At 43.8% G+C, this 202,648-nt stretch overlaps 3 protein-coding genes and 2 long non-coding RNA genes across 13 annotated transcripts; 3 read left to right on the top strand and 2 right to left on the bottom strand.

Annotated features, from left to right (window-relative positions):
* The first annotated feature begins 34,617 nt into the window (after positions 1-34,617).
* LOC137224353 (uncharacterized) lies at positions 34,618-50,341 on the top strand. Its single transcript, XR_010943312.1, has 4 exons — positions 34,618-34,763; positions 42,148-42,205; positions 44,537-44,768; positions 49,757-50,341. It is a non-coding gene; the product is annotated as an uncharacterized lncRNA (long non-coding RNA).
* Positions 50,342-70,680: 20,339 nt separating this feature from the next.
* LOC137224625 (ubiquitin-conjugating enzyme E2 E1) lies at positions 70,681-145,585 on the top strand. Of its 3 annotated transcripts, XM_067737357.1 has the most exons (6): positions 70,683-70,832; positions 71,858-72,042; positions 75,978-76,028; positions 141,756-141,888; positions 143,618-143,765; positions 144,801-145,585. In XM_067737357.1, exons 2-6 carry the CDS (start codon positions 71,891-71,893, stop codon positions 144,896-144,898), a joined length of 582 nt encoding a protein of 193 aa, XP_067593458.1. In that variant the 5' UTR covers positions 70,683-70,832; positions 71,858-71,890; the 3' UTR covers positions 144,899-145,585. The 3 variants fall into 3 exon arrangements, with proteins under 3 accessions (XP_067593460.1, XP_067593458.1, XP_067593459.1); XM_067737359.1 differs by lacking the exon at positions 75,978-76,028 and having other exon boundaries at positions 70,681-70,832; XM_067737358.1 differs by lacking the exon at positions 70,683-70,832.
* Positions 145,586-147,393: 1,808 nt separating this feature from the next.
* On the bottom strand, positions 147,394-169,927 carry NKIRAS1 (NFKB inhibitor interacting Ras like 1). Of its 4 annotated transcripts, none has more exons than XM_067737360.1 (4): positions 169,781-169,927; positions 161,917-162,027; positions 154,357-154,598; positions 147,394-147,910 (listed from the first exon to the last, which is right to left on the bottom strand). In XM_067737360.1, the coding sequence occupies exons 2-4, from the start codon at positions 162,008-162,010 to the stop codon at positions 147,668-147,670; spliced, it is 579 nt and encodes a 192-aa protein (XP_067593461.1). In that variant the 5' UTR covers positions 162,011-162,027; positions 169,781-169,927; the 3' UTR covers positions 147,394-147,667. The 4 variants fall into 4 exon arrangements, with proteins under 4 accessions (XP_067593461.1, XP_067593462.1, XP_067593464.1 ...); XM_067737361.1 differs by lacking the exon at positions 169,781-169,927 and adding an exon at positions 169,550-169,705; XM_067737363.1 differs by lacking the exon at positions 169,781-169,927 and adding an exon at positions 162,140-162,283.
* Positions 169,928-169,946: 19 nt separating this feature from the next.
* Positions 169,947-173,517, top strand: RPL15 (ribosomal protein L15). 2 transcript variants are annotated; one of them, XM_067737355.1, is made up of 4 exons: positions 169,947-170,076; positions 170,705-170,886; positions 171,086-171,222; positions 172,077-173,517. In XM_067737355.1, the coding sequence occupies exons 2-4, from the start codon at positions 170,715-170,717 to the stop codon at positions 172,380-172,382; spliced, it is 615 nt and encodes a 204-aa protein (XP_067593456.1). In that variant the 5' UTR covers positions 169,947-170,076; positions 170,705-170,714; the 3' UTR covers positions 172,383-173,517. The 2 variants fall into 2 exon arrangements, with proteins under 2 accessions (XP_067593456.1, XP_067593457.1); XM_067737356.1 differs by having other exon boundaries at positions 170,048-170,181.
* Positions 173,518-178,306: 4,789 nt separating this feature from the next.
* Positions 178,307-201,787, bottom strand: LOC137224628 (uncharacterized). 3 transcript variants are annotated; one of them, XR_010943412.1, is made up of 6 exons: positions 201,474-201,787; positions 200,713-201,009; positions 195,594-195,633; positions 194,283-194,513; positions 193,987-194,085; positions 178,307-182,986 (listed from the first exon to the last, which is right to left on the bottom strand). It is a non-coding gene; the product is annotated as an uncharacterized lncRNA (long non-coding RNA). The 3 variants fall into 3 exon arrangements; XR_010943413.1 differs by lacking the exon at positions 194,283-194,513; XR_010943411.1 differs by lacking the exons at positions 178,307-182,986; positions 194,283-194,513 and having other exon boundaries at positions 191,817-194,085.
* Between the last annotated feature and the right edge of the window lie 861 nt (positions 201,788-202,648).

Raw genomic sequence — 202,648 nt, 5'->3', positions numbered from 1 at the left:
CATATACTTTTTTTTTCAGATTCTTTTTCCTTATAGTTTATTACAGAATATTGAGTAGACTTCCTTGTGCTATACAGTAGGTCCTTGTTGTTTATCTATTTTGTATATAGTAGTGTGTATCTGTTAATCCCGAACTCCTAATTTATCCCTTCCCCCATCCCCCCTCTGCTGGTTTCTTTTTTTTTTAATTGAAGTATAGTTGATTTACGATGTTGTGTTAATTTCTTCTGTACAGCAAAGTGACTCAGTTATACATACATATATATATATATATATATATATATATTCTTTTCCATTATGGCTTGTCACAGGATATTGAATACAGTTCCCTGTGCTATACAGTAGGACCTTGTTGTGTATCCATCCTATATGTAATAGTTTGCATCTGCTAATCCCAAACTCCCATTCCTTCCCTCCTCTACCCCCTTCCCCCTTGGCAACCACAAGTTTGTTCTCTACATCTGTGAGTCTGTTTCTGTTTCATAGATAAGTTCACTTGTGTCATATTTTAGCTTCCACATATAAGTGATATCACACAGTGTTTGTCCTTCTCCTTCTGACTTACTTCACTTACTATGATCATCTCTAGGTCTCTCCATGTTGCTGTAAATGGCATTATTTCCCTCTGCTGGATTCTTATAAACAGCCTCTGAGATGAAGACTTATGGGGAAACTGATGTATTAGGACATTCTCCCAGGAAGAATGGATAGGAGAGTGGGGATGTGGGACCAGGAAGGGAGTGGCCGCTCACTCCCTGAAAGCAAACAGAGGCCCTCAGAAGATAACTCTGGCTTCAAGTGGGGAGCTCTGGCGACAGTACAGGTCACACCTCAAAGGTGTCCCCATTGAGGGGTGAAGACCTGGAGGATTTATATCCTCTGTTGGCATTAGCACATCCCCAGGAACATTAACTCCCAGGCACCGCTGGCTCTCAGGAGGGGCGGGGGGGTGCCCTGGCAGAGTGTGGTCCAGCAGAGACACAGACGCACGGGAGCCTGTTGATGAAGATGGTCAAGGGATTTGCAGGCAGGTGGGTGGAGGCCTACCAGCTCCTGCTTCAAGCTCACAACAGTAAGCACACGAAAACCACCCCATAGAAGGAGACAGAAAATTTAACAAATGGAAGGACGAACGTCTGAGAAAGTAAAGTTAATTGAAAAAGACAGGTGACTCAAGAATACGTTTGATCAGTATCTGCACAGACATGGAAGCAGATATTACATTAAGTGAGTCAAATGGAGGTCTTGAAGCTTTTGATCACTGGCATTTCAAAAAAAAAAAAATGTAGTTGGATAAAATATCAGAATGGGAACAGCTGAAGAACTAATTAGAGAGCTGGAAGATTGAACTAAGGAATTCCCTGACAAGAGATGAAAAGAATGAAAGAAAAGTTAGGAACACGGAAAATACTTTCATACGTTCCCACATCCAACAGAACGAGAGGATAAAGTGGATAAGTGGAATAAAATACTTCAAAAGATAATAGCAGAAAATTTTCCAAATTTAATGAAATATATGAGTCCTCTGACCAAAAGTAACCAGAAGACCAAAGCAGGAAAAATGAAAGATGCCATATGGATAACGGTGACATTGTGGTGAGATTTCAGAATACCAGGGACAAAGCGATAGTCCTGGATCTTCCTAAGGAAAAAGCAGATTGCAGAATAAAATTTAAAAAGCAGATTGTACACAGGGGAAAAAAAAAAAAGAGTATCACACTGACCTCATACTTCTCATCAAAAACAGTTGATGAGAGAAGACAGTTAAGCTGCATCTTTAAAATTCTGATGGAAAAAGCTTGTGAATATAGACTTTGAGTGAAAATATCATTCCCATGGGGAACAAATAGAGACATTTCAGACAAGCGAGAGCTCTGAAAATGTACCATTCACAAACCCCGTGTGAAAGGATTGCTAGAGAACGTACTCTACAAAACAACAAAAGTTAATTTAAGAACAAGAGCATAGAAAAACAATCAGAAACTAAAGAGAAAATAACCTGGTAAAATGCAATGTGAAGGGCTTCCCTGGTAGCGCAGTGGTTGAGAGTCCGCCTGCCGATGCAGGGGACACGGGTTCGTGCCCCGGTCCGGGAAGATCCCACATGCTGTGGAGCGGCTGGGCCCGTGAGCCATGGCCGCTGAGCCTGCACGTCCGGAGCCTGTGCTCCGCAACGGGAGAGGCCACAACACTGAGAGGCCCGCGTACCGCAAAAAAAAAAAAAAAAAAGTAATGTTAAGAAAAACAAGTATTCATCAGGAGTCCCATTTATTGAACCCCTAAAGCATGTGCCACAACTAGTAACCTACGATCATCTTCAAAGAAAGTGTCAAGCCAGTGAACGTTTCCAAACGGGTAGCCTCTGTAACAGCTTAAGGAAGTTCACTGAAAATTGGTAAGTGCACAGAGACAGGTCCACCACAGTCAAGAGGATGACTCGGTTGATAGAGGTGTGAAATCAGGGTCTGGCCAGAGCCACAGACCCCGACGTTTGTCAACTGGACCAACAGTCTGTCCATTGGAAGGGCATCCTGCATAGCCTAGTCCCACTGGCCTGAATTCTCTCTTCTCAAATCACAGATTCTCTTCTTTTGTAAAATAAGAGAGTTTGACTTAGAATGAATTTGTAAAATTTGCCCTTCTGCTCTTTCTATTAGAGCGCTTAAATGATTCCACGGAAACCTGCCAAGAGCTTTCAAACCTTTAGCAGGACTGGGAAGTGAAATTGAATAACAAATGAGCTCGAGTCAGGGGGAAGCTCTTGTCTGAAAAGAGAGGATGCAGCTGCTTTTGAACGTTTTGCTTCAGATCCCCCTTATTTATAACACCTCTTAGAAGTTTAAAACTATTTGCTTTTCTCCGATGGATCTGATCCTTTTGGAGCGAGCTGCCTGTCCCAGGGTGCGCAAGGGCAGGAGGGTGGCCGGCTTTGTCTCAAGAGTCGTGTCCACCTGTAAAGACAGCCTATTTTTTGTTTCCACATCGGGAACTTCAGTATCTCCCTCACCTGAGGGATTAGAGATTGTTAATTACTTTCTGTGAAAGAGGCAGCCGGCAGCCCTGCGGCCTGGCAGGTTTGCTAAAAATAGTGGCTATAGGTTATTTTTAAAAACCGTCTTGGAGGAATCATGACCCTGAGTCACATTTCTCCCCGGAGTTTGCCTGCTGAGGGAAAACCACACGGCCACGTCTGCAGAACAGTCACCCCAGCCCACCTAGGAGGAAATGGAGAAGAAATTGTACACGTGGAATTTTAAGACCCACTTTAGTTTAGAATAGATATTCAGTATCCAAAGGATGTGTGCTATTTTCTCAGCACTGGCTCTTAACTAGTGTTTGTCATGCCCCTGTACAGCTTTCTACTGATTGTTTGCTGGTTTTTTTTTTTCCTTTCCGAGGGCTATTCATAATCTAACGAAGAGATATTCTCGGAGGAGGAATTCCATGGTATGAGAGGTATCTGTCTTCTTGGAGACATCAATTTCACTTGCTTACAGAACATTAAAAAGAAATTTTAAGTGATAAATGCATTAATCTACAGCTACTTATGATTAGGCTGCTCTGGCTAAAATGGAACACATCTGTAAGACATCTTTCACACTCCCAAGGCACTTTAAAATAATGAAAACATATAAAATAATATCTCAGTAATTAAAGTAATGGCAAATAAAAACATAGCATTATATGGTACTGCCCTATTGGAGTCATCCATCTCTTTTTATAAGCCCTTTGTGACATTGCTATTAATTTTTAAGTAACAAAATATTGCTCTTGAACCTAAAATGGGATATTAACTAACACAGGCACTATTAATTGCTTTGCGAATGCAAAGTGCTGAATTCCAGTTTATAAAACTAAGCCTTGGAGGTTATCTAATAAAATCTATACACAGTGCCCACTTCTGAATCATCTAAGCATTGGAGGAGACTCCCCACGGTAAAGCCATAAAAATAATTTCATTAGACCCTGTGTCTCTTCCAGGAGCTGATTTGTGTGCCTTGGGAAACACGATGACTCAGGTACTAATTCTCCCATCCCCTTTCAGCTAATGAGTTTTCTGAGCTAAGAGGAGGACGCTTCTTAAAACGATGTCACCTTCTTCTTCTGTCCCCAGACCAGCCTGTTCTCTTGGGGACCTCCAACCATCATGATCACTTTAGGTCCCTGTGTCCCAGGGAATTGGGCCGATGGCCTGATTTTTCTTTGTTCACCGGAGTCTGTTTGATTGCCCAGTCCCTGGGGACTCAGTTCTAGCGGACACAACTCCCATCGTTGGAGGAGGGTGAGGGGCTGAGGGGGCAGGACTCCGGGAGGGACTCCCTCTTGGTTTTGGATAATTGCAGGCTCAGCCTCTGACGGCTCCCAGAGTGAGTGCTTCCTTCAACCTCCTGCCCTGACTTATTCACAGGCCAGCTCTCCAGCCCCCACGTTACAAGTAGGATTCACTGGAAATAGCAGGCGACAGGCAGAGAGGGGGGTCAAGACGACGATCACTTAAAAGTGGGCAGTAGGAAAAAGAACAACAATGTGACACCAGAAAAAATAAAATAAAATGAATATTAATGTGTATCTCATAGGTTAAAATATGTTTTTAATTATATAATAATGTTTATTGTAAATAAATTAATGTTTATTGTAAAAAATTAAAACAAGAGCTATTTTTTAAAAGTGGGTACCAGGTCCCTCCCCTTTTCTTGCTTCTCATACCACCGGCTGTCTGCAAGGAACTCAAGAATTTCATGAAAACTGGAGCCCATAGAATGGGCTCCTCAACCTGTGAAACAAATCGGGTGTCACGTCATGAACCACTTCTTACCAGCACAGCTATAGATTCTTTCCAGGGAAGACACGTGCTACGTGTGCACAAAATCATGGAATTTTCTAACATTTTAAAGGTTACCTCTTTTCCTCTTAGAGATTCTCAATGTAAATTAATATATTAAAGGTTCTGAGAATTCTTGCAGGAGAAAAAAGCAGTTGTTTCAACTGGTGTCAGGCACCCTTCAATCACAGAACCCCTTTTGGGGGGCGGGGAGCGGCATGTGTCAACATCTTACAGGACCGGTGTTCTGAGGAAGCTTCGCTGGAGGGAGATGGGGATGGAAGGCTCAGGAGCAAGGGGACCCTGTCCCCAGTTCTGTACTGTGAGCGCAGGAACAGCAGCAGATGCAAAGGCCCTGTGGCTCATCCCTCCCCTCTTTCACGGGCAGCCACCCTCCTTGGCGGGTCACAGGGAAAAGGGATCTTGATATAAAAGTGTGCCAGCCCCCAATAGGTACTCTCTATTCTGCTCCCAGAGAATAAACTTTGAAGGGGTATCTCAGGAGAACTCAGGGAAGCAGCCTGAGCCCGGAAGTTTGCTCTCCTTAAATATGTCTGAAACACCAAAGGCAAAAACCAAACAGTGGGGTCACTGAGCAGTGCTACCCGCTCAGCAAGTTCAGAGCCTGAGAACAAACACAAGACCAGAAAGCCCTACCAATCCTGCAAACCCTAAACCTTTCAATAATTTTGACAAGGCTCAGGCTTCTGATTGTGTCAGAGTTTAGTGACTTCAGTTAATTTCAGCTTCGAGTAAGCCTTGGATGTTAATACTGATTAATGGTCAGCCCAATCGTTATTCAAATATATCAATACATTTAAGACCAACATAAAAAGGCAAATATTTGCCCTTGTGCTAATGTAAACGACTGTTAAATAATAAATAGACTTTGCTTGAATCCTTTTTCTCCCACGTTTTGAGAGCTCTTGCCTAGCAAACTATATTTACTACATAATTAATCTGTTTTCCCTGTAAAAAAATTAACCCAAACACATATCACTTTGGCTGTCTTCCCAGCCAAAAGCAAAGATACTTGCTATCTGGGTTCTATTTAGTCGTTCACTTTTAATTTGGGGTTGATTTTGTCTCAGTGTGGTTTATATTTAAGTAGACGTACAGAACTTCTGGGATTCTGCCGACCAAGCTACCTAATGAATACGAATGAACGCTGGCGCAGCTGACAGGTCTTTAAAGACTGGAATTCGAGCACATTTTCATTCATTCACTCGCTTGGTTTTCAGTGGACGACTCCGGGACCTCTCCTCGGGAGAGCTCGTGTCCCACTGAAATTTCCTATCCTCGGTATAATAAACCTGTCACCAAGCTCATAAAAAATTGGTAGGGAGCGCTTATTAGATGCAGATCTGGGATGCTCCCGAAGCCTCCTCCCTACCTGTGGCGGGCGCCCGGCCCTCTGCTCCCTCCCTCCACCCTAGACCTCCCAGAGCTGTCAGACCTCCCCTCCTGTCCCCTCAGGCATCGGGGTACAGTAGGGACCTCTCTGGGATTCAGGATTTCCCATATAAGGTACCAGACCCTAGTGGGTCTGGTTTACTTTGTCCTGAAATTCACCAAAGATAGATGCAAAGGTAAAGATGCCTTCCCAGCTTCCTGGGTGCCCAGCCCTTGCAGCAGAGAGGAATCAGACGAGTGATATTCAACACTGTGGGAGTAGATTAACCTTTCTGAGATGGTCATCTTTACCCATTCCTTTGTCCTAGCTTTCCCCCACCTATCCCACAGCTGGGAGCTCCTTGCCCCAGGGGAGGGCTGTGTCTGGAGAGTGGAAGCAAAGGTCTGTTCCCCCGCTTATACTCCATCAGCCAACCACACGCTTGCACTTTGCAGGAGCAAAATGTTAGAACTGATACTTGAGGGAAGGGGATTCCTGGAGCTGGAAAGAGGAGAGACCTGGGTGAGGCTGGACTGAGAAGCCACATGCCCTGCTTCCCAGCGGGACCCTAGATGGGCAGCAAAACCCAAAAGAGGTTTGTGGAACCCAAGAGCGGGGACACCTGCTTCCCCTGGAGCCCACAAAGGCGGTGAGACTCTCAGAGGTGGCTGCCCTAGCCTGTCTCTGAGATTTCTGTCCCCTGAGAAGGCACAGACACAGCGGGTCCAGGCCCCGCCCAGCACAGGACCCAGGCCAGCGGGGTACAGTTACGTGCTCTTGGGGTGACCTGAGTGAGTGATGACCGAGGCCCCCGAGAGCCGCCCTCCCCCGCCACCAACGCCTGGCACTGCAGGCTGCCTATGGCCCCCAGGAAAGGCAAAAACTGATTGAGGTTCTGCTTCCACCACTCTAGGGAGAATGGGAACTTACATCAGAAATCAGTGAGTGTTTTACAAATTAAGTTGTGTTTATTTTCTACCAGAGTTATGGGCTGAGATTCTATCCACAACCGGAGCTGGAGATGAGGGGAAAAGGGCCTTGCCCGCCCTCCCCCCAACCCCTCGCCCTTCCTTTCGAGCACGGTCGAGTCTCATCAGGCCCCAGGTCCAGAGCTCCCTCTCTACTTCTCACCCATCACTCCAAACTGGGGAAGCCCTAGCCCTCTGAGCAGCCAAGTGCGTCCTTCCCCAGAAGCCAGAAGCCTCCCTCTCAAGTGGTCAGCATGGGGCTTCATTGCAAAGATCCTGGGGAGGACCACCTCTCTGAGCCTGGGCCCAGCAGCCTGGATGTGAGCGTCCACGGTGATAACTGCAGGGGAAGAAAGCCAGATGGGAGAATCGTGTTGCTTTTCCATTCACCCAAATTCCTAGTCTTTGGGGTTTTTTCCTTCAAGTTTCCAGGAGCAGCAAATTGAGGGTGGTGTGGACAAAAGATGTTACAGCCATCAGGCCAGCAGCCCCTGCAGCGGCCAACAGCAGTGCACCCTGAGGGGATTCAGGATGGAGAGAAACAGGACGCTGGCCCTAGATAGTTAGGGTGCATATCAGAGGAATGATTTCAGTGAGCCCAGACTCTTGCATCTTCCCATACATAGAAAAGCGCTAACTTCCCTAACTTGAGATGTCTGGTTTTCTTTGATTAACAGCAATCTTTTGATGTTCCCACTACCTGGTTTTTTGTGGCAAAAACTCCTCTCTATCCTGGCTCCCCGCCTCACCTCTATGGAGCAGAGCCTCAGAGCGATCTGAGGGGCTGTCTCCTGGGCGCCAGCCCTCAGAAAGTCCACCAAATAAAATATAATTCTCAGCTTGTAAGTTGTGCATTTTTTTCAGTTGACAGTGAGAAGAGAAGAAAGGTTTAATTTGTCCCACCTTTGAACACATTACCCGCCCTTACCTACAATACTGATAAGAATTAAGTGCACACACCCATACCCTGACGAAACAGCGGTGTTCAAGAGGCGAAGGAAGCGTGTCTTTTTACAAAAATGAGAAACTGAATCCCCCGTTAATACTATAGTTTCACTAAAATCCAGTACTCAACAGATAGATTTTGGTAGACTGCTTTTCTTTGGAGAGAAAAGAATGCTATAAAACCCAAAAGTCTTAAATTTAAGCGTTTGCCTGGCTCATAGGCCCTCACCGCCCACTTCTGTCTGATACCCACCAATAGTGAAAAGACCAGAGCCAAGACATGAAGACAGAGGAGGTAAACATTGCAAGATCTGGTGCAACTCCGCCCTGAATTGTTGTCCAATTACCCATCTCCTTGCCGTGGAAGTTGCCTGGGAGGTCCCGGCATCGATTCCTGATTCCTGTCCTATCATTTCCATTCTTACATCAGATTTCTCTTATTTGGACCCCATCCCACTTCCCTCAAGTCATTTAAAATGGGGAAATTTTCGGGCTTCCCTGGTGCCGCAGTGGTTGAGGGTCCGCCTGCCGATGCAGGGGACACGGGTTCGTGCCCCGGTCCGGGAGGATCCCACATGCCACAGAGCGGCTGGGCCCGTGAGGCACGGCCGCTGAGCCTGCACGTCCGGAGCCTGTGCTCCGCAACGGGAGAGGCCACAACAGTGAGAGGCCCGCGTACCGCAAAAAAATAATAAATAAATAAATAAAATAAAATGGGGAAACTTTCTTAAGATCCAACTCTCAGTAGCCCACCCAGCTAATAAACAACTCTGTCCGTGGAAACCCAAGATAATCCAAATAACTAATTCTGGTCATTAATTTTAGCCTCTCCTACACAGGGAGATTCAAGAGCTGCTGAAACACCAAGAAATAAATGATTGAATTGAGTTTCACTCCCCACAGCCTACAGTCTGGTGACGGCGCTTAAGAGCAGTGATGTGCCCCAAGGGAAGCAGGAAACTAGGGGAGGGGAGTGGACACAGGTGGTCCAAGGGCTGGTGGCCAAGCACTAGGTGACTCAGAGTGGCCTGGACTTTCAGCCAAATCTGGTGTGGGTTTTACTTCTCCAGGTTTCATTAGTCATTAGAAATGACAATGAGTTAGACTCTTCCAGAAAATATTTCCCTGCTTTCCTCCCTCCTCCCCTCCTCTTTTCCTTCCTTCTTTCCTTCCCTCCCTCCTTCCTTTCTTTCCTCCCTCCGTCCCTCCCTCCCCAGCAGCAGGGTTGAGCTTTGCTAGAACACCTGTCACCCCTGGATTTTACACGGGAATGCCAGGGGCCTGAAAGTGGATGCGGAATGGCCAGTGTTTCCGCCAAGCTGCTATCAAGCAATAGAACTCTGGGCTCTAAATTCCAGGAGGAAAAGACAACTCAAAGGGGTCATTATAGGGGGAACTGTTATTAATAAACCTTTTTTTTTTTTTAACACCTAGAATGTTTGCATTGTCTCCATTTAAAAACTTGACCTTGTCTCTTTCAATATGGTCCCTGAAGAATGAACAAAGTGAAACTGCTTTTTTAATACGTATTTTCTTCAAACGAAGCTCAGGACACGTGAGCTAGAACTTTAAATGTAGATTTCTTCACGGGACATAAGGTGAAGGGTCTTAAACCTAAGTGAGTTAGAAAGTGTGGAACTAATAATGTACATAAGAAGCATTTGGAGATTCTGTTCCAGATATAGCAAGTGGGATAATAAGAGATTTGCCTTGCTATTGAAAAGTAGAAAAATCTGTGTTTTGCTCCAGAACACCCTTATTCTGGATTTCCAGATATCGATTTTGATTTCCACCCTAGCATTTTATTATCAGCATCTGTAATTTTGAAAATGTGTTAAAGTGATTTTTTGCTTAAATCAAATAAAAACATTACTTCACCAGACCGTTGATAGAAGAAAAAAATAAGCAATCCTGTCCAGTTTTACAAGCTGAAGCTATGTTAAAGTGACTGATTCATCCTCTGCAGGCCCTTTTCCTGGCCTCTGGTAACCTGAATAACATTTAAACCATTAGCTATAAAATACTTGCCTTCTGAAAACAAAAGGAAATGTGGGTGGTATTTGCCTGTCTTTTTCAAGTCAATACCAAATAATAGAATTGTATCAAGTTTCCAGGAAACACAGCACTGGAAACACAGCATCTGGCAAAACCAGGAATCAGGTCCCCTCATCTCCCATATCCAGCCCATTTCATTTGGTTCTCTGCTTCTCCTCCCAGCCCTTATTTGTTATGAAATGCTAAATCTGATAAACACAAAAAATATTGCAAGCTGGGTAAGCGTATAAAACTTAGTTAAGGAAGAGAGGAAAGAAAATACTGTCATTTGCAGCAACATGGATGGACCTAGAGATTATCATACTAAGTGAAGTAAGTCAGATGGAGAAAGACAAATATCATATGATATCACTTATATGTGAAACCTAAAGAATGATACATATGTACTTATTTACAAAACAGAAACAGACTCACAAACATAGAAGACAAATTTACGGTTACCGAAGGAGAAGGGGTAGGGGAGGGATAAATTAGGAGTTTGGGATTAACATACACACACTACTATATGTAAAATAGATAAACAACAGGACCTACTGTATAGCCCAGGGAACTATACTCAATATTTTGTAATAACCTATATGGGAAATGAATCTGAAAAAGAATATATATATATATAATTATTTATATATATATATATATTCAGTTATACGTATACACACACACGTATATAACTTAATTGCTTTGCTGTATACCTGAAACTAACACAGCATTGTAAATCAACTCTGCTTCAGTAAAAAAATAATTAAATTTTTAAAAAGGAAGAAGAGAAGAAAAAGAAAGGAAGAAAGAACCTAGACAACAGAACAGAAAAGACTCAGCATCAGAGTCAAGGAACCTGCTTGAGAATCCTAGCTCCACCTTTCAGTTTTGTGGCCTTGGACAGGCCCTTAACCTCTCTGAGCTCTAGTTTCGTCATGTGGAAAATGGAGTAGTATTATTTACCCTACTGGGTTCATTGTGAGAATTAAAAGAGACAACATATATAGAACAGATGATTAGCGCTCAGTCAGTGGTTTTCCCTGATCAGCCCATAGAAGTCATGGTTTAATAGCTGAATATGTTGTCACTTTGCATGGGTAATTTTTGCTTTCATGTTTTTATAAGACTCTCTGATGCATTAACTCAAAAGAGGAAGCCCTGTGGGAATTTCCCAAGTTGTAGCAGATCAGTTGGGAAAGACCTGCCTGAGACATTGGGACTTCAGAGAGTTTATCCAATTATGCCACCAAGATTTTTTTTCTGGCCTTTTAAAGAAGACCCACCCTGAATCCAGGGTTATCTGTGTCACTGAAAAACTCCTGGCTTCTCGGTTTCTGTGGGTGATATCATTTGTGCTGTCATTTGGACAGGTGGTGGCCTGGGGCGTGGCATTTAGGCAGGAGATACATGTGGGGTAAAAGCCACGCTTTTCTCCTAAGATCCTCCAGGGTGTCAGAGTTAGGGTGACTAAGTGTCCAACTTGTCAGGGACCATGCCAGGTTACCCCTGTTGTCCACAAGACTTTTTTTTTTTTTTGGCAGCGCTGCACGGCATGTGGGATCTTAGTTCCCCAACCAGCGATTGAACCCGTGTCCCCTGCAGCGGAAGCCCAGAGTTTTAACCGCTGGACCGCCAGGGAAGTCCCCGGAGTCATTATTAATAGAAGCTCCCTCTTCACTTTTAAAATTATCCCAGTTTGGATGATAAATTGTGTAGTGACCTTAATCAGAGTTCTGCTTATATGAATAAGGACAATAAGTAAGAAAAGGGAAAATGATGAAGTGCACTAATTCATAGACTCAAAGATGCTTAGCTCGCATCCACTTTAAGATACACCATTATGTCATGTACCATTAGTAAAGAAAAAACCCACTGCATTCGTCTGCGGGGGCTGCCATAACTAAGAACTACAGGCCGGGTGGTTTACACAACAGAGATTTTACTGTGTCACAGTCTTGAGGCTGGAAGCTCAAGATCAAGGTGTCAGTTGGGTTGGTTACTTCTGGAGCCCTCTCTCCTTGGTTGTAGACGGCTGTCTTCTCCCTGCGTCTTCACAAGCTCTGGCCTTCCTGTGTGACCATGTCCTAACCTCCTCTTGTTTTAAGGGCACCAATCATATTGGAGTAGGACCCACCCACCCTGAAGGCTTTATTTTAACTTTGTTACTTCTTTAAAGACCCTATCTACAAATCCAGACACGTTTTTTTTTAATTGAAGTGTAGTTGATTTACCATGTTGTGTTAACTCCTACTATACGGCAAAGTGATTCAGTTATACACATATATATATATATTCTTTTTCATATTCTTTTCCATTATGGTTTATCCCAGGATACGGAATATAGCTCCCTGTGCTCTACAGTAGGACCTTGTTGTTTATCCATTCTATATATAATTGTTTGCATCTGCTCATCCCAAATTCCCAGTCCATCCCTCCCCCAACCCCCTCCCCCGGCAATACAAATACAGGCACATTCTGAGGTGCTGGGGGCTAGGGCTTCAACATAATAATCGCGTGGGACATAATTTAGCCCATGATATGCATCAATTAAACTCTGGCATGCCACGGGTTATTCGATGTATCCTGACGTCTGAGATGTCAACATGTAAGCAGCAGTGCACGTCAGAACTGCACGGTTTGCGACGGAGAGACAAGCTTCAGTCTATCTGCTTTGGTGATGATGAGCACGGACGTGTACAAACCTCTTCCTTTGAAACTGTCACTTTCCACCCTTCACGGTCCTGAGGGACCTAGGAGAGGAAGGGAGAACGAAGCCGCCTGATTGTGATCTTGATTGCTTCCCCTCCCTGGTGCCTCACTTCCTGCCAATTCCTCTTGTGTAACAGCGCCCATGATGGCCCCTTCCTTTCTCCCTACCCACACCCGCATCAGCCCTTCTCTTGTACCTGGCCCGTTTCCACAGCTTGTGAACCGGTCTTCCCACTCCCATCCCCTTCCTGCCTCCTAATCCGCCCTGACACAGGCACTGATCTGCAGAACGGCTCTCAAAACTGCAGCCCTAGATAACTAACAAGGACCTGCTGTAGAGCACAGGGAACTCTGCTCAATATCCTGTAATGACCTGTGTGGGAAAAGAATCTAAAAAACAGTGGGTACATGTATGTGTATAACTGATTCACTTTGCTGTACACCTGAAACTAACACAACATTGTGAATCAACTACACCCCAATATAAAAATTTTTTTAAATTTTTTAATGAAATAAATAAATAAAAATATATTCTGGATATCAAAAACAAAATAAAACAACAACAACAAAACACAAACGTGTCTTAGCCTAACACTTAGGTCAACCTGACTGTACCAGCTCCTGCCCCGTCCAGCTGCATGGGATACCCTCCACCAGCAGCCCCACCTTGGGGCATTTGCATGCTCACGCCCTGGCCTGGAGGGCTCCTGCTCTGGGTCTGTCTGAATAGACTAAGTAATTATTATACATAGTTATTTATGTCTGACTCTCCAACTAATAGCCAACCAAACTCTCAAACCTGGAACGTGCTCCATTAACCATGCTGGCTGAGAAAGGATTCGTTTCTCCTCGTCTCCTGCAAAAAGAACGACAAGCATTTCCCCACCTCTTTCTGTCTCCCTCTCCCGAGAGAAGGTAACAGGGCTTTGTGCCTGGAAGTCTGACTTCCCTGGGCCCTGGGGAGACTTAACAGCCTTTTTGTGTGTTTTCTGTGGGAAAAGGGAAGCTGCCTGGTGAGGTGGCCTCCCCCTTTGTTTTCTGAGGTGTAGGCCACAAGTTAAAACTGGAGGCCCGGGACATCCTTTATTTGGCCTCGAAGCATTTGATATGAATTTTAAATATTCATTGCAACGTTCAAAAAGTGGGAGATTTCCTATGAAAATCTAAATTTCTTGGCTCTCTTGGAAAACTCAAAGACGGAGCATCTCTGGGCCCCTACATTCACGTGGCAAAAACTGGCAAGATCACGCTGATCCCCTTTAGACAGGTCATGTACTTTCCACTTTACCACAATCGCCACCACTCCCTAAGGTCTTATTCTGTAAGAAGATAGGTTAGGGGGTCCCCAGAGAAAGAGAACCAGGCACCGGCTTCCTTGACATAAAAGAAGCCATTTCAGTCTAAGCCACTTTGTGATCTAATCCTGGCCATGCTGCTTGCCCTTGAGCAGGTCTCAGTAATTAATGATCTTAAGGGAACAAAGGAATGCAGAAAAGGCAGTCAGACAATAGTGCATAAAAACAGACTCTTAGTTCCTCTTCAAGGGATATACATAATAATATATCTTTGAGTCCTGCAGGAACTAAGGCCCCCACAAGGGTGGAGGATGGAGTGATAATGTTGACCCTCTTGACTTCAATCAACGAAAGCTTGGACTCTGTTGAACAATTCTATGCTGAATTCTCCTCTGCTCCAGGCCCTTCATGAATAGGCATGTACCCTGAGCTGAAAACTCCCCCAATTTTGTTGTTCCTTGAGACACTGCTTTGGGAAAGATCCCCAGTGTCCTCCTTACTTGCTGCAAGTAATAATAACTCCTTCCTTCTCCCAATCCTCGGCTTGGTTGTATCTTTCGGCTCAACACCCACCAAGAGACAAATCCAGTTTGGGAGGAACAATACCACCTGCATCTTTCATTCAGGTACCTGCCAGCTCTTGTGAGAGTCTGAGTTTTCAACCCCGGCTTAGGCCCACCAAGGGGATTAATCGGAAGTATGTCAGGGAAAGGAGATGGTGGCTGTGAGCTTCAAGAGCGGAAGAGAGTATGGCGGCTTTATAGGCCTTAGAACCTGGGTCTATTCTAACATTCCTTCCTGAGGGGGCAGGACCAGGGACACAGATGGCCAGGTGGGTGCCTGTGAGGACTGGGCTGTAAATGATTTCACCTTGAGAGTGTCAGCAAAAATCCCCACAGCTGAGCTGGGGCTGGAGCGCCTGGAGAGATCTGCCTCAAGAGATACCCACCTTCAAATGAACATGGGCAAGCAAACGCATCAGGAATCACATCAACCGAAGCCGGCATACTTCCGTTGCAGAAATAAATGGGGTGAGAGGATGGTCACATCCCTGATCTCAGGTGAGTCCCTGGGATGGCCATCAGGTGAGGGTCCTTGGCCTCTCCCAGGAAGGCACTCAAGAGTGAGCCAAAGTAGAGTGAAAGCAGATTTATTCAGGGAGAGACATACTCCTCAGACAAAGTGTGGGCCATCACAGAAGGGGAGAGACCCCAGGGTACAGGGTGGTTAGTTTTTATGGACTGGTTAATTTCATAGGCTAAGGAGAGGGAGGATTATTCCAACTATTTGGGGGAAGCGATGGGGATTTCCAGGAATTGGGTTATTGCCCACTTTTTGTCCTTTCATGGTTGGTCTTGGAACTGTTATGGCACCTGTGAGTGTGTCATTCAGATGCTAATGTATTACAGTGAGCACGTACTGAGGCTCAACATCCACTGGAAGTTGAATCTTCCACCACCTTGAGCCGAGTTGGTTCTAACCAGTTTACGTCATTTCCTCAAAGGCTATGTCATTCTTTTAAAGGTTGTGTCCTGCCCCCTTCCCTTCTCTCTCACCTCCACTTTCCTGCCTAGCGTAAGGCCCACAGTTCTTTTATAACTAAGTGGGAGTAGAGGCTGTCACCCTGCATTACAACTCCAGTCATAGTCTATAGAATACCTCCCCCTGTGGCTCTTCTGAGACAGGAGGCTGTTCTGGAAATGCAGAGGACTAGGTACCAGATGAAGGAACAAGATAAAACCCCAGAAAAACAACTAACTGGAGTGGAGATAGGCAACCTTCCAGAAAAAGAATTCAGAAGAATGATAGTGAAGATGATCCAGGACCTTGGAAAAAGAATGGAGGCAAAGATCGAGAAGATGCAAGAAATGTTTAACAAAGACCTAGAAGAATTAAAGATCAAACACCTAGAAGAATTAAAGAACAGACAAACAGAGATGAACAATACAATAACTGAAATGAAAAATACACTAGAAGGAATCAATAGCAGAATAACTGAGGCAGAAGAACGGATAAGTGACCTGGAAGACAGAATGGTGGAATTCACTGCTGTGGTACAGAATAAAGAAAAAAAAAAAGAAAGGAAGACAGACTAAGAGACCTCTGAGACAATATTAAATGCACCAACATTCGCAATATAGGGGTCCCAGAAGGAGAAGAGAGAGAGAAAGGACCTGAGAAAATATTTGAAGAGATTATAGTCAAAAACTTCCCTAACATGAGGACTTCCCTGAAGGCGCAGTGGTTGAGAGTCCGCCTGCTGATGCAGGGGACATGGGTTCGTGCCCCGGTCCGGGAAGATCCCACATGCCTGGAGTGGCTGGGCCCGTGAGCCATGGCCGCTGAGCCTGCGCGTCCGGAGCCTGTGCTCCACAACGGGAGAGGCCACAACAGTGAGAGGCCCGTGTACTGCAAAAAAAAAAAACAACTTCCCTAACATGGGAAAGGAAATAGCCACCCAAGTCCCGGAGGCACAGAGAGTCCCAGGCAGCATAAACCCAAGGAGAAACATGCCAAGACATGTAGTAATCAAACTGAAAAAAATCAAAGACAAAGAAAAATTATTAAAAGCAACAAGGGAAAAATGACAAATAACATACACGGAACTCCCATAAGGTTAACAGCTGATTTCTCAGTAGAAACTCTACAAGTCAGAAGGGAGTGGCATGATATATTTAAAGTGATGAAAGGGAAGAAACTACAAACAAGATTACTCTACCTGACAAGGATCTCATTCAGATTCAACAGACAAATCAAAAGCTTTACAGACAAGCAAAAGCTAACAGTATTCAGCACCACCAAACCAGCTCTACAACAAATGCTAAAGGAACTTCTCTAAGTGGGAAATAAAAGAGAAGAAAAGGACCTACCAAAACAAACCCAAATTAATTAATAAAATGGTAATAGGAACATACATATCGATAATTACCTTAAATGTGAATGGATTAAATGCTCCAACCAAAAGACACAGGCTCGTTGAATGGACACAAAACAACACCCATCTATATGCTGTCTACAAGGGACCCACTTCAGACCTAGGGACACACACAGACTGAAAGTGAGGGGATGGAAAAATTCATTCCATGCAAATGGAAATCTAAAGAAAGCTGGAGTAGCAATACTCATATCAGATAAAATAGACTTTAAAATAAAGAATGTTACAAGAGACAAGGAAAGACACTACATAATGATCAAGGGATCAATCCAAGAAGAAGATGTAACAATTATAAATATATATGCACCCAACATAGGAGCACCTCAATACATAAGGCAAATGCTAACAGCTATAAAAGAGAAAATCAACAGTAACACAATAATAGTGGGGGACTTTAACACCTCACTTACACCAATGGACAGATCATCAAAACAGAAAATTAATAAGGAAATAAAAGCTTTAAATGACACAATAGACCAGACAGATTTAATTGATATTTATAGGACATTCCATCCAAAACAGCAGATTACACTCTCTTCTCAAGTGCACATGGAACATTCTCCAGGATGGATCACATCTTGGGTCACAAATCAAGCCTCGGTAAATTTAAGAAAACTGAAATCATATCGAATGTCTTTTCCGAACACAATGCTATGAGATTAGAAAACAATTACAAGTAAAAAAACGTAAAAAACACAAACATATGGAGGGTAAACGGTACATTACTAAATAACCAAGAGATCACTGAAGAAATCAAAGAGGAAATCAAAAAAAACCTAGAGACAAGTGACAATGAAAACACGACAACCCAAAACCTATGGGATGCAGCAAAAGCAGTTCTAAGAGGGAAGTTTATAGCAATACAAGCCTACCTCAAGAAACAAGAAATATCTCAAATAAATAATCTAACCTTACACCCAAAGGAACTAGAGAAAGAAGAACAAACAAAACCCGAAGTTAGTAGAAGGAAAGAAATCATAAAGATCAGAGCAGAAATAAATGATATAGAAACAAAGAAAACAAGAGCAAAGATCAATAAAACTAAAAGCTGGGCCTTTGAGAAGTTAAACAAGATTGATAAACCTTTAGCCAGACTCATCAAGAAAAAGAGAGAGAGGACTCAAATCAATAAAATTAGAAATGAAAAAGGAGAGACTTCCGGGAAGATGGCGGAAGAGTAAGACGCGGAGATCACCTTCCTCCCCACAGATACACCAGAAATACATCTACACGTGGAACAACTCCTACAGAACACCTACTGAACACTGGCAGAAGACCTCAGACCTCCCAAAAGGCAAGAAACCCCCCACGTACCTGGTTAGGGCAAAAGAAAAAAATAAACAGAGACAAAAGGATAAGGACGGGTCCTGCACCAGCGGGAGGGAGCTGTGAAGGAGGAAAAGTGTCCACACACTAGGAAGCCCCTTCGCGGGCGGAGACTACGGGTGGCGGAGTGGGGGAGCTTCGGGGCCACGGAGGAGAGCACAGCAACAGGGGTGCGGAGGGCAAAGCGGAGAGATCAGGGCCGACCGGCACTCACCAGCCGAGAAGCTTCTCTGCTCACCTGCCGGGGCGGGCGAGGCTGGGAGCTGAGGTTCCGGCTTCTGTCGGAGCGCAGGGAGAGGACTGGGGTTGGCGGCGTGAACACAGCCTGCAGGGGGATAGTGCGCCACGGCTAGCCGGGAGGGAGTCTGGGGAAAAGTCTGGACCTGCCGAAGAGGCAAGAGACTTTTTCTTCCCTCTTTATTTCCTGGTGCGCAAGGAGAGGGGATTAAGAACGTTGCTTAAAGGAGCTGCAGAGACGGGCGCGAGCTGCGGCTAAAAGTGCGGACCCCAGAGACAGACATGAGACGCTAAGGCCGCTGCTGCCGCCACCAAGTGCCTGTATGGGAACACAGGTCACTATACACACCCCTCTTCCGGGGAGCCTGTGCAGCCCGCCACTGCCAGGGTGCCGGGATCCAGGGACAACTCCCCCGGGAGAACGCACGGCGCGCCTCAGGCTGGCAACGTCACGGCGGCCTCTGCCGCCGCAGGCCCACCTCGCACTCCGTGACCCTCCCTACCCCCGGCCTGAGTGAGCCAGAGCCTCCGAATCAGCAGCTCGTTTAACCCCGTCCTGTCTGAGCAAAGAACAGACGCCCTCCGGCGACCTACACGCACAGGCGGGGCCAAATCCAAAGCTGAGCCCCTGGAGCTGTGAGAACAAAGAAGAGAAACGGAAATCTCTCCCAGCAGCCTCAGAAGCAGCGGATTAAAGCTCCACAATCAACTTGATGTACCCTGCATCTGTGGAATACATGAATAGACACCGAATCATCCCAAATTAAGGAGCTGTGTGGATGAAAGGCTCTTGGTGCTGCAGCCAGGAGTTAGTGCTGTGCCTCTGAGGTGGGAGAGCCAACTTCAGGACACTGGTCCACAAGAGGCCTCCCAGCTGCACATAATATCAAACGGCGAAAATCTCCCAGAGACCTCCATCTCAACGCCAGCACCCAGCTTCACTCAACGACCAGCAAGCTACAGTGCTGGACATCCTATGCCAAACAACTAGCAAAACAGGAACACAACCCCACCCATTAGCAGAGAGGCTGCCTAAAATCATAATAAGTGTACAGACACCCCAAAACACACCACCAGACGTGGACCTGCCCACCAGAAAGACAAGATCCAGCCTCATCCACCAGAACACAGGCACTAGTACCCTCCACCAGGAAGCCTACACAACCCACTGAACCAACCTTAGCCACTGGGGACAGACACAAAAAACAACAGGAACTACGAACCTTCAGCCTGCAAAAAAGGAGACCCCAAACACAGTAAGATAAGCAAAATGAAAAGACAGAAAAACACACAGCAGATGAAGGAGCAAGATAAAAACCCACCAGACCTAACAAATGAAGAGGAAATAGGCAGTCTACCTGAAAAAGAATTCAGAGTAATGATAGTAAAGATGATCCAAAATCTTGGAAATAGAATAGACAAAATGCAAGAAACAGTTAACAAGGACCTAGAAGAACTAAAGATGAAACAAACAATGATGAACAACACAATAAATGAAATGAAAAATACTTTCAATATTTCAATAATATTGAAAAAATATTCAAAAATATTTCAATATTATTCAATAGATCAATAGCAGAATAACTGAGGCAGAAGAACGGAAAAGTGACCTGGAAGATAAAATAGTGGAAATAACTAATGCAGAGCAGAATAAAGAAAAAAGAATGAAAAGAACTGAGGACAATCTCAGAGACCTCTGGGACAACATTAAACGCACCAACATTCGAATTATAGGGGTTCCAGAAGAAGAAGAGAAAAAGAAAGGGACTGAGAAAATATTGAAGAGATTATAGTTGAAAACTTCCCTAATATGGGAAAGGAAATAGTTAATCAAGTCCAGGAAGCACAGAGAGTCCCATACAGGATAAATCCAAGGAGAAATACGCCAAGACACATATTAATCAAACTGTCAAAAATTAAATACAAAGAAAGCATATTAAAAGCAGCAAGGAAAAACAACAAATAACACACAAGGGAATCCCCATAAGGTTAACAGCTGATCTTTCAGCAGAAACTCTGCAAGCCAGAAGGGAGTGGCAGGACATATTGAAAGTGTTGAAGGAGAAAAACCTGCAACGAAGATTACTCTACCCAGCAAGGATCTCATTCAGATTTGATGGAGAAATTAAAACCTTTACAGACAAGCAAAAGCTGAGAGAGTTCAGCACCACCAAACCAGCTCTACAACAACTGCTAAAGGAACTTCTCTAGGCAAGAAACAAAAAAGAAGGAAAAGACCTACAATAACGATCCCAAAACAATTAAGAAAATGGGAATGGGAACATACATATCGATAATTACCTTAAATGTAAATGGACTAAATGCTCCCACCAAAAGACACAGATTGGCTGAATGGATACAAAAACAAGACGCATATATTTGCTGTCTACAAGAGACCCACTTCAGACCTAGAGACACATACAGACTGAAAGTAAGGGAATGGAAAAAGGTATTTCATGCAAATGGAAACCAAAAGAAAGCTGGAGTAGCAATTCTCATATCAGAAAAAATAGACTTTAAAATAAAGACTATTAGAAGAGACAAAGAAGGACACTACATAATGATCAAGGAATCGATCCAAGAAGAAGATATAACAATTGTAAATATTTATGCACCCAACATAAGAGCACCTCAATACATAAGGCAAATACTAACAGCCATAAAAGGGGAAATTGACAGTAACACATTCATAGTAGGGGACTTTAACACTCCACTTTCACCAATGGACAGATCATCCAAAATGAAAATCAATAAGGAAACACAAGCTTTAAATGATACATTAAACAAGATGGACTTAATTGATATTTATAGGACATTCCATCCAAAAACAACAGAATACACATTTTTCTCAAGTGCTCATGGAACATTCTCCAGGATAGATCATATCTTGGGTCACAAATCAAGCCTTGGTAAATTTAAGAAAACTGAAATTGTATCAAGTATCTTTTCCGACCACAACGCTATGAGACTAGATATCAATTACAGGAAAAGATCTGTAAAAAATACAAACACATGGAGGCTAAACAATACACTACTTAATAACGAAGTGATCACTGAAGAAATCAAAGAGGAAATCAAAAAATACCTAGAAACAAATGACAATGGAGACACGACGACTCAAAATCTATGGGATGCAGCAAAAGCAGTTCTAAGAGGGAAGTTTATAGCAATACAATCCTACCTTAAGAAACAGGAAACATCTCGAATAAACAACCTAACCTTGCACCTAAAGCAATTAGAGAAAGAAGAACAAAAAAACCCCAAAGTTAGCAGAAGGAAAGAAATCATAAAAATCAGATCAGAAATAAATGAAAAAGAAATGAAGGAAATGATAGCAAAGATCAATAAAACTAAAAGCTGGTTCTTTGAAAGGATAAACAAAATTGATAAACCATTAGCCAGACTCATCAAGAAAAAAAGGGAGAAGACTGAAATCAATAGAATTAGAAAGGAAACAGGAGAAGTAACAACTGACACTGCAGAAAGACAAAAGATCATGAGAGATTACTACAAGCAACTCTATGCCAATAAAATGGACAACCTGGAAGAAATGGACAAATTCTTAGAAAGGCACAACCTGCCAAGACTGAATCAGGAAGAAATAGAAAATATGAATAGACCAATCACAAGCACTGAAATTGAAACTGTGATTAAAAATCTTCCAACACGCAAAAGCCCAGGACCAGACGGCTTCACAGGTGAATTCTATCAAACATTTAGAGAAGAGCTATCACCTATCCTTCTCAAACTCTTCCAAAATATAGCAGAGGGCGGAACACTCCCCAGCTCATTCTACGAGGCCACCATCACCCTGATACCAAAACCAGACAAGGATGTCACAAAGAAAGAAAACTACAGGCCAATATCACTGATGAACGTAGATGCAAAAATGCTCAACAAAATACTAACAAACAGAATCCAACAGCACATTAAACGGGTCATACACCATGATCAAGTGGGGTTTATTCCAGGAATGCAAGGATTCTTCAATATACGCAAATCAATCAACATGATACACCATATTAACAAATTGAAGGGGAAAAACCATATGATCATCTCAATAGATGCAGAGAAAGCTTTTGACAAAATTCAACACCCATTTATGATAAAAACCCTGCAGAAAGTAGGCAGAGAGGGAAATTTCCTCAATAATAAAGGCCATATATGACAAACCCACAGCCACCATCATCCTCAATGGTGAAAAACTGAAAGTGTTTCCACTAAGATCAGGAACAAGACAAGGTTGCCCACTCTCACCACTCTTATTCAACATAGTTTTGGAAGTTTTAGCCACAGCAATCAGAGAAGAAAAGGAAATAAAAGGAATCCAAATTGGAAAAGAAGAAGTAAAGCTGTCACTCTTTGCATATGACATGATACTATACATAGAGAATCCTAAAGATGCTACCAGAAAACTACTAGAGCTAATCAATGAATTTGATAAAGTAGCAGGATACAAAATTAATGCACAGAAATCTCTGGCATTCCTATACACTAATGATGAAAAATCTGAACGTGAAATCAAGAAAACACTTCCATTTACCACTGCAACAAAAAGAATAAAATATGTAGGAATAAACCTACCTAAGGAGACAAAAGACCTGTATGCAGAAAACTATAAGACACTGATGAAAGAAATCAAAGATGACACAAACAGATGGAGAGATATACCGCATTCTTGGATTGGAAGAATCAATATTGTGAAAATGACTATACCATCCAAAGCAATCTACAGATTCAATGCAATCCCTATCAAATTACCAATGGCATTTTTTACAGACTAGAACAAAAAGTGTTAAAATTTGTATGGAGACACAAAAGACTCCGAATAGCCAAAGCAGTCTTGAGGGAGAAAATGGGGGTAGAGGAATCATACTCCCTGACTTCAAACTATACTACAAAGCTACAGACATCAGGACAATATGGTACTGACACAAAAACAGAAATATAGATCAATGGAACAGGATAGAAAGCCCAGAGATAAACCCATGCACCTATGGTCAACTAATCTATGACAAAGGAGGCAAGAATATACAATGGAGAAAAGACAATCTCTTCAATAAGTGGCGCTGGGAAAACTGGACAGCTACATGTAAAAGAATGAAATTAGAACACTCCCTAACACCATACACAAAAATAAACTCAAAATGGATTAAAGATCTAAATGTAAGACTGGACACTATAGGAAAACATAGGAAGAACAGTCTTTGACTTAAATCACAACAAGATCTTTTTTGACCCACCTCCTAGAGTAATGGAAATAAAAACAAAGATAAACAAATGGGACCTAATGAAACTTTAAAGCTTTTGCACAACAAAGGAAACTATAAACAAGACAAAAAGACAACCCTCAGAATGGGAGAAAATATTTGCAAATGAGTCAACGGAAAAAGGATTAATCTCCAAAATATATAAACAGCTCATGAAGCTCAATATTAAAAAACCAAACAACCCAATCAAAAAATGGGCAGAAGACCTAAATAGACATTTATCCAAAGAAGACATGCAAATGGCCAAGAGGCACATGAAAAGCTGCTCAACTAATTATTAGAGAAATGTAAATCAAACCTACAATAAGGTATCACCTAACACTGGTTAGAATGGGCTTCATCAGAAAATCTGCAAACAACGAATGCTGGAGAAAGCATGGAGAAAAGGGAACCCTCTTGCACTGTTGGTGGGAATGTGAATTGATACAGCCACTGTTTAAAACAGTATGGAGGTTCCTTAAAACACTAAATATAGAATTACCATATGACCCAGCAATCCCACTCTTGGGCATATACCCTAAGAAAAACATAATTCAAAAAGACACATGCGCCCCAATGTTCATTGCAGCACTATTTATAACAGCCAGGTCATGGAAGCAACCTAAATGCCTATCAACAGATGAATGGACAAAGAAGAAGTGGTACATATATACAATGGAATATTATTCAGCCTTAAAAAGGAATGAAATTGCGTCATTTATAGAGACGTGGATGGATCTAGAGACTGTCATACAGAGTGAAGTAAGTCAGAAAGAGAAAGACAAATATCGTATATTAACGCATATATGTGGAACCTAGAAAAATGGTACAGATGAACCGGTTTGCAGGGCAGAAATAGAGACACAGGTGTAGAGAACAAACGTATGGACACCAAGGGGGGAAAGTTGGGGTGGGATGGTGGGATGAATTGGGAGATTGGGATTGACATATATACACTAATATGTATATAATAGAGAACTAATAAGAACCTGCTATGTAAATAAATGAATAATAAATAAATAAATAAATAAAATTTAGGACGTAAAAAAATAAAAAGAAAGAAGGAAATTACCCAGCCCATGAAAAGTAACCACCCTGTACCCTGGGGCCTCTTGACTTCTGAGATGGCCCACACTCTGTCTATGGAGTGTGTTTCTCTCTAAATAAATCTACTTCTTACCTATCACTTTGTCTCTCACTTTTCTGCAATGAGACATCAAGAACCTGAGCTTCATTAGGTCCTGTGATGAGGTGTGTGATCTCAGTTGAAAGACCGTGGGTTTAAGTCCCAATCTGGGTGGCAAGGTTTCAGTTCTGTGCGCAACCTGAGTGCTATATACATGGTAGCCCTGGCTGGAGACTGTGTGTGTGTGTGTGTGTGTGTGTGTCCTATCAAAATGACTGGTTTGGACTTCTCACCAACCTTAAGAGTGGGGGCCGAGAGCTTTAATTCAATTTAAAAAAATGTAATACGTCTTGGTCACCAAGCGTGGTTTAGCAACTGAATGCTATAACAAAGAAGAAATGCTTCTCACAGAAAGCATGTTTTTGTTCTTCTGTACTCCTCCAATGGTGTTTTGCAAAATAAATATGTGTCCATTCTGACTATGGACCTCAGCATAAGATTTCTCTCCCCAGTAAAACTTAAATTTCCCATTTTCCTGGGTGACCAGTCTTAGGCAAAATTGGCTCATGCCACCCAAACTCACTTGAGGCTCCCATGTTTTACAACAAAGAATTTAATTTGTAAGTGAGCTTCCACTTACAGAGACCAGTCTGTGTGTAATCTTTCCAGGAGGGAGTTTGAACAAAGCTCTCTGCCATTAAGGTTCTGTCCACAGACTTAAAATTGAGTGCCTTTGATCAGAAATTCCACTTCAAGAACTTTATCCTGAGAAAATTATCCAGAAATGTGAACCAAGATTCATGGGCATGGATGTTGTCATATATTAATTACAGCAGCAATAAAAGGAAACAATCTAAATAGTCAACCACTGGGGAGCAATGAAATACATTGGGATGCATTTATAGGACGGGGTACCAGGAAGCCTCTGAAAATAATGTGTTCAGGGTATTGAATGGAATGAGGACATGGCCACAACATATTTGTAAGACCTCTAAACACGTCTAAATATGTTGCTAACATTGGAAAAGTTGTGGCTATTGTTAAAAATATTCACTCTCCTCCCCTCCCTTGACTGTGGCTTCAGCTGTGAGGTCTATTTTGGCCACTGGGATACAAGCAAGTGAGATGCTGGGGAGGTTTGGAAAGCATTGGTGGGTTTGGCAGGCTCTCTTGAGCCTTTGCCATTGCCTGAGAACAGACCTAGGTGAGCCCGTTGGTTCTAGAAAAGGATGGCAGACATGTGCGGCCAAACCAGACCACCTCCCACCCACCCACCAGCTGAGTACAACCTGGTCCAACCCCCACCCCCCCAGCAAACCACAGATCCCTGAGAGTAAAGTATTGCAAGCCTACTGATGGTTTATTATCCAGCCCTTTTGTGGCAATCGTTGGCTAACACAGGAAGAAGGTCCGCTCCAATTCTAGAAAGATCTTTTCTCCAAAGATACAGCATTCGAGGGAATACCCTGGCGGTCCTGTGGTTGGGACTCGGCACTTTCACTCACCGGGCCCGGGTTTGATCCCTGGTAGGGGAACTGAGAGCCTACAAGCCACCCAGCATGGCCAAGAAAATAATAAAAATAAAAAATTAAATTCAAAGATACAGCATTGGAAAACTTATGCAAACAGTTCTTGACTTATGCCTTCAAATGTCCATTTGATCCATACTGAGTCCACCCAGGTTCCAGGAGAGGGGACATAAACCCCACTCCTCCATGGGAAGAACATCCAGGTCAATTATAAGAAGTATATGTAAGGACTTCCCTGGTGGTCCAGTGGTTAAGAATCCGCCTTCCAGTGCAGGGGACATGGGTTCGACTCCTGGTCCAGGAACTAAGATCCCACGTGCTGCGGGGCAACTAAGCCCACGTGCTCTAGAGCCCGCGTGCCACAACTACAGAGAGAAGCCCACACGCCGCAACAAAAGTTCCCGTGTGCCGCAACTAAGATCCAACACAGCCAAATAAATAAATGAATATCCAAAAAAAGAAGAAGAAGAAGAACATGTAGGATGGGAGACGTTTTATGGCCTTCTTTGGAAAATACCATCTACCGTATAAAATTCTCAGAACACTGCTTTATAAGCACGATCTGTGTGTTAGCTATTTTCATTCAACACGTGTTTATTGAACATCTGTTATGCACTAGTTACTGTGCTAGGGAGATAAGCAGTGAACATCACAGGGGTGGTCCCTGTGTTGGTGGGCTAGCCGGAGGAAAGTTGCAGGCTCAGACCCGCTAGAAGAACCCCCTAGTAAAGGACCAGATGAGCTCGCAGGCTGAAGTTAATTTCCTAGTGAGTCGGCCAGCCCTAGAGGAACAGATAATAATTCTGGCTCTAGAAGTATTTTGCTGGGATTGTGTCTGTTGCGATGGAAGCTTTCTTGGCCGCTTCTCTGAGTGTCGAATGAGGAGGCCAGAGCTCTCAAAGGGCTTAGAGTCCAATTCCATTTCACTCAAGCCGTTCCTATAGCTTTAATGCAAAGCAGGTGCTGGGACTGTTAAAAAGGACCTCAAGGCACCTGGCTCAGCTGTGCAGCAGCTTTTTGCTCTAAGTGAGGTCCCATGGCACTGGCCTCCCCTAGGAGTTGTATAGAAATGCAGAGTCTCAGGCCCCACTCCTGAAAGGCTGAATCAGAATCTGCATTTTTTTTTAAAGAATTTTTCATTGTGGTAAGAATGCACATCTAAAATTTACCTTCTGGGGACTTCCCTGGTGGTCCAGTAGTTAGGACTCGGGGCTTCCACTGCAAGGGGACGTGGGTTCAGTCCCTGGTCAGGGAACTAAGGTCCCTCAAGCCGCACCGCGTGGCCTAAAAAAAAATTAATTAAATTAAATTTACCCTCTTAGCCATTTTTAAGAGTACAGTTCAGTGACATTAAGCACTTTCACACTGCTGTGTAACCGTCACCACCATCCTCTCCAGAACCCGTTTTATCTTGCAAAACTGACTCTGGCCCCATTAAACAATGACTACCCATCTCCACCTCCCCAGTTCCTGGCAAATGCCGTCACCTTCTGTCTTGATGAATTTGACCACTCAGGGACCCCAGAGAGAGGAATCATACAGTGTCTGTCCTTTGGTGACACCCAGCATCACCTCTTCAAGGCTCATCCATGTTGTAGCAGAATCTGCATTTAACAAGGTCCTGTGTCTGCAGGTTGAAGGCGGAGGCGGCTCTACTATGCCTGGGCTGAGACTGGGCTGAGACGGGGGAGGAGAGCGCATTCCGGACAGTCCTGCGGGGATTCAGGCTTTCCCTCCTCCCCCCGCAGTCCCCCCTCCCCCGCTGTCACCTCTATGGTCACGTGTGTGTGACAGCCAGCTTGGATTCCTGAGATCAACCACGGGGGCTCTGATCTGGCAACAAATGGATGGCTAGAACGGCCTCTGGACATCAGAAGTTCCCTGCCCACGGGCCATCTGCTTGTGCTGTACCAGTACAAGGGTAACCTGTACTTCACTCCTGCAGCAGGGGTGGCCGGTAGGCGTCTGTGGCTGGACGGCAGTTAGGGTTCACACTTGTTGAGTAACACACAGTCACACATAGTGCTGGCCGCGATTCCAGGAAGTTCTCGAGCGTTAACACCTTTAACTCTCATAATAATCCTAGGAGTAGGAACTAGTATGACCTGCATTTAACAGATGAGGAAACTGAGGCACAGACAGATGAAGTAACTGTCCCAAGGTCCTAAGGCTGGTACATGGTGGAGCTGGGACCCTGAGGACCACACCCTGTGCATCCTCTCTGCTAACTGCTGGACCAAGTCTTCTGTCCAAACTGAGCGAGAGGGACTCATACAGATTCGGGGTGTGCTGTGTGGAGGGCTCTACTTTTAACCATAGAGGTTAGTTTATATTTAAAAAAAAAAAAACAAAAAGCAAAGCTAGAAGGTCAGAAAGTAAGTAGGAAACCCTTGTGATCTGGTGGATATTTTCTCACTGGGGCATTTAGATTAATCACACGATTAAATAATCAGATAGACAGGTTTCCCTCCTGCTTCCCCAGCCCCACTTACTGTCCCCTTCCCAGGCCCCTTCCCCTCAACCTCCTAGAAACCTCCCCCTCCCCCTGCCCTCTCTCTCCCCTCCTCCGTGTTCTCCCTGCCTCCCCTCTCCCCTCCCCACACTCTGTCCCCCATTTTCTCCCTCCCTCCCCCATACTCCCTCTCCCCTCCCCCATGCTCTCCCTCCCTCCCCTTCCCCTCCTCTCCTTCCCTCTCCCTCCCCTCCCCCATACTCCCTCTCCCCTCCCCCATATTCTCCCCTCCCCTCCCCCATGCCTGCCCTCCCTCCCCCCTTCCCCCCTGCTCTCCCTCGCTAACCTCAGCTGTTCTCTTGGCTTCCCAGCAGATAACCCCCAATTCATATTGCTCATCTGTGATCTCTCTTCCTGGTTCCAGACCATATTTCATTGCTTCCTGGTGTCTGTCACTCCAAGATTTCAAAATCCCCTTCTGGGAAGATGAGCCACACTGGCTTCTACCTTGGACCTTGGAGGTTGGTGGGGAGCCCATGCCACAGCCTGCCTGCTCTGGTCCTCAGCATGCCCATCACCCGCCTGCCCAAGCCCACTGCCCCCAGGCCCCAACTCACCACTGACCCACGTCACCCTCCCCTCCCCGTGAGGCCTAAAACCTCCCTCACCTTCTCCCCCTCCTCTTTTTTTGCATCCCCCTCCTCTGGAGGTCTCGAATCTGTTTTCTACTTGTCTATTGTCCCTGGCGGAGCTCCAGCCCTGTCATCTACAGCATGTCCCGAGCCCCTCCCCCACCTTCTTTCCCGAGGCCCACCCTCCACGCGCCTGGCAGGTGTCTTCCCTGAACGAACACACAGCCGCCGGTGCCACTCCTTAGCACTGCCCTTTAACTCCACCCTGCATCCTGCATGACTTTACCAACTGCTCAGTGAGAAGGACCGCCTTCCTTGCTCTTTTTTTTAAAAAGCAATCTCAAACTTACAGAAACGTTGCAAGTATACGTACAAACAGCCCTTTCCTCCCTGAACCATTTGAAAGCCTCTTGCAGACCTGATGCCCTGCAATTTCAGCAGAGTCCAACCCTTTGAAAAGTTAGGAAACTAACATTGAGACATCGCTGCCATTTAACCCTCAAGCTCCATTCAAGTCTTGACAAGTAGCCTGAAAACAGCATTTTCTCAACAGAGGGATCCAGTTCAGAATCACCTGTGCGTCCGTCGCCCTGTCTCTTCGGGCTCCTTCAGTTTGGAGCAGCTCCTCCTTTCTTCCTTGATTTTTATGTCCTTGACACTTTTGAAGCCGACAGGCCAGACTTGTGTAGAATGTCCCTCAGTTTGGGTTTGACTTGATGTTTCCCCTGGGTTAGAGTCAGGCGGGAATAGGGCCTCTTTGGCGGGAATATTGCAGAAGCAATGCTGGGTTCTTTGCATCCTACCGTGTGGGGCGCGACCTCAGTTTGCCCCATGCTGGTGACGTTGGTCAGAATGGTGTCCTCAACAGTGATTCTCTCCTCTTTCATGAGTATTTTGTGGAGACCCTTGAAACCACATAAATATTTCATTGCTCATCAGACTTTCAATTGAGTCATTTGTTTATATCAGAATGGACTAGTGGCTTCCTATTTTATTCAGTGTGTTATATATAACCTGTTACTATCATTACTTTCCTGCCCTCTCTCATCCCACTGTAATTGCCTATAGAAAGAAAATGTTAGCCACATTTTTGGCCATGAAGCCCTGTGTTTATCAAAACCATGTGCTTCGTTCCTATACGGCGTATGGTTGTTATCTGAGAATTTGTTACCCAAGTGCCTACAGTTATGACTCGCTCACGAAGCAAAAGTTGTCATAGCATGAAACTCTCTCTAATGGACCATAACACAGTCTCTCCCTGTTTCACACCAGAAACCATCCCGCCCGCACCCCCACCCCCACCCCGGGCAAATCAACACTTGTGTGGTTTGTAGCAACATCCAAAATTACAATTCAAATCGAATGCAAATCAGTTCATAAGGTGAAATTGCAAATCTTGCAGAGTCGCGGGGTTTCCTGAAGTGGGTGAAAGTCACTTAGCAGGACTGATCTCAGCCACCTTGACCAAGGGCAGTTGGCAACCACCAAAGAGAAAACAGAGAAGTAAAACGAGACAACAGGTGTGACAAGGATTCAGAAAAGGCCCTCAAAATTGACGAGGCCATCAAATATTTTTGTGGGAAAAAAGTGCCCTTTTTTTAATAAATGTGATGTGAAAGTCAAAATTGAAGTAAAGAAGACCATACAATTTTATCAAAAAAAAAGGTTCAGATGTCTTTATTGGTCTCAGAATGAGCACGTGGCTGGAAATATAATCTCCATAAAGTTATTTTCATAATTTTGGTGTCTTTTTTTTTTTGGCCACACCACACGGCTCATGGGATCTTAGTTCCCTGACCAGGGCTCAAACCCATGTCCTGTGCAGTGGGAGTGCTGAGACCTAACCACCGGATCGTCAGGGAAGCCCCCCCCTTTTTTTTTTTTTCAGGATAAAATGCCAATCTAATCTTTTCCCCTCTTTACTGTAAAGTTTCAGTCCCTTCCGTAACTGGGTCCCCTTTCAATGTCTTTGTCTCGTCTCTGTTATCTGTGGGTCACGACCCCTCCTGCGCACGCCGCAGGGAACGCAGAGCCACTTGGAGCGTAAGCCTCTGTCCCCTTCATGCCCCTTGCCTGTGGCACCCGGCCTCCCACTCCCTAGTCTCCTCTTTCTCTCCCCCTTCTTTCCCCCAGGCTTGTTTTTTTTACTTTCTGATCTCACTTTCCTCATTGATCCAAGGAAGAAAATATCTTCAAAAGAAGAAAATGACTTCAAATGTGTTGTTATAGTCAAATGAGTTCATGGATGTTGACAGCAGTCGCCAACTTGTATTGAACCTTTATTCCATGCCTGACCGTGTGCTAAGAGCTTCACTTGGATTGTTGCACTGAACTCTCCCCGAACGTGTGAGGTTAGAGGTCGTTATGTTACAGATAAGCAAACTGAGGGCCCAGGAGGTTAAGTAATTTATTGAAGTTTTCTTAGTCATTGGAGGAGTGAAGATTTGAGTCCAGTAGTTCAAGTTCTGAACTGCTAGGTTTTACCCTGTATATAAAAGGGTTCTAGACTTGTGGTTGCCAGAGGGGAGGGGGGCAGGAGAGGGAAAGACTGGGAGTTTGGGATTAGCAGATGCAAAGTATTATATAGAGAATGGATAAACAACAAGGTCCTACTGTATAGCATAGGGAACTGTATTCGGTCTCCTAGGATAAACCATAATGGAAAAGAATATGAAAAACAATGTATATACGTGCACTACCAAATGTAAAATAGGTAGCTAGTGGGAAGCAGCCGCATAGCACAGGGAGGTCAGCTCGGTGCTTTGTGACCACCTAGAGGGGTGGGATAGGGAAGGTGGGAGGGAGACGCAAGAGGGAGGGGATGTGGTGATATGTGTATACGTATAGCTGATTCACTTTGTTATACAGCAGCAACTAACACACCATTGCAAAGCAATTATACTCCAATAAAGATGTTAAGGAAAAAAAAAGAATGTATGTACGTGTATAACTGTCACTTTGCTGTACAGCAGAAATTAACACAGCATTGTAAATCAACTATACTTCAATAAAATAAATTATTTTTTAAAATTTGTTAATTCCCTGGTGGTCCAGTGGTTAGGACTCTGCGCTCTCGCTGCCGAGGGCCTGGGTTTGATCCCTGGTCCCTGGTAGGGGAGCTAGGATCCCGCAAGCTGAAAAAAACGGCGGGGCGGGGCAGCGGGGGTGGGGTGGGGAGTCTCTGAGGACTGAATGATGCTCTCTGAATATGGGCATCACTGTTATTATGCTTCCCCACGTATAATCTGATCCCTGGAAGACACCGGATGATAGAGGAGACATCACTAAAAGACATTGTGTGTGGACTGGTCGTTTAGACCCCAAAATACTCCACTACCGGCACGCAGTGGCACCCATAGGCATTGCTTAACCCCACTCAGACCAATGAGTCTAATGGATTGGCCTTGGAAGATCCATTTGGCTGTGAGTCGTAAAATACAAGCAGACCAGCTCACCCCAAAGGACGTGTCACACAGTCCTCACCCCCTCCCCCAGCAGCTCGGGCAGGTGCTAAACTTGTTCCCTCCGCCCCGGCTTTCCCAGGTCTAGGGGGGTGGGACCAGGCAGAAGGACCTGAAAGGAAGTTTGGTTGCTGTCAGATGACAGAGTCTTCAAGACGTTTGTGGGGTTCACCGCTGGCACTAGAATCGGCTATCGGCAAAGGCGAATAGGCATGTTAAATGCTCCCCTGTAAGATGAGTACAAATCCCTGTGCTCCGCCCCCTGCCCCCAGGGGCTACCAGGGCAAAAGCAGGACAGGTAGGGGTATCGGCGCAGTGTCCCAGCCTTCCCTAGGGACACCCTTGTCTCACGGTCCTCCCTTGGCCAAGGCTATGAGCGCCCGACCCCATTGGACAGAAGTCCCACTGCTATGTTTTGCATTTTCACTCTTTCAGACACACTGAGTTTGTCCCCAGCCAGGTTCAGCAGGGGCCCCAGTTGGGGAGTGGGTGGGTGCTCATTTGCCTAACAGGCAGAAAGGGGGGTTGTGAGTCACCAGTGCCTAGGGGAGGGAAATGACAACCTGAGGACGCCCTGGAGGTGTTGGATCTGACTAAGGCAGTAAAACCACCAGTTTCACACATCTGAAGAGACCAGGCTGGGGGAAGGGGGCCAGCAGGTGGAAGGAAGAATTGTTTTTGTTGACACAAGCAGTGGAAGGCTGGGAGGAAAGCAAAGACCACCAAACCACCAGACTCCTTCCCAATCGGGACTTTCTGTGGGAGGGGAGAGTACTTGCAAGGGTCCTCTTGCCTCACACAGGAAGTTGAGACCCACAGAGCCATCAGGACGGAAGCAGGTATGTCCCGGTGGTTAAGGACAGAACCAGCAAGCAAACCAGGTCTGGTCTCCTCCTCTAGCACGTCCCCCATGAGTTAACCTCACATACCCAAGGCTGAACCAACATGAAGCCGTGAAACGGCTCACGCGTATGGCCTGCGCAGAAGCCACAGCTTAAGCCTATCGGGCCAGAACCCTCGGGGCGAGGGATCTCTTCTAAGATGGTCTGGGTGGTTGTCAGGACATCTGCCCACCCAGCAGGGCCGCCGATCACAGTTGTTCAGGTTTCACACTGTACAAGAGAGGAGACTGGGCTAATATCCCGCTTTATCTCTGCTCACTCAACCTTGTGTCCTGGGTCTGGGGCTGCTTTCTGCCCAGAGGAAGGTAGGTGCCATCTGCCCCCCAAATGGGGGGTGCACAAGGCTGCATTAGCCTGGAGGGGGTGCCTAGCTACAATTCAGAAGGGCTCCCACCTGGGCTAGCTATGGCATCCTCCAGCCATTCCCCCTTCTTCTGCAGCTGAAATGCCTTTTTCTTAGGGGGAACCAACCCCAACCCAATCTCAGTCCTCTGGTTTCGTGGAGTGGACCCCATTCCCATCTCCAGGAATGGACCAGCAACCCAAAGCTGTAAGCAATTTAAGGATGGGCACCTCACTCAGTGAGAATTCATTCCAGAATCATTACAGGAAGTATTGGTAATGAGGCAACCCTTTCCTTGGAGTGGCTTATCTTGGGAGAGTCAGGGGAAGAGAAAAAGATGACGGCATTGTTTGAAGCCTCGGAATCAGTTGTGTCTGACCAGATTCACCCTCTTAAATTTCCCAGGTATATGAACCAATTCTCTTTTTTTGCTTAGGCTGGCTTGTACTGAGTTCTGTCTCTTGCAGTGTCCTGATCACTAGAGCAATAGTCGAAGTTTCACCTTATATGAAAACGCCTGTAGCCACCTCCACCAGATTGGTCAAAGCTTGACAAACAGGACTGTCAAGTAAAGACCCGCATTTTAAATTGCATTTAAGCTCTTTCTGCAGAGCTGGGGTAACCAAATGAGACAGCCATGGAAAATGTATGACTTTCATTATTATGACATGGAAAGCAGAGCTGTCTAATTGCTTTTGTCCACTGGTGTATAAAGATTAAGACCAGATGTATTTTAAAAAGAAGGTGGGGGGGGGGAGAAAGAAAGAAAGAAAGAAAGAAAAGTCTGTGTTGGCCGTTGCTTTGAACAAAGCAGCCTGATTTCCTCTTTCTCTCTCTCTGTCTCTGTCTCTCTCTGTCTCTCTCTTTCTCCTTCTCTCTCTAAGGGGAGGACCACACAAAAGTCTTTTAACTTCTTTTAAGTTTTCAGAGCCTCATTGATTTTGCTTTTCACAGAAGATAATATTGTGACATTGGCCTCGAAAACTTTATTTTCGCTTTCCTCGATTCGAAGGAATGGCTGTGGAACGAAAGGGCTGAGCTGGGGTCTGTCGCGTGCCCTTCTCTGGGGACAGCAGCTGCCCTGAAGAGCGCCTGGGAGGGGTGGGTCCCAGCGCAGATCAGACCCTCCTCCCCTGCCCTGGCTCTGCTCCAGGAATAAAGCCTTCACGTGTGGATCCACGGGCATGGATGAGATGATGATTATCTTTAAATAGAACCACCCAGAGCCCAGCTTCTGTGTTTCATTTTCCAGAAGAGCCCTTAAATCTGCTTCCACTTTTTTTTTTTTTTTTTTTTAACCTCTCCAGTTATTTTTAGCACACCCAGCCACAGAGCCCAGCAGGCCCGCAGAGGCCCTAATGACGTCCCGAGCCGGACGGGTGGAGTTCACAGCTCCTTCACCAAAGATGAAATTGAAGCATTAAAAAAAAAAAAAAGGAGCAGATTCCAGAGGGGGTGATGTAGATGCCGGGTTGCATGGCCCTGATGCTTCTGTGTCCGACGAGGGCGGCCCGCTAGAAATACAGTTCGTTTAATGATTACCTCGTTCTTTTCAAAATTAATTATTTTCCTGAAAATTAAGTGGGTGTGGGAGGTATTGGGAAAAGAGAAGTCTTCCTGAGCGTCCTCTCCTGAGGGTTCCCAGTCACCGTGAAGCACGCCTGGTAGACGGGAAGGAAGAGAAGGCAGATTCCAACATAAAACCTCAAAGCGGGGACTTCCCTGGTGGTCCGGTGGTTAGGACTCTGCGCTTCCACTGCAGGGGGCACAGGTTCGATTCCTGGTTGGGGAAATAAGATCCTGCATGCGGGGGTGGGGAGAGACCCGAGGGGGTACCCCGAGGAACCCTGAACGGAAACCCGAACCGGAACCCAAACCCCCTCAAAGGGTCCCCTCCAGCCCCTTCCGTGGTGTCCAGGCTGTCGCTTTGTCACAAGATCTCCTTACCATTTCTGGGTCTGGCGCTGTCATTTCATCTCCGAATATGTACAGGGATCTCTCAGCTTCATAGGGGTCCCTTCTATGCTCTGCTAGAGCCCTCCCTGCCCCACAGTTAATCCCTGATTGGGGGAAGATAAATAATTTTAATTAATTCCCCTCACATATTTTATAAGCATCAGGTCCTCAGTGATAATACCAGAAGAGAAAAAAAAAAAAAAAAAAAAGATGGTGGGTAAGAACCCGAGATTCTCAGTGCTTATGCTGCAGTGGGCAACACTCCCCAGGGCCGGCTTCCACACGTGAATCCCTGCAACCTCACGTGCATGATGGTGCCAAATCAGAGCGCCACAAAATCCAGGCCACTTTTCTAATGCAGAGCCCTTGGCATTAAATTAATTCCAACCTGATTTCCAAAGGGAGTGACTAATGTAAGGCGTTAATGAAAACAGCCACGGGACTTCCCCGGTGGTCCAGGGGTTAGGACTCTGCACTTTCACTGTGGTTGGCCTGGGGTCAATCCCTGGTTGGGGAACTAAGATCCCACAAGCCAAGTGGCGTGGCCAAAAAAATGAAAAGAAAGTGGCCATTACAGAGAAGTTGCCGTGAAGAAGGCGACGGGCTCATTCTGGGCCAGTTCTTGGCAGTCAGGTGAACTTGAACAAGTAATTTAGCTGTGATGAGCCTTGATGTCCTTGATGGCCCCGTGGGGTGGTGGCAGAGCTAGGGACTCCTTTGCTGCATTGTTACGACACTTAAGTGAGAAATGAAAGTGGTGATGGATCAGTGGGACCGTCATTCTGATTACATCATGACCAGAGCCTCCCTGGTAACGTGACCCCAGGATTCATGCTTACGTCTCTCCAAAAGCGTGACTTCTTTGTAAAAAGGAGTTTGGCACGTCAGGAGATGGAGCTCAGTCCCAGGGACACTGTGGAGCCCAAGATTCCACCACATTCTCCTTCAAGGGCCCGTGCAAGGGTTGTCTACCCAAATATCCCCCTTCTGAGGAGGTTCTCCGCAGCCCCACCAGGGAGGCCTGAAGGAGCGGGCCTGGAGGCCATGTGCTGAGTCACGTGGCTCTGCTGTCCCAGCCCCCTCAGGACCCCAAGTGACTGGACCAGGGAAAGACATGTGATCTAAGGTCAGCCTGTCTTGGGCTGGCCAGCACTTTTAACACTTGGGAACTTGAGCTGGGAAACCTGGAAGGCCCTAGGCTGCAGCTCTGGGACCCAAATCTGACGGTCATAAAGCTGGGAGACGGGGGTACACAGTGGGAATCAGAGCACCCAGAGGAAGAAAACAGAGCAGACCTGTCCTCCAATTCCCTTTCCTGCCCACTGGTCCCTGACCACAAAACGCCTTTCTTCTGGGGCCGAGGAAACGAGGGACACGCCACGTCTGGTGTAGCGGGCTGACCTTGGCTCCAGGAATGACATGTCCACATCTTAATGCCTGGAAACTGTGAATGAGACCTTATTTGGGAAAAGGGTCTTTGCAGATGTAATTAAGGATCTTGCAATGACATCATTTTGGATTGGTTGGACCCTAAATCCAGTGACAAATGTCCTTCCAGGAGACAGAAAAGGAGAAGACACAGAGAGAGACGGGGAGGAAGGCATGTGAGGACAGAGGCGGGGCCTGGAATTATGGCACCAGAAGTGGGGGGCGCCTGGAACCCCCCGAAACTGGGAGAGGCAGGGCAGGATTCTCCTCCAGAGCCTCTGGAGGAGGTACAGGGCTGCCCACACTTCTATTACCTACTTCTGGCCTCTAGAACTGAGAGAACATATTTCTGTTTTTTGTTTATTTGTTTGTTTGTTTTTATCATTGAGTTTTATTTTTTTAATTTAATTTTCGTTTTATATTGGAGTATAGTTGATTTACAATGGTGTGTTAGTTTCAGGTGTATAGCTAAGTGATTCACTTATACATACATATATATTTATTCTTTTTCAGATTCTTTTCCCATATAGGTTATTACAGAATGTTGAGTAGAGTTCCACGTGCTATACAGTAGGCCCTTGTTGATTATTTATTTTATATACAGTAGTGTGTATCTACTATATATAGTAGTGGTTAATCCCAAGCTCCTAATTTATCCCTCCATGTTTCCCTGTTGGTCACAAATTTCTGTTGTTTCAAGCCACCAAGTTTGTGGCAATTTGTACCAGAAGCCACGGGAAACTAATACATCTTGTGAACCGAAACGCCTGACTACAACAGATGTGTAAAAATTCAGGGAAAGTTTCTCTTTGAGGATTTATGACTACCCTAACCACCTCCTCAGTTTTCATCCCTAAATTTTGTTTACTGCTGCAGCTACAAGAAAATTATAATAGAAATGGCTACCGTTAATTGAGCACATACTATGTACCAGGAAATTTAATGTGTTTTATACTTAATCCTCACAGAAAATCTTTTTTCTTTAACCCTGACCTAATATCATTCCCATTTTATAGTTAAGGACATGGAGGTTTACAGAAGTGAGGTACCCAGGGCTAGAAGCCAGAGGAAGCCCTCCAGCCCAGAAGGGTGGGCATGTTCTCTGCTTCCACATCCCCAGGGGCAGAGGCAGAAGGGAAGGAAGGTAGAAGGAAGCCAGGTGGGAGAGGTCTCGGCAGGCTCACGGTGACACGTTAGATCAGGTACATGTGTCGGGTCCAGGTTACTTGGTTGGCATCGTGGCAGGTGGAAAGAAGTTGGTCTGAATCCCGGTCCCGACGCTGCTTCCTGGCTGAGGGACCTTGGGCCACTACTTACGCTCTCTGAGCCTTGTTTCCTCTCCTGGGCAAAAGAGATTAGAATACTCCTTGTCTAGCGTTAGGATAAAAACAGAACATTGTGCTCAGTAGGGCTCAGAAGTTCAGCAAAGCTTGTCTGAGCAGGGAGAAAGCATCAGATCCCAGGCTGGTCAGACAGGTGTTTACAGTCTCTCTCCAGAAAGCCGATTTCCCCCTTTTGTCTTTAAAACTACGTATTTTGGGACTTCCCTGGTGATCCAGTGGTTAGGAATCCTCCTTCCAGTGCAGGGGACACAGGGATCGATCCCTGGTCGGGGAACTAAGATCCCACATGCCAGGGACAACTAAACCCGCACGCTGGGTGCTGCGTGCCGCGGAGCGGCTGGGCCCGTGAGCCATGGCCGCTGAGCCTGCGCGTCTGGAGCCTGTGCTGTGCAACGGGAGAGGCCACAACAGTGAGAGGCCCGCGTACAGAAAAAAAAAAAAAAAATCCCTTTCCAGGGCATCAGCCTGGGTGCATTGAATGAATCTCTACTATGGGGAAGCCTGGGAATCTGAATTCTTTCATAAGCAGTCCCAGATGTTTGTTCAAATCAGAAAAGTTTAGGAATGTCTACACTAAAGCAGCACTTTTATTTTTTTAATTTAATTTTTTATTTTGTATTGGAGTATAGTTGATTCACAATTTTGTGTTAGTTTCAGGCGTACAGCAAAGTGATTCAGTTATACATATACACGTATCCATTCTTTTCAGATTCTTTTGCTATACAGATTATTACAGAGTACTGAGCAGAGTTCCCTGTAGGTCGTTGTCGGTTATCTATTTTACATATAGTCGTGTGCAAAAGCAGTGCTTCTTAAACTTCAGTGGGCATGCCAAATACCAGGGGATATTGCTGAAATGCAGGTTCTGGTTCCGCCAGCTGCGTGGGCCTGGGAGTCTGCATTTCTCACAAGCTCCCAGGGGATCCCCGTGTGGCTAGTTGGGGAACCACACGCTGAGCTGCAGAAGTAACGAACTAGCAGGATGTGAATGGAATTTACAAGCTTTAGTTACAATCCTCAAGGTCTATCAGTGCTTTAGTCTTCGCAGGACCCACACTGGTCTCCTTCAACCATCAGAACAATCGTAGGGGTGACCAGTATCCCCTTTCTACATATGAGGGTCCCAGCAGCAGGGCAGTCAGGCAGCTTTCCGTAGGGAAAATCGTAGTTTTCCACGGATGTGCATTTATCAAAGCCCGAGTTCCCGGCACACGCTCCCTCATGCCTGTGTGCACCCCCAGGGCAGAAACGTCGCCCCCCGAGGAGAGTGGGGCTCTCCGTGCTCTCTCCGCCTGTCGGGCTGACTTTCTGGTCCTGGAAGTGCTTTGGTAGCACTTTCAAGCTGTGTCATCCCTTACAGAAGTTTCCACTCTGGAATCTCCCCTTGAGCCACCCCGCCTGTCACTCTAACTGTCCCAGTTCCCACGCCTGTCTGCTCAGCGGGGTGAAGCTCTCGTCACTTCCCCACTTTCCTGAATTTAGACTTCCTTTCCCTTCGGCCTGGGTGCACACACTCATTCTTTTTCCCTAACTTTTTACATTAAAATAATTTCAAACTTTGAGACGAGTTGTAAGAACAGTACGCATAGCAAAGTGATGCAGCCACTTTGAAAACACAGTTTGGCAGCTCCTTTGACAAGTTAAGCATCCATTTACCATATGATCTAGCAATTTCACTCCTAGGTATATCCCCAAAAGAAGTGACAAAAGGGACTGGAACAGGTAGCAGCATTATTCACAGTAGACAAAAGGGGGGAAACAACCCAATCATCCATCAGTGGATAAATGAATAAACAATATGTGGCCTCGACATAGAGTGGAATATTAGTCAGCCATAAAAAGGAATGAAGTCCTGATATATGCTACAACGGGGATGAACCTCAAAAACACTACGGTAAGTAAGAGAAACCAGATGTATAAGAGCACATAGTGTATGATTCCTTTTATATGAAATAGCCAGAATAGGTAAACCCATAGATACAGAAAGTATATATTCCAGGGACTCGGAGAGGCTGGAAATGGACATTGAGTGCTTCATGGGTATGAGGTTTTCTTCTGAGATGATGAAAACGATTTGCAACTAGATAGAGATGGTGGTGGCACAGCACTGTGACTACATTAAATGTCATTGAAGTGTACACTTTTACATGGGTAATTTTATGTTATGTGAATTTCACCTCCATTTTTTTAAACTGTGCTAAGATTTATGGGACTCTAATTTTTTTCTCTCTCTGAACCGTTTATGCCAACCAAATAGTTCAGCATGAACAAAGACTGCTTACATAACTCCAGGAAAATTATCAAATTCAGGAAATTTAACATAATGCAATACTATTACCTAAGCTACAGTCCATGATCAAATTTTGCCAATTTCCCAACGATGTCATTTATGGCAATTTTCCTCCCAACGCAGGATCCAGGATTATATAACGCATGAGTTGTCAAGTCGCTTCACTCTCCTTTAATCTGGAACAGTCTCTCAGCCTTTAAAATTGTTCTTTTTAAAAAATTTTATTTATTATTTGTTTATTTTTTTAAAGTATGCATTTACTTTTTATTGAAGTACAGATTTACAATTTTGTGTTAGCTTTAGGTGTACAGCAAAGTGATTCAGTTATAACATATATATTATTTTTCAGATTCTTTTCCATTATAGGTTATTGCAGGATATTGAATCTAGTTCCCTATACTATGCAGTAGGACCTTGTTGTTTATCTTTTTTATATATAGTGTGTATATGTTAATCCCAAACTCCTAATTTATCCCTCCCCCCACTTCCCTCTTTGGTAACCATAAATTTGTTTTCTATGTCTGTGGGTCTGTTTCTATTTTGTAAATAAGTTCACTTGTATCATTATTTTAGATTCCACATATAAGTGATATCATATGATATTTGTCTTACTCTGTCTGCTTTACTTCACTTAGTGTGATATTCTCTAGGTCTTTTTTATGGGGGGTGGCGTCTTTCCTGACATTGCCATTTCTGAAGAGTCTAGGCCTGCTGTTTTGTAGGCTGTCTCTTGACATGCGTCTGTCTCATATTTCCTCGTGATTTGATTCAGGTTGTACACCTTTGGCAGGAATACCCCAGAAGTGATGCTGTCCTTCTCAATGCATCAGGTCAGTTTGTCCTCTTACTGACGACATCCACTTTAATCACTTGGTTCAGGCGGTGTCTGCTGGCTCTCTCCACTGTAAAGCTGCCCTTTGTCTCTTTGTATTTAATAATAGTGTGTGGAGAATATAAAGCTATATATATATATATATATATATATATATATATTTATTTATATTTATATATAATTTAAGATAGCCCCTGCCTTCAAAGAGCTCATTGCTTTGTTGGGGTGATAGGTTCCAAAGTCCCCAAATTCTGGAGTACTGATTCTGCCCATTATATTAGCTACTTCCTTTTTTTTTTTTTTTTGCGGTACACGGGCCTCTCACCGCTGTGGCCTCTCCCGTTGCGGAGCACAGGCTCCGGACGCGCAGGCTCAGCAGCCGTGGCTCACGGGCCCAGCCGCTCCGCGGCATGTGGAATCTTCCTGGACCGGGGCACGAACCCGTGTCCCCTTTATCGGCAGGCGGACTCTCAACCACTGCGCCACCAGGGAAGCCCTTAGCTACTTCTTTTCTCAATTTTGTTAAGCTGATGGCAAGAGAGACCTGTATGAAAATCAAAGACAGATATAGTCACGCTGGCCACGAAAACCGAGCACTTGTTAAGCCTTTTGCCCACAGTAGGACTAATGAGTCTAGAATATTCCCCTGGATTGAGCAAAGAACTGAAATCATAGTACACAGGCTAATGCCCAGAGTTTTGTTGTAAAACCTGTTTCAATATTGTGTGCTTTTAAAATGATCATTGCTTTTCCTTTCAGCTTAATAGTTTTAGTGGGCTGATTCTTTGAATTGTTGGGATAAAACCTGAATTAAAAGGAACTGAGAGCGTAGTAAGAAGTAAGTCCCACCTGGGGGTGTGGTTAAAGGGCTGCCGCGTGTCTGCAAATGGGTGTGTTTTCACCTATTCACTTTCCCTTATGTGATTAATCTTTACTGTCTCCACCGTGAATCGTCAAAAGGAGGGGAAAAAAGCATACTGACAAAAATATATTTTTTTGTGCAACTTCCAAGTATTTATGAAACTGTGTCACTTTATTCATTCTGAGTGCTAGAAAAGTGATAAAAATACTATGTGGAATTAAAAAAACATTTTACATATGGCTCAGATATTTTAAAAGATAGTCCCCACTCTATTATTTGCTTGATTTGCATAATTTCAGATTGATTTGACTATTAAAATTACCTATTTTACTGCAAATATATATATATATTTATTTATTTATTTTAAATCACCTAACAGAATATAGGCTCAGTTTCTAACAATTTCACAGCAGCTTGGAATAAATGTACTGATCCAGTCACATTTTCCGTGACTTTTTCTAGAAAAGACAGGCACTATGGCCACAGTGTACCTGACAAAACACACAAGTAAGCAGCCCAAGGAGGGGGTCAATGGGCATCTTTAAGTCACTGCCTTCCAAATGTACAAAAAGCTTATTTGCTCTCAACTTGCCTTCTTGTAGGTCTGCTTACATTTCTAAATCTGTCAGCTGTGATATAGTTTTAAAAGCAGCTCTTACTTTGTACTGTTTAAGTCCTTTATACTCACCACAGAAAAGGTAGAATACAGCACAGGAAAAGAAAAAAATCACTCATAATTCCTATCCAGAAATAATCACATAGGAACTTCACTGGCGGTCCAGTGGTTAGGACTCTGCCCTTCCACTGCAGCGGGCATGGGTTCAATCCCTGGTCAGGGAACTAAGATCCCACAAGCCACGCCATACAGCCAAAAAACCACACAAACAGAAATAATCATGTAGAAATGATTGGATATATGAAACTTTTAAGGCATGCTGCGTTCCCTTTCATTGGTGAAATACATGTGTGTGTGCAATACCCAGGAAAAATGAAAACCCACCATCTCTCCCCCCGCCAAACCCCCGCCAAACCTTGCGCAGGTCCTCTGAGGCCCAACCAGAGAGCAAAGACAGCTTTTCCTACTCTTTGATTGCTAGTATATACATAGGGGCTGTGCCTGCTGACCTCCCCAACTCCACCACTGGGCAGGCAGCAGGGGCGCCAGGCAGAAGCCACCCTGGCTGGTCACTTCCTGCATCTCAGCTCAACAAGGTAATAGTGATGTCTTCAAAATTGGGGGCGAACAAAAGCAAGGCCTGGGTCCCTCTCTTTAGACCCGCGTGTTTTGGTGCTGAGGCACAAAGGCTCAGGGATCTCAAGGAAATAAAAGAAATGATGGAACGGCAAACAAAATTCTAGGGCAAAAGCTGGATGGTCCCAGTAAAAATGGCCAACATTTAACAAGCACTGCTGTAGGCCACTCGTTGTGCTAAGGACCTAACTTTTTTTTTTTTTTTTTTTTTGCAGTTCGCGGGCCTCTCACTGCTGTGGCCTCTCCCATTGTGGAGCACAGGCTCCGGAGGCTCAGGCTCAGCGGCCATGGCTCACGGGCCCAGCCGCTCCGCGGCATGTGGAATCTTCCCGGACCGGGGCACAAACCCGTGTCCCCTGCATCGGCAGGCGGACTCTCAACCACTGCACCACCAGGGAAGCCCCAGGACCTAACTTTTTATTCCATCCTTCCTACAAGATAAAAGCTGTGAGTACTCTCAGTTTTCCATAGAACCGGAGGCTTAGAGGGTATAGCAGACACTCCAGTCACTCCACCCATATCTCCTTACCATTTGGGAGCAACTGAGTCTGGCTCCCAGTGGCCTGCCCCTGTATCTTTGTGAGAACCGCCTTTAGGCTGCAAAAATCCACTTTGCCCATGAACATGACAGGCCAGAACTGCCTGGGAGTTGACTACCCCCTTGGGAGGCCCTTAACGGGTATCCAACATGTAAGGGGTATACGTACCCCAGCCCCTTCACCCCTTGGCTGGGATGATTGTGAGTTTTGTGTTCCATACTGCTTCCTGGCGTTTCCCTGCCGGTTGAAGCTTCCGTTGCCCACTGCGGTAGCTGGCTTAATAATGCACCCTGTTGGCTGCTTCCATAGACTGAATGTTTGTGTCCTCCCCAAAATGTATATGTTGAAACCTAACCCCCAATGGGATGATATTTGGAGGTGGGGTCTTGAGGAGGTGATTAGGTCATGAGGGTGGAGCCTTCATGAGTGGGATTAATGCCCTTATAAAAGAGACCCTTGGGAGTTCCCTGGTGGCCTAATGGTTAGGATTCCAGGCTTTCACTGTCATGGCCTAGGTTCAGTCCCTGGTCAGGGAACGGAGATCCCGCAAGCCGCGTGGCATGGCCAAAAAAAAAAAGAGAGAGACATTAGTTGCAAACTTCTAGTTATGAGATAGATAAGTCATGGGAACATCATGTACAGCATGGTGACTATAGTTAATAATACTGTATTGTATATTTGAGAACTGCTAAGAGATTGGATCTTAAAAGTTCTCATCAGAAGAAAAAGAAATTGTCACTATGTGTGGTGATGGCTGTTAACTGAACTTACTGTGGAAATCATTTCACAATGCATACATATATCAAATCATTATGTTGTATACCCCCAATACAATGTTATATGTCAATCATATCTCAAAAATTTTTTAAAAGGCCCTAGAGAGGGGTTTCCCTGGTGGCGCAGTGGTTGAGAGTCCGCCTGCCGATGCAGGGGACACGGGTTCGTGACCCGGTCCGGGAGGGTCCCACATGCCGCGGAGCGGCTGGGCCCGTGAGCCATGGCCGCTGAGCCTGCGCGTCCGGAGCCTGTGCTCTGCAATGGGAGAGGCCACAACAGTGAGAGGCCCGCGTACCGCAAAAAAATAAAAATAAAAAAAGACCCTAGAGAGCTCCATTCCTCCTTCTGCCACGTGAGGACACAGTCTGTGACACAGGAGCAGGCTCTCACCAGACACTGAAGCTGCAGGCGCCTTGATCTTGGACTTCCAGCTTCCAGAGCTGTGAGAAACAAGATTCTGTTGTTTATAGGTCACCCGGGAAATGGTACCCATTAGGGCAGCCCAAATGCACTAGGACAGCTGCATTTCCCCCTTTCCCTGGGCTGCTCCTGCCCCGACCACTCATCTGAGGTTGGCCTCTGCAGGGACTCGGCTACAGAAAAGGGGGGACGGCCTGCCAAAGGCACCGGTGGTAACAGCGCCAAGGTTGCAGTTGTGAGGTCTCTCCAGAGCCAGCTCCCATAACTTCAAAGATGAGCTGCTTCCCCAACTTGGGGAACCCCACGGGGCTGGCAGGGATCAAAGAGCTAGGGGGGAGGAAGTGGCTTTCTCAGGCTCTGTTCAGAGGCCCTGCTGCTCAGCCCGCAGACACCACTACTTCAAGGCTCCCCCAGAGAAGGAGACATCCCTGGGCGGTCCTTGCGACACACCTGGCAGGCCACGCATGGTCCTCTGGTCTGTCAAACGAAGCTGCCTGTCCCGGCCTTTCTAACCTCACTCTGCGGTCCACGCCTATGTCTGGAGTCAAGCAGCCAGAGGGCGTGCGGGGACCCGAGGCTCACACCTGGGCCCTGGGCCCACTGCTGGGGCAGGAGCAGGGCTGTCTTTGTCCCCGAACAGCGTCCCCGTGGCCTGGGGCTGGCAGGATCCAGGGCTTTGCCCTCCGTCTGGCAGATGGGCAGAAAGTCTGGGCAGTCTGCGTGCCTGGCCCACAGCCTAAAAGGACACACAAATGTCTTTGTGGTGGATGCCAGGGCTGAGCCGTGCCACGGAGAGCCGTGCAATGCCTTTAGAAAAAAATGAGGCATCTTTCCTTTCAAAAGAAAGCCCGTGTTTCAGAACCTCTAGGGAGTACGCAGCCGACAACATGAAATCATTACCCTCTGTCCCTCTGGGACAGGGAGTGAGGTTGCAAGTTTCCCAAGGAAAGCATGTGATTCCTTTCTTGAAGGCATGATTCATTCCAGAAAAGTCCACTTTGTTCTCCGAGTGATGGGGAATTAGAATCAGTATCTTGAACGTAGAAACCGGAGCAATGTCCCCTGTTGTCACATAACAGAAAGCATCCGATTCGGTAGGACTCTTGGAGGGAGGAGGGATAATGGGGTTCAGGGTTTTCTGAACACTGTTACTATCTCAGATTGTGGGAAGAACCATTTTAGGCAAAAGTCTCTACCGTACATTAAAATCTGCTTTAGCACGGGTTATTACCTGAAATCTATCGTGGCAGCCCTGACGGGAGCACCCAGTGGCGCATCTGAATTTGCAGGAAGGACCCAGGTCTGCGTGGAGCAGTAGGTGGCCCTCCACCCAGAGGCCAGCCTGCCACCCGCCGCCTGGGCACCACCCCACTTCAGGATAAGCTTCAGCTGCAGGCAGCCAGGCCTTGCTCCTGGGAGAGACCACCTCCCCGGGCAGGTCCCAGCAGTCAGATCCTTTGCTCTCTCCCACAACCCCCCAGCACCGTCCTCTCTGGCTCGTAGCAGCATCCCTGCCTCTCAAGCCTAGCACTGTCCTCCCAGCTTCCCTTTGCTTCTTGCCCTTTGGAAAAGCCCACGGGCCCTTTTCACAGGATGCTCTCATCACGAATTGCAGGGAGATGCACTAGGAGAAAGAAGATCAACAACCACGGGAAAGATATATATTTTTTAAACCATCATCGAATTACAGAATGGCTCTTGTGAGGATTAAGCGAGGTTATAGAGAAAGACTATTCAATGCAAGTTAAGTAAAAGAAATGGTAGAATTGCAAGGTTCTGATATGGGCCATGCCAAGCTGAGCTGTCTCAGTACTAACGGCCACCTCTTTTTTTTTTTTTTGCGGTACGCGGGCCTCTCACAGCTGTGGCCTCTCCCATTGCGGAGCACAGGCTCCGGACGCGCAGGCTCAGCGGCCATGGCTCACGGGCCCAGCCGCTCCTGCGGCATGTGGGATCCTCCCAGACTGGGGCACGAACCCGTGTCCCCTGAATCGGCAGGCGGACTCTCAACCACTGCGCCACCAGGGAAGCCCTCTTTTTTTTTTTTTTTTTTTAAGGCCGCACCGTACGGCATGAGGGATCTTAGTTCCCCAACCAGGGATCGAACCTGTGCCCCCGGCAGTGGAAGTGCGGAGTCTTAACCGCTGGACCGCCAGGGAAGTCCCACTAATGGCCACCTCTTAATGTTCCCAGTCTAGAGGGCCAAATCAGAGCCATCCACAAGAAATATAATGCAAACCACATATATAATAAAATGTCTAGCAACCACATTTCCAAAAGTAAAAAGGAACAGGTAAAATCCATCTTAATAGCATATTTTTTAACCCAGTATTATCATCTCAACATGTAATCAATATAAAAAATTCTTGAGATTGTTTACCATCTTTTTTGCATACGAAGCCTCTGAAACCTGGTATGTATGTTACACTGAGAGCATGTCCCAGTTCAGACCAACCACACGTGGATAGTGGCTGTCATACCGGACAGCTTTGGTCTAACGTGTTATTTTATTTCTCCTCTCTTCGAGTTGAGAACAATTACCACTCCCGTTTTACAAACGAGGAAACTGAGGCTAAGGGCTGTTTAGTAACCTGTCAAAGTGATCAGCAATGAACAGTGGTTTGATCATTAAACAGGGTCCCGTATGAATCGTGGTTTTGCCACTTCTGATTTCCGTGACCTCTAGCAGGCTGTTGCAAGTCTCCCAGCCTCAATTTCCCCATAACTGAAGTAAAAGAGAAGAAATAACACTGACTCTTAGTTTGCAGGGATTAGAGGTCATGTATGTGGCTGGCACATTTTTAAAAAGTTGAAGGAATGTTGTCTATTCTGGTAGTAAGGACCGAGCAGAATATCTCCTCTCGGGGTAAGTGACTGACTGCTTCCCTAGGTCTGTGAGCCTAAATGGGCACCTCCCCCTTTGTCGATCTGTCCTCTGCGGCCTCGGGACCCTTGTGCAGACCCAGGCTGCCCCACCCACCGGTACCTGTCCCCCTGGCAGCTCCCATGCCTCCCCTGGGACGCAGGAATCCCCCCCCATCCCTGTCTTTTTCCCTGTGAGACTCGCTTTCCACTGGGTGACCATTCAGCCCAGGAACCTCAGTATGTCTGGTCTAGTTGTGTATGACTGCATAAAAATGACCATAAAACTTAGTGGCTTAAAATGACATTTATTTCGCTCACAAATCTGCAACTTGAGCATAAACTCAGCTACAAAATTTGAGAGGAGTTTTGTGTGCCTATTCAGTGCCAGGCACCCTGAAGTTGTGGACATGGAAACGAGTCCTCCCCCAGGGGTGCCTGCCCACTCCCCCTCTGGCAGGTGTTCTACTCCTCAGCGAGGACACACCTCAGAAATTCCGGGTCCCTTTGTGGGGTGGGGTTTTAATCCAGGTAGCAGCTGTGTCTGCACTTCTAGGGACCTGCAAGCCCATGGCAAGGCAGGAAGCACTGAAGTGTGGAGAGGGTTTGGGTGGGACCTCCGTTTCAGAAATGTACCAACAGCAAGTCCCACTAAGTAATTTCATTTGAATCCTGAAGCTGGAATTTCTTTTTCTCAGTGTTTTTTTTTTTTTTAATTTTTGTTGAAATATAGTTGATTTACAATGCTGTGTTAGTTTCAGATGTACAGCAAAGTGATTCATTTATACATGTATATTAAATATATATATTCTTTTTATAAATTCTCTTCCATTATAGGTTATTATAAGATATTGAGTAGAGGGCTTCCCTGGTGGCGCAGTGGTTAAGACTCCGCCTGCCAATACAGGGAACACGGGTTCGAGCCCACGTCCGGGAAGGTCCCACATGCCATGGAGCAACTAAGCCTGTGCACCACAACTACTGAGCCTGCTCTCTAGAACCCGCGAGCCACAACTACTGAGCCCATGTGCCACAACTACTGAGCCCATGCACCACAACTACTGAAACCCACACGCTCTAGACCCTATGCTCCGCAACAAGAGAAGCCACCGCCATGAGAAGCCTGCGCACTCCAACGGACAGTAGACCCCGCTTGCCGCAACTAGAGAAAGCCCGTGTGCAGAAACAAAGACCCAACACAGCCAAAAGTAAATAAATAAATAAATTTATTAAAAAAAAAAAAGATTTTAAGCAGGACTTAAGGTTTAAAAAAAAAAAATCGAGTAGTGTTCCCTGTGCTGCACAGTGGGTCCTTGTCGTTTATCTATTTTATATACAGCAGTGTGCATATGTTAATCTCAAATTCCTAATTTTTCCTTCCCCGCCCCCCTTCCCCTTTGGTAAACCTAAGTTTGTTTTCTATGTCTGTGAGTCTATTTCTGTTTTGTAAATAAGTTCATTTGTATTGCTGGATTTTTTTTTTAACTTAAGAAAACTTCGCTGTGCTGCTGAGAGAGGAAGCCCTAGGAGTTCTCATCCCACGTGAAGTCATACATAACAGGACAACTAGAGATCGTGATGAGTTCTGTGAAGGAATAAAGCGGGTGTTGAAAGAGAGTGACTGGGAAAGGGAAGGCTTCCCGGGGGAGGTGACATTTTTAAGAGACACTGAACCAGAGAAGAATCCAGCAAAGCGGGGAGCTGTAAGACTCCCTCTTGGGTTGACAGAAAGTAAGCGCAAACTCCTGGAAGAGGAAAGGGCGCTTAGTTTGTCCAAGCAAGAGAAAGAAGCAGCAGAGTGAAAGGCAGCTGGAGCAGGTGGGAGGTGTTGGTCTGAGAGCAGTGTTTGAAGTTGACCTTTGGTACCATGACTGGTGTTGCCAAGTCAAAGCTGCGACGGGGGATGGATGCTGGGGAGGGGGAACAAATTACTGACAGTCGGGGGTACTGAAAGACCCTGATGTGGGTGTCGAAATGACCAAGAATGGGGACAGGAGTCAAATGGAGAGGAAGACAGTACGCTGAGAAAGTAAACCTTCAGTGAATAAAGTGCGGCAGGAAGGCAGCTGGTTGATGGCTGCATGGGGCATGCCAGGAACAGAGGGAAACTGACAAGACCTTCCTAATTCATTTAGGTCTTTGAGAGACAAAGGAGGTGGGATGGTTCGGCCATAGCTCTGGGGAGCGAAATGGACATCTCTTCCCCTCCCTGGCCTAATGGACATTTTTTTAACACCTCGAAAATGGTCTGGAATGACACGCATCCACCTAGAAGGGAGGGGCTCTCTGTGTGGCCCTAGACCAGGGAAGGGGGTGTGGGGATTGTCTCTTTTGACTCACATAGTTGTGTTTTGTTTGTTTGAACAAGGAATGTCTATGCACCACGTGTGCATTTTTAAAACAATGAAAACAAAAGATAGGATTCATGGGGGGAAAAGCCAACATAAACACTACACCACCCCCATCACAACAATTAACAGCAGAATATTCACAGGCAATCAATGGGTCTCAGGGTAGACGGTAAGCAGGACAGGTTCCCCAGACCCTGGAAAATCAGCCACTAGACTTCTCTGTCGGAGGAGCTGGGCTCGTCTCCAGGTCACTGTTTTCGTACCAGAAATGAGCAGTAAGGAACCAGAATGGGTCCAGAGGGGCCACTATAATCGACTGGGTAGTTCATGATAGTCTCAAATTTTAAAAGGAGGTGTCCTTATCAATCTATCATCTTAAAGCTTATCTTGACAAGATTAACAAGCATTATCTTTCCATCATCTCCAAAGAGAGTCTGCAAAATGTTGGATGCTTCCGAGAGGGTCTATTGAAGTGCAGTATTTGGGGGTGTTTGCTTCTCTACAGTTCCCTATCTGCCCTCCTTTCTGGGGAGATTCCTTTGTTGGTTCCCAGGAGAACATTCCAGAAGAACTGTCTCAGCGCCGGAATCTCTAAGAAGCCTCTGGGTGGAGTTTGTGGTTTCGGGCCGCTTGGGAGGAGCTTGCATCTCACACTCCCAGGGCGCTGGCTTTGCAAGGCCACTCTGACCCCCAACCTGCTCCCAAATGTAAGGGATCCAGATCTTGGGGGGTGGGACCCAGGAATCTACACACTTTTAACAAGATTCCCTCGGTGGTTTCTTCTGCACCATAAAGTTTGAGAAATATTGATGTAGGGGCTTGACTAAAGTTTGGAAGGGTAATTTCAGAGGCATGACATCAGTTCATGAAATAAATACCCTGCCTCCTTCTTGGGCTTGTAGCTTGACAGGTGCCATTCCTGAAATTCAACGATACACTTAATAAATATAAAGACGGAAAGGAAACTGTTAGGCTGGTGCATCATTGATGAACTTAGACAATTTTTGGTAAGTAAGCGAAACTGAAACGCAGCCTATCTGTCACGTTGAGTTTTGCATGAAGCTATGGATTTTCAAAAAAAAATGTTTTAATCAAGTTAAGAAAAGTCATCTCCCAAACTCCTGAGTGTTTTGAACCCTGGCATTTAAACTTTAGCCCTGTCTGAGTCTGGATTTTCCTTTGAAATAAAAAGCACTGTAATAAAGAATAATAGAGAGGAACACTGAACTGGAAGAATGGTGATGGAACTATAAAAAAGTAAAATCATACCGTTGTTCTTTAAGAGTTATTCAATATTCATGAAAAAACAAACAAACAAACAATTAAGTTCCAGGCAAGGTTCTAGGCACTGGACCACAGCAGTAGAGGAAACTAAACAAGCATCCTTGTTCTAATGGAACTTCTATTCTAGTTGAGAAGGAGATACATAAACAAATACATGAAATGTCATGTGATGAGAGATGCTATGAAGAAAAATAAAGCAGGGTTGGGGGTAGAGAGTGGGGCAGGGGATTTTTTGGCAGGGAGAGGGAGGGAGATTGTTATTATTTTTAGGCGGGCCAGGCAGGGCATTTGAGCAGAGCCCTGAGGGAAGCGAGGGAGTGAGGCAGGGTGGAACCTGGGGTGGGAACAGGGCAGATCTGTTCAGGCAGCTCAAGTACAGTGATCAAGGGGGAAAGAAACAGGAGATGGAATCAGAAAGGAGTCTGGGAAGGCCAGATCACACAGGACCATGTCGATTTAGATTCAGATTTTGCTCAGAGCTGGACAGCCACTGGAGGGTTTTGGACAGAGCAGCGACCTGATCTGACTTGGGATTTGCAGATGCAGATGCAGAATGTTTGGGGGCTACAGTGGTGGCAGGAAGGCTAATGAAGGGGCCACTGCAGGAATCGGGGCGCACGGTGATGACGGCTGTAGTGGGGTGGCGTGAAGGCAGTGCGTGTTGCACTCCTCACTTGCTTGCTGTTGGCTGTCAGCTAAAGAGCTGACTCAGAGCATTTAGATTCCCTATAAAGGGGACTTCCCTGGCGGTCCAGTGGTTAAGACTCCGAGCTTCCCATGCAGGGGGCCCGGGTTTGATCCCTGGTTGGGGAACTAAGATCCCACACGCCATGCGCACAGCCAAAAAAATTTAAAAAAATAAACCAAACCAAAGATTTCCCTATAAAGACACGGCACAGAGCAAGTCCAAGTTCACCGAACCCCTTCTCTATTCAGGTGTGCTGTCTACCCAGTTCTGCTTTTGCCACCAGGTTGTATGGGTCACACTGCCCCATCCAGATTATTCCAGCCTTGCCAGGTGTAACAGTGTCACCCCCAAAGACCATTCACTGAGAAGATGCTACAGATCTCTCTGCTCCCGCCATTCCTGGAGCTTTTTAAGGTAAAGTCTCCTTGCTCCTGGGGACAACACCCTTAATGGGCAGATAATTTATGAATATTCAAATGGACAGAAAACTTAGTTTAGGAAGCTGGCTTACCTAGAATATTATTGACCATGGTAAACCATAGGAAAACGCTTTCTTAAAATCCCAACATCAACATATTTGCAAAAGGCTAATAAATGACACAGGTAGCCCTCCCAGGGACGCTCGTTTGTGAGAACAGGCCTTCAAAGACTGCTGCAAGGAAGTAATCGCATGGTGGAACTTGAGGTGTAGGTGAGACCAAGGGAGAGTGGCAGGAGATGCCTCAGTTGTAGCCTTAGGCGGCTGCCCACCTTCTCCGCTTCCTTCCTTCTTTCATTCACCAACTCATTTACTGACCCATTCATTCATCGATCAAATTTACTGCATCCCTACTCTGTGCCAGCACAGTGCTGAGCGCTGGGGCACAGAGACTTGAAAACAAAAACGAAAAGCAGACAACTCCTACTTGGAAGGAATGTGCACAGCTGGAAGCCCAGCTTTCATTCCTCGTCCCACAGGCGGAGTCCCTGAGATGCCCAGAACAAACGTGGGTCCCCTGCAGGTCTCTGCAGTCTCCTGGGCCTGCCTGCAGAAGAGCTCACCACCTCCCGTGAGCTACTCGCTTGAAACACATGGGTTTATCTCTGAAACCCTCAAGCGCAGGGCAGTCCCGATCTTAATTCTTAAATCGAAGTAGAAGGAAATAAAACTAGATGGAAAGATATGATACAGCAATCCCACTCTGGGGCATATAGCCAGACAAAACTCTAATTTGAAGAGATACAGGCACCCCAATGTTCACAGCAGCACTATTTACAATAGCCAGGACATGGAAGCAACCTAAATGTCCATCGACAGAGGAATGGATAAAGATGTGGTACCTATATACAATGGAATATTACTCAGCCATAAAAAAGAATGAAATGATGCCATTTGCAGCAACATGGATGGACCTAGAGATTATCATACTAAGTGTATGTGGAATCTAAAATGTGATACAAATCAACATATCTAGGAAACAAACAGACTCACAGACGTAGAGAACAGACTCGTAGTTGAGGGCTGGGGGGAGGTAGGGGAGGGCTGGAGTGGGAGTTTGGGATTAGCAGATGTAAACTATTTTATACAGAATGGATAAACAACAAGGTCCTACTGTATAGCACAGGGAACTATATTCAATATCCTGTGACAAACTATAATGGAAAAGAATATGAAAAAGAATATATATATATGTATAACTGAGTCACTTTGTTATACAGAAGAAATTAACACAACATTGTAAATCAACTATACTTCAATAAAATTTACAAAAAAAAAAAGCAAAAAACAAAAATAACTAGATGGAAAGAACTTTCTGACTCAGAGTCTGAGCCCAGGAAGGCAGCTTGAGTATTCACGAGCTTAAAGAATTTTTTCAATGAGAAGAGAAAAAAATTCAGGGTGCAAATGTATACATACAGAATGATCCCTATTTGTAGAAATAATATATTTAATCGCAAACACATATACAGAGAGAAAATACTGGGGGGAAAAATGCAACTAAATGTTTCCACAGTTATCTCAGGATAGTGGCTTTATGGGAGAATTCTATGTTTTCTGTATCTTTTCTTTATTTTCCAAATCTCCTATACTGAGTGTGTATTACTTCTATTATCATTCCAAAGTAACTTTTTGAAAGTCAGGTTTTAACTTTTTGAAAGTCAGGTTTTAATTATGCCATTTACGTAGCGCCGTTTACAGAAACTTCAAAAAAGCTCCACAGAGACCTTTAGAAAGCGGCTGCTAAGTGCCACTGAATTCTCCAATCTTGTGACCATCTTCATTGTAGAAATGAGCAACTGAGCCTCCGAAAGGTAAAAAGCAGGGCCCGTGAGGGTCAGAATAAGACCGTGGACCCAGGACGGCAGGGGAAGGTGTAGGCAGATCGCCCAGGGGGAGAGGGTGGGTGAAAATGCAGATTGCAAACGCTGCAGGTCCAGGACCCCACAGGAGAAGCAGGGCCTGGGGTCAGAGGCCTGTGTTAGGACCCCGGCTCTAAGACTGATTAGTGGGAGACTCAGTCTAGATCCCTTGCTTCTCTGGGTCTCGGTTTCCTCATCTGTAGATCAGGAAGATTCATTTCTACCTCGTGGGGTGGTTATGAATATAAAACAGGAAGATGGTGTCCGCAGGGCGTTTCACACAGTGCACGGTCCCCAGGTTACACCATACTCACTCCTCAATACCTGCCAGCCTTACTGGAATCTATCAATGCCTCTCTTATTCCAAGTGCCCCAAGCACAGTCTCAACTCACCCACATGTAGATGTAAATATTGTCTAAGGGGCCTCTGTTTGCAAGAAGACCTGGGAAAATACTAGGTCTTTCTTTGCTGGAGAAACTTATTTTGCACTTTTTTAAAAAGGTAAGGGATCTTTGGTTGAAATGTTTGCTTCGGGGCTGAGAATTAAAATGTATGTTCCTGAACCCACCAAAATCATTTGCTGAGAAAATTCCAGTTTTAAAAATGAGTGCCAAGAACCTTGGAGGAAGAAAAGAAGACAGCGTTGTGGTTTGTTGGTTTGTTGGTTTGTTTCACAGATGCTTCAAGGGGTTTCCTCTTACACAGATGGAAGCAGGGGGTGGTGACAAACAGAAGAGGGCTACAGAAGACCCAAGGGAGAAGCATGGTTTATTCACAAGCTCCCCAGCTCACCGTGCTGTCCTTTCTCTAAGGTCTGCCTGTCGGCACAACGGGGCCTCCTGAGCAAAGGCTAATGGTCACGCGTGCTCAGGTAAATCCCAGCAAGGAGGAAAACAAGTTAGGATGGGCCGAGGACAAGTCACCTGAGTTTTGTTTTCCCTCGTTTTGCCCTATAAGGGTGGATGAGGAGGGGAAGGTGGGGCGCTGCCTCTCTTGGTTCCTGGACCAGCCACCTGGGCAGGTGCTGTGCTCAAGCCCAGCATTTCTCTTAGCGATTGCTGTCTCCAGGGTGATTGCATGGCTTGATTACACAATCAGGTTGTTGGCCATCCGTCTAGACAACCACGGTAGTGACGGCTGAAATGGAGACCAGGAAGAGCAAGGGGACTCCTAAGGTTTCTGGGGCAAAGAGCAGGGGTCAGTAAATGCAAGATGATGACAGCATCAGAGCACTGCCCCACGTGACCTTAGGACAACCTGGGAAGGATAACTCTTTTCTATCATAAATGGTTTATTTGCTTTTTTATATTATTATGGAAGTGTTGGAGACATAAAAAATAAATAAATCATTGTTAGTCAAAAGCAATAGCTGTCATTATTTTGGTATTTATGATTCCAGATTTTTTTTTTTTTTTGGCCACTTGGCTTGCGGGAGCTTAGTTCCCCGACCAGGGATCAAACCAGGGCCCTTGGCAGTGAAAGTGCCAAGTCCCAACCACTGGACTTCCAGGGAATTCCCAGTTCCAGATATTTTTAACGTTATAATGTAGGTTGGTTTTTTTTTTTTGCGGGGAGGGCGGTGTTTGCGGGAGGGAAGGATAACTTAATAGCATCGTCTTATAACAGAGAGCAAGGATGAGATGTTGTGTCTGGACCCAATCACACAGAAAGTAAAGTGTGGAATAATATTGAGGCCTCCAAGTATGAAATGTGAATAAATCATATGATATCTAATACAGAAAAAAAAAAAAAAACATTCCCCAATTTCATATGAAGTTTGGTGAAATTTATACTCTGGTCAGGCTGAGGCTGTTTTAGGCCGACAGCTTACTATTTATGGACCTCTGTGTACTTTTCCATTTGTGGCTGGTTTGATAGTTGTTTGTCCATTCACTCATTCATTCATTCGTTTATTCATTGAACAAATAGTTACTGATTGGCTGCTGGGTGAAACGCGAGAGGATGGGAAAGGAAGACGTGCTGCCTGCCAGAGCTTGGAGCGGGGGAGAGGAAAAGGGAGGGATGCCCAGCAGCTGCGGACACCCGGGTAGTGCTGAGTCCTCAGGGAGGATGCCCACAGGGGCTCCGGAGGGCGGGGCGCAGGGGGCCCCTCGGCAGTGCTGAGAATCCTCTTCACAGGAAATGTGAATCTAAGTCCAGCTTCTAGAAGCTCCGTTTTGCAACTCAATTCCTTGCGTGGAGTTGTTCTAGGTTCAGCACGAGGCACTCTGCTGCGTTAGGACTTTGCATGTTCCTAGGGGTTAAAATTCGGTTGATGGAAGTGGTAGTCACTATTCTCATCCATGGGCGGCCAGGGAAGTTGGGCCCTGGAGTCAGCCCTGAGTTTGAATTCCGACTCTGCCTCCCAACAGCTGGGTGACTCTGTTTGAGTTACTTAATCTCCCTAAGCCTCAGTGGTCTCATCTGTAAACTGGGGGTAATAAATGCATCTGCCTTAAAGGGCTGTTGTAAAGGCTAAGTGAAATAATGTAGACGAAGTGCTTAGGACATAGTAAACAATCATACATCCCAGCTGGTATTTATAACACTGTACAGCCCCCCAAAAGATCATTTTTAGTAGCTTTAGAGTGGAAATAAGCTATGTGAAATTTTCAAGAAACCATGTGTTTCTTTTTATAACCATCCGGGCATGATAAATGATAGTTTTTCAACTTTGTGATGCAGTTACCCTACCACAGCTTGCTGAGATCTTCACTGGTGATCTTCGTGTCTCTCTCCCATATTAGACTGACGTATATATATTTTAAATCTATTTCAAAGATCTTATTGGCTTTTATATGTTATTGTAAATATTTCCAGGGTTGGGATTATTACACTTACCAAATTAAACATATTGTAATTCTGATATTTGAAGTAGAATGAAAAGGCTGGGGGGGGGAACCTCCTAGTGACTTCAGTGGCAAAAATCGTTTGAAGAATGCACAGAGTTTTCACAGCTATCTTTACTGTGTGTGGACATAAAACGTGATGGCTCTGGCTGAGGGTTCTGGGGGTTTAGTTGCCACTTGCCAAGTATGATTTCACACCTTGGAGAGGACAGATGGTCATCTGAGAGGTTGAACCCAGAGGACCCACTGATGGCCATGCCTTTTTTAGATTGCCTTACGCACAGCCTTTAAAAAAGAAATCACGTGGTCATCATGTTTGGGTATGATTGACCAACTAATTCTCTTGATTCAAACATCCTGGGGAAAAAAAAAACCCCAAAACATCTTTTACAGAAACAGCAGAACAGATCCTTCCAGAAACCACAGGGTCTGTTAATATTGTTTTAGGACCAAGTGAAGCCATTTGGAAATCGATATTTAAACATTTTTATGAAGTGAGCCGTATGTCAAATGAAACAGGACAAAAGGAGCAGAGCCACGAAGAAGCAAATACAGAGTATCTGTATATGGCATCACTTAATATGTCTTTTCCTCTAGGCAAAGTTTTTACTATTGTTGATGTGATACCTTTTATTCTGTTGTCAGAACCACCAGCGAGCGCAGGTAAGTAATAACTGATTCTGATTGTTATTTTATATCCATACTGTATGTCTTCCTCTGTAAATACCTGTTCATGTTGTGGCTATTCAAGTAATAGGATAACATCAGTGAGAGTCTGAAAGAAAACAGAAGAACATCCTCTCCATTCGCTAATGCAACACCTGGTATTACTGTGACAATACTTCGCTTTTTATACGGTACTTACGTGATTTCCCATTTCCCACGTGGGCTCTGCGGTCAGGCTGGTTGCGTTTGCATCTCACCTCCTCTTCTCACCAGCTCTTTGACCTCAGACAAATTGCTTCAACGTGTTGTGCCTCAGTTTCTCACCTGTGCAATGGAGATGATAGGAATAGTACCTCCCAGGTTTCGAATCCAGGGATCCAACCAATCGCAGAACAGAAATATTTGGGGGAAAAAATTCCAGAAAATTCCAAAAAGCAAAACTTGAATTTGCTGCATCCTGGCAATTATCTACATAGCATTTACATTGCATTTACAACTATTTCCATAGTAATTTACATGGTATTAGGCATTATAAGTAACCTAGAGATGATTTCAAGTATACGGGAGGATGAGTAGGTTGTATGCTTATGCTACACCATTTTACATAAAGGAGTTGAGCATCCTTGATTTTGGTATCTGTAGGGATCCTGGAACCAATTCCTACCGACTGTATGGGTTTTGTCTCTAGCAAGAAATTTGAAGCGCAGTGAGGCTAAATGACCTTCACAGGTTCTGAATTCAGGGCCAGTGGTATTTTTTAAGACACATGAGAGGACTTCCCTGGTGGCGCAGTGGTTAAGAATCTGCCTGCCAGTGCACGGGACACGGGTTCGAGCCCTGGTCCGGGAAGATCCCACATGCCGCGGAGCAACTAAGCGCGTGCACCACAACTACTGAGCCTGCGTTTCTAGAGCCTGCGAGCCACGACTAGTGAAGCCCATGCGCCTAGAGCTGAGCCCATGCTCCGCAACAAGAGAAGCCACCGCAATGAGAAGCCCGCGCGCTGCAACGGAGAGTAGGGCCCACTCACCGCAACTAGAGAAAAGCCCACGCACAGCAACAAAGACCCAACGCAGCCAAAAATAAAATAAATAAAATTATTTAAAAAAAGACACATGAGAAATGGTACATGTTTCTGCTGCTCAAGAGATGCCTTTTAAGGGAGAAGTCATTGCCTCTTGATGTGATGCAACGGGAAGTATGCAGGGTCACCTATGACTGGACTGTCTTGCCCCAAATGTTTAACTGGAATGAATCACACCTTTCTACGAAACCTCGGATTTACAGGATACAAAAGGGATCAAGGGGTCACGTAAACGGTACCACAAGAAAAAACAAGCAAATCCTGGACGTGGGAACATTCTGCAATACAAACTCGTTGTGTCTTTTCAACAAGCCAATGCTTCAATTAAAGAAAGGCAGGAGAGGTGGAACAGCTGAGGATGTTTCTGGGTTAAAAGAGACAAAACAAACCCAATGTGCATGGTGTTGGATAGGATTCTGATTCGAACCTAAAGGGAAATCAGGGACTTGCATGTGTACAGAATATTTAGACAATACTACAGAGCTATTGCTAGTTTTGTCAGGTGTGATAATGGTTATGTGGTTATTTTTTGAAGAAGCAGGTTGAAGAATTTAGGGGTAAATTGTCCTGATATCAGTTTACTTTAAAATGTTTTAGTAAATAAAAATACATAACAGGGGAATTCCCTGGAGGTCCAGTGGTTAGGACTCCACTCTTTCACTGCCAAGAGCCTGGGTTCAATCCCTGGCCGGGGAACTAAGATCCCACAAGCAGTGCAGCACAGCCAAACAAACAAACAAAACACAGATATGAAAAATATGATCAATTCTTGAATGTAGGTAGTGAGGTGAGTGTACGGGGATACTTGTACTATTCTTTCTACTTTTATGAATGTTTGAAATATTCATAATAAAAAGGAAACAAACAAAATAGACAAAAGTGGAGCTTTTTAGAAAGCAGAAGCTGTGTGTTAAAAGTTGTTGCAGAGGTGGCCTAGCACAGCACACGTCCAGATGTCCACGCAGTGATGGTGACACACAGGACAGCTCTGCCTGCCACATCTTACACATCATGTATATTTCATAAGGCAAGGACACGAAAGTCCCATTTAAAAAACAGAACTAAACTAAAACACCCTATACTCCTAAGGAAAGCCTCTCTAGCCATTCCTATAAAGGGCCAAACCTAAACTGTCTGTGTAGTATTTAGATGTGCAATAAATAAACAGTGGGATGGTATCAATAATAATACGTGTGTTTTATGTAAACGTATTGGAGCACCAAGCAATTTTTTTTTTTTTAATTAAGAGGGTGGTTGATGATTTTGGTAAAGATGGATCCATAAGTGGGGACAGAACTAAGAAAAATCTATAGAATTTGAACTCCCGATTCTGGGCTCTGCTCTAAGCCACTCATTTACAAGTGAGAAAGTTTGAGCAAAGTAAATGTATTCACCTCCAGGTGCATAAAATCTTGATTTTACTCTCAAGCCAAGTTCAAGGAAAATCACAAGTTTTCATTTCATTCTCTAGCAGTTTCCAAAAATAACATCTTAGATACATACCTCTTAGACCAACCCACCATCCCAAGGATTTATTTTAAGCGAAGGCAAAACCGGAACTAAATAAATTCTAATTATCGGAGCGTAAATCTCAGTCTTCGAAAGGATCCTTCTAATTTTTCCGCCTCTATCACTCAAGGACACAGCAGTGCCAAGGAGTGACCCAGAGTTGTGAGTAACTAGCTTTTCCACTGTTGGAGGGTTTCTGAATATAAATCTCTACTTTATGTAATTATATGAAAAAAATCTGTTTTCAAAGAAAAGGTATAGCTTTCAACCCCTGAATATAGTAAAAATTTAGAACTCTAAGAAGAGGACAAATATTACCCCAATTACCGAGTTCTAAATCTCTCTCCTAGGTTGGACAGAACCTGAATAGCTCATAGATGTTGCAAAAAAAAATGACCTTTTCAAACCAAAACTGCCGATTATGATGGTGTTATTACTTCTGGGAATCCAATGTGTGACTCTTACAGGAGGGAAGAAACACGTAAGGAGACTAAACATTTGCACCAACATTGTCCATACTTGTCCATACTGTGATTGACAAGCTTCCTAGAGAAGTTCCTTGCGCTTTAAACTTCTTTGAAAATCCCAGCTTGCACACCATCGGTTTCCTTTCAGGACTCTTGATTTAACACTTTGAAGAGGCCGGACTAACCTGCCATCTAAAGAGAAAGAGAATGAATTCCGTGTAACAGACACAAATCCTCTGGAATGATCCTTCACCTGACAGTTCTCCAAACAATTTAAGTGGGAGCATCAGGTACGTGGGCCATTCTGACTCACTCATGGAAAGAAGAACGTTTCTGGTCAAACCCAGATGTTTTCTGACTTACCTGTTTGTTCGGGCTTTTAGAGGCTTGTGCCACCCTGACCACCAATCAGCAGGTGGCCACACAGCTCCCAGGGCGTGGCCTTGGGCTGGAGCTGGAATAGGGCAGGGGTCCCCCCCTTGCAATTTCCCAAGCGACAGGAAACAACCCAAAATAGTATACAGGTTGGCTGCGTGTACTTCCAATTTATTAACTCTGGAACAGCCAAAGAAAGTCTGAGCTCGCTGGATTAAGTCCTGAAAAATACTGATTAGACCAGGACAACGTGTTAGATTCGACCGATGATAGCTTAGGCCATGCCAGGCCCTGGACTAAGCAGTTTACAGACATTTCTCATTTAACCTTCTGAAAAATCTTTTTTTTTTTTTTCTTTTGGCCATGCCACGCAGCATGTGGGATCTTAGTTCCCCAGCCGGGGATCTAACCCGTGCCCCCTGCATTGGAAGGGCAGACTCTTAACCACTGGACCGTCAGGGAAGTTCCCCGAAAAATCTTATGTGGATAAACAACAAGGTCCTACTGTATAGCACAGAGAACTATATTCAATAGCCTATGATAAGCCATAATGGAAAAGAATATGAAAAAAGAGAACGTATATATGTGTATAACTGAGTCACTTTGCTGTATAGCAGAAATTAACACAACACTGTAAATCAAATATACTTCAATTTAAAAAATGAAAAAAAGAATCTTATGAAATGGGTTTTATTATCCCAGTTTGTTCGGCAGGTTGGAGAACTTTCCAGAGTTCACTGCTAGTCAGAGGGAGTGTGGATCTGGAAGGAGGTCTGCTCCTTCCCTAACTGCCCAGCCCTGCGCTCCTCCCTGAGGTGGTGGAGTGGGGAAGGGTGAGGCAGGGGAGGAAACTGAGCGAAGCTGAGTTACAGTGCTGTGTTCATCTCTGCTGTACAGCAAAGTGACTCAGTTATTCATATACATGCATTCTTTTCCATGATGGTTTATCAGAGGATATTGACTATAGTTCCCCGTGCTATACAGTAGGACCCTGTTGTTTATCCATCCTATATATACATCTGCTAATCCCAACCTCCCACTCCATCCCTCCCCCAACGCCCTCCCCCTTGACTACCACCAGTTTGTTCGTAAAGAGACTTCTTAAAGTCAGAAATGAGGAAGGGCATGTAGGAATCTTTGCTTCCAGCCTCACAGTCATGTGGGGCAAATGTCTGTCCCCACTTCACTGTAAGATTAAGGATGGCCTTCAGTTCAGTGAGTGTAATTCAGGAAGCAAGGTGTGTGTATGTGTGTGTGTGTGTGTGTGTGTGTGTGTGTGTGTGTCCGCACACATGTGCTGGATTAATGATTCTGTGCCCGGCCTGATGTCCACGGCTGAGGGGATGTGGCAGACAATGACGCAGACCAGGTCCAATGAGAGCAGTGCCAGGTGGACAGAACGAGAGCACGCTCGCCTCCTTGGAGTTTACCTCTGGTTGCTGGGGTCCCCGCGGGCGCCCCATGTTTGAGATGTGGATTTGTCTTCTACAAGACCCCAAAGTCCACTTGCATTCCTCCAAGGGAGAGGTCTTGGTTCTGCTGCTAACTAGTTGCCTGACCTTAGGAAGCTCACCTAGCATTTCTGGACCTCAGCTTCCTCCCCTGTTAATACAACAGGGCACACTGGGTGTTGCTCTCCAGAGCTCTTCCAGGTTGGCATTCTGTAACCCTGATGTCAAGGCTGGGATTCCTTTCCATGCTGGGGGGCTAGGAGTCGCTTCAGGCCTCATCTTGGGGCCACTCGTGCTTCCCCGGCATCAGCAACACAGACCCCACACGTCCCTTATCAAGGGCTTGATGGTGTAATCACACACCTGTGAATGATGGAACATTGGAGAAGGTGGGATAGGGGAGAACAACACTATTAAAACCATGGATGGTGGTCATTTCCTGCGTTCTTTTTTTTTTTTTTTTTTTTGCGGTACGCGGGCCTCTCACTGTTGTGGCCTCTCCCGTTGCACAGCACAGGCTCCGGTCGCGCAGGCTCAGCGGCCATGGCTCACGGGCCCAGCCGCTCCGCGGCATGTGGGATCTTCCCGGACCGGGGCACGAACCCGTGTCCCCTGCATCGGCAGGCGGACTCTCAAGCACTGCGCCACCAGGGAAGCCCATTTCCTGCCTTCTTTGGTTGTGTATTGCATGCCTACCAAGTGCCAGGCACTGTTCTAGAATAGTTCTAAGCAGACATGTTCTCCGCTATCACGGGATTTAAACTCCCCGAGCTTCAGCATTAAACAGTGATTAATGAGCACAGAGAATTAGGAATTAGGAGCTGCTTCCCTGAGCCCAGACTCCTCTGAGGGCTTCTTCCTGGTTTCCTGACTTCTTCCCCTCCTTCCCGGCTTTTCTATCGAACTAATCTTCTTAAAGCAGCCCTTAGGCTAAAATACCTCTAATGTCTTTTTCTTGTACTTTTATCCTGTAATGAAATCCAGGCTTCTCAGCTCACCTTGGAGCCCTCTGCAAATTCGAGGTGACTACGTTTCACCCTTCCAGCCACCGCTCACTTTTCTAAGTCCTTCAAACAAATTTGTCTACTCACGGCCTCCCCAATCACTTCCTGAGTTTTTCTGCTTCCATATATTTTTCTTCTTTAAAGATTTATGTTTTTGCTTTTTTTTTTGATGTGGACCATTTTTAAAGTCTTTATTGAATTTGTTACAATGCTGCTTCTGTTTTATGTTTCAGTTTTTTGGCCTCCAGCCATGTGGGATCTCAACTCCCTGACCAGGGATCGAACCTGCACCCCCTGCACTGGAAGGCGAAGTCTTAACCACTAGACCACCAGGGAAGTCCCTAGTTGTTCGATTTTTAAAACGTACTAAAAGAAGGCACACTTCTGTTAAGAAGTGAAACAGTACAGGGATATGTAATGAGTTGGCAGTCTCACCTCCATTTTCCCCCATTTCATCCCTCTGAGGTAACCACAGTTTTTCCCTCCAAATTTACAGGAAAGTCACAAGAATAATTGATACAGAGAACATTCTTCCAAATATCCTTTACCCAGATTCACCGATTTGTAACATTTTGGCACATTTGTTTTCTTCCTCTCTCTCTCTTTCTAACACACATATTGTCATCTGTTTTTCTGAGCTATTACAATAGTTTTCAGACATCCTGCCTCTTTACCCCTTGATGTTTCACTGGGTATCTCCTAAAAACAAGAATATCCTCAGTATAGTTGTCAACCTCAGGAAATTTCACATTGATACAATACCTTTATCAAATCTAACTTCCATACTCCAATTTTTTCAGTGGACCCAATTATGTCCTTTATAATTGTCTTTTCCATTTTCCATCCAGTACAGGATCTGTTCCAGGATCATATATTACATTTAGTTCTCATGTTTCTTTAGTCTCCTTTCATCTGGAACCTCAACTTGTGTTTGTCTTTCATGCCAGCGACACTTTTGAAGAATAAGGGCCAATTTCTCTCTTTTAATTTCTGATAATAAAATATTTTGTATTTGATCATTTGTGTATATTTATATTTTAAAAGTAAAATGTTTTGACTCTTCCTGATGTTTTCCATATCTTTTTAAATGTCATTTCAGTCCCTGGTGATACCTCTCCATCTTTTCAAATCCTACTTGTTCTAGGTTCAGTTATAATCCCTTCTTCCCTGGCCTTTGCTGGAGGCCAGAGGATACCCCATAGACTTTACGTCTGCCACGCACCGGCACTGTGCTTAGCATACACAGGGCCGTTAATACATATTTGTTGATTAATTGATTTGGGGCTGAGACATGGGTACCGTCTGCTGCAAAGACAGAACGCATCAAGCAGGCTTAGCAAGTCAAGATGGGTATCTTTGCTGCCAATTGCTTCTGGGCCTTGTAATTATTGAGGTAACTTTTGGATTCAAAACTGGATCCTTGATTGTAGATTTGCCACACCATGGAACTGTGGGGAAGTTGATCCTTTTTTAGAAAGTTTCACAATAGACATTTAAGAGCGTGAAATAAAAGTAACTTTCCATACTATTTTATTCCTCCAAATTTCAGGAAACTGAAATAGTGTTCAGTTCAAGAAAAGGTTTCGGAGACTAATGAACCAAACAGTATATTCGAATACAGTCTGTCCTTACGTTATCAAAAACGTATAGGAGGTTGAAGGCTAGTGTGTTCAGAGGATAGGCCCCTCAGAGGAGATGCTAAATTATAAACTGAGAAGAAGGCTTTCATACTAAGCACTATCGGTTTGTCGACATCAAACCAACATTTTTGCCCTTGCCCAAGAAAGCTTTAGACTTATCAAGTCTTGGTAAACTGTGAAAATCACATGGCTGTTCAATGCCTCCATGTGGTAGAAAAAATAATTTAGCTCTGTCCTAGCTTCCTGTGATAGCAAGGTTCAGGACCAATACAGTCGCACAATGCTTAGGGTCCTTCAAAGGGATCAGTGCTTTTTGATAAAAAGGCCTGTGGAAGAACGACCCGAATTGAAAATAAAAGCCCCAGATCTCATTAGGCTTCATGAATTGACCCTTCTTTGCAAACCTTCCTTATCCTTCTGTATAAGGAATGGTTTTTTCAGCAAAGGGGCGTCATAAAATAAAACAAGTGGACTGAAATCCACAGTGAACCCACCTTTTCAGAAAAGCTTTACAGAAATTCTTTTTACATGCCAAACATAAGGTTTTTTTCTTTTGACAAAAAACAAACAAAAAAGGAAATCCTTTCTATCCAGCCATAGGGTAACTTAAAAATACATATATGTATATTAACAAATGTTAATATATTATTAACAAATTTGCTTGGCAATTCTTTGGATGTGCAACTGGCCAAAGAGCACGGTCACCCTTATGAAATATTTGAAGTTCCGTGTAAGCAACAAGCCAGAAATAGGTGTGCTAGAAAGTCAGACGGGGTCTCTTTCTTTTGAATCAACCGTGTCATTTCACCTCCTAGGGATCAGTCAATACCTTCATCTTCAAGGGCTTCTACTTAAACGTACTTGATACTCTAAAGATGGCTTGAAGAAGAGGATTGGATCATTCTGAGAATCCGGAATAGGCAGTAATAAAAACTGGAGCCCACTTTTTCAAAGCCCAGGGACGTCACAGTGTTGCACCACATGGCCTCTGTGGCTGAATGCGTCTTTTAAATGTAGATTGAGCCTTCCTATCAAAGCAGCCACTGTATATGGGCACATTAGCCCGCACTTGACTTCCCCAGCGTTGGGGGCAGGGGCCGAGGGATATTGTCGTGGTATACCCTTTGGTTTCTTTAGGATAATATAGCATGAGAATGTATTACCTACTTAAAATATACCCGTCAATATGAAATAAAGAAATAATAAGGATTATTCTCAGAATGGGGAGTAGGGAACTTCAATAGGGGTCATTAATTGATTCAAGTCAATGTTATAAATTCAGTGATTCCCTTCACTCGCTTCCATTTTTTTCCACTTTCCCACCTGTCTTGATTGTTAATATGTTCTTTAAAATATTATCAGAATTCTTTTATATTTAATATATTGTTCTTCAGTGTAATTGAGACTCTTTCCATCACCACCCCCGTCCCCCAGCATTGCCAGGACTGGCAAAGTCATCATGGGCCACAGTCACAATTCCGCCACTGACTTACTGCTTGACCTTGGACAAGACACGGTGGCTTCCTTTGCCTTAATTTCTTCATCTGCAACATCAGGAGTCTGAACTCAAAGCTATCTTAGGCCCCTTCTTGGAAATAAAATCCTGTGATTCCTCAACCCGATCTTTCTCTTAGAAGGTTTCCTATATTGTCATCAATTCTAAGTCATAAAGACCCCGTGTCCTAACAAAATTCCTGAGAAGTAAAATAAGGGTGGGATTATTAATACTCTGAGTAACAGTTAATAAACCACTTTTTACTATACACATTTGATCCTTCTTACAACCGACCAGCGAGTACAGCGCAGGTATTGCCCTTCTTAGCTGAGGAAAGGGAGGCTTACAGAGGTCAATTTATCTCCTTAGGCCTTGCAGCTAATAAGTAGAGAGCTAGAAGATTACAAATGAATTATTATTTTTTTATGACGGAGACAACTGTACATGTAAAATAATCTGAATATAAAAGAATAGTCTTTCGAGAGCAGCGGATTCTTTTCTAAACATTTTGAGGTTATCATTCCCCCTCGGCAGGTCATTCCCGAACCATAAAGCACTAACCAGGGTTAGAGATAAGAAAGACTAGTACACAAAAGAGAGCTAGTGTCCCTCCAGACTAGCTTGGGAAAGCGCTTCCCTATAGAGGAGGGGCCCTCCCATTACATGATTTATTTCCCCAGGGACCAGTCTCATCCAAGCATCAACAATGCAACACAAAATACTACGTTCAGTTTTTTTAAAAGTATTATTATAGTTAGTATCCAAATATATGATTTATGCCAACCAAAGTTAAAGAAAAAATTCATCCACCGTCCCAGTCACATCAGCAAATCAAACCTCTTCTTCTCCTGTATTCTCTGCCAGCTCTCGTCTTGATACATATATGAGTTTTTACTGGTTGTACTCACAGTGTGGACATGTATTTTAAAGTATCAGGAACCCAAAATTTTCGTAAGAGGAAGTCTCAATTTTAATAACTGTCTTCAGATTATTTTTTTCATGTTTGCTCATTGTTTTATCTCGAACTTATGTTTTTTTTTATCAGAAGTACAAAAAGTATACAACCTGGTTTTAAGGAGATTTGGGGGCGTTGTTTTCAAATAACATACAACAGGAAATGTTATTATTTTTATATCCTCTACCAAGACTCCTGAAAGCAAACACACGCCTGGCATCTTTTCAAAATTTCTAGGCATTTGAGTGACTGAGGGACTGCTCCGAGGTAGGAGGCTGAAACGATGACGGGTTTTTCTCAGCTTTTGGACCCCTTGATTCTATGACAGTTCTTGGTAGATACAGCTTTCCTGGTAAGGATTGAACAAGAAGTCTGCACAATTACTTTGAGTCTTAATAAAGTTGGAGTTTCCTGTTGAGTGCTAGAAGGGGTTGAGGTGGGTGGTAGTAAGAAGTGGATATGCCACCGGCTTTATAGCTTGTGTTGTCCTGTGGTAACTGAAGCCACACTGTTGCCATGGAAAAGGATGGTAATTTGAATGAGACAATTTAGGGTGGCCCATGGAAATCTGACTGGACAGCTGCTGAAAGCACCAGACCTAGTATGTGTGACACCGCACCTATCTCTTCAATTCCCTTCAACTGAAATGACCAATAAGTGAGAAACTAAATTGTAATTTGATGGCTTAATCTTAAAAAAATCAATCTTCGTAAAAATACTAAATAAGGAACAATTCAGAAGAATTAGGACTATTATAGAAATATTATGATTACTTGAATAGCATTTATATCGCCGCTGCAGAAGGTACAGCAGGCCCCCAAACTTTAATCCAATTTCCGACACCAAAAATTCTAAATCCAGTCTCCTTCAGTAGTAGAGGGTTAATTCCCATTGATTTCTCGCATTTGTGAGGCTGTCACAGTCGGTTGGTTTTACCTGTCACGAAATCCTTTGTATCCCTTTTATAAAACACCACCTCTTTCTATAAAAAGTGACTGGAAGAATCCACAATCGTAAAATTGCACGTGCCTGAGCAGAAAACTCCTATCTTGGGATTTTCTCACAGGCGTGCCTAAACCGACCTCTGCTCCTGGAAGGTAAGTTGCCAGAGGGAGAAGCCAGGGTCAGCCCACAGGAAACCCTGTTGCAGGATTTCTAATTTCCCCCTTAAGCTGATCACTTTTTTAGGAGTTCCCGGGCATTCTGTAGTCCAAAGTCCTGGCCACCAGGTTACCATCATTTTTTTTTTTTTTTTTTTTTTTACCAATTTGCCATCCCCGCCCCTTCCAGAAGCCCTTTTGGGAAGAACTGACTCTCGTGACTGCCCTATTCCATACAGTTCCCGGCGCCCCCCCGCCCCCCCGTCTCGAAACGGCTTCCCCGCTCCAGCCCAGGAGCCGGGGGTCCCCAGACCACTTGAGAGGAAATTCACAGCCCTCGCCCGCTGGCTCGGCGTCCCGGGTGGTGAGGGCGCTGGGCTTCCCGGGGTCCCCCGAGCGCTGCTCGCGACCCGCGGGAGGTGTCCAGGGGGCGGGGAGCGCGGGTGGGTGGGACCGGGCCGGTGGGGGAGGGGCGGGGAGGAGGAGGAGTGTGTGCGAGCGTGTGTGGCTGGGGGAAGCCATTGCCTGTTTAATAGTTGCTGTTGCTGCACTTCCGCTTCTCTCCCAGCGAGAGAGAGACACGAGTGGCCAGGCCCAGCCGCAGCCGCAGCAGCAGCCGCCGCGGCGGCACGGAGCAGCCAGACACAAAGAGAGGTACGGGGATCCCCCCCGCCGCCAGCCGCCCCCCGGCCGCGCCGCCGGGCCTTGGGGACACTCCTCGCCGCCGGGTACGGGGCCGGAGGGTCGGAGAGGGGCCGGGCCCGCCCGCGGGGGATGGGCAGGGAACCCCGGGCCGCATGGGGTGCGGGGGCAGCCCGCGTCGGGGGCGGGGGGGCGCCGAGGCTCGAACTGTCAGCGCTGCCCCGGGAGCCCCCCGCTGGCCGCCGAGGGGGCCGGGAGCGGGGGAGGGGAGGCAGGGGAGCCCCGTTTTCCCCCGGGGCGGGGGCCCGCGGGGATTAACCCCTCCGGGGCTGACGGGCTCATTGTTATTCCTCCGCCGAGGAGGCCGAGTCCCCCCCCCACCGGGGGTGCCGATCGGGCGTGTGCTCGGGACCCCCGCCCCGGCCGCGCAGCCCCGAGCCGGACGGCCGAGGGGCGGGCGGCGCGGAGGGGCGTCGGGGCGCGGCGGGGGCTTCGGGCCTCGCCGCCTCGGCCCCCCCGCTGGCCTCTCCCTTCCCCCACCCGGGCACCCGCTCCCCGTCTCCGTCCCCCCACCCCCTTTCGGCTTCCTCTCGGCCCTCCTCTCTTCCCGACCTCGCCAAACTCCGCTCCCGGCCCCCCGGTCCCCCGCGACCCCCGGAAAGCCGCCGAAAAAACAGCCCGAGGCCGGTCGGCCGGTCGCCGGGACCTTCCCTGCCCGCTCCGGCCGGGCGCCCCGCGCCCCCGCCCGGCCGGCTGCTCCCCTCCCTGCCCCGAGGGGAGCCCCGGAGGGCGAGGGAGGGGCTGCTCGCTACGCCCCCGACCGTTTTCCCACCGCGTCCCCCAGTTGGGGCCAGAGATAAACAAGCAACGTCCGATTTGCAAAAGCCGTGATGGGCCTGAAGACTTTGGAAAGCGAGTGGAGGGCGGTGGGCGGCCGGGTGCACCCCGGGCCAAAGCCCTTCTGACAGCGCCCGAGTTCCTTCTGTACACTGGCTGCATGGTTTTTGTGTTTCTGTTTTGTTTCCCTCCCCCTGCAGGGGCTGTTTGCGGGGTGGGGTGGGGGGTTCGCTATGTCGGATGACGATTCGAGGGCCAGCACCAGCTCCTCCTCATCATCGTCCTCCAACCAGCAAACCGAGAAAGAAACAAACACCCCCAAGAAGAAGGAGAGTAAAGTCAGCATGAGCAAAAACTCCAAACTCCTCTCCACCAGCGCCAAGAGGTACCGTACCCCACCCCCCAACGCCAGCAGGCTTCCTATTTCCCGAATGGACTGCCTCTTGCTGCATTTGGTCTGCCTCCAAGGAGGGTAGCTTAAACGCTCCCCACGGGTTATGTGTTTTTGAAAAGGAAAAAGAGGGCCTTGGAAGCCCTAATGGTTTTTCTCTGTTGCTTCTTCTGTTTTCTCTTTTAATCATGGTCCACATGCAGCTGTTGTGGCTTGCCTTTCCCATATCTTGCTGCAGTTTGTAAGAATCCTTGTTAGTATTATTAGCGACCCCCAAGTCTGATTTCAGATGACTTGTCCTATTATAATCACTAATCTGTGACCCTCCGCAAGGCTGGCATCCCACTTTATTACTAATACCTGCCCGGACAGCTCTAGCACAGCGAATTCTATTACCATTTTACTTCCTTCTCACCTGTTGCACATATGATCTGTTTCACAAATTGCATGAGGAATAACTAACTCACATTAGCAGAGTAAAACATGTAATAGGTGGAGATAGATGTTTTCGGATGGAATTTAAAGAGATGTTTCTGCTTTAGAGAGTTGAGGCAAGTGGATGAATCAATAAACGATGTAAAATGGTTATTTAGGCTATTTGGGGGATTCTTTGTTGTTCTCTTTCAGAACTTCAGTTTGCCAAATTTCAGGGGAACTCTACATTTTTTTCATGCTATTTTCTCTTAGGCTGTACAGTTGTTTTTTGGTTTTTGTTTTCAAGCTGAAGTCAAGCAGTGGCTCTTTTTCTTTCCTCTCTTCCTCTTACGTCTCTGGAAGAAGCTACCTTTTACCTTAATCTTTTTTCAGTAGCAGTATCCTCTGATCCCATGACCCTTAAAGTAATCTCTAGCAGATTCCTGGGAACCCTCATACCTTTTCATAAATCCTTCTGCTGTCAGGTGTACAGTCATTAAACTTTAAAGTGGCAAACCAGAAAGATAGTAAGGAATCCAAATGGTAGGTTAGAGAGAGATATCTGTCTTAAAGAATGTAAAATAAAATGGAACATGAGGCTTTAGATCTCTCCACTGAGTAGTGAGCCAAAACTCTCAGAGTTTGAAAGTTTGTCCTGTCGTTCTCCCTGACTTGAAATTTGGAAAGTTGGTAAAGTGCTTTGGTGACCTGACCATAGGAGGTTGAAGGAATGACTTCAGCTTATTGCAAACAGCGTAGAGGTGTAGAGTTAAGTGGCAAGATGTCTTGGCAAGATTGTTCTCATTTTCAGAGGGTTAGTTTGATTGCGTCTCAGCTTCCCAGGAGTCCTGACTGGCTCTCCTTGATTAGCCCTGTGCTGGTTCTCCCCCAGAATTTTGGTTTCTACCCTGCCCACTTTGGATGGGGCTTTCCTTAGTCACCGCCCCCCCCATCCCAGCTTCTGGGCTCCCCGTCCAAGCTGGGGCAGCTTTTGGCCTGACCTAAAGGTAGAATATGTGCTTTAGGTCATTAGTATTTTCATATTTTGCTGCATATCCCTGGTGTACATGAATATATTTGGGGATTAAAGGCACAGGCATCAAATATAAAATAGTCTACTTTGTGTCAGCAAATTACAGAGGGGATTTTTTTCATTAGACACAATTTGTCCATATATGCTAAGGAGGTTAAAAACTCATTTGGAAATGCTTGAGAAAGAGATGGTAGGTGTAAAACAAATGAAAGGTGGGAAGCTACCAACGGTACTTTTATGTATAAAGTTAACATCAGCTTTAGCTCCCTGGGAATCTTGCTGAGAGAGTGGCTGTTAGTGCAAAGCAGAGCTATGGTTAATGGTAAAGGTAAAGAAGTGGAGAGGGACAGTGTATCCAGGAAAGAATAAGGGGAAAAGTCATGGTAGTGGGACCCTATAGATGCTGCTCTGGGAAATGGGTTGATTTGGAAGGTGGGTGTTGCCCATAGAATTGCAAAAGGCACATACACCAGGAGATAGAATGAAAGAGAAACCTGAATTAGCAGACGGAAGGTTACTTAACTGCATGTTGGAAACGGCATGTTGGTTTTGAGTCCACGCGTAAAGGAAAAGCCCCCATCAAGGGTGGTGTGGACAAGAATGACTCTGGAATGTATGTGTGGGTTACTCTTACGAATCTTTTACCAGTACTCTAGAAACGGTGCGGGTGTTGGTTGTAGAGATGAAGTGGACAAAGCTGTCTGGCATTATACTTTTTAGGTATTAAAGAAGCAGCTACCTTTTCAGTGAATGTTTTATAGGGAGAGGTTGGGTTGACAAGGAGAAGTGAAGTCAATGTGTGTTTTTATAAAAGTTGTGCTCAGGGGTAGGTTATTTTGGCCCGTGTACATAGGTCTTAACATATACAGTTATTCTAGTAGATCAGGAAGCCAGGGTTCCAAACTTTTAGTCTGACATGCAATAATGAGTGAAACAGCAGGGATGCCAAGGTCTCCGAACTGAAATGATAATTGATAGCAATAGAATTGAGCAGGACACAGCTAAGTAGGTATCAGAGATAGTAGTGAGCAAAGCCCTTTCTAAAGTTCACCAGAATTTGTAGGGGACAGGAAATGTCCTTCAATAGGAAAGTTGAAAGAACTTCCCTAATCAGCACCCCAATCAGAATTAAATTTCTCTTTACTTATAAATGGAAAGAACAGTGTCTTCTGAAACCTATATTCCTCATTGCATCTAGCCAGCCTGTCTTTCTACCTTCAGAAAACCTCTGGGAAGAGAAAAGCATCCATTGCGATTTTATGTATGTATGTGTGTGTGTGTGTGAGTTTTTTACTACTGTGCTGCCTCGGTGAGATTTTTAAGTTGTAACGTAGCCCTTTAGGGCTTTATATGATAGGAGCAGGAAAGGTTATAAAAATAGAAGGCTCCATTTAGAAGGTGGAGGAGGCTTAAAGTCCTCAAACTTTGTCGTAGGAATTGATGCTCGAAGCGCCTAGGTAAGCTGAAGACAAAGGCCATGGCTCGGTGTGAACTGCCGGGTGGCGTCGGCCTAGGGGTGGGGGATGGGCTCTTTGTAGCGTCGCGGGCCGTTGCGGAGTTGGGAAACTGGGTGGGGGTCCCGGGTTCTGAGCCGGTGTGGGGTGCAGGCCCAAGAGAAGTGAGAGGGTGTCCGGGCTAGAGCAGGGCCGGGCAGGTGAGCCGAGAGGGCGGCCGGTGCGTGCGGCCGGTGCACCTGTGCGGGCCGCGGGCCGGGGTGTCCGGGAGGTAGGCGGCGGGCGAGCTGTGGGGTCCCCAACCTGGCCCGAGGCTTCGTCCGCGGCCGGCGTGCGCGCGGGCAGGGGGGCGGGGTCGCCGGCGGGGGCGGGGCGGCCCACCGGGGTCCGCCGTGCGGCTCGCGCCGCCCCCAGCCCGACGGCGGCGGCTGGTCAGCCAGCGCCCGCGGGCCTCGCCGGGAGCGGCCATGTTGGCTTCGTCCCCGGGGACGCGGGCGGCCTGGGGGGGCGCTCTGGGGGGGAAGGGGGAAGCACCCGAGGTGCCGGACGGCCTGGGGGGGGCGCTCTGCGGTGGGGGAGCACCCGAGGTGCCCGTGCCCGGTTGCCGGGGGGGGGCGCTCTGTGGGGTGGGAGCACCCGAGGTGCCCGGCGGCCCGGGATGGAGGGCGCTCTGTGGGGGGGAGGGAACCTGAGGTGCTGGGTGGGGGGGCGACCGCGGGCTCCGGGGTGGTGGTGGGGACGTGCTCTCTCGCCCCCCCCCCACATTGTGATACAATTCCGGAAACTAGCTGCGAGTGAGGAGCTTCAAAACGATTTCCTAAGTGGAAATTGGTGAGAAATAGCCCTGCCGTAGTGCGTGAGGCGGGATTCGAACCCAGGGCGGTGGAGGGCCGGTTCTTTCCTCGCGGGGTGCAGGTCCTGTTCCCCGGCAGCTCGGTCCGCGGCGGCGGGGTGGGGGGGGGTTGTCTGCCCTGCGGGGCGGCCGCCCACCCCTGATTCTCTCTCCCCCCTTCGCTTCCTGTCTCCAGGATTCAGAAGGAGCTGGCGGACATCACTTTAGACCCTCCACCCAACTGCAGGTGAGCTCCTTTTACATTTTTTTCCTTTTTTTCTGTTTAAACTTTTAGGTTTTTTTTCTCGTCATTATAAACTTTTGCTTCTGTTCTTTGGTTAATGCTTGTTTGGGTGCTGACATAAAGTTAACAGCTGAAATTGAATAACCTGAATATAACGTTTTGATGAGCGTCTGACCATGCAGTCTCATGTCGAAGAGAAGTGGTGGATTTATTTGGAGTGGACCCTTGTACGTATGTGTAAAGTGAATTCAAAGATGTATGATCGCCTGGTCAGGGATCTTTGATAGGTCATTAAGGATGATGTAAAACCTTTTAGATGCTTAGGTACATTTTAGTTTAGAAAATTGCTTTGCTGTCTTAATCTGTTATTCATGCTCTCTACTAAGCTGATAGAGCATAGAGTTAAATCAAGCACTGGATCCTCAAACTTCTATAAATTTTGTTGGACTTTGGGCAGACCTATTCAGGACATAATTTGTGGCTTTGATAAAAAGGTTTTGCCTTAAATTATTGTATAGATTTAAACTCTTCCATGGGGATATTTTTCCTAGAAATTGCTTTATTTAGACTGTATACATAATGTGTGTTTCAGTTTCAAAACAATTTGATACCAGCTTTTGAAGGATTTGGTGATGATTTTATTTAGAATAGCCATTTGGTCACTGTTGAGTCAAGGTGGAAGACTTGATGATTTTACTAAATCAGCAGTGAAGTGAGGAGGGACTTAAATTACAACAGAGCCATTTGAGAGAGATTAATTGTTCCATTCTATTACTCCCATAGTTTAAAAATTAAGTATAACAGTTAATCTCATTCTCAGTTCTCAGGATTGTTATTGGAATGGGATGTGAGGTTTCAGAAGTGTCCTAAACTTGTAGAGGTAGAGGAAGAATTTGTTACCCACAAGAAAATATTCAGTGGCTTTACACAGAATTTAAAGGGAGCCTGTGGAAATATTCAGGAATATTGAAAAGCGAAATGAAATATTTTGCTTATGAACACTGAACTTTCTAAACTATGGTTAATGGAGTAAATGGAAGCTTTAATACTGCCATTTTGGTAACATGTTCTTAATGTTGGTCAGATGTGGGATGTTCTTTAGTAAAATTTTGTCCCTGTTTTGTAAGGAAAGTAAGTCATTTTCAGTTTGAAATGCTCTTAAACTATAGTTTGTAACCAGTTAATCGTTCTGGAGGATTTCTCTTATGGCTGTTAAGAATCTTTTCAGACTGTTGTCCTGAACAGTGGAGAAATGGGTCAGGCTTAGGGCTGGGGTGGTTTCGTTTTTCATTTTAGTGGCATCGTTGTTCTGATGGAGGCCTGGAGCTTCCCTTGGTTGGTTGTGTTGAATCCATGGGCTTTCCCCGTGGTAGATCTGTGCTGTGTACTTATTGCCCCTGTCTGGTATGACGTCTCTTCCATGTGTCTCTTGTGAGTTCAGACAGCTTTAGCTGGTCAAGTTATGAAGTTTTTAAAGCATGGTTTCAAAACTTATAACATGTATCAAGGCATAAATGGCTTTCTTATAAGTGCAATGAAATTTAAAATTGTGAGCAATTTGAAGGTTTTCATGGAATTAATCACTTTAAAAAAATCAGATAAGTATACTTTTATTTCATACCATTTTAGCTGAGTTCCCATGTGAGAGATATGTGCTGCTGAACATGTAGAACTTCTTATCCTTGGAAAACCCTCCTAATTACCCCTTCAAGGTGAAACCTCTGACCATCACCTGTGGGTCAGGCGAAGCACCAAACTGGATGGATATTGGGTGGGGGGGGGAGGAGACAAACTTCGACATACTTAAAACATTTTGAAAAAATATCTCTGATTTCAGGGAGAACACCAGGCATTTTTATTTTGCGAGAGAAGCGTGTGTTATGTAGACTTTTAAAAGTAAAAACTGCTTTATTTTCTGAAGACGTTCTTCAGTAGGGCTGTTTAAGTAATATGAACTGCAGTTTCTACTTTTGGTTGGCTTACTAGCGTTACTGACAGAATGTTATGTAGTAACCCCGATATTCAGCTAACTTAGGTGAGTTTGGTTTTATGTTTTGTATTGGTACCTTATAGGATGGAGTTATTTACTGTTTTAATGTACATTGTTTCAGATGGAAATGGATAATTTGCAGATACTTTTTGAAATTAGCTTCCAATTAAAATGTGAATTAAGTGATCTGTTGAATGTGTGCATTTTTTTGTACTTAATGTTATTCTACATGAAAGCTTGGTTCTTATGAAGTTGTAATTTCACCAATTGTAAATTATATTTTGAATGAGTTAAATAATTAGCTTTCAATTAACGTGTTTTATACCCTGAGCTTTTGTAGAACTGCCTTTCTTCAGTCAGTATTCAGTGTGTGGTTTTAAATTTAAACACATTACTTTATTAAAATACAGCAGTGGACATATAGGAACCTCTCAGTAAACCATTGGTTGTTGCAAATCAATGGGAGAGTGCCTTCTCCTGAAGGTGTACTGGATGTGTTCAGTAATTTTAGCACTTGGCAAAAATATTTGAATTCGAAGTTATTGAACTTCAAAACTTGTGTGAAATGCAATTTCTAAAAAAGTTATAATGTGTGAGCACATCAAGTTAAATCCTCAGTGTTTTATATTATGTCGAGTAGATTTTTTTAGAACAAAATGTGGAATATATTCAATGACGAGGTCAGAAGTATTTTAAGTGAATTTTAAAAGTTGCTGTATATTGCCATTTAAGTCACATTCCTTGGTATCTCTGGACTGTTTGGTTATATTTATATGTACAGATGTAATAGTCTCTCAACTCATGTACCATGCTTTTGGTTGTTAGGCTTTTTTCCCTGCATTTTGACTCTTAATCATTTAGGGAAAAAATGCTGTCTTAATTACTGTAACGATTTCCTACAGCATTGGATTGTAAAATTATGCCTTTTAGATAGCTGGTGAACTCTGGGCTACTACAGTCGGTTTTGTAGCTATTATTTATAGCCTGGGGCTCACGCTTTGCTTAATTGACTAGTTATAGCTATGTAACTAACCTGTAGCCATAAATGTCTGTAGGCAGTATGTCTGCACATAATAAATGACACATTTTGCCCAAGTCCTTTAAACTTCAGATTTCACTTAATAGATATATTGGAATTATGAGTAAATGCTCACTTAGTGCCTCGAAACCTAAAAATTAAGATTGGGAGGGGGTTCTGTTTAGGACAAAGTGTCTTCAAGAAGTCATTAAACATTTCAAGCATGGTGGAGGATAATAAAAGTAAGATTTCCTTTTATATTACTTTATTACATTTTGACCATTATTTTTCTGTTTCCTAAATATATAAACCTAACTAAGTCAATGCTTTTTATTTTGGGGGGAGAACTAGAATGTAATCAGATATAGTTGGTTTTAAAGTTTTACAGCTAAATCGCCCATTTTTAAAGATGATGTAAAGGCTCACATGAAGAGCATTAAAAAAAAATGTCAAGTAGTTGTCTAAGAAGCTTTTTCTCAACCATCTTTTCCTCATTTATTAAAAGGGCTGAATACCTGGCTGGCCTACCTCATAGCATTGTAAAGTTCAAATGAGATTAGAGTTTTCTGACTGTGTTAGATGGTGACATTGTTGGAACTGCCCATTTAGCTCTTTTTAATAGCTCATCTTTTTTCCTAACATTGCCTTTTATTGCTTGTATTTTAAATACAATTTTAGGCCATTACACAATTATGATATAAGAATGTGTGTTTTTGAAATGCAGAAGTTGTGGAGTAAAAAGTGGAAGGATCCCCCTCATGACCTCTTCTGATCCTGCCCCTTGCACAGAGATGCTCCAAGTTAGCACAGATCGTTTCTGTGAATTTACATTGTCGTATTTTGTGGTTTTATAAAATCTCCTGGCATTGTTGGTAATAATCATGAGATGTCAGTTTAGAAATCCCAGGCTGCTAACCTTGGAGTGAAAAGAGATGATCCTTTTCTCACAACAGTAAAGGCTTATACATCTCGTCCAAGTTTAGCATGTTTTGTATACTTGTTTGGGTTTAAGAATTGGGTTCAGCAGAAGTCATCCTGTACAAAACCCTGTATCATCTTACCTGCTAAAAAATGTCCTTCCTTTTATGTATCTTTCATTCATCTGCTAATGCCTTAAGGATATCAGTGTGACTTCCAGCATCTGAATGATATTCAGTATCATCATAATTGTCATTTGGAGAGTTACTACTACAGTGTGCTTCCCTGTGTGTGCAAAAGGTAGTGTGGAAAAATAGTGAGAACTGGGAGACTGGCGTGGCAACAGATCAAAGTGGCACCCAGAGCAGGGTCAGGTTCCTGAAATTAGATCATCACCTGGGGCCCGAGTGGGTAGGGAGGAAGGAAATCTGTCTAAAACTGAATTGTTTCCTAAGTGAGTAGGAAATCTTGTGGCTGTTGTGCTTTACCGAATGACCACGTGTGTGGATTGTAAAACTGTACTGCTGCTGTTTCTCATAAAGTGAAAAAGAATTACCGTAGGGGGACTTCCTTGGCGGTCCAGTGGTTCGGACTCCGTGCTTCCACTGCAGGGGACTGGGTTCCATCCCTGGTCGGGGAACTAAGGTCCCGCGTGCCGAGAGGCGCGGCCAAAAAAAAAAAAATTACTGTATGACCCGGCATTCTACTCCTAGGTGTAGTCCCAAAAGGATTGAAAACAGGGACTCAAACAAATACTGAGTCAGTGTTCCTAGCTTCTCATAGTAGCCAAAAAGTGGAAACAACCAAGTGTCCGTCGACAGATGAGTGGATAAACAAAATGTGGTCTGTACACATGATGCAACATTATTCAGCCATTAAAAAGAATGATTTTTTTTTTTTTTTTTTTGGCCGCACAGCATGGCAGGCAGGATCTTGGTTCCCTGACCAGGTATTGGACCCACACCTCCTGCAGTGGAAGCGCGGAGTCTTAACCACGGGACCACCAGGGGAAGTCCCACGGAATGAAGTTCTGATACATGCTATACCGTGAATGAACTTGAAAATACTACACTGGGGAAAATAAGCTAGACAAAAGGACAAATATTGTATGACTCCACTTACATGAAATACCTAGAATAGGCAAATTCATAGTGACAGAAAGATGAGAGGTTTCCGGGGGAGGGGGAGGGGAGAATGGGTAGTTATTTCTTAATGGGGACAGGGTTTCTGTTTGGGGTGATGAAAATTTTGCAAACAGATAGTGGTGATCGTTGCACAACGTTGTCAGTGTGATTAATGGCACTGAATTGTACACTCTCCAATGGTTAAAAATGGCAAATGTTATATACTTTACCACTCCAAAAAAGTAAAAAAAAAAAAAGACTATACTGCTGTTAAAATGTTATCGGTATTTTGAGGGAAAATTGCTTATAGTTTAGGAGGCAACACTTCAGTTTTTTGGGATTCATGTACAGGATGCTAACGTTAGGTTCCTGTCACAGACCATGAGTGCCTGTCACGTGTGAAAAGTCACTGCCTTCAAGGAGTTCATTGTCTAGTAGGCATGGTGAGAAATGCCCGTACAGATTTGGGATCGTGCTTGGAAACGCGAAAGTTACTTGGAAAGTATTAGTAAATGCAGATAACATATTTTAAAGGTTCAGAGGAGTGACATATTACTCTGACCCGGGTGCGGGGGGGTGTGTCTGGAGCAGGGGAGGAGATGAGAAGTGGGTGGGAAGAGTGAGGGACACCTGTGGGGGGAGTCCAGCGCAAGCAAAGGCATCGCAGAGGAAAGGCACGAGGGTGCTGCTGGGCGGCAGGGAATCAACCTGCAGCCAAGGACGGGAAAGAGCGGGGGAACCAACGGATAAAACGTGCGTCCTCAGTGTCACGGGGGGCCTTCAACGTGTTTTACTGATACCGGAGAACAGCTGACACCCTTTTGAGCTGGAAGTGTAACCCAGTTAGAGCTGAGCATCTGGACAGAGACAGAGCAAGGGCTGCGTGGAGCTGCTGCTGCAGTAGTCCAGGTGGGAGGCCAGGTGGGCCTGGGTTGGGGACTGGTGGTGGCCAGCAAAGTGGAGAGGGGAGAGAGATGGACAGCAGTAGAATCAGAGAACTTGGCCGCTGATTTACATGTGGAGGACTTGAAAGGAGTCAGGGGTCTTTGGGTGTCGGGGAAGGTGGTGGCGCCAGTAGCAGCCGTAGACAAGGTGTAATAATGTGCTTTGTTGGCCACGCACAATGCTTAGCATGTTGCTGCTGCGCAGTAGGCGCTCGGAAAATACTTGCGTTTCGATTATACGTTTGAGCTTATTACGAATCCGTCATTGAACTCGCAGATCTACCTAGCCTACTTTTAGACTAGACAAATTAAATAGATTATAAACTCCCTAAAAGGCATGAGCCATGATTTCTGTCTTTGATTCTGATCCTACCTGTTTTTTCCCCCAACTTTTTAAATTTGAAAAATTCCAAACCACAGAAGAGTTGAAAGAATACTGCAGGGAACAGCAGCCTTCACCCTGATACGTCAGCCGTGCACGTTTCACCTTATTTGCTTTGCCTCGGTCCCATCTCCATATATTTACTTTTGCGGAACCATTTGAAAGTGAGGCACAGGCATCGTGACACTCGTGTGTTTAGGTTTCCATGCGTTGAATCTGAGGTGGGCTGGCTGGGGGCTGAGGCTGGAACCGGCCTTGAGGGTCTACATTAGATTTGAAAGTGGGTGATAAAGTACATACACCCTGTCACCCAGGGAAGAGGAGAATTGAGACTTGTGCTCTGAAGGATGCCGCAGACGAGGGATGGGAAAGCAGAGAGGACCTGGAGAAAAAAGACGCAAGGTAGGAGGAGAGCTGCGAGCCCTAGGGGAGGTTAAGGTTAAAGTTATGCTTTGCAGAGTGAGAGGAAAAAAGTGAAAAGGCGAGAGAGGGAGATGCAGTGTTTTTTGAACACGATTGTAGAGAAGGTAGTAGAATATAGAATTGAGGCTGTAAGTGGAGAGCGTGTATTTTGGAAGGCCGGTGGCCTGAACTTGATGATGGAGGGACGGTTTCTAGAGGACTGGAAGCCTTCGTGGTCCTTGACTAACAGTCCAGCCACTTGAAAACCAACATCTGTCCCCAGTGTTCTTTGGTTTGTTCTTTCCCGGGAGACTTCAAGTTCCTTGAGAGCAGGGGTTATGTCTTTGCATCCCGACATTGTCTGAGAGAGTGGATAAACAATAATACATATTTGTTAAATTAAAATACAAACACAAAAACCTAATTTGGGTCTGATGATTTAATGGAACGTCCTCATTACCCTCTTCAGAAAATAATGGCAAGAGCTGGGGAAATTGCTGTTGCATTTTACTGCTGTCCGTCGCTGGCAGTCTTTCCAAGTTGGCACCCAAGCGCTTTTGGCAATTTTCACCTTCCCGGAATCACAGAGGAGCTCTGGACTGCAGTGTGATACAAAAGATGGTGCTGTGGGCTAGATTGGGAAGATGTATACAGAAAATGCCAGTACCTCTGATTTGCATGCTTTGACTTCTTAGGATTATTGTTTGCCAACAAATGAGTATGGGTTTAGGAGTGCTAAGTAAATTGGGCTTTCCGGAGACGTTCCTCACATCCCAGGGCTGTTCCAGAGTGGGTTATGTCGGAGATGCTGGCATCGCCTGAGACATCTGACACATTCCCCATCATCAGTGGAGTGAGACAGGGCTTCATAATGGGCCCATTCTTATCCAGCCTCTTTTTTTTTTTTTTTTAATCCAGCCTCTCTTATGCAGTCATGCTCTAACGTGAAACAAAGGGCCTAGTAACTGGTGTCAGAATACGCTTCTAATCCTCTGGGAAACTTCCTACTCTAAAGGCTAAGAGGCTCATCAGAGCTCCTTGCTGGAGAACTGTAATCCAGGAACTGCTGTGTGCTAATGGTTCCTTTCTTGAAACATACATGCGAGTGACAGTGAATTGCTTGTAGAGTCCATGCCACACTGCATAGATGACAGACTTGTAGGCCAGAGTGATGTCTCACCCAGTCAGGAAAGTCCTACAGAGCCAGCAGTTTTCATATGTCAGACATAACTGAAAGCTATCACCGGGTTTTGCTACTTGAAGCAGCATACTGTTCCCTAATACTTGAATTAACAAAGTAGTCAAAAACTGACCTCTGTCTGCTTTCTGAAGAACCTGAACATGAGAAAGTGAACCAGAACGTGACCAGGCCAGAATAGAGAGACTGTGTTATCCAGCTCTTACATAGCATCAGCATTGCATTTGTTGCAGGTGTCACCTCTCATTGTCTATAGTGACCTGTGTCAGTACTAAGTTTTAAATAGTAATAGTCAATGAGAGGTCCCAGTAGGGTCGACCACCGTTGAAATGATGACCGTTATGTGTAAGACCAGGAAATTGTGTGTTTGTATCTATTTAACTTGATAGATGGAAAATTGATGTGGGATGGACCCAAAATAAGTTCTATAGAAGAAGACATTGAAACACATTTTCAAATAGCAATAGATGGAGCAGCTTGGAATGACTCAAAGAAAAATTTTAGAGAGGGTACAGCTCAAGCAGTCAGAATTGTAGTCAGGAAGCAGTGCTGTGGAAGAGTGACAGCAGTGTGAGTGAATGAGATCGGATTCATTTCCAACGCAGGCAGACCTTTCATTGCGCTTCACGGATACCACGGCTTTTACAGATTGAAGATTGTGACAACCTCGCGTTGTCAAGTGATGATCAGCATTTTTTAGCAATTAAGTATTGTTTAGGGTGTTTACGTGGCTTTTTTAGACACGATGCTGTTACACACTTAGACTACATTGTAGTGTAAACGTAACTTATGTATGCTCTGGGAAGCCAGACAGTGTGTGTGACTCTCTGTGTTGCGATAATTGCTTTATGGCAGTGGTCTGGATCTGAACCCGCAGTATCTCCAAGGCGTGTCTTCTGTGTGCTAGGCTCTGTGGGTGACTCCACAGACCTGGCCTCTGGCTTGTGCAGCTTGAGTTTTAGTAGGCAGTACAGACATTAACCAAGTTAGAGGATTAGTAAGTACAGGTTGTATTGACTCGTAGGAGAGAAATTAACAGTGCGGTGGTAGAGAAAAATCGCGGAGGGGGTTACTTAGAGAAGGCTTAGAAAGACATTTAGGCAAAGACCTGAAAAATGAGAAGAAAGGAGATGTCCTTGTGAAAATCAGAACACATCCTTGGGAAGAGCAGCCCAGAGGGAAGCACACACACAGGCTGTGGGCTGCGGGAATCACATGATGCGGGAACAGTGGGAAGCCATTCAAGGTTTGGAAGCAGGGAAGTGACATTATTTAAGTAACGATTTAAAAGTCTTTCCCCACCCTCCTTGCTATGTGGGAAATAGCTGGGAGGAAGGCACGAGTTGGATAAAAGGTGACCAGGAAGGAAGGTGTGGCTTTATTCCAGGCAGCTGGTAGTTGGGACTTGGGTAGTGGCAGTGGAGGTGGGCTTAGAACCCCTGGACCTGTTGATGGGTTGCATTTGGCAGGTGAGAGAGGACTGAGAATGGCTCCAGGTTTCTGTGGTTTTAGAAACTAGGTAGATGATGGTGATGTTTTACTGGAATAAAGCGTGTGTGTGTGTGTGTGTGTGTGTGTTGGGATGAAGCAGGAAAGGAAAATGAGGTTTTTATGGATGTGTTAGGTTTGAGATAGATGCCAGTGACACATCCAAATGAAGGTGTCAAGTAGATGTTAGCTGTAAGTAATTGGAGTTCAGAGGAATATCGTGAACTCTAGACACATTAGAACTTGAGATGGGTATACACTTGGGGGACGTCAGTATATAGAGGCTCTTGAATGTTTGGGGAACACCTCTAGCTCACCTGGAGAGGAAAGGTATAGTGAGAAGAGGGCTCAGGATAAAGACTTGGACATCTTTAGTTAGAGGTTGTAGAATCTGAAGGAGAAGCCAGCAAAGAAGGCTGAGAGAAAGGAGGAAAATCAGGAGAACATGGGGTCAGAAAGCAGCGAGTGGACAGGGTTTTGCGGTAGAGTGACGATCAGCTCTGAAGTAATCCTGCTTGAGGTGGAAGAGCATGAAGACCAGCAAGTACCCATTGGATTTTATGACTTCACATTGGTTGGTGACCTTCACAAGACAGATCCAACAGAGGGGCTGATTTTTGAGAAGGAAAAGATGTTTGTGTTACTGTTCCCAACTAGAAGATTTCGTTGTGTTTATCAGGGAAGTGATTCAGTATTACCAGATTTTTTACACTAGTGTAGAATTTCTTAACGTATATTATTTCTCTTGGAGGCGGGGGTCTGTCATTTTCAGTGAATTCTCAAAGGATTGGAGGGGGTTCCTTTTCTCTCCCCCCACCAGAAAAAGTTCTGCTTTACTGGATTCAAGGCTTTTGTGATCTTTACTGATAACATTGTGGTATGGATACCATATGTAAATAGTGCAGGATTCATATATTATATCTTGATGAATCCCTTTTGCTGGACCTAATTTGAAAATACTAGGCAGTGGATAAATTGGAAAATCAGTGCATTGCTGCTGCCATCCTTAAGCGTTTTTACATGCTTTGATTTGCATCAATATTTTGTGCTCTTCACACTTGCGAATGCACTAGAATGAGGGGGTTATACGTGTTTACTTTTTAAAAAAATTAATTATGTATTTATTTTTGGCTGCATTGGGTCTTTGTTGCTGTGCGTGGACTTTCTTTAGCTGCGGCGAGCGGGGGCTACTCTTCCTTGTGGTGCGTGGGCTTCTCATTCCGGTGGCTTCTCTTGCTGTGGAGCTGGGCTCTAGGCGCATGGGCTTCAGTAATTGTGGCACATGGGCTCAGCAGTTGTGGCTCACGGGCTCTAGAGCACAGGCTCAGTAGTTGTGGCACAGGGGCTTAGTTGCTCCGCGGCCTGTGGGATCTTCCCAGACCAGGGTTCGAACCTGTGTCCCCTGCATTGGCACGCGGATTCTTAACCACTGTGCCACCAGGGAAGCCCTACGTATTTACTTTTAACACTGCATAAGTTATTTATCATAGTATTTTTTCATCCTTTTCAGATTGACTGTTATGTTAATGTTTTGGTACATTAGCTAAAATTGGATAATTCCAGGTACATTGAATGTACCTAGAACTCTTAAAGCCTTATGTAAGCATCATCTTTCCAGTCATCTACCCGTCACGTTTTATTAATTTGTTTCAGATTATCCCAGGCACTCTGGGTCCTGTGTAACTTGATAATTGACATCCCCTTTTCAGAGATTGGTTCTCAAGGCACGTAATTGTAAATTACACACAGTCAGTCAGGGGACGTCAAGACACCTAGAGTGATTGCTGAATGTGGTTAATAGTTTCATATGAGAGAATGTCCCACAGTGCAAATGTTTATCTTAGTTCTTCCCATCAGCGCAGTGCGGTTAAATAGCAGCTGTGTAGAGCAGTCCCGACGCCAGATTCCCGTTCAGGTTTGGGGGTGAGGTTGGGGGAAGCGCTGCACAAGCACCCTGAGTGACCTGCTTGCTGTCTTTGTCGTCACATCACAGAAGTTGTCAGTCGAAGCACTACATTTTAGCGTCACAAATACGTTACACTTCATTGACATTAGCTTTGTTCAAAGGTGGGTCCTTTGGGTTATGAATGATACCTTTCACATCTTAAGACAATTAGAGGTTATTTTCTCGTATGCCCTTATAGCAGATAAGTATTTGGAGGAGAAGTTTTTCATGATCTCTCCTATTCAAATAACTTTGACAAATTTATGAGTTAAAATCGACGACGCAGAGGAACCCGTTTTTATTTGTATGACGTGAAGCTGTTGCTGGGTCCACCTGGTGAGATGCGGGTAGCCAGGAAATGGTGTCCTTTGGGTGAGTCGGTGACTCAGGCTGTCTGGAGAAGTGGGAGCAGAGGTCTGGGAGTGTTGACCGTAGAATTTAGAAATTTTCAGGATTGGGAGACATTCTGCTAGTTCAGAGTGTTCGTTGGAATCACAAAAGCATTAGGTACTGCCAGAGAAAAGCAAATGGTACCTTGTGGAGCTGCAAGTGTTTTGGCTACATGGCGCTTTGCTCCCCAAATAACTTAAATTTCTCCTACCACCACTCATAACCTTCCTCCTTTATGGGAATACATCTCAGTTTTTTAAGGAAATTTATTGGAATTGGCTTTGTAAAATTTTATTTCTTAGCAGACTTTGCTAGAACACATTTATCCTAAAGAAAAGGAGATCGTTGAAATTGGTGTACATCAAAGACTCTGAAAGAAAACATTTGTTTTACAACAAGCACCCAGGAGGATTTTTTATATAAACATGAAAGATAACTTTTCTCTAACCTCAGTAAATAGTTCAGTAAATGTGTGTTAAGTATTTATAGTAATGTGTGAGCAGAGACTGGGAGTAAAGATAGCAATGCCTTCTGTTACTTAATAGTATATGATACTGCTTTGGCCTTGGTCCTTTTTCTGAATCACTTTAGGAAAGTCCTCAATGCATAGCTTTATTCTTCAGATTGGCAGCCCCCCCAGAAAGTGCTGCTTCTTTGTAGCTCAGAATACGGAGATGTTTCCACATCCAAAATGTATTTATTACATAGTAGACACTGCCGAGTGATATGGACCAGTCCTAAAATAAACCACATGTTAAGGACGCAATTCTTGTTAGAACCAAAAACTGAAATTGGTTTTCACTCTGTCCGGCCACACTGCTGGATTCCATGTAGATGTAAGGATTTCTTCTACTGTATTTTACTGTAACTATTTGCATTTAGGTATATTGGGAGGAAATTCTGTACCTGTAGTACCTGCAAGTTAAAACACATGACTATGAAAAAAACCCTAAAAAGCTATTAAGGTCTTGGAGCCCAAATTAATTGTTATGATGGAAATTTTGTAGCTTGGAGGATTGGATGCTCCCTCTCTCTGTTTCTGTGTCCTGTTTACTCTGAGATGAGTGAATTTTCATCCACAGATGACTGGTGGTGTGTTTGTCTTTTTCCAGGGCCATTCTTGAAACCTTTCTACATTTAGAGGTTTGTTACAGTCCAACTCTCATTGCTTTCCAAAGGTTTATTAAACTTCCCAGCCTGGTAGTGAGGCCCTCCAGTTCTGAAGCTTCTCTGAGATCCCACAAGCCCCTAGAGAAGTGTAAGGTTTGCTGATGGTAACATTTACTCCTTGTCATTTGACCTGGAAGTGCAGGAGAAGAAATGCTGTCTTGTTGTTGAAAGGGCTAACTCAAGTCTCCGATACTAATGACATTGCCGCAGGCTTAATTTGCGATTCCCTTTCTGGTTGCAGTCTTTGTCGGTTCACTCTGGCATCTCTGGCCCCTCATAGCCCGCTGTGCTGCCTCCTCTCCCGGTCCCTTCAGAACAAAACAGTTAGCCAGTTGGGTGAAGTTTTCTCGGTCTATTCTGAACATACTCACTCGAGCCAGAAAACAGATAGTTTGTGACACTTGACTTTTTGAGGAAGAGATACGATTGTGTGTATCCAGACTATATATGTGAATTGCTGTTGGCCTAAACTTTGAAAGTATGATTCATTCCCCAACAGGTATTTACCAGGCCCAGTAGATTAGTAATTGTGTTTCTTGAATGAGTTTTTAAAATAATGTAACATACTGAAAGCACATGATTTGCATCATGAGAATTGTCTGTAATAATAACAGATTTTTGTTTGTTCCAGTTCAGTCTTATTACTAGTTTTGCAAGTACATGAGGCCTGGCTTGGTTATCAGTGACTCAGCTTGGGTGGGCAAGGCGTCTCCTGCCTGCCCCACCTGTGTTCCCCGCCTGCCTGTCTCCCTGTGACCCAGGCTGAGCAATACAGCTCATTGACAACACTGCCGGCGCCTTGGTCTGTGTCTGCCCTGGCGTGTTCCATGCATGGCCCTCTGACTTAAGACACAGCTGTGATCAGCTGCTCCTCAACCATATTCAGTCGCTCATCCTAACACATAGTGGGCATTTCCTGTCGTGCCAGGTACACAAGACAGAGCAGTGGAAGAGCTCTCGTGGAGGTTACATTCGTATGGAGGGAGGGACAGTTTTAAAAATGTACAGAACAGTTCTCATCACAAGAAAAAAACTTTTTTCTGTTTCCTTGATTTTATGTCTGTATGAGATGGTGGATGTTCACTCAACTTGTGTGATAGTATTTCATGATGTGTGTAAGTCAGATCATTATACTGTACACCTTAAACTTATACAGTGCTGTATGCCAATTATATATCAAAGAAACTGGAAGGAAAAATGTACCAAAAAGTAATTTCAGGTAACAATACTAAGAAATTAAAACAGAGAAATGGCATTAGTGAATGACAGGACAGGTGGGAGCCTTGGTGATGCCACTTGGGGGAGATGGCCCTGAGTGATGACAAGGACCCAGCCATGAGAATGGCATTTTTAGGCCCAAAGACAACAAATAGAAGACTGGACGTTATGAGTGAGGGTGAAGAGTAGTAGAAGATGAGGTAGGCAGGGGTCCGATCTTACTGATTCTGGTAGAAGGCCATTGAAAGTTTTAAGTAGAGGAGTGATCTACCACCGTGCTTGGCCTGTATTCAGACAAAATTTCCAACTCATAAAAAGAGAGCTTACGGAGATACTCTTTGTAAATATCCTTGGTTTTTGTTTTGTCTGTTTGTTTGGGTTTTTTCGGCCTTATGAACAGATTCACTGACATTTCTTTATATAGCAGTTCTGTTTTATCTGGATGTAATATATCTATCATACCTATTACGTCTTGATGAAATACATAGAATATGTAATACATAGAATATTCTATGCTGTGCAGACTTCAAAAATAGAATAAAACTTAAATAGCGATTATAGCAGCTAACACTTATGTCATTATTATTGTTACTCCCCTTTTACGGATGAGGAAGGAGAGGCTTAAAGTGGTTACCCAGCTTGCCCAAGGTCACTTAACTGGGGGAGCTGTGTTTAGGCCCCAGCCTTTCAAAGCCTGCATGCCTAACCGTCCTGCTCATACAGTAGCCCTGAATTGAACCTTACGTCATGATATCGCCTGTTCAGTTTTTACTCCACAGAACTGTGTTTAGATTAAAACACAGCTTATTTCACAACTTAGCCACTGACATTGTTGCATCAGGCTGGCCACTTACCCCTCTGTATGTTCTCCAATGTAGGTTTCATCATCATGGCATTCCTCTTTTAAAAATCGAAGGACTCCAACTGCCCTTAGAGTTAAGTACCCCAGTTCTTTATGTGATGTAGAAATCCTTTACAGCCTGATTCCAGTCCACTTGATCCTCATCTTGTTACTTCTGCACCCTCACCCCGCCCGTAACTTAACTACATTCAGCCTACTCCCTGGAGCGTTCTCTCTCCCAATTTCTATCCTTATTATTTTTCAAAGCACAGACGAAGGGGCTTCACCCCACACAGCTCTCTCATCTGTCCCCCATTGGCACTTTATACTTACCTCTTTACAGCATTTATCACACTCACTTACCATTATTTGTGTTTTCTTTAAAATGCAACTGTTTTATTTCTTGAGCCTAACACCAGGAGATGCCTAAAAAGTTTGAATGATTACTGAAACAAATTATTTGACTAGCAGTAGTTGTATAAATGTTTCTTCAGATGTTAACATCAGTCACTAAGAAATTATAGTCAAGTTGAAGTGATGAAACCAGTCAGTTTTAATCTTTCATTGGTAGAAACAAAACAAAGTTATTTCTGCTACTTCGTGTAAATGTAATGTTTGTCCTTAAGATTTTAAATATAGGTGTAATTTTTAAGAAAATTAAAGAAAATACGCACTATACCTAGTGATTTAAAATTTAGATCAAAATGAGAAGATGGGATCATGCTTTGGATATTTACCAGTGTTAGGTGACGCACCTGCTGGTAAAGGCATTGAAGTTGCTGCATTACAGATAGATGTAAAGTTACTTTTGCAGTAAAATATTAGAGTAACGGTCACCATCAGAAAAAAAGATTTGAAAAGTTTTTTTAAAGATGTTGGGGGTAGGAGTTTATTAATTTATTTATTTTTGCTGTGTTGGGTCTTCATTTCTGTGCGAGGGCTTTCTCTAGTTGTGGCAAGCGGGGGGCCACTCTTCATCGCGGTGCGTGGGCCTCTGAAAAGTTTTATTTGACTAAAATGATAAGCTGAGCATTTATTTATGTGTCTCTCTCTGTGTGTATAGCACTGAATTAGATTGTGTGCCGATAGATGCTCTCAACATAAAACGACATGAAACAGGTAGTGAACAAGACAGTGTATATATTAAGGTTCGTTAGTGACCTAAGATATAACTGTTTGATTTTTTTCTAACCATAGTTCCCTTTCATCTAAACCTTCTGTCCGGTGATCCGCAGTGATTGCCAGTTGAGTCCCTGTTGCAGCACACCTGCGGGGGAGGGACTAGCCTGCCTATACCGGCCTTGCTTTCAGTACTGAGTGGAGGGGAAGGGAGAGGAGCAGTTAGCTGGGGGCTGGGAGGTAAAAGCCCTGCAGCGGTTCTGAGGGGCCTTGGAGAGGGAGGGGGGTGGCCTGAGAGGCAGCTGCTCCCTCTTCTCTTCTCCTCTCAGGGTGAACCAGGGGAAGGCAGTATGAACTGGAGGGTTTACAGACCGAGGGAGTCGAAGGGAAAGGTGGTCCTTGGGAGGCTCTGAACCGAGAAGGGAAAGGGGTCTAAAGAGAGGTGACCTATTTCTCTCGAGGTCAGAAATGGGGTCTCGCTTGTTTTTCCCCACAGGCTACATTTACATCCCCACATTTGCTATTTTGTACAAATAAGATACATCTGAAAGAGAAGCAGAAAAAAGCAAAGGAGAAACCGTGGATTGATTGGCCCTGCTGGACCTGGGTTCCTGGGAAGAGGAGCCCCAGAGTTTGCCATTATTTCAGAATTCCTAGAGAAGCCCCAGCGCTGTAAGATTGTGGACATGCTACACGCTTCCCGTCTCCCCTCTCCTTTTTACTACCTCGATGGCTGCACACCTGGAATTTTGGCTCTAGAATAATTTAAAAAACATTTTTGCCAAGAAAATATCTTTGGAAAAAATCATGTATGTATGATTTTTTTTTTTAAACTACTTCCTGGCCCTTCAGAACTCTTTGTTTTTTCCCCTTTGCCTTTCTTCCTCCCTCCCTCCCTCCCTCCCTCCCTCCTTCATTCCTTCCTTCCTTTCTTTCTCTCTCTCCTCCCCCTCCCGTATGTCTTTCTGAGGTATAACTGACATACAACATTATATTAGTTTCATGGAACTTCCCTGGTGATCCAGTGGTTAGGACTCCAAGCTCCCAATGCAGGGGGCACAGGTTCGATCCCTGGTCGGGGAACTAAGATCCTGCATGCCACACGGCCAAAAAAACCCACAAAAAACAAAACGTTATATTAGCTTCAGGCATACAGTGTGATGATTGGATATTTGTATATGTTTTGAAATGATCACCACAATAAGCCCAGTTAACATTTGTCACTGTACATACTTACGGGATTTTTTTTCTTGTAATGAGAACTTTTGAGATATACTCTATTAGCAGCTTGCAGCATGCAGTAGTGTTAACTGTAGTCGCCATGCTGTGTATTGCATCCCTGTGACTTATTTATTATTGAAAGTTTGTGCTTTCTGACCACCTTCACCCATCTCCCCCTATCCCCCAATCACCGATCTGTTCTTTGCAGCTATGAGCTTGGTTTTGGGGTTTTTGATTCCACATAAAAGTGAAATCATATGGTATTTGTCTTTCTCTGTCTGACTTATTTCACTCAGCATACTGCCCTCAGGGTCCATTCCCATGATTGCAAATGGAAGATTTCATTCTTTCTTATGGCAGAGTAATATTCCACTATTTGTGTGTGTGTGTGTGTGTGTGTGTGTACACACACACATCCCACATCTTTATTAATTCATCTGTCAGTGGGCACTTGGGTTGTCTCTGTATCTTGGCTGTTGTGAATAATGCTGCAGTGGATGTGGAGGTGTAGATATCTTTTCAAATTAGTGTTTTCATTTTCTTTGGATAATACCCAGAAGTGGAATTCCCAGATCATATGATAGTCCTGTTTTTAGTTTTTGGAGGAACCACCATCCTCACCAAATGTTTTCATTGCCACCAACAGTGCACAAGGTGGAACCCTTGATTTCTTTCTTTTTTAAAAAATTGAAGTATAGGGCTTCCCTGGTGGCGCAGTGGTTGAGAGTTCGCCTGCCGGTGCAGGGGACATGGGTTCGTACCCCGGTCCGGGAAGATCCCACATGCCACGGAGCGGCTGGGCCCGTGAGCCGTGGCAGCTGAGCCTGTGCGTCCAGAGCCTGTGCTCCGCAGAGGGAGAGGCCACAACAGTGAGAGGCCCGCATACTGCAAAAAAAAAAAAAATTGAAGTATAGTTGATTCACGATATTGTATTAGTTTCAGGTATACAACATAATAATTCAATATTTTTATAAATTATACTTCATTTAAAGTTATTACAAAATAATGCTATGTTCCCTGTGCTGTCCAATATATCCTGTTGCTTATCTGTTTTATACATAGTAGTTTGTATCTCTTAACCCCACACCCTAACTTGCTCTCCCCCATCCCCCCTCCCCTCTGGTAACCACTAGTTTGTTCTCTGTGTCTGTGAGTCTGTTCCTGTTTTGTTAATTAGTTTGTTGTATTTTTTAGATTCCACATATAAGTGGTAACGTAGAATATTTGTCTTTCCCTGTCTGACTTACTTCATTTAGCGTAATACCCTCTGGTCCATCCACGTTGTTGCAAATGGCAGAATTTCATTCTTTTTTATGGCTGAGTCATATTCCATGTGTGTGTGTATATATATGTGTGTGTATATATATATATATATATACCATATCTTCTTTATTTTTTCATCTGTTGATGGACACTTCGGTTGCTTCCGCATCTTGGCTATTGTAAATACTGCTGTAGTGAACACTGGGGTGCATGTATATTTTTGAATTGGTGTTTTTGTTTTCTTTGGATGAATACCCAGGAGTGGAAATGCTGGATCACAGGGTAGTTCTATTTTTAGTTTTTTAAGGAACCTCCAGACTGTTCTCCATAGTGGCTGCACCCATTTACATTCTCACCAACAGTGCAGGAGGGTTCCCTTTCCTCCACACCCTCTCCAGCATTTGTTATTTGTGGACTTTCTGGTGATGGCCATTCTGACAGGTGTGAGGTGATATCTCATTGTGGTTTTGATTTGCATTTCTCGGATGATTAGTGATGTTGAACATCTTTTCATGTACCTGTTGGCCATAAGTTTGTCTTTGGAAAGATATCTGTTTGGGTCTTCTGCCCGTTTTTTTGTTTTGTTTGTTTTTTGCAGTACGCAGGCCTCTCACTGCTGTGGCCTCTCCCGTTGCAGAGCACAGGCTCCAGACGCGCAGGCCCAGCCGCTCCGCGGCATGTGGGATCTTCCCGGACCGGGGCACGAACCCGTGTCCCCTGCATCGGCAGGCGGACTCTCAACCACTGCGCCACCAGGGAAGCCCAGAACCCTCTATTTCTTAAAGGCAGGTGCTTGATCTCTGGGCTGCGCTTGGGCCATGCTTAGTCCTAGTTCAGTGAGCCCTTCGGGATGGTGTTCAAATTTATTCCAAACTCTTTACATCGAGTCTTCTAATATCCCCTTGACAGGACCATGGATGGGTTTAGTATCTCAGTTGTTACCTATTATAAATAGATTTAAGTTTCACAGATGTTGGTAGCCTGATTGCCCGATCCCTATTACATGCGAAAGTAAAAATCACAAATAATGAAGAATCGTAAAGTTTATACCGGTCAGGGTGATTGTTTTGGCAAGCTGAAATCATCTGCTGAATCTGAAAGCATGCAGAAGCCTTTAGGTTTAGAAGATGAGCGGAACAGAAGGGAGGGCCGTGGTGGGGTCTGGCTGGGTGGTGCCTGGGGCTGTGGGTCACCCAGTACTGCTTTTCTGTCTCCTGTACTGCTCTTCCCCACTCAGCAGTCGCGGAACCTGCCCCAGCCCCTGCGTGAGGGTGGCCCTGCCACCCCCCTGGCCCATGCTGTAGGGAACGTGTGGAGCCAGGTGAGGGGTCTCAGATGGAGCATTAGCTCCTCTGTGGAGTTGTGCTAATGGAACAACAAAAGCAGTAACTCCTGTCAGCAGTTACTATGGCGCAAGCTTTGTTTGCTTTGAGTGTGGAAACTCATTTAAAAAATTTAAACCATTCCTAGTAGTGGGTACTGTTGGGCCCATTTTACAGATGTTGAAGTCAGGGCCCAGGCTCTGTGTAGCTAGTGTGTGGAGGGGCCAGGAGAAGGGTGCCCAGGCAGTCTGGCTCAGGGGCCGTGTTCTCAGCCCCTCTACTCTGGGGGGGGGGGGAGTCAGGGAGTCCCGTCTGATTCCACTTTTGTTATTGGTTAAGACTCTTTATGTTGCAGGTAACAAAGTCCAGTTTCAACTGGTTTAAGTAAAAAGAGGAGATTATTGTAAGGACATGCAAGTGTGTGACTCTATCAGATAACTCAAGGCCTGAGCTGTTCTGGGTCACAAACAGCAGAAGCAGGGATTCTTTCGGCTTCTCACCTCTGCTGCTCTCTGCACGTGCGCCTTGTTCTTTGTCACCTGCCTGGAGGAACAGGACCACAGGCACTCAGAGAAGCTGACTTTTTTTTTTTGGCCAATTCTGAAACTTCTGGATGGGGGGCCGGTTAGTGCAGTTTGATTGACTTCTGGGCCAAGCAGCTAGTTTGGTGACTGGTGCAGAGGACACCAGTGCTGATGGTTAATTTAACAAGATGGAAGAACCCTGTTCTCTTGGCTCTTCATAACTGGCCGTGGAGGTTCCTCAGTACTGAATGCTCCGTGCCAGCCCCCTAGCCACAGAGCGCTTGGGAAATGGTAGCTGCCCAAGTGTTTACTGAATGAAGGAAGGAAGAAGTGAATGGTTGTCCTGAAAAAGGAACACTTCTAAAGACAGCATTTGGCTTTCTGGTGGTTGCCCACGGCGTGGCATAGATGGAGATAGTCTGTTTGGAAGACTTTCCAAACGGGGGAAGGGGCTGTTTTTCCCGGCTGTGAAGTGTTAAGGTGTCTTTTTTTTTTTTTTTTTTTTTTTACGTCTTTATTGGAGTATAATTGCTTTACAATGGTGTGTTAGTTTCTGCTTTATAACAAAGTGACTCAGTTATACATATACATATGTTCCCACATCTCTTCCCTCTTGCGTCTCCCTCCCTCCCACCCTCCCTATCCCACCCCTCCAGGCGGTCACAAAGCACCGAGCTGATCTCCCTGTGCTATGCGGCTGCTTCCCACTAGCTATTTTACGTTTGGTAGTGTATATATGTCCATGCCTCTCTCTCGCTGTGTCACAGCTCACCCTTCCCCCTCCCCATATCATCAAGTCCGTTCTCTAGTAGCTCTGTGTCTTTATTCCTGTCTTACACCTAGGTTCTTCATGACATTTTTTTTCTTAAATTCCATATATATGTGTTAGCATACGGTATTTGTCTTTCTCTTTCTGACTTACTTCACTTATATGACAGACTCTAGGTCCATCCACCTCACTACAAATAACTCAGTTTCGTTTCTTTTTATGGCTGAGTAATATTCCATTGTATATATGTGCCACATCTTCTTTATCCATTCATCTGTCGATGGACACTTAGGTTGCTTCCATGTCCTGGCTATTGTAAATAGAGCTGCAGTGAACATTGTGGTACATGACTCTTTGAATTATGGTTTTCTCAGGGTATATGCCCAGTCTTTTAACTCCGTAGCACCACAGCTCCCGTTTCTTTCCTCTTCCTCTGCTTTTTGCTCAGTCTCCGCATGTTCACCTCTCAGCACTGCCTTAGTAAACAGTGGAGATATTTGGTTTTCATTTTGTATTTCTTAAATAGAAGTTTTGTGCTGCCTGTTTCTAACCTAAAAAAAGAGTAGTGGGTGTGCCTCCCTTGAAAATGAACCATTTGATAGTCAGATACTAAAAAGTAAGAATGTAATAGACTATCCCAGCAAGGAGGATTTGTTTCCTAGACACCTTTGGAAGCAGCTACATTAGTTAATTAATTTACATGTAATACGTAAATTAATTTAATTTATGATGGTTTATTCTTTTTGACAATCATTTCTTTTCCCTATTTTGAGATTATTGGTAGTGATTCAGAAAAGTGCATGCCATGTGGTCTGAAAGCCGTCCTGGAGCTGTTGTTAAAGTATTAAAAGTCATGGGGTAGAAAAGGATGCTGGAAAGCAGTGGCAGTGTTAGCAAAACTGGAGGGAGGGTGAGCTTCTGCAGTTAACAGCAAATTTTGTTGCCGATGTAAAGAAAATTACAGGCATGACTGTGAAGAAAGAGGCTGATTCAAGATATCAAAAGTTTTATATCAGGAAATGTCAACTTTTGGTATTTATGACTTAACAGCTTGACTCCTGGTCTGTGTGCGGACGTTTTTTGAAAGATCTTTGCGCAAGGCCCACACTGCTTCATTGTTACAGAGCTGTGCAGAGTTACCTTTGCTGTAATAAGAGCTTGGTTTTGAGTCTCACAGAATGTTCATTCAGGTCTTAACTCTGCTTCTTGGTAGCACTGTAACCTGGGGCAGATCACTTAACCCCTCACAACTTTATTTTCTCATGCATAAATTGGAGATAATAACCCCTATCAAATTCTCCTTCAGAGGGCAAATCTTTGTCACCATTTAGGGTGGTTTTTCTAAAACCTGTCAAGTTGTTTTACTTTCGCACTTAAGGTCCTTCCTCTCCCCTTCAGGAACCTGGAGCAGTTCTCCACCCCGCAGCTCTTCTGAGGTCACTGCTGACGTCCCTTCCTCTAGTCTTCTGTTCCCTTTGAGATGAGGAATTGGATAATTTTTTTTTCTTACACTTTTATGTTTTACATATTTTAACTTAAACTGTTTTTATGATGGGAGAGTGCCCTTCGGGGACAGTTCTTCAAGTAGGACACTCTCTGGGTGCTGACTGCATGCAACGCTCACAGCTTTTCGGTTGAGTCACTGTGCCTTTACCTAATACGTAAGCAGAAAGACAGGCCAGGGCTCGAACCTCTTGCTTTTCTGACTTTGTAATGGACGAGGAGGACATGTTTCAGAAACTCAGTTTTAGTGGGTATTCCCTTTCTCTTCTTTTAAATTAAGGAATTTCTTTTTAAAATTAAATTTGTACTGAATTTTGTTTTAAGGCTTGTGGTATTCCCTGGAATGCATACAAATCAGTGTGAGGAGTCACTACTCCAGTTGATAGTACTTAAGTTTAGAAAAAGACACTGAGTTAATTACTTGCCGGAAGTAATTGCTTAAAGCAGTCTAGCATTAAGTGTTGTAGTTTAGTGCAGTGGTTCTCAACTTCGTTGCTGTCTCAGTTACATGTAGCATTTTAAAAAACATTCAGAGGCCAGAGCCCACCCCAGTGAAGCATCATCCATCTCCAGGGGGAGGCCCAGACGTCTGCATTAAGACAGAATGCACAAGCCAGGGTAAGAAGGCATGTAGTATGTATTTTGCATAGAGTATACTTCTGGCCCTAATTTCTGTTTTTCTAATGTAATCATAAGTTATTAAAACAAAGTAAAAAGGTAGTCATTCAATTTTAGAAACTTATTTCATTTTTCAGGCTTTTACAAGGAAAACCTCAGGGCGTAAAGATGTATAGCTTTATCAATTCATAAATAATTGTTTCAAGAACCCTGGTTAATTGAGACTGCGTTAAATTTGAGTGTGTGGTTCTGTGCATAATCTACGGAAATAAACCTCAAAGTAAATGGTTTATTTCAACATTGTAATAGCTTTATACTTAAAGGCATTAGGAAAAAGGTTGGCGGGCTGGGGGCCGGGTTCAGTACCTGTTCCTCTGAGTTTTAAGCTGTGTCTGATGACTTTTCAGGTGCTGCTTTTATGATCTAGTTGTAGCATAGACAAGGTATATGTATTTCAGAAAAAAGTTTTGAGTGTTTACTGTTGATGTTATGATGACTTTTTATGCTCCATGGGTCTTCTGGAACAAAAGCTGCTTAGATGTAGGTGAAAAATATTGAAACAGCAAGAACTAAAGCATTTTTAAGTCTTGTGAACGAGTCTTTAAAGCACAGTTTTTGTAACTAAAGTAAATAGATATATCTAAAATGAACATCCAGCTAATAAAATTAGCCATCCATTCATAGGATTTAGGAAACAGCTGATTTAGAGTGCTACATAAAAATATTTCCTCGTTTCACTTACTGCTCACAAGTTTTCACCTGCAGTGCATTCACTCATTAAACATCAGATATCTTCCACAAGTCAGGTACATGGTTGGGGGAGCAATGTAAACAAGACAGGCTAGGCCCAGGCCCAGTAGGAGCTCTTATTCTGGGGGAGCACGGGATTTTAAACAAGAAATAAAAGGGCTCTAAATGCTGCTCTGAAAACTACAAGGTGCTTCGATTCTCCTGGTCAGAGGCAACTCTTTAGTTCTTTTTTCTGAAGAGCGATATTGGCTTTTAGAGCTGAAAGGAAACTTAGACCTAGTGCAGTTCTTCATTTTACAGATGGGAACACTCAGGTCTAGGGAGGCGATGTGACCTTCCTACAGCAGAAGAGCTGAGGACTGGTGTGGTTGGGAGAGAGCACCAGCCTTCTGATTCCTGCCGGAGCACAAGTAAGCGATGTGTGAAGCAGGACCACGCACACCCGGAGTGCATCCAGCACCTTCCGTGGACCTGCTTTATACTCTCTTTGTGCTGGCTGCTGGGATTACTCACAATGAAGGGGACAGAGCTCTTGTCGCTAAATAGTTCACAGTCTAGAGTGAAAGACAGGCAGCTTTGAAAAAACGTTTATAAAGGAGTTACTCGTTTAGCATATGGATTAAGATGACAGGTTCTGAAATTAGACTGAGTTAAAATCGTAGCTCCCCCCTTATTAGATATGTAAATTTGGGAGAAACATATATCTCTGCACCTCAGTTTCCTTATCTGTAAATTGGAGATAAAAATGCTTATTACTGGGGGCTTCCCTGGTGGTGCAGTGGTTGAGAGTCCGCCTGCCGATGCAGGGGACACAGGTTCGTGCCCCGGTGCGGGAAGATCCCACATGCCGCGGAGCGGCTGGGCCCGTGAGCCATGGCCGCTAAGCCTGCGCATCCGGAGCCTGTGCTCCGCAGAGGGAGTGGCCACAATAGTGAGAGGCCCGAGTACCGCCAAAAAAAAAAAAAAAAGCTTATTACTGGGTTCACCAAAAGGTTCGTTCAGTTTTTTCCAGAATAGTAGCACTTAGTTGTCTTTAACTTTATTCGAAATAGTTTTGTTAGATTGCACGTGACAGCTGTCATATCAGCGTGCATTTAAAAAAAGACCACAATTGGTGAATTTTTGTGTAGTCATTTTAATATAGAAGATGGAAGAAAAGCAACATTTTCGGCATATTATGCTTTATTATTTCAAGAAAGGTAAAAATGCAACTGAAACACAAAAAAAGATTTGTGCAGTATATAGAGAAGGTGCTGTGACTGATCAAACGTGTCAAAAGTGGTTTGCGAAGTTTCTTGCTGGAGATTTCTTGCTGGACGATGCTCCATGGTCAGGTAGACCAGTTGAAGTTTCTAGCGATCAAATCGAGACATTAATTGAGAAGAATCAATGTCATACCACGCGGGAGAGAGCCGACATACTCAAAATATCCAAGTCAAGCACTGAAAATCATTTGCACCAGCTTGGTTATGCTGAATCGCCTTGATGTTTGGGTTCCACGTAAGTTAAGGGAAAAAAACCTTCTTGACTGTATTTTTGCATGCGATTCTCTACTTAAACGTAATGAAAATGTTCCGTTTTTAGAGCAAATTGTGACGGGCGATGGATACTGTACAATAATGTGGAATGGAAGGGATTGTGGGGCAAGCGAAATGAACCACCACCAACTACACCAAAGGCTGGTCTTCATCCAAAGAAGGTGATGTTGAGTATATGGTGGGATTGGAAGAGAGTCCTCTATTATGAGCTCCTTGCAGAAAACCAAACGATTAATTCCAACAAGTACTGCTCCCAGTTAGACCAACTGAAAGCAGCACTCAACGAAAAGCATCCAGAATTAGTCAACAGAAAACGCATTATCTTCCATCAGGATAATGCAAGACCGCATGTTTCTTTGATGACCAGGCAAAAACTGTTACAGCTTGGCTGGGAAGTTCTGATTCATCCGCCGTATTCACCAGATATGGCACCTTCGGATTTCCCTTTATTTCGGTCTTTAGAAAATTCTCTTAATGGAAAAAATTTCAGTTCCCTGGAAGACTATAAAAGGCACCTGGAACAGTTCTTTGCTCGAAAAGATAAAATGTTTTGGGAAGATGGAATTATGAAGTTGCCTGAAAAATGGCAGAAGGTAGTGGAACAGAAGGGTGAATACACTGTTCAATGAAGTTCTTGGTGAAAATGAAAAATGTGTCTTTTATTTTTTCCTTAAAAACTGAAGGCACTTTTTGGCCAACCCAATACGTCATAGGTTTTTAGTATTTAAATACATAATTGTATGCAAAACACTTGGAACAGTGCTGTGCTCATGGTGAGCACTCAATATGCAATAGCTATTATCTGTTTTTTTAAAATTTTTATTGGAGTATAGTTGATTTATAATGTTGCATTAGTTTCAGGTGTACAGCAAAGTGAATCAGTTATACATATACATCTGTCCACTCTTTTTTAGATTCTTTCCCCATATAGGTCATTACAGAGTATTGAGTAGAATTCCCTGTGCTATACAGTAGGTCCTTAAATAGATAACTAATAAAAGCATTCTCTTTAAAAAGTTACACTCTTCCGGTTGTCCTCCGTTTTACAGAAGAGGAGGTTGAAAGCATAAAGTTAGGTAACTTGCCCGTGATCACACGGCTATAAATTTTGGGAGCCAGGATTTAAAAACAGGAGGTCTAACCACGTGCTCTGGGTAGATTTAGGGGGCTGAGCCAGAGTGTGTTCTAAACTTACTACCGATACTAGATAAGCTCTCAAAATTCTAAGCATCCAGGATATTGGTGTCACAAAAAGATAGTAATGTGTTAACTGTGAAGTGTTTAGTGATACATTTGCTTTCTTCTGAAGAGAGGAGGGACTATATTTGGGGAATATTGCCTGCTTCACCCAAGTCCAACTTGCCATGTATTTTATTTTTGCTGTTGGTTTATCCCAACTTGAAATTCAGAGGATTTCTAGTGTGTTAAAAATCGTGTCTTGTTGGATTTTCTAAAGCATTGGACATAGTACTTGGTTGGTTGGTTTTGGTTTTGGCTTTTGTTTTGTTTTTTAATAGTAGTGGCCTACATCTGATTTGAGTGAGAATGGTTTAAAATAGCTTTTTTTTTTTTGGAGGAACTTTTGACATAAAGAGGATTAGATAGTATGTAGTAGTATGTACTTTCAGTAGAAGACAGACTCTGGTAATATGGAGAATTGAATATTATAAATCTTTATCATTCTCTTATAAATTTCCCTTTCTTTCCACCCGCCCATTAATCTGTGTTGCTTTATACTACACGTTGATACTTTTAAGTCCCTGCAGGAGAAGTTTTTCATATTGATTAGTACGTGTCTTATAAGTGATAGCTGGTACATGAGTTTTTAATATTTAAATATTTCTTTTAAGCAGCATGTAGGGACTTCTTTTCCAATTTGACACTCTTTGTATTTAAATCGGAATGTTCAGACCATTTACACTTAATGTTATTGTTGATGTGATTGGGTTGAAATCTACTGTCTTACTATTGGTTTTCAGTTTATCCCATCTGTTCTTTATTCCCTGTTTGTTTTCTTCATGCTTTCTTTTGGGTTGAGTTTATCTTTTAATGATCACATATGCTTTATTGGGTTACTGGCTGTAACTCTTTTTTTTTTTTAGTGGTTGCTTTAGAGTTTATAAAATATGTCTTGAGCATACTATAGTCTGCCTTCAAGTGATGTTACGCCCCTTCCTTATAGTACAGGATCCTTCATCATTTATTCCTCCTAGCAGATGTGCTGTTGGTATCATAAATTTTATTTCTACAGATTATAAACCCCATAATACTTTGTTACTATTTTTGCTTTAAATACTTAATTATCTTTTAAAGCGATTTAAGAAATAAAAATTTATATTTTCCAAATATGTTACTATTCCTGGTGTTCTTTATTCCCTTGTGTAATGCCAGATACACACCTATTATCATTTCCTTCCACCTGAGAGATTGCTGATGAATCTTTCAGTTTTTGAATATCTGGAAAAGAAAATATTTTGCCTTTGTTTTTGAAACATTTTTGCTGAGTGTAGAATTCTGTGGTAACAGTTTTTTTCTTCACGTATTAAGGATCTTGCTCATCTGTCTTCTGGCTTGCGTTGTTTCCTACGAGAAGTCTTATAGGAAAGACTTATCCTTGTTCTTCCATGTATTGTCTTTTCCCCCCCCATGTGTTGTCTTTTTTCCCTGTGACTGCTTTTAGGATTTACTCTTTATTACTGGTTTTATGCAGTTTAATTACGATCTGCCTTGTGTAGTTGTCTTCATGTTTCTTGTGCTTATGGGTTGTTGAGCTTTTTGTATCTATGTGTTCATAGTTTTCATCAGATTTGGAAATTTTTTTAGCCCTTAATTTCTTTCAAATATTTTTTCTGCCCTTTTCCCCTTTGTATATTAGGCTATTTGAAGTTGTTCTGCAGCTCACTGATGCTCTCTTCAAAGTCTTTAATTTTTTTATTTTTGTCTGTTTCATTTTGAATAATTTCTATTGATGTGTTTTCAAGTGTATTCATCTTTTCTTTTGCAGTGTTTAACATGCTGTTAATCCCATCCAGTGTAATTTTTGTCTCAGATACTGTATTTTTATGTCTAGAAGTTTGACTTGGGTCTTTTTATAATTTCCTAAATTATAATTATATATTTATAATATGTATATTTATAATAATATTATAATTTATAATTATATATTACCTAACAGTTATTTGTCAGTCATTTAGAACTTAGAGAATAGTCATAACAATGTATATTGTCTTTGTCAATTAATTTTATTATCTACGTCATTTCTGGGTTTGTTTCTGTTGATTAGTTTTTCTCCTCGCATTTTCAAACTTTTCCATATCTGGTAATTTTTTATTGAATACCAGACGTTGTGAATTTTACCTTTTTGGGTGCTGGGTATTTTTGTGTTCTTAAATAATATATTCTTGAGCTTCATGATTGAGATGCTAAGTTACTTGGAATTAGTCTGATCCTTTTGAGACTTGCTTTTTAAGTTTTGTTTAGAGTGATCAGAACAGCTGTGAAGCTTACTTTTCCCCTTTGCTGAGGCAGTACCATTCTGAGTATTTTACCCAGTGCCCCGTCTTCTCTAGCAAGTGGGAATGCAGACTATTAACCCTGAGGGAGCCCCGGGGCTGTCCCCTCTTTCCCTTGTGGGTGTTCTTTCCCTGCAATTGCGTGTGCCGATAAGTACTCATTCGGACCTCTGGAGCTCTCTTCCTGGACACCTCTTCTTTTCCAGCAGTTGTGTGCTCTGGCCACCTGGGTTCTGTCTCTGTATCACAGGGACAACTGTAGCTCTCCGTGTGTGTGTGTGTGTGTGTGTGTGTGTGTGTGTGTGTTTGTGTGTGTGTTTCTTTCTCAGGAATCAGCTGCCCTGAGATGCCTGACATCCAGTGTTTAGAAACTATTGTTGTTTCATGTATTGTTTTTTTTTTTTTTTCTCTTTCCGAGTTGTTTAAAGCGGTAGGGTAAATTTGGTCCCTTGTTACCCATCTTGGCCAGAAGCTGAAGTGACTTAACAAGGCCAGGACATTTTTTTGTAAATAAAAGTTAGTCATTAGAAAGCAGTACATTTATGTTATTCCAGTTTTTATACATTTATTATAGTAATACTTTTAGAAATGTGGGTGAACTGTTTGAAGATTGGAAAGATATAAAGTTACTGGATTCTTGTCATAATGATTGGGGGAGGTGGAAATTAAGTTCATCTTAAATGGCTTGTGTTTCAAGGTTTATCTGCTATAAATGAATAAGAGATTTTATTTAAAATTTGTCTTGACATTTGGAGACTGGTACTATTTCTAGCCATATCAACTGCACTTTGCAATTAGAGTTTTTAGTTGTTTCAGACTGTTGGTTTATTTATACTCCTCTACTCTTATTGATTGAGGGTTAAGTGTGCTTTGAGTACATACTAATTCTAACATGATTATAGGTCAGGCCACATCAGAAAAATATTATGTGTTGATTATAATAGGACTTAAATGGCTACATTGTTACAGATTACACGTCTGTTTTCCACAAATTCCTGCTGGATTTGCAGATGGAATATTCTGAATCTGGTAGGGAGAAAATGTGAAGGCCATGTGTTCATCTCTCGCACTTCTTTCATGTTTAAACACTGCCTTTTCTAACCAGTGCCGCTCAGGGGTGGGATTGTGGAGCTGCGTTTGTAGTCACAGTGCCGTACCGTACTGTTCTGACACAGATTTGGAATCCTGTTGGTTGGTGAGCGAAAGAGCCACATGCAGCTTAGAGTCCCAGTTTTATATCTTTGTCCTAGATCTTCTTGTTTTGTGGAAGTGTGTTTGGGTGGTGGTGGTGGTTTGCGGTTCCGGTGGGAGAGGGCTGAGGGCGTTCTGGGGGAACTGCTGTTGGGGGGCAAAGAAGACTTGAGGCACACGGTTTAGTACTGTGATTATTCTAGCAACTGTTACACTGGACCAGACAGTTAATTTACCCTAGAACGTTTATTGTAACCAGATAAAAGTAAATATGGTTATATAACTTTTAGTTTGACTGTAATGGGTGGTAAATCTCAGATTTAATAGGCTTTATGTTGGGATCAGGCAAGAAGGTAGATTTGAACTATTTCGTAGCTCATTGGGGATTTTTTTGATTTTGGGTGAATAGCAGTTTTTATGGCATGATGTCGCAAAAGTTTAAGTATATTTTTAGATTATTAAAATTTGATTGTTAAAGGCATACATAAGATTTTATACTTTTTGAGGAAGGGAAAATTCCTTATTGCAGAGGACTAAATGGAATAGATGCTTACAACTTAGACTTTCCTGGAATAGCTGCTCAAAAGCTTTATTTTTCTTTACTTGATTTACGACCTCTGAGGAAAGCAGTGGCTTATTTTACTTACGTAAAGAACCTTATACTATAGTTATGGTAAAACTACCATAAAGTATACCGTGCTGTTATAACATAGTATATATTCTATATATATAAATATGTGTAAATATATAAATATAATACTATACACTATCGTATACAATACTATTATTGTAATACACCATAGTATATATATTATATGTAAATATATATTTAAAAGTATGTATTATAGCAATATAAAGTATGGTATAAAGCTGTTTTTCTGGCAAGAGCACAGTTTGAGGACAGCTTCCTTCAGATTTCTAAGATTACAATTGACTTTCTGTCTCCCCAGAGTAGGTTTCGTTGGGGGTGGATAGAGGGGCAGAGGGGTGTCCATAACACCTTGACTTAGTCTGTATAATTGTGAGGTTCATGCCAGTCTTGTTAACCACAGGCTGTGCAATGCCTAACATATTGTCTAGCACATAGTAGATGTTAAATATTTATTGACTGACATTCTGAACTGTGCACAGTATTTGCTGTCAATAAGAGTGAGTCAGGGCCACTGCATCGCACAACTCTGGAGCACCATTCACATAGTAACACTCTAGATTTTCTCAGTTCTTCGTTTGCTTGCAGAAATCTGTCTTAAATCTTTGGCGCCTACTGCTGTTAAAGTAGAATATAATGGCATGTGAACACAGAGTTATGTATTTAGTCTTTATTACACATGGTCAACTTTGAGTAAATGAGAGCTGCAATAATTTACTCCCTGCCTTCACTCTCACGTTCCACAGTCATTTCCTGCTCTGCCTCCTAGTGGTTTGTTTTGTTTGAAAACCTCCCCGAGCATCCGTATCATTAGCATCCTGTACGTCTTCCACACCACTGTCATCTTTAATAACTCTCTGGCAGGTAGAACAACGGGCAATCCGGATGACTCTCAAATGCATGTCCAGCCATCCTTGACTGTCCTCTGGGGTCGGTGCTTTCAAGCAAACATTGGAACTTAAAAGCAAAACATGTCTAAAATTATCTAATTCTTCTTTCACCCAAATACCATTCTGTTGTTCCTTTATCTCTTAACCGGTATCATATTGTTTACCCATGTTAACAGATATTGCCGTCTTTATCCTGCATTCTGGTTATACCAGTACCAGTTCAAGACGTCTTTTTGATATTTCTTCTTACCATTTATAATTTCTTACACTTAGGGCTCCTTTAATAAAGGTCTGTTAGACGTGAAACTGGAGTAGGTAGAAATACCCAGCGGTAGAGCTGTGGTGTGTGCCTGCGGTGCTGTGGTTGGGTGGCATCTGCAAGGTGCAGGCTACAGCAGCTAGCTTGGTGGGTGTTAGCGCTCTCCCACCCCAGAGTCGAGGGTTCGTATAAGCTAGGTTCCTTTTTCTCCTCGTCTCTTCTTGCTTGTTTTATTCCATTTTATCCTCATTTTCCACCCGTGTTAACCCCCAGAGCACCCATTCTGATGTGTTTCAATATATCATGGGTAAGTGCTCTTGCCAGTGTATTCAGTGAGTTTGTGTTTTTAACTTACGTAAATGACGATGTCATTTATGTAAGGACAATGCTTTAGGCTCTCTCGCTGTTGCTGTGCACAGGTCTGAGTCATTGCTTTGGTCCGCTGCGTGGCACTCTGTAGGGTGTATCCATTCTGTCCCCACAAGCCCAGCTTGCCTGGGCAGCTCCGTCCCCACCGGCAGGGCCACAGCAAGCTTTCAGTATGCATCTTTTCATGGGCCTCCGTAAGAGTTCAGCCAGGCTGCAGGGGATCATAGGGTTGGCTTAAATTTAATTTAAGTTGTGCCAGGTAGCTCTGCAGAATGGCTGTCCCCATCTCCATGCCCAGCAGTAGCAGGGCATGGCAGTTCTTGCAGCCCCGTATCTCCTTGGAGGGCTCTGATTTTCTAATTTTTGCCAGTCTGCAAGTGTAAGGTGGTATCTTGTAGTTGGATATGTATTTCTTGGATTATGCCACCTGTTAGCCTCTTGTCCGATACTCGTCACGTTCTTAGGTATCCTAGTCTGTATATTGCCTAGTCACCATTTGTCCACTTTTCTATTGAAGTGCTGTCTGATGCCTCAGATATTAAAGCTTTGTTCCACATTTTGTAAATGTCTTCTCTCTGACCACTGTTAACTTTATAATATAGAGATGTTATTTCTCCCCCTTATAAATTTAATTCAATCCCAATTTAAATTCCAGTTGGAATTTTTTTTTTTTTTTTTGAGGCAACTCTATAAACTTACTCTAAACTTATATATGGAGAACATATCCAGACAACTAGGTCAATCTTAGGAAAAAAAAAAAGCAGCAGTTGGGTGGAGGGCAGGAATTGTTGCTTTACCAGATGTGAAGACATGCCCCAGTACTACACTGTTTCAGCCCTGGCCTTGTGGTTAGGTAGAGCACTGTGGTAGGTTTAGAGTGCTTAGAGATAGACACATGTACATGTAGGATTTTCATATGTGATTACAGTGACACTCGAAAACCAGTGGGGGAAAGGATGGATTGCTTAATAGATGGTGCAGGGGAAACTAACTCACCCTATGGAGGCAAATAAAACTGGATTCCTACCTAATACCATATATGGGGAGAGAGCAAGATGGATTAGATGGATTAAATGCCTACCTTGGAGATGTAAACTATAAAGTTAAAGAAGAAAATGGGACCCACGGGCTAGGAAGGACCTTTTAAGCACAGACCTTAAGGTGAAATGAAATTAATTTATCACATGAAATTAAAACGTCCCGCTTAGTGGACTTCTCTCTCCCTCAGACCCTATAAGTGCCTGGCACGTGCATGGCGTGTTCTTTTGGGGAGGGGCCGGGTTGGCTGTGCGTGTATGTACTGTTGGCAAGGGGCAGGAAGCCTCTGCACTAAGCTCTCCCGTCTTGCTCAACTATGAAATTAGAAGTCTCCACGTGACACGTCCCCCTTCACCTGGGCATCTGTAGAGGAATAGTGTGCAGAGCAGTGTTTTCTGAATAATACAAGGTCTACAACAGAATTACCCACGGTGGCTGTTTAAGATGAAAAGGCCTCTTTTCTCCATCTCTCCCTCCCCTGTTGTTTCAGTAAGTGGAGTGGAGAGGATCTGCCTTTTCCTGAAAGCCTCTAGAGCAGGGGATGGCAAACTTGCACAGTAAAGGTCCAAATGGTAAATATTTTAGACTTTGCAGGCCGTGTGGTCTCTATTAAAACTATTCAACTCTAACCATAGTATAAAAGCAGCCATAGAAAATAATACATAAATGAAAGATCATGGTGGTGTTCCAATAAAAATTTATTTATAGACACTGATAAAATATTAGTGTCACAAAATGTTCTTTAAAAAATTTTTTCAATTATTTAAAAATTGTAAAATTCTCCATTCTTAGCTTGCAGATGGAACAAAAACAGGCAGTAGGCCCGATTTGCCCCGAGTGTGTGTGTGTGTGTGTGTGTGTCATAGTTTGTCAACCCTGCTCCACAGTGGTCCATAGGCAACTGAAGTTTGAAAACTGGTGCTGTAAATTACCTGATATAATTGTTATTGTTGGGGGAAATGTCTTATTTCATTATAACAAGAACTTCCAGGACCTCTGAGGGGGAAGTATTATATTTTGTTTTTGTTTTGAGTATAATTGCTTTACGATGCTGTTAGTTTCTGCCGCACAGTGAAGTGAATCAGCCATACGCATACACACACACCCTCCCTCTTGGACCTCCCTCCCCGCGCATCCCACCCAACTAGGCCATCGCAGAGCACCGAGCTGAGCTCCCTGTGCTATACAGCAGGTTCCCACGAGCTATCTGTTTTCCACATGGTAGTGTATTTATGTCGATCCTAACCTCCCAGTTCATCCCACCATCCCCTTACCCCACTGTGTCCACACCTCTGTTCTCTACGTCTGCCTTTCTCTTCCTGCCCTGCAGATAGGTTCATCTGTACCAGTTTTCTAGATTTCACATATATGCGTTAATATACGATATTTGTTTTTCTCTTTCTGACTTACTTCACTCTGTATGACAGACTCCAGGTCCATCCACCTCACTACAAATAACTCAACTTTGTTTCTTTTTATGGCGAGTAATATTCCATTGTATATATGTGCCACATCTTCTTTATCCATTCATCTGTCGATGGACACGTAGGTTGCTTCCATGTCTTGGCTATTGTAAATAGTGCTGCAATGAACATTGGGGTACATGTGTCCATTTGAATTATGGTTTTCTCAGGGTATATGCCCAGTAGTGAGATTTCTGGGTCATATGTAGTTCTATTTTTAGTTTTTTTGAGGAACCTCCATACTGTTCTCCACAGTGGCTGTATCAATATACATTCCCACTAACAGTGCAAGAGGTTCCCTTTTCTCTGCACCCTCTCCAGCATTTATTGTTTCTAGATTTTTTGATGGTGACCATTCTGACTGTTGTGAGGTGATACCTCATTGTAGTTTTTTTTTTTTTACATCTTTATTGGAGTATAATTGCTTTACAATGGTGTCTTAGTTTCTGCTTTATAACAAAGTGAATCAGTTATACATATACATATGTTCCCATATCTCTTCCCTCTTGCGTCTCCCTCCCTCCCAACCTCCCTATCCCACCCCTCCAGGCGGTCACAAAGCACCAAGCAGATCTCCCTGTGCTATGCGGCTGCTTCCCACTAGCTATCGGTTTTACATTTGGTAGTGTATATATGTCCATGCCACTCTCTCACTTCGTCCCAGCTTACCCTTCCACGTCCCCATGTCCTCAGGTCCATTCTCTAGTTGGTCTGTGTCTTTATTCCTGTCTTACCCCCCTAGGTTCTTCATGACATTTTTTTTTTATTTGCATTTCTCTGATGATTGGTGATGTTGAGCATCTTTTCATGTGCCTCTTAGCCATCTATATGTCTTCTTTGCTGAAATGTCTGTTTAGGTCTTCCACCCATTTTTTGATTGTGTTTGTTTTTTTTGATATTGAGCTGCGTGAGCTGCTTGTATATTTTGGCGATTAATCCTTTGTCAGTTGCTTCGTTTGCAGATATTTTCTCCCATTCTGTGGGTTGTCTTTTCGTATTGGTTATGGTTTCCTCTGCTGTGCAAAAGCTTTTAAGTTTAATTAGGTTCATTTGCTTACTTTTATTTTTATTTTCATTACTCTGGGTTATGGGTCATAAAAGATCTTGGCTGTGATTTTTGTCAAAAAATGTTTTTCCTATGTTTTCCTTTAAGAGTTCTATAGTGTGTGGTCTTAACATTTAGGTCTTTAATCCATTTTGAGTTTATTTTTCTCTATGGTGTTAGGGAGTGTTCTAATTTTATTCTTTTACATGTAGGTGTCCAGTTTTCCCAGCACCATTTATTGAAGAGGCTATATTGTCTCCATTGTATGTTCTTGCTTTGTTTGTCATAGATTAGTTGACCATAGGTGTGTGGGTTTATCTCTGGGCTTTCTGTCCTGTACCACTGATCTAAATTTCTGTTTTTGTGCCAGTACCATACTATCTTAATTACTGTAGCTTTGTAGTATAGTCAGAAGTCAGGGAGCCTGATTCCTCCAGCTCCATTTTTCTTTCAGGGTTGCTTTGTCTATTCGAGGTCTTTTGTGTTTCTATACAAATTGTGTAATTTTTTGTTCTAATTCTGTCAAAAATGCCACTGGTAATTTGATAGGGATTGCATTAAACCTGTAGATTGCTTTGGGTAGTATAGTCATTTTCACACTGTTAATTCTTGGGAGTGTTCCTCCCTCTGCAGTTTTTTGGAATAGTTTGAGAAGGATAGGTGTCAACTCTTCTCTAAATGTTTAATAGAATTCGCCTGTGAAGCCATCTGGTCCTGGACTTTTGTTTGTTTGAAGATTTTAAATTACAGTTTCAATTTCATTACCTGTGATTGGTCTGTTTTTATATTTTCCAATTCTTCCTGGTTCAGTCTTGGAAAGATTTATCTTTCCAAGAATTTGTGCATTTCTTCCAAGTTGTCCATTTTACTGGCATATAGTTGTTTGTAGTGGTCTCTTATGATCCTTTGTGTTTCTGCGATGTCAGTTATAATCTCTCCTTTTTCATTTCTAATTTTATTGATTTGAGTCCTCTCCCTTTTTTTTTCTTGATGAGTCTGGCTAAAGGTTTATCAATTTTGTTTATCTTCTCAAAGAACCAGCTTTTAGTTTTATTGATCTTTGCTATTGTTTTCTTCGTTTGTGTTTCATTTATTTCTGCTCTGATCTTTATGATTTCTTTCCTCTACTAGCTTTGGGTTTTCTTTGTTCTTCTTTTTCTAGTTGCTTTAGTGTAAGGTTAGACTTTTTATTTGAGATTTTTCTTGTTTCTTGAGGTGAGCTTGAATTGCTATAAACTTCCCTCTTAGAATGGCTTTTGCTGCGTCCCATAGGTTTTGGATCATCGTGTTTTCATTGTCTTTTTTGTTTCTAGGTATTTTTAAAATTTCTTCTTTGATTTCTTCAGTGATCTCTTGGTTATTTAGCAGTGCACTGTTTAGCCTCAGTGTGTTTGTGTTTTCTACAGTTTTCTTCCTGTAATTGATTTCTGATCTCATAGTGTTGTGGTCAGAAAAGATGCTTGATATGATTTCAGTTTTCTTAAATTTTCCAAGGCTTGATTTGTGACCCAAGATGTGATCTATCCTGGAGAATGTTCTGTATGCACTTGAGAAGAAAATGTATTCTTTTGCTTTTGGATGGAATGTCCTAAAAATAGTAATTAAGTCTCCCTGGTCTATTGTGTCACTTAAAGCTTGTGTTTCCTTATTTATTTTCTGTCTGGGTGACCTATTGGTGTAAATGGGGTGTTAAAGTCCCTCACTGTTACTGTGTTACTGTCCATTTCCCCTTTTATGGCTGTTAGCATTTGTCTTATATATTGAGGTGCTCCTATGTTGGGTGCATAAATGTTCATAATTGTTATGTTTTCTTCTTCGGTTGATCCCTTGATCATTACGTAGTGTCCTTTCTTATCTCTTGTAACAGTCTTTATTTTAAAGTCTATTTTATCTGATACGAGTATTTGCTACTCCAGCTTTCTTGTGATTTCCGTTTGCATGGAATATCTTTTTCCATCCTCTCATTTTTAGTCTCATTTTAGTATGTGTCCCTAGGTCTGAAGTGGGCTTCTTGCAGACAGCATACATAAAGGTCTTGTTTTCGTATCCATTCAGCCAGTCTGTGTCTTTTGTTTGGAGCATTTAACCATTTATATTCAAGGTGATTATCACTATGTATATTCCTATTACCTCCTATTACCATTTGCTTAATTGATTTGGGTTTGTTTTTGTGGGTCTTCTTTTTTTATATAAATTTATTTATTTATGGCTGGGTTGGGTCTTCTTTTTTATATATAAATTTATTAATGGCTGCGTTGAGTCTTCTTTGCTGTGCACGGGCTTTCTCTAGTTGCGGCAAGCAGGGGCTTCTCATTGCGGTGGCTTCTCTTGTTGCATAGCACGGGCTCTAGGCACATGAGCACAGTAGTTGTGGCTCGTGGGCTCTAGAGCACAGGCTTAGTAGTTGTGGTGCGTGGGCTTAGTTGCTCCATGGCATGTGGGATCTTCCCAGACCAGGGCTTGAACCCATGTCCCCTGCATTGGCAGGTGGATTCTTAACCACTGTGCTACCAAGGAAGTCCTGTGGGTCTTTTTCTTCTCTTATGTTTCCCGCTTAGACAAGTTCCTTTAACGTTTGTTGTAAAGCTGGTTTGGTGGTGCTGAATTCTTGTAGCTTTTGCTTGTCTGTAAATTTTCTAGTTGCTTTAGTGTAAGGTTAGACTTTTTATTTGAGATTTTTCTTGTTTCTTGATTTCTCCGTCGAATCTGAATGAGATCCTTGTTGGGTAGAGTAATCTTGGTTGTAGGCTTTTCCCTTTCATCACTTTGAATATATCCTGCCACTCCCTTCTGGCCTGTAGAGTTTCTGCTGAGAAGTCAGCTGATAACCTTATGGGGATTCCCTTGTATGTTATTTTTGCTTTTCCTTTTGCTGCTTTTAATATTTTTTCCTTGAATTTAATTTTTGTTAGTTTGATTAATAGGTGTCTTGATGTATTTCTCCTTGGATTTATCCTGTATGGGACTCTCTGTGCTTCCTGGACTTGATTGACTACTTCCTTTCCCATGTTAGGGAAGTTTTCAACTATAATCTCTTTAGATATTTACTCATACCATTTCTCTTTCTCGTCGTCTTCTGGGACCCCTGTAATTAAAATGTTGGTGTGTTTAATGTTGTCCCAGAGGTCTCTGAAATTGTCTTGAATTCTTCTTTCTTTATTCTGCTCTGCTGCAGTTATTTCCATCATTTTATCTTCCAGGTCACTTATCCATTCTTCTGCCTCAGTTATTCTGTTGATTCCTTGTAGAGAATTTTTCATTTCATTTATTGTGGTGTTCATCATTGTTTGTTTGCTCTTTAGTTCTTCTAGGTCCTTGGTAAACATTTCTCATGTTTTCTTCATTCTGTTTCCAAGATTTTGCGTCATCCTTGTTATCATTACTCTGAATTCTTTTTCAGGTAGTTTGCCAATTTCATCTTCATTTATTTGGTCTTGTAGGTTTTTACCTTGATCCTTCGTCTGTAACCTTTTTTTGTCGTTTCTTTTTTTTTTTTTTTTTTTTTTTGATGGGTGGGGCTGTATTCTTGTCTTACTGGTTGTTTGGCGTGAGGCGTCCCACACTGGAGTTGGCAGGCAGTTGGGTAGAGCTGGGTCTTGGTGCTGAGATGAGGACCTCCAGTAGGCCTCACTCTGATAATTATTCCCTGGAGTCTGAGGTTCTCATTCCAGTGGTTTGGACTCAGCGCTCCCACCACCGGAGCTCAGGCGTGACTCCTGGCCTGGGAACCAAGATCCCACAAGCCGCATGACGTGGCAGAAGAAAAAGAAAAAAAGGAGCAGTACAATAACAAAGAATAAAAAATAAAATAAAATTAGAAAGGTAAGAAATATATTAGGAAAAATAAAAAATAATTGAAACATCTGCAACAAGATAAAACAAAACCACAACAGAAAAAGGAAAGGAAAGAAAAAAAGGAAACAAGCGAAAAGGAGCAGAACAATAGCAAAGTATAAAGAATAAAATTAGAAAAGTAAAAGATTTATTAGAAAAAATAAAAATATAAATGAATCAACAACAAGGTAAAACATAACTACAGCCTAGAAGAGGAAAAAAAATAGAAAAATAAAATAAGGAAAAGGCTTTGGCTGTGGGGGGCAGAGCTTAGGCAGGGGGTGGATCTTAGGCAGAGGTGGGGTTTAGGGTGGGGTGGGGCCTAGGTGGGGCGATGTTCAAGCGTGGGGCGGGGCCTAGGCTTAGGACCTGCGAGGCAGGGGAGAGGCAGCATGTCCAGAGGGGTCCTGAGTGTGGAGTTCCGGACTTTGGAGGTAAGGCCTGGGTGAGGGTGTGTGTGTGTGGGCTTAGGCCCAGCGCAGTTGGAGGGAGGGGGTCTCCGAGTGCAGAGGTGGGGCCCGGGGGGTGGTGTAGGGGCAGGGCTTGGGCTCTGCATGGCGGGAGAGAGGCTCCAAGGGCAGAGGATTAGGCCTGGGAGCCTGACATGCTCCCTGGTGCCCAGATGGGCAGGGAAAGCGCTGGCCACCCTCCCCTCCTTTCCTCCACTCTCCCGAGGGTTTCTCCCGTTGCCGCTGGACCCCTAACCCTGGGTGGGTCCCGCTGGGTGTAGGAACTCCTCCCCTCCCCCAGCCGCCCCTCAGCGGTGCAGGTCCCGGAGGTCCTGCCTTTACTTTTGCTCCCCCTTCCCTCCCTCCTGCTCCCTCAGGACCCGCGCGGCTGGAGGGGGCCTCGTTGGGCAGAGGATCAGGCCTGGGATCTCAGCAGGTTCCCAGGGGCCCAAGCAGGCAGGGGAAATCTGGGTGCGCTCCCTTTTGATCCTCTGCCCTCCCAACGGTCCCCCGTTGGGGATCCTTTCCCCTCCCCCAGCCTCCCCTCGGGCGCTGGTTCCGTCCCACCTCCATTCCTCCTCCCCATTTACTGCCCCCATGCCCCACGTCCTACCCAGTCGCTGGGGGTTCCTCCCGTCCCCTTAGGTGTCAGCGGCCCCCCACCGGTGCCTGGTAGGTGCCCTGGTTGTGCGGAGACACGAATTCTGCATCATCCTAGTCTGCCATCTTGACTCCGCCGCCTTTAATATTAAATATTAAGCAGGTATTTAGTGAATGTTAGGTCCCATCATGTTCCTTTGCCCAAGTATGTCCTTATACTTGAGGAGCTGGGAGGAAGATAAATCACAGTATAACTTGATGAAAAACAATAAGACTACTAGTTAAATGCCCAAATATGTGATATAATCAGACACTGGCCTGGCAGATCAGACATGGGAGACAGCAGAGTATAGTCAGGGAAAATCTTTAGATGAAAGTAGTGAGATGGGGGAAGGATTTACACAGAAGGCCAAAGCGGAGGACACATAAGAAAGGAAGAGAGAGTAGCGTTAGCAAGAAGGCCCTAACGGGAGCCAGAGTGGGAGGTGCTGGTAAGCAGTGGGGTGCCTTCAATGCCGTGTGGTCACTTGTGACTGGCCCTTCCCTTAGCACAAGGCTGTCAGAGTTCACCAATGTTTTAGCAGGTAGCAGTTCTTTATTCCTTTTTATGGGTGAATACTCTTCCCCCTGTAGGTTATATCACATTTTATCCATTCGTCATTTCATGGGTGTTTAGGTTATTTCTACCCGTGGTTATTATGAATAATGTTACTGTGAACATTCATGTGCAAGTTTTTGTGTGTTCATGCTTGATTTCTCTTGGGTATATATCTAGGAGTGGAGTTGGTGGGTCAAATGGTAACTCTGCTTAACATTTTGAGGAATTGCAAAATTATTTTCCAAAGTGGCTGCACTATTTGACATTCTCATCTAGGCAATACTTGTTATCTGTGTTTCATTATAGCCAACCTAGTGGGTGTGAAGTGGTATACATTCAGTGTGGCTTTGATTTGAGTTTTTTTAATTGAAGTATAGCTGATTTACAATATTAAAATGAGGTGTACAGCATAGTGATTCAGTAATTCTACAGATAATTGATCTGCATTTTCCTAATAGCTAATGATGTTGAGCATCTTCCCGTGTGCTTTTTGGCCATTTGTATGTCTTTGGAGAAATGTCGATTTAGGTCTTTTGCCCATTTTTTGATTGGGTTGTTTGAGTTTTTGATATTGAACTCTATGAGCTGTTTGTATATTTTAGAAATTAACCCCTTGGCGGTTGCATCATTTGCAAATGTTTTCTCTTATTCCCTAGGTTGCCTTTTCATTTTGTTTATGGTCTTCGTTGCTGTGCAAAAGCTTTTAACTAGGTCCCATGTGTTTATTTTTGCTTTTATTTCCATTATTCTAGGAGATGGATCCAAAAAAATATTGCATAATGTTCTGCCTATGTCTTCCTCTAGGAGTTTCATAGTATCCGGTCTTACGTTTAGATCTTTAGTCCATTTTGAGTTTATTTTTGTATATAGTGTTAGAGAATGTTCTGATTTCATTCTTTTACATATAGCTGTCTATTTTTCCGAGCACCACTTATTGAAGAGACTTTTTCTCCATTGTATATTCGTGCCTCCTTTGTTAAAGATTAATTGACCATAGGTATTTGGGGTTATTTTTGGGCTCTCTATTCTGTTCCATTGATCCATATGTCTGTTTTTGTGCTAATACCATGCTGTTTTGATTACTTTGGCTTTGTAGTATTGTCTGAAGTCTGGGAGGGTTATGCCTCCAGCTTTGTTCTTTTTCCTCAGGACTGCTTTGGTAATTTGGGATCTTTGATGGTTACATATAAATTTTAGGATTATTTGTTCTAGTTCTGTGAAAAGTGTCATGGGTAATTTGATAGGGATCACATTAATAATATCTGGCCATTTAAACTATATTAATTCTTCCAATCCAGGAGCATGGGGTGTCTTTCCATTTCTTGGAATCATCTTCAGTTTCCTTTACGAGTGTTTTATAGTTCTTCACGTATAAGTCAATAGTGTCTTTTTAAGAGCCAAATTTTAAAATTTTGATGAAGTCCAGTTTGTTAGTTTTTTCTTATGCGGCTCATGTTTTTTGTATTCTAGGAATTCTTTACCTACCCCAGGATTATAAAGATTCCTCATATGCTTTCCTCTAGAAGTTTTGTAGTTGTAACTCTTAAATTTTGGTCTTTTCATTTCTGTTCATGAATCAGTCTTTAAGATAAAATGCATATAGGAGAGTTGGCAGGGGAAGGGAAGTACCCGTCACTGATGACTTGTTTTTTTAGTAATGAGTAAATTGGTGAGGACAGCTAACTACATGTAAACCTGTAGGCCTGCTTGGTATAATTTTTGCATTTGATAGTCTGCCAGTGCGCCTCAAAAAACCCTGGTGGTGTTCGTTGAGGAATACTATCCATGACTGTCTCTGATGGCCGTATGTCATTTGTACACCTAACATCCCCTTGGGGTACCAGTACCTCTCATTTTATAACAACCTTTCCTGTTCCGTCAAGAGTCTACCCTTCCCCTAGTAGTGGTTGGTGTGTGACTCAAGCCCAGCCCTCCAGAGCTGCAGTGATGGCCTCAGAGCGGGGTGTTGGACCCAGTCTGAACTGGTTGGAGCTGTGGCAGAAGTACTGGGGAGGGCTGTTTTCAAAGGTCGTCCCTTTTCCTGAGGTCGCTGTCAGTTGGATGTGAATCTTAAGCTTCTGTTATCTGTCTGTTCCAAGGCATCATGTGTGGAGAGCCTGTCTCAAAAGGAAGTCACCCAGAGTCACGGTGAGACGCTCCTAATGACCCTGGTGGTCCACGTGGGTCCGCCCTTGCCTGACCTTTTCAATTATGGGGGCCAACGCATTCTTCTTTCGGCTCAGGCTCATTGAAGTCAGGTACCTGCACTTGTAACTGAAAAAGTCCTGATAAATCTTCTCAAATAAGTGTCTCATGTGTAGGGATTTCAAGTAAGTGAGGATTCATTTTATTGATAGAGAGATAGTAGAGGAACAGTAACTTCTCTGTGTGTGCTGTGGGCCGAAGCAGCGCCTGGTGGTTTTTACAAAAGCTAGGAGAGCCTGTTAAATACCTAGGATCGTGATACTGCTTTTGCAGAAGACTGAATTTAAGTCCTAAGGTTAAATGAGAATTAACTGAGAAGTACATCTTTAAGTTTCTGCTTTTAATGAGTATATGGATTAATTATTCATTTGACCAACTTCTTGATGGTATTTTATGGGAGAACTGGATGCATAATAGAGGCTTGGCATTTATGAAGGCAGATTCTTCCCTGAACAGGTTAGGACTTTTGAGTGTAATTTTTATTACTTTAGAGTAATTATTTTGTGAGACTATAGCTTGAAATTACAATGAGGTCTATTTTTCAACTTACAGAATCACAGAGCAGTTATTTTGGGATATGTAGCTAATGTAAGAATAGAGAGTTCACTGTGTGGTGGTGAAATCAAAGCATGCTTAGAGCAGTCTTCGGGCTTAGAAAGGTATATGTCTAAAACATCGCCTTTCCCGTATTTGGGCAACTAAGGGGTGTGAATATGCAGCCTTCTATAGCAGTCACTTCCACATTCTTACTAGTTTATGTTTTTTATTTAAAATTTTATTGAATTAGTACATATCTTAATAATCCATGTAATATAAGTTAATTTTTGTATTATTTGATTTCAGTATAATGACTTCATTAATTACGTGGAATTTTACTATAATTTTGAAATTTGAAGTGAGAAGATTAACTTGATTATTGGAAAGCCAAATGTAGCTTTAGATTTTTGTGACAGCTGTTACTGATACTCAAGTAAGCAGTCACTATTTCTATGAAAATTTTATCACTTACTGTTTTTAAAATAATCGTGTGCGTTTAATAGTGCTTTAGGGCTCAGAGCCCCTTTATGTAGTCCTTCCTTTACTTCTCAGGGTCCAGCAGTGCCGTGGCGTGTACGCTCCCATGAGCCACACTCTCCAGATGAGGCTTGAACTGGGATTTGCACACGATTCTGATTTTCACGTTTCCTGTGTGTTTAGTTATATCATGCTATTAAGTGTATTTTTCAAGCTTTTTGAAAGCAGCGTAACCCTTCCTTAAAACAGATTCAGGGAAGTGAAGCATTTAAAACATAAAGCCTTCTCTCCATTTGGAGTACAGTTTTTGAACATCGTTGCTTTTTAGTAGGTATTTCTAGTGTGTTACCAAGGCCCACGAACTTGCTAATAAGACAGCACGCTAAGATTTCTCACTAAATTTGTATCAGGTTCTGACTTGCCTTCTCCCTTTCTCCTTCCATTGATGCCCATTAAAGCCGCTCTAGACCCTGTGTTTTCTTTTTGCATTGGAAAGTTTGAACTTTTTGTAACCAGGTGTTAGATTCATTGATATAGTATGAAGGAGAAATTTGATAGACCACACATTTGTCTGTGAAAGAAGCACACACTCTGAAATGAAAGGGGAAAAGAAGAAAGAGGAGTGAAGATAGAAATTCTCACGTTCGAGGACTTCCCCGGCGGTCCAGTGGTTAGAACTCCACGCTCTCACTGCCCAGGGCCTGGGTTCAATCCCTGGTCAGGGAACTAAAATCCCACAAGCCATGGGGTGCGGCCAAAAAAAGAAAAGAAATTTTCACGTGGAAGAATTGAAGTCTGAGGGAGCAAGAGACACCAAGATAAGTGAGAAGTCCTTATAAGTAACGCATTCAACACTGTAAGATGTTTTTCCCCGGGCTTCCCTGGTGGCGCAGTGGTTGAGAGTCCGCCTGCCGATGCAGGGGACACGGGTTCGTGCCCAGGTCCGGGAAGATCCCACGTGCTGCGGAGCGGCTGGGCCCGTGAGCCATGGCCGCTGAGCCTGCGCGTCCGGAGCCTGTGCTCCGCAACGGGAGAGGCCACAGCGGTGAGAGGCCTGCGTACCGCAAAAAAAAAAAAAATATGTTTTTCCCCAAACCCATACCTTTTGGTTGCCCATCAAACTGGAGATGTACACCAGCCAAGACCAAGTTACTCTGTTTAGGACGGAGTCTGGCCACAGAGGCTTCGCCTCCCTGTCAGCTGGCTGGTGGTTTGGAAGCCCCTCGTGCACGGAACCTGCTTCTGGTGTGGGTCCCTTTGAGGACCAGGTCTGGGTGATGGAGGTGCCAGTGACCGTGCGGGGAGACAGGCCTTGCCTGGGTCTCAAGTGAGAGGCGCTGGCCAGTGGAGCCGCAGGCCTGGGGCCAGGCCTCTCCTCCGCAGAAACTGCTGCAGGAGCTGTCACTGCAGTAGTGAACTTGGAGCTTCAGCACACAGAGGGCTGATGCAGGGCTGCGGATTTTAGCTCGCCTTGCAAGGACGTTGAACACAAAGTCACAAAAGAGGGAGAACTTGACATCAGAACGAAGGACAGCCCTTTTAGTGAATAAATTAAAATTTATGAAAAACATGGTACTTGATCCCTTTCCCTCTCTTCGTTACCCTTTGGCGAAAACTTAGTCTGGGACTTGCGTGTAAGGAGCCCTGACCTGTATCAGGGAGGCTGCTCATTTTGGGAAACTTGTTCTCAGGACTTGTCCCCTTTCTCCACTCTGCACATCGCGAGTCTGGCGTGTGTGCGTGGGGAGGGGGAGGGACGGTCGCCGCGTGAACTGTGTGCGGGGCCCACTTTGCTTTCGCCCATCTCCTCTGACGGCTCACCTGGCACTGTAACTTCCACGGGAGTAGGCACCAGCTCTCACACTCTCGTGACTCTTGTAAGGATTTGTATCCCGTGTAATATTGAACAGCTGTTCGTGTCTAAACAGGTGTTTAAACGGGCTGTACGTAAGATGGTTGGGATTGTTTACGTTCTGCCCTCACCGCCCCACGCCCGGAGGCCCTGACTGCCAGAGCCGCTGAAATCTTCCTCCGCTTCCTGCTGAGGAGCCGCCTCTCCCCCAGAGCCGCGTCCTCTGTGTCACATCTGTGTGCTCAGAGCACACGTGCCCGGGTCTCCTGAAGAGGAGGGTGGCTCCGGCAGCTGTCCCCGCGGCTCCCGGGTGCCGTCACCCTGCCTGAGTGCACGCACGTTCCTCCCCCAGGTCGGGTTTCCGGGGCGTCGGGACTGCGCCCCGGGGCCGGTGACCAGCCGACGGCCCTGGTCTTGTTTCGTCTTTGCAGCCGTGCCTGTGCGGGTACACTGTCCCCTCAGCGCCCACTGACAAAGCTGGCTAAACGTCCCGAGTTGATGTGGGTGTTCTTTTATCTCATGCTGATGCCGTGTGGACCGTGCCTGTTTGTGAGTCTTTAAACTTGTGAGCCCTGGTTCTTAATCGGAGCACAACCCTATCGAGCTGTCAGATAAACTGATTAAAAGTATTCATTTTGCTTAAATGTGTTTCCTTCCAGTATCTGCTTTATTTGCTGTAAGGCACAAACCCATTTAAATAAAACCACAAACGCATTTAAATAGTGTTTTTAAAGGAATGCTAAACCTGATATTTTTTAACTTCTTGAAATAAACATAGACAGTGCCCAAAGTAGCATGTTCACTATATTTTTTAACTATTGCAAACAAATCAAACAAGCATATAGCTAATAATTTTCGGAGCTAAAATCAGGGTGTGTAGTTTTCTGAAATGTTAAGGTATTAAATGTACAAAATTATATACATAAACTCAACATTTTGTTTTTTAGCAAATAAAATGACTTAACCAAGTGGTAGTTACTACCTAACTACCAGCACTACCATGTAGTTAGTTAACTAAGTACATGGTAGTGCTGGGAAAGGTACTTGGGATTTGTAGTCAACAATACTGCGGAGAAAGAGGCTGGGAATGCTGGGGAGAGACAGTTTGGATTCTGTATTTGTGTGTGTGTGTGTGTGCACGCGCGTGTTGATCAGAGGATCTGTGCTTTATTGATAACCCTTCAGGATTGTTACCGTGAAGTACTTCCGATTTCCCCAGAGACAATTCTGTTCTCACTGTCGCTGCTCTAATCCAGGTTCTTAGGTTCCCATAGCCTCTTAGTTAGGCGCTCTGCTTTGTTCATTGAAGGTTGAATGTGTAGCTTCCGATTTCTGAATAGGTTGATGTTTTCAGTGTTTGGGGTTTTCTACTTCTTAAAACAGTGACTTTTTTCACTACACTCCTGTAGGCAATGCAAAGCTATTAAAATCTAAATTGCTGGGGCTTCCCTGGTGGCGCAGTGGTTGAGAGTCCGCCTGCCGATGCAGGGGACATGGGTTCGTGCCCCGGTCCGGGAAGATCCCACATGCCACGGAGTGGCTGGGCCTGTGAGCCATGGCCGCTGGGCCTGCGCGTCCGGAGCCTGTGTTGTGCAACAGGAGAGGCCACAACAGTGAGAGGCCTGTGTACTGCAAAAAAGAAAAATCTAAATTGCTTGGTAGGTATTTAAGGTCCTCTGTGACTGGTTCTTCTCATGTAGTCTCTCCAGCTCCATTTTCAACTGCATTCCTGCAGGAGACGCACATCACACACACGTCTGTACCCAAAGTTCTCCATTTCGGTTACCCCTCCCCTGGAAAAAAAGCCTAATTGGGCTCTCTAAGCGTAACTTAGATACCACTACACTATGGGACCTTCCCAGGTCTCCCTAGAAGGAACTTATCTCTGTTCCTGTTTCATATTTTTGTTACCATTTTAGTTTGCGTTTTACTCTATGTGGTACAGGGTGCGTTAAACTGTATGTAGTGAATCCGTGATGTTAAGCCAGTATTTTATGCTTAATTTCTTGTAGTTAAGTGGATGATCCTTTGGCGAAATAGCTCACACACACACTGTTGTACTTGGAGGGCCTTGAATCGGTAAAAAGGAGCTGTGCCACATGGTTTTAAAGTTTTTGGTTTTCCTTTCCATCTTTTCTTGGTTTTTAACAACATAGTTTAATATTTCTTTAAGGTATGTTTCAAAGGAATGACTGTTCCCAGCAGCTTTCCCCATGTTTGGCTTTCCAGAGGCAACCACTTGCGCCTCTTCGAGCTGGTTATTTTGCTGTTCACCTCCCCATTTTTAGGTAGTATGTCCAAGTTGACTCGCTGTTTCAATTTTTGGCAGTTACTCATTCACAACAATGAATGGTGATGATTTAGTTATTTCCTCCCCAGCTACCCCCCATACTCTTTCTGTTTATATCTTTTGTTTATATTTTGATATACGCTGTATATCAAAATATCCCTGTGTATATTACGTGAACATTATTCACAGCTGTACGTGGTACTATGGACCACGGTAGCAAACTGCGATTACTTTTTTCACCTGCATAACCTTTTCCCTCCTCTGGAGTTAGTTTTTCTCTCTCTTGTCTTCTCTTTCCCTCTCCACCCCAGAGCTTTCCATACTTACCACTTCACATGCTTTCATGATCTTCTACATCTCCTGAAAAGACAGGCAGATGCATTGGGTAGTTTATGAATTTCATAATTTTGGAAGAAGTCTCTCCTGGAGCCTCCTGACCTGCTCCAGTCTAGACAGACGCCACTAAGTCTACGCACAGCTGTCGCGCCGGGCTCTTCACATGGTCTTTTGGGGGATTCTCTCTACTCTCTACTCTCCATTGAATCTTGTTTCCTTTCTCTTTCTTCTTCACTCACTCCCAGTGTTGCTGTTGAAATCCAAAGTCAAGCGGATTGATTCATTGTACCTTATCTTTTTTCCTCGCTGAGTACTTGATGTGTCTGTTTTCCCCCAGTGTACTGTGCCCTTTCAATCTGAAAACTTATGTCCTGGGAAGTTTTCTGAAATTACCTTTCATGCTCCTCTCTGTTTACTCCTTTTGGATCACTGTTAAATCTATTCAAATCTTGGACCCTCTTATGATCCTTTAATTTTTATATGTTTTCTCTCCTAATTTTTACCTGTCTTTTTTCTACTTTCTTGAAAGATTTCAACTTTACCCTTCATTACAGTTTTGAAATCTTTTGTTTGCTTATTTTTAATTTCCAAAAGCTCCTTTTCTTCTCCCCCCGCCCTGTTTTATTGAGCTATAATTGACATAAAACACTGTTAGTTTAAGGTGTACAGCGTGATGATGTGATATGTGTGTATATTGCATAATGTTTACTACGAAGAGTTCAGTTAACATCCATCACCACACACAGTGACAGACTTTTTCTTGTGACGAGAACTTTTAGGATCTGCTTTCTTAGCAGCTCTCGAACGTACAGCATTGTTGACTGTGGTCCTCGTGACTTATTTATTCTGTTATTGGAAGTTTGTGCTGTTTGACCACCTCACTCATTAATCCCACCCCTTTGTCTTTTCCGAACGTTGTTTCATTTTAGCCATGTTCTTCTTTCATTGATGCAGTATCTTCTGTCTCTCTGGATATGAACGATAAGTTTATTTTGAAATTTCTTTTGTCATTTCTCTCGTCTCTGACTGGCCACCTTGCAGTCTGTCTTGATCTTTGTTTGCCATGTGAGAGGAGCCGCGCCCCTCGGTTCTGTTCCTGTCCGAGGTCCTCCCTGCTGCCCTGGCGCCCAGGAGGAGGGCTGGGGTCCCACTGTCTGGCCCGCGGCGGGTGCGGAAGCTCCCTTCAGCTCAGCATCTCCCTCTGCCCTCGGCCAGGGTAGGTACCCTGCTTCAGAGACCCTCAGTTTTGGCCTCTCCAGAAAGTAAACTGCAGGCCGGCGGGATTTGTCTCTGTGTAGCAATGACTGCGACTTGAGCAGCTCAGAACAGCGCACACATTCAGTACTGTGGTGAGTGTGGGTGTGGAGTTGGGGCACCGCGCTCCTGGGTTCAGGGTCTCTAGAGGCCGCGGTCGAGGGTGCCCGGGGTCCTCTTCCAGCTCACGTGGCCGGGAGAGAGGTCAGCTCCTGCCGCTGTGGCACCAAAGCCACCGCTCCTTCCAGGCCAGCGGGGGAGCCTCAGTCTTAGGGGAGCCGGATGGAGACACGGCCTGACCCGGGCGGTGGTGCCCACCAGCGTGGCCTTACTCTGCGGGGAGGGACGGTGCTGCCCGGCTCGGGAGTGGCCTCACAGCCGGTCTGGGGACGCAGCTGCTGCTTGTGTGCACTTTTACCCGTCCTCACTGTACAGCCTGTCCCTGCCCCGCCCTGCACTTGCACAGGCGCCACAGCGCCTAGTCTTCTGGGGACTTTACGTGGGACAGTGGGCTTGGCTTGATCTTAGCCTCCCGACAGCCGCTGTAGGATTCAGTCTTGGATGCCAAATCTTTGACCACTTGTCTGTTTATTTGCCTTCTTGCTTCCAGACTTCTGTTGGCCCCATCCTTGTAGGTTTTTGCCTTTTTAGGAAACCCCTTTCCGGTTCTGTGGGTGGTGCTTGAAGAAGGAGTAAGTGTTGGTACATGTGTGCAGTCTGCCATCTTGATGCACATGTTCTGAGACAGCCTTTTCCCTCCTCTGGTCCGGCACTTCAATTAGGTTCGGGTTGTTTTTTTTTTCTCTCTTCCATAAAAGAAGGGGAAAATGAGAAATTAAAAGTTTCCCACTTCAGGGGCTTCCCTGGTGGCACAGTAGTTGAGAGTCCGCCTGCCGATGCAGGGGACATGGGTTCGTGCCCTGGTCCGGGAAGATCCCACGTGCCGCGGAGCGGCTAGGCCCGTGAGCCATGGCCGCTGAGCCTGCGCGTCCGGAGCCTGTGCTCCACAACGGGAGAGGCCACAGCAGTGAGAGGCCCGCGTACAGAAAAAACAAAAAAACAAAAAAAATTCCCCACTTCACATTTCATATTTGTTTATTCTTTAATCTTATTTTCCAGTCATGTATGTGGGCTCTTAGCACGCGTTATGTGCCCCTGAGCGAAACTCCTCACCTTGGGCTTGGAGCAATTGCCGCCTCTTCTCTTAATCAGAATTTGTCTTGCCTTTTGGCCTTTTCTGTAAAACTTATCCTGAATAGATAGGCATATCCTTCAGCAATTAGTTCTCTGAGAGTATATCTCATATAAAATTGGAAATCACTAGCTGACATTTTTGGTAGGACCCTTTTCTGTTTGGGGAGAATGCCCTTTGGTATTAAATGATTAGAATCATTTTAGGAGGCAACTGATCCTAACATGAGGAAGCGCATATGTGCGCTACGTGTGTTCATTTACGGGCCAGAGTGTTGACTGGCCAGTGGCCCCTGGTGGAAGTCCTGTGCATCTGCTTACCAGTCCCAGTACTGGATGTGTGAGACTTGGGCAGCCGTGAAATGTCACATGTGAACGCTACACCTGGGCATCTTTAGCAGCTGCTGCAGTACCTGACTCGATGAAAGCTTTTATCTCTACTGCTCAACCAGAAGGTGTGCGTAGCTAGCAGCACAGAGATTTGGCTGTGACATTTCGCAGCGGGAAAGAAACCACACCCTCCCCTCCAAGTCCAGCCTTGTATTTTTGAGATACAGGGCATAGCCTCGCTCATTCAGTCTCTCAGCCCTTTGCAAATATAAACAGCCTTCTTCCCCTTCTGTTCTGGCCAGCTGGGGCCGAGCAAGAAGCCAGTGACTCTCCAAATGCAGTACATAGCTGTGCTCACATCCTGACCCTGTGATTTCCTGGTGGTTCTGAGTTGCAATGGAGACGGAGGGAACAAGGAGGCTGCAGGGGCCCCGGCTTCACAGAGCACTGAGCAGGGGTGGTGGGTGGTGGTGTATCCTCAGGCGGGGGTTGACCTGCCTCTCAGTGCAAGTCAGTTCGGTGATGGCCGGCCCTCCTGGTGCTGTGTGAGCTGGAGTGGAGTGGATCGGAGCTCCGGCGCTGTGTCTGGGACCAAACGAACTTCTCAGCTGCGGAAGTAGGTGTCATGTTCTATACCTGCTTTTTAGCTTTTGTCTTCGCCTGAAGAATTGCATTTATTTCTTTTTGCTCTTTGCAATTTAGGAGCATAACCTTTGGACTGTTATTCAATTGAACTGTTTCTTGTTTCCCAAAACCATCTTTGGTTTTCATTAAGCGGGGGATTCTCATCATTTTTGGAGTTGTCACGTCATCAGCAAAATCCCCTCTCTCCACACTAAGTAGGTACTGTGTGGTGTGTATGTATTTCCAGTTAATTCATTTCTACAAATGAAGTGAATCAATTTTTGCTTTAAGAAATTTTAATAACACCTCTTAGCAGATCACAGGATTTTCTTGTTCCTGTTTAATTCCAGCCTCCATCCAAATGAGAAAGAGAAATAAAATAATAAGGTAGGAGAGGCAGACTAGTAAATGTGATTAAATGAAATTGGTGGTGAGTCTGAAGACAGATAATTTTATCAGAAGCTCCATGGGTGTAGTGGAAAGAATATCAATGTAGGAAAGCCTGGATTGCATTGGCCAGAACTGTGACTTTCTAGCTTTAGGACTTTGTACAGGCACATACATCGCTTAACCTCCTGCATCTGTTTCCCCATCTTTAAAATGGGGATAATGCTACCTTTCCTGATGCAGAAGGTTTGGGTAAAGATTGAAAACGTCAAAGTTTATGAAAGAATTGTGGAAATGATAATGTTTCTCTGCAAATGTTGGGTGTTTTTCTGCTTTTGATTTATGTTGGTTCTTGGAGTGGAATTTTAAATGTGCATATATTAGGTTAGAACAAACCGATACCTAATAAATTCTGGAGAATTGAATTCAAACATTATTTTGCTTATTATACTTGGATAAATTTCTGTCTACTTTATTGAGGAGTACTTTGCATACAGTTAAATCCACCCACTTCAGAGTCTTTCATGTTTTGACTCTTCAGGTAAACTGAGTACTTAGATAGATACTTAGGTAAATTGAACAGATCATCTTAGCTAACAGTTGGTATGTGGTAATGTGTATGCCGAGTGGTCTATCAGATCCCCCTGCCTTGATCTGAAAAGTGTTTGCTTCCTGCTGTTGGTGTGTATGTGAGCTGCTTTGGTTTACACTGCTGGGGGGTTTGTAATCTCTCGCTGAACTAGTCTCTCAGCTCCTGGTTGGGGGCGCGGTGCAGAGGAGAGGCTAGGAGGGAGCCCCTGAGTTGAAGGGAGGAGGGAGGAGGACAGGCTGGCGGCGCCCGTCGGTCTCCAAGCTAAAGGTCAGGGGAAGCCTCTGTCATAGGGCTGTAAGTTGGAGGCAGGAGCGCTCACAGTCATTTCCTGTGAAAGGCTATTTTACATATTCACCCGAAGGTGCAGTAAGTCAGTGGGTCCCTGTGGAAAATGTCCTTGGGCTCTGAAGAGCAGGAGTGAATTCGTCTGAAGTCTCCTCTCCACGACTCTGTTCTAAACCACAGACTTTGAAAACTGGGCCTCAGTAGCCCAGATGGAGGACCCCCATCCCCTAAACCCTTAAAGGTCTCGCTTTCTCCTCAGAAGCCCTGTTTACCCCAGGGTAACCACAGTTAACTTGCCTTCTCTGTTACTAGGTGGGTTAGATTCCATTTCTTCTTCTACCCTTTGTAGAACAGTAACACTGTAATCATGAAAGTTAAAGATGATCGTTTTTAAAAATCCCAGTAATTTAGATCTGTTTAAAGGAGAAAATAAACCCCCCGTCTCTCATCCTGCAGGTGGAATCACTGTTAACAGTTTGGTTGTGTGGTATGTCTTATAAAAAATGAGATTGCTTTACATACTGTTATGGAACCTGCTTTTTCAGTTATGTACATTATGGATTTCTTTAAACCCTGTTCAGGATGCATACTTCATCTCATTTAAGAGCTGTAGAGTGTACCATTATATGCTTTACCACGATTTATTTAACCTATCTTCTAGTGATAATTCAGCTTGTTCCAAATTTTTTTTTATCATACATAAGGTTCTTATGAATATCCTAATACTATAGCCATGTGCACGTGTCCAGTTATTTCCTTAGGTTAAGTTCTGAGAAGCAGAATCTCTGTGTCAAAGGGTGTACTGGATTTATATTTGAATATCTTATACCTAATCACAGTCTAAAAGAGCTGCTAATTTACTGTCCCACAAACAGTGGAAGTGAGCGCCTGTTTCCTCATACAGTTAACACAGAAGGTTTTCAGTGTTTTAAATTTTTGCCAGTCCTTAAAGGTAAAATGTGTCTCATGTTTAATTTGCATTTCTTTGAGCCTAAGCAAGATTGACAGTTTGTTTATTGGCCATATGGGTTTCTTTTGAGAAATGCCTGTGTACTTTCATCCATTGCTGTTAGTATGTTCAACGTTTTCCCAAAGTCAGGATATTAACCCTCGATCACGTACCCCAGCCTTTGATAAACTGTTGATGACATCTTTCTCTTAAGGGTCTTCGGTTTTTGTGTAGTCACATATGTTCATCTTTCCCTGTGTGTGTGTGTAACTTCTTTGGTGTCTCAGCTTTGGTTCCCGCCGAAGGAGACTCTTGAGATGAGAATTCGAGCACAAGTCGTTTTTGTAGTGTAAGGAACAAAGGTAGAGGTGGGGAGTGAGACGGAAGGACGAACGCCTACTTGCCAGCACTCCGCCGATGGCTGAGGCTGCTCTTGAGAAGTGTTCAGTAGTTTATTCCTGCCTTACGAGAACATCGCAAACTAAACCCTGTGAAACAGCTACCAGCATGTGTAGCTGCAGCTCGCAGGCGTCTGCAGGCTTCCTGACGGCTGTCGGCCGGGCTGCGGAGGCTCGGGCCTGAGGGCTGGGACGCCGAGCCTGCCCAGGCCTCCCGCGCTTGCTGCGCTTTGTCCACAGCGTCCCCAGTGTTCAGGTGCCCGGTAGTTCAGGTTTTCCTAGGTGCACAGAGAGAGTGCCAGACAGCTGCGGCGGAGGGGGGTCTCACCACCGAAAGAAAGGACCCAGCCTGGGGAGTCTCGCTGTGCCACTTAGCTGTCACTCTGACCGGCCCTATTCAGAGGGAGGGGAATTGGACTCCGCCGCTGGGAGCGGTGTCAGAGGATGGGGGGATTGTGTTGTACAAGTGCCACAGGTTGTTACTTAGCTGCACTTCCTGCCTGCTGGCCCCGACCGAGCAGCTTTTAGGCACCAAGTCGCAGACGGGCAGCTGGGAGTGGACCGGAGCCGGAACGGCGAGGCAGGAGGCTGTGCGTGAGATGCTGGCGGCCTCTGTGCAGGGCGGCAGGTTGAGAGGTCCCCAGCCCCAATAGCAGACTCCTCGCTCACATTGCTTTCTAGTTCCTGTTGAAAGCTCTTCGGGTGTTTTCTGTTTTGTTTTGTTTTTTAAATATCTGATGGGAGTAAGAGTCAAACACTTATTTTAGTGGTTAGCCAATTGTGCTAATATTATTTTAAAATAATCTACCCAACAGTTCTCAAACTTTTTAAAAAGTTTCAGGACCCCGTTACGTTCTTAAAAAATTATTACGAACAGCAACAAAGCTCTTGTTTATGTGGTTAATAATTATGGATTTTTACTGCATTCAAAATTATAGCTGAAACATTAAAAATATTAATAGTTCATTTAAAAATCATAAAAGACAGGTTCACATATAACTCTATTTTCCAAATCTAAAAAAACCTAGAAGAGTGACAGTGTTTTATATATTTGCAAATTGCTTTAATGTCTGACTTGAGAAAACAGCTGGATTACCCTATCTGCTTCTGCATTCAGACTGTCCCCATATCACCCCTCGTGTAGTCTCAGGAAAACTTCACGGTGCAAATGGGAGAGATAGAGAGGGAAAAAAGGCCAATCGTGTTAGAATTAGGAAAGTAGTCGTGCCCTGTGGGCCTGTTGAAGGGGTCTTGGGGAAACTGCCGATCTAGTCATTTTGCCTGATGATGTCAACGCCAGCTTGAGCTGAAGGCGTTTTACCCTCCAAACCCACCTGGGTTCTGTGCTGAGGGAAGAGGTAGGGCCTGGACCTAGGATGGGGAACACCTGCTTGGGGTGTTGTACTCAAAGTCCCGGAAAAAGGGTGCAGGTTGAGGATGGAGACCCAGCGGCCAGATTGCTAGAAGTAGGAGACCGCGGGGGAGTCTGCTCCAAGCTGATGGGCCAGTGCAGGAATGTGGTCTGAGATCCCCTCATACGTTGATTAACCATGTCACCTCCAAAGTGGAACACTTTAAAGGACAGTAAAAATTTAAAATTATTATTAAATAAAAGCTGTATCAGACAATAAAATAATTACATAATTCACACCACGTAATAAGCGACCCCCCAAAATCCCCTGCAGCAGGGTAGTTCAGGCAGGTCTGTCTCTGGCGGATGGTGAGCCTCGTTGCGTGAGCACTTCCACTTAATGCCACTGCCCACGTTTCCCACTGTGAGGCCGTCCCCTGCTTGCCCACCTGCAGTCGGAGGTGGCCAGCAGCTGCAGAGTGGAGCCTGCACAGAAGGTGATGAGTGTGAGTGGATAGGAAACCTTTATGAGAGAGCTCTGTAGCCAAAGATGTGTTCCAGAATCTTTTCTTGGAATTGAGTGGAACCTGGTAAGTTCTTTGTTGAGAATTTTGGTGTCCTTTAAATAGCTCTTCCTTGTGGCACTATTGCTTTTGAGCATCAGGGCTAAGGTGTGGAGGGTACAGGTGTTAACAAGTGTGCCTTATCCCCCCAGAAGTCTAAATGAGAGGCTCTCTTTCCCCCCAACTGCCTCTCATTTACCCACAATACAGTCACCATCCCGACAGGTGAGCTGGTTGTGCTTAGTAGACCCTGTGGACTGATGAGTGTAAGAGCCAGACTAATAACTGATTTCTGTTTACAGTTGCCCCTTGAACAACGCAGTGGTTGGGGGGTCCCAAGTATAACGTTCGACTCCCCCCAGAACTCAACTACTAATAGCCTGCTGGTGACTGGGAAGCCTTACCAATAACATCGACGTCGATCAACACATATTTTGTATGTTGTATGTGTATATACATTTATTTTATGCCTTCGTGACATACCTAATTTGTCCTTAATTTTTTCGATATTTCTAGGCTATGCAGTTCGGCTGCGAGTTTTTTCAAATTGTCGCAAATCCCCCCAGATTTTTTAATATATTGATTGAAAAAAATACACACATAAGTGGACCCTCACAGTTAAAGCTCGTGTTGTTCAGGGGTGAGCAGTACTCAGCAGTTTTACATCAGTATATGCTGATGTAAGCACTGCACCTGAAAACTCAGGACTCAGCCACGTGACTCTAAGGCTTCTTTTAGTGGCGATAGAGGAGTAAGAGCCTTAGAACTTGACCTGCTCTGACCATTTCTCTTACCTCTCTGGGGAAAAACACCAAATTAGAATTGTTCTAAGTCAGGCTTGTGTGGCTCCTGCAGAAAAGAGCTCTAGGCTGGTGCACTTGAATCCTGAATAGCACCTGTTTAACGTGGTAGAGGAACATGGCTTGTGAGGCACGGGGCGTGCTGATCTTTCAATTCTCTGCACTCTTTCCTGTGTCGTTCTCCCCGCCTCCCCAGTCTGATGTTCTAGTCCCTTGACTTGGGACTAGTTTATCATTTCACTTGCTCGCTACCTACCCCGCACTCTATACCCAATAGTTCAGAAGTTAAAGCACGATTCTTGGCTCAGTTAACTAAAAACTCTCATTACTCAGCCGTCCCTCGTTGGGAGTAAGGAACCCCTGAGGGCCATGGTTTTTTAGGTCTGCAATTCTTTCACTATCCCTAAGGGGGTGTCTTTCAAATATCTTGAAACTAGTTTTAACTAATTTTCTTTTAAAAATTGTGTCTTTATGTGCATCTGATTTTTTTTCAATATTGGAATGTGAATTTACAGAAGGCCCTGTGGCTTTTTTCTAAAGCAGTTGTGTAAGTTAAAACTATAATTGAACGGCTAGCTGGGCAGGATTGAGCTTTCGTGGTGTTTTGATATTTCACCTAATTTGGAAACGTTGTCATATAACCCTAGACAGTGGTACGTATTTTGACCAGCTAATTAAACACTGTTAATCACTATCAGGCCTACAGACCTGTAGTCTGTGTGGGAAATGACTAATCTCTAGAGACTTACCATCTGACATAAGAGAGGTCGTGCACCCACATAGCTGTGGCGGTCTGTAAATCACCCACAGACAAATCTGTTCTCGTGAGAACAGGACTTCGGGGGGCCTTGTGGGAAGGCTTCCTGGGGGACGTGGATCGTGTTGTTTTCGATCCTGAGCTTGAGTTCGTTTCCCTCCCATACGTAGGAAAATGTACCCCCTATTTGGACCCACTCTCTTCCAGAGTAACTGCCTAGACACACAGGATACCACTGATGTGAGTTCTTACCACGTGGGCACCAGCTTTTCTGGGGAGTACTTTAGGTTGGCCCTTGGCCTAGAAGTTCTTTATGAGGGACAGTAGCCAGAACGGTGTGTGCGACGCAGCCCTGCCTTGTGCTCGTGTGAGGAGGCCTCTCAGAGCTACCAGGAAGGATGCACAGGGGAGTGCCCCAGTTCTTCACAGCGCTGCCCAGGCCGCGTCACTAGCCTGCTGATCGCTTGAGTGAGATCTGCTGATCTTTCACGTTCCTTCTGCCACTCGCTTCTAGGTTACGTGGTTACTGTTTTACGAAGATATGCCCAGGACAACACAGTTTTTGGTTTTGTTTTTATAAAATTCCTCTGGGTGTGTTAAGCAGATCTCACGGAGAAGGCGGCTTTCATTCCCTAGAGCATCTGTCTGTTGAGAGGTGGTTGTGGGAGATGAGGATTCCCTCTGGTAAACTGATAAAATAGATTCATGCTATTTTATCGTATTCTTCTTGAATTTCTCAGGAAAAGGAGAGTAAATTAAGAATGGATTTTGAGTAGTATGCTTTGTGGTAGGGAGCGTAGATGTGATTGTGGATCTCTTCCTATAAGCATTTTCTGAGTTCTGTGTGTACGGTATTGATTTTACAGTCTTAACAGAGCAAGGCATCACCAGGGTTAATACTTGTTTCTTACTGCAGAGAATTACAGACAGACAAGGAGAGAGCTAGATAATACAGATAAATGGTCATCTGAGTCTAGAAGATTGGAAAGGAGAGCTGCTGTCCATTGCCACTTAGTTTCTCCATAGCTGGCTTCTCAAGCTTTAATGCGGTTAGGCATCATTTGGAGTCTTTGTTAAAATGCAAATTCTGATGCCTTAGGTCTGGGGTGGAGTCTGCATTTCTAACAAACACCCAGGGGATGCTGGTGTTGCTTTATTCAGGGACCACATTTTGAGTAGCAAGGGTCTGTAGAACACTAGAACACGTGCAAATCTAACGTTTTTGGTTTTGTTTTGTTTTGGCCGAGCTGCGCCTGCCTTTGCCTTTGGGGATCTCAGTTCCCCCGACCAGGGATGGAACCTGGGCCACGGCAATGAAAGCGCCGAATCCTAACCACCAGGGAAGTCCCGCAAACCTAACTTATAATAATGACAGCCGTATATGTTGAATGTTTTTTCTGTACCGGGCACTGAGCAGTGGGACAGAGACCAGAGGGTGGGCGCTGGAGTCTGGCAGTAGGGGTTCGAGCTGAAGCTCTTCTCTTTCCTGTCTGATTTTGGGCACATTTTCTCTAAGGCAGGACTCTCAGCCTTGGCGCTGTTGACCTTTTGGCCAAGAGAATTCTCTATTGCGGCGGCTCTCCAGGGCATCGTAGTATGTTGAGCAGCACCTAGCATGTACCCACAAGGTGCCAGTAGCGCCCCCCGCGCCCCGTCCTGTTGGGACATCCAAAACTGCCTCGGAGGCAGCATCACCCCCCCGCCGTGGGGAACCACTGCTCTAAGGCTGCTGTTGAAATGGGGCAATTGGGGGATTTTGTGACGTGCGTGATGCACTTTACATAAGCAACTAGTTTTGCTTTATCATGTCGCTCCTACAGAGAAGAGGAGGAAAGACACATGGACTAGCCAGTCCACAGTCTCTGCCGCATCCCGTTTCCTGGGGACTATCGTTGGGTACTCCAAGTGCCAGTTCTTTATTTTCATGAAACGTTACTCATTGTACTGCGGGACAATAGCAGGGATTCCTTGGGATGTTTAGGTGGGAAGAACCGAGCTGCTAACCAGCTGGTCCTGAGCCCCTCCCCTTTCTCGGGGCGCGCCGGCACACGCTCCCGGCCTGCTGCTGCAGTCCACACGCTCGCGTGCGGCGTGTTTCTTATCTTTCTGTCTCCGGACCTCTCATCCCTCACTTTTTTCTGGGGTGTGAGACTAGATAACTAAGTCGTCTTTCAGGATTATGCCTAAAAGAACATCTGAGTTAGGGTTTTCTATGTTTGTAAGCAAGGGTCATCTCTCCCAATAACAATTAAAAAATTGATCAGGTAGAAATACCATTTCTTAAAATCGATTATAATTTTTGCCTTGCTTTCAGGATATTCTTTATAAGAAATCGGTGATACCTTTTGAAAACTGAAGTGCAACTTTGGTTTCTAACGGTTGAAATGGAAGCTAAGTCTTTAATAAACTAATACTGAGGATGGGAATGGGGGAGGATGGAGAAAAGCATGATTTTAAGACAAAACACAACGAAGCTTAAACGTTGGCTTGTGCAGTTTTCTTGGAGAAGTCGGTCCAGAGGGCACATTTAGATGCCAGTAGTTAGACTGCTCTAATGACAGTTTTTAAGAGTTGGTTTTATTAATTTCTTTGGATGATACCTTAAATGACTTGTTAATTACTTTTTATACTGTTCAGATTCTATTTAGGACCATATGTGCTAAGCGTTAGTTACACCCGTCAGCAGCTCTGTGCTTCCTGTAGCTCCCCAGAGAGTATCTGGGAGACAGGAGAGCTGCAGCGTTTAGCGGCCCTTCCCAGCGCTCACTGCCGGGAGGCCCTCGAAGGTGGGAGGCCTGGACCCACGGTGAGTGCCTGCCAGCCGGCGGGCTTCATACGACTCCCGCTCCCACTGTTGATGGGTCCGTAGGGCATCAGAAACCACTACAGAAATAAGAAAATACTGTGTCAAAAGTAGAAGTTACTATCATTTTTCTTAAAATGTTTACTGCGGCTGTATTTATTTTGACCAGAAGGGAAAAAACAGAATTAAGGGCACAGTTCTTTCTTTTTGCCTTGTATAAGAGTTCTGTGTGTTACACTTTTTTTTTTCCCCTTGGCTGTTCCGCGACCAAGGATTGAACCCCGACCCTCGGCAGTGAAAGCGCGGAGTCCTAACCTCTGGACCGCCAGGGAATTCTTTTGAAAAATGTTTGTGTTGCAGATAAACGTTATGTCCCTGTTTAACAGAATCTGGAAGGCAAAGGCATGGGCTCGTTTTCCCTTCTCAGTCTCAGCTGCCTGCAGAGATTCCAGTCACAGTTGGGTTTCACTGTCTCCAAACAGGGATGTGTATTTTTTGTTGTTGTTCCCATCTTTCCCTTAATGCCTTAAATTCAGTCCCCACATCTCCCAATTCAGAAGTTTCCATCCCTTCTAATCACTTAGACTGATTAGAATACTTCAACTGGTATTTAAAATTGGAGTTACGTTTCTCGTTGTGAAACCAGAAGTATCTTCTGTTACAGGGAGGGGGTTGGAAGGCAGGGGGAGGCATGTGCTGACCTGAGGGGTCCAGCCGGTCACTTTATGGAGGAAGGGGTGGGGTGCTTGGACACACTCCCCCCGGAACAGCCTCATGTAGCTTCTCCCTGACAGTGGCCTTCTGAGAGCCAGGGACTTGTGCCCTCGCCCCCTCCCGTGCCCCCCGCCCCCTGCCATGGGTCTGTCTACTCACCTTCTGGACAAGTAGAGCCCAACTTTTCCAGTGAGAATTGGAAGGAAGAAAAAAAAAGCAAAAGTTTTGCAGGCCCCATATCATAATTTTTGTTTTATTCTGTGATTAAGAAAATGCATAAGACAAAAAGCTACGTGGATTCATCCAATAACAGCCTCTGAATAGCTGAAGCTTTTATTCAGGCAGCGTTGCTTGGTCTTTTCAGTGGGTTCTCAGACCCCTCACGGTAACTTCCAAGCCTCCTGGTTGAGGACCCACAGGTTAGGGATCTGTGCTGTGGAATCTCTTGCAGAGCTTTAGCATTTCAACTACATTGGGTATTACTTCACTCATGACTTTTCTTACTATAACCCACCTTCATTCTCCACTTTTTTGAAGCTTATGTTGTGTACTTGATTCTTGAACTCTTTCTCCATACTTTTTTCTGAACTTTCCGGAAGGTTCACAGCCGAACTGAAAGCTGATTACAGACAAGTAGCGATCCTGATTTGGATTTCTAGCTGTATCACAGGTGACAAGCGTGAAATGTTAAAGCTCGCGTTCTCAGCCTGTCGTCCTACTCCCAGTAACCTGTACAAGGGGGTCCCAAAAGCAGACCACCTGCTCAGAGGTCCCCAGAGGAGCTTTTTAAACATGTAGATTCTCGGGTTTAAGCTCAGGAGGCCTGGGCTTAAAGGTCAGGAATCTGTAATTTTTAAAGTTCCATAGATTATTTTGATGATGAAATTTCTGTACAGTCATAAAATCTGCTTGTAGTGGCATGTTGTTAGACCTTTGTTCTTCTTTTATCGTTTTTTCTGTACTAAGGGGCCGGCGGAATTGGGCCTCTGCGAACATGTCCCCGCCAGGGTTGGACTGACTTTACTGTTACTTTTTTCTGGGTCTCTCAGCGTCACCAGGCTGACGGGGAAAACAGCATGGCTGCTGATGCGCTAGTGTTCTGGGTGGCCTAGCTTCTGCTCTTGGCCTTGGTTCCTGTCTGTAAGAAGAGGGGTACACAGTAAACGATAGCCTCTTGCCTTTAAGTCTTAGATGCCGTGAGTTCTTATCTAGTTGGATAAGAGAGAATAGTTTGTCTTTTTATCCGCAGCCTCTGTGTCAGTGTCATCTTCATCTGCTCAGTCCACTTTTCAGTTAACTCCAGTCTGGTAATCAGGTATCATAGCTGCATCAGCCATGGCTTGTGGACTTTCTGTTCAAGTACATATGCTGGATGCAGACATATAAGCAGGTCAGCAAACTTCAGATGGCCAAGGACCAGTTCTCATCTCAGGCTGTGAAGCAGCAGCAATCAGAGTTGCATCCTTTCACTTGGAGGGGTTACTGCATGTTTTTAGAGGGAGAGGGTGGGTTAAGAGCGCTCCCTACCTTGCACCTTCTGAGAACTGTGGTCAGATGTCATGCAGAATCGGAAGTCGGGGAGTCGTCTTTTTTTTTTAAACTCGAAGATTGGTGTCTGCATATACGTGTGACTTAATATTAGAGACAGTGTTAATTAAACGAGCTCTCTTCCCATATCTGTCCAGTGTAAAACAGGTTTTTAATAGTTGTTGGGAATACCCATCAATCACAAGGATATATTCAGGGACCATAGTATTTGAGCCAGTGGGAATAATCAGATAACTGGAAACGGAGGTGACAGCTGCCATTTAATGGGAGATTACTGTGGGCCTGTTGTTCTGCAGAGATAGTCATGCCCCCCCCCCCCATATTATCAGTATTTTAGTTCTCAGAACATTCCTGTGAGGTGGGTGCTCTAAGCTGAGTAACTTGCTCGGGGTCACACAGCCAGCAAGTGCTCAGTGAGTGTCTGAACGATTTCTACCTCTTGACCAGTTTGGGCCCTAACCCTCCCCATTGGCCCCTATCCTTTGTCTGTATCTTCTCCCTCCTTTTTTGCCACAGCATGTTTTCCCCCCGAACCTGTTTTCTTCGGGTTCTCTTTTACAAGCTCATTCCCCTAACCTATGTTGCTGTTGTTTCTCCCACTCCAAATTTCAGGTTGAAAGAAAAAAATCTCTGGTGGGTTTGAGGAAAGTATAGGGCCACAGGTAGGTTTTCTCTTTATCTTTTTTTTTGCCCCTCTCCCTTCCTGTTCATCTCCTCTTTCTCTTAGAAGGACTTGAACCCCATCTCTAACCAGTTAGCAGCGGGCATGTTGAAGGCAAGCAGTTCTTGTCTTGTGCGTTAGGGAACCTTAGCATCTAGCATCTCTGTCGGGCATGGGCCGTCCGTGAGTGTGTGGGGAGTGGATCCAGTTCACACCATACGTTAGTTGAAAAGAGCCTTGCTTGCTCTGTAGAAATTATGCTGTGTATCCACTGGGATCTACAAGCCTCTCCAAGCGAAGACCTTTTGTTGTTTGGCCAAAACACACTGCTGTCCTCGAAGCGGCTGTTAATAGTTAGGCTTGAGCGTCTCAAGTGAAGCCGTGTCAGCGAAGCCATCCACGCAGTTACCCGTTACCCTGCGCTGTGGGCAGGTCTGTCTGCATCGGCACCGAGACCCTCGCCCAGACTTGCGTCTTCTCTCTCGGTAGCGGAGCTTTACGCTTACTTGTGTGGACAGATGTGTTAGCTAGCCCTCGGAGGTCTTGCTTGTATTTTTGTTTATTACTATGCTTGACTACAGAGCACTCTGTGAGCCGACACAGTGCTGTGGCTACGCGTGAAAAGCGCTGATCTCACGGGTGAGGGTAGCTTAACGTGTAGAGAGAGAACCTGATTGTGGAATCTAATGTGTGCAGAAGTGAAAACTGAATGACTGGTAACTGGATCCTTTGTCCCCCTCCTGCCCCACCCAGCATGGTTTCTGCTGTAAAGAGAACTGCAATCTATTGGACTCCTTTTAGGGTAAGATTATGGAGAAACAAGGACAAGGAGGAAGAGCCCCAGGCAGAGGGTCAGAAAGGAAGCTTTGGTGCTTAAAATGGTCCTCAAAGATGATGTAGCCGTGAGCAAAACTTTGTCACTAATTTAATGAGTTCTGGTGTGCTGAGAGGCGTTTCTCTTTTTGTAAAGTATCGTTTACGTTTACATTTTCTTATGATGTATCAAGGAGAGGATTTGAGAAGTGAGGGGTTTATTGCTGCTTCACAGTTAAGCGGGCATAGACTGGTTTCAGCGTCCTTTTTTACCATATACTTGACCTAGGGCTTGTTGGAGGCCTGCATCAGAGGCCTGTCTGAAAAATACCTGTGTTTTGTGGAGAGAATCCACACACCAAACAAAAAGGAAGGAGAGGCGACCTTTCCCCCTTTGGGGACACACTGTAAACGTGGGGATGCCCCGCCATCTACTCACCTTCTGGTGTATTATTTCACAGCGCTGGTCCCAAAGGCGATAACATCTATGAATGGAGATCAACCATCCTAGGGCCTCCAGGGTCCGTGTATGAGGGTGGTGTATTCTTCCTTGATATCACTTTCACACCAGAATATCCCTTCAAGCCTCCAAAGGTAAGAAACTCCCCCTGATTTATGCTAAAATTTACATACTCCCATGAAAGGTTATTCAGGCTTTTAAAACTGAGTTGTTAATCGCAAAGAAATAGATTTCTGTTATATCTTGACAAATCTCTAAGTACACTTGAACATACACAAAACACTTCTTTGGGTTGACTTTGCCTCTTTTGGCAAAGACCATTTCTAAGAGTACGTGCTTTGTTTTGATGGGGCTTAAAATCCTGCTAATATTTATAGTAACACAGTCAGCAGCCTATAAATAATCCTCTATTTCCCACTCAACAGAAAAAGTTTCTGAACAGATAAAAGTGGTGTCAGAATATCCACGCACTAAAGCAGTTAGAGAATCTCCTACCAGACAAGCCTTGGATTCCGCTCCTTGTCATCTTCTGGTCTTGTTCAGATCCTGCCCCAAGCTTGCGCTTTCTCGTCTAGGATGGGCAGGGGTAGCTCAGTCACTGTCTCCTGTAACACTCAACACTGTGATTCTCATTCGCCCAGTCGGAAGGAAAACCTCTTCTCGGGGATGGGGTGGACTGCTAGGGAAAGAGGTACAATTGCAGCCCAAGAGGTGACCGCAAGTCTGTCACTTTAAAAAAAAAAAAAAAAAGTGGTAAAGTGATAGGGTTTTTTCACTTTTGAATGAGTCAGTGTATTTCACAAATAAAAAGTAGGAGACCAGACAAAGTAACCCAGGTTCGTGGGGCTGTTGATTCGTCTGCTGCTGTGGTCCTTACCCACTTGTAGCTCCTTACCTGTGGAGATTCTGTTTAAGTGAATTCTCTGATTTAGGTAGGCACGATGATCTTGCAAGATCTGATATATAAAGGTCAGAAAAAGCAGAAACAAACCTCATCTTCCAACATATTTTTCAGCCTTTTAGGTGTGTGATCATTGTTTGCTAAGCACTTTGTCTTTATGTACCCACTGTGTTTGTTTGAATTAGATTCTAAAGCTTGCTTTGAGGCCATGTAGTACTACCAGCTAACACAAGAGGTCAGCAAACAATTAGCTGTTCAAACTTGGAAACGTTTGGAAAATACTTAATACATTAAAACTGCTAAAGATGAATTCAAGAACTATACAGGGAACTATATCCGATCTCCTGGGATAAACCATAATGGAAAAGACTATTAAAAAAAGAACGTGGGGCTTCCCTGGTGGCGCCAGTGGTTGAGAGTCCGCCCGCCGATGCAGAGGGCACAGGTTCATGCCCCGGTCCGGGAAGATCCCACATGCCGCGGAGCAGCTGGGCCCATGAGCCACGGCCGCTGAGCCTGCGTGTCCGGAGCCTGTGCTCCGCAACCGGAGAGGCCACAACAGTGAGAGGCCCGCGTACCGCAAAAAAAAAACAACATGTATAACTGAGTCACTTTGCTGTGCAGAGATTAGCACAGCATTGTAAATCAAGTATACTTCAATTTAAAAAAAAATACTGAGGTTACCTTGCTTTTTGTTGATGGATATTACTTTTTAAATGAAATTGAAAATCCCTGAGATTGTATCAGTGAACACTTTCTAATCTCAATTTCATGAAATAGTCTCTTACCCTATCTCTTATCAGCAGCCTTAGTTAAACTGTTTTAAAAACAGTTCACTTTTTAAAAAGACCAAATGTCTCTTTCTTTAAAAGTTTTTAATTAGGACCATTTAATTGAAGAGGCAATTTAGTAAAAAGTTTGTTTGCTGTTCAGATTTCATTTAACACTGTCTTGTTTTTTAGGTTACATTTCGGACAAGAATCTATCACTGTAATATTAACAGTCAAGGAGTTATTTGCTTGGACATATTGAAAGATAACTGGAGTCCAGCACTAACCATTTCTAAAGTCCTTCTTTCTATCTGCTCACTTCTTACAGACTGTAATCCTGGTAAGGTTAATAATTCTTTACCTTGTTTTATTCCTCCTCACCTGGAAAATGGTTATTTTCCACGTAAACTAAGATTTTCTAAAGATAAAGTTCAGATTTTATTTTTGAATGGGCTTTCAAGGGACAAAAACTCATTGCTTTTCAAAGCAAGTTCTTATCAAGAGTTCAATCTACTAGGTGAAAAATGCAGCGGACTTCACCATTACTTGACGTGTTCTAGCAACAAGGTGTTATAAATTGAAGACTTACAAAGATTGCCTTAGGTTTTTGCATCTTCATTCTCTGCCCTTTACCTTTTTTCCCTTTTTGCGTGTTTCCCATGCAGAAACGGCACGCACACTTGGGAATGTTGTCACCCACCCTCTGCCTGCGGGTCTGCTCAGCACCTGCCCACAACTGCTTACTGACGTGGCGTTGTTTCTCTGCTGCACACTTAGTGATTACCAGACTGTGGTTTCGTCTGGGCCTTAATTTCCTCTTATTAAAGACTTTTTTTCTAGATAAAGAAATATAAATTTAATTACTAAAGATTTTATTTAGGTTTCAGAGGAACACTGTACTTAATCGGAAGTACAGGTTCTGACCTGGCAGCTTTGGGTCTTTGCGGGTCAACAGAGTAGAGAGGTAAATAGCGTTCGCCTGCAGTAGCCCTGAGGCCTTCACAGCGCTCAGTGTCACAGGTGGTGCCATCGAGCAGGTGGTCCTGTGGGCACAGCTGGGTGTTGTTCACTGCAGCCTAGGGCCTTGCGCGTCCCGTGCCCCGACGCGCAGGAGCAACACCCTTCCCGTGGGGGTGGTGGTCGGGGGAGAGACGGAATGAACTAAGGAGGCGGGGCCAGACCACTCTGTCTGGATCAGGATCCCCCTGCATCCATGCTGTTTTTTAAAGGCCAGGAGGAAAAGTATCCCAAACGGTGGAGTGGTTTGATCACAGCTACTCTGTCCATTTCCTTGCAAGCTGTCACTAGCTTATTTGCTGAAACTTAACAATGTTCCTTTCCCTTCTTCGAAGTAACGTACATTCTTTTCTTCCAGCCGACCCCTTGGTGGGAAGTATTGCCACTCAGTATATGACCAACAGAGCAGAACATGACAGAATGGCCAGACAGTGGACCAAGAGATACGCTACATAAACTGGGTTGTCACAATTCTCTACATTCTTTGTCTGTCACAGAGAGAGCTGCTTATGATTTTGAAGGGGTGGGGGAGGGTGGGCGTTGGTGAAGAGTAGGGTATTTCTATAACAGATATTATTCAGTCTTATTTCCTAAGATTTTGTTGTAACTTAAGGTATCTTGCTACAGTAGACAGAATTGGTAATAGCAACTTTTAAAACCGTCATTAGTTCTGCAGTATGAGCTGAAATGCAGTACAGAGAAGAATAGACGTTTGGGTTCAGTTGCTTGTAGTCTGTAAATCTGAAACAGCTTAATTTGTACAGGTTACACACCTGGCCATTTATGTAAAGTCCTTCCAAGACTACAGTCTTTTGTTTTAAAAAATTGGAATTTGTTTTCCCTTCTTGGAGGGGAACAGTGATATTTAACAGCTTTTAGAGACTGTCATCTCATATATACAATGGAACATGGCTATAAGACACCATATAGGAAATATGAGTAGTTATGTACTTTATTTTATATGCCAGTCTACTTTCTTGTGAAAAGACAGAGGTTGAATCAGGACTTGTGAAAACCTGTAGTAAAATACCTTAAGCTGTTAACTGTAAGGCGTGGAATAGGAGTTGCTCAGTGGATTGGTTCTATGTTGTGGACTGCCTAAGTCTGCATTTGTTACTGTGCTAATAAACAATATTAAAACCACCGCCTAACGCTGCTGTATTCATTTACTTCCTTTTGCCTTTTTTGTAGTTTCTTTCTTCTTGATAGATCTTTGCTACTCAAACAGCCTAGAAGGTAATGCAGACTGTGCGCGCTGGTGTTGTCTACCCAGCACGTGTGTTAGGATTGGTACGTTACTTGGATTTATCCAACAGCCTTGCAAGATAGGTGCCTTAGGGAAGGTTAGATAATCTAACTCATGATCTTCCAAAGGCAGAGTTCCGCTGTATCTTCGTCAAAGCATTTTCCAACTTGGAAGCGCTGTGGTGGTAAGTGCGTGCGTGAAAAGTGGGCTCTCATGGAGAAACACCCCTGCCACAGTGGAGGGAGCCTGGTGGGACCTAGGTGCACACACCTGCTCCAGAGAAGCTCGTCCAGGGCCCAGGGCGGAGGTACCTGCACTCTCATGACGCATTTAAAAAGAACGCGGTCACTCTGTGTACTAACGGATCTAAGCTGCATTCAGCAGACGAGCAAACTGCAGGATCTATTATATTATTTTTAAAAAACTGTAAAAGTATTTATCCATCTATGTAAAAAAAGAAAGAAAAAACAACAAAAAAAAGCTAGAAGCCCAACACCGGGAGAAAAGGCAGGAAATGACCTGACCATATCTGAGTGACAATTGTTTTACCCAAAGAAACATGATGAGAAATGTTAAATAATTCTAAATCGGCTAGTGCGGCCGCCACGTAAGTAAGTTTTCTGTCTTTATATACAGTAGTTCTTGGCTTGCACTCACTGAACTGAGCCAGTTGAGTTTTTTTTTTTTTGTGGGAGGGTGGCTGCACTGGGTCTTCATTGCTGCGCGTGGGCTTTCTCTAGCTGTGCCGAGCGGGGGCTACTCTTCGTTGCGGTGCGCGGGCTTCTCACTGCGGTGGCTTCTCTTGTTGCGGAGCACGGGCTCTAGGCGCACGGCCTTCAGTAGTTGTGGCTCATGGGCTTCAGTAGTTGTGGCCCACGGGCTCTAGAGCGCAGGCTCAGTAGCTGTGGCGCACGGGCCTAGTTGCTCCGCGGCATGTGGGATCTTCCCGGCCCAGGGCTTGAACCCGTGTCCCCTGCATTGGCAGGAGGATTCTTAACCACCGCGCCCCCAGGGAAGTCCCACCAAGTGAGTGAGTTTGAATTCACTGAACCGCGCCTTAAAAGTATTCAAGATACTGCTATTTACTAGACGTTTTAACATTTCTTTGCTGGACAGCTTATCTCATACTTTATATTGAAAACTAATAGTGCACTGTTTTCACGGTCAAAACCACTAAGTAGCTTGCTTCCGACTTTACAGTTAGTTAACAGTATTGTCAACTTGCTCAACATAGTCAGCCCCGCTACTCAGATCTTGCCAATATCTTCAGAGAACCATAGCACAAACTCAGATACCTAACTAACTTGAAGACGACTCCAGAAGGTATGGTATGCCTTGTGGGAAATGGAAGCGTCACTGTCCGTAAGTGTTCAGCAGTTTCCTACAGAAGGAAGCACCAGCTGGAACGTATTTACACCACCTACTCAATTCATGCTAAGCATAATTTGAACAAAGCTAAATCACAGGTTTAGCAAGATCCCTACCAGATAAAATTTAGCTTAACTTAGTACCCAGATTGTTTACTGTTGTGATCCAATTTGGACACACACAAAATGTCCTTTCATAATCCTAGACCTTAGATGATGAGTGAACTTTTCAAAAACAAAATTAACATTTGAGCGGGTAAGTCTGCATAAAGTTACACAGAATGACAGCTTCTGAGACGGGTTAAAGGTGAGGGGAGCTACTCACAGGTACACATGCATACCACCCAAATTTTATTTTATTCTTTTGGCAAATGCAACATAATACAGATAACAAAGGTGCTAATTTTAGGGACAAGTCTGAAACAAGGAGAACGCAAATATATTATTATTTCATGTCAGGGAACAGTAACTGAATCGTAACTGGAAGTGCATTAAATTACTTCCCCAGGGTCTTCCTAAGGACCAAAGGTAGACAGAAATGGCCTGTTTTACGTAAGTTCACAGACACCTCGAGGCAGTCACCATTCAAGGGACAGTTGTGCACCCTAGGGTTTAGTTCTCAGAGCTGGAGTTGCCTTTGCTTCTCCTCCCAGGCAGAGGGAAGCTCGGTTTGCTCTGGGGCTGGGAGAGTTTGCGGGCTAGCAGGGTGAAGGGCTCGATCAGGGTCTTGCGGTCTGTGACCGTCACCTCCCACAGATGCACCTTCTCACTCCTGGCCCACCGCTGTGCCACTTCGGCGTCCACTTGTCTCTGCTCAGAAAGGTCAGTTTTGTTTCCTAACACGACAATGGCCACCTGAAAGAAACGGGTAAAAAAGATCACACTTTGCCAGCATCAGTTCCTAGACAAAACGGAGGAAGAAAACTGTCCCATTTAACAAAGTGCTTCATCCAAACTGATCCTCAGGCGTGAGGCTGAAGGGTAAAGGGCATTACCTCACCCCTCCTCGCTTGGTGTATCTCCTTAAAAACGCAGATGCTCTACAGGCTGCTGACTATGCAACAGCTGAAGTTACTCGACTCCGGATACGGCTGGAAGACAGACTTGGGGAAATCACTATCGAGGGTACAGATAACAGTTTGACTGAGGTGTGTCTACATTTCAGTTTAGCTCTACCTGCTGTCTGGGAAACCTGCGATACGTACTTGAAGATACAACCACGGAACTTCTGGAGCCGTGAGAGGTCTGCAGCCCTGGGGCCTGAGTTCCTTGAGAACGGGAATTGTTCTGTTCGCATCACTCCTAAACGTAGCAAAGCACCTGACACAAGCACTAAATATGTGTTGAACGTAGCACCCAATAGGTACATTTTACCCTAAATGCAAGGCAATCGATCCTTCCCTCGAAGTGGAGCGCTCGCTACCCCCAGGCACTGTTTCAGGCGACCAGAAGGGTGGTCACAGTCCGCGCGAGGGGAGACGAGTGGTGACCTCCAGACGCTGAGAGAGTGCCTGGAAAGGCACCTAAAGCAGGAGGCCGGGGAGGTGGAGGGGGGCTCCTCTGCGCCACGGCCGGGCTCCCGCCTTCGAGACGTGCGCGCGCTCCGATGGGAGGACGGAGTGGCACGGAGTGGCACGGAGCGGCACGGAGCGGCAGGCAGGGCTCTCCTCCGTCTCTCAGCAGGAGCCAGCCCTCCCGTTGCCCCCCACCACCCACCCCGTCTCTGCGACGAAGGTTCCCTTCCCCTCTGGCCTGGCTGCGTGCTCACCCGGCCGCCCGCAGGGCACAGCGGGGGAGGTGTCCTAGGCTCGGGGCCACCTCCAACGCGGTCCCTTCCTAGAAACCCTCAGGCCGAGGGCTGCTGCTTCTGCCTTGCGCCCCCTGCCCCCTGCTCCCCGGCCCGGCTGTTGCTGCCCATCCCAGCGCTGGCCCGTGGTCACCCCACTCGCTACTCCCGTCATACTGGTGGTGATTTCAGCAGCCCTGGGGGGTGACCCGATAACCTCATCCCTCAGCTTCTTGACTTCAGAGATCCTAACTGCCCTCCTGACCTCAGCCACTCGCTCCCACGAACCAGGACAACCACTCTCCTCTCTGACCTCGAGTGCGGGAATCCCGCTCCGCCCGCTGCCTTCCTGGTTCATCCCCCGCACCCCTCTGCAGCAATCCCGCAAGCACCGCAGGGACCCACGAGCCCCAGCGCTACCACCTCTGTCTCGGTCCTGCAACCCCGCTGCTGCCCTCGGCGCTCCCCGCGCCGAGCTTCTCCTCGTTCGCTCCCTCGCCATCGTCATCACGCCGTATGCCCCCGCCGCCACCTCGGTTAAGTTGAACTCTTAACTGTACCTTTTGCCGACACCATTTACCGAACGTGGCGGGAGAAAACACAACCCCGCTGGCCGGTCCCGGCTCGTAACCACCGACCTCCAGCGCGCTGCTGTTCTCCAGCAAACACATCACGTTCCCGCCACTTCCCCTGGAAGGACGGCATCTCCTACCTTGGTCCTCCTCCAACCTCCACCGTTCCCTCTGCCTTCCCCGTCTCACCCTCAGCTGATGTCCACACTACGTCAGCAAGAAGACAGGAGCAACTAGAAGGGAACTGTCAGGTGCTTCCACCGCCACGTCTACCAGCCCCACGGTCCTCTAAGCCCATGTCCCCACCCTCTTCAACCTGGACAAGGTGTCACTCCATCGGCTATCCCCTCACCTGCGTCTCTCCGCTGAATCATCCCACTGCGTACAACCATCTCTCTCATCTGAAAAACAAAACCCTCTGATACATCCTTCTCCAGCTCCTCTCTGTTCCCCTTTTAGGGGACAATATATTTACCCTTTGACTCAAAACTCTTTCAAAGAGCTATGTTTGCTGTGCTCAACTCTCTCACATCCAGTCCATCAGACTCTGTCTCACCGTTTCACTAAAACTGTCGTCATTGAGATGTCCCAAGTTACTAAAGCTGGCCACCTCTCGGCTCTTTTGATCTGCCTTTAGTATCTGACATAGCTTGGTCACTTCCTACCTTTTAAAGTGCCGACTTTACTTGCCTTCTGGGTCACCCTTATCTCTTGGTGTTCCTCGTACTTCAAAGGCCACTTTGTAGACTCCTTTGCTGCCTTCTCACTTCTCCAGCCGGTAAATGTCAAAGTGCTCTAGAGCGAGAGCATCTGAACTAAACTCTGCTTCTCACCTTGTCCCTCAAGGTGAAAGTCAACAGTGATTTTTTTTTTTTTTTGGCCGCACAGCATGCGGGATCTTAGTTCCCCAACCAGGGATCAAACATACGCTCCCTATAGTGGAAGTGTGGAGTCTTAACCACTGGACCACCAGGGAAGTCCCAGAGTGATCATTTTAAAACAAAACAAAAGATGAGACTTCCTGAGAGAGTGGCATGGACATACATACACTACCAAATGTAAAACAGATAGCTAATGGGAAGCAGCCACACAGCACAGGGAGATCAGCTCCGTGCTTTGTGACCACCTAGAGGGGTGGGATGGGGAGGGTGGGAGGGAGACGCAAGAGGGAGGGGATATGGGGATATTTGTGTATGTATAGCTGATTCACTTCGTTATACAGCAGAAACTAACACACCATTGTAAAGCAATTATACTCCAATGCAGGGGGCCCGGGTTCAATCCCTGGTCAGGGAACTAGATCCCACATGCCTGCAGCAACTAAGACTTGGTGCAACCAAATAAATATTAAAATAATAATAAAAATAAAAATAAGTCAGAAGAGGTTCAACTTCGTTCACATTAAGGACAAATGAAACTATGAAAATACCATTTCACCCAGAAGAGTCACAAAATCCAAAAATTTAACCACACGTTGTCGTCAGGACTGAAGAAACAGGCATTTTCATACCATCCCTATGGACAGTAACTTGTCACTATATTTACCTGTAACTCAAGAACCTAACTTCTGCTGGTTGATCTTTCAACTCTACGTTAAAATGTACAAAATAACAAACGTCTAAGATTCGTCACTGCAGCATAGTTCATGATAGCAAATGACCAGAGAAACCCTAAGTCTCCATCAATCTGAGCCTGGTTAAATAAGTGTGATACATCTACAGCCACACAGTGAATACTAGGCATCAGTTTAAAAAAAAAAAAAAAAAGGAATCTGAGAACTGCTATGGAAAGGACTCCAAGATATATTGCATGAAAAATACAAGGTGTACAACAATATGCTACCTTTGGTACAACAGAGAGAAAAATAAGAAAAAATTACATACATTTCTGTTTGCTTGTATTTACACAGAGAAACTCTGGAAGGACGCCCCCAGACTAGGAAAGGGGTAAAACATTAAAACAGCACGCTTGAGGTACAGGAGATAGACGGTTGAACCCAGGGGTGGGAACAAGTTCACTAGAGTCCTCTCTATAGATCATTTTCATTTTTGAACCATGTGCAACCATTACCCTTTCAATTTTTTAAAACAGACATGAAAACAAGTGCGTGCCACCCAAGCTAGACCCTGCCATCCCTTTGCCTCCCATCCCGAGGCGACCTCAGCTCTGCCTCCTCCCAGCCCCGCCCGCTCTGGCCTCAATGCTGCTCCTGGCGCAACATGCTCCCGCCCCCGCCCCTGCTCAGCTGGGGCCTCCGCCTGGAGCAGCCTCCTCTAGACATCGGCTTGCGCCCTTCCCTCACACCCTTCAAATCTCTGCTGCAAGTCATCTCACCAGGCCTTCCCATATCACCTACAGAAAGCAGTGCCCTCACTCCCCACTCTGCTTGACTTTTCTTCCTACACTGCATCACTCCTCACAATACATACTTGTTCGTTGTCCCTCTCTCCCCCACCCCCCAGACAGAAGCTTTATGGCAACAGGGACTCTGTTCTATTCTCTACTGTATTCCCTCCGCCTCACCTAGAACAGTGCCAGGCCCATAGCCCAGTAAGCATCTGCTATCAAAACTACAATGAGGTAGCACCTCACACTGGTCAGAATGGCCATCATCAAAAAAATTTACAAACAATAAGTGCTGGAGAACAGGGAACCCTCCTACACTCTTGGTGGGAATGGAAATTGATACAGCCACTATGGAGAACAGTATGGAGGTTCCTTAAAAAACTAAAAATAGAACTACGGTATGATCCCGCAATCTCACTCCTGGGTATATATCCGGAGAAAACTCTAATTCGAAAAAATACAGGCACCCCAATGTTCACTGCAGCACTATGCACAGTAGCCAAAACCTGGAAACGACCTAAATGCCCATCAACAGATGAATGGATAAAGTAGACATGGTACATATACACAATGGAATATTACTCAGCCGTAAAAAGAAACAAAATAATGCCATCTGCAGCAACATGCATGCAGCTAGAGATTATCGTACTAAGTGAAGTTAAGTCAGACAGAGTAAGACAAATATCATATCACTTATATGTGGAATCTAAAGTATGACACAAGTGAATTTATCTATGAAACAGAAACAGACTCACATAGAGAACAGACTGGTGGTTGCCAAGGGGGAGGGGGTGGGGGAGGGATGGAGTGGGAGTTTGGGGTTAGCAGATGCGAACTATTATATACAGGATGGATAAACAACAAGGTCCTACTGTAGAGCACAGGGAACTATATTCAATATCCTGTGATAAACCAAAATGGAAAAGAATTTTTAAAAGTATATGCATGTATAACTGAATCATTTTGCTGTATGGCAGTAATTGACACAACATTGTAAATCAACTCTACTTCAATAAAAAAATTTAAAAATAAGCATTTGCTGAATGAATGTACTTCTTAAATCCCCATAATAACCATATGAGAAAGGTACTATTATTTTCCTTATTTTATAGATAAAGAAACTAAGGCAGAAAAGTTGAGAAGCAGAGCTAAGATTCAAGTATCAAGTACATGAGTTCACTGAACTATACTTCTAACTTTAGGGGGGCAGGGAGGGAAATCTGGGGGATTCTCCCCCAAAAAATAACAGCACTTATCTGGCTCAGTGAGAAAGATGGGAAACAGGTAGAGAGGAGCCTTCATTACTTACCTTTTTATATCTTTTGAAGACTGAACCTTGTGAATGTTGTTATCTATTCACAAAGTAAGTTAGTATTCAAAATAATAAAAATAATTAAAATATCAACAACCCAGAGGTCCTTGAACAGGTGAGTGGTTAAATAAACTGCGGTACATACACACCATGGAAAACCACCCAGCAAGAAAAAGGAATGAACGACTCATACACGCAATTACCTGGCTGACTCTCCAGAGAATTACGCTGAGTGAAAAAGGCCGATACCAAAAGGTTACAAACTGCGATTCCATTTACGTTAACACTCTTGAAATGACAAGGTTACAGAAATGGAGAACAGATAACGGTTAAGGAGGGAGAGGGGATGGGAGGGGAATGCGTGAGGCCGTAAAAGGTCCCATGAGGGGTCCCTGCAGTGCTGGAAAGGTTCCCTCACTGTATAAACGTCAGTACCTCGGCTGTGTTATTTTACTATAGTTTTGCACAGTGTTATTAGCATTGGGGGAAACTGAGTTAGGGATCTCTATTATTTCTTAAAATTGCATGTGAATCTACAATTACCTCAAAATTAAAAGTATGACATAAAAAATACATAAAAATTAGGTTAAGTAAAAATTAGGTTAAGAACACCTAGCCAGTGCTGTTAATTGGGTTCATGACACGGTTCCCTAAACCCTGAGGAGTCAGCCATGCCAAGACCCAGAGAAAGACCTGCGATGAGAGAGTTCCAGGCAGGGGAACAAGCCACTGAGAAGGACTTCACAGGGGGACAAAATTATCATGCTGGAAAAGCAGAAAGTTGACCACTGGAGTACAGTGACAGAGGAACAGAATGCTAAGGGTGAAAGGACAGCCATGGGCCAGATCATCTAAAACTTTACAGACCATAGTAAGAATCTTATTTTCAAATGGTAAGTGGATAGAAGCCACTAATTATTTATTAGTTTTTTACACTTTTCTTTTTTTTTTTTTTTAAGGCTAAGGACAATCGTATTTCTCCAAGAAGACAATAAAAAGCTCTAGGAAACAATGATCCCAAATAACGTGAAATGAACTATGTAGTATTTGCAATATGGAGTCATTAAAATTCAAGTTGCACATGGGAAGAAGCAAAGGCAGAAAGTCAGATGCTGGTCCTGGTTGAACTCAGTCCTGTATTTCCTGGGCTAGGGAAAAAATCATGAAGATTACAGATACTGTGAATACAATTTAATGCTTTTAAAATATTTTAATTGCCCAAAAGCCCATGCTACAATTTCAATGTTATAATTCATAGCTGGCATTTTTTAACATACCCACTTACCTCTTTTTTGTCTTTGAACTTATCAATTTCTTTCTTCAGAAGCTCCACTCTTTGAAAGGATTCAAGGTTATTCACACTGTACACAAGAACAAAGCCATCAGCAAATGAAAAATAATGCTTTGGCAGCTCCACGCCTTCCTGTAGGCCTCTGGTGTCGTAAAGATGTAACTGTTCCTTGACTCCCCGATCCGTTTCCACTGAAGCCATATACACATCTTCCATTGTTTCACAGTCCTCCATTCCTGGGGTTAAAAAGGAATTACTTTTACATATACAAATATCGAATTATTATGTTATTCACCTGAAGCTAATACAATGTTATGTCAATTATGCCTCAATTAAAAAAAAAAGCTGTTACTCTTTCTGGATAACTCAATACCAATTGTTGAGTACTTTCTCGTCCTTTAGAAGGTGGCCTTCTAGGTTCCTTATTTACTACACATAAGAATCATATTTCCATTTACTAGCTTCTTTAAAATGAAAGGTAATTGTTACAGTAAATGAACAAAGTGCTTTTTAAGATTATTTCTTCCATACAGACATAAAAAAATAAAAATATGGCAGTGAGATTTACTATTACTTATTTTTCAGAAGTAACTTACAAGAGTCAAAGAACTTACTATCTCAATTGGAGAATTAAGGGCTGGTTTTTAAAGTACCTTCAACAACTAAGTGGCCCCATTTTCTTTTTTTTGTTTGTTTGTTTTTTTTTGCGGTATGTGGGCCTCTCACTGTTATGGCCTCTCCCGTTGTGGAGCACAGGCTCCGGACGCGCAGGCTCAGCGGCCATGGCTCACGGGCCCAGCCGCTCCACGGCATGTGGGATCTTCCCGGACCGGGGCACGAACCCATGTCCCCTGCATCGGCAGGCGGACTCTCAACCATTGCGCCACCAGGGAAGCCCCCCATTTTCTTTTTCCTCAGCGCCAAGGACAGGACCTGGGTTTGATTTTTCTCTGTACAATTTCCACTGTTTCCAGGATCTGTTTCAAGGACTCAGAAAAGTACATGTCCAGTCTGGGTCTAGGCACCAGGCCTTAATTCCCAAGTACCTACTGTGCACTTTTGTGTGAATGTCCTCCAAGTCCTTCAAACTAACAGGACTTGTTATCTTTCCTGCCCCACCTGTCCCTCCTCCTTGCTTTTGTCCCTTGATCACCATCCACCTGGTCAGTCTTCAGCGTTCTCTTTGAACAAGGAAAGTATGGGTGAATGTGGTCCTAAATCAGCCACTCTACACCTGAGACATCTGCTCGATCCACTGCCTGCTTCCACTCCCCCTGGCTTGCTCCCTTCACCTGAATGACTGCAACAGTTCAGGAAACACCTGGTCAACACCTCATCCTTTCCAGGCTCTGCTGAAACGTCAGCTCTGTAGATTTTCTTCAGATTATCCACTTCCCTCCATCCTGCTCTTACTGTGCCTTGTACAGGTAATACCACTTCACCCTAAACTCGTTTCGTATCTGTCCCCTCCGGAGCTGCAGTGGAAACTCGAGAGCCAGGACTGTGGCTAATCTCTCTTCGGAGCTCTGAGGACTAACGAATTGACTTACATACATAGAAAGTCCTTAGTAAACATCTGAATGAATGAATGAATGCGTGAGCTCATAACTGGAGCCCCAATTTCATTCCCCTGCTCGCCTGAATGATGAGCCCTGTAAAATCCATTTGACTTTGCTCCATTTCTGTGGGTTTTGTCTCTTCAACTCACCTAGAACTTCCTCAAGAGAAACAACACTTCTGTGTACACAGCAAGTATGCAACAACCATTTGTGGATGAGGGGATTAAGGTGAGAAGATGAACACTTTGAATGTTAATGACTAGTGCAAGAGGTAGTCTATGGAGACATAAACTTATTGGGCTTCAATTACAAAAAATTTAAAAGCAAAAACTACCAAGACTTTTGTCATGGTGGATGTTCTATCCACCAAAAGCCAGGCTGGTTCCCTTCCTTCTCCCATTAAGCTTAGACCTTTTGAGATTTTCTCACCCTATACATCAAGTGAAGCTACGACTCTGCATCTCCTCTGCCACTCCACGCCACCTCTGTCCTAGCAGGAGACTAAGGCTGCACTTCTAGAAAGGGTAAAACAGGCTGCTGAGATGTGGGACAGAGGGTATGAGTCCGCAGTGAAAACAAGGGGCAACTCAGTGACGTGCCCCCTCTGCTCCCAAAACTTCGGCGGCCAACTCTTTATCCTCTAGGTGGAGGGATCTGGGGAATCTGGCCAGTGAAAACAGAGAAATCCTAAATATGCTAACCTCTGAGGTAAACCAACAAATGCCCCACCCAGGTCACCTTATAATGAAGCAAGGTCATGAACCCTATCCACATGCTTAGAGCTTTAAATTAGCTTTTCAGTTCTCCATTCTTAATTACAAGCAGACAACCAAGGATTACCAGATACCTGAGAAAGAGACCAAAATTCAGGAAAGAGCACCTGAAAAGAAAAAGACTGTGCAAAGAAAAGAAAACAGACAAAAAAACTACCAAATATTATACTCAAAGAGATAAGATAGTGCATCCATGAAATAACAGGATACTAAGAAATGAAAACTCAGTAGAAGGGCTGAAAAATAAAGATGGGGAAAATTCCCACAGAGTGGAACAAAATGCTGAGAAATTTCAAACAGAAGAGAAATTTTAAAAATCAGAGGACGAGTCCAGAAGATCCAGCATCCAAAAAGAGAGCTCCAGAAAGAGAGAACACAGAAGAGAAATAATTCAGAGCTGAAGAACACACATCTCCATACTGAAAGGGCCCACCAGGTGCCCAGCACCGTGGATGAACACAGACTGATCCTATGATACACCACTGCGAATTTCAGAGCACTGGGGAGAGAGCCTACGAAAGCGTCCACATCCGAAGCAACAAGAATCACGATGGCTTCTGGCCTCTCAGAAGCACTGGAAGAAGATATTAGAATCTGGTAAACTGAAGATACACATGGTCTATGAGCCTGCGATTTCATTCCTAGGTATATCCCCCCAGACCTTGTCCAAATCATAGCTGGGATACGTGTATAAGACTCTTCACAGCAGCACTATTTCTAATAGCCCCAAACTGGAAACAACGCAAATGTTCATCAAGATACAAGAGGTAAATAGGGACTTCCATGGCGGTCCAGTGGATAAGACGCCACACTCCCAATGCAGGTGACACGGGTTTGATCCCTGGTCAGGGAACCAAGATCCCACATGCCACATGCCACACGGGGCGGGGGAAAAAAAAAAAAAAGATACAAGAGGTAAATAAATGGAGGTATACTGAGACAATATACCTATCGTGAAAATTACACCACACCTACTTAAAACAATATGGATGAGTCTTACAAATATAATGTTGAGTGAAAAAAAACAAACACTGAAAAATTTATACGGTATGATTCCGTTGATATCAAGTCAGTAAGAGGCAAAAATAAACGATGTCATCCAGTGATACATACACAGGTGGCAAAACAATAAGGAAAAGAAGGGATTAACCAAAAGGCAAGGGAAGGGCTGAGTTCTGATTGACGAGAGGAACACGGGGAGCTGACGAGAGTACCTGCGGTCTTCTACCTTTTGACCTGTGCGGAGGTTATGCAAAGGTTTTGTAATTATTCATTAAACCACATGCGTGTTTTATGCACTTTTCTATATGTATGATGCATTTTATAATAAAAGAAGGAGAAAAGATGATAATGGACCAATGCTTTCAAAATTTTGGAAGGAACTTATTCTCCATCTAGAATCCTATACCCATCAAAATTATAACTCAACTGTGAATGAAAGTAAAGACATTTTCAAACACGTGAAGCCTCAGAATACGTATCATGCACATTTTCTCAGGAAACTCTTTGAGGGAGGCCCGCCATCAAAATTAGCATGTAATCATAGAAAGAGGAAGACACCAGATTCGGAAAACAAAACCTCACACGAGAGTAAAGGGAAGCATAGGGACAACAGTAAATACCTTTATTCAGAAGCCCCAGGATTACTACTGTGCACCAGGCATAGAGGGCATTCTGAGGGCTGTCATCACCCGATGCCTCATCCCATTGGGCAACCTTTTCAACCCCCAAAAGAGCACTGCAAGATGTGCTCCACCAAAAGAAGGGCGTAAACAGAAGGTGACAGGAGATCTAGGAAACAGGAAATCAAACCCAGGAAGAAAGAAAAAGTAAAAGGAAGTTCTATGTTGTACAATAGGCCCAGATAAGAGAACGCTAGCTCCTGGAAAAATATCCCCCCAAAAAAGGGCGGGGTGGATTACTGATATGATTGACCTCATGGAGAACTGAGAACCATCTGGACATGTGGAAGAATCAGCAAAAGGTATGAACAAAACAAAACAAGTGATAGAGCAAATATTAGCCTCCATAAGAAGAAAAAGAAAGAAAAGAAACAATCATAGTACATAATACTGCTCAGCTGAGAATATTTACATGTGCCAGCAGTTGTCAAAGTGTGGTCTACAGAGATCCCTTGAGGTCTCCTTTCAGGGAACCCATATGGGCAAAACTATTTTCATAATAATATAAGACATTTGTCTTTTTCACTGTGTTGACATTTGCGCTGATGATATAAAAGTAATGATGGGTAAAACTGCTGGTGCCAGGACTTCCCTGGTGGCACAGTGGTTAAGAATCCGTCTGACAATGCAGGGGACACGGGTTCGAGCCCTCGTCTGGGAAGATCCCACATGCCGTGGAGCGACTAAGCCCGTGTGCCACAACTACTAAGCCTGTGCTCTAGAGCTCACGTGCCACAACTACCGAGCCCACGTGCCACAACTACTGAAGCCCGTGCTCCACAACAAGAGAAGCCACTGCAATGAGAAGCCCGTGGGAAGAAGAGTAGCCCCTGCTCGCCGCAACTAGAGAAAGCCTGCACGAAGCAACGAAGACCCAACGCAGCCAAAAATAAAATTAATTAATTGAAAAAAAATTCTCTAAAAAAAACCTGCTGAGGCCTTAGTACAAATCAAGGCAGTGGCACCAACTGTATTAGAGGTTGAATTCCTCAACACCTCATACTTGCAGTTTCAAAAGAAAAAGCCAGTTTCACTTAAGAATGTCCTTGATGAAGCAGGAAAAATTACCAAATTTATTAAATCCTAATCTATGAGTATGTATCTTTACATCTCTTTAATATTCTATGTGATTAATGAGAAGTATACATGAAGTATTTCTGCTTAATGAATAATGGTAACTGACTGGAGGAAAAGCTCTTGCGTTTGAGTTTCAAGCTGAAATAGCTTTTTTTTTTTTTTTTTTTTTTTGGCTGTGTTGGGTCTTCCCTGCTGCACACAGGCTTTCTCTAGTTGCGGTGTGCGGGCTTCTCATCGCAGTGGCTTCTCTTGTTGCGGAGCACGGGCTGTAGGCGTGGGCTTCAGTAGTTGAAGTGCGTGGGCTCAGTAGTTGTGGCTCGCGGGCTCTAGAGCGCAGGTTCAGTTGTCACGGCACATGAGCTTAGTTGCTCCGCGGCATGTGGGATCCTCCCGGACCAGGGATCGAACGAGTGTCCCCTGTATTGGCATGAGGATTCTTAACCAACGCACCACCAGAGAAGTCCCACTTCTTTTTTTTTTTTAAAGAAGGAATAACAGAAAAAAACCATGGTTATTCAGGGTATCTGACAGACATTTTCTCAAAGATGAATAACGAGAGCCTATCATTTCAAGGAAAATAACTGATAGTATCTGTTGTTAATGATAATATTTGAGCTTTCAAGCAAAAATGAGAATTGTATCCATCAGCAGAAACTTGATAGCTTCCCAATACTGATGAGACTGGTGATGATATTAATAAATGGTATTTGGAAGATCTGCTTACCTCAGTTAACCAGTATTTTCCAAATGACCAATTCATAAATGTTAAGAAACCATGCATGGGTAAAAAACCCATTTGAAGTGCAAGATAAATCAATGAGATTTTAATGTAATAGAACAGGAGAAGTTCACTGATGTGGCTTCAGACTCCACACTGCAATAACCTTTGAATAACCATCACTGATTGAGTTTTAGTGAAATACCAAAGAAGAAAGTCCACAATTATCTGCAAAGCTATTAAAATATTCCTACCTTTTTCAACCACATATTTGTGTGAGGCCATATTTTCTTCACATATTTCAACTAAAAAAACATATAACAGCAGATTGAATGCAAAGGCAAGCAGATACGATAACCCAGCTGCCTTCTATCAGGCTGGACATTCGATTTTCAAAAACGTAAATCAGGGCTTCCCTGGTGGCGCAGTGATTGAGAGTCCGCCTGCCGATGCAGGGGACACGGGTTCGTGCCCCGGTCCGGGAAGATCCCACATGCCGCGGAGGGGCTGGGCCCGTGAGCCATGGCCGCTGAGCCTGCGCATCCGGAGCCTGTGCTCCGCAACGCGAGAGGCCACAACAGTGAGAGGCCCGCGTACCACAAAAAAAAAAAAAAAAAAAACGTAAATCAACACTCATCTTCTCACTAAATTTTTTTGAAAATATAACTATTTTTCATTAAAATGTGTTACCTTAGCATATAATAAGTTTATTGTTATTATTTTACGTGATAAGTTTTTTTTTAATTTCCTCAGGTTTAATCTCTAATACAATAAAAATATCCTAAGACACAGCCTACAGAAACAAAATCTGTTGGGGTTTGAAGAGGGGAAAGGGATTCTTTTTTTCCCCCTTTGGGCATAATTTACTTTTTCACTGGCATAAATTAGAATCTGAAGGTGAAAAATTCAGAACCAACAGTGCAGCACTGTGATAGGTTTTCAGACCTTCTGGCACAGGCATCGTTATTAATAAAAACCAAATATGGATTTAACCGAAGTTGTTAAATATTATTCTGGGAAGGTGGAAGAGGATCAGAGTTCATCAAAATGGTTAATAAAAGACAGAAATGTGCTTGAAGCCACCTGCCAGCGATAAATACTTCAAAGATCTATGATTCTACGTATATCTCTAAGATAAGCCTTGTTTCATTCTAACGTGTTATGTCTGTCCTTCCTTACCGAACTGTGACCTTAAAGCCAGAGATGCTTCTCCACCTCTAAATCCTCACAGCCTGTATCAGAGAGCAAGTACTGAACAATTATTTAACTCAATGAATGAATAAATGAATGAGATAATCCGATTCACAAAATTAGGTCATATTGCAGCAAACAGCTGTCTCTTCCATTCTTAAAACCTATACAGCAGTACTGGAAAGTCATGTTTGAAATGAGAATGAGAGATCATTCAATGTATTCTGAAGTCAGTGAGTCTGTGATTCCAAGACCACTCTTCATCATGTAAACACACTGGAAACCACATAGAGACAACATTTTTCTTACCTGTTATAACTCTTGTTCTAACAGAGTTAAGTGCAAGCACTCTGGAATTTCAACAACATAAAGATGTTTTTTTCCTTGCCCCTACTTTCCCCCCCTCATCTCTGTCGATTTCTATGACACTTTTGGTCCCTCTCGATGACACCTCACTTTTGTGCACCACCGCCCATCTTTAAGTTAGCATGACCAACAAAGGACCCTGACCAGTTCCCAGAACCTGCAGGGAAACTAGGGAAAAATAATCTTACCAATAGTATGATTCCCATAAAGAAGCTGCTCCAAAATTGCCGTTTTCCCGACAGATAACAAGCCACAAACCACAACCTTACAGCCCTTTCCCATCTTCCCTTAGGATATCACTGTGAAGAAAAGAGAAGATCTTTAAAACTGTGTACTGTTAAAAAAAAAGAAAAAAAATCAACCTTTCCTTTTTCTTTCTTTCTGTGTTTAAATTTAATTAGTAATACATACACAGGGGGAAACTGCAAGTATAAAAAGAAATGTAGAATACGGTACATCGTTCCAAACCCCATTCCTGGTTCCCGTCCTCCCTTAATCAGTGTTACTAGTTTCCTATATATCTCTGCAGAGGTGACCTAGAGAAACATAAGAATACATGTATAGATATATGTTTGTTTTCAAACAGCATAAACACATCTTATACAAAGACTAGTCCAATACTAATTAAGCCTATAGGAATCCGAACCGAATCCTAGATGAAGCAATCCTTGAAAGACTGCCTGCTCGTCAATGTTTACCTGGAAAAATAAGCATTTACGTAAAAGTTTAAGGAGGCATGAAGATAAAAATTTGGACAGAGAGTAGACATCATTTTTTAAAGAAGTATTAACACCATCAATGCAAACGTCAGTCTTTTCTCAAGAGAGTGAGAAACTGGATCTGGGGCTGTCTTAGTCGTACTTCTTTTTGCGTCACAGTTCTTCATGCTAGAAAAATTGCTCAGGCACTTTAAACTGAAAGAAAGGAAAACTCATTTCTCCTCGCTTCCTCACATACGCATGGAAGAGCAAGACTGGGTAACACTTTCTTGAATTTTCCTCAAAGTTTTTATTTTCCAGAAGGCAAGGTACCAGCAGACAAGACAGAAAGGGAAAGGGGGCTCATTAAATACAACAGAAAAACTTGGGAAGAGAAGTTAAAGTTCCACATTGTCTTTTGCCTCCTTTCCTCCAGTTCTCTTACCTAGAAGTGTGAACATGCAATAGCTCTGACGAAAAAGCACGCCACAACGCCTTCAAGTCAGAAAACAACAAGAAAGTCCAAATGAGCATTCAAATAAAAGGGACGGTGGGCGTCTTTCTGTATGTGTGTGCGCACGTGTGTCACATATCACTATTTTTTTTTATCAACACCTAAAACATTAACAAATGAACTTCCTGTAAGTCTTCTCTACTCTGTTTTCCCAAAGTCTGTAAATTTTTTTGATCGAGGTATAGCTGATTTCCAGTGTTATGTTAGTTTCAGGTGTACAACAGAGTCAAAAATTTTATAGATTATACTCCATGTATAGTTATTATAAAATATTGGCTATCTTCTCTGTGCTGTACAATATATCCTTGTAGCTTATTTATTTTATACATAGGAGTATAATCCCCTACCCCTACTTGCCCCTCCCCTCTCTCCCCCCACTGGTAACCACTAGTTTGTTCTATCTCTGAGTCTGTTTCTTTTTTGTTATATCCACTAGTTTGTTGTATTTTTTTTAATTCCACATATAAATGATAACATACAATATTTGCCTTTTCTCTGACTTACTTCAATATGTGTAATACCCTCCAGGTCCATCTACGTTGTTGCAAATAGCAAAATTTCATTCTTTTTTATGGCTGAGTAGTATTCCATTGTATATATTGATATCTTCTTTAACCATTCCTCTGTTGATGGACACTTAGGTTGCTTCCAGATCTTGGCTGCTGTAAATAGTGCTGCAACAAACATTGGGATGTAGGTATCTTTTCAAATTTGCATGTTTGTTTTCTTCGGATATATACCCAGGAGTGGAAATGCTCAATCATATGGTAGCTCTATGTTTAGGTTTCTGAAGAACCTCCATATTGTTTTCCACAGTGGCTGCACCAGTTTACATTGCCACCAACAGTGCAAGGGGGTCCCCCTTCCTCCACATCCTTGCCTACGTTTGTTATTTGTAGACTTTTGGATGATAGCCACTCTAACAGGTGTGAGGTGATATCTCATTGTGGTTTTGATTTGCATTTCTCTAATGATGAACGACGTTGAGCATCTTTTCATGTGCCTGTTGGCCATCAGTGTGTCTTCTTTGAAAAAGTGTCTATTTAGGTCCGCGGCCCATTTTTAAATTGGGGTCTTTTTTATATTGAATTGTATGAGTTGTATTTTGGATATTAAGCCCTTAGCAGTCATACCGTGTGCAAATATTTTCTCCCATTCAGTAGGTTGTCTTCATTTTGTTGATGGTTTTCTCTGCTGTGCAAAAGCTTTTAAGTTTAATTAGGTGCCATTTGTTTATTTTTGCTTTTGTTTCCTTTGCCTTAGGAAACAGATTCAAAAAAGTATTTCTAAGATTTATGTCAAAGAGTGTTCTGCCTATGTTTTCTTCAGGGAGTTTTATGTTTTTTGATCTTACCTTTAGGTCTTTAATCCATTTTGAGTTTATTTTTGTGTATGGTGTTAGGGAGGGTTCTAATTTCATTCTTTTCCATGTAGCTGTCCAGTTTTCCCAGCACCAACTTACTGAAGAGGCTGTCTTTTCTCCATTGTATATCCTTGACTCCTTTGTCGTAGATCAGTTGTCAAAGTCCATAATTTCTTATGACCCAGATCAGCCATGACACTTATCTCCTGACATGAAAAAAAATTTTTTTTTTTTTTGGCTGTGTTGGGTCTTTGTTGCTGTGCATGGGCTTTCTCCAGTTGCAGCCAGTGGGGCTGCCCTTCATTGTGGTGCGTGGGCTTCTCATTGCGGCGGCTTCTCTTGTTGCGGAGCACAGGCTCTATCTGTGCGAGCTTCCGTAGTTGCGGCATGGGGGCTCAGTAGGTGTGGTGCGCAGGCTCTAGAGTGCAGGCTCAGTAGTTGTGGCATACGGGCTTAGTTGCTCCGCGGCATGTGGGATCTTCCCGGACCAGGGCTCAAACCCGTGTCCCCTGCACTGGCAGGTGGATTCTTAACCACTGCGCCACCAGGGAAGTCCCAAAGTGGATTTATTTAGAGAGAAACATGCTCCACAGACAATGTGGGCCATCTCAGAAGGCGAGAGCGGCCTTCGGACAAACACACTACACAGACAGGATGTGGGTCATCTCAGAAGGTGAGAAAGGCCCAAAGGGCTTTTAATAATATTAAAATTTAAAGGAAGTTGCCACCTAACTACGTGAGAAGAGGATAAGAAAGTGATGGTGGCACGCAGAACAATTCTGTTGTCAGAAAAGGTTGCCGTTGGAATCTAAATTCTGATTTTTCTATTGTTATTTTCTATTGTTATTTCCCTTCCTCTGAAATAATATTAGGATCAGCAGATAAAGTCTGTTAAAAATATGCACTATTTTGTATCTGTGTTTGTATAAGATAAATTGGGGGATTTGTTTCAGTATTTCAGAAAAGACTTCAAGGGCAAACAGTAAAAGCAACTGAAAAGAGGTAACTCAAACACTAGGTAACGATTTTAAGGTTTTTTAGGATGGTGAGAGAAGGAAAGAAATAAAACAGATTTTGGTAAATATTTTATACCATCAAAAAGGAAACAAAGATGAGAGGGTAAGTGTGATTAATCAAAGCACACCTGAAGCATTCTAGCTTCCTAGTTGTCTTCAAGTGGGAAACAATAATACTACATAAACCTGAAGATTAGGACTTCCCTGGTGGTGCAGTGGTTAAGAATCCGCCTGCCAATGCAGGGGACACAGGTTCGAGTCCTGGTCCGGGAAGATGCCACATGCCACAGGGCAACTAAGCCCGTGCACCACAACTGCTGAGCCCACGCACCACAACTACAAAAGTCCGTGTGCCTAGAGCTCATGCTCCGCAATGAGAAGCCACAGTAATGAGAAGCCCACGCACTGCAATGAAGAGTAGCCCCTGCTCTCGCCGCAACTAGAGTAAAAACTGAAGATTAGTGACCTGCTTTACCATCAGTTAAAAAATATGAATTCTTGGGACTTCCCTGGAAGTCCAGTGGGTAAGACTTCACCTTATAATGCAGGGGATGAGGGTTCAATCCCTGATCAGGGAGCTAAGATCCCACATGCCTCTCAACCAAAACACCAAAACATAAAAACAGAAGCAATATTGTGACAAATTCAATAAAGACTTTAAAAATGGTCCACATCAAAAAATCTTTAAGAAAAAGAATTCTTGAGGTATAAACTACTGTGTATAAAATAAATAAGCTACAAGGCTACATTGTATAGCGGGCCTCTCACTGCTGTGGCCTCTCCCATTGCGGAGCACAGGCTCCGGATGCGCAGGCTCAGCGGCCATGGCTCACGGGCCCAGCCGTTTCACAGCATGTGGGATCCTCCCGGACTGGGGCACGAACCCGTGTCCCCTGCATCGGCAGGCGGACTCTCAACCACTGCACCACCAGGGAAGCCCTATAAAATTAATTTTTTCAAAGTATGTGTTCTGTAAAAAAAATTAATATCTAATGTAAGATTTTGAATGAATAACATTAAATATACATACAAAAACACTTTATTTTCCATATAGGATCATGATGGCAGGGACTCACGTTACATATAAGAAAGTTGTTCTCACACATATATATTCAATATGTACAAAATAAAACCTACTAAAAGGTTAGTTCTATAAGCATTATAATATTTCATAATTCCCAAACACAATAAATAGGCACCATTCCCTTCCAAATATAAAGGGAGGTCATCTGCGGCACCCTGAAAGGGCAGGGAATCACATGAATAGATCTTGGGGGTGGCCACGCCTCCTACTAAACCCAGGTTTCCAGAGTTTGAAAGGCCCCAGAGTAGATGGATGACCTTTAAGGTCACTTCTAATACTGTAACGCTATGAGAGCGGAAACTACTTACCCGGAAACTGCATCAACACGAGGTTAATACAAAAAGCGGTAGCTACAGCTACCTGTATAGTCCCTACCCTAAGAAACTGCTGGACAATACAATTCAATCTGTGACCTATTAATCCCTGACAGTCTGATGTAAATGACTAAGAGTGTGTGCTTAACAGGCAAAATCCAATGCAGTCTAAATACATACTGCTTTGCTTTCCAGGCTAATCAATAATGTGTCTAGAGAATAAAAATTGATCTGATCCATTCTGCTGAAAACACTGAGCTTGGTCAGTATTCTCTTTGAAAAGCCATCAGAAAGAGCTACCCAGAATTGTCAGTACTTCTGTTCTTCCTCTGTTCTTCTAAGGAAATCATTCTAGTTTTAAAGTAAAACACAATTTTTTAATGCAAACTGAAAAATATTATCACCACAACACTGTTAACGTCATAAAGAGATGTCATAGATCTTATTATGCAAGCATTATAGGAAGAAAACCTCTACACTCCGTATTTGTTTATGTAAACATCATGGATTGTGTGCAATACTTTCACTTAGCCATAGATGAATACACTTTACATACATAAACACATATTAAAAGAGTTTTGCAAACAATACTGCCCAAAATGAAATACTATAAACAGATTCCAGTAACCATTCTTTTACTCATTCACTAAATATTTACTGAGAGATTATCCTAATGCCAGGCATTAGGGACAAACTAGGAGGCAAAATCAGAAATGATCCCTGCCCTCAGGAATCTCAAAATCAATTGAAAATACCAATCCAAATCTTGCAAAATTGCTAATTGAGAAACTGCAAACTGCAAATCAACAAACGAAACTGCAAAACCTAATTAAGAAATAGCAGTGATTAATCACATTGCCAGCATCTTCTTTCCAAATGATTATTCCACCTTTGTAGTCAATCGTTCTTGACTAATTTTCCTCATAACCCACATCTGATCCATCAATAAACCCTCTACCTTTCAAACACATCCAAGGCTGGACCGCCTAGCACCTCCATCACTCATGAAGTAGTCCAAGGCACTATAGTCTCTCATCTGATCTCTCAAAGATGTCCACATCATAATCCCCCAAATCCATAAGTATTCTACTTTACATGGTAAAAAAAAAAAGACTTTGTGGTTGTGACTAAATGAAGAACCTTGAGATGGGGAGATTATCCTGGATTATCTGAGTGGACTCAATGTAATCACAGTGTCTTTATAAGGCGGAGACAAGAGTGGCAGAAGTGAGAGAGAGAGAGATTTGAAGATACTATAATGCTGGCTTTGAAGATGAAGAGGCCAGAAACCAAGGGATGCAGGTGGCCTCCAGAAGCTGGAAAAGTTAAGGAAATGGAGTCTCCCCTAGCACCCCTAAAAGGAACACAGCTCGACTGACAACTCGATATTAGCCTAGTGAGATTTCTGACCTACAGACCTATAAGACGATAAACGTGTACTCTTTATTCTTTTATTGTTTAATTTTTTGGCCGTGCCACATGGCATGTGGGATCCTAGTTCCCCAACCAGAGATCGAACCCGTGCCCCCTGCATTTGAGGTGCAGAGTCCTAACCACTGGACTACCAGGGAAGTCCCTTTGTACTCTTTTAAGCCAGTAAATTTGCTGTAATTTGTTATAACAGCAACAGGAAAATGAATACAACCTCCTAACCGTCCACACTTTTTCCCTTCTTCCTTTTAGCCTCAAATAATCCTTTTTCTTTTTTTCCTTTGGCCACGCTGCGCAGGCTTGCGGGATCTTAGTTCCCCAACCAGGGATCGAACCCAGGCCAAGGCAGAGAAAGCTGAGTCCTAACCACTGGACCACCAGGGAATTCCCCAAGTGATCCTTTTAAAATGTAGGTCACATGAAGTCACCCTTCTGCTCAACATTGTCCCATGGTTTCCAATCTCAGAAAGTTTGAAAACCCAAAGTCCGTAAGAACATTCGTCTCTTTGATGTCACGGGCCAGTTTCCCCTCTGCCTCCTTGCTGGTCCTGTATTAACACAGGCACGCTCCAGCCCTGGCGCTCTTCTCCCTGACTGAAATCAGTCCCCACACCTCCAAGGTCTTTTCTCAAATGCCACTTCTCAACACTTACCTGAATATTCCACCCAAAATTTCCACCCCTGCCCCAACACGCCCTACCCGTCCCCTCCCCTTAATATTTGTCCTTAACACTTATCACAGAGCATAATATACATGTTATGTCTATTGTCCTTTTCCAAGAAGCTAGAATTGCTGCGACGACCACTGCTACCATCCCAGCAGCTGGGCACATATGAGGCCCTTCAGAAATATCTGTTGAATGAATCAATGCACCTGTGAGGGCTTTTACAACGGTAAAGCTGCAATTAAAAAAACAACAACAAAGGATATTAGGAAATGGGGTAAAAAAAAATAACCAAACCCGCTAATTTACAAGATAAGAGTCTCTTAAACCTTCGCCACATTTAAACTTAGAATTCGTAAGAGAATTAAACCACATGACTTTTCTAAAATGAAAATATTCTGGAGATGCAAAAAAGCTAGTAAATAAACTGTCAATAAAGAACGCAACAAAAAACGCCTGCATTTTCTCGGCTTTTTTCCCCAAAACACTCGTACCTGACGACCAGATTTGGGCATATAAATATTTCGCCTTCCTAAAAAGACCGTGGTTCTTACGTAGCAAATGTGGGACCAGATCTGCAAGCAGGAAAGGCACGGACCTGGGAAGGCGAGGACCCGCCTGCAACACCCCCTCCCATCCCCCCCATCCTTTTGGTGCAAAATCCCTCGGAGCGGGGCCTGCAGCCCCAATTGCTGCGGGGGGGACAGACGCGGCTCCCACCGCCAAGCCCCCGTACCTCGAGTGCCCCACCTGCCGGCTGGGGCAGCGCCGCCGGAGCCCCCAGTTTCTGCGCGCGTCCGGGGAAAGCGGGGAGCCCACAGCGGCCCCCACCCCAGGTGAGGCGCCCGCAGCGCAAAGCGGCCCCGCCGGACGCCCCCGACAGACCCGCAGGCCCAGAGGGGAGCGGCGCGCGGGCTGCACAGCAGCACCGCGGGCTGCGGCCCCGGGAGCCCCGCCCCCAACTTGCCTCCTCGCGGCGGCGGGATGTCGGGACGCTCTCCAGCCCAGGCCTTGCCGCGGACGGTCGCCGCCGGCTCGCCTCTGCCTCTCAGGCTCGAATCCCGGGGAGCGGGGCACGGGACCCGGGAGCAGGTTGCGCCGGCCTAACCCCGCCCAGCGGGCTCTCTGCTGGAACTACATGGCCCATGAGGCTCTGCGCGGGCGCCGCTTTCCACCGGAAGGAGGCTCGCAGAGGAGGGGGAGGAGCGCGGAAGGGATTGTGGGAGAAAGGGTCGTTCCTTTCCGTTTGGCGGCAGCCATCAGGTAGCTTGTGGTGGGTTATTGGCTATTCTATCCGCCGCGGATCTCTCTTCATCTCCGCCATCCAGGCTCGGGGACCCTGCGACCTCGGAGCTCCTCCTGTCTCCTGTGCGGCGCGGGTTCGGTCGGGATGCGGGGCAGCGCGGGCGTGGAGAGGCGGGCCCCGAGCGGGCTGGGGGGAATGCTGTGATGGCGGCGCGAATCCGAGCTGGGGCCAGAGCGTGGAGGAGAGGGAGGCGTGGGGGCTGAGGGATGGGCGGTCGGGCCTGGGGCGTCCGAAAGCGAAGCCGGGGGGCTGGGGGGAGGGAGAGCTTTTCTTCGAGGAGTAACCCTTGGCGGTGGCGGCGGCACCTTCCCCTCGGGGGTCCCGGCAAGGCCTCTGCAGGCCGGGCCTGGGGCGCCGCCCGCCTCGGTCCCCCGCCCCCGGGCGCCCAGGGCCTGCTCGGTTCTTTCGTCCGGCAGCAGCGTGCGGGGCGCCGAGCTGGGCCGGCTGCGCCCCGCGTTCGTGCAGAGCCGTTTCTTCTTCATCGGGGCTTTCCTTGTGGTCGGTAGGGACTCGGGCGGGCGGACGAGGGCTTGTCGTTACACGTGAAAAGGGTGTTGTGTTTCTAATACCTGGCTTACGTCAAAGGTGAGCCGAGATGGGCGCTTACAAGTACATCCAGGAGCTGTGGAGGAAGAAGCAGTCGGACGTGATGCGCTTCCTGCTCAGGGTGCGCTGCTGGCAGTACCGCCAGCTCTCGGCGCTGCACCGGGCCCCGCGCCCCACCCGGCCCGACAAGGCGCGCAGGCTGGGCTACAAGGCTAAGCAAGGTGAGCGGGCTCTGCGCGCAAGCCGGGAGGAGATGGTGTCCCCCGGGAAAAGCCGGGAAGCGGTCTTCGGGGAGCCGTCCCCCTCGCCCAGGGCCTCGGCAGAACCCGGCTGCTGGCCTGAGATAACGGTCGGTGTCGGCGCGTTAGAGACAAGGCACTGAGTCCCGCGCGCCCTTCTGTGGCCCTTTTCTCTAAACAGGTTACGTGATATATCGCGTTCGCGTGCGCCGCGGTGGCCGCAAACGCCCGGTCCCGAAGGGCGCCACCTACGGCAAGCCCGTCCACCATGGCGTCAACCAGCTCAAGTTTGCCCGGAGCCTTCAGTCTGTTGCCGAGGTAAGTGGGTTTCGAGTCGCGCTTGCGTTGGCCGCCTCCCGGAGGAGGATTTGGGCACCTTTCCTCGCGGTTCGTTTGGACCCAGGCGAGCCCTGTTGCGTTTAAAATGGGGTTGGGTGATTTTTTGTGTGTTTTTGACTAATCCCAGCGAGGAGTTGGTAGCGGACTTTGTCAGTTTTTTGTTGGGAACCTGCCTTTGCTGACATAGAGGAAAGTGCTTTATGATCAGCGTGCATCCGTGGAGCCTGCGCTTTTAAAGGGCAGCGAACGTTGTCTTGAAGAGCGCGTCTCCCCAGGCGTTAGAGAAGCTGTGTGTGTTCGCACCACTGATTTCCTGTGCTCGGTAGGAAGCTGTCTTTCTTGGCTAGTCAGTTCAGCTGTGCTCTGTTGTAGAGGTTGGCAACAAGGGCCTGTTGCCCTCCACGAACTAAAAAGGTTTTGTGTTTCAAAGAAAAGGCAAAGAAGACCATTCGAAAGAGACTCGTGGCCTTCACAGTTTTCTGTAAGAGTTTGCTGACCCTTCTATTGTGCTAGAAAAATGCATGGTTACAGAGTACTAGATTTGGTTAGCCAGATACTAGCATTCGTGTTTTACTTGGGAAGGAGGAAGTAAGAGAGAAGGGTTTCAGATCTAAGCATGTCTGTGTGCTTTGTTTTATAGTAAGTCTCTACCTTATCGTACTTAGGGTCCCAGCCTCTGGGGAGCAAATCAGTCTAAGGATATTTATGTGTGTTGCGTAGTATGTACATCTACCTTATCATAATGGTCCCTGCCTCTGGGGAGAATTCTTGCCGCCTTATTGGCCACTAGGATGTGTGGGATGCTGACCTTGGACCTTTGTTTCCTGTTCTAGGAGAGAGCTGGACGCCACTGTGGGGCCCTGAGGGTCCTGAATTCTTACTGGGTGGGTGAAGATTCTACGTACAAATTTTTTGAGGTTATCCTCATTGATCCCTTCCATAAAGCTATCAGAAGAAACCCTGACACCCAGTGGATCACCAAACCAGTCCACAAGCACAGGGAGATGCGGGGGCTGACGTCTGCAGGCAGGAAGAGCCGCGGCCTCGGCAAGGGCCACAAGTTCCACCACACGATCGGTGGCTCTCGCCGCGCAGCCTGGAGAAGGCGCAATACTCTCCAGCTCCACCGCTACCGCTAATATAAGTAATGTTTGTAAAAGTCTTACCTAATAAACAGTTTAGGACATCCACGTTTGCTTAAAAGTGTTTTTTAATCTGTCTGTTAAAACTAGTTGTCTGCAGATTGCTTCACTGAATGCATTGTCAAATTCTGAAAGTTAAAGTGCAATAATGTTTGAAGATTTTAAGTGATGGTGTGTCTTGTTTCTAATAAGGGAAATGCCTTTGTTTTTGCTTTATTAGGCAGTTGATATGTCTGTGTGTAAAGTGCTGTCTGGTAACAATAGGTGTAAAATTCTGTAAAAGAGGAGCGCAGAAACTAGCCGTGTAGATTTGTTGGTGCATGTGATGAAACCTACAGCTTTATTGGGGTGAGGCAGTGCTCTGCTGGTTTACTCTAAAGTGGCTGTTTTATGGAGTTTGGCAAGGACAAACTTTAAATTGGGTTTTCCTTGGAAATGTGAAGGATGTCGTGATCGTTTATCATGATCATTATGCCGAGAAGTAAAGTTGACTAGGGCCCACATTTTTAGACTTAATCTGCTATTCCATATATGTAACTGCTGCTGCCAAAAGGCAGAAAGTAAAGGGTTGCCACCATTTTTTAAGAGAATTTAATAAACCTGTTGCAGGATGTTTCTCTTACAAATTGAAACAAATCCTGGTTAGCCTAAATTAAATTGCCTTGGCCTCCATGGTACCACTGAAGTTCACATAAAAGGTGGGAGCTCCTGGTTCAATCCCGTGGCTCTGATCTGTAGAACACTTAACTTCATGCAAAATAGTCATGGTATTTACACTAGTGTATATTGAAACTGATGGAAATTGAACATTAGGTAAATGAGAAGGGAGTTTTTAACCCTAAGGTTTGTAAGCTAGTGATGCTAGGATTGGGAAATTGGTGTTCATAAGGTCCCTTTCAAGTGTGGGAGGACAGAAGGGGCTTGGATCAAATTTTTAAATGTTTTATTTTTAGTATTTGTGACCCAGTATGAAATCTAAGCCACCTTGGGGAAAATTGGGTTGGTTTTATTTAAAAGTAACATTGCTAAGTTTAATCAGTGTTATCTTGGGTCAAGCCACTTTATCCATTCCCATAAGGCTACTAAGAAGAGTAGTGTAGTTGGTGTCAATACAAGTTCAGTTGGTTTCCGATTTTATGTGTGGTCTACAGTTATTTCCTCATCCCTGCTCAAAGTACCCCCAAGAGCCTCACATTCCACAAACGTGCCACGCCACCCACCGGTTGTGGTCGGGCGTACCACCACATTCTGCTTGCATCATGACTTCCCCTAGACTGAGCTTCTGTTTCCCAGGGTGGAGTTGAGTGCGTAGGAAATATGGAAGAGGAGTTGCCCCAGTTCTTTCCAGTTCTTGGTTTGCTATCTTAATAGGTAGTTTAATTTGGAAATCTAATTGCTGGTTTTCTTGCAAACCAATTTTCCTTGTATTTTCTTCAAGGGTCTTATAAGGCCCACTTAAATGATTTCCAGAAAACATGTAGCAGGCTCGCAAAACCTTCTGAGACCCAAATTCCTTCCCACTCAAAATCTTAAACCATATTACTTTGTGTGTAGAGGTGGTTCAACTATATATAATGATAGAATAAACGTCTTATTAAACGAAAACAAATGGACCTCCTGTTATCTTTTGTGATCTAATACTAATAATGTGCTTTAAAGCAAACAGTACCCTGCAAAAAGATACAAAACACGGCAGCAACAGTCAAGAATTTCAGGGAAAATAAAATGTTTAGTCTCGAGTTTTTCTCTCTTGGTTCTTTGGTCCTTGCATGAATTGGAAAAACTCATTTAGAAGTTTTTTCCCAACTATTGCAGGATGCCGACTTAGGGAGGGGAGGGAGGATTCACACTGAAGGTCAGCATTTACGGATCTCCCAGAAGGGCTTGCTGCCCTACAGGTAGTCTACACACAGCAGCTAGGGGATCACAGGAAACTAAACCGCAAATGGCTTCTTCCATGGTCTTCCCACTCCCACCCTGAGATCTCGTGTACCTAGTGCTGTCCTCATTCCGTCTCATCCACCTTCCTTGCAGTTTCTCAGACGCACCAAGCACTCTCTAATGCCTTTATCATGGGAAAACTCCCTAGGCGTTCCCTGACTGCCTCACAAGCTGTACCTTTTTAATATTTCTAGATCAGCAGGTGGTTCAAACACACCCCAATTGATTCTATTAGAATTTTCTTCAGAAGTAGAGCAATTGGTTTCTTACAACCCCACAAGATGGAGGCACTGATTCTAACCCCCCTTTTGTCGATGAACAGACATAAAGATGAAGCAATTTGCTCACGGTCACACAGTGGCAGTCTGAATTCATATCCTCCATATAAACATTTTAAAATTTATTGGGGCTTTCCTGCTGGTCCGGTGGTTAAGACTCCATGCTCCTAATGCAGGGGGCCCGGGTTCACTTCCTGGTCAGGGAACTAGATCCCACATGCATGCCACAGCTAAGACCCAGTGCAGCCAGATATATTTTTTTAAATAAAATTTTGATTAGGTAATACATAGGCATGGCTAAAAATCCGAAAGATAAAATAGGGACTACAATAGAAGTCTCCCTGCCCACCGCCATCCCCCCAGTTCCCCTTCTGGAGGCAAGCAATGTGATCAGTTTGTTTCTTCCTGACCATCAGGAGAGATTTTCATAAATGTACAAACATAATACATATGTATTTTTTTCGTTTTTACCCAAATGGTAGGATATTATACACATTGATTTTTTTCATGTGGTTATGTATCTCAGCTTATTCTATCTCAGTTCATGAAGAGCTTCCGCATTCATTTTTATGACTGCATGGTATTCCATCATATGGCTGTACCATAAATTTGTTTAATGTGGACCCTGCTGATGATTATTTAAGATTTTTTCCAATCTCTTGCTTTTACAAAAAGTTTTTTACATATATCTTAGTTCATCTGTAGGAGAAATTCCTAGAAGTAGAATGGCAGAGTTAAAAATCGTTGTGTATCGACAGATTCTGCTCTGCAGCCTGATAGAATAATATTGTTCTCTAGTTTTATTTTTGCACTTCTGAGTGTGGCAGAGGCAAAGCCACACACACACACACACACACACCCTGTATCTTCTTCCCTCTCCCCCAAGGCGTACGGCTGAACTATGTTTACCAGGTGCCTCGTACATTTAGGTAGGGGTCTTAATGACATTCTTGCTAACAGAATGGGAGCAGAAGTGACATTACCTCCTTCAAGGCAATCAAGAGTTGGTATGCCAATGGAGGTTAATGATTCGTAGCTAGAAGATGGAAGAAAAAGCTGCTCAACCCCTATCAGCCTGCACAACTGAGAAAACTTTGTTAAGCTACTGAGTTAGGTGCATTTGTTGTTATGGTAGCATGGCCCAGTTTGACCCTAACCAATTCAATAACTTGAGCATGCTTTTTATATTTAAGAGTCTTATGTTTGCCTTACGGTGACCTTCCATTGTAATCTTTTGTCCATTTTTCTGTCAAAATCCATACATCTGGGCTTCCCTGGTAGCGAGTGGTTAAGAATCTGCTTGCCAATACAGGGGACACAGGTTCGAGCCCTGGTCCAGGGAGATCCCACATGCCGCGGAGCAACTAAGCTCGTGTGCCATGACTACTGAGCCTGCGCTCTAGAGCCCAGCGAGCCACAACTTCTGAGCCCATGTGCCACAACTACTGGAGCCTGCACACCTGGAGCCTGCACACCTAGCGCCTGTGCTCCACAGCAAGAGAAGCCACTGCAGTGAGAAGCCCATGCACCGCAACAAAGACCCAATGCAGCCAAAAAATAAATAAAAATAAATTTTTAAAATGATAAAAAAAACCCGTAAAAACAAAAATCCATGCACCTTTAAGTACCATGCCATATGAAATGAATTGGAGGGTGGCTGCTACCTTATTGCTGCCATGCTTCATCATTTCCCTGCTCTTAAGCTTCTTTTTTTTTTTTTTTTTTGCGGTACGCGGGCCTCTCACTGTTGTGGCCCCTCCCGTGGCGGAGCACAGGCTCCGGACGCGCAGGCTCAGCGGCCATGGCTCACGGGCCCAGCCGCTCCGCGGCACGTGGGATCTTCCCGGACCGGGGCACGAACCTGTGTGCCCTGCATCGGCAGGTGGACTCCCAACCACTGCGCCACCAGGGAAACCCTCTCTTAAGCTTCTTAAAGGTGACTTTATGTAGAATAAGTTCTTGAAAGTTCAACTCTTCATTTTATCCTTTCAATTCTAAGATCTCATTCCATCTCTAAATTCTGAAATTCCTAAGGGAAATTAGTAGGTATACTGCATCAGTCAGGTAGACTAGATTAGGCTACAGTAACAAACAACCCCCAAATCTCGGTGGCTTAAAATAATAAAGGTTTATTTCTTGAACAAATTACATGTTCACTGATGGTTGGTCATGGTCCTCATTCCAGAAACAAGGCTACTGGAATAGCCACTGCCTGGAACATTGCCAGGTGCCCATACAGCATGCCCTGGCTTTTAGAGCTTTTTCTCAGAAAGTTGTCTGAAAACAAGTCCCAAGGCTACACCTGAGTTCAAAGTGTGGGGAAGTGAAATCTCACCAGTAAGAGGGAGACCCAAATATTTGTGAACAGCCCAATGGCTAATCCATTTGATTTCCTTTTGTCCTTGTACACACTTGAGGTGTTGTGGAGAACAGTTTGTATACCAAGAGGGGAGCAGGAACCACTACATTCCACACTGGCAGAGAGGGGTACTTTATCACTGATATTGCTTAGAACTGTCAGCATATGATGATAATAAAAACAGACTTTTAATCAGCTTTTGTTGTTTTTAAATTCTCTACAGACAGCCCTCTGGTTCAGTTGATTCATTTGGCAAAATACGATTATCTGCACACAACTCTGCAACCAATTTACCTGCCTCTTTGTTATGTGACAGCTTCTTTCCTATAAACCACAGACATATTTACTGAAAAATACATTAGAATTGCACTATCCCATAGGGTAGCCGTTAATCACCTGTGACTAAATTTAGATCTAAATTAAATATAATTTAGAAGTCAGTTCTTCGGTCACACTAGCCGCATTTCAAGTGCTCAGTGGCTGCTTTGACTACCATATTGGACAGCACAGAAAACATTTTGGCGATCACAGCAAGTTCTATTATACAGTGCTACTGTAAACCCTTGACATTCTTTTCTCCTTTTTTGTGGTATTTCTCAGTAGATAAAGATGAGGCATCTGAAGTCTGGTTTTCCCACACACAATGTATTTGAAGCTTAGATTTCATATTAGAATAGTATTTGTTGCTACAGATTTTTAAAGGGTGTAATGATCACTTCCTTTGCCCAGTTGGTATTGGGTTTTTAGAAGTTTTTAACAAGAGTTGTATCCCAACAGTACTAACTATAAAAAAAAGAAGGAACCGCTACAACACCTTTTCTAACAATAAAGGTTTTGGTCTAAAAAGACCTAGTTTCCCACTGGCTTCCACTGCCGGATACTCAAGTTTTATAAATACGCATCATTGGGAGAAAAAACAATTCTTTGTTTTTGTCCTGGAAGCGTCAAGCTGCCTGACACCAGGAGTGAGGTGACATGCAGCCTCCAGCTACATCTTGATCCCACAGAGACTCACCAAAGTGGAAGTTTTTACCCAGGAACCCTTTCCCCATAGCCCACCACCAGCCTCCAGTTCAGCCTTGGGAATGTTGGCTGGACATTTACAGCGTTCATAGATTTTAGCTCTTGTTATTCATGCTGCAGTGAATATCATCATTATACATATAGTTTTTAAAAATAAATAAATTTATTTATTTATTTTTGGCTGCGTTGGGTCTCCGTTGCTGCGCGCTGGCTTTCTCTAGTTGCGGCGAGCGGGGGCTACTCTTCATTGCGGTGCGCGGGCTTCTCACTGCGGTGGCTTCTCTTCATTGCGGTGCGCGGGCTTCTCACTGCGGTGGCTTCTCTTCATTGCGGTGCACGGGCTTCTCACTGCGGTGGCTTCTCTTGTTGCGGAGCATGGGCTCTAGGCCTGCGGGCTCCAGTAGTTGTGGCGTGTGGGGTCAGTAGTTGTGGCTCGCGGGCTCTAGAGCGCAGGCTCAGTAGTTGTGGCGCACAGGCTTAGCTGCTCTGTGGCATGTGGGATCTTCCCGGACCAGGGCTTGAACCCGTGTCCCCTGCATTGGCAGGTGGATTCTTAACCACTGCACCGCCAGAGAAGTCCCTATACATATAGTTTTCAACAATTTTTATATAGGAAAAATAAACTTACAATACAGCCTGTTAGTAGGAAACACTGATCAATTTCCTTAAAAAAAAAAGTCTGCTGAAAAGGTAGTATCAGGTAGTAAAGCCTGTACCTTTAAAACTCATCATCAAAGCACTCAAATTTAATGAAGCAGTCAGAAAACACACCTCACAGCTCGCTCTCAAATCCTGGTAAAGGGCAACTCACCATCCCTCTGAAACTGATTAATCATTTAATTTAATTAGTATGCTATCAACCTCTGAACTCATTTATTTGCAATTCTCATTGTCATTTAGAGAGAGGTTCATTATCTGGCAGTCCTAGCTGATTTGGAAACAGTAATTGATGGGTAATGTAATTATCAGTCATCTAATCACTAAACTTCTTTCTATGAGACCGTGAACATACTATTTAGGTTCCAGAGGTCGATTATTAACTAAGCGAGGAAATTTCACTTATCAGATAGACAGGAAAATTCAAAAAATGATCATCCACATTAAAGAATTCAGCCCATTGGCTCCCAGTTGGATTCTGTGGGGAGGACCTGTTAGAATCCATTGCTGTCAACACATCTAGTATAATATTGTGATTAGAATGAAAAATGTTTAAATGCTCAGCCCCTCCTCCCAATTTAGTAGTTCTCTAATTTGTTCATTCTTGGTATAATGACTGCTCATAGATTTTGCCCCTCTATGCCCCATTCTGTTCTTTTTCTTCTCTCTTCTTATAGTCAGTCAGTGGAGAACTGGAGGCCCCCAGAGTCAGATCAAGAACAAAGCTGAGGACAAGACCAAGAGGGGCCAACCCCGAAGATAGAAACCACCACGAAAGCTGTTAGCTGCCAACTGAAAAGCTTTCCTGATGGAACAATGTAACAGTAGAAATTAATATGTCTAATTATGCCACAGTGTCATTGGCTATTTTTATGTGATTTCTAAAACACGTCTGAAGTTCTGAAAATGCTCTGAGCGACAGATTTCTCACTGTTTCACAATGGTGGTCCTCGTCACGTGACTCTTCATGAATGTCACCAGGTGTCAGAAAAGCCACTGCCTTCTTCAGTAGAATAGAAGTTCATCTCAAGGTCTGGTAGATTTGGAACAGGCTTTAAGTGGGGTTGGGTACCTGGATTGGTCAAGACTCCTTTGACTTTCTAGGTAGGGCTCTTAGTGGTCACCACCACGGCCTCCCCTCAATACTCTGCAGTGTGGCTGGGACCAGGAGAAATTATTTAAAGAGGATTTTATTGAATCTAGAGGGTAACAGGAAGGAAAGAACTAGGCAGACAGCCGACCAGATAGTCTAGTTTTACAAGATAAGAAATACGTTTGGGGACCCACTCTGATGCCTTAGGCAAGCTCCTTAGTCTGTCTTGGGCCTGTCCCTCTCACAGTAAACACAAGAGACAATGTTGTGCATTTGGGGCAGCAGTCAAGGGCGAGGGTGCTGGAGAGAGGTTGCTTGAGTTTAGACCCCTGCACTCCCATTTCCTGAACAAACTGTCTCGGGGAAAGTGGCTTCAAGCCTTCAAGTGTGAATTCTGTCATCTGTAAAGTAGGTCAAACAGTACACCCAGGGTTTGTCAGTATTTTTCCAGTTCCACCTGGGGAGAGGAGTACTCCAAGAGCCTGGATGTCTAGATCAGACTTTGTAGACATAAATACTTCTGTAGAGGAACAAAAGGGTCTATTCGGTCATGACGGCTTGAGTGAAATTCCTCTTCAGAGCCAGTGACTTTCAGCATCCTGCATTTCTCCAAGCCACCACTTTACTTAATCGATAATTCGATCTTCCAGGAATAGCCCTTTTTCTGCAGACCACAGATCTAGATTGCCAGTTTATATATCACGGATGTAAAATGTACTTACCTGAATACTGTTAGTTCCCACTAACCCTCCAGTCCCTCATAGTTCCTCAGTGAACTAACATTAAGTGGCTAAATATGTAAAGTGTCTTTAACTCCAATGTATGTCCTAACTGACTTGTATATAAAAATAAATCCTGCTGCATCCTTGATAGGATCAGAAAAAAATTTTTATACTAATATTTTTCCCTAAAGAAGTTGAAATTTGAGATAGAAACGGATTCCAAATCAGGGATTCCTGTGCCAGTGGTTTATCACAGAAGTGCTCTCAGGGGAAGTCGACAGGGAAAGAAGCCAAGTCCCAGGGTGATTTCTGCCTGATCCCACCGGGAACACTGGAGTGGAAGTTCTGCCTCGGAGTTTGTCTCAGCTCGTGGCAAGGAAGCTGGGCTTTCACACTTTTCCTGCACTGGCCATGGGCTGGGGCTGCCCGGGGGGAGAGTAAACCAGTAGGCCAAGTGGCCCCTGTAGCTCCAGGGCGGCCTCCTGTGAGAGTCACAGGCGCCCAGAAGCTGAGGAGTACAACTAGAAGCTGTAACAGGATCCAGCGGGATCTGAGTACCCACAACGTCTGTCTCACAAAAGCACAGAGATTTCATTATCCTCTCTCTAGCTGGTTTTGTTTTTGTTTCTTCACGAGACCACTGTCATCATCAACAATTTCTTTGGCCGATGTTTCAAGTATAATCAAATCAGCTAACAGTTTTGCATAAATTAACTAGCCTTGGATGTTTGGGAACTGTTCTTAAAATATAACCAGTTTTAGGTAAATGTTGCAGTGTGGTGTTTCAGAATACATTGGTACCTCTAGTGGGGGCATAATTTTTTAATTACACGTAGTCTTTCCTATCGACAATGATTTTCTATTTTATTTATTTATTTTTTTAATTGAAGTAGAGTTGATTTACAATGTTGTGTTAGTTTCAGGTGCACAGCAAAGTGATTCAGTTATACATAGACATATATATTCTGTTTCATATTCTCTTCCATTATGGTTTATCACAGGATATTGAATATAGTTCCCTGTGCTATACAGTAGGACCTTGTTGTTATCCATACAATGATTTTCTAATAGTCAACTAAATATTGTAATTTCCAGGCCAAGGATATTCACAAAGCTCTCACATATCTTAAAATGAATGAGAACATTCCTAACAGGCTTATCCTAAATCACTTTTTTAAAAAAAATTTTGATGACTTTTTTTATAATATCAACTTTACTTTTTAAATTGTTTTTTTAATTTTTAGCTGCGTTGGGTCTTCGTGGCTGCGTGTGGGCTTTCTCTAGTTGGGGTGAGCGGGGGCTACTCTTCGTTGCGGTTCGCGGGCTTCTCATTGTGGTGGCTTCTCTTGTTGCGGAGCACGGGCTCTAGGCACGTGGGCCCAGTAGTTGTGCCTCGTGGGCTCTAGAGCACAGGCTCAGTAGTTGTGGCGCTTGAGCTTAGTTGCTCCGCGGCATGTGGGATCTTCCCGGACCAGGGCTCGAACCCGTGTTCCCTGCATTGGCAGGTGGATTCTTAACCACTGTGCCACCAGGGAAGCCTTCTATTTATTTTTTATTTTTTTATTTTTTTTGCGGTAAGTGGGCCTCTCACTGTTGTGGCCTCTCCCGTTGCGGAGCACAGGCTCCAGACGTGCAGGCTCAGCGGCCATGGCTCACGGGCCCAGCCGCTCCGCGGCATGTGGGATCTTCCCGGACCGGGGCACGAACCCATGTCCCCTGCATTTGCAGACGGACTCTTAACCACTGCGCCACCAGGGAAGCCCAGCCTTCTATTTTTAAATATGCTTACAATGTGTGGGACTCTCAGACTTCTTAAACATAATGCTATCAAGCAAGAATTTTTTGTTTTAATTACAGAAAATTCGAAAAATACAGAAAATAAAAAATTATCTGAATTCCACTAGTCGGAGAGAGACATGTTATTTTGTTTTCTTTTCTTCCAGTTTCTTTTTTTTAATTAAAAAAAATTATAGAATTTCCACTTTATAATGGTGGAATCAATAATTGGTGGAATAGGTACTCTGGATGACTCTCTCTCCAAGGACAGCTAGAAAGGTAGAATACATTTTACATCTATATAATATTCTCTTTCTCTCTCTCCATACACACATAAGTATAAAAAATAAATATAAGTACATAAAATAGAGTAAATATATATATACACACATATGTACACACTTTATATATATATGTATATATATATGAGCTAGCAAGCAATGGAGTATCACAGAGCTCAGATCCAGGACGACACAGGGAATCCAGAGAGTGGGTAGCATTCAGAGCTGCTTCTGGAAGGGGTAGCTGAGACGCAGAGTGGCTTAGTGACACTCCGACATTCTCGCTGGGCTACGGGGACAAAGATGAAGCATCTCGTTCCAAGCAGTACAGGAGGAGGGTGCTGATAAACCCTCTAAACTAGGGTTGGTGTCCCCCGCATCTGTTCTCCACAGAGCAGCAAGAGCGACGACGTTTCTGAAACTAACCGCATCAGGCACTCTTTTGCTCAAAACTCTCCAGTGACTTTAAGTCTCAGAGTAAAAAATAAGAAACAAAACAAAAATTTTAGAGAACAAAAGGACTACAAGACTCCTACACTAGCCGTTTTCAACCCTGTTTTTGTGTCAAAAGGACCCAACACCCTCTTTTTATAATAGGGATTTATAATGCTCTCTTGACTACCATGATATGAAATTTATATATCACAGCTAGTCTACAAATATAATTTCAGAAAAATCAACATAATGCCCAAACTGTAATATGAAGGAAAAATAAAAGTAATCTATAATAAAACAATATGTATTGCAATATGTAAATTTCTGCATACAACTAGATCATAAAGTATTACAAACTAGTAAGAAGATGTTTATACCTTTATGCAGAATTCCTGTGAATACAACCTGATGCACGTGTTTATTCTATCAGCCTCTCAAATACCATAAACAGTGTTGCCTTCCATGATCTGATTTCTGAATGGTTTAAAAACTCTTGGTAAAGTTCTAAACAAAACCAACAGCAAGCTTCCCTTCCTTCACAAGGTAGTTACATTCCTAGAAAACACAGTATATATTCAAACTGTGCAAAAAGCAGTTTGTGTTTATATGTGGAATGAAGTTAAGTTCTAGGCTCATATAATAAAACAGATTTTTCAACTTATCTACAAAACAGAAACAGAGTCACAGATGTAGAAAACAATCTTACGTTTACCAGGGGGGAAAGGGGGGAGGGATAAACTGGGAGATTGGGATTAACATATATACACTACTATATATAAAATAGGTAACTAATAAGAACCTACTGTACAGCACAGGGAACTCAATACTCTGTAACAGCCTAAATGGGAAAAGAATCTAAAAAGGAGTTGATATACGTATATGTATAACTGAATCCTTTTGCTGTACTGTACGCCTGAAACTAACACAACATTGTAAATCAACTATACTCCAATAAAAAAATTTTAATTTAATTTAATTAAAAAAAAAGTAACACAGTGGCTATTCATTCCTGGCCCCAAAGACTGTCTCATTTTTCCTCCTACTGGGAAATCCACAGAGACAGGGTGTTTTCTATCTAGTCTTCGCCTGACACTGTGATGTTTATTATTAGTTAGCGGGGCCTGCCACTGGTTTTTGAAGTTTTTGTGAATGGAGAAGTTAATTTTGAGGGGAGAGATAGCTCAGAACCTCTGTAAGTTATATCACCCCAAAGCCAATTGACTACAGATGGTTAGAAATCAGCTTGGCTTAGAGCCCTCAATTCTCTTTGTAATGTGAGGTGTTTATGGACCCCAAACCTCACAACTAAATGGAAGTGTCAGAAGTGATTATAGGTCTGGCAGACTTTCTGAGGGGTGTTTTGAGTTAGTCACAGCAGGCAGCCTTCCAGTAATAGCTATTGTGAGAATGCCTATCAAATTGGGCTCAATCAAAGGGTATTCAATAAATAAAGAAATCAAAGAATGAAATTCCAACCATTTCCATACTATACTATAGATAAATGATACCTGGAGGATGTCCCTGTCTTTTTAAATTTTTTTTTTGGAGTATAGTTTTTTACAATATTGTGTTAGTTTCAGGTGTACATCAGTGACTCAGTTATTGCTTTTTTTTTAAATTTAATTTATTTTTTATACAGTAGGTTCTTATTAGTTATCTATTTTATACGTATTAGTGTATACATGTCAATCCCAATCTCCCAATTCATCCCACCACCACCATCCCCGCCCCGCCACTTTCCCCCCTTGGTGTCCATACGTTTGTTCTCTACATCTGTGTCTCTATTTCTGCCCTGCAAACCAGTTCATCTGTACCACTTTTCTAGGTTCCACATATATGCGTTAATATACGATATTTGTCTTTCTCTTTCTGACTTACTTCACTCTGTATGACAGTCTCTAGATCCATCCACGTCTCTACAAATGACCCAATTTCGTTCCTTTCTATGGCTGAGCAATATTCCATTGTGTATATGTACCATATCTTCTTTACCCATTCATCTGTTGATGGGCATTTAGGTTGCTTCCATGTCCTGGCTATTGTAAATAGTGCTGCAATGAACATTGGGGTGCATGTGTCTTTTTGAATTATGGTTTTCTTAGGGTATATGCCCAGTAGTGGGATTGCTGTATCATATGGTAATTCTATATTTAGTTTTTTAAGGAACCTCCATACTGTTCTCCGTAGTGGCTGTTATCAATTAACATTCCCACCAACAGTGCAAGAAGGTTCCCTTTTCTCCACACCCTCTCCAGCATTTATTGTTTGTAGCCTTTTTGATGATGGCCATTCTGACTGGTGTGAGGTGATACCTCACTGTAGTTTTGATTTGCATTTCTCTAATAATTAGTGATGTTGAACATCTTTTCATGTGCCTCTTGGCCATCTGTATTTCTTCTTTGGAGAAATGTCTATTTAGATCTTCTGCCCATTTTCTGATTGAGTTGTTTGTTTTTTAATATTGAGCTGCATGAGCTGTTTATATATTTTGGAGATTAATCCTTTGCCTGTTGATTTATTTGCAAATATTTTCTCCCATTCTGAGGGTTGTCTTTTCATCTTTATAGTTTCCTTTGCTTTGCAAAAGCTTTTAAGTTTCATTAGGTCCCATTTGTTTATTTTTGTTTTTATTTCCATTACTCTAGGAGGTGGATCAAAAAAGATCTTGCTGTGATTTATGTCAAAGAGTGTTCTTCCTATGTTTTCCTCTAAGAGTTTTATAGTGTCCGGTCTTACATTTAGGTCTTTAATCCATTTTGAGTTTATTTTTGTTTATGGTGTTAAGGAGTGTTCTATTTTCATTCTTTTACATGTAGCTGTCCGGTTTTCCCAGCACCACTTATTGAAGATAAGTGTCTTTTCTCCATTGTATATTCTTGCCTCCTTTGTCATAGATTAGTTGACCACAGGTGCATGGGTTTATCTTTGGGCTTTCTGTCCTGTTCCACTGGTCTAGGGTTCTGTTTTTGTGCTGCTACCATATTGTCTTGATGACTGTAGCTTTGTAGAATAGTCAGAAGTCAGGGAATCTCATTCCTCCAGCTCCGTTTTTTCCCCTCAAGATTGCTTTGGCTGTTTGGGGTCTTTTGTGTCTCCATACAAATTTTAAGATTATTTTTTGTTCTAGTTCTGTAAAAAATGCCACTGGTAATTTGATAGTGATTGCATTGAATCTGTAGATTGGTTTGGGTAGTATAGTCATTTTCACAATATTGATTCTTCCAATCCAAGAACATGGTATATCTCTCCATCTGTTTGTGTCATCTTTGATTTCTTTCATCAGTGTCTTATAGTTTTCTGAGTACAGGTCTTTTACCTCCTTAGGTAGGTTTATTTCTAGGTATTTTATTCTTTTTGTTGCAATGGTGAATTGGATTGTTTCCTTCATTTCTCTTTCTGATCTTTCGTTGTTAGTGTATAGGAATGCAATAGATTTCTGTGCATTAATTTTGTATCCTGCAACTTTACCAAATTCATTGATTAGCTCTAGTAGTTTTCTGGTGGCATCTTGAGGATTCTCTATGCATAGTATCAAGTCATCTGCAAACACTGACAGTTTTACTTCTTCTTTTCCAATTTGTATTACTTTTATTTCTTTTCCTTCTCTGATTGCCATGGCTAGGACTTCCAAAACTATGTTGAATAATAGTGGCGAGAGTGGACATCCTTGTCTTTTTCCTGATCTTAGAAGAAATGCTTTCAGTTTTTCACCATTGAGAATGATGTTTGCTGTGGGTTTGTTGTATATGGCCTTTATTATGTTGAGGTAGGTTCCCTCTGTGCCCCCTTTCTGGAGAGTTTTTATTATAAACGGGTGTTGAATTTTGTCAAAGGCTTTTTCTGCATCTGTTGAGATGAGCATATGGTTTTTATTCTTCAATTTGTTAATATGGTGTATCACATTGATTGATTTGCATATATTGAAGAATCCTTGCATCCCTGGGATAAATCCCACTTGATCACGGTGTATGATCCTTTTAATGTGTTGTTGGATTCTGTTTGCTAGTATTTTGTTGAGGATTTTTGCATCTATGTTCATCAGTTATATTGGCCTGTAATTTTCTTTTTTTTGTAGTATCTTTGTCTGGTTTTAGTGTCAGGGTGATGACAGCCTCATAGAATGAGTTTGGGAGTGTTCCTTCCTCTGCAATTTTTTGGAAGAGTTTGAGAAGGATGGGTGTTGCTGTCTTCTAAATGTTTGATAGAATTCATCTGTGAAGCCATCTGGTCCTGGACTTTTGTTTGTTGGAATATTTTTAATCACAGTTTCAATTTCATTACTTGTGATTGGTCTGTTCATATTTTACATTTCTTCCTGGTTCAGTCTTGGAAGGTTATGCCTTTCTACGAATTTGTCCATTTCTTCCAGTGTGTCCATTTTATTGGCACAGAGTTGCTTGTAATAGTCTCTTATGATGCTTTGTATTTCTGAAGTGTCCATTGTAACTTCTCCTTTTTCATTTCTAATTTTATTGATTTGAGTCGTCTCCCTCTTTTTCTTGATGAGTCTGGCTAAAGGTTTATCAATGTTGTTTATTTCTCAAAGAATCAACATTTAGTTTTATCGATCTTTGCTATTGTTTTCTTTGTTTCTATTTCATTTATTTCTGCTCTGATCTTTATGATTTCTTTCCTTCTACTAACTTCGGGTTTTGTTTGTTCTTCTTTCTCTAGTTCCTTTAGGTGTAAGGTTAGATTGTTTACTTGAGATTTTTCTTGTTTCTTGAGGTAAGCTTGTATAGCTATAAACTTCCCTCTTAGAAGTGCTTTTGCTGCATCCAATAGGTTTTGGATCATCGTGTTTTCATTGTAATTTGTCTCTAGATATTTTTTCATTTCCTCTTTGATTTCTTCAGTTATCTCTTGGTTATTTAGTAACGTATTGTTTAGGCTCCATGTGTTTGTGTTTTTTACTTTTTTTCCCCCTGTAATTGATATCTAATCTCATAGCGCTGTGGTCGGAAAAGATGCTTGATATGATTTCAATTTTCTAAAATTTACTGAGGCTTGATTTGTGACTCAAAATGTGATCTATCCAGGAGGAAGTTCCATGTGCACTTGAGAAGAAAGTGTAATCTGCTGTTTTTGGATGGAATGTCCTATAAATATCAATTAAATCTAGCTGGTCTATTGTGTTATTTAAAGCTTGTCTTCCCTTATTAATTTTCTGTCTGGATGATCTGTCTATTGGTGTAAGTGAGGTGTTAAAGTCGCCCACTATTATTGTGTTCCTGTCGATTTCTTCCTTTATAGCTGTTAGCAGTTTCCTGATATATTGAGGTGCTGCTATGTTGGGTGCATATATATTTATAATTGTTATATCTTCTTCTTGGATTGATCCCTTGATCATTATGTAGTGTCTTTCCTTGTCTCTTGTAACATTCTTTATTTTAAAGTCTATTTTGTCTGATGTGAGTATTGCTACTCCAGCTTTCTTTTGATTTCCATTCGCATGGAATATCTTTTTCCATCCCCTCACTTTCAGTCTGTATGTGTCCCTAGGTCTGAAGTGGGTCTCTTTTAGACAGCATATATATGGGTCTTGTTTTTGTATCCATTCAGTGAGCCTATGTCTTTTGGTTAGAGCATTTAATCCATTCACGTTTAAGGTAATTATCGATATGTATGTTCCTATTACCATTTTCTTAATTGTTATGAGTTTGTTTTTGTAGCTGCTTTTCTTCTCTTTTGTTTCCCACTTAGAGAAGTTCCTTTACCATTTGTTGTAGAGCTGGTTTGGTGGTGCTGAATTCTGTTAGTTTTTGCTTGTCTATGAAGCTTTTGATTTCCTCGTCGAATCTGAATGAGATCCTTGCCAGGTAGAGTAATCTTGGTTGTAAGTTCTTTACTTTCATCTCTTTAAATATATCGTGCCACTCGCTTCTGGCTTGTCGAGTTTCTGCTGAGAAATCAGCTGTTAACCTTATGGGAGTTCCCTTGTATGTTATTTGTCATTTTTCCCTTGCTGCTTTCAATGATTTTTCTCTGTGTTTAATTTTTGTCAATTTGATTACTATGTGTCTCAGTGTGTTTCTCCTTGGCTTTATCCTGCCTGGGACTCTCTGCACTTCCTGCACTTGGGTGGCTATTTCCTTTCCCATGTTAGGGAAGTTTTTGACTATAATCTCTTCAAATACTTTCTCAGGTCCTTTCTGTCTCTTTCCTCCTTCTGGGACCCCTATAATACGAATGTTGTTGCATTTAATGTTGTCCCAGAGGGCTCTTAGGCTGTCTTCATTTCTTTTCATTCTTTTTTCTTTATTTTGTTCTGCAGCAATGAATTCCACCATTCTGTCTTCCAGGTCACTTATCCGTTCTTCTGCCTCAGTTATTCTGCTATTGATTCCTTCTAGTGTATTTTTCATTTCAGTTATTGTATTGTTCATCTCTGTTTGTTTGTTCTTTAATTCTTCTAGGTGTTTGTTCTTTAATTCTTCTAGGTCTTCGTTAAACATTTCTTGCATCTTCTCGATCTTTGCCTCCATTCTTTTTCCGAGGTCCAGGATCATCTTCACCATCATTATTCTGAATTGTTTTTCTGGAAGATTGCCTGTGCCATTTCATTTATTTGTTTTTCTGGGTTTTATCTTGTTCCTTCATCTGTTACAAAATCCTCTGCCTTTTCATTTTGTCTATCTTTCTGTGAATGTGATTTTCCTTCTACAGGCCACAGAATTGTAGTTCTTCTTGTTTCTGCTGTGTTCCCTCTTGACTCAGTTATACATACACATGTATCCACTTTTTTTTGGATTCTTTTCCCATACAGGTCATTATAGAGTATTGGATAGAGTTCCCTGTACTGTACAGTAGGTCCTTATTAGTTATCTATTTTATATATAGTAGTGTGTATGTGTCAATCCCTATCTCCTAATTTATCCTTCCCCTCCTTTCCCCTTTGGTAACCATAGGTTTGTTTTCTACATCTGTAACTCTATTTCTGTTTTGTAAATAAGTTCATTTGTATCATTTTTTTAAGATTCCGCATATAGGTGATATCACATGGTATTTGTCTTTTTCTTATATATAAATGTATTTATTTATTCATTGGCTCTGTTGCGTCTTCGTTGCTGCACACGGGCTTTCTCTAGTTGCGGCGAGTGGGGGCTGCTATTCTTTGCAGTGCACAGGCTTCTCATTGCGGTGGCCTCTCGTTGCAGAGCACAGGCTCTAGGTGTGCGGGCTTCAGTAGCTGTGGCACACAGGCTCAGCAGTCGTGGCTTGCAGGCTCTAGAGCACAGGCTCAGTAGTTGTGGCGCATGGGTTTGGTTGTTGCTCCACAGCATGTGGGATCTTCCCAGGTCAGGGATCGAACCCCTGTCCGCTGCATTGGCAGGTGGACTCTTAACCACTGCGCCACCAGGGAAGCCCTAGGTATTTGTCTTTCTCTTTCTGGCTTATTAGTATGATAATCTCTAGGTCCATCCATGTCACTGCAAATAGCATTATTTTGTTCTGTTTTATGGCTGAGTAATAGTCCATTGTATATATATACCACATCTTCTTTATCCACTCCTCTGTCTGGAGGTCCCTGTCTTAACCTGAGATTTCATGAGCTGAAGTGTACAACCTTAATGAAACAATCCACATGAGAACTACCTATTATCACCCGCCGAAAACTAACTTCTGTTGTTTTATAAAGAAAGGGGCAGAGAGGCTTACAGGGGCCTCTTGTTGGGAAGAGCAGGAACTAGCGTGTGTCTCACTTTTACTCCTTCCTCCAAAAAGGGGTGTTTCTTCTACGTTGGGAGTTAGTAACATCACTGTACATAGGATCATTCCACATTTATTTGTGGTGGGCAGAATCATGCCCCCTCCCAAAAATGTCCCACCCTAATACCCTGTGAGTATGTTAAGTTACAAAACAAAGGGGGATTAAGGTTGCAGATGGAATAATGTTGCTAATCGGCTGCCCTTGTGATGGGGAGATTACCTGGGTGGGCCCAGTGTGATCACAAGGGTCCTTTCAATACAAGAGGGAGGCGGACAAGAATGAGTGTCAGAGAGATGGCAAGGTGAGAAGGACTTGGCCTGACATTGTTGGTTCTGAAGATGGATGGGGAGCACACGCCAAGGACAGTGGGCAGCCTCTAGAAGCTGGGAGAGGCCAGAAAACAGATTCCCCCAGAGGCCCTGGAAAGGAATGCAGCCCTGCTGACACCTCGATTTTATTTTATTTTTAAAACTTTTATTGGAGTATAGTTGCTTCACAATGTTGTATTAGTTTCTACTGTACAACAAAATGAATCAGCTATCCATATACATACATCCCCTCTCTTTTATTTATTTATTTATTTATTTATTTTATTTATTTATTTTTTTTCATCCCCTCTCTTTTAGATTTCCTTCCCACGTAGGTCACCACGTTGCATTGAGTAGGGTTCCCTGTGCTATACAGTAGGTTCTCATGAGTTATCCATTTTATACATAGTATCAATAGTGTATATATGGATTGACACCTTGCTTTTAATTCATGGAGAGCCTGTTAGACTTTGGACCTACAGAACTGTAAGATAGTAAGTGTGTCTTTTGTTAAGCGCCAAGTTTGTGGTCATTGGTTATAGTAGCGGTAGGATGCCCACACAGTATTGCTCTGCTGTCTGCGTGTGTCACTATTCTGTCTCCCACCCCACACCTCCACACGCTTCTCCTCACTGTAGCCACTTCGTAAATCGCTCTGTGCTAGTGGTTCTCAATGGGGGCAATTTCCACCCCCCCGGGGGACATTTGGCAATGACTACAGATATTTTTGTCACACCTGGGAGTTGGGGGTTTGCTACTGGCATCTCAAGAGGGTAAAAGCCAGAGATGCTGCTAAACATCCTATAATGCACAGGACAACTCCCCCCCCCCCCCGCCCACTGCCCCGCACTGCCCGCAACAAAGAATTATCCAGCCCCAAATGTCAATAGCACCACTCTGCGAAAACCCTGCCCATCACATACATCAGCTTATACATAGAACATATGGGGCTGGGGGTAAGGGCCTACATTCAACCCCCACTCTTCCTCCCCTCCCCTTGCCTTTTTTTTTTTTTTTGCCTTGCTTTATTTATCCCATGCATTCTCAAAGGGCTAAGGTAGTATTGCCCCCAAGGGAGTGAAAATTGGTTCTTGAAGGGCAAAAAAAAGAAAAACAGGCATTACGATACTTTGTGGCGCTCTGAAACTCAACCCCACCTGACAAAATCTTATTCTTTGGTACTTATTTCTCCCTTTACGAAGAATTTAAATGATGTTTAATTTTTTTCCCTTAGGTGAGTGATAATGAAAAAATACATTGAGAAATACTGCCTTACACTAAAGTGTGTCATCCGTCCTTTCCAGTGATGGTCTTTTCTTCTGATCTGTTTTGGTTAGGTTGACAGGAAACTTACCCATAAGCTATTAGAGCAGTTGTGTAGCAGAGAACATTCACGAATAAACATTTTTGCAAGCTGGTAAATTTTTTTAAATGTGCATGCTTATGAATTTTTTTAAATGTACATAAAGCTGTACAAACTTACTGTTCAACTGTTAACATCTCGTTGAAGATGTTTTATCCTGTTTTTTACCTCTCCTTCTAGGACAAGTCATTAATTTGAAGAAGGAAAATCTAGTAGAATGCCGCAGTAATGAATATAGAACCACAAATACTAGAAATTCTAAAATAGAATATTTTCAGTTTCACACCACATAATGCTTTTGTTTTCTGTTAAGCAATACTCCAAAATTTACCTATAATAAATGTTAACAATGCTTAAGAGAGATTTCTTTTTCTTTTTTCTTTCAGTGACATCAATAGTTTAATGGATGGGGGTTAAGAGATGTTTCTAAAGTTAGCTCAAGAAATGGCAAAATATGGACTCCCTGGTGGTCCAGTGGGTAAGACTCAGCACTTCCAATGCACAAGGCGCAGGCTCAATACCTGGTTGGGGAACTAAGATCCCGCATGTTGCACAGCATGGCCAAAAAAAAAAAAAAGGCCAAGTAATGACCTGGACTTTATATTGCCCAAAAGAAATGGGGAAGGCTTTGTATTTGTGTGTGTATAATAGGGGAGAACAAATCTGACTCCATATTGGATCCATTTCTTTTACATTAACCTTTGTATTCTATTGCTTTTGCTACAAGTTAATCACTAAAGGGATGTTGCCTTTAAGCTTAAATTCTACATAATGGCCCATCTCTGGGAACCCTGCTCCCCAGATAAAGAGCATTAAGCTAAAATACCTCTGTTTAGCTCACAGGAAACATCCTGACCAGGCCCACCTGTGAATGATGGCAGGAAGGGAGAAATTAACACACCCCCTCTGGAAGTTGACTGGAACCAGGAAATGTTTGACTTTACTCCCTCCTTTTTTAGTATAAAAGAAGCCTGAATTCTAACTCGGGCAAGATGGTTCTTTGGGACACTAGTCCACCACCCTCTCGGTCTGCTGGCCTTTCAAATAAAGTCACTATTCCTTGCCCCCAACAACTCATCCTCAATTTATTGGCCTGTTTTGCAGCGGGCAGTATGAGCTTGGACTCAATAACATGTGTATCCTTTGTTCTTCCCTTCCTTCCATCATTTATGTGCAGAAATTTTTTTCACAAAGAAAGAGGAAACATCTTACCTTTCCTCACCTCCAAACAAACCACCGCAACAAACCAAACACCAAACGTAATTGTATCCTTATGTTTTGTCACGGGTATAAAGTGAGAAGGAAGCCTGTGTCTTAGGCAGCTACGGCCCATGCTGTCATAGTGACACTTGCAATATCGGTTCTTTGAATGATTAAATGATTACTCAGTTATTAGAATGATGTCATTCTGTTGCAATTCCTCCGGCTATTTTGCTTTCATACTGCTACAAATTTCAGTCTCAGCTTGAACTTTTATTTATGCTGAGATCAGCCCTGTGGATTGCCTCATTATACAGTGCCTGCAGGGGTGGTACTTCTGGGAAGGCAGCCAGCAGTCTCCGGTCAGCAGGAGCGATTTCAGCTCAATTTACAAAGCAAAAGAAAGGGATCCAGTTGACCTATAAGGACCAACTCTGCAAGAATTAGTGCTTACCAAAATGGTGATTACTCACAGCTTGACCACCTTCCTGAGAGGACATTCTTCAGAGATTTTATTCCTCTTCTTTCAGGGAAAGCATCCATTCTTGCTCTCCTGTAAAAAAAAAAAAAAAATCAGAATATCAGAAGACTTATTATCTAATAGGCTTTCTAAAAATTGATAAAAGATTGCTTAAGGGATGCATTTAGGAACAAATGATTTCTAAATCCTGGGAGAACATGAAGGTAAAACAGTGCTGACTGCCCAGAAGGACCCACTCCAATCTAATCTGCTCAATTTTTCTTTTGTACCTTGAAGGTGATTTTCAAGATTTCTTGTCCTTCAGGTTGTTCTTGCAGGTCATGCAAGCAAAGATGCATTGGGTACAGTCAGCGTCTGAGAGTGGAATTCAGCCTCTCTGATGCCTACCGAAGTGTCTCCATTCACCAGAACATAAACTCAAACGAGCTGTGAACGTTGCTTTCCTTTTCCTCATCTGACCGCAGTGGCGTTTTGGTGTCTGTATTTGTTCTCTATTGCTTCTGTAACAAGGTACCACACATTCAGGGTCATAACACAACACAGATTTATGATCTTGCGGTTCTGGAGGTCAGAAGTCCGAAGTGGGTCTTGCGAGGCCAAAATCCAGGTATTGGCAGGGCTGCGTTTCTTTCTGGAGGCTCTAGGGGAAGATTTTTTTTGTCTTTTCCCGCTTCCAGAAGCTGCCCCCATTCCTCGTTTGTGGCTTCCTTCCATCTTTAAAGCCAGCAGTGGCCGGTCTGGTCTTTCTCAGCCTGCGCCATGATGACACTGACTTTCTGCCCCCCAATTCCTCATTTAAAGGACCCTTGTGCAGAAGAACTAAACAGACATTTCTCCAAAGAAGACATACAGATGGCCAAGAGGCACATGAAAAGATGCTCAACATCGTTAATGATTAGAGAAATGCAAATCAAAACCACAATGAGATATCATCTCACACCAGTCAGAATGGCCATCATCAAAAAATCTACAAACAATAAATGCTGGAGAGGGTGTGGAGAAAAGGGAACCCTCTTGCACTGTTGGTGGGAATGTAAATTGATACAGCCACTATGGAGAACAGTATGGAGGTTCCTTAAAAAACTAAAAATAGAACTACTGTATGACCCAGCAATCCCACTACTGGGCATACATCCGGAGAAAATTTTGGTTCGAAAGCATACATGCACCCCAGTGTTCATTGCAGCACTATTTACAATAGCCAAGACATGGAAGTAACCTAAATGTCCACTGACAGATGAATGGATAAAGAAGATGGGATACATATATGCATTGGAATATTACTCAGCCATTAAAAAGAACGAAATAATGCCATTTGCAACAACATGGATGGGCCTGGATATTATATACTAAGTGAAGTAAGCCAGAGAAAGACAAATATCATGTGATATCGCTTACATGCAGAATCTAAAAAGAAATACAAATGAACTTATCTACAAAACAGAAACAGACTCAGAGACTTAGAGAATGGATTTGTGGTTAGCAGGGGGGAAGGGTTGGGGAGGGAGGGATAGACTGGCAGCTTGGGATTGACATGTACACACTGCTATATTTAAAACAGGTAACCAGCAAGGACCTACCGTATCACACAGGGTACTCTGCTCAACATTCTGTAATAACCTAAATGGAAAAAGAATTTGAAAAAGAATAAAAAACAAACAAACAAAAACCCTTGTGATTACACTGGGCCCACCTGGATAATCCAGGCTGATCTCTTTGTTTTAAGGTCAGCTGATTAACAACCTGAATGCCATCTGCAACCTTAATCCCCCTGTCATGTACCGTAAGATGCTCTCAGGTTCTGGGAATCATGTCACAGAATGTGCACATCTTTGGAGGTGTCATTCTGCTTGTCACAGTGCCTTTGACTGTCAGGCAGTAATGAAACCATTTAAGTATCAACCACATTGCTCTCTCGATGCTCAGTAAAGCTCTTCCTTCTTTCTCGTTTAGACACCTTTCACAGACTTTATTGTCTTGTACCTTTCTTTCATCTCCGTTCTTCTGCTCGGCCCCCTTCTCAACTGCCTGTCCTCCACCATCTGAATTTCTACTCATCCTTCAATCACAAGATGCCTGTTTAGCGATGGCATTTCTGACTCTTCCGTGACATAATTTGTTTCATTCTTCCATAACAGCTCTTTCTACACATCGTTCATTTGTTTGTCCCTTCCACAATTATTTATTGAGGAATAACCATGTGTCAGGAGAATGAAATACACCAGTGAACAAGACGGATAAGGTTCCTGCTCCGGTGTATCCCATATTTTAGTAGTGAAGACAATAAACAAGTAAATAAATGAAATAATTTCAGATAGTGACAAGAATTGTGGAGCAAAGGTGGAATTAAATAGGAATTGGGGAGGTCCCCAGGAGGAGAGGACATAGATAAGATGTGGAGGATAGAAGGAGTCTCCATGTGATGACCTCAGGGAAAAGTATTCCAGACAGAAGGAACAGCAAATGTAAAGGCCCTGAGTTGGGAATGAGCTTGGGAGGCTGGAGGTAAGAAAGGAGGCCAGTGAAGCAGGAAGTCAGGGAGATCGGAAGGACAGTTTTCTGTTTTTTTGTTTTTTTAATATTTATTTGGTTGCACTGGGTCTTAGTTACAGCAGGTAGGCTCCTTAGTTGCGGCTCGCAGGCCCGTGGGATCTAGTTCCCTGACCAGGGATCAAACCCAGCCCCCTGCTTTGGGAGCACGGAGTCTTATCCACTGCGCCACCAGGGAAGTACCTGTTTTTGTTTCTGTTTTTAATATTTTGGCCATGCTGCATGGCATGTGGGATCTTAGTTCCCTGGCCAGGGATTGAACCTGTGCTCCCTGCAGCGGAGGCTCAGAGTCCTGACCACTGGACTGCCAAGGAATTCCCTAGAGTTTTTAAAAATAGAAAACAACAGGCATAAAAAATAAAATTCATGATGACTATTATGGTAAAAATAAAACTGACAACAGCTAAAACTAAATATGGTAAGATCTGTGGTTGACTCAAAAATAATAGAATTAAATCTTGGCAAAATGAAAATCTGCAAAATTCGATAAGGCAGAAGGACTTAGACAAAATAAGTCATTGACAGAAATCTTAATAGTTGAAGCTCTGATTGTCAAAAAAAGATGATCAATGAATCAACTCTTTTGTATAAGATTTTGAGAGAGAAAAACCAAAGTGAAAATGGGAGCTATTTGAAACAGCTTAACTTTGCCATACACAAAATTGATCAATTACTGATTAGTTCAGCAATAAATTATTCAAGTCAAGTTGGCCTAATGGATTTCTCTAGTTAATAGTTTCCTGCTGAAAATTTATCAATGTTGGGATGATTTTGACTAAAATGTTTGTATTCATAAGCTCGTCAAAGAATCAACTATCTATGGGTTTGAAATGACTGCCATTAAAAAATCCCATGGGATTGTGTTGGGTGAAATGAGTCAGACAGAGAAAGATGAATATCATGTGATGTCACTCATATGTGGAATCTAAACTAAATGATATGGATGAACTTATTTACAGAACAGAGATAGACTTACAGACGTGGAAGACAAACTTACGGTTACCAAAGGAGATGGGGCAGGGAGGGAGGGATGAATTGGGAGTTTGGGACTGACATATACACACTACTATATATAAAATAGATAACTAGGGGCTTCCCTGGTGGTGCAGTGGTTGAGAGTCCGCCTGCCGATGCAGGGGACACGGGTTCGTGCCCCGGTTTGGGAAGATCCCACATGCCGCAGAGCGGCTGGGCCCGTGAGCCATGGCCGCTGAGCCTGTGCGTCCGGAGCCTTGTGCTCCGCAACGGGAGAGACCACAGCAGTGAGAGGCCCACGTACCGCAAAAAAAAAAAAAAAAAAAAGTAGATAACTAATAGGAACCTGTTGTAGAGCACAGGGAACTCTACTCAATACTCTATTATGGCCTATATGGGAAAAGAATCTAAAAAAAAAAAAAGAATGTATATATGTATATATATAACTGATTCACCTTGCTGTACACCTGAAACTAACACAGCACTGTGAATCATCTATACTCCAGTAAAAAGTTTTTTGAATCCCATGGGTTTTATTACTGTATATAAAATAGATAACTAATAAGGACCTACTGTATAGCACAGTGAAACTCTACTCAATACTCTGTAATGACCTATATGGGAAAAGAATCTAAAAAAGAGTGGATAGATGTATATGTATAACTGATTCACTTTGTTGTACACCTGAAACTAACACAACATTGTAAATCAACTATACTCCAATAAAAAATTTTAAAAAAATCCCATGTGTTTTTTTAAGGCTAAGTTGACAGAATCAAAATGGTAAGCTCCAAAGTTTTTAAAATACAAAAATTAATTTTAATTCATATTTTCAAGTATTTTTGTTATAATACTAACATAAAATTTTGAAATGTTTTTGAAAATGTACAAAGTATAAAGAAAAAAAATTATTCATAAAATCACCGTTGAAACAAAACCATTGTAAACCTTTTGATATATTCTCCCAACCTTTCTTTATGCACAGATATTTTAAAAATAGCTGTAATACTACTTTATATGCAATTTTTCACACTGATTTTGTCACTTAACAGTAGATTATCGACATTTTCACGTTACTACCTCATTTTCATAAACATTCTTTTTAAAGGCTGAGGAGAATTTACTCATGTTTTCTTATGTTTGGGCAGTTAAGGATTTGCCAGTTTTATAGTAATATATAAACAGTGCTATATATCATTTCACATAAAGATTTTTCTATTATTAGGATTATTTTGCTTGGATTGAGTGCCAGAAATGGAATTATAGTTTCTAAGTATTCTTTATTCTTTTAATTTCGAAGGAGACTGATTTTCACCAGTAATACCCTGACCAGAAATGGGGACAGTGAGAAAGCAACTCAAACACCTAATAACAGCCCTTCTGTAATTCAGCTGTCTGTATTCTTTACTTATTATCTTGGAAGATTATGGTGTTTAAGGGGAATTGGACAGTTTTTTGTTTGTTTTAAGTATAGTCGATTTACAATGTTGTGTTAATTTCTGCTGTACAGCAAAGCGATTCAGTTATACATATATATGTATATTTTTTAAATATCCTTTTCCATTATGGTTTATCACAGGATACTGAATATAGTTCTCTGTGATATACAGTAGGACCTTGTTGTTTATCCATTCCATATATAATAGCTTACATCTGCTAACGGACAGTTTTTGTTTTTAAAGCAATTTTTATTATCATCAAAACAATGAATTCACATATTTTAAGAAATCAAATGGTACTACAAGGCTTATGATGAATAACAGGGGTACCCTGCCCTACCTACCCTTCCCCATCCTTCAGTCCTTCAGTTTTAACTCTTTCAGTATCTCCTTAGTATTTCTAAATGGTATCCTTAAAATGCTATTTCTTTTACGCATAAGTTTTAGGCATTATCTATTGACTTTCTATTATGGAAGATGAGAATTTAAATAAACAACATTTCTCTATCACAAGCATCCCTTCCTCCCGTACCTTGACATGTGTGGGTCTATTGCCGCCCTCCCCTGCCCGCCCCCCAACACATACACTTCTCTTCCCTCCATCCTCCTAATCTACGTTACATCACCTAAGTAACCTTCTAAGAGAAGGTGTATAAAAGGGGAATTTTTGGAAAATTTTCCCGTCTTAAAATATATTTATCCTATCCTTGCACTTGACTGATGGTTCAGCTGACTTTTGAGATTTAGGGTAAATTATTTTTATTTCAAAACTTTGAAGGCATTCATCAGGTGTCTGTCGATAGTCTGATTTCTATGTACTGCCTGTGATCTGATCTTTGTTTCTGGATGCTTTTATGATCCTCTCTTGGTCCCTGATGTTTCAAAATTTCACCACGACATACCTTGACGATAATTGTTTTTTTCATTACTTGTGCCGGATAATCTGTGAATATTCTAATCTGGAAACCCTTTCAGGAAAAATTCTCTTGAATTATTTCTTTGATCATTTTCTTTCCAGAACTCCTACTACATCTCTTGGATTGATCTTTTAAGTTTTTTTAAAAATTGCTTGTGGGAATTCCCTGGTGGTCCAGTGGTTAGATTCCACGCTTCCACTGCAGGGGCACGGGTTCGATCCCTGGTCAGGGAACTAAGGTCCTGCATGCCATGTGGCACGGCCCAAAAAAAAAAACCAAAAATTGCTTGTAATGTCCATCTTTTGTCTTTCTGTTCTGCTTAATGGTTTCTTTGCCTTCTAATTTTCCCAATACATTTTTATTTTGTATATTGTCTTTACTTTCCAAGAATTCTTACTTGTTTTGTGTTCCTTTTTTGTAACATCCTGGTTTCATGGATGCTCTGTCTTCTCTCACTTCTCCAAAAATAAAGAATACTTTTCTTGCTCCTTGTATTGTTTCTTTAGTTCCTATTTTCTTTCCATATGGTAGAATCTTCCCTCAAAAGTCTGGTGGGACCTAGGCGGGAGCTACTGCTTCACTTATGTAGACTTTCAACCAATCCCACTGTTTTCAGTTTCACTACTCACTCAAAGAAAATCTCCTTCCCAGGTGTTGGCTCTAGTAGGCGGTGTTTATTTATCTACCGGTCTGTTAGGTCCCTGTGACTTCAGGGGAATCTGGACATGTTTGAATTTTCCGTGTCCTTGATCTGCTGATTGCCCCTTTTATTCGTCATAGTCATCAACTGCTGAGTAACTAATTACCCTAAAACTTACTGGCTTAAGACATCAGCTTTTATTATCTCGCATTTCCTCGGGTCAGAAATCTGCACGCAGCTTAGCAGCGTTCTGTGCTTCGGGATCTCCACGGGCTGCAATCAAGGTGCTGGGTGTGGCTGAAGTTAGCTCAGGGCTCAACTCCGGGAAAGATCCGTCTTGACCTCACGCACTGTTGGCAGGATGCCATTCCTTGTTGCCTGTTGTTCTTCGGCCAAGAAGTTACCACATGAGTCTCTCCACAGGGCAGCTCCTAACACTGCTGTTTGCTTTATAAGGGTGAGCAGGTAAGAAGAGCTGGAAAGAGGGAGGGTGAGGAAGATACGTCTCAGTCTTGTATAACAATCTCAGAAGTGGCATCCATCACTGTGCCATATTCTATTTTTATTTTTTTAATTTTTATTTTATATTGGACTATAGCTGATTTACAACGTATTAGTTTCAGGTGTACAGCAAAGTGATTCAGTTATACATATATATATATAAATATATATATTCTTTTTTTACATTCTTTTCTATTATATGTTATTACAAGATATTGAGTAGAGTTCCCTGTGCTATACAGTAGGTCCTTGTTGGTTATCTAGTTTACATACAGTAGTGTGTGTACGTTAATCCCAAATTCCCAATCTGTCCCTCCCCCATATGCTATTTTTAGAAGCAAGTTACTACATCCAGTTCACACGCAAGGGGAGGGGATTACGCAGAGCGTAAATACCAGGAGGTGGGGATCGCCGGGGACCATTCAGAAGGCTGCTTACCACGGCCCTCCAGAGAGCACTCCTGCTGCAAAGCCTCTGTCTTCCAGCAGAGTAGAGCGGGGCTTCTCAAACGTCACTGTGCATTCAAGTCACCTGGAGCCCTTGTTCGCATGCAGATCCTGATTCAATAACTGCCGTGGAGGGCTTCCCTGGTGGCGCAGTGGTTGAGAGTCCGCCTGCCGATGCAGGGGACACGGGTTCGTGCCCCGGTCCGGGAAGATCCCACATGCCGCGGAGCGGCTGGGCCCGTGAGCCATGGCCACTGAGCCTGCGCGTCCGGAGCCTGTGCTCCGCAACGGGAGAGGCCACAACAGTGAGAGGCCCGCGTACCGCAAAAAAATATATAAATAAAAAAAATAACTGCCGTGGAGATTGAGATGCTACAGTTCTTACTGGACGCCAGGTGTTGCCACCGCTGCTAATCCAGGCCCGCACTTCGAATAGTGAGGTGGCAGAGAAGCAACGTGCCTCTTGGCTTGATCTGAAGAAATTACATTTGGCCTCTTTTCTAAAATTCTCTCCTAAGAGCCTCTTCCCATACATAAAAGACCAATGCTAGTCCAAAAGCCCAGTATGTTAGTCACAGATTATGAAGTCTTTGGACCTCCCAGTACCTATCTGCATTGCCTTACAACAATGGAATTCGATCAACTATACTTCAATTAAAAAATAATAAAAATTTAGAATAGAAAAAAATGGACTCCAGACATAAAACGAACTGGTATGCAGTCGGTGAGTTAAGAGGTGAGGAATTCCGTCTCCAATTTTCTTTCTTTCCAATATAGAACTGTTTGATGAGAAGGAAGAGTGAGTTTTTACATGAATTGAGAAGCAAAGAGATGGTCCTGGATATTGCCTGAGATTTCAATGATCATACTATTCTTACCACTATTAAAACATTTTGTTTTTCCTACACAGTCAGAAAGGAGAAGGATTTAAACCTTAGAGATAAATTAATTTTCTTAGAATGTAGATAAATTTATAAATAATCGGTAAAGGCTCATTGGTGATAAGCATAACCAATTAATGAGAATAGCAGGTTTCTCCTATAGTCTATGGGCAGAAATGCACCCAGCTCTGAACTGAAATCAGAAATGCACCCAGCTCAGGAACTGAAATCAGAAATGCACCCAGCTCAGGAACTGAAATCAGAAGCCCAGTCATTGCAGGCTTTG

The sequence above is a fragment of the Pseudorca crassidens genome, chromosome 5 (genome assembly GCF_039906515.1).
Source record: "Pseudorca crassidens isolate mPseCra1 chromosome 5, mPseCra1.hap1, whole genome shotgun sequence".
NCBI lineage: Eukaryota > Metazoa > Chordata > Mammalia > Artiodactyla > Delphinidae > Pseudorca > Pseudorca crassidens.
Note: the sequence above shows the minus strand (reverse complement) of the source record. Positions and strands in the feature narration are given on the sequence as shown.

Coding starts and splice junctions, on each gene's coding strand:
- NKIRAS1 (XM_067737360.1), bottom strand. CDS start 162,010: ATGGGAAAGGGCTGTAAGGTTGTGGTTTGTGGCTTGTTATCTGTCGGG. Junction 154,599..161,916: donor TTATGGGAATCATACTATTG/GTAAGATTATTT, acceptor TTTTAACCCCAG/GAATGGAGGACTGTGAAACA. Junction 147,911..154,356: donor AGTTCAAAGACAAAAAAGAG/GTAAGTGGGTAT, acceptor CGTTTCTTTCAG/GTGGCCATTGTCGTGTTAGG.
- RPL15 (XM_067737355.1), top strand. CDS start 170,715: ATGGGCGCTTACAAGTACATCCAGGAGCTGTGGAGGAAGAAGCAGTCG. Junction 170,887..171,085: donor GGGCTACAAGGCTAAGCAAG/GTGAGCGGGCTC, acceptor TTCTCTAAACAG/GTTACGTGATATATCGCGTT. Junction 171,223..172,076: donor GCCTTCAGTCTGTTGCCGAG/GTAAGTGGGTTT, acceptor TTCCTGTTCTAG/GAGAGAGCTGGACGCCACTG.
- LOC137224625 (XM_067737357.1), top strand. CDS start 71,891: ATGTCGGATGACGATTCGAGGGCCAGCACCAGCTCCTCCTCATCATCG. Junction 72,043..75,977: donor CTCTCCACCAGCGCCAAGAG/GTACCGTACCCC, acceptor TCCTGTCTCCAG/GATTCAGAAGGAGCTGGCGG. Junction 141,889..143,617: donor ATCCCTTCAAGCCTCCAAAG/GTAAGAAACTCC, acceptor CTTGTTTTTTAG/GTTACATTTCGGACAAGAAT.